This window comes from Rhamphochromis sp. 'chilingali' (genome assembly GCF_963969265.1).
Source record: "Rhamphochromis sp. 'chilingali' genome assembly, chromosome: 6".
NCBI lineage: Eukaryota > Metazoa > Chordata > Actinopteri > Cichliformes > Cichlidae > Rhamphochromis > Rhamphochromis sp. 'chilingali'.
Window position 1 is genome coordinate 19109663 of NC_137933.1, and position 243145 is coordinate 19352807.

General features: G+C 41.9%; 11 protein-coding genes across 21 annotated transcripts; 5 read left to right on the top strand and 6 right to left on the bottom strand.

Moving 5' to 3' along the window:
* The first annotated feature begins 266 nt into the window (after positions 1 to 266).
* Positions 267 to 8099, top strand: nae1 (nedd8 activating enzyme E1 subunit 1). Its single transcript, XM_080884539.1, has 20 exons — positions 267 to 360; positions 789 to 892; positions 977 to 1037; positions 1120 to 1150; positions 1258 to 1329; positions 1837 to 1916; positions 2943 to 3052; positions 3268 to 3377; positions 3470 to 3532; positions 3649 to 3712; positions 3793 to 3884; positions 4014 to 4073; positions 4169 to 4302; positions 4438 to 4513; positions 5157 to 5196; positions 5749 to 5835; positions 5948 to 6040; positions 7174 to 7288; positions 7380 to 7429; positions 7525 to 8099. The coding sequence occupies exons 1-20, from the start codon at positions 311 to 313 to the stop codon at positions 7632 to 7634; spliced, it is 1602 nt and encodes a 533-aa protein (XP_080740665.1). The 5' UTR covers positions 267 to 310; the 3' UTR covers positions 7635 to 8099.
* Positions 8100 to 31094: 22995 nt separating this feature from the next.
* LOC308398113 (uncharacterized protein) lies at positions 31095 to 35797 on the bottom strand. Its single transcript, XM_080884543.1, has 2 exons — positions 35595 to 35797; positions 31095 to 33323 (listed from the first exon to the last, which is right to left on the bottom strand). Exon 2 carries the CDS (start codon positions 33313 to 33315, stop codon positions 31657 to 31659), a length of 1659 nt encoding a protein of 552 aa, XP_080740669.1. The 5' UTR covers positions 33316 to 33323; positions 35595 to 35797; the 3' UTR covers positions 31095 to 31656.
* An 11086-nt stretch (positions 35798 to 46883) lies between these two features.
* Positions 46884 to 58088, top strand: dync1li2 (dynein, cytoplasmic 1, light intermediate chain 2). 3 transcript variants are annotated; one of them, XM_080885311.1, is made up of 13 exons: positions 46884 to 47040; positions 47798 to 47871; positions 48303 to 48419; positions 48552 to 48782; positions 52295 to 52458; positions 53712 to 53805; positions 53958 to 54093; positions 54226 to 54337; positions 54460 to 54519; positions 55074 to 55118; positions 55245 to 55362; positions 55970 to 56098; positions 56184 to 58088. In XM_080885311.1, exons 1-13 carry the CDS (start codon positions 46955 to 46957, stop codon positions 56186 to 56188), a joined length of 1371 nt encoding a protein of 456 aa, XP_080741437.1. In that variant the 5' UTR covers positions 46884 to 46954; the 3' UTR covers positions 56189 to 58088. The 3 variants fall into 3 exon arrangements, with proteins under 3 accessions (XP_080741437.1, XP_080741435.1, XP_080741436.1); XM_080885309.1 differs by having other exon boundaries at positions 56883 to 58088; XM_080885310.1 differs by having other exon boundaries at positions 56888 to 58088.
* A 3101-nt stretch (positions 58089 to 61189) lies between these two features.
* On the top strand, positions 61190 to 81053 carry cmtm4 (CKLF-like MARVEL transmembrane domain containing 4). The gene is made up of 4 exons (XM_080884048.1): positions 61190 to 62031; positions 70318 to 70494; positions 78219 to 78317; positions 78655 to 81053. The coding sequence occupies exons 1-4, from the start codon at positions 61846 to 61848 to the stop codon at positions 78817 to 78819; spliced, it is 627 nt and encodes a 208-aa protein (XP_080740174.1). The 5' UTR covers positions 61190 to 61845; the 3' UTR covers positions 78820 to 81053.
* cmtm3 (CKLF-like MARVEL transmembrane domain containing 3) lies at positions 78852 to 90414 on the bottom strand. Its single transcript, XM_080884049.1, has 5 exons — positions 90098 to 90414; positions 86357 to 86512; positions 86132 to 86227; positions 85931 to 86048; positions 78852 to 84319 (listed from the first exon to the last, which is right to left on the bottom strand). Exons 1-5 carry the CDS (start codon positions 90212 to 90214, stop codon positions 84291 to 84293), a joined length of 516 nt encoding a protein of 171 aa, XP_080740175.1. The 5' UTR covers positions 90215 to 90414; the 3' UTR covers positions 78852 to 84290.
* A 116-nt stretch (positions 90415 to 90530) lies between these two features.
* On the bottom strand, positions 90531 to 92548 carry LOC308397847 (chemokine-like factor). 3 transcript variants are annotated; one of them, XM_080884052.1, is made up of 5 exons: positions 92207 to 92548; positions 91924 to 92020; positions 91311 to 91466; positions 91105 to 91200; positions 90531 to 90833 (listed from the first exon to the last, which is right to left on the bottom strand). In XM_080884052.1, exons 2-5 carry the CDS (start codon positions 92002 to 92004, stop codon positions 90732 to 90734), a joined length of 435 nt encoding a protein of 144 aa, XP_080740178.1. In that variant the 5' UTR covers positions 92005 to 92020; positions 92207 to 92548; the 3' UTR covers positions 90531 to 90731. The 3 variants fall into 3 exon arrangements, with proteins under 3 accessions (XP_080740178.1, XP_080740177.1, XP_080740176.1); XM_080884051.1 differs by having other exon boundaries at positions 91924 to 92054; XM_080884050.1 differs by having other exon boundaries at positions 90532 to 90833; positions 91924 to 92071.
* A 1311-nt stretch (positions 92549 to 93859) lies between these two features.
* Positions 93860 to 116545, bottom strand: galns (galactosamine (N-acetyl)-6-sulfatase). Its single transcript, XM_080883947.1, has 14 exons — positions 116377 to 116545; positions 115989 to 116112; positions 115154 to 115228; positions 112442 to 112544; positions 111810 to 111953; positions 111008 to 111074; positions 109742 to 109869; positions 109495 to 109634; positions 109284 to 109387; positions 105611 to 105753; positions 104621 to 104723; positions 99466 to 99587; positions 95494 to 95611; positions 93860 to 94507 (listed from the first exon to the last, which is right to left on the bottom strand). Exons 1-14 carry the CDS (start codon positions 116494 to 116496, stop codon positions 94421 to 94423), a joined length of 1578 nt encoding a protein of 525 aa, XP_080740073.1. The 5' UTR covers positions 116497 to 116545; the 3' UTR covers positions 93860 to 94420.
* A 363-nt stretch (positions 116546 to 116908) lies between these two features.
* trappc2l (trafficking protein particle complex subunit 2L) lies at positions 116909 to 118621 on the top strand. The gene is made up of 5 exons (XM_080883950.1): positions 116909 to 117049; positions 117310 to 117482; positions 118009 to 118096; positions 118309 to 118388; positions 118466 to 118621. The coding sequence occupies exons 1-5, from the start codon at positions 117005 to 117007 to the stop codon at positions 118509 to 118511; spliced, it is 432 nt and encodes a 143-aa protein (XP_080740076.1). The 5' UTR covers positions 116909 to 117004; the 3' UTR covers positions 118512 to 118621.
* A 12-nt stretch (positions 118622 to 118633) lies between these two features.
* pabpn1l (PABPN1 like, cytoplasmic) lies at positions 118634 to 121933 on the bottom strand. 2 transcript variants are annotated; one of them, XM_080883949.1, is made up of 6 exons: positions 121575 to 121933; positions 120717 to 120837; positions 120148 to 120215; positions 119962 to 120068; positions 119737 to 119824; positions 118634 to 119309 (listed from the first exon to the last, which is right to left on the bottom strand). In XM_080883949.1, the coding sequence occupies exons 2-6, from the start codon at positions 120796 to 120798 to the stop codon at positions 118980 to 118982; spliced, it is 675 nt and encodes a 224-aa protein (XP_080740075.1). In that variant the 5' UTR covers positions 120799 to 120837; positions 121575 to 121933; the 3' UTR covers positions 118634 to 118979. The 2 variants fall into 2 exon arrangements, with proteins under 2 accessions (XP_080740075.1, XP_080740074.1); XM_080883948.1 differs by having other exon boundaries at positions 121618 to 121931.
* Positions 121934 to 126340: 4407 nt separating this feature from the next.
* On the bottom strand, positions 126341 to 173023 carry cbfa2t3 (CBFA2/RUNX1 partner transcriptional co-repressor 3). Of its 6 annotated transcripts, none has more exons than XM_080883935.1 (12): positions 172152 to 173023; positions 149583 to 149738; positions 147272 to 147594; positions 146918 to 147007; positions 146067 to 146248; positions 143554 to 143837; positions 142808 to 142893; positions 138139 to 138418; positions 137558 to 137626; positions 136793 to 136846; positions 134893 to 135083; positions 126341 to 131881 (listed from the first exon to the last, which is right to left on the bottom strand). In XM_080883935.1, the coding sequence occupies exons 1-12, from the start codon at positions 172396 to 172398 to the stop codon at positions 131489 to 131491; spliced, it is 2355 nt and encodes a 784-aa protein (XP_080740061.1). In that variant the 5' UTR covers positions 172399 to 173023; the 3' UTR covers positions 126341 to 131488. The 6 variants fall into 6 exon arrangements, with proteins under 6 accessions (XP_080740061.1, XP_080740064.1, XP_080740066.1 ...); XM_080883938.1 differs by having other exon boundaries at positions 147272 to 147513; positions 172152 to 173020; XM_080883940.1 differs by having other exon boundaries at positions 126341 to 131872; positions 138283 to 138418; positions 172152 to 173020.
* A 10226-nt stretch (positions 173024 to 183249) lies between these two features.
* Positions 183250 to 188356, top strand: LOC308398880 (uncharacterized protein; the record flags this gene model as incomplete). Its single annotated transcript, XM_080885748.1, has 4 exons — positions 183250 to 183397; positions 183473 to 184974; positions 185460 to 185765; positions 186855 to 188356. Exons 2-4 carry the CDS (start codon positions 183990 to 183992, stop codon positions 188354 to 188356), a joined length of 2793 nt encoding a protein of 930 aa, XP_080741874.1. The 5' UTR covers positions 183250 to 183397; positions 183473 to 183989.
* Positions 188357 to 243145: the final 54789 nt, after the last annotated feature.

Below are 243145 nucleotides of genomic sequence, written 5' to 3' on the forward strand. Positions count from 1 at the left end.
AATTCATTAAAATCCCTGATAGCTAACCGAAATCAAAGGGGAAAAAACAAAACAGAAAATAGTGAGAAGAAAGATAAAAAGATAAAAGGCGGTCTGCTGAATATGCACAATATAAATATACAAATATAAAAGTGAATAAAATTCAGATTTGGAATCATTAAATGTGTTATTTCTAACACAATATTAATTATAACGCTGTTGATCTGTGTCGAAAGTGCAAGAGCGGATTTTCGAGCGGGCACTTTTGTGTCGAATCTGGCGCTGAGGAAGTCAATTTACGTTCGTTAACGTCACTCAACACATAGCTATCATGGCATCCACCAAAGCCTCGAAAGAGCAAAAATACGACCGGCAGCTCAGGTTAGTTTAAACAGCAGCGTAGTTTTCACAAAGAAATAATATCCCTCTCGCTAAGTGTGTGAAAACATGAGAGGTCACAGCAGCAACGCTGTTGGGGCAAAAGTGCTGAAGCTAGCTAGCGTTAGCTTGCTATGAGAGTTGCAGTTGAAATAAGCACCGGCGAGCTAATGCATTAGTAAGCCGTAAGAGTGATGTGACTGATGTGATGTTATGCTCTTTGTTTCTGTGAGGGCTCAGGTGTCACCCTGTTTGAACGTATTTATGAACAGCTCTTGATGGTTTAACAGGTGTAATAATACAGGGCTGTCGATGAGGGTGAATCTTTCTTACCAGCAGCCGAGTCATTCTGGGAAAAGTAGCTCACTGTGTTTGTATAGCAAGTGATGATAAATGGCAACAAATGTCCGTGTTGTGCTGTGTGCTTTCAGGCTGTGGGGTGACCACGGCCAGGAAACACTGGAAAATGCACACGTGTGTCTCATCAACGCCACGGCGACGGGAACGGAGATACTGAAGAACCTCGTACTTCCAGGTGAACAGATTTTCCTCAGTGTTAGTGACCTTGCTGCAGGTGATGGTGAAAACATCTGACTGAATGAATTGTTCTGTGTGTCAGGTATTGGAGCATTCACTATAGTAGATGGGCACACAGTCACAGGTGAAGATGTTGGAAACAAGTAAGTGGTCATGTTTAGCTTAAAAGTATTTTTATTCTATCAGTTTTACTTGCCTGCTTGCAGCTGACCTCTCCTTTTGCAGCTTTTTCCTCAGCAAAGACAGCATAGGAAAGGTATGCGTTGCTGGCAGTTTCCATTTTCTCCCAACCTTCTCTTTTGTTGAAGTAAGCAGTGTATTTCCATATTTGTTTGAGTTCTTATCGTACTTTTTGTGCTGCAGAACAGAGCACAGGCTGCCACCGAACTGCTGCAAGAGCTGAACAGTGATGTCTCTGGAAACTTTGTCGAGGAGGTTGGTGTTGCTTCCCTTCCAAGGCAGTCTTGGCTGTCTGTAATCACGTGTACTGTCTGTAATCACATGGCAGCATGATTACACACACAAAAAAAACTACCAAAATGAATTTCATGTAACTTATCACTATGGCTGTATCCAGCTATTTTTATTTAAATGTGTTGCACAGCTATTTTGTTTTCAGCTAAAGATCATGAGATCATAACAAGATTTACCAACTTGGTCAATGTCTGAGCAATAGTTAAGTGTATGGTGAAATTATTTGACAACATGCCACATTAACTTTTCCAGCTGTTTTCAAAACCTTAATAATGTTTCAGTAGAAATTTTAAGCATTCGCAGTGTTTGTGATGTTGAAATGAAGATCTTTCTCCACCATTACACCAAGACAAATTCCACAAACTTGACAATAAACCTAACTCTGATTCAGATGAATGAAACATATGGTTTGTGAATTTATGACTTTTGCCACTCTGAAGCCTCTTGTAATTTCTGTCACACCTGCAGGGTCCAGATAAGCTTTTGGACAACGATTCAGAATTTTTCCACAGGTTTACCATAGTCATTGGTGTCCAGCTACCAGAAAGGTATGAGATCATCTTAATCCTTGCATTCATTTACAGTGCTGTGCTAAAATCTTGACCCACCTGTCATTTCTTTATACTGTGCTGGGAAAATAGAAAATTGGTGCAGTGTTTTGAGACAATGTACAAACATACACAGAAATGCAATGTATAAGGAAAAAACAGTTTGTGCAATTCTAACAAGCTTGAAACTCAACATTTGGTATGACCACCTTTATTCTTTAACACAGCCTGAACTTTCTTAAGTAAGCTTTCTTGTCATTTCTTTAAGTAGTTGAGGAATAGTTCTCCAGGCTTCTTGAAGCACATTAAAAAAATTTCATGGTGATGAAGAGCTTTGAATGATGAAGATGATCCCACACTGCTTCAATAATGAGGTCGGGGCTTGGGGTAAGCCAGTCCCCAACTGATAGTGTTTCATTGTGTGTTTTGCTTTTACTACAGTTCAGTGTGTTTGGGATCATTGTCACACTGAAATATGAGGAACGGAAGCTGATGCTAATTTTCCCTATTTCCTAAGGATATGACTTTCAGATACTGTTTATCTGCTGTCACAGTCACTTCTTGCCTTCTTCCACCTGGACATATTCGGCACTTTTCAAGGACTCTTAGGCACTTTTGAAGTCACTTTGGTGGTTCAAAAACATTTTTTTATGTTGGTCAAACTGTGTACTCTTTGGCATTTCATAGGTCCAACTACAATGATTTGGAAATTGTTTAAGAAAGATACAAGAAAGTCTGATTCCTTGGAAGAAGAATGATTCAAGCCTTTTCCACTGTACTGTAATACTGTAAAAAAGAGCTGATGAAGAAAACTACGGCAGGCCATAAGTCATTTATTCTTAGAGAACGTTCATACATATCTATTGCAAGATTTTCCAATCAAATTAAACATCATTGTCGGGCTGCTTTTAACATATGCTTTTTCCTTTTATGTAAAATGTTAAGTCTTTTTGCAGAAAGTTTCAGGACTGACTTAATTTTCTTGCTGGTTTTATTTTCTGTCCAAATATCTTTTCAATCCAACAGCACGTGTTTGAGGCTTGGCTCAGTTCTTTGCAGTGCCTCTGTACCTTTCCTAGTCTGTAAGACCTACGGCCTCATTGGCTACATGAGACTGGTGGTGCAGGAGCATACAGGTAAGTTGCTCTTAGCAGCAGTTTTCTTCTTTAAATCCTTTTTATAGTCTTGGCATTCTACAGTTGGTATGTCTAACCCAATAAGTTCACTTTTCGTGAACAGTGAACTTGGTAGGAACATAGCCTATTTATGTATTAATATTTCACAAGTTACACAGTATATTTAAGAGTACTGACATGACACTAATATTGAATTTTTCTGCATCTCTCTTCAGTGATTGAATCTCACCCAGACAATGCCTTGGAGGATCTAAGGTTGGACCAACCCTATGCTGAATTTCAGAACCACATTAAGTCATATGATCTTGACAGCATGGAGAAGAAGGTATGCGTTTCATTTGTGCATGCACATTATTCAAATGATGCCAGGGTTACACATCCAATCATCTTCCTTTCTGTTCTTTATTTAATCCGTAGGATCACAGTCACACACCGTGGATAATCATTGTTGCTAAATACCTGGAGAAATGGCTCAGTGAGGTGCAGTATTACATTTTTCTTTTGCTTCTCTAGTGCCAAAATGTCTGACAGCTTCTTTAGCATTTCTGTTGCTGTGCAGAAGAATATAATTCTGCTTTTGCTGTTTGTCATTGTAGCATAATGGTCAGCCACCAAAAAACTACAAGGAGAAGGAGGCCTTCAGACAGCTCATTCGGGAAGGTACTTGTGGACCTGTGAAGATAATTGTGGACTTTTTCTCTTCATTTTATGTATACTATTTCTTTTTTCTTTTTTTTCAGGGATCAGGAAGAATGAGAATGGTGTCCCAGAGGATGAGGAAAACTTTGAGGAAGCTATTAAGAATGTCAATACTGCTTTAAATCCTACCAAGGTGACAAAATTTAAAAGCTCTTGGCTTCCTTAAGAGCTATCTTGTGTCCCACACAGCATATCTCACTTTTAACCCCCAACCCTCCATAGTTTAGTCTATTAAGACTTGTGAAATCTCTTGCTTCTGCAGATTCCTAGCGCTGTTGAAGACATCTTCAATAGTGAGCAGTGTAAAAACATCACAGCACAGGTTGTAATTTTTGCCAATCTTTCCTATAAAAAAAATACATATTTTAAGTTGTTTGCTTTTAATCTGTGAAGTATTTCTTGAATGTGTTTGTTTAGAGTCCATCCTTCTGGGTGATGCTGCGAGCTGTCAAAGAATTTGTTCACAACGAGGGAAATGGAAGCCTACCCGTACGAGGAACCATACCTGACATGATTGCAGATTCTCAGAAGTTTATCAACCTTCAAAATGTGTAAGTGGGGAAATATGTGGGTGCTCACTGTTTAATTAAACAAGAGCAACAGAGGTCAACTCAACAGTTCTGCATTTATTGATACATACTTGCCATTTGTGGGTGGTTTGACTTCTTATTTGTGTTTTGTTACAGTTACAGGGAAAAGGCCATGCAGGATGCAGCAGCTGTTTCTAAACATGTAGAATCTCTGTTACAGTCTGTTGGAAAGGTATGGCGCAAAGCTGTGGAGTCAGTATAAAGCTTATATTTCTAAATTTAATGCATAATTAAGAACTGTGGACTCAGTAGCTGTTTTAAAAAAAAAAAAAAAAACGACTCAAAACTCACCTTTTTAAAACTGCTTTTGGTTAAGTTTTTGCCTGTTTTATTTTCTCTTTTTTAACCCTTTTTATGACTTGTAATCTTACGTGCAGCACTTTGTGATTCTGTCTTGAAAGGTGCTATATAAATAAAAATGTAATTTAATAATGAAATTAACATCTAGTGTGCTGAAAACAGTGCAGCAATCAGACTAGTGTGCTAGTCTGGAGAAGTATATGGTACAGTTTTTTAAAAAGTCATATCACAGCACGTGTTTATCACAGGTACATTTGTAGATCCTTCATCTCCATCCAAATAAGTTTAATTCATCAGCAAAGCCAAGAGTGATGAAGTTAATGCTTTTTCTACTAGAACCTAATATCTCCATCATGTGTCTTTTCTCTTTAGTCGGGCAGGGAGTCATGATATGATTGAGCTATAGAATTCTATAGAGTTTGCCCTCACATGCTCAGTATGGCAGTTTCATCATTTAATTTGACTAAAAACTGGATTCCTACAGTACTTAATTCTGCTTACGTTTTTTCCACTAGCCAGCAGAAAGCATTCCTGAGAAGGACATCAAACTGTTCTGTAAGCACTATGTTCTTTTATCAACAACCATTCACTCTGTGTGTGCGTGCGTGTGCGCGTGCGTGCGTGTCAAGAGGGATAAATACTGTGTGTTTTTGAGGGGGCCCAGTTTTTATTGCTGTTCAGCTGGGCCCCGTTTAATTGTGTTGTGTAAAACCTGGAAGTTGGTTATAATTGATGAACTTCAAATAACATGGCTTTCAGATATGACTATTAATGGTAATTTAATTATTATTGATTTTACTAATGCCCTCCAGTGAGCTTTATTAACATCATATGACATTAACATATGTGAAACAAAGCTGCACAGTGCCATACATTCATTTGTAAAAATGAAAGTCTGTCATGTGTTGCTTTACTGATATTTTCTCTGATATATATTTTCTATATATCAGAGTCTCTATTTCCTCTGAGCCTGGCCATTTTCAGCACGTTATTCTGTTACTTTTTCCTCTCTAAGGACTCATTGGAAGTGAACCGTGATATGATCTCTTTGTGACACCTGCTTCATGTGAGGCTAATCATTTCCTAACTGTAGATATTTGTGTTTAGGTAAGAATGCATCCTTTCTGCGGGTGGTGCGCTGCAGGTCTCTGGCTGAAGAATATAGTGTGGATACAGTAAACAAAGATGAAATCAGTAAGTTGGGGATTCATTTTCTCTTAGAGTAAACTCTTTTATGTTGGAGTCACGTCATGTTCTTGTTGCAACAAAGCCTACTTTTGTATTAACATCAGCTGTCTCCCCACAGCCTCCTGCATGGACAGTCCGGATAGTGAGATGGTCTTCTACCTCATGCTTCGAGCTGTTGATCGTTTCTATCAGCAGCACTCTCGCTACCCAGGTATGAAGTGCTTTAAGCTTTCCTCAACGAGGAAAGGTATATTGATCAAGCTTTGGATATGTAAATACATACTAATGTGGCCACTGACCATTAAGAAAAGAATAGCTGCTGCAACATTAAGAATCTCATCCAGTTTGTATACAGTCAGCATCTAAGCTATAGTCTTAAAAAGAGGGGGGGGGAGGCTTGCAGGGTTTATCGAGAATACTTCTCGTCTTTTGTTAAACCATGCTTTCACCAGGTTGGACAATTCTTTTGCCTTCAGAAATGTCTTCATTCTTCATGGCACAGATTCAAAATGGTGCTGGAAACATTCCTCAGATATTTTTGATCATATTGACATGATGGCCCAGAGTGTGCCAAAGAAAATATCCCCCACATCCTTACACTACCACCACTAGTCTGAACTGTTGAAACGGGGCAGAATGGATTCATGCTAGCATGTTGTTTGCTAGATTCAAAATTTGGTGCGATCAAATGGTGCAAGAGAAGTCAAGATTCATCAGACCAGGAAACATGTTAGAACCACTTCAGTTGTCCCTGGTTGGAGAGCCCGTGTGAAGCTGACAGGAGTGGCACCTGCTGTGGTTTCTGCTGCTGTAGCCAATCTGCTGCAAGCATTGAAGTTTTGTGTATTCAGAAATGCTTCTCTGCATACCTCGGTTGCAACTAATGGTTATTTGAGTTACCATTGCCTTTCTATTAGCTTTAAGCCGTCTGGCCATTCTCCTCAGACTTCTCACATCAGCAGCCTACTGCCCACTGAATATTTCTTTTTTTAAAACCATTATTTGTAACCCTCTATGATGATTGTGCAGGAAAATCCAAGTAAATCAGCAGCTGACACACCCTTTTAAAGTTAAAGCCCCTTTGTTTTTCCCCATTCTGATGCTCAGTTTGGACTTCAGCAATTCACTTTGACCATATCTATATGCTTGAATGCACTGAATTGCTGCCATGTGACTGGTTGGTTAGATATTTGTATTAATGAGCAGTTGAACAGCTGTACCTAACAAAGTGGGCAGTAAGTGCATGCTACAGTCTGATTTTACTTCCTGCTGATGCCAGAATACAGAAACAGAACTGATTTCTTTATTCTCATGTCTTTTTCCCCCTGTGTTTACTCTCTTTAGGCGTTTATAACTACCAGGTGGAGGAAGACATTAGCAAACTGAAGGTCTGTGTGAACAGCCTACTGCAGGAGTACAGCCTCAATGTCAACATCAAAGACGACTATATCCATGAGTTGTAAGTCGAGGCCAAAGCTGGATGTGCTGTTTTGAGTAATTGTTTCAAAAATACATAAGTAAATATTTGCTTTCTGTTTATACATCTGCAGCTGTCGATATGGAGCGGCAGAGCCACACACAGTTTCTGCATTTTTGGGAGGTAAAGTTTTGATTGATTCCTACAGCATTTCTTTGTGAAACAGTGCTGATGAGTAAGATATATCTGTTCAAATCTTTCATTACGTTTTATTTTAGGATCAGCTGCTCAAGAGGCCATAAAGATTATCAGCCACCAGTTTGTGCCATTTAACAACACTTTCCTTTACAATGCAATGTCACAGACGTCAGCCACGTTGCGTTTGTGAGTACGATTACTGAAGCTGCTTACGGAAAAAATGAGAGAAAAATGGCACAAGGATAAACAGGAGTGTAAGAGATCAAACTGTAAAACTGGACATTGGGATTTGATTTTTACAAACATGCATATACTTAAACCTAGAAGTGCTTCTCACTGAGAAGAAGCATTTTAGACTGAACTGTCAGTTCATAGTGTTTCAGCTTCTTCTCAAAGTTCGGGAAATCAAGAGATCACCCATCACACACTTTCTGTTAAGCGGACCTTTAAGCCAGAAATAAAACTGTCAGATTCCAAACCTCAATGTAGTATTTTCATTTGAAATTCAACATTTATGGATGATGTATTACAGTGTAGTGGCACTTTGTATACATTAGTCACAACTGTCTTATTGTATTTGGAACAAGCTATGTAAAACTTTAGCGTTGAACTGTCTTGTATTGCGATAAAACATTAAACATTTTATTTGATGTGTTTTGGGGGTTTTTGTGTGTTTTTTTTTTTTTTTTTTTTTGTGTGTTTTTTTTTTTATTATCAGTAAACCTAAGTCACATATGGGTTCACTTCTGGAAAACACTTAAAGTGACTTTTTGATTTGTTTTGCAATGATTTCAGTTCTTCATCCTGAATAAATGTTTGATGACTAACATGTGAGCTTCTTGAGGCCTGTAATGTGACCCCTGGAAAGATCCACATGAAACCGCCGTGGTATATTTATGAGGGTTTGTTAACATTATCTTTACTCAACACTAGATGGCACTCCTCTTTTTTTTCTTTTTTTTTACCATTTGTTGGTCATCATGTAGTTGCAAGTTTATTTAACATTCCTACACAGTGACCAGTACCTGGATGCTGACCTTTGGATACAGACTGAGTTTGACTTAATCAGAGGTAGGATGTTAACAAAAAACCTTTAGTGTTAATGATTAACCAGTGTGTTGTTTCTCACCAGCTCTTTTTACCTACTGTGCAGTGTGGAGCACACTGGTCTTTCTTTTGAGAGCGATCTAATATGTAGCACAGCCTTGAGAGGTGGTTATGTGATATAACTGGTGCACAGGGTAAGGTTTGCTTTTTTTCTTTTTCCAGACTTGAGCTGGATGGAAATTTAACCTTAGCAGACCTCTTCTCCTCTCCAAATCTCCCCATGTAGATATCTGTCAGAGACTCTCACTCTCATACCCCCCGTCACCGTCTGTCTGAGAAGGATAGAGCAGGTTGCCAAGAACTACTCTGGCCATTTTCTAAATCAAGAATTTGTCCGTTGCCTCTTAGAGATTATCACAGCTCCATCCATCCGCTGCCTCTAAGAGTACCACGCTGTAACAGTCCCCTGTACAGTGAAATTCTTTCTTTGCTGTCCACAGATGCCACGCAGAATACATAAGTAGAGTAAATGATAATTTCAAAACAATAGAAACAGCTATAAACTACACTAAGTACAATAAAAGACAATAGAAATATAAGATATGCAAAATATATACAAATAAATTCAGTTTATTCACAGGTATCCATCCGAACATGTTCAGCGCTGGTTATACTAGGATGTCTTCGTTTCTGCTACATACTGTCGGAGTGACAACAGTAACTCATGTGTCTTCTTGTAACCCAAGGCCCCCACTCATGTAAGGATGTCGACTGATAAGAGATTACAGAAACGAATAAGCAAAGAAGAGCTTTTTATCTGACGCAACAGACCAGCCGTTTGTCTTTTTTAAACCTATTTTTTTCTCTATTGAAGGACTCAGAGTATAAAAAAAATCAAGTATTCAAGTAAAAATTGCAGGACATTATGCTATGATAAAGGGAAGGGTATCATGTAAAGCCGCTTTAAAATCCAACTAAATACTTCTACCTAAATAAATATTAGAAACAAAATGACAAAAAGTCAACTTCAGTCAAAGTAGTACTTTGTCCTGTAAGAAATATCACCTTTGCTTCATCACGAGATCCCTAAAAAATGTTGATTATACAGTTTTGTTAACAGTGGTGCAGATTGTAATTGTGTCATTGTTTACCACTGACACACACACAGCAAGCAGCCCTCCTTCTGCAGTGGTTGTAGGCAAACTAACATGTTTGCTTTTCAGTTGCCAGTGATTTGTTTGGTAAATTGACGGCTTTGAAAAGAACCGAAACTGCATTATTTAAATATGGTTGAGTGAAACAAGTGCAAACGCACATTAGTCTTGAAACACATATTAAGCACAACATAAACCCAGGGGTAGAGCGACCCCTCACACTGTAGCAAACAAATATGTGATCACAAGATCAGAAGTTAATCACATCTGTTGCACATACTGATTACTGGACCTCAGCTTGCAAGTGCTTTATCTTGAAGCTACAGCAGAGGCCCCACACTGGAGACGTGAGTGTGTTAGGGGCCGTGGGTCAAAGGAGGTGGTCGTTAACGCTAAAACCAATCTGTAAATGAGTGGCAAAGTCTGCAGAATGGCCGCACTGCCAATGAGGATTCTGGCTGAAAGCTTCTAGCAACAAATGGAGAGCAAGGGCGGAGGGAACTGTATGAGTCAGCGTAAGGAAATGAAGAAAACTGCACAGTAAAGATGGCAGATTTACGGGCACATCCCCCACACGGACGAGGGACCAGTGTCCCCTTTGTCACATAATATGTCACTGGATAAAAGGTTGCATTTAGCACACACGTCACTAACAAAGTCAGAGTGAAGAGTGAAGGCGGTGAAAGAAAAAACCTGCAGCACTCGAGAATAATGTTCTCTGATGGTTCAGGGCTGTTACTTTGAATGATTTACCTGGCAGATATCCAATTTGTTCACCTCCTGAATTAAAAACAGTGCAGAGCGGAGTGTTGAATGTGTTTGCAGGAGGACTGCAGGAGGCCGGCATGCTTTAAACCTCCTAGAGGTCTGCCAAGGGTTCTCTCCATTCTTCCTCTAAACAGAAGGAGCTGCATGCTTGGATTTAACACCTTTGCTTTCTTAAGAATGTACCTAACTTATATTTCAGTATTGTGTTGATTTGACTGGTGTAAACGGCTCCTTTTTGACGAAGGAGCTGTAAAGCCTGTTCATTTGAGTAAAGCAAGCTTGCAATTGTGTTCCTGGAAACAGCCAGCTGGTTTGTTACACAGAACCACCTGCAGTGTGTTCCTTCAAAGGTTTTAGGAAAAGGGCAACCATTAGTCTATCTGTGTGTACTAGCTAACTTAAGGAACCACAGAAAGTGAAAAATGGGAAAGAGAAATGGGAGGTTTGAAAGATAGAAAGTTGGCATCAGTACAGGAAACATGTCTACTTTATTGTCACTGTAGCTGTGACCTTATTGGTCAGTAGTTCCTGAGAGGACACAGATTGGTCCCTCACGAGGTAGACTATTTTATTGTGATGTTGCACGAAATAAGCTGCCTCACAAAGTAAAGTGGAGGACTCGGAAGAAGTCTCCTTGCATGACGTGTGATCAGGATGTTTAGCACAGTTTCCCAATGGCAGAAATGTTCCTGGTTCAAACATCATGGTCAGCCGTGGCCTTTCTTTTTGAAGAACCTCTTTAGGTTCTCTTTGAGCACTCTGGTTCCTCCCACAGCCCAAAAACACGTTTGTTATGTCAACTGGTGATTATATCAGGATCAGAATAAAAGGTGACAAGCATGTATGGGTGTGTGTGGTTGTCCTGTGTTCACTCTGTAATGGATGGACCATCTGTCCAAAGTACCCATTTCTTACCTATGACACTTCTAATAGGCCTCATCCTACCCAGAACATTGAGTTGGATAAGTGGTTAAGAAAGTGGATGAATGGGGTTCAAAACAGTTTCAAGATTCACAAATGCATCTTTAGAGAATACATTTGCCATCTACAAAACCTACTAGGAAATCCAAAGCTCTGCAATTTGATTTTGCTGACCACTTTTTGAACTTAAAATGCAAACCTAAGAGAGCATGTGGTGAGTGATCACACCAGCTGGTATGCCAGTGAGTTACACAGATTTTCCAAACTTTGCCTTTAGTTTGCTCTCAACCGCAGTAGGAACGCTTTCTGTCTTTATTTCATACGGTAGTGACACTGTTGTGATCACAAAATGAGTCCACAGACAGGCAGACGTATAAACATTCAATCTTGTGTGTTAGTCTTTGTGTTGTAGGAGTTTGCAGAACAATATTTTACCATGAAGATACACAAACACAGGCTACACAAATTCACAGGTGCAAGCAAACACTAGTATTAAATATTATATGTTAAGATAAGGATATCTGACATTGGGAGTTACAAACGCATTAATCTGAAAAAATGTGCGATAAGAGTAGAGCTCACTGGATAATTTCTTTTTCGAACCATTCTCTGTAAACTCTAGAGATGCTTGTGTGGGAAAATCCCAGTAGATCAGCAGTTTCTGGTCTGAAGCCCTCAGACGTGTCTGTTTGGCCCCAACAACCATGCTACATTCAAACACACTTGAATCACCTTTATTCCTCATTCTGATATTCGATTTGAACTTTACGGGTCATCTCGGCCATGTCTGCATGCCTATGAGTTGCTGTCATGTAATTGGCTCTGACTATTTACATTAAAAAGACCAAGCAGCGTGTTTGTATTACTTTCCCAGCTTTGCAATCTAAAACGGTAAACTCTAATTAAGGGAGGTTTTTATATTTATTATGATCTAAATATTGCTATCAGCATGTCCTGATTTAGATTTGATTTTTATTATTTAAAGACTGGTGGACATTATCAATTAAGAGGAGCTAAGCTGAGAAAACTCCCAGTGTGCATCCTCAAGTATAATACAGATCAACGGTATCATCGGATGTGTCTGTTATGATTTAGTACACTGGAATGAAATCATAACAAACATCCTGACGAGACTTCCACATAACTTAAACATGCGGTCATTGATGTTTCTAAGATGTTCATCTGTGTGTTAAAGAAGGGCAACATTACAATATGCCAAACTGAACCTTACAACACATCTGATATGCAGCTGACTGTTGTGGCTGTACAATCTTGATAAACTTGGTACAGGTCAGAAGCCCCAGTTGTCACTAGCGATCTGAGATTTGTAACACTGTCAGATTACCAGTGATTTTAACTCAACTTGACTTGTCATAGTAAGAAAATCACAGGTCTAGCAAGACTGAAAATGACCTCCACGCAATACCTAAATTGAGCCCCTGAATTCTGAAGGATATCTGGATAATAGAATAGTCTTTGATATTTAACTAACTAACTGATCAAATCCAGGATGTGGATCCACTACTTTGAAAGTTAATCACTTCTCTTCCGAGCACCTTCTAGTAAAATTTGGGTTATCCTTCTAGCAAACAGGCAAATTATGAAACAGAAGAACTAAACCTATTACATAAACTTCTTGGTGGAGATGGTAATAATAGAAACTATCTTGTGACCACATCAGCAGATGAGTTCTGAGACCACACTCATCCTAATAACTGTGATAATGATAATTCATACAGGGAGTTACAAATGCAAAAGGCACTGACCAGTGGGGAAAAGCAACAACTATACATCTGTAAAGACGTTTGAATACTGTGCACATTTGTTGACATAGGCTGTGAGTATAACCACAGAGAAACAGATGGACATATAAACACTTGTCACAGTTACCATCCATCCATACATCCACTTTCTTCTGGTAGTCCAATTCAGGGTCATTGGGCAGCTGGAGCCTTTCCCAGCTGTCACTTGCCGAGAGCTGGGATACAGCCTGGAGAGTTTGACAGCCCACTGCATGGTTAACAATTATCACAACTACCTTTGGTAAAGATTAATAGGAGGGTGGGTATGTTTGTTTATTGTCTGTCCTCTTCTACCATCTATTCATCTGGATTTATGTTCCATTACTGGGTAGGACTTCAGGGAGTCTGGAAATAGGCATATCCAGATGGAGTCAGAGATTCAGCCCCCACCCCCTATGTAAGACCTGGGTGTCACCTTACACTTCTAAAATGCATAAACAAATGGGGAGGCACACACACATACACACACACACACACACAGCCAGCTTGATAACTGTTATACACGATGGATGGTTAATCATCCTGTTTTAAATTGATCAAGTGCACAGATGTCTTTGCATTTGTCCTCCTAACAGTTACTGACATGCTTGCGTGTAAATATCTTAGATTCTTGAACGTACGACAGCGTTTGCAGACAGTTTACTTCAGAGGTACATGAAACGTGCTCCAGAGTGCATTCTCCAAGAGCCATTCTTATCTCTGTCGTCGTACTCTGACATTCTCCTCATCGCTGAGATCAGACGGAAACGAGGCAGCCTGAATTCCACGCTGGTATAAAAACAGTGTTACTCTATGCAGTCATATCTATGTGTGTTTTATGTTTTATCAGAAGGGGATCTGTCATAGTGAGGTAAAGACAAAAAATGTCTTACCTCAACAGACCCTTATCGGTTTCTGGGAATACCGACAAAGGGGTGAGATGAGATGTGGCTTGGTGGGCAAAGAGATTAGCGCTGCTTTGTAAGGAATTTCGACAGATATTATTCCTTTCTCATGAGTTGGTATGTAAAGAAAGACATTAAGTCATTCTTTGTTGTGACTCATGCTTTTTAAGTCGGTTTCAATAAATAAAGTAGGTCTGGTAACATTAACAACAGAAAAACAAAGATCTATTCCAGCATCTACTTCTAAAATACTGCAAGTAGAGAAAAAAAATAAAACTACACTTCATGTTTTGTTCATTTAGGACACAGCTGGAGCTTTTATTTGGATTTGTCCTGGGATTTTTATGTGTTATATTTCAATAAAAATGATTTCATGCATTTTCAATGTGATTTCCAGGAAAAAGATGAAAGAATATTAATAATAACCAGAGCAGTTTTAAGGGAGTAACTCACAGGGGCTTAAAATCTTTCTCTCACAGTTATTCATGTTGACGTGTTTAAACGTTTAACTTTATCAAGTAAGCAAGAGAAATTAAACACAATTTTCTTACACGGTGCACCGTTGTGTAGAATATTAAACTCAAAGCAAGATCAACAAGGCTCCGCGGCTAGATATATGGTCATCTTGGCTAGAAGAGGAGTTTTTACAGTGAGGAAGTCTCAGGTGGCATGCATGACTTGGATGATGGGTATTGTTTCTGTTCCACAGCCTCTTGCATAGATTTTGGTTTCATTTACTTCTAAAGTAAACTGGTAGCACACCATGTGAATTCAGAGTGATGTGTGTGTGTGAAAGCAAGAGACCGAGAAGGAGTAGCGTCTGCCACAGGGTAGTGTTTATGAAGAGGACATGTTCAGGATGAATTTCTCAGATACGTGACATAGCTTCTTGCATACATGTAGCGGTGCATATGGTTAGTATACACCGCTAACCATATGCATGGATTACATACAAGTCCTTTATTGCAAGATCAGCTTTATAATAAGTAGCCTTCTGCTGTTGGAGGATGCTTAGGAGAATGCAAAAGGTGGTAGCAGTAGCACCAAAGTAAAAATCCCCGCAGTACAATACCCCAAGATGCACACACACACACACACACACACACATAGACATGCTCTTTAAGTGAGTAAGTACGCTGCATGGGAGCCTGTACATGGTGTCATCCACAGTTCAGATCACAGCATTACTCAGATTCCTCTCTGTAATTATACTGGCAGGCCTGATTCAGCTTTATATAAAATGGGGGTATGGTTTAGATCATCCTAAAATCCTCCTAAAAAAAACTCCATCGCATACACACACACATGCAATCATATACAGAATCAAAAGATACAATAGAGAATAATCAGCTTGTAAAATTTAAAAAAAAACCTCTCAGCCTTGTGTATGTGTACACATTAACTTCTGTGCCCACGTGTACGGGTGTTTGTTGGTGTTTAGAGACTGTAGGGGGGTTTGGGGGGCGTTTTATGTACGTGAATGCTTGCGCCTTTCATGTGTCAGCAGTCCAGGATACACTCCAGCCGCAGAGAAACTACAGAGACCCATAAATGCAGCAGTGTGCCCTGGCGGGGTGGAGGAGGAGGAGACAGAAAGAGGGAGAGGAAGGGGTAACCTCAACAGGGGATTGCAGCAAATATGTAGAGTCTAATCCTCTCATTAGACAGCAGGGGGTGCGTGGTGCAATCAGATTCAAGCAGGGAGTGGGGAGAGCCTTGTCGGGAGTCTGTGGCCTGGCAGAACACTGGGGAAGATGTCTGCAGCTGTAAGAATATTATCTAATCACAGGAGCAGACATACTCGTGCACGCAAATTCACGTTTAATCACCAAATTCTGATTAAAATTCAAAGTTAAAAACAGAACTACTCAGGCAGAGAGCTGTGGATGCTGATCTACTGGTATTTTTTTAAAAGCTTCTCCCCCTGTGTATATGACTTTCTCCTTCCATCTCGAGGCTGAAAAACAACACTTGTTTCACACTGCAAACATCCACAATCGTCTACAGACATTTTGCTGCCTCAGCTCTTGCTTGCTGTACTTGTTCTACTTCCTCTGCTGTGTGGGATTTTTTTTTTCCGAGCAGTTGGTTTTTAGATTTTCATTTTGAAGGGGTGAAATTTTGAAATAAGTTGTGGCAAGAACGTGAAAAAGAACATTTCTGAAACTAGAGCTATTTATTTGAAGAGATTGAATTTAGTTTAAAGTCTCCAAAGGGGAGACTTCTGTTGTTTTGTGAGTTTCCAGCACAGCAAATCACCAAGTATCAGTTCCAGGGTGCTCTGTCCGCCGCTGCTCACTCTGTAGTCTCTGTCTCCCCTTAACGTCACACTACAAGCCTCCCCCTCCCATCCACCGCCAGGAACGCTTTGAAGAAAAACAGAGTCTCATCTCAAAGGAGAGTTTTACATTCCATTTTCTGGAGAAGCTGCTTTGAGCAGTTTTTTTAGTTGTCTACATTAAGATGTTATGAACAGTTAACAAAGTAAATTAGCTGTAATCTCGTAATTTGATCTATTATTGCAGATGCATCTGTCTAATGTTATCGTTCTCTCTAAGCCTGCATGCTCAATTAGCACAGCATCGGGGTCAAACAAAAGTCATTTGCTTGCATTTGGAGCCATACGGCTGCTATATGAAAGTTAAACCATTGTTATTTTTTGGAAAGAAGGTTATTGGGTTTTTTGTGGGAGGTTACCTCTTCAGAGTTACATGAACTGAACACATGCAGCGCAGCTTTCCTTCGACCCCACTCCCTCTCTGCTTTCCTTTGAGCATTAGCTGAGTTTGCTTTCTTGTTAAATAATGCCAGGGGAGCTGTTCCTTCCTTTACTCTGAGTGGCAGTAATACTTTGGAGTGATGGCAGATCCTGACTTGCACTGCCTGACACTTCTCGATCAGAAACACACAGCAGTTTTGGATCTGGGTCACGTCCCATTGCCCAATGCTGAGTCACTGTGCTATCAACGACTGGTCAGGCTTTGTCAGAAGACAGAGCGCCCCCGTGAAGGGGAGATAAATCCATCTTCATTGTTTATTTAATCCGGACTTTCCACCTACAGTTGTGGTCAGAAGTAATGCACTAACCATGGTTATGTTATGTTATGTTATGTTATGGTAATTTGGGGATTTTAATGATTTTTTTTCAACGTTGAATGATTACACAGCATACATCTTTAATGACATTAAAAAACAAGCATTGGGTGCACACGCCTTAATTTATCTTGGATTTTCTCTAATTTACATTTAAAATTATTTGTACGGGCACAAATATATACATATCCTGACATCTTTTAATAAGTTGTGCCGAAGGTTCTACTTTACCTTGTCCTTTATCTTGACAAGCCCAAGACCTATTAACTCATTAGTTCTCATGACTGACAACAACTAGTCCATTTTCTTTGGCAGTATAAAAAGGATTTGACAACACTGGATTAACCAATACTCAGAACAATGGGAAAAATCAAAAGGAACCAATGAAGCTCTAAGAACGAGGACTGTAGATTCACAAGTTGGGCAAGTCTCTTCTATCCTTTCCTAAACAAATGCAGATTCCAGGGTCATCAGTTCAAACAGCAGAATAACAAAATTTGGCACCACTATACCAAAGTCTGCCAAGGTCCAAGCTGTCAACCTCGAATGAGAGGAAATTATTTTGAATGTTCATGTACAACCCAGGAACCACCAAGGCTCCAGCCTGCCATGAACTGGAAACTGGAAGCCCCTGTTTCAAAAGTGACACCTTTAAACTCAACTGAAATTTGCAGCTGCCTGTGTTAAAAAGCAAAATGAGGTGTTTTGGAGGAGTAGAGGTGAGGCTTTCAAACCTAAGAACACTGTACCAACACTGTGAGCCATGGTGGTGGTAGCATCATGCTCTATGGTTGTTTTTCTGCCAGTGGTACTGATACATTGCACAAATTGGATGGAATAACGAAGAAGAAGAAATAGTTCCAAAGTCTTCAACTTCACCTTAAATGCATAACTATGTGGTTGAAACTAGAACACAGCTGGGTTTTCCAACAGGCCAGTTATCCCAAATATATATATCAGCTGGGTTTGCAGTGGATAAAAAAGGCAAACGTTAAGCTTCTGGAATAACCTTCTCAAAGTCCCAACCTCGAGGGCTGTTGAAAATTTCTGTGATATGCTTAAAAGCTGGGTAGCAACCAAACCTTCCAACACACCAATTTAAATTAACTCTGCCAATTCTGCCAAGAAGAGTGGTCAAATATCGAACCAGATTAATGGCTGAAGCCTGTCTCTTTATTTGACTTGACCATTTCAGCTCATCTGTCAAAATACTCACAGCTTCTCAGTTCAAATCTTCTTAATGAGAAACCAAAGCTGAGAGTTGTCCAACTGTTTCATAACCTGTTCTCTGCTGCAATATGTCAGTACTTTAAATAATTAATTAGGTTAATGTAGTCAGTCTGATTCAAGGCGTTCAGAACTTTTTTTTTGTCTATCAATATCTAGTTAAAATGTGACCATTTTACCAAATCTGAAAAAAATCAAAGCTCCAATGTACAACATGAAATATTTCTTTTCCACACTTAGTTTGACAAATTTTACTAATCAACAATAAATGTCACTCTTAAAAGCCATGCAACACAAATTGTTCTGCAAGTAAAGGTGTTACAGTTAGTTACGAAGCTGTCATGGTGTGCAACTATCTAACTATTAACAATCAATCCTCAGCTGACCCTGAGACAAGGTTGCTGATGACAACATACGTCACTGAATGCCTGTCAATGGTTGACTATGACCTGCATGATAGAAAATCAGCTCCGTCAAATGATTACCTGTCTTTCCACTGCGTTTGGAAACCATGGAAGGCCTTTGGGGAGTTTATTTTTCACTTATTTGGTAAAAAAAAAGAAATGTGTATGAAATATGTCAGCCTCACAGGATGCAGTGTGAATCCAACTGTGACATGTAAGATTTAACTGGATCAGGGAGGGGTAAAAGGTTAGGATCAAATTTGCAGTCCTCATACAAATCCAGTTTTGTCATTTCCTTTACACACAACTACAGCAAGAGGCATGAAAAGTTATATATTAATCTTTAAGAAATCTTAGATGGGCATGAATACTTTGCGCTGTCAAATAAAATGTTAGGGTGACTCTTGGTTTTCAATGCAATTTGTTTGTGTTGTCTAAAATGTTTAAAGGAAACAGACACTGCTTGGAAAACATGTGTAGAAACCCCAGAATGAAATAGTTGATCCATAAACTCATGTTCTCAAACCCACCATGACACTTTCGATTCTTAGTGGGCAACACTGTTACATCAGATGGCTCTAGGTTATGTCAAAACCAAACCAACTGTCTCAACAGTGGGATCAAAAGCCTGAGGTGTTGTGGATGCCTTGCAGTCATTGTGCAGGGTCTTAGATTTAAATGTGTGTGCTGAGTACAAAGTAGTGCAAAGCTGCCAGTGCCTGGTCGATGGACATATGGCAACTACATGGGCCTGGGGCATTATGAGGGGGGTGGAGGCACGGGGCATTTTTGTAGCGTGTGTGTGTGTGTGAGTGAGTGTGTGTTGGGATGGATCTATGACAGAGTTTAGAGGTTTAATGAGGCATGCACGGGGTCAGTGATAAAAGGAGGTCCCAACACTTGCTCAGTGAGCCTCTGTTAAGGAGGCGCCAGTGCGAAGCTGTTGTTTCTCTAATACAATAAAACCCCACCCTATCTACTCTGTGCATCTTAGATCCTTTTTTTCCTCCATTGCAGGCAGAAAAAATACCTATTTAAGCAAGTACACATGCAATTGACAATTTAAAATGTTGAGTAATAACAACGGTGAGCACTGGGAGGCTGAACTGAAAGACTCTGACCTCAGATTTACTGTCTACATTGGAGTAAGTGTTTATACATGTATCCAGGCTGGATGGATTCCTTTTTATTGAGTCTATCCGTCTCACTCTGAAAAAATAGATGAGCTGGAATTTAGTTGTGTATACACAATGAGAATAGACTGAAAACCCATTCTCAGCAAATGAAAAACTAAACGAATACTAGGAAATTGTTGTAATGGAGTATAATTTTTATATTATACCACGGAGTATTACTGAGCTGGAGTAATAATTGGTTTTGGAAATTATTTTTGATTTTTTAGGAAATACATTTCTCTGTAGTATTCCTGTTTCTGTTAGCCTTCGTGCTCAAACACTGATGGAACTGGGTTTGAAATTCTCACTTTTCCGTTATTTGAATAGAAATGAATCTTTCTTCTCTCTGTCTCATTCTTCCTTTGCCTCTTTGTTGACAGAGCTGGATGAGAAAAGATGGGCTGATAATCTGCCATGTCATTTTAGACTTCTCCACACTTAAACCCATGATGACAGGCCAAAACAAAAGGGAATACAAAGAACACTTTATGGCTGATGTAAAACAATATTCAGCTTATTTAGGATGTGCAAGTATTTGGTGTACAAGATACTGAGTCATGCATGCCTTTCGCTAATTCAATTGTAACTTTTCAGGAATGCATTTATGGAGCCATTCTGGAGCCTTTCTCTATAGTGCAAACTCTTCTCAACCACTGTGGTGAAACACCATTGTGCAACTGAGTGGAGTCAGTTTTAATGTGCCACTGCTAATTGTGCCAGAACTGTAAAAAAAAAAAAAAGCTTGCAAATAAAAGAAAAACAAACCATTTTAATTAGCACCTTTTGTCATGTTCCTTTAGGACTGTGAAAACTGGCTGTAGGTGATAGATGCTTTAAGCTGGTATTTCCAGCTGACTGCTTTAACAGCTACCTGCCACAAAACAATCCCCAGTACCCGATATACTAACCTACTGGAGAAGAACATAGGGTGTAGTACACTGAGGCTGGTATATATCAAAAAAACACTGGAAATGTTTTCTTTTATACTTTTTCACGTTGAGAAATAAAGTAAAGTTGATATACAGTTCTGTGTAAAAGTCTTGAGCCTTCCTTAGTTTGTCTATATTTTGAAAGGAAAATAGGTGCAGTGATTTACATTATTAAAAGCAAAAACAGAGTTTGTGCAATTCTAACAAGCCACTAAGTCAATATTTGGTATGACCTCCTTTATTCTTCAACACAGGATGAACGCTCGCAGGTAAGCTTTCTTGTAATGTTTTCAAATAGTCTTCAGGAATATTTCTCCAGGCTTCTTGAAGGACATTCAGAGGTCTTCTTTGTGATAATTGTGTTTTGGGATCATCGCCATGCAGAAAATTAAAGCCAATGCCAGTCAAGCACTTTTCATATGGTATTGCATGCTGGATCACTATTGTTACATGTAACATACTTCTATCAGTTTTGAAAAGATGCCACCATTGGCTGAAATGAAGCCCCAAAGCATCACAGAGCATCAGTTTGGTACAGATAGATATTTCTTGCATTCATCCCTCCACAAGATCTGATTTCTAGTCCACTTCTTGTGTAATTGTACAAGATGAATCTCTCAGGTACTGGATTTTATTCCTATTTCTTTAAGACGTGACTTTTGTTTGGTGTAGAGATTGTATACCTGACATTTCTTGTTTTGTCCTCCACATGTCCAGATTACTTGTGAAGGTCACACTGCACATCATGCTAAGATCTGCCAAGTTTTTGGATAATAGTTAACACAAGGACAGGCACAAGGACTGGACTGAAAATGAATGACAAAATAGATCTACTGCTAACAACCACTAAAGATCACAAGAAATTTTGGCTCATTGGAGAGAAATAAGTAGAAATGGGTTATTTCTAAAAAATGAAATGAATTAATGTTACCTTATTTTTGAGACCTTTTAAATTTGTGTGTACATGTGAGTTATAAGTATGTTTTGGAGAAGAATGCTGCCTGTCATGTTGCCCTACGTGCCAATCAGTCTCCTTATAGTCACCATGTAAAAATGTTGCCCTACATCCCCTTGTCATGTTTCCTTCCTGTTACATTCTGTGCCTTTTGTGTTCTTCACCTTTATCTGACCTGAAAAACCACTTACATGTGAAACAATGACTAAAATGGCAAAACAACAAGATTACTTACAAAACAGAGGTAACGTGTCAGATTTAGATAAGTGTACGCCATCAGGATTCTATAAAATGACCTCAGGCTTTATTTAAAAAGTAATGGAGCCATAAAAACACAAATATCAAATTAATGCCATGAGAAAATGGTGCCGTGATTCAAACTAATGACCTTTGATTAAATGTTTAAATACCTAAATGAACAATATCAATATAACTTCTTTTGACAGCGTTGGTAAATTAAAGTAATCTGTATTTTTGCAAAGATGGAAATTTGTCCTAATTCATTATGAAATGTACCGCAGGTACATGTGAAACCGAGATATTCGGGTTAAAAAAAGAGCAAACCATATTCAGTTCCGGCTGGATCTCTTTGCTTTTCCAGCCCTACAACAATATAAAAGCAAATGAGAGGACGAAGAGGAGGTGTATAAGATTTATTAAACAACATTTAGGGTGTTCGTGATCTGCATCACCCAGTTATTTTTAAAATGGTTATGAATACCACGTGTCCAAAGTCTGAAACCACAAGGTTACTGTGAGGGGAATATCATGTTCAGGAGGAAATGATAAGTGTCAATACTGATTAATAGTATGAGAGAAAAACACAGGCATCTGGAGCCAAAGGCAATCGTACCCATGGATCTGAGCTGTCAGCTCAATTTTACTGAGAAGCCTGAACTTTCAGCACTGCCGTTGACTCATTTCTTGCATTTAGTCTTAATCACTTCTAAATAATTTAATTTTTACTAAAGGAATCTGCAGGAGAGTGTGCTGGTGTGTGTCATGTCTGCTTGACAAGCACTCAGATGGATGTTATTAAAGTTGACTATACTACGTGTAAGTACGTTAGATTTTACCAGTCAGACACACACTTGTATACTTACATATACGGCATACAGACTATAGTTCTCTGTACTCTCAGCTATCACATTTGCTGGACTCATCTCTTACTGTTACAACTTATCTAAAACAAAACTAACTTTTAACCTTCAAATATTCATGTAAAGAACAAAACAAAACTGGGGATAATGCTGCCATTCTAAAAACAGGTGCAAAAGTTTTATTTCAAAGTTGTATATCCACAAGCCTATAAACATACACAGCCTGCACAAGCAAACCTCCAGCAGGTTTGAAAATAACTCCATTAACCATTAACTCTTACTTGCTTCTCCTAAGGGCTGAGCATTCACTTTATTTCTCTATTTTCTTTCTCCTTTTTTTTTTTTAGCATATATATGTATATATATATATATATATATATATATATATATATATATATATATATGAACATACAGCAAAACCCATCTTTGTCCCTGCACTTCACTCTCTCTGCCTGCCCCTGCACTTTTCTCCTCTGATTTATCCTTGCTGTATTTATATAAACAATCGTACACTGGCCATAGAGCCAGTGCACTTTCTCTGTGTTAAACAGCTGCTTTGATTTTGCTTTGGTTTTCACCAAAAGAACAGTGAAGGTCATGTCTTCCCAGCGGACACTCCTCTGCAGCCATGGCGGCTGTTTCTGAAACAATTTACGATTGAAATGTTATTACAAGGGCACAAACACTGTGTTAGTACTTGACTTTTCTATAAAAATAGAACTGCAAAAGCTTCCTGCCACCTCGATATTTTTATACGCTTGTCAAAATTTAACGATGAACACTAATGTGAGCATTTAAGTAAAGAGGAGAATTTCCAACAGGGTAAAGTGTACCTTACACCAGGGGAAGGTTAGAGAAGCAAAAACAATGAATGAACTCTTCACTTTGTGTTTCCTTGGAACTTGCAGGGCCTAGAGGCATCAAGGTGAATGCACACAGAAGAAGTTTCCATCTCTAATCTAAAACACACACTGTGTACACTCCTTGTATGCAAACTCTCTTTCGATGACTAAGAGAGATAAGTGGTGGAAGAGTGGTCAGTTTAAAGCTCTGTTCCTGTGTTTTGACAAGGATTTCAGGAGAAGTCACACATGTGACTCTTATGTAAAGCATGTATGTATTTAACCCTTTAAGACCTACCATAGAACCAAGTCCGCCAGAGCTTATATTATATTTTTACATGCTGTGGAGCCATTTTTGGGAGCATTTCAAGTTGCTATACATCAATACAACTGTTATAGCCCAAATTTTAATAATATGTATGCATTATGTCCATAGTAATTACATAAATTGCAAAAAAGTGCAATAAACTACCAAAAAATTGAAAATTGTTTTTGTTTTTTTAACATATATTTCTACTTAGAGAAATTTAAGAGGCTTATCCCTCAAAACTTTAAATACATAGTTTTGTCTTCATAGTTTTATTTTTCAGATACACCAATTTTATATACTGCAGAAAAAACAAAAAACGATCCGATGATGCAAATTTACAAAGAAAACAGCATGTGCATCAAAATAAACTATTTAAAGCAGAGCAATTTGAGTTCTCAGCATTCCAGCAACTATTCAAAAAAGCATAAAGTCAAACATGACTTTTAAAAACACCCGTATAGGCTTATAAGGCCTATAAGTAAAAAAACTACATTTTCCGCGAAAATGACATCACTTCCGGTTTTGGGTAGGTAATGGCAGACATGCGATAGTTCACACTGAAGTCTATTTCAATGTAGGAAGTGTTATGAACAGCTGATCGGAATCAGCAAAGCCTGTTTCTGGAATATTATGTTTCTGTTCCTGCAAGCGCTTTTTATGCAATTTTTGCAAAGCTATATGTGGAAGGAAACCGTGACCGAGGACAAGCTGATGGCATAAGATGTAAGTACAACTCCTCTGGTTTCATATGAAAAAAAAAATGATTGCCCTAGCTTGCGTGGTTCTGCTTCTACTGGGATTTAAAAATAGTTATGCAAAACAGAGCGTGCTGCTCCAACTGGCTTTAAAGGGTTAAAAGGCAATTAGGGAAATATAACAGACCACATAAAACGCTTTTTTTTTTTTTTTTTTTACCAACAACTGGTATCAAAGATCAGAAATGTTATATATATATATTACATTGGGTGGTGGTTAATTTTCATCTTACTGGAAACTAAATGGGTGGCACAGGGATGTGATAGTGTGATAGTTAGAACTGTTGTTTCAGGTTCTGGGTTCAAATCTATTCTGGGGTGTTTCTGAGGTTTGCATGTTTTCTCCTTTAACTCAGCTTTCTTCCACAGTCCAAAGACATGCATCTTGTTAACCTGTGGTGTGAATGCTTCTGCATCTGTGTGTTGCCGCTACGACAGTTCGGCGACCCACCAATGACCCTGAATTAAAAAAGCAGAAGAAAATGGATGGAAAATAAATAAGCTTACAGTTGTTGTTGTTGTTGTTGTTTTCATAAGAACACATATTTATCTTTTTATTTGTATTTTCATGACTTACGTCAAAGTTATGACTTTGTTATTTAAAAGCAAGTTGATATTGAGATTTGTTTTACAGCACAAAACTTAAAACATAATTAAGATCACCTCATGCTGAAGTGCTTCTTCTACAGCAGCTGAATTCAAACTGAGTTATAAATGCAGATCTTAAAATTTGTGTTATCACCTAAATATAGAGATCCATACTGCCATGATAGCAACACACGATGCTACCGATGCTGGCTGCACAGTCATGATGCAAATCTCCCTTTCCAGCACATCTCAAAGCTGATCTGTTGAACTGAGATCTGGTGACTGTGGAGGCCATTTGAGTACAGTGAGCTCATTGTCATGTTGAAGAAACCAGTCTGAGATTCAGTTCAATTCAATTTTATTTATATAGCTCTAAATCAAAGTAACAGTCAGCTCAGGGCTCTTGGTGACATGATCTGAGCTTTGTGGCAAGGTGTCACAAAGCTCAGATCTTCTTCACCATCTTCTGATATCTGGTATCTTCTGTTGCAAGGCACTGTCGTAATAAAGATTCTTACATGGTCTGCAAAAACACTTGGGTGGGTGTGGTGTTTAAATGCTAAATGGATATGTGCTTATACAGTACCTTTCTACTTTTGCACTCAGAACTTCCTTCTACAAGTCTCATTCACTCACACACACATTCATGAAGCACTTTTATCTTCTATCTATGCTTAAGGGCTTTTATCTAACATTCACACTCCAATGGTTGCATCAGGTGCAACTCGTGGTTCAGTATTTTGCCAAAGAATACCTCAACATGCGGACTGGATTATCCGAGGATCAATCCACCAACCTTCAACTGGTGGACAACCCACTTTACCACCGGAACGAGTGATACCACCCAAATTTTAATTTTGGTGCTGTCCAGCAAGCACGGCAGCCCTGAGTAGTTGCTGATTCAACAGCCTGAGCAGTAAAAACTTCAGCAGAGGTTGAGCCAAAATGAAAATTGAGATGGCATTGATGCTGATGCCTGCTTTATTTTGTGATGTCATAGCCTAAATAGGTTTCTGTTTTTGTGCTGGTTTTAGTTCTTGTCAAACTATGCGTGGTACTAGAGCAGCTTTTCCACATGGGGCTCTAAATCTTCCGGTTGTTATTGTCTCAAAGGTCTGAAATGTTTGTTAAAAGGAAATAAATTTAGATACAGCTGAAAAACCACATGCCCTTATATGTTTATGTAGCTAGGGTTTACATAAATCTTTATGGTCAGTTTTACTCCTCAAACATGCACACACACTCACAGGCAGAAATGGGCAGCTGTAAAGTGCTCATTCAGCGCAGCAGCTGCATCAGCAGAGTAGAATAGAAAGCAGCGTTTTTGTCTGTGTGCATGGTTGAGAGAGAGGAAGAGAAAGTGTGCATGTGTGAGGAGTTAGGGGTGATGGGATCTCTGAGCAGACAGAGGGGAATCACTGGTGCTCTCAGTGCCCATTAGACTAACCTCATGGATCAATATTGATCCTTACTACCACCAAGCTCTGTCTAATAGGCTTCTGGCCGCCCTGATACAATGACAGCATTAGGGCACATGTCCAGATGGATGGATTTGGGGGTAGGAGGATGAACCAGAGACAGAACAAGAGAGAGAGAGTGTGTGATGAGAAGGCTAAAAGGATTTGCAGGTCCAGAGGAGAAAGGAGAGGAGACAGTAATGCCGATTATTTGCACAAGACATACAGTGAGAGTAAAAGAGAGAACAAGAGAGCAGCAGAAAAATGGACATACTGTATCATAGCTCGCTTATGTCAGCAGAGTCTGAAGCAAGCTGCATTTTCAGTTAGTGCATGTTTTCCTGACTGACTGTTTTTAGAGAACATAAAGGGAAAGTGAGGAAGTCTCTGTACAGCCATAATTGTAAAAGCAGTAGACAACAGTATTTGTGTGCATTTGTGTGTGTGTGTGTGTGTGTGTGTGTGTGTGTGTGTGTGTGTGTGTGTGTGTGTGTGTGTGTGTGTGTGTGTGTGTGTGTGTGTGTGTGTGTGTGTTCCTGTTATTGTGTATTGTGTTAGTTTTTCCATGAATTGTATTTTTTGAAAAACTGTTTGGAAAAGAAAAAATGTGTAATTGTGTGTAAACAAATCTTATCTCTTCCTATTTTGATTAAAAAATATAATTTCCATAAAGCTTTGAGATGAGCAATGAACTGAATAATGTGAAATTCCAGCTGCTCCCTGCTTTCTAGTATAAGGTAGGAAGATCACCACCAAAAAGCAATTACAATACTCATACTGATATTTCTGTCCAAAAGTCAGAAAAAACATTCCAAACACACACACACACACACACACACACACACACACACACACACACACACACACACACACACACACACACACACACACACACACACACACATGGGATGAGAGATAGTGAAAAGGGAAGAGTGAACTGTTTGTCTTGTGTATGTTTTCCCGTCTGTACTTCTGCTCTGATGCCCTGGTGTTTGAATAATAAATAGTGATCAGCTGTCGCTGTAATTTGGCCACCTGACTCATGTTATCTCTGAGCCAGCTGAGTGAATGGAATGAGGAAAAGAATATCTCTCAGACACAAAGTATTTCAGAAGTCTGAGTTGTCTTCCGTCACACTCTCACATCCTCTTTCTGGTAATTAAAAGACAGATTGTGTCTCAGAAGCACACAGAACAGCACACAGTGCACACAGTGGAGTCATTAAATATATCTGCCCTCTAGATAGGAACAGGAGTGGAAACTGTTAAATATTGCCTCAGGCAAATTTGTCGTGAGTGACAGTCTGTGAAGAGTCAGACATGTTTGTATGCAAAGTAAAGGCTCTGAAATATATTAATCACAGCCATATATTACCAGGGTTTGAGGTGATATAAGCTACATAGATTTATAGGTTAACATACATTTAGATAGATACTTATATCTGGCATTATATTTCCTCAACTATACTTATGTATAGTTTTGTATTATTTCACAGGATTCATTCTGTTTTACTACATTTGAGAGATACTGTACCACACTGTAGCTTTGGTTACACACAAACAAATGAGAAGATCACACATTGCCATGTACTGTTTAAACCAGTGCGTAAGTGCTTAGCCTTCAGTAAAATACTTTTGTGATTATAAGTATTATAAGTATGAGCTCATCATTCATCATTAGTTCATGGAACCAGCTTTAAAAAAAACTCAGCAGTAATGGCAGTAATGGCCTATAATACCAAATGTTGCTACCACGATGAACTAAACATAACTTCCTTGTGGTTTCATGTTTGTGGCCTTTCAGATAAAGTGGTGACTTGGTTCTTGCTTCTTGTCTCTGAAGCTTAGCGTATAGCATGGATATCAACGAGGGTTAAACAGTCAAAATCAACACGTCTTTTCATGTATTTATTCTTTTTGCCATTTTTGGATCATGGGGGGAAAGAGTATAGTTTTCAAGGTCTTTTACATCTTTGAGTTTTTTATGATATAATAATAATGCCATCTTCATTTATTTCAGTCTTCTTCTAATGAACTCCTGCTGATAACACTAAGTAGCCAAGTTTTAAACAAAAATCTGGACGCCGCTTTATCTGAAGGGTCACAGCCACAATAAAGTCATGAGGAAGTTATGCTAATTGTTGTATAGTTAATGCTGGCCTTCCTCCATCAATTTGATGTAACAACAAAACATCCATTAAAATAAAGTATATGGGTGCATGCAACAACACTTAAACCTGGTAGTTTGGTGCTTCATGGAAATCCTTATAATATAGCCTTTGGACTAGGCCTTTTTAGTTAGTTTGTTTCCTTCTTCCTTTTGCATCTCAGCTGGGGATAGATAAAGCCTGGAGGCTAGTCTTCACACCAGGAAAAAAGAAGCTGAGACACAGTCCGAGCTTTGTGCAGGACCTTGCGTATAGAGACCATAGTGTTTGGGTAACTAGGCAGTGCAGCTGGCCTTTCACGGCTATGCAACTTTAAGGCAGTGTTTAAATCAACATGCAAAGGACAAGTACCCTGTTCTTCAACACAAACACACACACGAGAAAAGGAAAGTGAACTGCAGGGAAATGTGGAAGTGATGAGGCTTTGGGATAATGTTTCAAACATGAAATCTGGTAAATCCTTAGTCATACTAATTAATATGCAGTAATAGAAGTCTAAATTTTGCTGTTACCATTCTCTTTGTCAGCCTCCCCCAAACCTTTATCCATGGAGGTTAGCAGGGGTCAGTCATGGTCCTGCCAAACTGTCTTTTTAGGAAATACATCATGAGTTGTACTAATTACTTTAAAAGTCATAAATATTATAAATGGTATTTTGACCTGATTTTTCCACAAGGAAGACAAAAAACCTGCCAGCAAATTCCAATTTATACCCCCAAACCCACTCCACAGCATTCCTATCATAAATTTGCTGCCTTGGAGTATACTGGATTTGTTTTCTAACAGTCTAGAGACATCTGGGATGGACACTTGAAGGAGCTGCTTTTATGGGAAGCTTCTGTTATCAGATCTCTTCTCATGCTCTGACCCACAGTCCATTAGTTATTCCAAGGTTGGATCACTATACTCCACTAATGCTCCCCTCCGCACGCACAGAACACATACTCGCCCTCCTCCTCACTTTACATGCATGTACTGACAGATGCACAGAAACGCTAATTTCATTTTGCTGCCTCATGTTAATGTATGTGCGTTAACACCTGCACGGCAACAACTGTCTGGTGTGACAGTGTGAGCAGCAGGAGAGGGCAGCTTTCTACAAGAAGGCCTCCGATAAGTGTCAAAGCACGTTTATCCCTGCCCTGAATTTATTGTTTTGGTCATTTTAATATGTGAACTACAAACTGAAAAAGCAGAGAATGCCATTTTTTTCCCTTCATGATAGCAATGGCTTTCATCCCACAACACTCTTCCCCTTCCCCCTCTTCCCTTTCTCTGCCTCCTGCAAGTATCCCTGCCCATCCCCCCTTCTTTAGTTCCCCTTTTGCCGGTATGGATCTGTGAAATGTTAGCCGGGTGTGCTGGTATGGCCTCAGCAAAAGCCATGGTGACATCAGAGAGATAGAGGCAACAGTTAACTCAGAAGATAGACCGTGTGCGGTGATATCATTTTATTTGCTCAGTTGTGACGTGCCGGTTGCATACAATAACTGAAAATATTCCACCAGCTAGTGACCTAAAGGACATTGCCCTGTGTGGACATAAATAATCGACTGAGCTCTAACCCACTGACCTGTAGAGGCGGAGCCTAAATAAACGGACCCTTTTGATGTTGTGTAAATATTGATGCTCTGCCGCTCTTGCAAATGCAGCAAAACTACAATTCAAATATAGATTTTTATAGAGCTGGTTGGGTCAGTGCCTTGCTCAACCCTAAAAGAAATTTAGAAATCAGCTGCAAATTACAACATTTCCACCAGGCCAGAGTGAATGTTTTTTAAAAAAAAATGCATGAAATTATGTAATGGATGTCTAGAACATTTCCATTTGAGGCAAATGATTCATAAAAAGTCTTTGAATTGAATTCGAAGTAGATTTTGTGACACACAAACCAAATGGGCTCGTATCCACAAGCGTAATATTTGTTATCTAACTCTCTTTTTTTTAAAGTAAAAGAAAGAAGAATGACGGATGATCTGAGTCACAGCTTAAAGTACTATTAATATTAGTAACCCAAGGCTTCAGATGCGTTTGATGCTGAGAGAACGTTTGAAAGAAAAAGAAGATCACTGTAGACTAAAACAGTCTCTTTTTATTCTCTATTCTGAACAATTGGTTTTAATTAAACAATCCTTACAGGTACCATTACTATAAAAGGCCAAAACACATCACGTCTTTGCATATAGTAATAGAAAGGATATTTGAGTTTCTAAAATCAAATAATATACTAATAATGACAGATTTTCCATTAAGCCACTTTGTAATATTCATCGGCCTCACACACACAGACACATTCCTTTATTTTACTGAACAATGTCGTTTTTGCTGTCCAGTATTTTTTTTTTTTTTGCCAAGCTGTCCAGCTTCACTGCCTTTCAGTACTCGAATTCCAAACTTCAGTCTCTTCACGGCACTTCCATCTCACTATAAATATCTCCCTGTGTCCCTCTATCCTCAAGTGGTTGGGCTTCGTTTTTGGTTACTCAAGAGAAAGCATCCTTTTTGCCTGAGTTGCCACTAAAGAGATTGCAGTGATTACAGCATTTCAGAAAGCATAGCTGTGTTTGTGATACCTCGACGGCTTTCTTGCACCACGGGGGGGATTATACTTGATTTGAATGATGCTTCCTGCTTTTAAGCTTCTTGAGTGACCTCAGTGCTCAGGCCATCCACCATGTCTGAGACTGCATCAGGAAATTCTGGACCATCCCCACTCAGGTTCAAGTCCTTTTTCAGTTCAAGGTCACTCGGCTCCTTGATAGGGATCTCCTCTGGCATTTCACCCCCATTAACACATTCCTCTACCTGTGTGGCCATGGCAGTGTCAGGATCTCTACACTCCCCATTCACAGATGGAATTGCATCCTCGGTAACAGAGGGGCTCTTTAAATCTCCATTTTCCAACTTCTTTTCCACCTCCGGCTCTGCTTGAGGCACTGCTTCCACGGAGGGCTCAGCTGCCTTTTCAGATTCGACAGCAGCTTCGCACGCAGAGGCGATGACAACCTCAGATACAAGTTCTGCTTCCTTGAGCTCATCTGGCACCTCAGTGCTGGGAGCTTCTGGTGTAAAAGATTCCTCTTTTGCAGCTTGATCAGTGAGGGTATCCTCTGCAGTAGCCTCCGTGACATCAGAAGAGTCTCCTCCCACAGTCGCCACTTCACTCACGTCAGAAGTGGCTACAGCCGGCTCAGCTTCAGTTTCTTCCATTTGATCCTCTGTTGCAGCTTTCAAAGCCTCAGCCTCTTGCTCAGGTCCTGGCTGTGATGTTTGTTCCAGCTCTGCCTCTGGGGCTTGTTCTGTTTCAGGCTCAGGTTCTGTTGTCTCCACAATCTCTGGCTCTGGTTCCTGTTTTAGTTCTGGCTCCAGTACTTGCTCAGGCTCTTCTTCTTTCTCTGGCTCCGCCTCTGGCTCTGCTGCTTGCTCTGGCTCTTGCTTGGGCTCTTCCTCTGGTTCTGTGGCTGACTCCAGCACTGGTTCAGCTGCTGGCTCAGCCACCAGTTCAGGCTCAGGGACAGCTGCAGAGACCACGGTCTCCTCCACAGTAGCTTCAGGCTCAGTCTCTGGGATGGGCTCTGGCTCTTTGGTGGCCTCTGACACAGATTCAGCGACTGCAACAGGTTCTTCTTCATGGACCTCTTCAGACTTGGGTTCAGCTTCGACTGGCACAGATTCTTCTGATGTTGGGGCAGAAGGTTTCTCTGCTACAGCAGCCACTGCAAGGTCTTCTGGAGCTTGCTCTTGTACTGCTGCACTTTGTTCCAATACTACAGTTGCTTCTTCTTTTTCTGGAGCTGGCCCCTTTGATTCTGCACTTGGTTCTTCTTTCACTGGAGCTACTTCCTCCACTGCCACAACTGGTTCTTCTACAACTGGAGCTGCTTTATCCGCTCCCGCAACTGGTTCTTTTGCTACTGTAGCGGCTTCATCTGCTGCCACGACTGGTTCCTCTACAACTGGAGCTACATCCTCTGGCGCTGCTGCTGCAACTGGTTCCTTAACAGTGGATGCTACTGGTTCTTCCACAGCTGGGGGATCTGATTGTGCTGCTGGTTCCTTCTCAGATGTTTCAGGTGCTTCGGACTCTTGAGGTACCGCTGCCTCTGCTGTCACAGCCTTTTCGTCTTCTACGTTGCCTGCCTCTGCTGTTGTCTCTTCTCCTGTAGGCGGGGCTCCACCTTCCCCTTTAGCAGAGTTGTCTGCACTTGCAACTGTTGCAGGGGATTCATCCTTCTTGTCTTTTGGATCGCTCACATCATATCCTTTTCTTTTTTTGCTCAGCTTGCCTCCCATGATGTTTCCTAGAGGAAAAAATAAGAAATTGATTGGTTTTTGGCCTTTTTATTTAGTCGTAAATGTTAAGTTCATGTTCAGGGGGAGTCTAATATATGTTCATGTTCCCAGTACCCCAGATGTGACCCCATCCCTGGGTTGTGGATCAAAAGTCCTTGCACACACAAGGAAACCATACAAACTAAAACATTCCACTAAATGGATGAAAATAATCTAGTATGTCTAGACTAAATACACGGAAAGCAGAAATGCCATAGTTTTGAAGCTTTTCTTAGATCTAATAGAAGCATATAATGTTCTATAATGTTCTAAATTTAATGAAATTACATTTAAATGACTAGAGGGAATATAAGGAGAACTAAATGAAGAAGTGCTTTCATTTCAGTAAAGAAGTGTCTTATGTTAAAGTAAACCAGAAGTTCAATTAGGAAATGATGTCTGCCATTTGCAATTTGTCTGGAAAACCAATGTCAGCGCATGGGAACCTCAGTGAGATCAGGCAACCAAGCAGACCCACTACCCTTTAAGGAATGCGTGGTGAGGATCAGCGCCAAGTGAACCCACAAGTCTGAGTTGAACATCTATGATGTAGATGCACAACTATTTCTCCCTCAGTAGCGTCATAAGTTTCCCAGAATGCAGGCAGCGATCACCCAGAGTTTGTAGTTATATCCATTCATCTAAACTAGCTGAAAAATGTGGATTTTCAGCACAAACCACAACTGTCATTCTGCCAGTACAGAAAATATGTTACAGACACGTACTTCCGTGTGATCATGCTTTGACTGTGGAGGAAGTGAAGTGTAATGATTGCCACATAAGTTCCTTAAAGCAAAACTGGGAGCTCAGTTTCATCCCTGCAATTGGTTTTCAGCGAACCTTGCAGACTTTCTGAATACAGGCCTAAATTATTCATAAGAGTGGAGTACTTAAACACCCTGATTCCCACTAAAGATACAGACAGATTTTTTTTTTACATGGAACATTTTCATTTAATAAGGCAGAAATACTGTTCAGCGTTCTTGTTTGTTTGTTTGATTGATTGATTTTTTTTTTCCTGCAAAACTGCCACATGCTGGAGTTTTCACCTGCAGTGAAGCATGTTGGCACAGGTACGAACAACCATAGTGGAACTGTCCATAGTGCTGCAGGAGGGCATTAATGACAGGATGCGACACATACCGGAGAGCCAACCCAATATAGCAATTTGGATTCTATAAACCTTCCAATTAAAACAATAAAAAATAAAAAGTGCATTTATTTTTTTTTTAATTCTATTCTATTCCACTCGCTTCTATCTTACTTGTATTATGTGCCTGATCGTGTTCGTGAGGATATTTATTTATTTATTTATTTTTAATTCGCCCATTCATGTTCCCAGTGTCACGGGGCCTCCCAGTCAGACAAAGCAAAATTTTATAATGTGGGAAGACTTCATATTTCAGACCACTGAAATAATCCAATGTAACAGTTTATTACTGTGTAAAGCCGATTTTCCAGTTGGTCAAAAAGTAGATAAAATTCTTCACGCTAAAACACCGGGAAGATAAAGGAGGCGTGCATGTAACCGGCAGCATGTGCCGGCCGGTAACAAAGGACTGTGATTCCTCGCTAGGCGTTACATCCCGATAAAAGTAACGGTTTGGACAAAGTTGACAGGGGAAAAAAAGACGACCCCAGGCTCGGGACCTACTTTAGTGCGGACTTCAATTAGTCGCTATAACCAGGTGGATTTAACGTTATGCTGGAAGATTTGAAGGATAAAAGCTATAGAGGGGTATCCATCCCCCCTTTTCAAAGCCACCCACCCACCCACCGCTTCCCTCAGCTGCTCTGCCCTTCTTCTTTTTTTGTGTGTCCAGCTGCTTTGAAAATGCCTCTCGCGCACATAAGCGTGCAAAAAAATACGAAATTCTCTACAACAATGTGTTGACTGCGTCCACACTAACAACTTTGTTCTGCGGTTTCGTTATAATGGCAGAAGGATTTCAAGCGCCTGGCCTACTTTTTAAAAAGCGCTTCTTGCCTGGAAGACGCTGATTCAACAACTGAGAACAAAAAAAGTCTTCCCTTTATTAAACACATTTTCAGCTGCAGTCTATAAAAATAAAGAAAAAAGCAGCACAGCGGGAATGATAAAAGCAGATAAACTAGATTCATCACAGGTAGGAAGACCTTTCTTTCTTTCTTTTTTACAACATCGCACTGCTCGAAATTCAATATAAAACATTTTAAAAAATGAAATCATTTTTTAAAAAAATCATTGTGACGACACTTACCTGTATTTCTAGTGCGTAACCAGCTCGGCTTCTTTTGCAATCTGTGGCTGGATGTGGTAATGGAGGTAAGGCTTTTTGGAGTGACAGCTGCAGATTCCGCCCCTGCTCTCCGAGGTGCAGCCTGGGGTCCGTGTGTTGTAGACTATCCGACGAGTGCCCCTCACACAATTTTCTAGACATCTGTCGATATCACAATCCAGCCAACCCCACTACCGCTCTGTCTGCAATCTACACCCTCCCAGTCTTTAACCCCTCCTCCCTCGCACACCCACTCTGGCGAATTTGTTGTAGAAAGCCATCTGGGAAGTTAAGAATGATTATTAACGGACCATCGCTTATTACACTTTAAGAAACTGCATCTGTGTGAGTGTGCGTGTGTCCTCTGCTTTTCCTCAGCCAAAAAAGTAATTCTAAAAAATCAAGTTAGTGCCCACCTCCCCTCACAGAAGTATGGGTGTAATATAAATTATGCATGAGAAAGCTTTGTGTCAGTAAAACCACTTAAGCGCAACACACACACACACACACACTCACACACACTTCATGGAAAAGGACTCTTTCATGTTTTTCCCCGTCTTTTTGTCAGCAAGAATCCTCCCTGCTCTTCTTTTGCCAGTTTGTCAGCAAATTATACTGCACATCACAGAAATAAGCACAACTTTTAGGGCTACACGGTCAGGATTCTATAAAACTCTGTGTTTTTGAGTTGCGCTGCAATTTTGATACATGATTATTCACGTATGTCACTGTGGGCTAAATCCATCCACCAATCCATCCATCCATAAAGTGGGGACATAGAGAGTACGAGAATCCACTCCACACTTTGTAATATACACTGAAGCACTGAGTCTGTTAGCTATCTTTCTTCTAAGTGTTAATGGGACAAGCCTGGTGTGACTGACTTTAACAAATTCATCAAATGACCCGTTCAGATAAACATGTTGTCAGCCACTGACACGCTGGTATGCTGACGCAGGTGACAGGTGAAATTGGGGCTTAAGAATGAAGTTTAATTTTTCTAAAACAACATCAATCAAAAGCTGTGGACTGAATCACTATTAGCAGTTTTAAAAAGTACTGTATCTAATTAAACTGCTTAAGCATGCTTGGCCAAACAGTCTCATCTTTTGGTGCTGTAGGAATTACATGTAGAAAAACTTGATTTGTTCTTTTTATGACAAACACGTTTATCTTTACTTTTTCTTTCCCTGAAACTGAAAGAAAGGGATTACCACTCATATGCGAAATGCGGCTGCCATGTTGATTGTATCATCCAAAAGTCCCCAAACTGCTATTTAATCACAAATCATCTGAAAAGCAGCCAGGCGGGTTAGTAGGTCCTGTTTAGGCTATACCGAGGCTGAATTTCCCTTCATTTAAACTAATTCATGCACGTGGCATCAACCCATGTATCAATGGGCTTTTTCTATTGCCACAACATCCAAAAATCCGTCAGCATTTATTCAGTGATGCATGTGATGTATCCCAGATATGTTTTTCTGCCCTTTTACTCTTATTTTATTCTCACAGCACAAATTATATATAAAGCAATAAATAACCTGCTTCCTGACAATATTCTAAAAATGTTTTCTAAAAGGGAACGGGGATACAATTTGAGGGGGGAATTAAATTTAAAACATCCTCGTATCCGTACAACATTAAAAAGTTTTTGCATCTCTGTGTGTGGAGTGAAGCTGTGGAACAGACTAAGTAAAGATATGAAGCAATGTCCAAGCATGGCGCAGTTTAAAAAGCGGTTTAAGGATATGGTTTTTACAGGGTACAGGGAAAAGGTAGAGATTTGATAGGGTGTTCTTGTCTAATATTATCATGTGTGTGCGCATGCACGGGTTTGTTGGTATGGGTATATATGTATGTGTATGTATATGTATGTATGTATGTATGTATGTATGTATATATATATATGTGTATGTGTATGTGTATATATATATATATATATATATATATATATATATATATATATATATATATATATATATATATATATATATATATATATATATATATATATATATATATAAAATTGTAGGTTGTGTATCCTTCAGGTGTTAATGGGGTTATTGAAAATGTGTATAGGTGCGTATGTGTGTATATACGTAGGTATGGATAGATAGAAACATATATGTGTATATATTAAAAAAAAAAAAAAAAAAATTACACATAACATATAATGTAATTACAAGGAGGTATTTCTGTAGTCTATTGATACTAGATAGTGGGAAAGGGGTGGGATTAAATAAGCTTATGCTTCTTCCTGCTCCTTTTTGAACATGGACGTTATTTGGAGTTGTGGTTGCTCGTTTTCCTTTTGTTTGCTTTGTTCATTTGTCTCTTTTAATTCTATTTTTTTTATACTTTTTCAACATGTTCAAAATAAAGATTCAATCAATCAATCAATCAATTTTAATCCTTTAATTCAATACAGAAACGGCTTTCTAAATAAATAGATTTACGTAGATTTTCAAAGGACAGACCACATTATTGAGGAGACAGCGCCCTCTCCTGGCATAAAAGCTGATAGCACAAGGCAGCATCTCTGCAGCCACAGACACATTGTTGCGCATGAAAATAATATTTAATGCAGATATTTATAAAGCTATTTGCTCATTTATGAGATTTTAATAGAATTTATAACAAATTCAATAGACGTTCAACAGATTTATAAAATTAAATTAAACATATGCGACTGTCAGAAATATACCTAGCAAATCTATCTTCTGTACTCAATCTTCTCAGACATTTGAGTATTTTACAAGTTGTTCAAAGAGATGACAGAACAATTTGTAAAATATATCCTGCCACTGATCCCGGGAGGAGACACAAATCTCTTTGGGGTTTGGTCAGGAAGGGCATCAGCTGTAAAAAGAAAAAGAAAATCTGGCAAATAAAACACGCAGAGCTATCTGTGGTGACCCCTTATGAATACAGGAGCAGTTGAAAATAGCTTCTGTCCCATACTTGTTCCAAATAGGACGAAGTTGTGCTTTCAAGCTTTACAAAAATAAAATCAATCTTGTTTGTTTTTCCTCCTGGCAGCAAAGCTAAACAGTGACAAAGGGGCAGCAAAGGCTGACTTTCACATGATGCAAAAGCTCTGGAATGCACTCCCTGGAGAATAACCACCATCCCAGCCAACCACTCTACTCCACATAGCCAGGACTCAAAGACATATGGGAAAATCCCCCAGACTTTCTGTGTTAATGTCCAGAGCTCATCTGTCTGCAACTCCTGCTTCAGCTGAGCTAGACTGAAAAAATGAAAGAAACACAGAGAAATAAAGAAACAGGTGTTTGGAAGCTACAACATGATACGGGTCAATAGCTCTCCACTCAAGAGTGCAAAAAGCCACAGTTCAGTAAGAGAGGGAAAACTCTGGACATGTTTTCATTATATTAGATTTTCATTCCTATGCATAAATTAACAGTCAATACTCTGACCTGTAAAACAAACAAAAACATATTTGTTCATTTCAGAATAGTCAAGTGTCCTTGTATGTTGAGCACTTCAACTCTCAAAACCTGAAACTCTCCAAACATACCTGAGAGAAAGTTCACCTTGTAATGAGAGCTATCGAGCAGAGGGTGTGGCACACAGACATAATGACACCCTATAGTGTCTCGCCAATAAGGAACTAGATTCTTTTACCAAAGTGAGGTGACACCTGTGCTGCACATGTTCACACTGTGCTTTTTTCTTTCAAAGGTGTGTTGTTGTGCTCTGCCAAGTGAAAATGTCATCAGTGTTGTTGTTACTGGTTAAACGTTGTCCCAGGTAATTTTCTTCCTGTAAGTAAAGGGTATAGTTTGAGTGATACAGTAACACAAATGTCACAGTATGCGGCGGCACACTATAGGAATTTGTAAAGAGGACCCAAAATGCAGACACAAAAGGAACGTGGAACCAAAACTTGGGTATTAACAAAAAGCAAGCCGTTTAATGAGGCTGGTAAAAAGGGTACAAACAAAGGGCAAGGCAAACTGAAGCAAAACTAACATTAACCTAAAGTGGGTGAAGTAAACAAACAACATGAAAAACATGAAACAAAGGAAGCAAAGGAAGCAAAGCTGACTACACTGACATAGGACAGAGACTATCAAAATAAAACAGGAAACAGAATGGAAAGCACACATGACAATACAATTTCACAACATCAATCAATCAATCAATCTTTATTTATAAAGCACTTTTCATACAGAAAAAATGTAGCACAAAGTGCTTTACATAGTTAAAAGCAGCCCACCCCACCCTCCAACTCACTCCCCACACTCTCAATACGCATATATCCCCCCACCCCCACCCACACACACATACACACACGCGCACACTTAAAGAGTAAAAATTGGGCTGGGTTCGCATGAGCCAAGTGAGGAAACATTATAACAGAGAGCCGTCTGCACCGGGAGCCCGTCACAGACCGCAGCCTCCGGGCTGGGCACACAGCAGGAGGGAGGCAAAGGAGCCCCCCAACCAGGCTGAGAGGACCCCAGAGACCCAGCAGCCACGGTCAATAACAGCCCCGGTGCAGAGAGCGCCATCCGAGGAAACACTGGAGATATGACGCAATACGATGTATACAGGGTAAAATGATAAAATAAATAAGAACAGGATACAATATAAATATAAATAGAGTAAGAAGATTAAAAAATGAATAAGAATAAAATCAAGAAATATTAGGTAAATCCTAAATTAATAATAGAATAACAGGATAGAATAAATAAGCATAAAAAATAAATAAACGCTAAGTAAAAGCTAAATTAAAAAGGTGGGTCTTGAGCCTGTTCTTAAAAACATGTACGTTCTCTGCGGCCCTGAGCTCCTCCGGCAGGCTGTTCCACAGACGAGGACCATACCACTGAAAAGCTGCCTCTCCGTGAGTATGTGTCCTGACTTTAGGGACAATCAAAAGGCCAGTACCAGAGGACCTCAGGGTCCGCGAGGGTTCGTATGGTAAAAGCAGATCTGAGAGATAAGAAGGCCCAAGACCATTAAGACATTTAAAAACCAATAAAAGAACTTTAAAATCGATCCTGAAACACACGGGGAGCCAGTGCAGCGATTCTAAAACCGGTGTAATGTGGGCCCGCCCTCTGGTCTTCGTCAGCACACGAGCTGCCGAGTTTTGCAAGAGTTGTAAAGTTGAAATATTCTTCTTAGGAAGACCAGAGAGCAGGGCATTACAGTAATCAATGCGACTGGTAATAAAAGCATGCATCAGCATCTCCGTGTTGGCCCGAGAGAGAATAGGGCGGACTCTGGCTATATTTTTTAGATGATAAAATCCAATTTTGGTTACATGTTTAACATGTGGGATAAAACCAAGCTCAGAGTCAAAAATAACACCCAGGTTTTTCACTTGTAGCGAAGGACATAGTGAAAATGCCTCTAATTTAGACAAGAGTTTCTCTCTCTGAGCCTCAGGACCGACAATTAAAACTTCAGTTTTGTCCTGGTTAAGCTGTAAAAAGTGTTCTGCCATCCAAGATCTTATATCCAAGATACAGTTAAAAAGGGCATCCATTGGTCTGGTGTCATCAGGAGACACGGAGATGTACAGCTGCGTGTCATCAGCGTAACTGTGGAAGTTCACTCCATGCCTCCTGATGACACTGCCGAGAGGCAACATATACAAATTAAAAAGTACAGGGCCTAGAACCGACCCTTGAGGCACGCCACATGTCATTTTATGGATCTTAGAGGAGCATGTATCCATACTCACCATAAAAGATCTGTCAGAGAGATAGGAAGTGAACCAGTTGTGTACAGCACCAGAGAGGCCTACCATGTGTTTCAGTCTGTTTAAAATAATAGCGTGGTCTACTGTATCAAAGGCTGCGCTTAGATCCAGTAGCACCAGGACTGAGAGCTTTTGGGCGTCCCAGTTACATCTAAGATCATTTAAAACCTTTAGGAGAGCAGTCTCTGTGCTGTGGTTCACCCTAAATCCAGACTGGAATATCTCCAGGATCTGTCTATCATTGAGAAAATCAGTAATCTGAGTAAAAACAAGTTTTTCTAAGACTTTACTTAAAAATGGTAAGTTGGATACAGGTCTGTAGTTATTAAAATCATTACAATCCAAATTGCTCTTCTTCAGAAGGGGCCTCACCACCGCCGTTTTAAAGGCAGCAGGGAAGACACCCAACTGAAGAGAGCAATTCATCATGTATAAAAGCTCAGCCTCAAAAAATCCATAAAGTGTTTTAAAGAGTGAAGAAGGAATTGGATCTAAAAGATATGTGGTGGGTCTCACTGTGGAGAAAACCTTCTGAAAGTTCTCAGCATTAACCAGGACAAAGCTGTCCAGTGTCTCCTCAGGTACAATCGAGCCCTCAGATGTGTTTACAATCATATCGCGATTAGATAAAATATCAGATCTGATGGCGCTGATCTTTCCCCTGAAGTGGTCTGCAAACTGCTCACAGAGCGAGTCTGTGGGGGTTCTTTTGGAGCTTTTAAAATCAGGGTTAAATAAATGATCTATGGTGGAAAAGAGGACCTTGGGATTATTTTTGTTAATACTGATTATTTTGGCGAAGTATGAATTTCTTGACTTCCTTAATGTATTATTGTACATTTTAAGTTGCTCGGAAAATATTTGATGGTTGATATTATTTTTATTTTTCCTCCATCTCCTTTCTGCTGCCCTGCAATTTCTTTTGAGTTTTTTGACTTCTTCGTTTCTCCAGGGTGATGTATGTTTTACGTTAATCTTTTTGGTGGTGAGTGGAGCAACGGAGTCAAGGCTTTTCTTCAGTTTGCTGTTAAAATAACTAAAAATCAAATCGCAGGGTGCAGGTAAAATTACAGGGGGGCATTTGACTAAAACCCTGGTAAAATTTGCAGCCACTTCAGAGGTTAGATAGCGCCTCCTCACAGTTCGCACCGAGGTCTTCCGCTGAATAAAACCGGTGATGTTAAAAAACACACAGTAGTGGTCAGAGACAGCCAAGTCAACAACAGAGGACACGCTGGTGGACAGCCCATGGGTGATGACCAGGTCCAGAGTGTGTCCTCTGTTGTGAGTCGGCTGCGTGACGTGCTGGATAAAATCCAAACAGTGAAGAATGTTTAAGAATTCTTTTGTTGCAGGGTCAGAAGGATTATCTATGTGCAGGTTAAAATCACCGGTTAAAATTATCATATTATATTTTGAATGTATGTTTGTTAAAAATTCTGAGAATTCCTTGATAAAAGCAGCGCTGTCTTTGGGTGGTCTATAAATTGTGACAGATAAAACTGGAGGGCTGCTGAAAACAATAGCATGGAATTCAAAAGTGGTAAAATGATCAAATAAAATTTGTTTGGTGGTGAGTGTGTTGTTGGCTAAAGATGCAGTCCCACCACCTCTCTTACCACTTCTAATAGAAAAAGAGAAATTAAAATTTGGTGGGGAGGCCTCAGTGAGAACAACTGGTGCATCCGAGCCCAGCCATGTTTCAGTTAAAAATAAACAGTCAAGTTTATTATCTAAAATTAAATCATTGATAATAAAAGACTTGTTCGATAGAGAGCGTACATTTAAAAGTGCCATACTGATTGAGACTGGTGGATTTTTGACAATAGAGTTGGATGGATGTTGATATTTTTGAAGAGGCCGGAGGTTATTAATGTTTTTGGAGTTACTGGATTTATGATAATTCTGTTGCTCTCTGTTTGTGATTATGACGGGTATTGTGTTGACTGTGGGAGAGAAAGGTCCTAGTCCAGAGTTTTGTGTATTACTGTTAAAAGTGGAACAAATATAGGAGCTGGGACCAGGGGAACATCAGTCAGTGGCAGACAGTGGCGATGTGCGGGAGTGCTGTACGCCAAATGCCAAATTGGCGGACAGCAAACGGCGTCCCCAGGCGTTGAGGTGGAGCCCGTCTGCCCCAAAAAGATGCCTCCTCTCCCAGAAGGCATCAAAGTTGTTAAGCCAGGTGTTAAGACTGAGCAGCCGGCTGAAACGGCCTATCCCTCTGCCACAGGTGGGGGTGGGCCCAGGGATAAAAGCACTCACCTGCAACTGACCAAGGAGGCTGAAGAGTTCGAGGAAGTCCAACTTCAGCAGCTCAGATTGCTGTTTGGGGATGTCATTGGTGCCGATGTGGATGATGAGCCGGTTAACCTGTGGGTGGGATGCCAGAATGTTGGGAATTCTGTCCACTATGTCAACAACAGTGGCTCCCGGGAACGACAGCGTGAGCGCCCCCCTCATCCGCACGTTCCTGATGATGGAATCCCCGAGGACCAGCGTGGAGAGAGGAGGTGCCACCGAGGGCTGTTGGCCATCTGAGACGCCCGCGCCGCGACACCGGGGGTGTTCAGATGGAGATGCGCCAGCCGGACTGCGTGAGTGACTCCCAGGTAGCCGCGCCGTGGGTCCTCTTCTCCGAGGAGCCGGGGTAAAGCACAGCTCTCCGCGGTGAGTTTGCACCACAGCGTCGGGTTGCCCGCCGCGGCTCCGGGGGCGTAGTGGTGGAGATGGCGCAGACCTCAGCGACACAGCGGGATGGCGAGGGCTAGCCGTCAGAGGAGGAAAGTCCACAGGATCCAGGACATTGAATTGACATTGAACATGGCCAAGAAGACAAGAAACATGACAGACTATCACAGAAGACCTAAGTGAAACATAAATAAACTAAAGGCAACCAAAAGATAATCCAATTACTCAACATAATAAAGGAATAACTTAAGAACTCAAAACGTAAACTGAAAACGCTGGGCCAGAGACCCAGGACCGTGACAACAAATGGGGTCAGTTATGAGTAAGTGAGTTTTAGTGTTATGCCTCAGCCATTCAGATGAATACAAAGGGGTGCTTTATTCCTCATATGACAAATTCAAACAGGCTACTACTGCGCTTTATGAACAATCATCTATTCTGATACTGAAACATTCTTATTTGGCAATCCTGAATTGCTCATATGTAAGAACTCTAGATAAATACTGTTATTATGTTACTCTGGCATTTTTATTTTCTAAATCATATGTACATGTGAGCTCTATGCCTTAAAGGTAATAGATCTTAAAGGCATAGATCCAGTTATCTCCCTTGATAACAAGTGACCTGTGAAGTATGCGGGCTGAGCTGATTTATGTGGCTTCTTCCTAAACTCCCTTTCTCTAGTCTTTCACAAAGAAAGCCTTGTTGTTCAACATTTTATTAATAAATGGTATTAATCGGAATCTAAACCTGTGTCATGTCCTTCTTTGTGTTCAGCCTTTGCCTTTGCCCAAACCAGTATCTTGTAGTGTGGCTTGAGGCCTGTCAAACCATAAAGCTCTCCTCTGTAGCACCCCCGTTCTGTCAGCTCCAGACTTTTGCACACCATTCAAGCTGTCTGTTGACTCTAGTGGAGTTGGAGTTACTGCTGTTTTGTTACAGGAAGATTCCTTCGGCACTGGTCACCCAGTTTCCTCCTGCTTGGTGTGAGTATAATACAACTGAAAGGGAAGCCCGAGCAGCCCTTTGGGCCTTTCAACATTTCAAGATTTTTAACACCACGGTCATTAATAGTCTTTACAGACCACAACATCAGCTCTGTTTATTGCCTGGTATTTTTAGTGGAAGAGTGGTAACAACTTCATTGGGGTTGTCAGGTAGGTGATGGTCCAATCCTGAGTGTTTTGTTGATTTATTTCCAACAACACCTCTTGAAGGGTGATGTCACCCAACATCCACAAGGATGCCTTGGTAAGCTAATTGTTTCAGCATAGTTTAAGTTTATCTGCCTCTCCAACTATATCTTACAGGAACTATAACATCTTCTGAGAAGACGACCATGACCAGATGCGTGATGGTCCAGGGAATGGGGGAGCGAAGACACTTGTGGTTATTCACTTTCCTTCTAGGATAATCACCAGTTGTTGCAAGACCTGATTGTGTGTACAGGTGTAGCAGCCTCGGGACAGGCTGGTTTTTGTAAAGATGTGCCTCAGAGTTGCAGGAGTTTGGATGAGAGTACACATTGCACAGTACACGGCATCTTCTCCCACCCACTGATTTAAGTTTTGGGATGTCAGATGGATAAATAATGATCAACAAAACCTTCCCAATCTAAGCCTTTGTTGGATCACTCCTTGTGCTGTGGCTGTGGCCTTTAGACCCAATTGTAACCATATAAATCAAACAGAAATGGTAGCAAGTTTGTTTTTTCACTATTAGAATTTCCAAAGCGTTAGTGGAGACAGAGATCTTATTTCATTTAGTTTTTGTTTGTTGTTTCAATTCATTTTAGTTTAAGTTAGTTCCCATAGTGAGTTTCCATGTTTCAGTGTAGCTTAACTGTTTGAAAATGTTTAGTTTTAGTTTCGTTTTTATTAGTTCAGTGTTATTGTAATACCTACTGATACTGGAAAATCGGTATCGGTGTTAAAATCTAAAATATTTTTGAAAGCAGTTAACTCACAGCCTTGGAGACCTTTAAAAACTCAGTAAACATGTCCATCAAAGCCCTTTTTTATAACATATTTTACTAAATTAACAAATCCTATTACTAAATGTTGTTATTTCATTTTGTTAATTTATCACATCGCAAAACCGTTTCAGTTAATTTTATCTGTTAATTTTTCTGAAATTCTAGCGTTTATTTTATTTTAGTTAACTGGAATGCCCGTTTTCCACATCTAGTTTTATTTTTACATTTTGGTTAACCGTAATAACCTCGTGGTGAAGACGGATTTCTGAGCAATAGCATCATCTACTGGAGACCTGCTAAATACCACTATTGTTGGACACAAATGTATTTACAATAATGATAATAATGATAATAAAACCCTGATCAATCAAATAGTATAACTTATATTTTCACTTTTCACTTTAAAACTTCGGTAAAATCAGTAATACTTATATTTTTAAAATATACACTCATTATGCATTTGTTGCTAAAAACGAGGAATTATAGGTTAAATTAACACCGAATAGTAAGTGTAAATGACAGAAACCAGTAAAATGTTTGCCCCGAGTCAATTATTGATATCACAATGTTCTCCATCAGCTGTTTAAAGAAAGAAAAAACTGCCATTACGTCACTTACTGGAACGTGGCCAGAAGGACAACTAGATATTTTGACCCCATGTCAGTGCCATAAAACAGTCTGATCTGTGCAAACTTTTTTACACTCATATATATCAATAAAAGTTTTAGTTTATTCAATAAAGGCGGTCCTCATCAATAATAAATATTAAACAAATGAATAAAAGCACATTACAATAAGTGAAATAGCAGAGGAGAAACACGGGGTTCCGGCGGGCCGCGGCAGACGAAGAATGTAACGCACCCTTGGCCACTCGGATGAAGGCGGTGCTACTGGTGGCCAAGCAGCAGGGCCTTGCCTTTGTGGTTGTAGAAAGAGAAGATGGCTCCCGTTTTGGAGAAACAGCTCCCGGGCGCAGCTGGGACAGGAGACAACAACAACGAAGAGGAAGAAGGGCAAACTCTCTGGCAAGTCCTGCTACTCTTTTAACGACTTCATGCTTCCGCAGGGCCTTCTCAGAACAGCACAGCCGCCATGGTTCTGCTTTGTCACTGCCGGTTTTTCCCTATCAAACACCGGCCCGGCTAGTACCAACGTTAGCACTAACTGAAGATGAGCGGTCAGTCTGTTAGCAGATCAGCTAACATCGGCTAGCAGGTTTGCTGCTGCTCCTCCTGATGTTAAGCTAACACTGCCTTGTAGTTACCTAGCAGAGTTTTACTAATACAGTGAACGTTAGACACTTTCCAGGGCGCCATTCAAATAACTAGTACCTTGATAGTTTATGTCAAGATAAGAGCTAAATACTAGTTAGCGTCTTGATGCAGGATACAGTAAGCTAATAGTAACGTAAACCTTAGAAACCCGTTAACTTAAAGAGAAACGCAAAAAAAAAAAAAAAAAAAAAACATGATAGCGTCTTTAGATAATAGTTGCTCCTCGGTAAATTCATGGATCCAGGATTGAGCTACTTAATTCTGTCGTACCGGTCAATGGAAACGAATTATCATTTCCTGCTTCTGTGCTGTCTTGGAGTCATCATTGGACCGGCTCAAAGAGTCAAAAAGTGATCGTAATCAATGAAGTTAAGGTGTGTCCAACTAGTTACCGGTTAACAGTTTTGACACCACGTTTGACTGCTCTGAGATGAGGAGCTGCTGTCAGTCTGATCACAGTCAGTGTGACTTGTATATAAAAATCTACCTGTCTTTTTCTTATCTGTAGGTCCTCAATACTGAGTGAAGTTTCAACTAGATCGAGTTCAAAATTGCCTTCAGGAAAAAATATCCTGATATTTGGTGAGTATTGGTTACATGTGTGAAAATTGAAGTTTCTGCAGTTTATTTGTGCTGGTCAACCCTGAGAGGTAGAAGAGGGCAAAGCAGCTGCAAAATCTAATGATTGCACGTTTCTGAATTGCACTTTGAGCTGCTTAACCCCCACCCCGGGCTGAGGTTTGAACTAAAGACAGACATAATAAACAGAAGAATATAGGGTATTCTTCTTGGGTGGGGTCATATTTATTCGAACAGGCCCTCTGAAAATGTGAGAAATGCTGCTTCTCATCAGGCAGGTTTGTGTGAGAGAGTGTACATTGTGGAAAGCCTAGACATCCTCCTTGAAAGGAACGGAAATGCATTTGTGCATTTTTTTATGTCATATAATTTGTTGTTTAAAAATAACACGAATATAATCTATTTATCTGTATTATGAATAAAATATTTTGCAGGTGAGGATGGTTCAGGAAAGACGACACTCATGGCCAAACTTCAAGGAGCTGAGCACAACAAGAAGGGGAGGGGACTGGAGTATCTGTACTTAAGTGTCCACGATGAGGACAGGGATGGTGAGATTCACTGATGAACCTTGAATGTGGTCTCTGTCATTAATCTGCAGGAACCTTTATAAAATAATTCCACCTTAAAACTGATTATTATTAGTGCTTGTGTTTAACTAGCATTTTACTTTCTTCTTGCAGACCTTACACGCTGTAATGTGTGGATCCTGGATGGGGACCTATACCACAAAGGCCTTCTTAAGTTTGCTGTTACTGCTCAGTCGCTACCTGACTGTCTAGCTGTGTTTGTTGTGGATATGTCACGACCTTGGACCACTATGGAGTCGCTGCAGAAGTGGGCCAGTGTCCTGCGCGACCATGTGGACAAGCTCAAGATTCCACCTGAGAACATGAGAGAAATGGAGCAGAAGAGTAAGTTACATATACACCAATAATAAATGCATATACAGCAATAATAAACGCAAGGCTTGTATTTAGAACACCCCCCCCCCCCCCCCCCCCCCACACACACACACACACACACACACACACACATACACTCTTGTTGATCTAGCTTTACATTCATACCTGCATTCATGCACGTAGCTTATAGAGTGAAAAACTAACATCCCCTGAAACCTCAGCATTAGAAATGTGTACATTTTGGTCAAGTAGCTGGCATCGGTCATGGTTGAGCATTTCAAAAGACACATTCAGATTGTTAAAATATCAATAACTAGCATATCTCCAAATAGATCTGTTTTGTTGAAGCAGATCCACTTATTGAAATGGCGATTTGTTATAATCTGGTCATTTTCCTTCATATATCAAAGTGCAAAAATCTGACTTGAACTGACTCTTTAAGGCGAAAACGTAAAGGAAAAAAACAAATGTGCCTAAAGCATCCCATGGTGGATGCAATGGTAGTGTTACATAATAACCGCTGGACTCCTTGCTGATTGGTTGCTGTATAGCATCGAAGGCAAGGACTGTATGTTATTACACTTTGCTGAGGTGGATTCCAGGTCATCATCAGAGAGGCCCATGATCCTCAGCTGTGTGCTCTTGCTGGAGGCAAGTTCTGCAGATCAATGACTGTGATGCACTCAGATGTTGTTCTCCTGTTAATTTTAGAATTGGGGCATCTCATGCTTATGAACGCTTCTTTTGTATTTTGAAAGATTGTTGGTATTCAGATAAGTTTATTTCAGCCTCCAGGGTTTGCTCAATGTTCTTGTCAGCTCCCAAACATTGCCTGCTGCTTTTGCTCTTAAAAGTGCCAAAAGAGATTGGACAGAGAAGTAAAACTGGTTATATGCTAGATGAGTTTGACAGCACAGGTTCAGAGAGATTGTCACTGTGTAACATGCCAACACAAGTAGCCTTGTCTGCAGAAAAACGTGTGAAAAAGAAAAGAGAAGCTGCTCAATAACTGATGACTAAAGCGCACTGAATTGCTTTCTGTCATTTTGTCCACTAATAATTGGTTTAATGACTTTCAGTTAGCCCACAAGTTTGCTTTCGCTTTGAGTAGTTGTATTGGAATAAAATTACAATTGGCTGATATAATGTAGCAGAAAGCTTTCCTACCTGGAATGTAGACCTCATACCCTGTGTGGATTGCTGTTTTGTGACTACTGTTGTTGTTGGTGGTGGTGGTGTTGTGTTTACTATTTGGTCCGTTTTGGGTGACTGACTTGTTTGTCAGACTTCTCTTAACATTTCATTTTTGATGATCCCTGTCCAATTTAGCCAAGGCCTCTCAACGAAATAAAGGATCTTCTGGCATGTAAACGATAATGTAAATAGCAGATGGTGAGGACTAGTCAGATTTTAAACGTGTGACCACGAGTGTTTGAGTGAGAGTCAGACCGACAGACTGGAAGTGTGTGAGTGGCTTTTGTCCAGGGAGTCTTGCAGTCATCTTGCATCATGGTTTCCTCCCCTCTTACAGCAGCGTCAGGGACAGGAAGGGACGTAACTCAAAATTCAGTGGGCTGGACGTTCTGACTCGTGCTCTGTTCTGCTGTAAATAAAGTAGGCTGGCTGCTGGAATCATCTCAAACTAAATAACAGGATAAACCTACTGCTTCTCTACCGCTCGTTGAATGGAAAACTATTTGCGTCCATGACTTCTGTTAGTAATAGGCTTGTTTATCTGCAGTTGCAGTAATTATGTTTTGAGGCAGTTTTTGTATATAATAAACAGTTGAAGAGCATTGTAGAAGTTCAGTTTGACTTAACAATAGCATCCAAGACCAAATGTTATTAGGTGAAATTAGTCTGGCCATAAGACTACTTTATTTTTAGCTGAAGTTGAACTTTTACTGACATCAAGTGTATACCTTCGAATTTAGAAAGAATATATACTGATTGGTGCTTTTGCAGTACTTAAAATGTAGTACACACAAAGTATTTGAAAAGTCCTTAATGAAGACCGCTGATGCATTTTGACCTCACCCTTGTTTGTGGAACAGATAAGTAGGTCTTAGTGGGGCAAAGTCTGTCTCTTTAATGTTTTTATTTTAAAGTGACAGTCCACCAATCATCTCTCCTTTCAGCATTAAATGTTGCTGTTTTGAAATCACTGCAAAATGTCATGTTTCTGTACATGCTGCCCAAAGTAATATATTTTTTCTTTCCATTTACTTACAATATTCTCAGCCTTAATCAGTTGTACCAAATAACTTTTAAGGGGTTTTTTGTGTGTGTGTGTTGCAAACAAAGGAAAGTTGAGACGCGGCTCACATTATCTCGGGTGTTGCATGCATGGTTGTCATAAAACTTGAAGCTGCCTTAATTCAGGCTTTTTTTGTCTTTCCTGTGTTCTGATAAAATCAAAATGTTTAGTATTGCTGTCTTTTATTTTGTCTTGTCTTATCTTATCTATGCCTTTAAAACTCAGACTTAAAAAAAACATTGTCTTTATATATGAAAGCATTAGGGGTTTGAGGCTTGAATCTATCTTTTCAAAGTCTTCCAGTATAGGCCAAGCATAATGTGAACAGCATTCATCATTGCTTTGACCAAGTGTGTGATCAGGTCTTTTTCAATAAATTTACTACATTTTGGAATGTTTGGATCCTTTGGTAGTCCCATTTGGCCTATGAACTTTTTGTGCATACGTACTGGATTTGTGCAGCTGTGCATCTTAAGAAGGGTTCTCGTAGCTTTTCAGACCAGTTCTCATCCCCTGTATAAAATTCTTTGCCTGAAAGTAAAGGGCTTGACTCTAAACACCAAGTCAATCTGGCTTTAGCTTTTGAGGAAATAGGCCATGGCTTCCTGCGTAAACCCCCACCCTTCACACTGCAGCTTTGTAAATGTCTGGACAGCTGGGATCAGCACAAGAGGAAAATAAAGGATGTCTTTTTCTGTCTTTGAACAAGGCATGTTATTTAACTGGAAATGTAACATTGTAATTTTCTTTCTGTGATGCTACACAATGTATACACAGCAGTGACTACTTGTGTGAACATTTAAATTTAGACTGTCACTAGGCAGACATAGTCTTATCCTGATATACCACTAAGCTTTATTTGTGTTGACTCTATGATCTAATCTGAGGAACACAGTTTGAGGCCTTGCACAGCAATTAAAACTGCTATAAAACAAAGTTTATAGTGCTGAAGAAGCTGCAAGTGGCTCATTGCTCTTTCCAAAGTTACAAGCAAAGATAATGTGCACCTATAAAATGCTGTCAGTGCTACAGAGTCCCTGAGGTCAGACCACATTTGTCACCTTAGTGTTGTTTATATTTTAGGGCTTTTTTTGTCAGTGCTGAAGTGCTAGATGCCAGGCGAGGAGAATGGAAAGGAAAAAATAAAAACAGTGGGTCGAGACACTGAATACTGAACTAATTTTCTTTATTTCTATAGATCTGGAGCTTTGCGTTCACTAATACACACAATTTACCCTTTTTTCCCCTTTATTTTGTCTTCTAGTGATAAAAGCCTTCCAAGAGTACACAGAACCAGAGGATGCCACCCCATCCTCCCCACAGAGACGAGCCCCAACAGCAGGAGAGGATGAGGACGTTGTGTTACCACTAGGGGAAAACACACTCACGCACAACCTGGGCATTCCAGTGCTAATAGTTTGCACAAAGGTATAAACCGCTTAAACCAACCAGAATGTCACATTTGAAGCCGTTTACAAATGTTGCTATAAAAAGCTTTTTAGAAGTACTTGTTTCTGAGATGTAACAGAGCCAAAACTTGGAATCTTAATGATAATTAATCTTGGTAATGTATTACAACATTGTTTCTTTTACTACACAAGAAGGAACAGCTGCTGGTCATCTAAAAAGCTACTTGTTGCGTCTGTGCCTCTACAGTTTCAGTTTTGGGAGTTAAACTTACCGTACAATCTATTTCCCCAGCGAGGCTTTGATTTCTGTTGAGGGCATGGATGCATTTCATTCAGGAGCTTCTTAACATGCTGATAATTTAACTGTGTCCTCAGAAAAGTCTAAGGATACCTGTTTTAGGTTAAGCTATTTTGGACAATCTCTAGATAATGCCAGAAGCATCCTGTCCTTGGCTGCTGCCATGATTTTTGTTTGTAGCCACCTGTGTTCGTGATCTATAGATTTTCTAAACTGGCTTTTTGTATCACAGCCAGGAGATCAATAGCTCCTTCTATTTAGGACTGAGTCGTCTGCCATAAACGAGCAAAGGAAACCTTCTTTAACACCCTGATATCTGTTCTTCTAGCTGTTCTATGTGATTGAATTCCCACACTAGTGAGCATATTTGGCCTAAAATCCCATGTGGAGACCATCCCCACTGATGCATTTATCTGTGTTCTTACTTTTATGCTGTGCTTTGTGAGGCAGTATTTACTAATAAAAAGTTACCATTATACTTGCCTGTTAATCCTCTAGGCAAAGACGGGTGCTGAAAAGCACAAGGTAGCCATCAGCAGAGCTTCACATGCTAGCTGTGGCTGGAACATGGGGAATGTGCCTTTTTTTTTTTTTTTATATTAATTAATTTTTTTTATCATTGGGGCCTCTGAATAGCTCTTGTCAGAGGAAAAACTACTAAATCTGGATAAAATGTCTGTTCGATATCTCAAAGATATTTCAAAAGACTCAAAATGTCTTTTCTTCTCCAACCCACAACATCTCCAACTCTCAGAGAAAAGGTTATGAAACAAGAAGTTCGCCTACACTCACAGGAGTGTACCACTCTACTCTGCTCAGTTATCTGTCCCTCAGATATCTGTTATCGCAGATTAGACGGCTGGCCAAATGGTTGACTAACTTTAAAAACCAGTGTGTTATTTGGTTTTAATTGTCTGCCACTAAAATCTTCTATTTCTTTCTTTATATCAATAATTTTTGCTTCAATTCTTAAGTGTGATGCAGTCAGCGTACTAGAGAAGGAGCACGACTACAGAGACGAGCATTTCGACTTCATCCAATCCCACATCAGGCGATTTTGCTTACATTGTATCCTTGTTTTTAATGCATGTCTTTTTTTTATTTAATTTTTTTTTTTTTTACTCTTGAGCTCTGCCATACCTTGAATTTCTGTATGTGGCTTAATATCAATTAATATATGACACTAACCCAACAACTGCTGCCTTAACTTAACCGAACAGATGGAGCAGGTCTGATCTATACCTCAGTCAAAGAGGAGAAGAACCTGGATCTGCTTTACAAATATATAGTACATAAACTGTATGACTTTCAGTTCGTCACACCAGCCTTAGTGGTGGAGAAGGATGCAGTGTTCATGTAAGTAAAACTAGTCAACCTTGTCCCAAATATTAAAACCTGTTTGTCATATTTTTAGCAAACAGTTTGTGCTGGCATCTGTCTTCAGATCTTTTTGAACAACAATTTAAAAATCTTTTCCTTCTCTTTTAGTCCATCCGGATGGGATAACGAGAAGAAAATTGGTATTTTGCATGAAAACTTCACAACAGTCAGACCAGAAGATCCATTTGAAGATTTTATCACAAAGCCTCCAGTACGAAAGGTATAAAAATGCAAATATTGACCAAACGTAAAAGTTACAAAAATGCAGAAGTATTCCAGAGCTTTTTGCTCTGTTCTTCTCCTTTTTAATGGCATTCTTGTTTCCTTTGCTCTTCTTAACAGCTGGTTCATGACAAAGAGATAAATGCAGAGGATGAGCAGGTTTTCCTGATGAAGCAGCAGGTAGATGTGGCCTTCTCCCCATTTATCATGATTTCTGTCACCAGCCAGTGAGCTTGATATGCGTTTGTTTGTTGTTAGTTTCTGATTTTGATCTAAGCAGGATCTCAAAATCAGGTCAGATATCTTTCACTGGTAAAAAAAAAAAAAAGGATCAGTCCTTTCTAACATATTTGCAGTGATCTGCTGCTTTCACTGTTAAACAGTGTTTTATACTGCAGCCGTGTTGATATGAAACTGTCACATGATATGAAACATTACCCTCACTTCCTATTTTGTGAGAAAAAAATAAACCAGGAAGACAATTTTAAAAAAACGTAACTGAAGTTGCAGGTTAGTATTGCCCAGTGCTTTAAGTTCCTTCTACTGCACTAAATGCCCCCTTTATTTATTAATTTGTCACAGTTTTCTTGCATACATTTGTCTTTGATATTTTCAGAATGAAAGAAGTTGTATCAAAATATGTTACCTGAAAATAAAGGATAGGGAAAACCTGTTGATATACTAGTAATATAACAGAAATTGCATCTAACTCAAGCTTTTCTTTTCTTTTTTAGTCTTTATTAGCAAAGCAGCCAGCCACACCAACAAGAGGAGCAACGGTAAGTGTCTTAAGGTTCCTCAAATGTGAAATTTAATTCTTTTTTTTTTCTTTTTTTCTCTGGATAGAAAAACGTGAGCTGCTTTTTTTTTGTGGCCACGCTTTTATTCTGGTGCCTGTGTTTTAGGAGTCTCCAGGACGGACAGCCTCAGGGTCTCCACGGCCTGCAGGCCGTGCCGGACAGACAGCCGTAGCCAGTGGCTCACCAATGACCTCTGTCAAGAAGCCTGACCCTAACATGAAACGTATGTTTGAAAGGAATACAATTTCAAATGTCAATTAATGAGAATCACACTTTACATTCCAGTACACCCTAATTTCTGATGTTTTGTTATGTAGACTCACTTTTGAGATAGAAAGGGTATTAAAGATTCTCTTTTGTCATCCATATTATTTGAAATCAAAGAAAAAGAACAGATTTTCACTTATGTTTTTGCTGTATGAACATTGAGCAAGTTGTGAAGTACTGCCCTCTAGAGGTAACACTACAAGAATTCCCACAATGGTGGAACTGTTCAGGTCACACATTTCCCATTATTATATATACAGTCAGGGTTTAGTGTATTCTAATTTTTTAATGTCAGTCTATTAACTATATTGAATAGTTTTTTTTTTTCTTGGTTTGTAGGAACATAACTCTTTCAAAATAAAATATTGTAGAATATTTTGTTTGAAAAGAAAGATAAATAGTTCCCATATTGGTGCCAAACACCACTCAGTGATGGGCAGTGAGGAGCTTTTGTCTTCAATTACACAAGACTTATTTTGGGGGGAAAAACAAAGTGGATTATATGTGTATATTTATAAACAAGTTCCCTTACCACCACCACCACCATTTCATTTCTCCTACAGCGGGAGCTGCCAATGAGGGAGTGCTGGCTAACTTCTTCAACAGTCTGTTGAGTAAAAAGACTGGAGCCCCTGGGAGCCCAGGAGCTGGAGCAGTGGGAGCTGGAGTGCAAGGCTCTGCCAAGAAAACAGGTACAACCTCTAATTCCAGTGCTTTCACCTCTGATCTCAGTGAAAAACAGAAGTTGGCGATTATTTAACCCCTTCTCTCTCATAGGTTAGCAGTTGATCTCTTACCAAAGCAGTAAGGATTATAGGATGCTGTGTGTTACAGAGTGCGTGCACTCTAAATTACAAACACTTGTTAGAGACTGTGGACCATTTTGCTGTCTGGAGATTTATCTCTACAGCCTGAGTGAGAAGGTTAAAGCAGGAGAAAAAAGTTGTCCTTAGACTGAACTTCTGACAGCTGAGGAAACTTGTGGCAGGCCTGTATTGATCATCCCACCCATCATAACTGCATCTCACTCACACCATGCCTTGTCCTGCCGCTTTTGAGCTCTATTAATTAATCTTTTTTTTTAACTTGGGTAACATTTTTTTCTTTGTTATATTAAATGTAACAAAGTCAAATATTGGCTGTGCGATAGCTTGATTGTACCCCGTGAAACATGAGAGAAATGATTGCATAACTCATCTCTGCCTGAGAACACTAACATGTACTCTTTGTTCCAGCGCTGAGCAGTGTTAACATCTCTGCAACAGGATAATGCATGTTCCTTTTGTCTGATGATTAGTTTTGCATGTGTGCGTGTTAACTGTGGCAGCAAGCCACCAACCTCCAGCATGGGAACGCATCACCATTCAAACCGCATCCATCCATCCATCTGCTTGCCATAGAAAGCTGTTTTTATGAGTAGGCGCAGAAGCTACAGGAGATTACTTTTGGGCTTTGTCTCCTGTCTTTTTTTCCAAGGGCAGAAGCCGGGTTTGACTGATGTCCAGGCTGAGTTGGACCGGATGACTCGCAAGCAAGACTCCATGGTTTCAGCTAACAATATACCACCGCAGACAGAGAACGAAGCGTGAAGGCAACAAAAACAGCTGCATCGTCCAGTTAATACTCTGGAAAAATATATGTACATGTGAGCATAAAAAAACAAAACAAAAAAAAATTGACCAAATTCCTAACGCCTGTATCAGTCAGCACACAGTGGTTTCACTGAATGAGATTCAAAGGCTATCAGAAGGTTGGAGAGGGAGTGGAGATGAGAAGAGAAAGAGAACATAAATGGAGGTATTAATGAAATAAGTGCTGAAGGCTTGGCTTTTTCTATCCTCTCTTCCACTGTAAATGTTATTTTGTAAGTTTAGGGAAATGTGTGCACACTCCCTGGCAGTCAGCCTGACCTGCTGGGCTGAAGGCCCCCCAGATTCTGGGCTCATACACTCTACTCATAGGTTTAAGAGTGGCAATATACTGGTTCCTCTGGTTTCGCTTGTCATACTGAAGGAATTTGGTTGCATTTGGAAAAGTATTTAAATATATTCATTAATAAATTCAAATACTTGCAAGCATATGTAATATTTACAAAACAATGTTGGATATGATACTGATGTATTTATACAAACCTCCTCCTTTTTTATTTCATGTTGTGCACCATTTATCGGTTTAAAGAAAAGGCTCATCGTAACATGTAAAAATGCCACTGACACCATGACACTAATATGACATGTTCAGTTAGCGGATAGCATATCAGTCGCCCTAGTCATCTCGAAGGATTCTGTAAATACGAATACAAAAAAAATTATTCAGGTTAACTTGATTTTGTATAAAGCGCTTTTTTTGTCCAAATTCTTAAGATAGCTTCTTTGAATAAAATGGTTTGACAAGAAGTTAGAGGTCGCAGCAGAATTGCTTCTTTAGCTACAGGTGGGTATATTTGGGGGAGGGGATGGGGCAGCATCTTTCCTACTATAACTCCTAAGTGCCTCGCACAGTTAGCTGTTTGTGTCATAGTAGAGGTGCTTGTCTGTACAGGAGGAAACGCACTTGTAGCACCATCGGTTCAAAGGTTTTTTTATCAATTTCTCGTCATCCAAATAATTTATTTCGTTTTACTTTTTTTTTTTTTTTTTTTAAATGTACAACAAGCCTGTGGTCGCTTCTATTCTTCAGAAATACGATTTCTGTGGCCTAGTTCATAATGTTTAGAGATTGAATGCCTTCATAAAAACTGTAAGGCTGCTGATACTGAGAAGGAACCACACGATGGAACCTTTGGGTCCCCCAGACTTACTGTGGTTGAAACCACTCATTTGCAGCCAAAGCACACAGGCACACACACAAAATTACCTGCTGTGGTTTGAACAAAATGAGATTTTCTAACATTCAGTGTTAGACACCACTGTCGTCCTCTGGTCTCACATGTTTTGCTCTCGCTGTGTTTTGCATGTCAGTTTAAACATTCCCAGTTTCTACGTGAAGTAGCTGTAGAAGCTCATCCCTGTAGAAAACCTGTTGTTGTTTTGGTTCGGGGTTTTTGTTTTGTTTTTCAGATCAGGTCTTTTGTTTTTTCCGGCCCTTTTTAGTGCCCATTTAAGATGACAACCTTTGCCTTCAATGTACAGCTAACAGTTTATCACAACAGGCACCCTGCCTTCACGGGAAAGCTCCTAATTAATTTGTGTGTCCTTAAGGGGTTGCTTAAATGTCTTGTGTCATTTCTATGCTTTTTTTTTTTTTTTTATCAAAAATTATACTGTACCATATCAAATTGTCTGTATAATATTTATGGTTTCATGATACCATAATCAAAATGAAATGTACATTTTCATTCTTAAATCTCTATACAAGGCCCTACTTAATCCCATGGATGGTGTATTTCAGTAACTTTTGCAGAATGAATGGCAAGTGATAGGAGAGCAGCTATTTGCTACAAATAGCCAAAAAAGAAAAATGAAAACTGGAGTGAATTGGAACAGAACCAAAGATGCATATTATCTGCATTTGTAGTCATCCATAAGATTAACCAGCGGCCTTTTTTTTGTTTGTTTCTTTTGTCCAACTCTTGCATAGAGCCCTTGCATTCCAAACCTCAGACTGGCCTATAACATTTTTTTAAGTAACACCCTGTAAAATGGTAGAAATGTCTTTCTCTATTAAGCCGTGTCTGGAGTTTCAGCAGACAGAAGGGGGCGTACCATAATTGTGTTTTGGCTGTTGAAACTGGTCTTTGAACAGTCAGCAGGTTTTTTGTTCAAACATTCGCTCTGTAAGGGAATAGCAGTGTACCGTCTGCTTCGTGCATTGTCACAGTGATTCAACACAGCAGTTCTGGGTTTACTTTGAACAAAATGAAGCTCTTATTGTTTTTACTTTGCTTTGTTTTTGTGACTGGTTGGGGGGAAACGTGCACTCGAGGGCCCGTTGCCGACGTGGATGAAGCACAATTTCGGAACAGCCAGGAGCAGCATGGCCGCATTTTGGAATAAGCACTTTTCTTTGGACACTGTTGCTACAGCTGCAGATGCAGAGTGCATCTTTTTCTTTTTGCCTTGCCTCATTTCAGAATGAAACAAGATGTTAACAGAGAAATTGCCATTTTGCTGCTGAGGTTGTTAAATGGGCCCCTTGTGGTTAACTATGGAATAACACATTTCTGCTGGCAATATTGTAACTAATACAAATCCTCTAACAATTGCTGCCAGTACAGCTTTCACTGTAGCTAAACTACGGATAAACCCCCATTTGTTTGCACATTTGGCATTTTTGGTCAGGATTTTTCATTTTGTTTCAGAATACAGAGATTCGTCATATCACACTTATGTTTAAAAGAAGTTTGAACTGTAATTTGTCAACAATATGGCCACACTTGTTAAATTTGGCATTTAGCTGAGTGGAATGAAGTGCTCTCTTGCTGCTTGTGCTTGAAAGTTGGACTTGGATTACTTTTTGCTCCCAAGATGGATTTTTGTTTTCTTCTGGTACACAAATTCAGTGGAAAGCAACTTCCTCTTCTCATCCTAACTGAATTGCCTTCGACCACTATCGACAGTCTACATCTATACGAGACTATGAGCTTCTGCTTCCAGTCCTTTTGTATTCAGGATATCAAAACATTGTAAGCACATGGCTGGCTGCACTTTTGTGCCCTGGGATAATTCAGAAGCTTGATTGTATGTCTGTAACACAAATTCTGTAGCCTTCAAGCTGCCATGCGGATTCTAGCTTATTATGCCGACAAAGATAAGGAAAATGTTTATCAGACCCCTGGCTTCAATAAAACCAAGAATCCAAACTTTTGTTGGCTTCCGTGTGTGTGTGTGTGTGTGTGTGTGTGTGTGTGTGTGTGTGTGTGTGTGTGTGTACAACATTTGATTAGAGTTGTGTGTGATGAGAAAGCAACGGTTACAACTTTAAGTCACACACATCAACCTGTGAGATCTACATACCCCTAATCCTAACCCTATATTATAAGAATGTTTTTTTTTTATTTATTTATTTTTTTGGCATTGGAAATTTTTCTTTCTTGATCCTCGACAATAAGGGGACAAAAATAAATCAATATTTCAGATTTTATTTCGCTCTTTTTTTTTTGAAGTGCTTCATTTATCTCTAAAACATTGTGATAACTTCTCACCATGTTCAGGGTTACAACACATTTATACTGTAGTTGTAATTCAATGTATTACACCAGTCACATGCATAGTGTCGGGGTTTTTTATGTTTTATTCCAAATGTTATTTCCAGCATCTTTGGACTTCTGCAATTACCTAGGCAACCTTTAATGCTGCTTAGCGCCACGAGAGAGCAGTAAAGTACGGGGGGGGGGGCTCTACAGCACAGCTTATGCCCCTGAAAAAAAATTAGGCCTATCCTTTCATTTGTTGAAGTTAGACTAACTTTACATATATGGTACGATTTCTAACCTGCATTGACTTCTTTAATAACTCGGTGAAACCAACCTGCTTTATACGCAGAGAATTGGCAACATGTAATTTGAAATATGTCTGTATTTTGTATTAGACATGTTCACATATAAAACGTAAGAGGAAAAAAAAGCTATGTGGATCATGATGGTGATATTCAGTGGGTTTTAAACTCCATATACAGACAAGCAGCCATACACTGTAATCCCCTTGGGAAAATAGAAATCGTGTCACCAGGCCTGGCTGGTGTTCAAATGCTGCACGGTCACACCGACGAATGTGAGTGTGTGAGAAGGGCTCGGTACTGTCGGCGTGGTTCCGGCTGGATTCGTTTTGCAGGCTGTTTGGGAGCACTTAAACCGGGCGCAGAGCCTACTCTGAAGAATGTGCAGTTTTCAGGAGGGCGGAGACAAGCCTGCTTTCCATCCACAGCGAGGGACAGCGGCGTCCGTACGCAGCCGTACTGCGCGCTGCTGCTGCTGCTGCTGCTGTGGAGGCTGCATAATTAAGTTTACAACAGGAGACAGCGCGGATCTCTCTCGCTTCTTCTGGGCCACAATGGGTGAATGTTTTTCGGTCTCACAGCACGGCAGGCATTTCCCCCCGATCTGCCGAACTAACCGGAGTCGTCCGTGGTAAAGTGAGTGGCACAAGGACTCGAACAAGTGACCCACCTAACATAGTTCTAAGTGCGGCTGTTTTAGAGAGGCGCAACACTGGAACCGGGAGGAACCGCCTGGAGGTGGAGGGGGTGGCTGCACTGATCCTATACCAGTCCTGCACGCGATGTTAAAGAGCAACTACCGTTGCGGTTTCACCTCGGGGTGGCTACGAGAAGTGGACTGTCCGGTTTGTTTTCCCCATCTGCTCCCAGCTTGCGTGGAACAAAGTGTGCTCTCTGTCACATAAGCCGCGCAGTGAGGTAGATCCAGGAGGACTGGCAGCGTCGGTTTCCATTTGTCTCTCTCTCTCTTAAAAAAAAAAAGAGTTCAGCTTCTCCAGAAATCATGAGGACCACCGAGGAGACGGAGGGCTTTGACGGCGAGGCCTCCAACACTTCCATGATCTCCGGGGCCAGCAGTCCCTACCAGCCCACCACCGAGCCCGTCCATTCGCGGAACGTTTTTGGGGGGATAGTGTGCGACATGGAGTACCTCAAGTCATACTTGGGGATTTTAAAGGTGGTTGAAGTGGTAAGTCAAAGCATGGCGACATCGTTGCAGTAATACTCAGAGATGTCCAGCCTTCCTGTAAGTGGCCAAGCTGTGACGCACCGTTGGTGCATAACTTCTACTGATCAGCAACTAACATGTGGAGGAAAACTCAACTTCCAGGGGGCAAAACACGATAAAGTGCAGCTATAGTTAAACTCGCTGTATGCTAAGCATTAATACCTTACTTATTATTTATGTGCAATAATAACCCCGAGGTTTCATTCTAAAGTTAGCCACACCGGTCCTGGCTTAACCTTCACTGCATCCCTACTAGAGGTCACTTCAACAGTATGCCCACCCCATGACTAGTGAATGTATAGAGGCGAGCTTGTTTTTGAATGGATAATGGCTCCTACATAATAGGGTACTATTCCAGAGGGATTTATAGTGTTTAATAATGTCTGCCATTTGCCACTTGCACTCCTTGAACGTCTTGATAACTTTTAGTTACCACTTGCATATTTGCAAGTAGTTCCATTTTTTCACTGTGTGGCTGTTTGCTGCTCCAGACCACTTAAACACGTGTGCAAATACGGCTGTACTCGGTGAGGCACCTGGGAAAACCTGTATGTGTTACCCATTCAGTTGCTGTTGAGGATAAAAAGTGTTATCACCATTTCTTTTCACGCTGTAGTCAGTGGAAAACACATTTCTGATGGAATTTTTGAATCAGTTCACCCAAACCAGATGTCTGAACTGGTATAAGAGGCAACAACAAAGCACAATGAAAGGGTCCCAAAGATCTGATAACTCACCAGAGGAGGAAACATCTATCAAACTGGGACCATTTCTCTTCTTCCTCTGCCAAGAAAAATTCACTACGGGGCTACACTCATACACATGTTGGAGTGTATCCCCAACAACACGGAGGAGAACAATGTATGTGGGAGGCAGTTTCTCTGCAATACTTTAAAAACTTATGCAGAAAAAGTTTTAAGGTTGTTTTTTTTTTTAGCTTGTGGGTGGCTGAGTGTCCCAGTGGTCTGAGAGAAGCTCACAGTCTGTTGCACACCTGTGATGTTTACCTGTATGTGGGAAGGAAGGCTAGGAATCCTTCTGTCATCAGCGTGGGAGAAGTTTGGAGCAGGCGGTAACTTAAAAGTATTAGATTTATAATCTTCACGCATTTCATAGCAAACCGGAAATGTTTGAGTATTGTCTTAGACTTTGCTGGTTAATTAATTTCTTTTGGTTTTTTTACTTTTAGCCACAGAGCCACATCCTCTGCCCAGACATAAGACACCATAAAATTACATTCTCCACCTGTGCAAACATCCAGGTGCTTGGTTTTGTGGTTTTAATGTAATTGCATATATGTATATATATATATATATGATTCTGCTCCTGCAAAGTGAAAAATGCTATGTATGTTTTTTGGGAGGTGTGCCTGTAGATTACCTGAATAGCAGTTTCTTTCTCATTTAACAATTTAAGCCAAACTCCTTATGTCTTAAGTTTTGTCTAAACACAAGCATCTGTGCAAAGACTTTGCCCTAAAAATAATTCTAGATTTGTTTACAAAAATATCTGTGATACTTCAAAGTCTCATTTTGCTCTATTCCAGAAAAAGTACTTAGTTGTGATACCCCAAAATAGGCCAAGTCATGAATAGCGCATAAATAACTCATTAAAAAAATCAGTTGAGGTATTTGAAGTAGAATCTGTATTACAGGCATTGTGGGTACAAGAGAACAAGCGTCATCTCATATCTATTAATAATCTTCAGTTTGTACTTTGGACTTCAGAAGCGTGGGAGTACTTTTGCAGTTTCAGATAGCCACATTTCTCCTCTGTGAACAAGGAGAGGACCAGTCAAAGTCATCCAAGTTTATATTCAGTGCCTTAGAGGAGGCCTTGAGAGAAGAGGCCTTTAAAGGCATCCTGCCAAGCATTAATGGCTTCATCGGCTTTCATTTTTACTGCTCTCTCCTCTAATTGTTTCACTCTGTGCCAGCCAAGGAGCAGTGATGATCTTTCAGAGCTGGAAAAACAAGCAAAACAATGTGGAGGAGATGCACTGCAAAAGGGCATCATGTAGCAAATGGCAGCAGTCTACTGTCAGCAGTACACTCGATGCTCCAGTTTATGGTTGGGACGTCTGTATCGACTAGGTATTTATTCGTTATCTGCCATCTGTTTATTGGCAAGTAAGAATAGATTTGCTGACGGCAGCCTTTATCTGTTATGTCCAATCAACCTAAAGGGCTTTATAAGTGGAATCCTGTTTTATAAATTTGTTTGACTGAATTCTGTGTTAAACAGTTGAATAAATGGCTGAAAGACACTAAAGTAGTTGGGTTTAATCCCCTCAAACCTTCCTTTTTTCATACGTCCTTTTTTTCACAAATATGCATTTGCCAAAGCTTTAAGGGGGCCAGTCACCTGTCATATCTTGGGTGAATTGATACATGTGATGCTGCTGCTGTTGGCCCTGCACTGAGCAGTACAAACTCTCAGTGGCAGGTAACCTGATCGAGGTGCGCCCATCCTGACAGCAGGTTTGTCTTTGTCTCTTTGTGACCGGGTCAACAAAGTCCAGCTGATATTCACATCATGCACGTCGACATAGTGACAGGAATTTGATACCTTGTTGGGCCTTATAGTACACCTATCAATCACACTGTTTCCCAGCAAGGCTCATGCCTTCATGATAAATAACAGCTTTTCTGTTATGGTGTGTATCCTGCCCTTTTTTTAAAGTAATATTCTAACAAGTGGAGGTTAAATATTAAGGAGAGGTGTTCTTTCTCCAAATCTTGTGTAATGAAGTTACCATATGCTCCCAAATGTCAGCACACGCTTAACCGAGAGAGACGCCATGTGCTTTACTCTCGTGTGGTTGAAACACGACTTATTTGGATCTTGCAGGATGGCATAAAGACAACAGGAATGTTGTGCAGGCACGAGGGGAGACATGTATGCTGTTGCATATGTGCAGCAACACACTTTTCCTCTGGGGTGAAATTTAACCAGCATTCAGGGTAAATTTTCCATCTCATACCCGACTGTGAGCTCCTGCTAAAGCACATTCAATCTTTTGGGTCGTTTTTAAGGTGTTTTTTTTGCATGAAGTAGTACAGTGTGGAAGTCCTGCACATAGTGTTGCAAAGTTTCAACAATAAAGCCTCCCATTCTCCTCCTTTAATTATCTGTTCACAACAGATGGCGTATAAGAAGGGGATCGGCATCCAAGATGTCCTTAAGGCAACTAATAATGTGCTAAATCCCTGAGATAAGGACTTGTTTGCATGTAGGAGAAAGAAGGGAAAGAAAGCTGACACATTTGTTCCTGCACATACGATGCGTGATGAATAGACTGAACAAGAGAGAAGGTTGACGTATAATCAATACTTACAAAATTATCCAGTGTGGTGCTTGCAATTCTCCGCCTCCTCCCCTGTGACTGCCTGACACCTGCTACACAGGGGCATGGAGGAAGTAATATGCTTTCTTTGAGAGACATTACATCATCTCCCAGTGCAGTGCACTTCATTCCTGTTTGGGTGTGACCCTTTCAGTTGTATTTCAGTCAAAGACAGGCTGCTATCCAGCTACACACTCTAATGAGGCTTCGGCAACTGCACACAATTCAACTGTTGTCCTAACGATAGTCTGCCCAGTCGACTTATTTTCTCTTCCTTTCGGTTTCCTGTGAGGTAATGTCACAGACAGAGATTTAAATGATCAGACTGGAGTTTGACAAACTGTGGAGGGTTTTCCCCTTATGCTTTACCAGTGCCAGTCATCCAACAGCTCTGCTCACTGAACAGGATAAACAGGGTTGAATAAATGATCGTTTTCTGAGATAAAATCTGCTAGACTTGCTCTTTGTTAGTTATGCTAGTGTAGAAACATACATGTTTGAGCATTTAGAAGTTTATTCTTTGCTTCTTTGTAACATAACACCCACCCACCAGGCCGGCCCGTGACACTGAATTAGATAAGCAGTTAAGAGGATGGATGGATGGATGGATGGATGGATGGGTGGCCAACAAGGTGTAGGAGTGTAGTGGTAGAGATAGTTCTTTTATTTCAGCTTCATCTCACTGATTAACCAACACTTATCTACAATCGAGAGTCCAAGAAACTGGCTGTGTCAGAAGGGAGGGTAGATTGTCCGCTAATCGCGTGTTCGGTAGTTTGACCCTCTGCTCCTCCAGCCCACATGGGGGAAGATACTGAATCCGAATTGACCCCATATTGCACTTGGTGTGGGATAGTCGAGAATAAAATGCTGTCTAAATGAATGAAGTTCTTTGAATGCTCAGTATCCTACATGCACATATTTACCATGGACCTTACTTAATTAGTCCCACAAGTTAGCTAAGCTCTAGCTTTGTGCTACAAGCGCCGTGCATGTCAGGTTAGATGACGGTTCTAAAGTTTAAATGGTCTTTGCATTAGCAGGATACTGGAGTAGACTCCCTGTGACCCTGCGATGGATAAGCAGTTAAAATAAAATGGATGGCTGTTTAAATTAATGTGCCTGAACTGACTGGGTGTGCCAGCACAAGCACAATGTGGGTAAATTTATTAAATGTTGTGGGATTTAATAAGCTATTCATGTGACCCGCACAACACTGTGAAGCTGCAATTGTGACTCAGAGATTACAGTACTTTGCAAAAGTCTTGAGCAATCCCTCCTTCTTTTATATTTTGCCAGCAAAATGGGAAATAGATGCAGTGATTTCTAGAAGCACGTGAAAACATACGTGGAAGTACAGGTATATAAGGAGAAAAAGAGTTGGTGCAATTCTAATGAGCTTGAAAGTCAATATTTGGTATGACCACCTTTATTGTATCCTGATATATTTTTACTGCATTAGATGAGTGTGTTTGTTCACTGTCAAGCTGGAAAATTAGGCCATTCCCAATGAGACATTTTCAAGATGATATTGCATGGTGAATGAAAATCTGATGGTGCTTTTCTGCGTTCATTCGTCCATCAGTTTTTAAAGATCTTTTAAAAGTTTTTAAAGATCTTTTAGATCTTTTTAAAGATCTAAAATCCAACCCCAAACCACGATAGAGCCTCCACTGTGTCTTACAGATGGCTGCAGACACTCACTGTTGTACCCCTTTTCTGACCCGTGCACTCGCACTCGCCACTTTATAAGACCGGATGTTCAGGTCAGATCCTGTTTGATTTGGCTTTCCTCAGCCTTTCCTACCTGCGTTCCTTCTTTAAGAATGGCTTTTTGACACTCATCCTTCCCCAGACCGGGACAGGGGCGTCTCTCAGGTCGCGTGTCAGGTCTCTGTTGGATTTTTTCTGTTGTGTGTTTCCTAAGGATGTAACGTTCAGATACTAATACGGATACTGATACACTCCACATCATACTGAGATGCTGAGAGATACCAAATTGACAGGCTATCACAAAAGTGGCTAAAAATACAATTTAAAATAGGTTCTTTGCTAAGTGGTCTGTTATGTGCAGACACAGCACTGGTTCATCAGCTGGAGTAGGTAAACAAACAAACAACAACAACAAAATTCCTCCAAAAATGGAAATCCCAAGTGCCTGGCTCCTTGGAAGAAAAATAAATACGAGTTAGCTCAATACTCGTATAAACTACTGTACATGATGTTATTTTGATAAATGTTTTGTTTTAATGTAAAATGTAGTTAAAGGACAAATATCTGCTGTTAAAGTGATCATTTTTCTTTTGCAACAGAAGACACAGAGACAGTTGAGTAGCTAAAATAAGCCAGAGCCAAAGAAAAGGGGATGCTGTTTGCGCTTAAACTGCTTAGATTTGTTAGTAATGACAAGTAGTGAAATAAAAAAAATACCTGCCTCAAACTTGACCCAGTTTCTTCAGTAACTTTCTTTGAAAAGCAAAAAATGATCTTACCTTTCAAGCTTTGCTACTTGAGCGCAGCTCCTTGTTTAATGTTTTAACAACTTGGACAAAAAGCCATTCCTGCATGGAATATTACAATAATCCGAAATCATCTTAACAGAAACTGTTTAGCACGAAAGTTAGTATTTATTTTTCCATGTTCAAATATGGGCTTTGTGATTCACAACCAACCCGCATACAGTAAATGAAGCACAGATCCTGCAAGCCATTGTGCTTCTTAGATCTTTTTTTGAATAGGTCTTGTTTGCTAAAACACAGATGCAAACAGTAGGCGACGGCTCTTATTATATCTCAATACATCAAAATTCATTTTTGCTTCAATGATGGAAAACCATCCAGGCCAAGAGGCAGTAAAGCAGCACCAACTAACGATACTCAGCTATGCCGCTGCGCTTTGCTGCTGGGTTGATGCTTGCAAGCTGATGTTTTATCAGCTCAAAGGATATCTTCCAAGTAACACTGAGGAGTGGGAAGCTGTTCCTTGGCAAAGTTTTGGTTTTTTTTGAGTGCATTTTGTTGAGTGTGGATGAGATGACTGTGTGTGAATTATTAGTCAAACAGATTGTGTTCGATCTGTAAATTGCATATGTCTGATATGTGATTGCTGTTGTTTTGCATTAAATGACCTTGAGTGAAGTTTCACTAACATTGCGTAGACTTTCAGGGGTAACATTTGTAAATGAAAGAGAAAGGAAAACTGGAGTCTCTTATCACATCCTTCACGTCTGCTCATGCAAAACTGGCCTTTGCAGTTTGCATAAAATTAGAAAACTGATTCTTAGCTACTTCAGGTCGGTATTATGTTGCATTTTCATGGTTTTGCTATGCCTCTTGGTTTTGGACTGCTCCTAGGCAGTTGGCAATCTGTGTGTGGTTTTGTCGGGGTCTAGATGGCAGAAGAACACCTAAGTAGCAGAATTCTTCCCATACTGTGGTTTGTTGATGGCTGTTGGCTGGAAGCGGGCATCTTCACAAACTGCCAGGAGCAGAACTCATGGGATCACAGACTCTGGTCTATTCATAGGACAATCGCTTTATGAACTGGAAAGTTTGACATTTCAATCCCATAATCTTACAGAAATAACTTACAGTATTCTTTATGCTTATATTCAATATACTGACTAGGCATGTATATATTTTAAGTTTTTATATACTTTGTATTTAATGTGCTGGCGTATCATTTGTTAACTGGCGTCGCTGGTAAGACTCACTGTCAGATTTGTCCAAGCTTCAGAAATGAAGGTCAGACATATTTTGTCAAAGGTCTGACGGATCCCACAGTTATTCAGAAAAGAGACTGAATAATGAACTCCATTCTAGGATAATGAATGCAGACTGCTCATGCTGACCTAGTTTTTAGTTTTTAGAGATGATTCACTAATCAGCCAGTGAATTATCTAACCTGTTGTTGGCATAATATACTCAATATATCCCTGCACTATTAGCACCACACTCATGCTTCCTGGACAGTGTGACTGTACCTGGCTGCAGGATTTTTTTCAGAGTGGTAAATGTGATATAGTAGCACTCAAAGTGCTTGAGACTACATTTAAACATAAATTTGTGCAGTGCTTTATCATATATGAGCACTTTATCTACCTGTCATCCATAGCCAAATTTAGAACCAGCAGTTGTCTTTGGCGTGCAGAAACGATGGATTATAAAGTGAAGTCTTAACATATAAATGCTGGTATTTTGGTAAAGAACTTGCAAATTACACATAAACCCCAGCTGTGCTTTGAATTAGAAGCTTTCTTGCAATAAGGTGACAATGCTAACCAAAGCACCTCCTTGCTGCACATAATAAGATAAAATGTGCAATCAGTGTACCAGTTATAAGTAAAGACGGCGTAGTCCTGTGCAGTACTGTAAAGGAGTTTGTCTATGGCCTGAATACTGAACTTCTAGCTTTGGGATTGTGTCCATATCGCTTGTCGGGGGAATTTTCTCCCATCGTTACAGTTCTTGTTTGGATCCAGTTTGAATCAATACAGTATTTGGATTCCCCAGTTAACAATGCAGAGGTCATCAGCATGACTGTGGCTGTGGTGAACGGATGTTGATAGATCCTGACCACCCTCTGCACCAGCTAAAGACCTCCTCTAACATCTGGTTCAGCTTTGCTGCCACAAGGACATATACAGAAAATCTTTACCATCTCACACCACGATACCTGCATTTCTCTGTTAGATGTCTCTTATTAAGCTCATTTGAACACTGCACTTTTTCAGTTTTCTGTTAAGTTTTTCCATTCGTTATCTTTCCAGGCTATTTGATTTTGTGATATTGTATTTATTTTATTGAGATAAGCTGTTCCCAACCTGTGGAATAAACAAAGTGTATCTTATTTGTATCTTATTTTAACTCTTGTCTCTCCTGTCGTCTTCCCTCTCACTTCAGGTCCTTTCACTCATCGGCTTCATCTGCATAGAAACTATCATGATGTGTTCCCCCTGTGGAGGGGTCTACTTCTTTGAGTTTGTCAGCTGCAGTGCTCTTGTGGTGACAGGAGTCCTCCTCCTGATCTTCTGCCTCAACATCCACACCAAGGTGCCCCACGTAAACTGGAGCCTCACGGTACGTCCACACTACAGAGTGTTAACATAGCTCATGTACACTAATGTACTGCTGAACCTCTAAATAAAGAACAGGATGACTAATGTTAATGCAGTTTATGATGATACTTGGATTGCCGTTGAGGAGAGATAATTCCTCAGGAGATACAGATGAATAGTACAGCATTTAGATAAATTCACTATGAAATTTCATCTTCATGCACGCATTACAGCCGGCATCGGCATCCGGTTTTAAAGTTCTAATCTCACACATGAACCCCCTTACTCTCCAGATATGGAAAGATGTTATGTCTGTTCACTATCTACAATCGGTTGTCATGTCCTTGTGGCTGATAGCAGAGTCAAAACACTCCTCAGCATCAGAGGTCATCGTACTCCTGAAGACTCCCCTGAGGCTTGTGCATTTTCAGGCCTTCCCAAATATAGAAGTTAATCCTGAAAAAAATCAATTTAAAATCAGGCAACATGACATTTTAGAAGAGTAGGGTTTAAATTTGCCCTCTGAAACCTTACTGGTTTACACAGCAGTAATTTTGCATTATTCTCGTCATATTTAGCGACAGTCTGGCTTATAATTTAATGCTTAGCTGCATGTGTAAATCTATCGATATGCTCACCTTATGATAATAATGCAGTGGTCCAGGTAAAGGTTTACATGGCATTAAATTTATAAGCTTTGGGTTTTTACTCTTCTTGAGACCAGTGACCAGTACAGTTATTAATTTTATCTACATTAGCAGCAGTAAAGACTCCCTGTACGTTTTTTTTTTTTTTTTTAGCTCTATTTAAGGAGCTGTTATCATTTTAAGAGGCTTGTTAGCATTTAACTCAGTTTAGCTGTTAAGCAGCAGTAAAATACAGCGAGGCTGGCATGGCTTGATGTGTCTCTTGTTATTATGTTTACTTTCACTAGAACCTGACAGATATATGATTCACCGATACTGATATTTGTTTTTAAAAGTCTGATATAGCAGCTGATATTTCTTTCTTTCAGACACAGAACACAAACATTTCTTAAAAGTTGTTAAGTGCAGTCTTTACTACAATGATATGGCAGTGTGGGTTAAAAATGATCCTGTTTTATTATAACGACAAGTCGTGGATTACTGGTTTAGATGCTAGGATCAGACGGTTGTTGTGCTTCTGGTAATCCAAACATGACTTGCTGAGTTCCCTCTGGTGGACAAACTACAACAACAGTAACACTCACACCATTGTTGGAGGGTGTTTCTCCCATCTCTACTTTTTTAATTAGAAATGTTATTTAGAAATGCACATTCCAGTATATTGGTAAATAGTGGGTATCAGCTGATTTACTCAGCCTGCTCAACCAATAAATGATAATAAAAACTATACAGAGCAAATCATACTATTAAAACAAGATTCGTTTTTAAACAGGATTCTTGTGTAATCTTAGTAAGGACTCACAAATAGATACACATAGCAAATATTAGTGAAATCTGTTTCTGTTTTGTTTCCTAAGAGAAAAAAATATCAGCTGATAAATCACATTTTTTTGCTTGACTGAAAATAAACATGCATAATAATAAAAATACACAAACGCATGGTGGCTGTCTGCCATCAATATCAGTTTAAAAAACCTTACATCAGTCAGGCTCTACCAATAGCTGATATCAGGAAGGTTAGCTAATATCAGCCAGGTTAGCTAATATTAGCCAGGTTAGCTAATATTAGCCAGGCAGTGATTTTCCTTTTTGCCTTTTTTTTATCTTCTTCTTCTTCTTTTTTTTGCCTGTCCCGTTTAGTTCTTTTGCCATCAGAATTGTTGTCTAAAGCCAAAGAAAGATGCCCAACGGATTTACTTTTTTTTTTATCTTCTTGATGATTGTTCTGTTTTAGCATTTATGCAAGGAGATTTAAGCTTATTATTTAAACAAAGCATTTAAACTTAGTTTCTTTCTAAAGTAAGAAATTGAAACAAGCTTTACTTGAACTTCTGTTTGTTGAATATTGTTCTGTATTTAGCACTAGAATAAAATCTAGCACAAAGTCATTACAGTTTCCATGTTGCTACCAGGATGTGCACTGTCAGCTGTAAGAAAATGAGCTGGTGGGTATTCTCCAGGAGATACTGGCTGCCTCTCACTGTTTGCCTGACAAGCAGTTGGTGGTGAGTTCTGATCTGCAGCCAAGTGTCTTTTACAGACACGTGTAGAAGAAACTTCTTTGACCATACTTCCAGCTTACAGTACATACTGTAGTAAAGATGTGGATGCTAAGCCAGATGTTCAGATCTAACCACAGCTATCAGATTGCTCTACGGTATCCTTAGTACAGTATTCCACCTCAAACATGAAGAGAGGGTGTGCCTTTGGCGTCTGCTTTTGGCAGAGTAACACCGAATGAAAGCGTTTTACAGTCCCATAGAGGCCAGGGCTAATTTAAGAGTGCTGATTTAGGAACTTTTACCAGATACCTGTAACCATTACTGTCCATATAATCCAAAATCCTTCTGTTTGCTCTTTTCAAGACTGCCTGTTCTTTTTCGTCTTAAGCCCGCTGGCGTTTCTCCTGTCACTTCTGCCTGGTTATTATTTTTCCATTTAGGAGATTAATGGTTAAATAATGAAATGTTTAATTAGCATGTACACTGTGTGTTTGTGTGCTTAAGCCTGAGCTCAGGAGTTGGCATTGGGTTCACACAAAGAGGTTGGAGTTTGATGGCCTGTGGTTTGGCACACTGGTGTTGCTGGACTTTATGCTGTTATGCAAAAGAATAAAGGTGAATTTGTCAAATATGAAGGACTTTTTTGGTTAGCAAAATGTTGCAAACAAAGGTTTACCGAACGTGTTACTTTGCAGATTTAACAGTGTTTGCTCTCACTCCAAACTGCTTAGCTGACGAGCCCACGTTCCTTGGGCGCACTCCACGGTGTGGGCTCAGCCACACGCTGTTTATGTCTATCGTAGTCAAAGCTGCTCCGGTCACATTGGTCCCCTGGGAATTTTACCACGAGTGAGCATTTCACAGTATTAACCAACTGTTAAACCTTATGCTGACTTTTCTGTTTCCCAACTACAAACTCTCAGTAGAAGGGTTCTTAATCTAACAATTACGTGCTATACGATCCCATCTCCTCCACTTCCCCCTCTGTGATGACTTTGGCAGCACAGAGGGGGAAACACAGGCCTTGACCCTATTCCCCTTCTTCCAAATGGAAATGAATGCAGTCCTAGGACTCTTTTGTAAAGCTACTCTGTAACTTTAGGTGATTAAACTCGAGGATTTAGTTTTTGAAGGCAGATAATTCGGTCCATTGTTTTCCTCATTCACAGCCAAATAGCTGTGGGTCATGCTAGGGGGATTCTGGGACAGAAATGAGGCAAAACTAAAGACACAAAGGGAGAGACAGATAATAGTGTTGTTATTCTCTCGTTGGAGGGAGAGTGGCCGTTCGATTGCCCTGCCAGTATTTTCTGGTTGTTTTGTTCTGAGAACAGAGAGTATCTCATCACAGTTAATACATGAATGAAGTAAGTAGTTCAGGGTGGAAGCCCACAACTGGATGCTGAGTTGTTCCACTACAGTAAGCTGTTAAACAGCATTTCCAAACAGCACTGTAGAGACAACAGTCACTTAGAATCCCACTTTATTCTTTTCCTTTCATGGTAAAATGTTTGCATTCAGGCAATTACCATTATTGCTGGTCAGATAGAGCGCAACTTTCGAGATGGAGACTTTAAATTTTTCATAGGCTGTGAAATTCCATGCTAGTTGTTTACATGCACATTTTTCTATTGGACCTATATGGTAAAATTCAGGAAAGAATATAATCACATGTGTGATCTGTGACTTTTGGGCGAAGGTAAAGCAGAGAGGTTGAGAAACAACTGAACTGACTGTGGGATTGAAGTGGCATCATGAAAACGCGCAAAATCGTTTGTGCACATGAAAGAGCACAATGGAACAGGAATATCTGGTTGGCTGTGTCTCGTTTAACCAGTTTGACAAGCTGGATGGGAGTGCATGAGTAATGCGAGCAGTGTTTGCAGTACGCTGAGTGTGCACCTTTGAAGTGGGTTTAAGATTACGGTCGAAGGTTAAGATCATAACTGTGGTGTTCATTGACTTTCCCAGTTAACATGTAGAGATATGGTTCTGTATTTATGTTACTGATTAAACCACGAGATCAGTGGCACATTATCTCACTTTTTATGCCCTGCTGAGGTATGTGCATGCACATATGTGTAAGTCTGCGACCAGCTAGCCTTTTTGACTTTGCTATTGTATGGTCCATGCGTGTCATATGAGAGACCATGTCTGCAATGATTATAATCACGCCTCTGATCACGAGGGCCGTGCCCCAGCCACGCTGAGCCCTTCAATATTAACCCCCTCCCCACAGTTTGGCGTGCCAAGAACAGGAGAGCGGTACTTGAAAAGCAACTGTCTCTTTCACATTACTTCCTATGTGTAAAAACGTGGGGGATGGAGTTAGTTACATGTGTGGACTGAGTGTTTGTTTGAATTGAATGAATGAGGTGCTAGGTGGCTTTTAAAAAAATATGTGCTGTTGGCTTCTTTGCTCTCCTGTGGTTTTTGGATATGGAGCACCTGGATGCAGTCTGGCTGGTTAGAAGAGTGCAAACAAGCTCTGTTTGTTCAGTATACAACATCAGCCACAATGTGCTCAGTCCTTAGACTAATAGGAGGCTACATTGTGCCAGTTTTTTTTTAATTAGTCTTGTGGGGTTTAACTAATGCACATCACTGGCAGCAGCTTTCAGACAGCTCAGTTTTATCTTGAGCTCACATTACATTAGTTTGTTATTTCAGTGGTGTGCTTTGGGGTAACAAACATGTTGTGCTGTGATTTAAAATGTATTTTTGTTGTTTTAAAAGTTATTTAAATGTAAAAGCAAGAGGCAGCTGTAGGATATTTGTTGCCGTGAGTGCTTTAAGTAGATTAAATTGAAGTTTTATGTTAAAACACCAGGAGTGGATATTTTTTATTTGTTATTATAACCCAAGGTTGGTCTAAGAGGAAGGATGTCAAGAGGGAAGTTCAGGAATTCTGCCTTCTTATTACCAAGTCTAGAAATAGCCAAAATAACAAGTATCCTAATGATGTTGTGTAGAAATAAATAGCAGGTACAATTATGGTGAAAGAAAGAACACACTATTTTAATTCTAAGGTTTTATCTATCAAGATTACACTGAGTCATTATTTATTAAACAAAAAAACTGAGCCAAATGCAGAAGCAGCATGTAAACAAACTAAAACAAAACAAAACAAAACTAGGCACACCCTTTCCATGGGGATTAAGAGGGTCTATAAAAGCAGTGGTTTTGGCAGTTTGCTGGCCTGGAGCGTTCAGGGGGAAAGAGATCAGCAATGATCTCAGAGAAGCTGCCCAGCAATCTGGAAAGGCCAAATAATCCAACAAATTTAAAGTCCATCATTCACAATGACAAAGATTATTCACAAGTGGTAACAGGTAAGACAGCCGATGGTCTTCCCAGAAGTGGACATCCAGGCAAATTCATCCCAAAGTCAGACTGTGCCATTCTCAGAGAAATTGCAAAAAAAAAGTCAAGACTCAAATGCTGTGGCTGGACCATAAGAGAGCCGTCGCATAAACAAATGCCCACAAACCTCAATGAAATGAAGCAAAGGAGAGCAGGCCAGAATTCTTCCACAACGATGTGAGAGACTGATGAAGTCATGCAGAAAATGATTACTTCAAGTTATTGCTGCTAAAACTGGTTCTACAAGCTACTGAATCATGGCTTGGTTTCTGCTAAATAAGTAATGACATGATGATGTAGTGTGTCATGTGCTGTCATTCAGCTCAGGTTGTATTCAAGACATGGAAAGAAAGAAATATGTCCTGATATGTAAAACCTTAGAACTGATAGGGGGTGTACTTTCTTTTTACCACGACCGTACAATTCTTCCCAACAGGAGGTTAAAAAACAAACAAGAAGACAAGGAGCACCAAAGAATAACTCCAAATGAATCATCAACTACTCTTGGAAAAACAAGGGAGTTTTGGATCAATGGTTTTCTGTCACGAACTTTGAATTCTTGTTATTATTTAACGTTCTGTTGGTTCGCAGGTTGTTCATTGTTGTTTATTCTTGTTTTCCATGTTTCTAAATATCTTGAGTCCTAATTCTTTTCTTTTAGTTTCTGGTTATTTTCATGATTATTCTGTTTCAGGTTTATTTTGTATAGTCTATTCTTTTATTAGTCTTGCCCTTGTGCCTCTCTGTGTCAAATTTGTAGAACTGAGCCTGTCATCTGTCAGTGAGGGGAAAATAGATGGGAAACACAGGAGGAACAAATCAGGATGATGAGACAAGGGAAGTAGAACTCAATGTAAAAGCACAGGTTACAAAAGACTACCAAAAAAAACCGGGAAGTAACTACACAGAGATGACCGACTTGACATAAAGGGCCACAAGGGAAGGATTAACAGAACAAAAAACTAATGCAGAATATGTCTGTGAAGGTTCTCAGTCATCCAGGTCATCGTAGTCTAAGGAGCTTGAAACTCGGGCGAGTTCTCCAAGCATGACATCCCAGTGTACTTTAGGCCCAGCCACACACTCAGACAAAACCTGGTTCATCTCAAAGATAAAACTCCTAAACACAAACTTAGCAACTTAGTGTATGATGTACAGTGTAGCGGGAAATGCTCAGACTTAAATTAGATTAGATAGATTAGATGAAACTTTATTAATCCCTCGGGTGGGTTCCTCCGGGAAATTCAGTGAAGAGTGGAGAGACCAAACAGCCACTTCATAAACATATGGCACAACATAGAAGAGCCACCTTGAAGGGACAAGACTCGGCGGTCCATCTGCATCTTAAGGACAAAGGTCACTCTTTTGAGGATGCTAATGTTCACATTTTGGACAGAGAAGACAGATGGTTTGAAAGAGGAGTGAAAGAAGCCATTTATGTCCACTGTGAGCGACCATCTTTGAACAGAGGCGGGGGTTTATGACACCAACTGTCTGTCATCTATAATCCAGTTTTGAGATCCCTTCCCAGATGCCTTAACGCCCACTCACATCCTGGGCCATCTGACCTCAGGAAATCACATGATAGGGTGGAGCTAGGCTTCACAATGGGTTCACCCGAAACCCTGGCTGATTGTGCACTACACCCGTTTTCACACCTTGGCTCATGTGATTAGGTAGAGGATCATCAAGGGGTCCGTTGTCCCTCTTGGGGACTTAAAATCTGGGACTCTCCACCAGTTGCTCTTAGAACTGAAGAAGCTTCTCGGATAAGAGGTGAAACGTCTTCAAGGAAACTTAAAGAAGTCCCGACGCTTTTCTTTCCAAGCTCCTTAGACTAATGCAGAATACTCATGAAAATACTTATAAACTGAAACAAGGAACTAGTACTCAAAAATAAACAGCAATGAAAACCTGAGAACCAACAGAACGCTAAAAAACAACAAGAATTCAAAGTTCGTAACAGAGAAAACCAAAGAGGACCTGTGGAGCCGTAGACCACACGTGAATGCATTCAAATAAATTCAAACAATGGGGAACATACCATGTTAAAATGTACTTTATCAAAATATACATTTACTTCATATGTTATTTTAGTATTGCCCAAAACTGCCAGGTACTGAAAACATCCTGTGTTCAACATTTCATTGTTGTTGATTTAAATCACAGGTGATCCCAGTCTTATATAACATCACTAATTCAGAGCTGTGATCTTTGTTTTTGTCTTCCTGTAGGACCTCGTTAACACAGGTGCCAGCACCCTGTTTTTCTTCTTGTCATCTCTCGTGCTTGCTTGCATCAATCACAACACTGGAGCTGAAATAGCAGCAGTGGTGAGTACTGACTCTTTGAACTTCATCCAGTGGCATCCTGCCTAGATCTATAACAAAGGAAGCATAAACGTGTGTAGATATGGATGCTATTTTTGTGCCTTACTTTACTGCAGCATCACTGACTGATGATGTCCATAGATTTTGTTTCTTACTGACCAGGCTGCTAAATTTCCTACCACTGCACAGTTCTGTATATGTGTTTAATTACACTAATTTATGCACTTGTAGAAGTTTTGATATATCAGACAACCTCATCAGCTTATTGAGCTGTAATCACGTAGCTTTGACATTTGTTGACACGTAAATGGTTCTGCTTCCCGTTTCCACCTGTGTGCAGATTTTTGGCTTCCTGGTGACTGTCGTGTACGGAATAAACACCTTCCTGGCAGTGCGGAAGTGGCGCCGTGGCACTGGGTGTCAGGGGGTGGCTCAGGCCAGCGATTACATTCGGGCACGCACGGCATCGCGTGGCGAGGTGGAGCCACGACCTGAGCTTGCATGAGTGCTGGCAGACAATCAGGAAGACTAAGAGAAAGCCATGCTACCAGCAGCTGACTCTAATGGAAACAGCTCTGCCTTCAGAACAGTATTTCCACTCCAATGAGACAGCCACCTTCGGCTCACCGCACGCTTTTGACTTCTCATCACAACACTTCAGCTGTGAATGAGGCTCCGTGGCTTTGTTCAGCAGCCGTCCTCGCTGCTCCTGCTGATACATAAACACTTAAGTAGAAAACCCTGGTCACATTTGACGGTGTGCTTTGTAAAACCCTTCATCTACATGTTTTTCTGAAGCATTTTGAAGGACAACTTCCCCTGAAAGGCTACAAAAAGAAAGCCTGACTTCTCCCCAGCTGTGCACCTACTCTGGCTCCAGTATATGTGTTGACTTTTGAGCACGCTTTGTCTTTCACTGTGAATGAAGTCCAGTAAAACAAGGTCAGCTTTTGTACAGTCTGCTTATGTCATGCCGCTGAAGTCTGTGGTAATAAATGTGATCATGAAATGAAGAAACCAGCGGACCAGCAACAAACCCTAACCTGCAGTCCAACCATGACTTCATTGTTCTTTCTCACAGCTTTTACCTTCTACCTTTGAGCAAGCCTGACATTTAATTTTTTAATTATACATGCGCTCATGAAAGTCTCCTTGTCCTTGTCTTGGCTAATCTTACACATCTTACTTTTACAGATGACTTTTAGCCACTATTGCCATGCTGCATTTGCTGTCAGCATTTATGGAGTAAGTGCAGATTACATTCACTACATTAGTCCACAACACTTAAAATGGGGAAAAAATAACCAGTCCAGTCCAGTTGGTTTGACACAATAACAGGGACATAATTTTCAGCAGAGCTTAAAAAGTTTTCCTTATAGATGTGTGTTAGGTCTACACTGTGAGCCTGGAGGAGGTTATATCAAGCAATGATAAGGTAATCCGTATCTTAATTTTGCACACGTCCAACACTTCAGGTAACACAAATCTTAAAAGTACATCAGTGAGATTAATTTTAAAGCAAACATCAGTAGATGGCGTGGTTGAGACCAATGTCATTAGCCTAGACACTGCTTCTCAGGTACTGACCCTCCTATATTACAAAAAAAAATCACAGGGTGCCTCGACCTAAACACTGTGTTTCCTAATGCCTTTCTAAATATTAGACTTGATGAGTCTGTGGGGTGGAAACATGGTACATTTAGCAAATCTGTGGTTGATTGAAATGTTTGTATATGTATCTACAATGATATTATCCCACATTTCATGTATTATGATATCCCTATCCTTCATTACCCTTATAGCAGCCTCTGCAAAGCCCATCCATCCAATACTGATTTCTCTTTAATATTTTTCAGTTGGTCAGTGCACCTGAAGTAAACAGGAAGTTAAACCTTTGTCTACTTATTTAGCATCTGATCTTCTTTTAATGTACACTACAGTTAAGACCTGAACCTTATTCGGGCAAGTTGACTATGGCCCCCTCTTCTGGTCTTTATATGAAATGTATCTTTTTGTTGCGTCAGTGGATCGGGTGTATAGTCAGATGATTTTACATTAGTGTGTTTATAAGTGAAGGACCAGAAATGTATTTGACTGTGGATTTTTTTTTTAAATTAAGACTAATAAATGCCCTGAAGATGCTTGATTAACCAGGCATTTCTTAGATTTTAAATAACTTATGTTTTAATGCTGTTTCTCTTGGTTTGGTGATTGACATAGACGTATGAGAAGACAATCTTGTTCGTATTTATGTGTGTGTAACTTACTTTGATGGATTTGTTTTTGAGTAATACTATTACCATGTTCACTTAAGAATTTGTACAGCAACAAAATCACGCTATTGCATTATGCTATTTGGTCATATAAACCGACCATATTTGTCAAACGCTTATCAAGCTGCAGCTCTCTCTGTGTACGACTGTGCTGCAATATGTTACGAAATTTGTATTTATGAGAAAGAAAAGGCTTTCTGCTGGTTTGCAGGTCGTGACATAAACGGCAAACAATGATCCGATCACGAAGAAGTGTGGAGACTTCACACTGGTTTATAATGACATTATTGAAATGAAGACAGGTTTTTATTCAAACTTTTTTTTGCAAAAAAAAATCCAAAACCAAACAAAAACTAAACAAGCAGGCAACATACATCTACACTGGTTTTACAAAGGTACCCGTTTATAAAATGGTACTGTGTGGGGATGTTGTTCGAATGTTTCAAATAAACTGAAGGTTCTCCTACTTCTTGGAAAGAATAAATCATTTAAAACCATTTGGGAATGTTTGAAATGTGCACTTTCACAATGTCTGTACCCGTGTTACCTTTTTAAGCCTGTTTAAAGTTAAGGTTTAGGACAAGGGTGTCAAACATAAGGTCTGGTGGCTGGAATTTGCCCAGCAAAGACCCCAATCAGGCCCGCTGGATGACTTTGGAAAATGTGAAGAAGAACACAGTTTACAGTTTTTCCTACCCATGGCCAGTCACATTACACCAAAGTAATTAAATTACAGATTTCTGTAATTTTACACATTATTTCTTACAATCTAAGCTTGAAGAGTCGTGCTGAACGACTTATTTTATTTAATACAACAGCATTTCTTTACCATGTAGAAAAACTGAGACATAATTTTTAAATTGTTTATGTTTGTGTTGATATTTCAATGAGTGAATCCACAGTTACACTTTTTACACAGAGAAACTGGAATTTCACCGATCCAACCCACATAAGATCAAAGTGAACTCTATGTGGCCCACAATATAAAATGAGTTTGACATTCTTGCTTTTCACAGGGTATAAACGATCTATAACATCATTGCAGACGGGTTCATGGAAATCTTAGCTCTTATTTTGCATAGACCTGCAAGGTCTTTTTCTCATTTTGTTCATTTATTTCCACTCAACTTTAAAACATGAAGCTACAGCTGTAACAGATCCATAAAATTTACCGCACTGAAAAATGCGGGAAATGCCATGGTGGCCAATTCCCAGTCATTTGTTTTTAATTCAGTGCTGCTGTAGCACTCGTGTAGATTTCATTAACAGTCACTGTGGCGTTCTAGTGCATCTAATTTGTCAGTAGTGGCAGTGGATGGAGAGAAATCATACATCACACATGCAAAAAAAAAAAACACATACAATGATTTATATAGCAGATATTTAGAATTTCTCAAAGTAATACTGCATTAAATGGTTTTAATAAACTGCACACACATATGCACATATGAAGAAATAGCACACAAACAACAAAAGAGCAGGAAGTCGACAAAGTGTGTTACCTTAGTAAGTGTGTCAAAGTAGCATGATTTCTAATGTCTTCAAGCACATCACAGAAACTCATATGAGGAAATAAACATAAGATAAACAAAGGTTATCCTCAGATTGTAAAATAGGCTTTTATAAATCTACCACAGTTGGACAGAGGTTGTAACCAGCCAACCATTCTCTTCTTGTAATATAGGCTACAAAATTTTTTATAACTTTGTTTCCTAAAATGTCAAAACACTGTGAAAAATGTGAATCAAATTAGAATGAAACTGATTGTAACTCATTCAAACTCTGAAAAGGAGGAGACACAAACCTTTTGGGGTTACAACAAGAAAAAAACAAAAAGAGACCTACCAAATCAAGCATGCGTTGCTACGTGCTCTGGTAACCACTCTTAAATAAGGCATGAGCCAAAATTAGCTTTATTTAATTTAGATTTTTAATTTAAAAACAACTTTTGTTTTTTTTACATGAGCTCATTTTGAGTTTGATGCCAGTAAAATGTTACAAAGCTGTCATTACAGGGGCAACAATAGACGGCAAAATGTTGTAAATTTGTGCAATCCAGAAAGAAATTTGGTGCTCAACACATTAGGAGCATCTCTGGAAACCTGTATCGAATGTTTGTGATCCTTAGTTCTATAATGGAAATCGATGCATGGGCTTTGGGTAGACACTAATAATCAAAAATTTAGCACACAAAGCAAGAAAAAAACATTCAAACAAGCGGCAAAAAATGTTTCTGCATTCTATAAGCATAGTTCATTTAATATAGACTCAAGTCAATCGGAAAAATAAAGTCAAAAGGGAGCCTGGGGCAGGCCTATGGGCTCCCCTAGTGGTATAGTTGCACATCTGTGAAGGCATCATTTATGCTGAACGATAAATCAGGTTTTGGAGTAACACATTCTTACATCCAGCTGTGTCAGGTATTGCCGTGCATTACTAAGCGAGACTAGGCTAAAACACATTCTGTACATACATATTAAATTAGGGGCAACCTAATGGCTCAGGGGGTTGGGAAGCACATCTGTAACCGGAAGGTCGCCGGTTCGTTCCCCGGGCCTCTGTCAGTCTACAACTGTAGCTGCCTCCACCAGTGTGAGAGTGAATGAATAGTGGAATTGTAAAGCGCTTTGGGTGCCTTGAAAAGCGCTATATAAATGCAATCCATTATTAAAAGACTTTGGTTGGTGAACTGGCCTGCTTGTAAACCAGATCTGACATCTATTAAAAACATTTGGAGCACTAGAAAACAAAAATACAACAAAGGAGTTGTTAAGCTTCTGAAAGTAACAAAGGGAAAGCAATTTATCTCCAAAAGCATAGCAAGTTGACTCCTTAGGTCCCTTTTAACAGACTACAGAGCAGATGCAACGCAGCTGAGTTGTAAACACGCCCCCTTTACAGTTTTTTTAGGAAAAGCTTTGCTGTAATCAATCTCTAAATGAGCCTACTGCTTTCAAGTAAATAAGAAGAATTCTGAAAGCAGCATCTGATGCTTAAAATTAAATATAGGGTTTAAATGATTTGTATATCTTTGCATTTTACACAGTGTGCAAACTTTATAGGAAACAGGGTTATAAACATGCTGTCAATTTAATAAAGGATAATTAAGCAGGCCTCCTGGTCTGAATTCCTGTTACAGCATCATTACATTATTAGTACATTGGTAAACATTTATTCAATAAGGCATTTTGCAGTGTTCTAGTGTGCAAACATGTAAACAGGGCTAGAGCATTTTCCCCTGATTTAGACATAATGCATGCACATTTTGATGTTAATAACTGCTTCTCCATAACATGAGCAGAAACAGTTTCACAGCTTCAGGAAAGTGTTGGAGTGATAGTAGCTCTTACATTTGTGGCAAATGATCTAAGACACTGGAAGTAAACTTGAACATGAAAAAAGAAAAGAACATGTTTTATAAACTTTGTGTAACAACCAATAAAACAGAAGGCTGGCGTGTTTGATGCATCAGTTTAAAAAGTATTTTTTCTAATGTGTGAATTGCACTAAAACCTTCTTTGTTCGTGTTCGGCGACCTGAAACTGACCAACAATGAGTCTGACCTTGATACACAGTGTCCTTCTGTAACTCTATTGCACAAAACCAGGCAGGTGTTTGCAAATATCTGCTCGGCAGTGTTGATTTTTACTACAAAGGTTGAGACTGCATGATCACACATCTTCTGCCAAAGATCCCCACAGTTTCAGTCTGAGTCAGAGTCTGAAAATTCATCTACAAAACAAAAAAAGAGAAGAAAACTCTGCGTCAGACGGAGTATCACTTCTCTGGGTGCACTTTCTGTGGACGAGCTACATCAATAAGGAAGAAAATAACAAGCGCACAAAACGTGGTGCACTTGGAGAAAGGCATTTTTTATCTTTTGAACATAGAGAACTGTCTAAGGGTGCCAGTTTTGTTTTCATTAACAGAGTGCACGCTTTAAGGAATGAAATGAAACTTTTTTGTTGAAAGGGTTGGTTCATGCTTTGCACAAAATGCTTTGCACAGTGGGATCAGACATCAAAGTGAAGTTTATAAATGATCCATCTCTGAATGTGTGCTGCCACCTCAGTGTGGAAACAAAATACTTCAGTTATGGCACTGAAAGCATGCAATTAAAAACATGTTTACCTGAACAGTTTACAGGTCCAGGTGTGTCATTCAATTCAATTCAGTTTTATTTATTTAGTGGCAAATCGCAATAATAATCACTCCAAGGCACATACTCTCACTGGCCACTTTATTAGGTACACCTGTTCAATCACATGGGGGCAGCCCGCTGTCAAGGTGACCTGCTAACCTTCACAGTGAGGTGGAAGTTGATTTAAGTGACTCTGAATGTGCTATGGTTGTTGGTATTTATTTAGATCATCCCTAGGTTTCACAGAAAATTGTTCAAAAAAAGAGAAAATATCCTTTGGCTGAAAATGCCTTGTTGATGCCAAAGGTCAGGCGACCACACTGGGTATCACTCCTGTCAGCTAAGAACTGGAAACTGATGCTACAGTTGACACCAGACCACCAAAATTGTACAATATAAGATTAGAGAAATGCTGGCTGGTCTGATAAGTCTCTACACAACATGAAAGCATGGACTCATCCTGCCTGGAATCAACGATTTAGGCTGGTGCTGGATCTGTAATGGTGAGGGAGATATTTTCTTGGCACAATTAGCAGCAAGTTCATTATAGTTTACTAAAACTAAACTAAAAACTAAAACTAGATGTGAAAAAATGAAAAATCAAAGTTTTTGTTTTAGCTTAGTTTAGTTTAGTTTAGTTTAGTTTAGTTTAGTTTAGTTTAGTTTAGTTTAGTTAAAAACTTCATAACGACTTGGCTGATGAGGCGATGATGGATATGTTCACTGAGATTCAGGTTGTCTACAAGACTGTGAGTCAACTGCTTTCAAACCGTTAAGTGTTTTCATTATTTTATAACAATAAAAGCTAAACTGAAACAAGAAGTTCAACTCTGGAAAGTAACTGGATTGAGACTGGACTGAGACAAGCAAAAAGTCAAAATGAAATGAAATAAAGACTAACTAGAAAATGTAACTATAATAACTCTGCTTGGAATTACAAATATTATCAAGTATTATTGCTGATCATTTCCATCCCTTTATAACTACAGTGTCCATCATCTGATGGATGCTTCAAGCATTTGCCACAAAGAAGAAAGAAGAGGGTCCAAAACACAACTACCAAGGTGTAACTAATAAAGTGACCAGTGAATGGACCTGTACTCAGAGCCTGCATAAAAACTAATTTTATTTTTACCTTTTTCTCTCCTATTATGAAACTACATTAAACATGTACTTATATGTACATGAGGTGACTTTGTTACCTTGCTGTCTTGACGGTTCCTCGTTGGACTCCCCTCCTTGCTTCAAGAAACTGGCCAGCTCATTAAAAATGAAATAAAAATCTACGGCAAAAACAATGGTGGCGATGAACCCAAATATCTGCAAAAAGAGGCAAATACATTGTGAATACAATGCCAAATGTATTCAGTTATGGACTATGCTGATGATGATGACAGCGTTACCCCAGCAGCCTTTGAGGAACCGTCTGAGTATCTGGACACTGCCATTATTGAGATGATGAAAAAGATAATGGAGGCAGTCACGCATCTAATGAAATCCTTTGAGAGAAAAACACCGGAGCTGATTCAGAGACACAATCAAACACTACACGACTAATTTCTTCATTTAGCGCCGCAAGATCATGCGGGGCAAAGTTTCAAGGTTCTTTCTGAAACAGCTGCTCTCACCGTTAGAGGCCAGCAGAAACCTTTAAACCTCTCGTTGAATTTGGTGGAGTAACCAAACAGCAAGAAGAGAGAAGCCAGGAATGCCAGCAGGGGGACGGTCACAAATGCTGCTGCCGAGGATCCAGCGAAGCACACGAATGATATAAAGGACAGACCCTAAAAAGAGCAAGACAAAACAAAGAGAAATAGAAAATAAGACAACTCTTTGGCATTTGAAATAAAAAGTTTAAGACGCCAGATGGTGTGGAGTTATTTCCAAGTAGGATTCTCCAAGTCAGATCTAAATAATGAACTGTAGCAGTGCCCCGAAGCTGTTAGTCTGTGTGAATTACAGCTTCAGGCCCACTTCCTGTAAGGAGATACAGCTGTTAAAAGCTATTCACACAGGCTTCTACTCCGTCACCCTTCTCTGTATGCCTCCCACATGTATGCTTGTGCAAACATCCACAAAACAAACGCAGCTAAAATAAAGGAAAATGTTTTATTGGTTTTTATTAATCATAAAGACGAGACGGCCGAGCCCGCCTTGTCTTTGAAGCTCCCCACAGGAAGAGCTGGACACACCACATCAGCACAAATGAAGGCGAGCCCAGACGCTGTAATCTCAAACAGCCACGGCCATCTTGTCTTTGTCTCAGTCAGTTTTCCCACACTAGCCTGATCGTAGGAACTCTAAACCCAAACTCCTGCAGCTATAAAAATGCTGCTACCGAGCGATGTAAAACTTTCCTGTAAGGCAACACTTAACAGTAAAGTTTTGAATATATTCTGTTACAGTGTGGCTGGACTCGTGTCAGTAAAAAAGAAAAAAATTATTGTTTCGATTATAATTATGTAAAACTAATTAAAAAGAAACGTTACAGTTAAATTAAAAAGAATCACTGGGAAAAAGACACTGATTAATAGATTATCAATTAACAAATCTTTTCCAACCTATACTGGCCAGTTTCATTCTAAACACTGACAACATCCAAGAAGAAAAATTATTCAAATATGCCATGAGATATTTATGGAAGACATTTATTTCCTGTGAGTGTGAATCTGTAACCTCTCAAAAACATCCATCATGCATTACGTACCGAGCTGAGAAGCCTCACAATCTTTAGGTGGCACGCTTTGCCTCAACATGTGCCTCTTATTAACAGCTTGTTTGCATTTTGGAAACATGTCAAACACTACACAGTCCTGTCTTTTACTGCACATTAAATGTAGACCCTGTGGTTACACAGAAAGACACAGTGGTCTGACACACTATGTACAGTATTGCATGCTCAGCAGATGCATATATGAGCCTGCCTGATATGTCCAAGCAGCGCAACAGTGGTATTATGGTATGATCTATTTTCTTTAGAAGCCTCGTGTGTAACATTTGAGTTCAGCGACTGTGGACTTGTGTCGTATTATTTGAAATCTTTTTAATCAGAAAGACAATCGCACACAGATGTGTGAGTTCATTCAAAGGTTTCCCAACTACTGCAAGGACGTTTAGCTTACACAGCAACTTAAAGCAAATGAATTTAGCTTCATACCTCGTATCATACCTTTACCACTGAGATAAAAACGTAACATTTGAAAAGGCCACCCTTCATTCAGACTTGGCCCTCATTTTTATACCGGTGGATTATTGTTTGTGGTGCTGAGGTGAAGGAGAAAACATTTTTAACTGTTTGGCATTTAAACAGTTGCTTCAAAAATCAAATAAGCAAAGAGTTGGAAAGTATAAGAAACAGATTTTAAAATCTTGAAAATCCTGCAAAGCATACCACTCACATACAGCGAGATGCACTGACATGCTTCACTTGTGAAAAGTTTAGGAATGGACTCACTGAACAGAAGTGCTGCATAGTATATCACAAATCTCCTAAAATAAGCCTAAACCAGGCGTGGTATCTCACCTACAGTCCAAGTAGGACACACTTCTGACTTCTACTGTTGACAAAAGTCTTGTGTTGCCCTTGATTTCTTTATATTTTGCTAGCAAAATGTGATTTAGATGGAAATACAGTATGTAAGGCAAAAACAGTTTGTGCAGTTCGAACAAGCCTGAAGGTTAATATTTGATATGGCCACCTTTACTCTAAGAACAGGCTGAACTCTCTTAGGCAAGCTTTCTTGTCATTTCTTTAAGTCTTTGGATGTTGGCTGGCTTTTTTTCTGTTCTCTGTCAAGATGATCCCACACGGCTTCAAAAATGTCGAGATCAAGGCTCTGCGAGGCCAATCCAGGACTGATAGTGTCTCATTGTCTGTTTTTCTATCCAGGTATGATTTTACTGCACTGTGTTTTGGGGTGATCGTCATGCTGAACAATGAAGGTGTTGCCAGTCACATGCTTTGCAGATGGTGGATCAAAATCTAATGGTACTTTTCTCTCTTCATAATTCCACCAATTTGGCCAGGTTCTCCAACATCAGCCCCAAACCATGACAGAGCCTCCACTTTGTTTCACAGACACTCACTGTTGTACCTCTCTCCTCCCCACTTCCATTTAAACAACCAAAAATATCAAGTTTGGTATTAACACTACATCAGGCCTGTTGCCACTGATTTTCAGTCCACCTCTTGCATGATTTGGCATACCTCACTCTTTTCATTTGTCCACCACTTGTCCAGTTTTCTGAGATTTTTTTTAAGGACACACTGCACATCATGCTGAGATATGCCAAGCTTTCAGCCAATAGTTCTGTGAGAATCACCTTGTTTGTGCAAAAATTTAATTTTATCTCTATCAAGCTGTCTTATCGTTGGCATTATTAAAGATTCGACCACAGAAATCGAAACAATGTATTTTTGCGACAGGCTGCTAATAACAAAGAGGCTAAAGATACAACTGTTTCTTGGCTGAGTATTATGTGGTTTAAGTAAAATAAATCTGAAAATGTTTAACTACTGGGGCTGTCCAAAGAAAAACTTTTAACAAGCCTGGCACTACTGGTCACAACAAATTCTGGCTCCTTCAAGAATATAGGAAATATAAAGATATTAGGGTTGGCTAAAGACTTTTGCACACTACTATCTGGGTCTTGTTTAACGTGGGTTACAGGCCATTCCACGCTGTGAAGCAGCAGTAAAGAGACTGCGCTTTGTGTGGGAGTGTAGAGCTGTGCTCCAGGCGACATACAGAAAAGGATGTGACTGCGGGGAAGATAACTGCTCACTCACAGCCCAGCATGAGCCGAATGTCACATGACACAGTTTGAGGGTTTGCAGCGAGAAGACCCTTCCCACAAATAACTCGCGATGCTGGTAATCTCACACTAACACCATGGCGCAAGTTTTTTTTCAGTATTTGGTTTGTTGAAATCGACAATAAAAACCCAAGTTCTTCTCAATATATTTGAACTTGAAATGAATTGTGCACAAAAGAGAGCCTGGAATTACACCGTGGTTTACTTGGATCATTGACAGCGTGGACAACAGTGGTTACCTCAGGCTTTTCACCGCGTGTCCATCCAAACCAGTACGATCCAGTATAAAGTCAGTCAGAGTTTCCTAAGCTTGTCTCACGGCTGCTTTAAACTTACTGTTCTTTCCGTTTCTAAAGGAGACCTAACGGAAACCGAGTGAACCTAAAATGACAGTTAACCAAGCTTTTAAAGTTATTTCTGAATGTGCGCTGAAATCAACACAGTGCAGTGTCTGCAAAAACTGCCAGAAACTACCCACAACTCTGCGCCTTTGGTGAAACAACGGTCCACTGGCGCTCAGATTTGCTGGCCTGGCTCATCGGGTCATTTCTTACCACTTCAGCAATAAGCAGCATTCCTTTCCTGGATGTGACGAACTCTTTGCTGGGAAGAATGGACTTCAGGACAGCCTGGGGCGGCCGGTTCGAGCTGGGAGCCTCGATGTCCCCCATTGTTATGAAAAGAAAAACTCTCCTCGAGCTCCGGGCTGCTCAAACTACAAGTACTGCAGCGATTTTAGTGCAAAATAAACACACACACACACACACACACACACACACACACTCAAATGAGATATGAGGAGGCGTGAGGCTTCTCTGAGGTGGAAGCGGAAACAATGACAAGCTCGGAAATGCAGCGCGAGCGCCAGAAAAAAAGAAGTGCAACATCTGCTTTCTCCAGATGTGAAATGCGATGCCCCCAGCTGCACACAACGGCGGAAATATACAACTCATGATGTCACAAAGAAAAAAATCTTTATTGATATTTTTTTTTTCTCTTTCCCTTTACAATTTAGAAATCTTAAACAGCCACACCATGCTTAGTTACAGAATCAAATATGCCTGTGAATAAACTAACAAACACTTCTACAGCTAAACCTTTAAACTACGCACAGAATGCAAAAGCAGTTAGCGGGTTGGGGTCATTCATGCGCACACGTTGTCGTTAGTTTGCTGCAGTTCGTCTGTTTTATGTATTCTGCGTTTCAGTCCTCGGCCTGTTGAATGTGATGATACTGAACAGAATGTAGCTCTCAGCGCACAGCAGCACAGCTAAGAGGAAACACATGATCTGCAAAAAGAGGGTACATCTCAGCATACATCCATTGCATTCCACATGTGTGTGTTCGTGTGTATGTAGGCTACTCATATTGGGAGTGTTTTTACGTTTTTTACACAGTCAAACTTTAAGGACTCGCCTCTCTTTGAGAAACAAGAAAACAAGTCATTCAGGGGTAAAGGCTTGTTTAAACTTAGAGTAGTGCTCCAGAAGTGAATCTATGCCAATGCATGAAGGTTTAATGTTACTGAGCATACTGTATATACACTTAAATACATCTCACCCCTCCAATCAGCATGCCTGTGTTAATGTAAGAAGTCATAGCCATCAAGCTCAAGGTGATGAAGTAAACGCTTGCAAAGACTGAATTCAATACATCCTGAAGAAGGAGAACAAAAAGAAAAGAACAAGAGCTTGAACATGCAACAGGCAGTCACACTTTTTTTTCACTCTCTCTCACTATGTCCAAAGCTGTAACACATCACTTACAACTAGAGGCCAAAAGAAGAAGGTCAGCCTCTTGTTGAGTTTGAGCAGGTAGAGCACCAGCAGAAGCGAGGTGATGAAAAACTCCAACGCTGTGGCTGCGATGTACTTGGGTGTCGAGGCTACAGCAAAACACACAAAAGCCACAAACAGAGTCACCTACAGCAGAGAGGGGGAGATTGCAAAGAGAAACTGTCACTGAGATAACAGAGCCAAGAAAAAAACACTGTGATGTTTGATAACAGCTTATTTTAAAACTGCATTGTGTACTGTGAGGTCTCCTTCCTTCTCGTCCACTGGTTGCTTCGCAATTTTTTTTTTTTTGCAACGTGTTGCACCTCTCAGTTTAGAGAGAAAAACAGGAACTGTCATTTTGAGAAGCTTTCCTCATGACATTTAAAAAGATTAAACAGGTCATGATCCACTTCAGCAACAGCCTTTAAATCACATACTAACATTTACCAGCTAAAGCATATAGCATTGTGAAGCTATTGCGCCATGTTCTGTTTCTGTTCCCCCTTTTTAACAGGCACAAGGCAGCGAAACGGCATGTATCAGCTGTTTTACACCACATTACGCCAAATGTCCAAAGTTAGGATATAAGCAAATATCTCACCATCTCTGTCACCTTCACAATCCCCCTCCTGGATTTGAGAAAAGCAGTGTCCACTTCCATTGCTGTCTGTTTTGTTGTCATTCTACAGCATGATGATCTGATTTCAACAGAGAACTCGCTCAGTCTGTTTCCTGAAACATGCAATTTCCTTTGATAGAAATAGAAAATGACTGATCACAAGAATAGACACTGTATTTTCACACTTACTGCTACTTATAACTGCTCAGGGGGAAAAAACACAAGTAAAAATGAGCTCTGGCTCCAACAGAAACCTTACACTTACCTTACACTGTGGGTAACACATCATATTTGCTTTTAGGATGGATAAGATTATAATTAACATCTTCATCAACTTCAGTAAATGTTGAACATCAACAGGAAATAACTGAAGATTTCTGTTTCAGCAGTTAAATGCAGAGTCAAACCATGACCTAATAAGCCTACACCCTGACTACTCTGATACTCATACTTGGACTATGGTTGTGCTACCAGTTGGCTAATCCATTTTAAAAAGCTATGTCTTCCTCTTATTTATTCTCAGCCAGATTGGTACATAAGTGTCTGTGAAGCTTCTCAGTCATCCAGGTCATCCTAGTCTAAAGATGTTTCACCTCTCATCTGAGAAGCTTCTTCAGTTCTAAGAGCAACTGGTGGAGAATCCCGGATTCTAGGTCTTATGGGAGTGTCCCCAAGCTGTCCGCAAGCTGCCATATGTTTATGAAGTGGCTGTACAGGCACTTCATAAACATATGGCACAACATAGAAGAGCCACCTTGACGGGACAAGACTTGGCTGTCCATCTGCATCTAAAGGACAAAGGTCACTCTTCCAAGGATGCTAATGTTCACATTTTGGACAGAGAAGACAGATGGTTTGAAAGAGGAGTGAAAGAAGACATCTATGTCCACTGTGAACAACCGTCTTTGAACAGAGGTGGTGGCTTACAACACCAACTGTCTGTCATCTATAATCCATTTTTGAGATCCCTTCCCAGATGCCTTAACGCCCAATCACATCCTGGGCAATTTGAAGTCAGTAAATCACATGATAGGGTGAAGCTGGGCTTCACAGTGGGTTCACCCGAAACCTCGGCTGACTGTGACCTACACCTTGGCTTGTGGGATTAGGTAGAGGGGATGAGAGGTGAAACGTCTTCAAGGAAACTTAAAGAAGTCCAGACGCTTTTCTTTCCAAGCTCCTTAGAATTGGTGCATAAGCATTTCACTGCAGATTTTACTTGTATAATTATGTATGTGAGAAATACAGCTAATCTTGACTCTTGAAATTACCATCAGATATTTTTGGCTACAGGAACAAATCCTTTATGAGCACATAGTGTATGAAGCCCTTTCCCCTTATGCCACCAAAACAGTTCTGCCCTACTGGGACACAGACTCTGGACTGGGCTGTGACACTACCTTTGGATTCTGCATGCTGTGAAGTGCAATAGGCTTGCTCTGGTGGATCTCACTGCATGTATGTGGCTGGACCGATTAGGGAGACCATCAGGGCGCGGTATGTATTATACCTGAACAAAAAGGTCACCCAGCAAGATGACGCTGTGTTCAATTTGGATTCCTGTGTTTGAGTAGTATACAATAATGACAATGACCCACCATCTACAGCAAAGGTGTCAAACACAAGGCCCGGGGGCCAGAATCACCCCGGCAGAGACTCTAATCCGGCCTAACTGAAAAGCATTTAAAAATGTGAAGGAAAGTGCAATTGTTGCCCTTTTAACTATATGTTTATAGGTGTTACAGCTTTATTTTGACTGATGATGACCTGACACATAAGTTAAACATACATAAAAAATGAAATAATGAAAATATAGTATAGGAATTTCTTTGTGTGTGTGTGTGTTTTACAGTGGATTCACAAGATACCCTGTGTATCCACTAAACCTATGCACTGTACACATAAATACACCTTTTCTTTTTACACCCAATTTTACATCTTTATTTCTCACAATTTAAGCCCATACAATTTATTTCTTACAGTGTAAGAGTGCTGACAGACTTGTTTCATTAACTTGAGCAGCATTTCTTTACCACGTAGAAAAAAACCTGATAAATGCAGCTGAAATTGCACTTCTATTGCTCATATTAAGATATCTCAAGGATTAAATGTGTAATTAAAGACAGAAAGGGAAGTTTCACTGGTATGGCCCACTTCAAATTAAAGTGGGATGTATGTGGCTCACAATGTAAAATGAGTTTGGCATCCTTGATCTACACCAATAAAATCTGTTTTATCCATTCCATAGCAAGTTGAAATAGAATTGGCAGATTAAAACACACAGATGTAAAAATAACTGCAATCATAGTTTGCAAACACGTTTCCCTGATTTGACCGAATGCTCTTTTCTTCAAACATTGTACAAAAACACAAAGAGTTTAAAAATACATTCCTTTACACACAGAGGCTGTGTCCTATTCTATGGCTTGGCACATCTTCAGGTTTTAGTTCCTCATGTTGGCATCCAGTACTTTTGCTCTCAGTGTGGCCAGTCGCACTTCCAGGGGTTAGACTCGGGCGGTTTCAGACACTTTCCCAACTTCTCACAGCCAGCGGGGGCCCAGTTCTATAAAACAGAGAGGTCCACACAGTAAGTACAGCAAAATGAAAGTATCAAATATATGATTGCTCTGCAGTACAATGCATTGCTGCTTTTTAAAGTCGTAACTGATCTTCACTAGGCTGAAAGCAGCAGATAATATTTGTTTCCTGTCCTGTGTCATAGTTTAACATTTTTTAAATGTTAAACTATGAATTCATATTATCCCTGTGTAACATTTTTCATCAAAAAACTTAACTGATTGAAAAACTGATTATTCTTTCCCAATACATACCATGCATAAAGTGTATTTTTCAAATACTGAAGTGGTGCCATGAAATTTTAATGTCTTCTTACTTCAAATTTACCAGTTTGACCTTGAGCGGTCGTATTACCTACTAGGTTGTGCACATTTTCTTGTGCACCATTACTCTAAAAGTAAGTCCTCATGACAAAACCATGTTAAAAAGATAAAAAAATGTACTTTTCCTTATGAAAAATGCAGAATAAAAAGATGCAAAAATTCAGGCTTTTAAGCATTTAAATTATCACACTTCTATCAAAGACAGGAATTGGACGCAATGTAGCATGTTTATTTGAATGACCACCAGGGGGCAGTGCCATGCCACAAATAAGGTGGGCGCTTGGGGAGACAAAGCCAGGCTGCTTTTTAAATAATACAGTTACAATAACACTGAAAGAGAAAGTTCCAGACAGAAGGGGAGGATGTCATCAAATCGGTACACACTGATATGTAAAGTTAGCACACAAACAACAAAATAAAAGCTACGATTGATTCAAAGCAAGGCCAGGAGCCTTCTCTATTTTAGCTTGTTCTCCCATAGACTTTTAATTCTTTCTGGCCCTTAAAGGGTTTATCATTGTCACTTACATATGAATTTATCTGATGTATACAGCTGAGAAGAGCACCTGATCTAGTAGTCGGATTTACAACATGACAACTGATCTTAAACATGACTGTAAGAGATATATTTAGTTATATTGTGTCTCACCATCACTGCACTGTCACACATGTTGAGCTGGGGAATGCCGGGCGCCAGAGTGTCTTTATGCTGCTGCACAACTGCAGATATCCTGCTCAGAGCGTCCTGGTACTCCTTAGAAAGAACACTGCCAACACAATAAACAGCTGGGTATTATCGGCAGAGCACTTTCAAGTGAATGATTATCATTTTAGTTAACCAAAGCTCCAAAACTCCAAAAATGATTCATGTATATTGATGCATGACAAGGAAACATGATAAAAACTAACATGTGAGAAAATTTTGTGCTTTAAATTGAATGATTGTCAACAGAGATGCAAAGTATATTTGACTAATTGATGACATCATCTTGTAGTAATGTTACAAAGAATAAAATCAGATTTTAATATATTTAATACCAAATTTTCTTTAACAGCAATCTGAACAGTTAATCCTGAATGGAACCAGTTGTTTTATGTTCTGGACATATATTAGTACAAATGAGAAAGGCAAGGCTGCTTTTGTGTTTGAAACACACGGAATAAAGATCACCCATTTTTCTGCCTTTCTGTTCATGTATCTAGTGACAAAACATGACTGCAGCCCACGAGCGTTACTCATTATATTGGTGGGGAGACGAGCCGCAGCTTTCGATGACAAAAACAGAAACCTAAACACACACACAGGCTGTCCACTCTTGTACCCTTTGGGAAGGCACGCTCAGCAGGATGAACTATGTAACCCCCATCACATCCCCTGTCTCTCAATTACTGTTGTTGGACACCAGTGAGCCTGGGCACCTCTGTGCATTATTATATTCAGAGTGTAAAACACAGGGGCCCTGAAGGCTTTCAAAGGAACGCTGCTCTCAATAGGACCTGTAGGGTTAATGGGCTCTGTGTGTGTGTGTTGGGGGAGTGAGCGTCTGGTGGCGTGACACAGGGATAGACAAATATCAGCAGTGCAATTACACCCCTGATACACTCGCAGGCAGCACCTGTGCCAGCCTTCCATCCTCCCTCCACTGCAAACGCAATGCTCTGATTGGCCCCTGGGGAACATGTGCATGTGTGTGAGGTGAAGTGTCAATTAGAGTAATAACCCCAGGCCCTGTCCAGCTCACACCTACCCTCCCTCTTAGATCTCCCACAGGGCAGCAAGGCTTCCTCCATCAACCAGCACCTGCTCCTTTCCTTGATACTCACTCTTTACTTCCTCCTGCAATTACTTGACTGGTAGCGCTCGCTGCAATTAGTCTCTCTCCTTGTGCGCTGCGTTTGTCATAAGCTAACTATCTATGCATTGTGACCCTAGCTGATAGGGAAAAACCAGATTGCTCCGCTGCGTTAAACATCCAGCATTCAGATTAAATTGCTTCAGCTATCTGAAATCACAAATTCTGCTTTTTGCTCGATCTCGATCAGCAAGAGGGATATTTCATTCCCCTCCTATCTGTGCCGGCTCCTGATTGTTGCGATTCATTTTGCGATAAGTGATGAAGCAGCTTAACAGAAGTAAATGTAAGGGAGATTTATCAGGCTGCTGTAAGTATTCAATTTCTCCGTGCAAGTGTGCAAAGCAAAGTAAAGCAAAGCGCGAGAAAGTTGCACGAGACGCAAAGTTTTCCATTGTTTTGTCTATGCGCCAAAAATCTTACAGTGCAGAAGCTCTAAATCAAAAGCTAATAATATCATTTGTTTATACCCCCTCTGCAAACAAATAATGAAAAGCCCACAGTCAGCACAGCTCATTATCATGATTATAACCCTTAGCTTACTAGTGTAGAGGCAAAATCTGGAATAATAAGCAGGCTGTATGCAAATGGAGTCTTTTGATTTATAATGTATGGCACCCAAGGGGGATGGGGGCATAGCTCAGGTGTGTCACCGCTCTGATTACTGATTCATAACACTATTGCTGGAACACATACACACAAACAACCACACAGTAGCAGAAGGTGGGGGAATTGAGGAGACAATCAGATACATCTGTCCTGCCTGCCCCTCCCCTCCACCATCTTCTCCACCCCGGTGGAAATTGAGCACTTCAGTGAGGGACTATTGATTGGGGACAGAAGAGCATGGTGGCAGGCAGCAGATGAGGCCAGACTTGAGCAAGGCTGCCTGCAGTGTTAGGGCTGGGGCTTACACCACACATGACCCGGGGGCTCTGGGGACAAAAGCCGAGGTAGGTGGTGAGGAAGTAGGATGTGTTAATCTCAGGGCACTAGGTCACAGGGACGAAGGGTAATGTGGGAGGCAGAGAGAGGCTTTGAGAGTCCAGCGTAGCCATCATCGAGTTAGGCTGATGCAAACCTGGATGGGTCTGTGTTTCATCCTGGACAGAAGGACCACCAACACAGACCCTGTCATCCTCCCCAGGCCCACATTCATTTACAATAGCAGCAAGGCGTTTTTTTTGCTCTCACAAAGCAAAATGGAAACAACTAGAACTTAAAAAAAAAGGAAATAATTCAAAAATCTCCATAATGACATGAAACTGTGCAGGAACAGAAACCGTGTACATGTGTGCGCTCTTTGCTACATCACAGCCTGCGACAGTAGTGAAGGTATGTGCACAGACAGGCCCTACATCATCTTAAGTGGCTCTTTAGGTGCTGACTAAGATTAATGATGGCCAGGCAGCCGGTCCAGCTGGGGGACCTGAGAGCACACGGACAAAACACAAGCATGCACATGTGCAGACAAACACACACACACACACACACACACACACACACACACACACACACACACACACACACACACACACACACACACACACGTGTGGATGGAGGAGCACAGTCCCGGCGGATGCAGAGGGACAGCAGCTGAGAGGCGACAAGTGAGATGAGATGCATAGCAGTAGGTGGAGGGAGAAGGTGCGAGAAAGGAAAACAAGTTTGGCGAAGAAAGAGAATTTATAGTGAAGATTAAAACGGATCGAAGAAGAACGGCGCGTGAACAGTGAAGAGGTCAGGCAGCTTGGCGTTGGCGGGGGCGTGACCTTGGAGACAAACTCACTAACCCCTCTGTGCAGAAGTAAAAGAATAAAATAAATGGGCAGTTTTGGTTTGTGTGGATGTGTGTGTGTGTGCACATCTAGCACTCAGCACAACACATGGCTGCATATTGATTGGTTTCTGCCTTTTTTTTTTTATTCCTCCGAGTGAATAGCAAGGCTAAAAGGTGGGCAAACGAAAAACAGCATTAATGTTTTATCATCCAATCTCGCTCCAGAACAGAGAGGAGCACAAGCAGGAAGCAAATGAGGAGATGAGGCTAGAGCAAAAAAAGTATGAACGGCTAAGCTGCAGAAGGCAGAAAAGAAAGGTCAGTCTAAGAGGGTTTATGACAAGAGGAGCCACAGAAAATTCTCTCCTGAAAGCATTTTGAGATTATCTTAATGTATTAGTCACTCTGTCATTTAAAAAAAAGTCTACATGGTCACATTGAACATCTCGCGCTGTCCAGGCAGAGCAGAAGACGGTGCTCATTCATCTTTTCACCCTTATTTAGTAATAGTTCAACCTCGGCCGTTTGCATCCTGTCTCCGTGATTCTTAACTCTCCTTGGAGAGGAGGCAGACCCACACAAAACACATTAAACAGAACTAGCTCTCAATTTAGACCTGAACAATTTATCTTGCAATTTTAACCTGCAGCGATGTACCAAAGGGTTGAGGGCCCGATAGTGATCTTTAAGGAGCTGTTTGCAATCACAAAGAGAAGGGTGTAATCAGGCGTGCTCTGGCTGAGTGGATCAATCCGCCGCCTTTTTCTTTTTTTCATGCTGCTAAATCTTCATTGATCTTGCACACATTCAGTACCACGGGCAAACAACCTTCTTATTCTTATCCCTGCTTTCTTCCCTTTTTTCCCCCACAGCTTTTTCCCTGTTAGCCTGCTTGACTCCCCTCTTCTCCACACCTCACCCCTGATCCTCTCTGTCCGTTTCCTGGAGATCAGCTAAAAGCAAATTTGAACTTTTTTAAGGTACTGACCTGAGAGGGAACTTTTCTCCAGGATCCCGCCCCAGGTGGAAAATGAGTGGCTGGAGTGTGTGCTCCTTCTGCTCGTGAGTAGTCACATTTGGCACCTCTTCACCCGGACAGAAGTTTATGCCCTGTAAAACATATGACACGTGTTATTAAACACACTGATCTGAGCTACAGGTAAAGTCCTTCACCTAGACTGCCTGTACTTTAATCTACCCCAGAATAAGTATTCTACAATTGATTCCATTTGTTTTAAAATCAACATTTTAAAGCAGTGGAACCTTTCTTCTGTCTATATTTTCCAGTTTATATGCCTGCTGAAGCATCAGTTCACCAAACACAAATCGATACTCGTGTGGCAGCAGCACGGCCGCTGCCGTCTGTGCTTATTCTTGTAGAAGACTAATCTATCACACAAAAAGCAGACCTGCCTGAAATACTATCCTCAATTAAACATGAAACATAATATCTGAAGAAATAGAAGAAATAGAATATTTGCTTTGGCTCGTTTTGCACCACATAAATGACACTTAAGACATCGTGAAAATATGGATCTCAGTAATGTGATTACAATTTGTCTTTAAGTTTGATGGTTAAAGATGTTTTTATGCGCTTCATCATGTCCAATTAAAAAAACAAAAAACACTGCACTAAGCTCGGCAGGAGAGATGTGAGTGTTTAGGTTTAGGCTTGCAGCCACCTGCTGCCAAGAGCTGAATGCTTAATCTCATTGTAGTATGGGTTATATGCATATTGTCTTCCAATCTGCTGTGTTATTTGTGCTCCTGTTGGTACACCGTGAAGGCTTTCTCGCAAAACAGAGAAATTTTGCTGCCTCCTCTTCATCTCTCCACGCCTTCGCTCCTGCTCCCTGACTCTATTTCTCAGGAGCCTGGCAGTGATCGCAGCCTGATTGAGTCACACTCACTCCTCCAGAACCCCCTGGAGATCTGCCTCCTCCTTTAATACACACATAAGCACACGCACGCACAAACAAACTCACACTTTTGGTTTTTTTTTTGATGAGCACAACTAATATTGAAAAAGCATTCATCTGTAAGACACTGTTGCTGCCCCCCCTCTGAGATCACTCAACGGAGCACCTCAAAATACATATAGAAGAGAGAGAAAGAGTGAGAGTGAAGATAGATACCCCCCGCCCTGCAGAGCTTCCACTGATCCAGACTTGTCCTGCCTTTTAAAGTCAACTGCTTAGAAATGCAGAAAAGAATCAGAGGGGCAAAAAAAAACATCCCAGAGGAGCAGCAAGAAAGGCCTGCTGTGTGTATCTGTCTGACTTTTTCTCTTGTAGCCAAGATATTAGAGCAAGAACTCCATATCTCACATGACATTAATGCTATGGATACAGCAAGGCTGCTTTTAAACTGGAGCACCGTGGTTGTCATTACAAGATAAGGTGCAGGAGCATCCATGGGTGGGAGCGTGGATTTTGGGGATGGGAATGAGGAAAAAGTATTTGATTTGGCTGGAATGTTTTATGTAGACTGGACAATGTTTAAATATATTCTTTCTTTCACATACTGAATATTTGACTAATCTGAACAGCAATTTAAAGAACAGAAACAGGTAAAGATAGTAAAATGTATTTGACAAAAAAAACATTTAAAAACTGTTAAAAAAAAAAAATTTTTTCCTTCATACCAATCAAACCTCTCATGAACCCTCAGATCTGTGTTATGGCCATTGTAGTTGGTGATATTAAACAACTTAACTTTAAGTTGACTGGAGTATTTGCATTTGCTCTATCTTAACAAGCATCGAAACTGAGCTAAAACAGGACATTTTTGCATGTATATCAGTTGTGAGTGATTAAGAGAGCTTCAACTAACACAACAGGAGAATTTCTATGCTGGATTCATGTAAATAAATGATTGGACTACAACAAAATCCTAGTTTTACTGTCACAAAATTAATACAATCCCTGTTTAAAGGAAATCCATCCTCTTGCAAGAAGCAGCTTAGTTTTGCTGCTATAGGTGGTTTTACACCTTCTCAATAACATTTTGCTTTCACATTGTTGTGGAGGAATTTTGGTCCACTCTTATTTACAAGGTTGCTTCCATTCACTGAAGTTTGCAGCCATTCATTTATTGATTTATTAAAATTCATATATGTGAATTTATACATTTTACTGAGGTTTGAATTTTGTCTGGGCCATTACGATGCATGCACATTTGACATACTTCGGTATACAGAGGAGTGACTGCAAGGTGTCCAGGTCCAGTGGCTGCAAAACAAACCCAAATCCTCACCCCCTCCACCACCGTGCTTGACAGTTGGTATGAGGTATTTGTAATGGTAATGGCGTGATTGGTTTTCACCAAATGTGGTGCAGTGCATTATGGGTAAACATCTCCACTTTGGCGCTGTCTGTTTAATTGACATTATTCCAAACATCTTGTGGTTTGTTCAGGTTTAACATCTAAGCTGTGTTCCCATGTTCTTTTTACAGAGAAGAGACTTTCTCTCCACGGCAGGCTTTCCAAACAAACCATACTTGTTCAGCCTTTTTGTAATTGTACTGTTATGAACATTTAAGATGCTAACTAAGACCTGTAGAGTCTCAGATGTAGGTTGCAGATTTTTTGGTCTTTGAGCATTGCATGGCCTGACCTTGGGGTGAATCTGCTGGGACGTCCACTGCTGGGAAGATTGGCAGCTGTCTTAAATGTTTTCCACCTGTGAATAATCTTTCTCAGTGCAGATTGATGGACTTCAAATTGTTTGGAAATGTCCTTTTAACCCTTCCCAGATTGATTGGCAGCAATAATTGCTTCTCTATTGCTGATATCTTTCCTCCTTGGCATTGTGTTAACACTCACCAGAATGCTCAAGACGTGCAAACTGGCAAAAGTGTAATATGCTATGTGTTATTTTTCATATGTGGTTGCCTTGCTTTAAGACTTGCTAAGGACCAGATTATTTTTATTATGTCCTGATTTGTAAAACCTTTGAATTTAAAGAGGGTGTGCTTTACTGTTCTCATTCTGCAGAATGAAGGCAAAACATCTAAAAGAAACAACTCCAACCAAAACACGTTACTGACTGGAGGGAAGCTCCAAGTATGATAATTTATTTGTGCTTTTACTTGAATGAACAATAATTTCTGCTGCCTGGGGTTTGTCAGTCAATACAATAACATGATGCTATGAGGAATCACGGGAGTTATTGTCTTTTTCAACATTTCTGATGAAATGATGTGACTTGAGCTGAGTTTATTACAGTTTCATTCACACTATTTTTTATTCTAATAAATCTTTTATTTAATATAGATCAAAAGGCAACAAGTAGCATTAGCTGCAGTAACATTAACTGCTAACCTAGCATCAGATGAGTTGACTGCTTAAGCTGTTACTTGAGCTAATGTTATATCCGATGCTCAGACTAACTTAGTGAATATTTGAATTACTTTAAGCTTATTGTCACCATTATTAACAAGTGTTTACAGGTGTTAGAGTAACCAGAGAGTGTAAAATGATGTGACAGGTTCTTTTTTGAACATTGTTGGAAATATTTGGACACCATCATATGTGCTTTCATTCTTTCATTTATGAATTAGTACTTTTACTAAATTAAAGACTGATTGTGTTTTTTTCACCAGTGTGCATTAAAGTGTGTTAATGTAAAAAAAACAAATTCTAAAACTTATAATTCAAGTTTAAAGTACATCAGCTATGGCACAGCCTAATTCTTGTCAATTTCTTCAGTTTCAGTGATGCCAAGAAAGAGGTATTCCCAGTACACTTGTCTCAAAAAAACTTCCTTTTTCAGTTTTTGCCATATGAAGCATTCAGCAAGGCTACTCACAGTTGCATAGGTTACTCAGCAATCCAGATAAAAGGGAGACACAGTCACGAGAAACTATGTTTCACAATATTAACATCAATACGTTGCCTCAAAAGAATTTGATGAGAGGCATTTAAGCCTGTGAAATTTCTCATTTTCCTCATGGCTGAGCAGCACAGACTCAGCCAGGACAGAGCAACACGTCTCCCAGCCATTAACCTGTAATTTCATTCTTCTTTAGAGACACACATCTTCCTTCCTTGTTTATTTTTCAGCAAGGAGCACAAAAAAAGCCAAATTGTACTGCAGCACATTACTTACAAAGCAGCAATACACGTTTCATTTCAGTGAGGAGTGGATCTCATTGTGTATCACTATCATGAGACGGGTTAATCCTCAGTGTATATGGGGTGGGTTATCTTTAACATGAGTTTAGTAGGAATGATCAATTCCAAAGAAAGTAGAGCATTACCTTTAAAGCAGATGTATGAAAAGTGAATGTGGGCAACACAAGAAGAAACAGTTTAGGAGTTCATAATGACATCGGAGATTTGTCTTGTAGGAGCTCAACCGTCAGTCAGCGAAACAGACTAGACACGCACGTCTGTACAAAGAAGCCCGAACATGTATGTGCATGTTTTTTTTTTCATTCTGTCTTTTCTCTCTCCCATGTGCACACACACACACACACATACCAATCGATAGGCAACTCACAGGCAATCAGACGCCATTATTTGTGAAGTTCCACTTCAGTTCACATGAGTTGATAAAGGAGGCTACTATTGATTCAGCGGCCCTGAAGGAGAGAGCAATTTAAGCAACCGATGGGGCATAAAACAAACTGGATCACAGGAAAGGCATAGCCATGGAGGGAGGACAGAAGGACATGTTTTTATAGATGGGCCCGGGGTAGCCAGGGAAAAAAGAAAAAGAAAAAGAAAACGCACTATACTTTAGCTTCTCAGGTGCCAGATTTCACATTTCTATTGATATTTTTAATCCGCACTGAGTTGATGTAATTATGCCTGAGCGCTATGATGCCAAAAGAACAAGCAGGTAATGACGATATGTAAATTTGGGGGGGGGGGGGGGGGGGGTGTATTTCCACTGGAGTTTGAACAAACAAGTCATCTGGTTGATGAATGATGTACATTCGCTTATGTGGGGGCTCTTCATTAATATTCATTACACTGATGTACACAGCAGTCAACTGATGAGCCGCTCTCAAGATAACACCAGCAACAGCCAAAGTGTTTGTGTGTTTGAGTGCGATTAGGAGAGACAAAGGAGGAGGATGTGGCAGTGCAAATGAAGAACTGAGGAACAGAGTTGAACTGTTCTGAGGGAATCTCACCTGTCTAAACTCCTCCCATGAGTTGCTCCAGGTCCAGTAATGTGCCTTGTATTCTCCAAGCCTCACAGCCATCAGTTCATTCCCACGGTAATAAAATATTGGCCTGAAGATGGCGAGAAGAGGCAGAAATAAAGCTCAGATTTACTTCAACTTGCATATATTAACATCAAATTGCCTTAGAAAATGTGGAGGAACGTAAACTCCCTAAAAATCACTCAGACTGTTGTGAATGTCCGTTTTTGGTCAAAATTAAGAGTCTGTCACTAGAAAAGGAGTGAATAATGGCAAAGAAAGCAAAAGTTGTGGGAGCCACACAGTTTTCAAAAAATATCATCCTGATGGACACATGAACCTTTGTACAGTGTTTTTATGCATATGTATGAAGCCCTCAAATGTCAACATTTTCATAGCATATAGCAAAAAGACATTAAGATTCATTGTAGAGGCAATTACACTCGTCAGCCACTTTATTAGGCGCACCTGCTAATCAGCCAATCACATGGCAGCAATTCAGTGTCTTTAGGCACGTAGACGTGGGCAAGACGACCTGTTCAAGTTCAAACCGGGGATCAGAATGGGGAAGAAAGGTGATTTAAGTGACTATATATTTGGCATGGTTGTTGGGGTCAGATGGTCACCAGTAGATCAGAACCTGCTGATCAACTGGGATTTTCCAACACAACCATCTCAGAATTGAAACATAAGTAATTCAAATAACCACTTGTTATCACTAAATCTGCAACAGACCTTGAAGCAGATGGTCTGCTAAAAAAAGGAAACTGAACAATAGAAGATTTCAAATACGCTGCCTGGTCTTGTGAGTCTCAATTTCTGGTGCAACATTCAGATGCAAGGGTCAGAATTTGGCATAAATAAAAAGAAAGCATTGATTTATCCAACAATTTAGACTGGTGTTGGTGTAATGTTGTAGGGGATATTTTCTTGAGGTGTTAAGGAAGAACAAAAGTGTGTGTGTGTGTGTGTGCTCACCTGTTTTTGAGTGGCTGGGAGCAGTTGAGCAAAACAGGTGTTAGGTCCAGTCCGTCTAGGATTCGATCATCAGGAGGGTTGATGCCAGCGAGAACCAGACTAGTGGTGAACAGGTCCATGACATTGGCCAACTGGAAGTTCACCTATAGACAAGAGAAGAAAATAAACAGGTCTAGTAAAATAAGATGTTCCACACACACACACACACACACAGAAAAGCATGTTTGTTTGAGGACCATCCACAGAGAAACACACTACTAGAGTTTTGTCTTTTGATCGCTTGTTCACATCTTTCACGGGTTCTGAAATGTCCTCCTTGATGACTGAAGTCCTTGAAATCAAGAATGAGCTGTGGCAACATGCTAACAATGCACAGTCATGACAAGCATTCGTTCCATGTGTGGTTGTGTGTACACACGCAGGAAAAGAGATGCATTTCAACAGCCTCCACTCTAACCTCTGCATGCAGGTTTATTATTACAACTCCAAAATGCTTCTCTTTCTAAATTAGTTTTGGGAGGGAAAAAAGGGGGAAAAAAGGAGGAGCAAAAAAAAAAAAGAGGAAAGGAGAGGAAGTAGAGAGAGGACAAGACATTGGCAAGAAGGTGGCTGAAGCTAGAGCGAGCTGGCGTTTTATCTCCTTCTCCCAGTCCCAGTGAAAAGCGTTATTTTATTTATAAACTTTGAACTATTTTGAGATAAAATGCCATTTTTTCGCTGTCATCCTTGATCTTCCGTTCCATTCTCTCCTGAGCGAGCCTTAGAGGGAGACGGCACGCTCACAATCAGATAGCGCTATCAGCCCTCTGCAGCTGCACCGCCATGTGCCGCTGTGCTCCTATCGGCAGCCAGCACACATACAGGCGTACACACAAGCTCCTAAGCACTGAAATGAATTCCCCTTTTCTTCTGTATCCACAGAACTAGCCACAGAAAGGGCTCTGCAATGCACTCCATGATCTATCTGCACATCCAGACGCTCTTTCTCTCTTTCGTGCGCGCGTACACAAACATGGAGAGATTTGGTCCTTTATTTCATTTTTCTTTTTCTTTTTTAAGTCCCTCTAATACAGACACACACAGACCGTTAAAGAAGACAGGACAAAAGGACAAGAGGAGAAGCAGCACTGACATTTAGTTGGGAATAACTTGCGTCTCCAAAAACTGAAAGTTTAAAACTCGGACTGGTCTGACAGAGTTTATCTCACGAGTTGCCATCTTTTATTTCCTCCCTTATTAGCTCTGCTCTCTTTTGCAGTCTAAGCTGGGGGTTTTTTTTTTCAAATCACCCTTTGTTCTTTTCTCTTTTGTCCCACTCTTTGCTCCCTATTAATGTCACATTCTCCTGTTTTCTCCATTGTAAGCAGTGTTTATCTGAGGAGGCAGTGCTTCTATCCCCATCTCTGCCACTCTGCCAGTGTGTCTGCAGCCTGATAACCCACCGAAGGGGATTGCGATGCTCAACGATGTTGTGGCACTGTCAGCCCACCCACCTCCCAATCTCTGTTCCTGTAGCCACCATGCAGCCCCTCACCTGCCCTCAGGCACAAGGAGAATGCTTCAGAGCACCCGTGCGCCCTCATCTCAGATCTGCTCCTTCCATCCTCCAAAATATACAGTAAGTGAATGACTAATCAAAAACATTCACCTGCACTCAGACTCGTGTCAGTTTAATTGAGTCATCACTCATATTCATTCACTGATAACAGGCTTTATTTTCTATTAATAGGCATGGAAATACCAAGCTCATGTAAATGAAGCCAATGGAAAAACCCTACAAAACCTGCGGTTCCGAGTCAATGCCCGTGGACTGCCATATTAACATCTCTAACTTTCTAGCAAAATTTAATATGTGAACAGGCTGATAACTGTATGCAGGATGTGTCTGAACTCGCCTGTTTGAACTGTATCAAGGCCTAAAGCTATGCTCTATCTACAGCCAACCAGTCTGCTGTCTATCTGCTGGGTTTAACCTCCACCAGTTCAACTCACTGAACTGGATCTCTTGACTGTTTTAATGTTTGTGCCATCTGGAGTTTTTAATGTGGTCACCTTAAGGTAACTGTTGTTGTGATTTGGCGCTCTATCAATAAAAATAAATTAAACTAAATTAAAATTCTGGTATCGCATGTTCTTTATAAATAATAATAAATAAATAAACCAAGATGACAGCAGACACAATGCTAACTGTTGAAATAGTATTTTTGTCTCCAATTCCCAAATGCTCCAAAAACTTTCTCCTGTGTTCTGTGTTGGGTCACTACAATAAACCTAATAAATCCCCCCATTTAAGAAAAGCTTGCCAGCTTGGTAATTTGTCTCCAGAATTTTGTTCAGAGGGTTTACAGACTTTTCAAAGCACCCATCAACAGAGATTTGAAAAGACTACAAAATAAAGACAGGGGGACAATCTTGTATCTGTTATCCTTCCTCCCAAGTGACACAAAGTGATAAATCCAGAGCTATAGAGCACAGAAACTCCAGCACAATAGCCTTGTCATCACATCCCTGGATATTTCAGGATCTACAGTCCCCTTTCTACTAAAACTCGAGTCAAGTCATTACAACTACACACACACACACACACACAGGTGTTTTAAGGTTAGAAAGCTCTCTCTCATTCAAACAAACGTGCACATATAGTTGTGTGGGAGCTAACATAAATTACACCGACATGTTCTGCACCCTTGCATGTGCATATAGAGGCACACTGGTCAATTATAACATGGCACAGGTGCAGGCAAAGCCTTACAAACGCTAAAACCATCCTGGCAGTGTGGCAGTGCTGCAATCTTTAGCACTCTTCCCCCTTTTCTCTTTTCTACACCAGCCACCTCTTTTACTTCTTCCTTGCCTCTTTCCCTCCAACCCCCCCACCCCCTCCCGTTCCTTTATCCTGAGCGCCTGGCATATTCAGATACTGAAGTCCTCATTACGGCTCAATCCAACCTCAGCAAACACACAAACAGATTAGCCGCTTAAGACGCTCCCAATCCCCCTCTCCCTCGCTACTCTGCTGTGCTATCAGGCCCCAGCACAACCCTGTGAGATGAGCCAGGGGCAAGGCTTACTGCAGACTGCAGCCTCCGCTTGCTCCTCCACAAAATCCCTCTGCGTCACAGCCCCGTGTCACAGCTGCCCCTAATACAATTAAAAGTCATTTGCAGAACGCACAGGCTTAGGGGATCACAGTGTGGGTGGGGGGTTAAATTGGGGAATGTGAGGAGGGGGGTTTGGGGCATTAATTCCAGAAATATTTTAGGAAACAGTAGAAAAAGGCTCCCACTTGCTTTGTGGCCAAAATCACAGTCTGGCTTTCTGGAGTTCGGCTCTGTTTGACAGAAGCTGGACACAGTCGGGATTAATTGACGCCAGTGGATCAAATTGTGTATGTGTAAATAGCTAATTGATACATAAACAAAAAGCTACAATGATTGTTTGAAAGAGAGAACGAGTAAAATAATTCCTTTATACATAACTTGCTTCACATTTTCAGCTCCTGGTACAATCTGATTGGCAGAAAGTCAGGGAACAACAAAGCATAGAATAATAAGCTGTCCTCTGGGTGCCTGGACTAAGATTAGACTAGCCTCTCGAGAGCACGTGTTGTATTTTATTGTGGGGTTTTTCATGCTTTATTTGGTAAAAGCTCTAATGACTGGGGCTTTCTTACTGAGCCTTCTTTGATGTGCCCAGGCCACCAAGCAATGGCAGGCTCCCTCATGCCTCCCTCAAAGGTGGTCTCCTTCCCACAGAGGAAGGGTCCGTTGCTGCCACCTGAGGAGTCAAAAACCACAAAAACACCTGCATCAATCACACGGGACACAATAAGCGAGTCAGAATTAGATAAAAAAAAGCACTTTCTTTATGAAATAATTGCCTACTTTCATTGGGGCCAGACATAACAGCTGCACCGTTGTCTGAGGTGAAGAAGACAAAGGTATTATTGTCAATACCAAGAGTTCGCAGCCACTTCAAAATCTGACCGATGCTGTAGTCCAGCTCCATCACCGCATCGCCATAGCTGCAGCACAAAGGCAGATCACGTTTTTCACCTTGATACAATCATTTATAACCACTTGCATGACATTGTCTTTGCGTCAATAGGAGAGTCAGCAGGATAAAATGTACCGGCCTCGCTGGCTCTTCCCTAAGAAGCGTTTGGAGGCATAGACGGGTGCGTGAGTGGCATCGACTGCCCAGTAGAGGAAGAAGGGCTGCTGAGCTTTAGTTTGACGAAGTATGAAGTCAAGACCTTCCTGCAGAGGTGGAAGAATACGTCATTACACTGGGAATACAAAAGCCAGGAGACTTACTGCAGCCTCTTTCACAGCATTGCAGTTAAGGTAAGAAGAATTCTCTTTCTCACTCACTAAACACTCAAACAGTGTTTTCAAGTAAAGCAGTGCGTCAGACAAGCCTTCAATAAAACCGCCTCCAAGCAGAGAGCATGGAGTTCAGTTTTTGTTTAAACTGTTTTAGATAGAGACTCATCAGCCTTCTTAGGTATTGTTGTACTAAGGAGTCTCCAACGTGTTGTCTAGCCTGTTGAAATCAATAAAAGCAAACTGAGGAACATCTCTTGATACAATGCAAAACAGTTTCAACAGTTTCAACAAAAACACACATTCTAACTGTCATGTAGGCACAATACTGTATTGTAGTTTTAGCAGTTTATTAACACTGAAACACTGAAAACTGAGCTTGTAACCCAGGAAAAGGATGGTTACAATTAATCTAAAACGCTTTGCTAACTACATTTCAGACACTTACATTTGCATCAATTGTTCTTTATTACAAAAAGAGACAATCGTTTTGCACACAGATAAATATTTTACAGTAGATGACTGCAAATTTGCCAGTTATCCAAACAAAACTTAACAGTTACAAAAAGAAATCTGATTTTTGCTTAATGTTCACCAAGTTTTAAGACATGCTGCCTTTCACAGGACCGCCCTCTTCCAGTGATGACACACCCTTCCAACATGCAGTGTGTCTCTGCATGCTGGTTTTGATCATGTTCCAAACTGAATGGGAAGGACTGCCGCAGCAGAGATAATCAGTGCACTTCCTCTGGTTAAATTACAGTAATTATTAAAGGCCAGAATTAGGCTTTACCTGCATTCATTATTTATTTTCAATTATATGTTTTTAATTTTTTCATATTTGGGTGAGCCAAGGTAAAATTCTGTATTCTGGCAGGCAGTAACATTTTGTCCCCGCCCTATGAGAGCTGGGATAGGCTCCCAGAAGACAAAAGGTGGGTTAACAAGTTGCTAGTTTAACACAGGCAGGACCGTTCTGTCAACTGCTTTACAAAACATTGCATCAAAATGTGATGTACCTGGTATGAGTATGTCACACTGAGACAGCAACAACAGGTGATCCTTTGCTTACCATCAGGTAGATCTGTGTGAGGTTTGACTCTCCAGTCTCTCTGTCAATCTTAAAGTCCTCATAGAATCTGAAAAAAATAACAAATGTATACATTTCATAGACAACACCTTCGTCCCATCTGAATAATAGCTAAGGTCAAGCTGGCCTATTTATCGTCTGTGTTAAAAAAAGATTTAGCAGTAACCTGATTGTGTCATCAGTCTGCCTCCAAACTGACTGAAACTACTGTGGACTATGTGATTAGGAGAAAGGAAGTAAATTTCCCTCCTGTTGAGGGTGTTTGCAGGAAATTTTGGTGAAAGCCATATTTGGGAAGTGTCAGCGAAGCTGAGCAGAGGGAACTGTTATGAGGCGCTGCTGAAGCGTGGCGCAGCAAACAGAGAAGCAGTGACAGGCATCTCTTTCTTACGCTTCACTTCCTCCAGGTGTCCTCGCACACAGCCAACGCAACCTGCCGTCTCTTGAGGGCATGTGTGTGTCTCCCTGTATATGTGCCTACGTGTGTGTGTGCTTCTGTCCAGGGCCCAGGTATGCAGTGCTGATTAAACCCATGGCTAAGCGAAAAACACGCCCGGCTGCCAGTTCCAATGACCCTGAATACACATATGGCTGTTTTGGGGAAAACAAATGGGCGGAAAATGGAATACACAAGCACAGCTGGTACAAAGAAGGAAGAAGGGCGGGGGGGAGAGACACTCAACTCATCCTGAGGAGCAGACAGCCAAACTATTCCACTGAGTCATGGGGAAGGAGATTTGTATATAGATTTTCAGCCTTGCTGTGTGTTTGTGTGTGATATTACCTGCCGAGCATCTCAGAGTTGTTGTAGACAGGGATGTTTGGTATCGACTGGTCGTTATAAGGGCCAAAGTGGCAGTTTGGTGAACCGAACCATTCATCAAAACCATTCTTCAGAGGAAGATACTGTGGTCTGTGGCCCAGGTGCCTATAGCGACAAATAAAGTGCATTCACACACTAAGATCAGTGTAGCTGAAGATCAACCCATATGTTTTTGTATATTTACTCTTAAGCCCTAGCTATAAAGTCAGATATTCTTGCCCTGATATTTTTTTTCTAAAGGCTGAATGCAGTTTTTTTTCTGTTTGGATGCAAATACTTACAGTTCTTCACAGTATACTATGTAGACAAATTTTCACATTTTAGAGGCTTAAAACTTGACACTGTGCATCTGCTTTAATGACTAACAAAATATGATGGTGGCATCAGGAAGACTTTGTTCTCATCTTAGCTGCACAGAAAGTCTATGTAATCTTACTTAAAGAAAAGAAGAAGAAATAAGAAAATAAACACTCTTTTTTGTATATTTGCAAATATACTGCACCATATACTTCCACCAGCACTCCTTCCACAACTGATCACTGCTCTCTAAACCTTCAGAGACTTTAAAACCTGAGAAAAGATAAAGAGCTCACCATTTCCCAACTATCTTGCTGACATAGCCCTTTGTCTTCAGCAGCTGGGGTAACAAAATCTCATCCTTGGATATACCTCCTACTATGTCCTGTGGTGTGTATGCTGCAAAAAATAGATCCAAATTTAAGGTACTGAACTTTCCTTTGCTGCAACTATACTGTAAACTGCACAGTATAGATAATGCAGTGAGAAATCAGCAAGAAATTATTTGCACAATGCAAATGCACTCACTATTCCACTTTCCAAACTTCTAGGGAGACTTTTTAGACAAAAACAAAACAAAACAACTACCTTTCAATATATGTAACTAAATGGTTCTACAACCCAAGTCCCAACATGGGTATAAGACATTTAGAAAAATGTCCCGGAGCACTTTCTTTAGCATATTTGGGCTCCACTGGCACATAAATGTGGAAAGTCTCATCCCACAATGCCTGTGTCCATTTTAGATAGAAGCTTTTTATTGTAGATTTTGAAATAATGACTTAATTATTATTGTTAGTTAATAATTATTACTTCATTATTATTTAATTACTTCAGGTTTTTGTTAATATCTGTGTAAATAAGCTATTTCTTTTGTATACTTTTCGCCCTTGACTTTGTTTCTATTTATTTTATTGAGTTGTTGTTTTTCTTTTGGGATGAATAAATTATTTCTTCTTCCTCTTTGTCTCATTATTATTACATTTTGTCCAAACATGCTGTTGTGTTGTGAAATAATTATCTAAGGACTGCAGCTCAAGATAGGGTGGCTGCAGTGAGCTTGTCTGGGTTTAACACCAAGCTGCAGAACTAAACCAGTGAGCAACAAGGACGAACAGCAAGAGGAAGTGAAGTACAAGTGCTGTCTTACTGTATGATCTATGCTTAAAAACTAAAATATTATATTAACAACCCCACCCGTCGCATATCTTTTAGTCTATTTTATATTGTAACTAAGAAACTCACTACAAAGTAAGCCTTTTTTTTATTATTAATAATAGTTTCATATCGGACTGTATTTAAAAGATGGCTCTACCCCCTATGACATCTGTCCATTTTTGGACTCCTGATTTGAAGCCTCCAAGCTATTGGCTATTTAAACTAATGCAGTGGGCATTGGGGTGGCTCCATGGCTCTGACTGAAAAACCAGGTGATGTAACTGATGTAAGTGGGACTTTAGGCTATAATTAACTTCAATTATTAACATTAATTATTAACATCTTCGGAACATCTGTTTTCAGCAGCAGGAAACGTTGCATCAAAGTGCAGGTCAAGTCTTAGTTCTGAGAATGTTGATATGTTCGCTTTTCTTCATTGCAACCACCACATGCTCAGTCATTCACCACTTAAACATGCAGACACACACATGCACAAATACACATACACTTGAACACACACCTTATCTATCGCATCCAGAAAATACAATACTATCTGAAATCTTTTTACCTCCTACTAATGTAAGAAAGCTGTCCAAGAAGGCAGACCAAAGTTTCAGTTGAGGTTGTGTGTGTACCTTTTTTGTTATTAGAGTATTTGTGATTAGAACTGAAGCTATCATTTTATTTTAGTAATCGAGTAATCTATTGATTATTGTATCGATTAATCAAGTAATTGGATAAGAAATACTTTTGCTTTGTTAATGAGCAATAATAAATTGGAGGGGCTGGAGGCTAGTTTTTTGTGCTTCTCTTAACAGATGTTAATATGGTGCATGATGGTATAATTTTAATGTATTATATAAATATTAATGTATTAATATTAATTAACACAATATTTAATATTATTTCACTATCAATCTGAAAAATGTCACAAAAGTTTTGTAATTAATATGGTCTAGGTCACCTGATGCCCCCCTTTAGACTCACCCCTGTCTGCTGCAGGTATCACTGCATGGAAAATAGGACGGCTGCTGTCAGCCAACAGGAAGCTGTATAATTTAAACAGTCTGGTATCAGGCTAAGTTAACAGTTCATCTGCATATTTTAATACAAATTCTGGAGGCTTACTGCTGATTTTTCGTTGTGAAGAAAAATGGCAGTGGATGTAGCAGGTACAAAGTTTTCTCATCGGGTATTTAATAAAATATTTTCTTTAAAAATTATTTTATTTTAATATAGCGTGTAAATACACTGAATTTTTTGGAATATTTGTTATTTCTCATTAATAAGACAAAACTAGTTATCATCTTATTACCTGATGAATCCATGGAACAGTCAATAATCAATTCAAACTATCAAAAGATGCAGCCCTAGTTTAAAGTTTTTTAATATTCAGAGACCATGTTTTATTTACAGTCTACACATCAGACAAACCTATTATGTGTTTATTTGTTATGCTATGTAAATATACCAATACTGAGGCTTTTTTCTTTCATCTTATCTGGACGCAAACATATATAATAGTTATAAGGCATTAGCAGCAGAGCCTTTTTTTAACCGTGTGTGAGGTACTGGTGAGTAACAATGTGCATTCAGTCTTTTACCACATTTATGGCTTGCTTAATCACATCAAGCTTGCTCTGTCATGGCCTCTGCCACACAGTTGCAAACATTTTGGACATGTTGGCTTCCTGCTCTAAACACAGATAAGAAAAAAAAAATGTTGCTTGCATGATCGAGACAAGTTTTCATGCTCATTTATTTTACACACTTATCCAGACTTTGACACTGCTAAAAATGAAAATCCATAATATTGCACAGTGCTTATGAACCCTGTACAAAGACATTACCGTTTCTGGCACGGGCATTAGTAGTGTAGAAACCATTTCTGATGGGCAGCCTCCCGGTGAGAAGTGCAGCTCGAGCTGTGGAAAAATAATGATGTCATTAGACAAGTTGAGTATGCATTTTACTTTTCTGACACACAGATAGAGTGAAATGTGCTCCAATGGAAATGGCCCACATTGAGATTATAAATGGTTTACTGTCTAGCTAGTATTTTGGATAAACTCTTAAATGCAATAAACAAATACAGTTGCCATTATAAAATGGTGCCTCCAGCGTGATGTGTACATTAGTTTATTGCGAATTTGTTTTGTGCAACTACTGACGTCCTCTTTTAGTTAATATTAACAATGCTCAGTGTGTGGACATTTGAAAAAACGTTTCTTGAGAAATGCAAGCGCATTGTCATTAAAATTACCAAACTGGTGATGTTGCAGTAACATTTATGATTTTCTGTATACTCTGTTTTGCACAACATATTTTATAATATTTAAAAAATAAATGTTCTGTGATACATGCATACTTTCAATCTGTAAATCAATTGGTCTTTCAAAATGTTAAAAATGCACAACTGATCAATTCAGTTCAGTTGTATTTATATAGACCCAAATCACAATCACCTCAAGGTGATTTTTATTGTAAGTACTTGGTGACAGTGGGAAGGAAAAACTCCCTTCTAACAGGAAGAAACCTCCAGCAGAATCAGGCTCAGGGAAGCGCAGCCATCTGGCATGACTGGTTGGGGGTTAAAGGGAGGAAGACTGGAAGGAAAGAAATTATATTATCCACTAAAACAAGAAATGCCGGTTTATGTCAGTGTTACATCATCTGCTGACTTACAGGGGGAGCAGAGAGGGTTGGCAGTGTAGAAGTTTGGTAGGAGCATCCCTTCAGCTGCCATGGCATCCAGATTAGGGGTTTCTTTAGAAGGCTGGCCAAACACCCCCAAGTCCCCCCAGCCCATCTGAACAGTAGAGGTAAGTTTATTACTCACTCCATACATATGCAGTCACATTTAGATTAGAGTTTACAGCCTGCTGTTTACACGAAGTAAAGGTGAATAAGTTACTTGAATAGCAGCTGCAGCCAGCACAGAACGACCCGAATAAAACCTCACAGGTTTAACGAGAAATATGCAGCTCAGCCTGTCTCTACAGTACTGCAATCTGAGGTAAAATTGTAACTAAACATACAAACCAATAGAAGAAAGAAGAAGAGAAAAACTCACGTCATCCATGAGCATGATGATAATGTTTGGAGTTGGAGCGTTTGGTAGGTTTTTTGTCCAGGAACAACATATTATTGCTGCAAAAAAAGTTATCAGAGTTAGAGCAACCATTCTTCCCATGGCTGTGCAGAAGTCATATGAGCCTCCGCTACAAGGAAGTGTTTTGTTTGTCTTCGTGCAAGTTTTCAGCGCAATATTTGCGCATACAGGAAACAGCCACTCTTAAGATGTTTGCTAGGATTTATTTACAGTTCACTGAAATCGCTTCATCTTTTTCTAGTTTAATTTCTCTTATATATGACTACGGTAGCTTTATATTGTGTTATTAAATAAACAAAAAAATTGCTTTTTGGAGTATGCTGCATTCAATGACTGCTGATAAATCTGACTGTCACGAAATTAAATTTCAAAATATTCGGATAAATAACAAAAAACTAATCTCATAAATATAATTTAGCTTACAAATGGAAATATTACTATATAAAGATTATAAGTCAACTATTTAAGCACACGGTATATACATCATACAGGAAAAACTGGCATTCAATGGGGGGCTGCTTTCTACTCCTGCTTTACGGGTTATAACTGAATGCAACGTATCACGTGACCGCATCAGACAGCTCACAAGATGAACACTAACATGGCGGTGTGCATAGCTGTGATCGCAAAAGAGGTAATGATTGTTGTTATATATCACAGGTTTTATTTCCGTGTTTTGGCCATAGGTTAACCTTATATTGATAGACGTATCTAAGCACATGTTAGCTTTGTCTGAACGCAAGTTTAAATGCACCAACATGGCTATCGCCTAGCATTAGCTAGATTACCTGCTGTTACAGTTTTCTGAATCTTTCCCGAGCAAGTGCTACAAAGACGATGCCTTTAATGTTTTTTTTTCTTGTTCTTCTCTACATTTGTATGTGTTTTTGGCAGAATTACCCGCTATATATCCGCAGTGTTCCCACTCAAAATGAGCTGAAGTTTCACTACACAGTACACACCTCTCTGGATGTGGTGGAGGAAAAGATCTCAGCTGTGGGCAAAGCCTTGGGAGACCAGAGAGAGCTGTACCTGGGTCTGCTTTACCCAACAGAAGACTATAAAGTGTATCCTTTACTTTTAAGTAATTTTACTGTTTGTTTTGGTGGGAGCTATCCGTGTACTTACATCACGTTTCTTTCACTAAGGATAGAAACGTGAAAGATGTGAAATGACACATAAGGTGAGAGTATGATCTCACCTTAGACTAATTATCTTATTACATAAAATATAAATAAACCATTACTCTTCAAAATAGTGTACAGAAGTATTTGGCCACGCCCATTTCTTTATATTTTGCTGGGAAAATCCTAACAAGCTATTAATAAGTCAGTATTTTGTATGACCACGTTTATTCTTCATCAGAGCCTGAACCCTTAGACAACCTTTCTTGTAATCATCTTTAAACACTTTTCCACCAAAACCATTTCAGATGACTGTGTGGCAAATAATGGGTGGATCCATGCTGAAATCCTTATAAACCAGACTTCCAGATTCTTCTCTTATCATTCTACAAAAGCAGAAGTTGTCTTAGCTGGAATGTTTGGTCTCAATGTTTCCTGAAGAAAACAGTATCCTTGACTTGTAAAATAGATATGGGTATGTGACCAACTCCAAGGTGAAATTTGTAATTGTTGTTGACTCATCAAATACATCTTTGCGGGATAATGAAATAAGAAGTGTAAGTTGAGTTTGCTAAGCATCTACACATTTTCAAACAGAGCTGGATTAAATAGAATCCTGATGACAATTAACCTTACATTTCAAAGTTTAGGATGCACTGTACACAACTAGAACACAATACTTGATTACGTCTTGTCGAGATGAACATAATCAACTTTTTGGGACTTAATTGGAACATTTCTGTACAACGGACGCTGGTTTCATTTTCAGATGTTCAGGAAGTTGCACAACTCGTTTACTGACGTTATGTGTAACCCGTTCCACAATCCTGGAGACACCATTCAATCCAAGTGAGTATACGCTGATGTTGCATTTGATGTCCCCCATTTATACAGTGATGTTTAACCAATAATCGATCATCCTCCAGGGCCTTCGATGGGATTGTTTCTGGAATGATGGTACAAACTGCCTGATGAATCTTTTACCCAGTCTGCTGATCCTCCACTGTACATACACACCCTTTATTTTATTTACTTGTTTCTTTAATTATGAAATACAACTGTAATAAAACTGAACTGTTAGACATCACTGTGTGTTATTTTACTACAAGTGGAACACCAGATCATTTTTATTTATTCACATACATAGCAAAGAACTTAAGTTATACATAAGGGGAAAATTTGTAGATTACATTGCAGGCAGCAACACAAAACATTCGTCAATTTGTAAAAACAGATGCAACTGCATAACATTTCGAGGATTGTCCCATGCATTCACAGCAACATAAGCTAATAAAGCGACATCTCTGAATTATGCACATCTCACCTTCATCACTGTGGTCATTTATGCACCTCTCATAATTACCAACTTGATAATGGATGGAAGAATGTTTAAAATGACTTGTGTCACTTCTATCCTCCAACTTTATGCTGCGGGTAGACCTAGCGCTGCTGGGGGTAGTGCTGTCCACTCGACCCTGCCCCTAACTCCTCTGATGGTGGCGTGATAAGCAGCAGACATGGGTAACGTTTAGATGTCTGCTCATGGTAGTCCATGTGTCCCCACTGTCTTTTCCCCACTGGGGCTCCTCCGTAGTAAGGGTGGGGTGTTTGATGTTGTGGCCTGTTCGACTGGTAACGGAACCTGCCTCGAGAGCTGTTATGGTATCGGGGTGGACGGTAGCCACGACCTCTGCCTCTGGAGTGGGCGCCTCTGTGCCCTCCTCTATCAGTGGTGCTGATGCCTGGCATGTTAGTCCTCTTGGGCATTACCTGCAAGACAAAGGAGGCTCTTTACTGGTTAGGACTAATTTGGTTAAAAAGACAAACACTGAACACACCCAAGACCCTTTGGTGTTCTATTTTCACTTCCAAACAGGAAGTGGGGTTATGTCCAGTACACACGGCAAAATATAATTTTCCCAGTCTATTCCTTTGTGCTAAGCAAAACAACTAACTTTGTTCCAACCAAGAACAGTACAAATTTGTTTCTTCCCAAGCAAGAAGGTTATTTTGGTAGAATCTGATGCCACCTGAGATCTTCTCCCTCTTATGGTGCTGCAAGCTGTGCATGTACAACAAATGTACTGAGATTTGACTGGCATTATTGTGCACCTGAAATCTGCACGTATTCCGGGGGGGGGGGGACAAAAAAAAAAAAAAAAAAAAAAAGAAAAAAAAAAGCATAGTACTCCCTCACCTTTAAGACTCTTCCTCTGAACAGAGTCTCATGCAGTCCAATGGCACTCTGTACAGAATCTCGATCGGAGAACTCAATGTAAGCAAAGCTGTGAAGATCAGAAAAGATAAAAAGCACCAATTAGATATGGAGCCAACCTTCATGTAGGTGTATGCTATGATCAAACAATGTTAGGCTGCAAAAAATAAAAAAAAATATAGATATATAAATACAGACTGAACCCACCCCTTAGGATGGCCGGAGAACCTGTCACACAGAATGGTTACTCTGTTGACAGGACCACAGCCATTGAAGTGGATCTCCAACTCATCTGCAGTGGCTCCATAGTCTACCTGAGATTTATTCAGTGTATTAGACCAAAACTGTGACACCCCCCAAAAATATCCAAGTGTAGAAATAAATGTTCCTTACATTTCCAACATAGATAGACCTGTTGTCTGCGTCTATCCTCTCCTCGGGAGTCATGTTGTAGAAAGGTCCTGTGGAGGAAACAGACTTTGTCCACTGCTTTTGCACATGCAACACAGGGAACGTGCAGTCTACATGAGTCATGCTAGGTGAAACTAACAATGATTACATTCACCAATATTATCTCTTTGACAATACACATCTCAGTCTGGCTCTTCTCTGACTGCATCTCTGCTCAGAGCAGGAACCAAAGAGGAGGATGGGGGGGGAGGGAGACGCACAGAGGCAGAAAATAGCCACAGGCAGCGAGGAGGACACTTCTGGTTCTCTGGGGCTCACTGCTTCGTCTCATTGGGCAGTGATGAGGCACAACACTCGCAACCACTGTGAAGCGTCCCAGGTGTTGGCCAGATGGAGAAGAATGTGGTTATCTCACCTGCCTGGAGGCTGTAATGCTACACACACCTGGCTAAAAATACACTGTTGAGGCTTCTTGCATGCATTTAGCTATGCAGCTATACAATGTGGTACAATAAAGCACCGCTCCACAGATGAGATGCAAGCTGTCTCACCAGACTGAGGGCTGCTGGTCAGGAGCTGCATGTCCACTGCATCACACCTCTCCTCCTTCAGTCTTTCCGATTCTTCTTCCATCTCCAGCTCCTGCACCCTGGCCTTGATGGCCAGCAGCTCCTGTGACACAACCAAAAAAGTAAACTTGAAGAAACTTTGGACTAAAGTAAGACGCTCAGCAATGATAGCAAATTAAACAAAAAACTTTTAAACAGATGCAGAAACATTTGAATCTTATGGGTAGTAGTACAATTAGTGCTCGCCAACAGCGACATTAAAACAAAATTAGACATTTTTTTTTTATGTTCATTTGCAGTTTGAGGTTAGAGGCCGGACAGATTTTGTCAAAAGGTACATTGGCATCTTCTGGAGGCTAGAGGGCATTGCTTATTCCTACTGGGTTAACTTTAGTTGGGAACCTTCCCAGATTCACTGATCTGAAAGTAAGCTTGTTGTCTGACTTGTGATACAAAGATACTGATTTTTTTTTGTCCCTCCTATGTTCCCAATATCTATGGCATATTTACATATACATGAACTAATCTCCCTGAAAAAAACAAACATGTTCAAATTGAGCTGTCCTGATATTTCTGGGCAGCAACGTAATCTAATCACGCCTGAAGTGCAGCACAAAACGTAGCTATAACCGCACTTAACCCGGACCTACAATGCGCCGAGTGGCCCAGCTTTTCACTCTGCATCTTAGATGTGGCTCAGTGGTGCTCTTATCACACAACGTTTGTCGGGGATATACAATACGACACTGCGTTTGCGCTCGTTTGCCTAGCGTGACGAGCTTGGTTTATTGCACCGCGTCGACATATAGCACACAAGCAAACAAATAAGCCGTGTCAAACCTGCTTTTTGCCCACCGCCAGCACAATAATAGCCCATGCTCACCGGGTCCTCTGTGAATAGCTCTCCGATGGACTCGCCCTCGAGGTAGCCGTACTCCAGATGATTTTCCGCCATGCTTACTGCTCACACATAGCATCTGCAAAGCTGACTGCAGCTTGCCAAAACCGCCACAGAAAAATATCCCTGACAGGGAGGAACCCGGTGGACGGTCCGCAAACAAACGCGACTGCACAATTTGAGGTAACCTAATAGATATCACCTGTGAGTGAGGCGCATGGCGCGCGGGACTGATTGACAGACGAGCGCACGTGAGCGCGGTTTTTCTTTTGTGTGGAGGCTCTTCCTCTCAGTGGCGTACCTACTGTACGTGGGGGCCATGGCTGCCCCCTACACTACACACACACGCATACCTCACCACAGTTTACCCACACGAGTGAACTAGTAAAACTATAACTACAAAAAGCCTGTAAAATGATATTTGCGCATCCCATTCTTCATTGTAAAATTAGATTTATTTTATACATTTGAAATCACTAGAAGTTTCTAATAATGAGCTACACAGGCCGCTAGACTCCCATTTTACATTTGTTTTAGCAGAAATGGGCATGTTTATTGCTTGGTTTTAAAAAATAAAGCTCTCTGTAGTTTATTTTTCCCTGATAATAACTGTATGTATAAACCACCCAATTCAACTTTATGTACGGGGGGCCCTTTGAGCAACACTTGGGTGTCTCTATATCTGTCTTATAACTATAATTTTAGTTCATTTTAGTTACTGATCTGAAGTGAACCTCCTGACCTCTCTCTGTTGTTGGTGGCTTTTGGATTATTATAACTGTGATTATCTGTCGAAGCTTTCCATCCATCCTCTTAAGCTTATCCAATTCAGGGTCACAGGGGGGCTGGAGCCTATCCCAGCTGCCATAGTTTGAGAGGCGGGGTGCACCCTGGACAGGTCCGACAGACAGACAGACAGACAACAACTCAGACTCAGATTCACACCAGGGAAAAACCAGTTAACTAAGCCTGAAGAACTGCATGTCTTTGGACTGTGAGAGTACCCAGAGAGAATCGGGGAGCTCATGTAAACGCCACACAGAAAGCACCCATCCACATAGTGGATTCAAACCTGGGACCTTTTTGCTGTGAGGCAAGAGTGCTAACCGACAAAGCTTTCCTCTTTTAAATGTTATTTATAACCTATCTGTTTCAGAAGTCTGAAATCTGTCCTCAGGGTTTGTTTTTTTTCAGTGAGTGAAGTTCTAACAATCTTTTATTCATAAGTTTTCACTGATTAGCAGGTATGCCTACGTGATAATATAAAGTCCAACCCCAGGAACACTCCAGGTTTGTGTCTGTGAATCACATCTCCAATCCAGTTTTGTTCCATACTTCGCATTGCTTCAAATCACACCCTCACTCCCTATCTGCTCCACCACTGTATAACTATACAAATAACGCGAATAAGAAAACAAAGAATGAAAAGAAAAAGACTTTAAAGATGAGCCTTTAGAGACTCTATAGTGCCTCTCTTGGCAAAGCAAATGTATTTGGCATAACAATGCATTTATGTCTGCTTGCTAAAACTGCAGGACAGGACAGATTAAAAAATAATAAAAATAATAACATTTTACAGAACAGAGAGCTACTTCTAGAAAGCTTCAAAAAAGCTTCAAAATACTCCACTGCATTTGGTGGAGTATTATCTGGACTGGGTACAATCAGCTCAGGTGACCCTTACTAAGCTAGTTAGTGTTAGCTGATAACATATAAGTCCAAATATTTTTAGATGTGGTGATGACCGTTAGAGGCATCAAAACTGTGCCCCCAAACCTATGGGTTATGTCACATCTTTTATATACAGTTAGGTAGGTTTGACAGTTTTCTGTACACCACTAAAGTGGATTTTAAATCAAGAAATCAAGATGTGATTGAAGTGAAGACTTTTAGATTTAATTCAAAGGTTTTCACAAAAGTAAAGGAATTACAGCAATTTTTATACATAATCTGCCATCCAAATGTAATTATAAAAACTGACCTAGTTTTAAATATAAGGTTTGTTTTCAATACATGGATGAAAATCCTTCGCAAACAGCGTTTGCCTGAAGTCTAGAATTTATGGACATCACCAAATGCTGTGTTTCCTCCCTTGAAATGCTCTCTAAAGCCTTTACTGCAGATACATAGTTGCTGCTTGTTTGCGGGTTTTTCTGCATTCAGTTTTGTCTTCAGTAATTGCAAAGCATACTCTACTTGTTTAATATTTGGCAACTGACTTGTCATTGAAGAATATCATATTTATTTACCTTGTGAAATTCTTGGGTTGCTTTTGCAATATGATTCTAGTCATTATCATTTGCACCGTGAAGTGCTGTCCAATCAATTTTGCAGCACTGGACTGAATCTGAGCTGAGAGTATAGCCCTGTACACTTTACAATTAATCCTGCTACTTCTATCAGGAGTCACATCATCAGTAAAAACTATTGCTGCTAGTTCCACTGGCAGCCACACATACTCATGCCATAACATTACCATAACCATATTGGACAGGTAATGTCATCGGATCATGAGCTGTTTCTCTCCTTCTCCATACTTTTCTGTTTTTATCGTTCTTTTACAAGTTCATCTTGGTTGCATCTCTCCAGAAATGTTCAGGCTCTGTTAGATGTTTTCTGACCCTCCTGTTCTTCAGTGGTTTGGACCTTAGTATAAACCCTCTGTATTTCCATTCATAATGGCACTTCTTGTTTGTAGACCTTGACAATGATACACCTGCCTCCTTGAGAGTGTTCTTGACAGAATATTGCGATCATTTGCTTTGGTTATACTCTGTGGTCTCCCAGGCGTCTAAGCAGTGCTAAGTAGTGCACCTTTTAAAGACTGTACCAGACAATAAAGTTGCCCACCTTTGGCCACTAATGTTTTTCATATCTCTCTGTCTATTTTTCAGCTTGATGGCTTCCTTCACTTGCAACAACATCTCACATGGAAAATTCCCATGACAAGTTACCAAATAGGTTCAACACTTGGTATTAACTCCAAATTTTGTTTTTGCTTAATTTCTCATAAATTAACAAGGGAACAGACTTCACCAGTGAAACAGCCTGCCAGCCAGTTACTTTTAACAATTTGAAAATGTGGGACTGTGTATAAAAAAAAGCTGTCATTCCTAAACAGATAATGCAATATTTCTTGCAAAACCCCTTGAAAAATAAAACTGAAAATGTGCACTTAAACCATATCTTGACTGTGGTGCTATACAGAAGCAAAAATACAGGGAAAAAATGTGTAACTGTGGACCTAACTGTAGTTTCTATTGGTGTCTCTAATAACAACAATATCACATTGTTGTCCTGAAGTGTCTCAAAAAGAAACACCAATGTATGAGGAAGAAACATCCGCTCAACTTTGTGCTGAACATTGGAGGGGTCAGGATCTCTGTCTAAATAAATAAATAAATCTGGGTAAATTCCCAGATGATTAAACATGCAACTATTTTGCTTGATAATAACTGAAATGAGTAAAGAAGATCAACAGCCGATTTATGCAAGATAGGAAGAACCAGGCTCAGGGAGGGGTGGCCATATGCCGTGACCGGTTGGGGGTGATGGAGGGAAGAAAAAACTCACACATGGAGTGTCATTAATGTCATTTCTACAGGAGCCCTGGGAAGGTTTGGATAACCTTAAAAAATGTAAAATAAAGTTCAGCGGTTTAGATGTAGGGAGGCAAGTCCAGGATCAACATTGCATCTGACCAATCACTTTGTTAAGGTGTCATAGCTTTGCAACTTGGAAAAAACCTGCCGATGCCCACTGAGGGAAAAAAAATATCCAAAAACGGGGTCAGTTAAGGTCAAGGTTATGGATGGGGGTTGGGATGTGATCATGAATGGGTTTAGGGTTACTGGGCTATAGTATGATTCTATCGGATTAGGCTTATGTTTCGTATGTGGTGTTATGGTGTTTCCACGTTACAAAACTATGACATCACTACAATTTGATTGGTCTCTTGTGTTGTTGAACCTGGGCAAATATTAGATTTGTTGACAGACCAGTCCACCGTGTGCCTCATTATAAGAAGGGAAGAAATTGATTTTTTTTAAAAAACCTAGCAGGTGATTCAGAAGAGGTTAAACGTATAATAAGATTTACTCAGACTATTACATTTACTTTAGTATAAAATCCAAACCAACGGACAGTGCACAAAAGACCTAAAAAAAACAGCTGGTGGGGTGGAAAGGGACAGCTCAGGTTGAGCAGTCTGGAGAGAGTTAGAGAGGCAAGGCTGAGATGATTTGGACATGTGCAGATGAAATAATAAACAGGAAGACCAGACAAAGGATGTTGAAGATGGAGCTGCCAGGCAGGAGGAAAAGACCACAGAGGAGATTCATGGATGCAGTGAAGGAGGACATGGAGAGGGTTGGTGTGACAGGGGGAAATGCTATGAATAGGGTCAATGGAGGCAGGTGTAAAGATGGAGATGGAGTGATGCAGCCGAAAGAAGAAGAATTAGTAGAAGAGGTGATTTTAACATGAGACCAGAGTTGTTTAGTAATGTTTTTGTGTGTCACTGTTGTAATATACTTACATAATCTTCATGGTATGTCTAGATTTTTTGGTGATATGTCAACATTTGGGATGATGACACTGTGTTAATAATTATTTAATAACAATGGATCAATTTCATTTTCTGGGCATGTAATCTTAGAATATTCCCACATTTGAAAAAGACAAGAGAGAACAGCAATGAATACTTCATTTCATGTTTTAATTACACAGTTACATTGTTCAACACAGACAATAACCTGAATTAGAATGTTTTACAGCTTCACACATCCAACAGAGCGAACAGTTAAAGAGCGGTATTAGCAACAGGGAGGAAAGCATGCAAGAAATAAATACAAATAAGAATTGAATTCTTCTGGCACAGTTTACTTCATCTAAAAATGGCAACAGGACCGTTTGAAGAGGGAAATTAAACAAAAGGGAAAAGATCTTCAAAGCGCCATCCTTTCCTACAGAAACATGTTTTTCTGTAATAATGTATTGCACATTACAGTATAGAATGCTTCCCTACACATAAAAAACCATAAACCTTTATTCAGTTTATGTAAAGATAAAAACAAGACCATCCTGAGCCATGGCTTTTGGGAAAACAAGTTCTGTATCCACTGTTTGCCACCTTAGCTTTCTACTGTAGCTATATATTGGAGCCTGTTTCACAGGAAGGACAAGTCAGCGTCACATCTGATGAGCTTTGAAGCTTCTCTGGTTGGAGTTGGGAGGAACAAACACCAACCTGCTAATATCTGTCTTCTCTAAACATGTGTTTTGCCCATATCATGTACATAGTTAAACAAATAAGACACATGGCCAATGCAAAGTGTTTGGAGACCCTTGGATGGTATTCACAACAGCAGAGCCCTTATGTGTTTGCCATATATAATATCTTCACAGAGAAAAGTAAATGACACCACAGCACTAATGCACTAATTGCATTTGTTTCATTACCCCAGCTGATCTTCTGTATCCTACTGTCCACTGAACCCAGGAGGAGTGAAGGACAATTTTGCTCTTTCCTGTGCAGATTCGAACTGCAGTCTCATATCTCACGCAATCAATCACAGCTGACGTTCTCTACTGCTGGGACATAACACAAAAATTAGAACCAAAGCGAAATTGAACTGAGATGGTTGTAGCTTTTGGTTGTGTTTTGGTCATTTATAATGGTCTGTTGGGTTTGGCTTTGTTTCGTTTATCTGAGGGCTTACTCACAGACATGGAGGCACACACACGAGCAGCGCGCTCGAAAGATGAACGGAACTGCCGCCACAATGTTGCGTGGATGTGGATGTTATAGAAAAACGTGTCACTGTACTGCAAAAAGCTGCTGCTACATACTGTGAATCAATGTGCCACTGTACACGGCCTGGGATGTTTCATTAAAGCTCTGAAGGTTTCAAGTAGTTTGTACAGAGACATAAAGAAAAAAAGACTTACAAAAACACACACACACAACCATATGCACACACACGCACACACACCATGCATTCATTTTTATCTCTGCAAGGCTTTGTGACTGTAAGAACACGCAATCAGTAGGCTGTTTGAAAGGAGAGGCTTCTATTATTTTTACAGAAGCACTTTTCAGTATGTAGACAACAAGCGCTTTGATTGCTTGAATAATAATTCTACACTTCTGAAACTCAGCCGGTTCATTGAGGGCGGTCTTCACTCCTGGGCTCTGAGCGTGTGTATTTCAGACACTTTGGTTAACTGGTGTAGCTGAGCTCTAACCTTTATTACTTCTGGTCTGCTGATTCACACCATTTCAGAACCTACTATGGCAATACAGGAGTACTTTGGTCTGTGCTTTTATTGGTTTTGGACAACAAATGGCATGTCATGGTCAATTCTCTGATCGGTTTGGTAATACGGAGGTCTGACTGCATGTGTGCCTGTTACTAAATTCTAGCAGTATCAGCTTTTTAGTGGGATGTGTTTTAAAAAAGAAAAGAAAAAGAGAGACACTAGGGTCTGAGAGGAATAAATAGATTTAAACATTATGAGTAAAGACAGTTCTCTACAACGCTATTTCCTTTTATGACGACTTTTGAGCGGGCATGTGTGTGTGTGTCCATGTCTGCTCTCAACCCAGCTTTTCAAAGTCCAGGTTAACCTCTCCTGGTGGTTAGCTGTATGGTCACAGGAGGTAGCTAGTGTGAAGGGAGGGTTGTGAGCAGTGGTTTGTGGTAGTAGTGGAGGAATTCGACATCAGGGTAAAAGGAACAAGTCACAGAAAAAGAAAATAGGCTGAGGTCAGCGCCTTAACATGGTAATTCTAACACACATACATAAATGCTACACACGAATGAAGGGGTACCTTGCAGCTTATGTCATTTGAAATATGGTCTCAGATAGTCAAAAAAAAAATCAATCCAACAAAAACTAAAAAGTAACAAAGAGTTTTTGTTTTCCCATGCCCCAACTGCAAAAACAAAGTTACTCTTTTTTCCCCATTTGGTCCAAGCAAAGGACGCCAAGCATGTAAGCTATACAATAATCAATATAAAATATGCACACACATTTTTTTCAAGGCTTTTTGACTGTTTAGTATTCTCGTGTTAACCTTATTGCTGAGGCGTGTGGGAAAGCCTGGAAAAGAAAAAACAGCGCGAAAGAAGTCGTGCTACTCTCTTGGCCTGAAACTAAAGACCTGCCCCCCACCCCACCCCCACCCCCAGGTCAGCAGCTTATACTCAAATTGTTTCTTTACAAATGAACAATAAGCAGCGAGGAGTAAAGAACAACATTTTAAAGATTGGGTATCAAATTAGATTTGTCATGTACTGTAGCTTAACACTGGCGTATCGCTTAATCCTGCACCATGGGAGAAACAAACACTGTTAACCACATGCACGCAGACTGATGAGGACCAAGAGAGAGAGGATCACTACAGGGGCGCTGGAGCTAAACGGCTGGTAAGAAACTGAGTGCTTGACGTGATGTGTCAAGTATGACATTTCCAAAAATTGGTGTAAATGAGAAGAAAAAAACAAACTAATTGAGTTACCACTGAGCCTTTCTATTAATACACACTGTTGAGTCACCTACTGCAGGATGCAGAGCTGTTTTGCCACTGTTGCCAACAGTTTCCTCCACTCGGAGTCACATGACACTTTGATTTGAGTGAAAATTGAAAAAGTGTTTAACTTGTATGAGAGAAAAGAAATTTGATCAATTTTAAAAACAAATGTACTGTGAAAAAAAATCTGGACATTAAACTTTAAAGGTTTCTGTTATTTGGCAAACACATTTTTGGACCTCTTTAAATACTATGTACATTCACATTAAGTTACTGATGTTACTTTAAATATATTTATATGTATCTATATTATATGACACCCTATGGGCAGTTGCTGAGGTTCCATTCAGTAGCTGAATTCTCTTCATATTGCACCTCCGTCCTCTCACTGTCTTACAATGCGAGCAATACAAAATATTCTACAAGAGGGGTTTCCATCTCATTGATATAGATTCAACAAATCAAACAATAAGTACAATGCAGGCCTTCCTCTCATAAACAAAAGCGTCCTTGCTCTGTCTTCACTGCTCAACCCGAACTCAAAGGAGGAAAGTGAAAGGTAGCAAAACAAAAACAAAAGTCCGTCTTTCCGGATATACACAAGGGCAGCACGTGTGGACATCAGCAACAAGAGACATTATTGAAAAATGAAGAGAGGAACGATATCTACAAGCGGGTTCAGCCCTACCCGTGGGGCTTGCTTTGTGGCTCTCTGTCCAAAGCCAGCGGAGGGGTAGGGCACATGTGAGTCAAGTAGTTGGGGAAGAACATGGAAGGGAGGAGAGGGGTGAGGGGAGGTAGAAAGAGAAAGGAGAACAAAGTCTACACCGCCCTTTTTTAGGCTCTGTCTTGTGTTTATCATGCTTTGGAAAAGGAGGGAGTGAATGTAAAGGTAATTCCTTCAAAGATCTCCTCGCTGTGGAGCGTAAATTAAAAACAAAACAAAAAACAACAAAAACTTACAAACAATCCTTCCACGTATCTCCATAGTTTGTAATGCCATCTTGGACAATGTTTTCAAGCTTGTGTTGAGGTTTTTTTTTTCTGTTTCGGCAGCTCCTTTGCCATGTACACACCATCGTCTCCTTTGAGGCTGTGTAGCTTTTTTCCTTCCTCTTTGTCCTCTCTACCATTTAAACAAAAACACACTGTTGCAGGGTTTCCATCTATTTCATTAAGTCTTTCTTGTAGGTAAGTTCAGAGCATTGTCCATATTCACTAGTCTGGGCCGTCTCTGAGGAATCGCTGTACTTTTACCCAGACTGCAGGAGGCAGCTGCACATCAAAGCAGGTCACAGTTTGCTGTCTCTGGGTCCCGTTTTGCAGCTCCTCTGCAGCCCGGTCGTCTCAGGGCTGGCTTATCTGCTGAGGAGGTGATGTTGCTTTGTGTTTGGTTACAAGATGAGTGCTTCTCTTTATCGCTTACTTACTCACTTTGGCAGTGTAATACAAAGGTTTGGATCATGTTATTTTTCATCTTTGAAATCATTTGGGTTCATAATGGTGCAGAGAGGTGAGTCCGGTGTAGATTTTCTTGGCTCGCTAGCAAGGTAGTTAGCAGTTCAAAATTAAGTTATTTTTTTCATATCATTACTGTTATCATAATCAACATCAGCATCATCGCTATTATTCTTTATTTAGAATATTTGGACTTCTCTTTGTTTTCCCTTAAAGCCAGAAAAGAACTTTTAATAAATACTAAGTTGTGTTTCTGAGGAATTAATCGCATCCCAACTTTTACCCCTTCCCTCAAAAATAACAAAAAAGGTATTATGCTCCTTGCCTTTCTCCAATAGGATACTAGAAAAAGTCCCACATCTGGGAACTGTTTGGACTGTTAGTGCACATCTCAGGGCTCATCTCATTGGTGCTAAATTAAAGGGAAATCCTATCCAGGTGCTAATCGGCCTAGTCATCCCCCATTGATGCTGCCTCCTCACAGCCCTTATAGTGGACATTATTTACCATGCTTACGTTACTGAGGGCAAATCTTCAAGTCAAAGCTCATGTTCTCAGCAAACACATCTGATATGTTTCTTCAACAGAGAAAGGAGACACTGCACTCGTCATGCTTTACACTACATTGAACCCCAGACCACAATCTTTGTATCTGTGGCTGTAAAAGAGAAAGTATTCTGGAGGAAGGTGAGGAAACAAGTCCATCATCAGGTTAAAGAGAAGATGTTACAGATCGGGATATGAGGGAAATAAGAGGTAAAGGAGGGGACTGGAGCAGTTTGCGATGAAGATTCCTCAGTTTGGTTTTGTGTGGAGTGTGAGCGCTGTCACTTCGGTATGCAGGGAGGGGACGAAGTTCAGACGTCAGCGAGAGGTGGCATCCAGTAGTGCGGGGGTGGCTGGAGTTGTGGAGCGAGAGGCACTGCTGGAACTACTCTCTTTGGGGCTGGCAGAAACACTTCCGCTGCCGCTGCCGGCCCCTCCCGCAATACTGCTCTGGGCTGCGAGTGACAGGGGTCCTGGAGGAGTGCGCTCGGAGTGAGTTGGGGGCGCGCTGGAGGAGGCGGAGGAGCTGGAGGAGGGGGTTCCTAGAGGGACACTGCTGCCCCCTGGCAGCCCCTGAAGGCCTTGACCACAGACGTGGTGGTGCTTCTCCCAGTCTTTGTGTTGGCAGAAGGAGCCACAGTAGCGAGCTGTGTTGCAGCCGCTGCACGTCTCGCTGGCTTTCCTCCCACAATTCCAGCAGCTCTGTTGAGACAGTAGGGAGAGAGTGGGTCGATAAAAATAAGTCTATTTTGTACTCAACCAAGCAGAGTTTACACTTCCTAACGCTGCAACAAGAGTCTAGATTTGCCAGCAGGAAATATGTTATTTCTCCACTGCATTACCTTAATATAAAAACAGTCAAATGTCACATGTCTGAACGATTTCAGACCTGTGGCACTCACCCCCATTCCCGCCAAATGCCTGGAGAGACTGGTCATTAAACACATCAGAGCTGCTTTTCCACCATCTCTGGACCCGCACCAGTTTGCATACAGGGAGAACCGGTCAACTGAGGATGCGATCGCCATAGTGCTGCACACATTATTGAAGCACTTGGAACACTGGAACACCTATGCACGGCTCCTCTTTGTAGACTACAGCTCGGCTTTTAATACCATCCGGCCATATAAACTCCGTCCCAAACTCCACCAACTGGGACTCAACTCCTCTCTGTGCAACTGGATTGTGGACTTCCTCACTAACCGTAGACAGAGTGTCAGAGTGGGTAAGAACACCTCTTCCACCCTTGTGGTCAACACCGGTGCCCCTCAGGGGTGTGTTCTGAGCCCTCTGCTATACACTCTCTTCACCCATGACTGTATTTCCTCCTGCGCGTCCAATCTCATTGTTAAGTTTGCCGATGACACCACAGTGCTCGGACTTATATCCAACAACGATGAGACAAACTACAGGACAGAGGTGCAACAACTAGAGTCATGGTGCCACGACAATAACTTGGTCTTAAACACCAAAAAGACCAAGGAGATCATTGTAGATTTCCAGAGGAAGGGTCATAACAACCATCTGCCTCTCTTCATTGGTAGTGAGGCGGTGGAGAGGGTGAGCAGTTTTAAATTCTTGGGGGTAACTGTGACCGAGGACCTGTCCTGGGGCAACCATATCACCTCAGTTGCACGGAAAGCCCAACAGCGCCTCTACTACCTGAGGAGACTGCGGAGCGCACACATTCCCAGACCTCTGATGTTGAACTTCTACAACTATGCCAACAGCAGCGTTCTGACGTATGGATTTCTAGTGTGGTTACCCAGCTGCACCAAGGCCGACCAGCAAGCACTCCAGCGGGTGGTGAAAGAAGCTGGCAGAATTATTGGAACAATTCTGCCAGAGATCAGTAATATCTTCCCCACTCGCTGTCTGAGGAGGGTGCACAGTATCCTGCGGGACCAACATCACCCTGCGCGCCACCTTTTCCACCTGCTGCCCTCAGGGAGAAGGTACAGGTCTATACAGGCCAGAACATCCAGACTGGCCAACAGCCTGTATCCACAGGCTGTGAGGCTCCTGAATTCTGCCCCCCTCCCCTCTCTGCCCCCCTCTCACGGACAATAACCATATCCAACTTCTTAATAGCACTGAACTGGTCTGCATTGGTGCATTATATCTTTATTCTCTTCCCCCCCCCCCTGCCCCCCCCCTCTTTCTTAAATAGACAACCATCATATCTCACAGTACAATAATATTGAACGGGTTGCATTGTTGCATTTTGTCATGTTTCTCAGGTCTTTGTCTGAATGTCCTATGAACATTACCTGTCTTGTTCTCATGTTGTTGCTAAGGATTGTCTCATTGCACTGAAGTCACACTGGGTTAAATATTTACACTTGGGTTTTAAGGGGTATTTGGTTTTTTTTTTGTTTTGTTTTTTACGGGTTGTACGGAAGCCCCAAACGCAATTTCATTGTTCTTTGACAATGACAATAAATAAATACTTGACTACTTGACTATGCAGGTTATTTTTCCCAAAAATATTACAGTATCGTTACGATGTAACACAGTGTGTCATTCGGGTGATATGAAAATAAAACAACAACTATATTATACCACAAGACTGCACAGTAGGTATGTTCTTCAAAGGCATCAGCTTTTGCATTTTTTTTTAACTTTATTCATCAAAAACAATGCATTACAGTTCAGAATACTGTATTTTTAAAACAATTTCTCACATTGTACATGTTAAAACCTAAACTAAGTGGCATTTACAAGCCAGTTTGTGTGTGTCATCCACAATTTGTCTGCTCCTCTTTGCATGGGGATTCAATGTTATGGATTTAATTCTTGGTCCAAGGCCACTGGTTTGTGTTACCAGCAGGTGGTGGTCAACTGCTCACTAATGGCCTCAGCCTGGCACTCTGCTCCAACCATCTGGGTCTGTCTGCTTTTATTTACACAGACAACTGGACTGCTTCTGCAGTAATGATGACAACATGCTGCTGCTGCACCAAACCGAGAGAAGCCAGCTGCATGGATTACACAATGCAAGGTGATGTCATGGTCCTGAGTCTGTCGACTCAGTGTTTTGTGTTTTTTTATATTATTCTGTGTTCTTGTTTATTCTGTTATATCTTTTGTTAAGGTTTGCCATTTGTTAGGGTTTTGTTCTATGCCTGCCTGCTCCCACTTCTCCGTGTTCCCTCTCTGTCCATGGTGTCACACTGTATGCCCGTGAGTCTGTCTGTTAAGTTCAGTGTCTTGTCTGGTTCTCTGTGTATGTGAGTGTGTTCAGTTTACGTTTCCCCTGTCTCGTCAGCTCTGATTTCTCCCAGGTGTGTTCCCCTCCTGTCTCTCATCTCTTGATTATTGCTGTGTGTATTTAAGCCCTGTGTGTTCTCCTGCCTGTTGCAGTTATTTCCCTGCATCACCCTATGTTGGTTCCCTGAGTCTCCCTGCAGCGCCATTTCAGGTCTGCTTGTGTTAGTTTTTCCCAGTTTAGTTAATCTTAGGTTCAGCACTTGCCACCTCCTTTGCTGTTTGTTCTATCTCCGTCACAATAAAGCTCACTCTCATCAAAGTCAGTGCTTGCATCTTGGGTCCTACGTCCAACCTCCACTCGTCTGCCACTGCGGACGTGACAGGTAAGGGGAGCAAAGGGTAATGGATCAAGAAAGCCTTAAAACAAAGGGCCTGATGACTGATTAAGGAATTTAAAGTTCCAATGAGAGAAGGATGAGGCAATATGTCGGTAGGGGGTCTGTGATACTCACTTCACTGGAGTCTTCCTGCTGGTTGATGACTGTTAATGCATCCTCAGAGGCTTGCCTCTTGGCTTCAGCCAGTGCCCTCTCCATTTTGGAGCGCTCGGCAGAAATCATCTCATGAGCCTTCCTCTCAGCGTCTGACACTGCTTTCTGCAGCTCCGACATCGCCTGTCGCTTCACCTCATTCACTGCCTCCTCTGAGAGAGAGAAAGAGAGAGAGTGTTAGTGCTTATGGCCATCGTCCCATCCAGCCTGCTCTGTCTGTCATCCTTTATTAAGGCTCTTTAAGCTGCCGTCTTGTTGTAACGCAGCAAACAGATGTACATCATCCAAGATTTAAAACTTTATGCCAGGAGAAGTGTGAAAAAAAGAAAAGAAACCAGACTTCAGTCATTTATTCAAACACGTCTGGTCACAATCATTTTCAGAGCTGACAACAGCAGATGTCACCAACTCGGTTGTTCATCAAGCACCCTGAATGAATTGTCATCCTATCACAAGAACAGTTTTACCAGAAACTGACAAGAGTTTACAGTAAAGGGCGAATAATTTCCCCCCGCAGCCGGCACACATATCTCCACCGGCTGACTTCCTACAATGTAGGCTTCATCACATGGTCTTTTGTTTTTCCAGCAGGAGTCCACCATATGAGTAAGGAGGCTTTGTTTTTATAACAGGCAGGTGGGTAGACTCCTTTCCAGATGGCAGTCGAAAATAGAAACTTCCTGTAGTTCCTTCTCAGTAAGAAGCAGAAGTGATTACGTTTTGTGGTCTTTCATTACTGGCCTCGCAGCGCACAACATGTTTTCCCGTAGGACTTCATTCGCCTCGGAAATAGTTTGCCAAAAACACACTGTTTAGCATTCAAATGCTAATGTGGTATGTTGCGATGACAAGATGTGAATTCCTCTAACATATTTTCTACCAGCAAAGACAGCAATATTTTCATACATTGAATAATATTTCTCCAGATAACCCACATGACCCAATTATAGCAACGTGCGCACACGCATAAAGACACAAATGACACCCTAAAGTGGATTGCTAGGCGGGTTAGACGACGCAGTTCTCTCCCCTGCTCAACATTTCCTCCAGTCAATGTTTGTTTGAAGGGGAACTCATAAATAACTGTCACTTTTCCTTGCCGCTCCACTCCAGTTGTTTCAAACTACTGTGCAGAAAGATAGGGAGTGAGGGGGAGCCTTATCCACACTTTGCTGCTGTGTACATGCGCATGGCAGCGTGTGCATGGAGCTCTATGTGAGCTTGTGTGAATTCAGCGCTCTTGTGCTAAAAAAAAGTTTGCATTCTGTCAACACTGTACACATATAGTTACACTTAAGGTACACGTGTCTGTCCTGTCCCACATCCTGTCATTCCCTCACTACCTTCATTTTATTCCTACTCCCCCCCCCCCCCCCCCCCCCCCCTCCCTACACCCCTCCTTCTCCTCCTCTTCTTTCTTCTCTACCTTGCAAACACTATCTGCATTATTCCAAGCTTCTCAATTATCTGGCCTAATGCATGCACCACTAAGATTAGTTTGCAAATTTAATTAATTCTTATCAAGGAGACTGCATAGCAGATGCTGGGGCAATTAGCACTTAATGGAAAACACGGGGGCGGCAATATTAACGTTTTAATTCTGCAGGGATTTGGCAAGTCCCTGAGATGTGTTATTTCTGTCTGCTTTTTCACACTTCAGATCTTATTTTTCAAAAGCAATGCAGTCTCTCAATGTGAACCAGACCAGAGAACACGTGTCTGGTTTTAATAAAAAAAAGCGAGAGGTGCCGCAGCTACATCAGCACAGACTACCAGGGTGCTGAGATAGAGCTGACACTTATGCACATACACGCACACAAACATTGGAGGTGAGATGCTGGGAGTGAGATATGTTACTCACCCTGCTTGTTTTGGAGGTGCTTTAGTGCTGGGGAGAGCGGGATGCTTGTAGTACCTGTATGAAAAACAACTGCAATTAAAAGAGCCTTTTGCTGCCGGTGAAAATGCAGCACAGTATTTTGCAGACAGCAGCAGCATCTATTCCTCCGCAGAGTATTGGAGTATGAGTGCAGAATAATGGTGCTGGGACTGAGGTGGAACAAGGGCTGAACCAGACCGCTCCCGGGACAGGCTCTATCTAACATGCAGGTCCCATGCGGTGCAACGCTCCCACCTGCTTCCTTTTGGCAAAATTAGCCAAAAATAAAGCTTTTTTTGGATTTCTTCTTCTTCTGTCTCTATATCTCAGCAGTTTGTTTCTTATTCCCTTCAGTCAAAGGTCTGTGTATGAAATGTGAGTGGAAAAAGTGGGATAAAAATTCAAGTGCTCCCGATGATGGAGACCAGTTAAAACTCCACCTTGTGCTGTGCTGTGCTGCCGCGGCCTACCGTAGGCCCACTGACTGCATTTTCACTGCAGCTTTAACTGCAGTGGCCTTTCATGGTGGTGACAGATGGAGGGCATTTATCCTAATGACACAGAGGACGTCCAATCCTCTGGCCTGATGGACCTACAGCTGTAAGGCCTCTGCTCTGTCTGTCTGCAGCCGGGGTGAGGGCCGTGAAGAATGACGACAGTGTTTGTGTGTGTGTTTTGTTAGTCTGTGTGAGGTCAATCACGGAGACAATAGAAAGAAGAAGAAGAAGGAAGATGCTTGACTCTTACCAGCTTTCCTCCAGATTTCTTCCGGGAGGTATCCTGAGGGAGGCCTGTGTAAGAAGTCTCGATGGATCTCTGAAACACACACGCAGGCTCACACTCAGTGTCGATTGCATGCACATGGAGACAAACTGTTGATCTGCTCGAACACACATCCATCCATGACTGCCCTACAGTTTCCAGTTCTATTTTTGGAATCGATAAAAAGGTATAAAAAGGTAAAATGTGTGTATATATATATGTGGCAACATCAGTACAGTAAACAGGCTGCCATAGACTTTCTCCAACTATTTGTGGGAAGGAAGTGGAATATGGGAGCTAGACGTGAATACAAATCTTAATTACGAATGAGCATGCTGTCGACATAAGGGTGCAATCAGCTGGTTAAAGATCCAGGATATTGCAAGGAGATGTTTTGTATGCCTCACAGTTTGAGCTAAAATTTGTAAATCTGCTGTAAATATCATCATCTGACTAACTCTCTGTGTCTAAATTGATATATTACGGCGTTTCCAGCATTTTAAGTAAGCCCTACCTTGCCGTGAGTGTTTTGCTTTGCCAAACATACCCTGCGTGTGTTTGTCTACCTGTCTGTCTGCCTGTCTGCCTTTCAGCAGCCGAGGAAGTTCCTACGGGCAGTGACTCGCTGCTGCTAGCTGTGTTGGAGGAGGAGTTGTGGTGAGGAGGAGGAAGAGGAGGAGGAGGAAGGCAGTGCTGTCCGTTGCTCCCACCTTTTTTCATCTCCTCCACGTCACTGTAGCGCCGGATCCAGTGATTCATCTCCTCCCGGTCGGCCTCCTGGCAGCGGCGCAGCACTGTCAAAGAGCGCCTTGTCTTCTCTACCATGTCCATGATGCAGTTGAGGAGCTGCAAAGGCAAATGATATTTACTTAAAGTGATTAATGAACAAGAGGAGACGTTTACTGGTCCCCTCCGCCCCAGAAAAAAAGTAAACTAATGGGAGGGAAGTTTCAAATGAAAGGTTTTGAAAGGGACCAGATTTTTAAATGGATTGTTTTTCCTAATAGCTCATGAGAACAAAACCTCTCCAAAACTTAAGAGCCACTTTTCGAGCCACTTTTCCTGTCCCAAAACCAGACGTGTGCTTGCGAGCAGTGTGTGTTAGTGTCTCGACCTATTTGTTCATGAATTCCGTGCTTGTTGGTGAACGTCTGACAGCATTACGATGACGCAACGATGATAATTTAACAGCTGGGCTGCTGATGACAGTGTTGAACCGATTCCTTCTACCCTTCTGCTCTGCTCCTTGCCAGCTCAACAGATTTCCTTCCCCCTCCACCTCCCCCTTTATTGTAACCAGTGTAACTGTTTTCCAAAGTGCCCTGACTTTCCAGACATAGAAAGATCTGCTAAATGGGTTTAGCATGGTTGACATTCAATCTATATCATTATTCCCATTCGTCTTTCCCTCTCTCCATCTCTGACTTCTTTCCCCTGCCTCTCCACCACCTCCCTCCCCTCTGAGTTAGCTATATTTATTTCAGTGAAGTGTTTCTAATTTGGCAGGGGTCCAGGCCTGGCCGGTTTCTCTCCATGACTGCAGCTCTTGTCTCAGCTGCTCACCCCAGCTGGAGCTGCTCTCTGCTGGGTCCTGAGCTCCATCTGGGGCCCTGTTTCTCTCTCTCTCTGTGTTTCTCACTCTTGCATTGTGTGTGCATGTATGTGTCTCTAGCCTACATGGTTTCTCATAGAGTTGAGTGCTAGGAATCCAGATAGGTGTGTGTCTGTTGTTAATTCACCGCACTGTCGCAGACCTCGTAAGGTCAACTGTCTGTCAGCAGCTCCTGTCCCTGTCATCTGCATGCCGTCAATTGCACTAAAACAAACTCCCCCCCCCCCCCCCCCATTGTTTGATTTTGAATGAATCGCTACCTTATCGTGGTGGAGGGGTTTGTGTGTCCCAGGGATCCCAGGGGCTATGTTGTCTGGGGACTTTTGCCCCCTGGTAGGGTCTCCCATGGCAAATTGGCCCTGGGTGAGGGACCAGACAAAGAGCGATTCATAAGACCCTTATGAAAAGGACACTGAGGGAACAGTTTATCCTGCCCGGGATAGGGTTACCGGGGCCCCGCCCTGGAGCCAGGCCCGGGGAGGGTGCCCGAGGGCGAGCGTCTGGTGGCCGGGCCCGAAGAGGAGACATGGGCCCATCCTCCCGCAGGCCCACCACCCGCAGGAGGCGCCATAGGGGTCGGGTGCATTGTGTGCTGGGTGGCGGCCAGGAGCGGAGGCCCTGGCGGACTGACCCCCGGCTGCCAAGACTGGCAATAGGGACATGGAATGTCACCTCTCTGGTGGGGAAGGAGCCTGAGTTAGTGCGTGAGGTTGAGAGGTACCGGCTAGATATAGTCGGGCTCACCTCTACACATGGCTTGGGCTCTGGAACCAGTCTCCCGGAGAGGGGCTGGACTCTGTCTCAGTCTGGAGTTGCCCCTGGTGAGAGGCGGCGGGCTGGGGTGGGTATCCTAATATCCCCTCGGCTTGCTGTCGGTACGTTGGGGTTTTTCCCGGTGGACGAGAGGGTTTGTTCCCTGCGCCTTAGGGTCGGGGAACGGGTCCTGACTGTCATCTGCGCTTATGCGCCAAGTGGCAGTTCAGAGTACCCAGCCTTCTTAGAGTCCCTGGGGAGGGTGCTGGAGGGTGCTCCACCTGGAGACTCTGTTGTCCTGCTGGGAGACTTCAATGCTCACGTGGGTAACGACAGCGAGACCTGGAGGGGCGTGATTGGGAGGAACGGCCTCCCTGATCTGAACCCGAGCGGTGCTCTGTTATTGGACTTCTGTGCTAACCACAGTTTGGCCATAACGAACACCCTGTTCGAACATAAGAGTGTCCATAAGTGCACGTGGCACCAGGACGCTCTAGGCCGTAGGTCGATGATCGATTTTGTAATCGTATCAGCAGACCTGCGACCATATGTTCTGGACACTCGGGTAAAGAGAGGGGCTGAGCTGTCAACTGATCACCACCTGGTGGTGAGTTGGATCAGGTGGCGGGGGAGGACGCTGGACAGACCTGGTGCACCTAAACGCGTAGTGAGGGTGTGCTGGGAACGTCTAGCAGAGGCCCCAGTCCGCGAGATCTTCAACGCACACCTCCGGCAGAGCTTCGACAGCATTCCGAGGGAGACTGGGGACATTGAGTCCGAATGGACCATGTTCAGAGTCTCCATTGCCGAAGCTGCTGCATTGAGCTGCGGCCGCAAGGTGGTGGGTGCCTGCCGTGGTGGTAATCCCCGAACCAAATGGTGGACACCAGAGGTGAAGGGAGCCACCAGGCTGAAGAAGGAGTCCTATCGGGCTTGGTTAGCCTGTGGGACTCCGGAGGCAGCCGACAGGTATCGACAGGCCAAGCGGAATGCGGCTCGGGCAGTGGCTGAAGCAAAAACTCGGGTGTGGGAGGAGTTCGGAGAGGCCATGGAAAAAGACTTTCGGACTGCCTCGAAGAGATTCTGGCAAACCGTCAGTCGTCTCAGGAGGGGAAAGCGGTGCTCTACCTGCACTGTGTATAGTGCTGGCAGAGCGCTGCTGACGTCGACTGAGAAAATTGTCAGGCGGTGGAAGGAATACTTCGAGGACCTCCTTAATCCCACTGACACGTCTTCCGAGGAGGAAGCAGAGTCTGGGGATGAGGGGAATGACCCACCAATTTCCGGGGGCGAGGTCACTGAGGCAGTTAAACAACTCCTTGGTGGCAGAGCCCCTGGTGTTGATGAGGTCCGCCCCGAGTTCCTGAAGGCTCTGGACGTTGTAGGGCTGTCCTGGTTGACACGCCTCTGCAATGTTGCGTGGAGATCAGGGGCAGTACCTGTGGACTGGCAGACCGGGGTGGTGGTCCCCATCTTTAAGAAAGGGGACCGGAGGGTGTGTTCCAACTACAGGGGGATCACACTCCTCAGCCTCCCTGGGAAAGTCTATGCCAGGGTGCTGGAAAGGAGAGTTCGTCCGTTAGTCGAACCTCGGATACAGGAGGAACAATGCGGTTTTCGTCCTGGTCGCGGAACACTGGACCAGCTCTTTATCCTCTCCAGGATACTTGAGGGTGCATGGGAGTTTGCCCAACCAGTCTACATGTGTTTTGTGGACTTGGAGAAGGCATTCGACCGTGTCCCTCGGGGTGTCCTGTGGGAGGTGTTGCGGGAATATGGGGTGTCTGGCCCATTGCTACGGGCCATTCGATCCCTATACAACCGTTGCAAGAGCTTGGTTCGCATTGCCGGCAATAAGTCGGACTCGTTCCCGGTGGGTGATGGGCTTCGCCAGGGCTGCCCTTTGTCTCCGGTTCTGTTCATAATTTTTATGGACAGGATTTCTAGGTGCAGCCAAGTGGCGGAGGGCTTTCGCTTTGGTGGCCTCAGAATCTCATCTCTGATTTTTGCAGATGATGTGGTTCTGTTGGCTTCATCGGGTGAAGGCCTCCAGCTCGCACTGGAACGGTTCGCAGCCGAGTGTGAAGCAGCGGGAATGAGGATCAGCACCTCCAAATCTGAGGCCATGGTTCTCAGCCGGAAAAGGGTGGAGTGCCTACTCCGGGTCGGGGATGAGTTCCTGCCACAAGTGGAGGAGTTCAAGTATCTCGGGGTCTTGTTCGCGAGTGATGGGAGAAGGGAGCCGGAGATCGACGGACGGATTGGGGCTGCAGCTGCAGTAATGCGGACGCTGCACCGGTCCGTCGTGGTGAAGAGGGAGCTGAGTGTAAAAGCGAAGCTCTCAATTTACCGGTCGATCTACGTCCCTACCCTCACCTATGGCCACGAGCTGTGGGTAGTGACCGAAAGAACGAGATCGCGGATACAAGCGGCAGAAATGAGCTTCCTCCGAAGGGTGGCTGGCCTCTCCCTTAGAGATAGGGTGAGAAGTTCGGCCATCCGGGAGGGGCTCAGAGTAGAGCAGCTGCTGCTCCACATCGAAAGGAGCCAGCTGAGGTGGTTCGGGCATCTGACAAGGATGCCCCCTGGGCGCCTCCTGGGTGAGGTGTTCCAGGCATGTCCCACCGGGAGGAGGCCCCGGGGCAGACCCAGGACACGCTGGAGAGATTATATCTCTCGGCTGGCCTGGGAACGCCTTGGTATTCCCCCGGATAAGCTGGAGGAGGTGGCTGGGGAGAGGGAGGTCTGGGCCTCTTTGCTTAGGCTGCTGCCCCCGCGACCCGGCCCCGGACAAAGCGGATGAAGATGGATGGATGGATGGAAGTAAAAAGGTGGTTGTCATTAAACACAGCTGCTTTGCAGATTCGTACATTATCGAGGTGCTTCCATTCCTCTGCCCACTCTCGATCTGTAAGACGGTGATCAATCACTTCCTCTTGGCGAGCTCCGTGGACTGCTATAAAAAAAGAAACCCACAAACACAAAGAAGTTTGTGCCACATTATTGTCATGTAGACTTCACACATCATCAACTCATTTTTTTTAAATAACTGTGTCGACATAATGAAATAAACTCCCTGACTTATTTCTTAGGCCTTACTAGCTATGTCAGTAAGGCAGCAGTTGTTAGCTTTGTCCATTAGCTGAGCGCACTGCTTTAATTTTCTTGTTTTTTGATTTTTTATATTTCCTGTACAACTCCTGCTGTATGCATTTTAATGTAAGTCCCATAATAAAGCATATAAAGACGCTGCATTATACAAATTTAGCACAAATCAAATTAGAAGAGTCACTGAAACACGCTCTAACATTGTCTATACATTGTTTATAATAAAACACACGCTCATATCTAATCAGTGAGATTGTTTGTATAAGAACCAGAAGGAAGGCATGTATGGTTGCTGCAGGTGACCACATGGGCATGTATGGCTGTGGTCTTTTTATAGACACAGTGCCACAAGGATTATCACACTGGACTGACAGGTGGCCTTTGTTCTCTACATACACCCCATTTATATACACTGAAGCTCGCTCGGTCTTGACCGTGAAACTGTGTGTAGTGTCACTGTGGTATTACTGACTTATCTAACCAAATGAATGCTTTGCAGCTGTTCTACCTGTCTGCCGGTGCCTGTCACGGACTTCGCGGTGTTCGTTATGCCTGTAAGCATCTCTGTATTGGTGTGCCAGAGCCATGTCTTCTAAACGATAGTGCTGGGGTCCCACTTGGGGGTTTGGCGGGTGGGGGATGCCATTGGGAGGGTGTGTGGGGAGTCCATTGAGAGGAGGGTGAGCAGGAAGACCTGTGCTGGGGCTGAAGCGTTGGCTGGGGCTGATGGTGCAGGGCCTCTTAGCCAGGTGCTCCGGGTGCAACCCATCTCTCTCAGAGCTGTCTTTGGTCCTGTGAAAGAGGACAGGGTGGTGGATTAATTCAGTGTTTCTGAGCCCAGATGGCCTGGAAACGGTGATTTAGCGGCATAGCCACAAATTATTTTGCTTTTTTCCTTTTTTGGATGTCATCAGTGGTAAAGTAATTGCAAATGTATCCTATTTAAAGTTAAGTTTAGAGAGCTTTAAGCCTTTAAAACTTTTTTCCAATGTTATCTCAAGTGTCATAATGCTTAAAAATACACAAAACTCATTATTATTCATCTCATATCTATCTATCTATCTATCTATCTATCTATCTATCTCTCTATCTATCTCTCTCTCTCTCTCTCTCTCTCTCTCTCTCTCTCTCTCTCTCTCTCTCTATATATATATATATATATATATATATATATATATATATATATATATATATATCATCTCACTTTGGCATGTCTGCAAGAATAAAATCAACCTCTATACAGACTACATGCTTCTCTTGTTATTCCATCCTTGGCCTTGCCAGACCACAGTGACTAATATGGAAACTGTGGGATGGCTTTGCAAGCATTGATATCCAATGCCAATGTATTATGTCAGAGTTCAGGAGAGCAAAATAAAGTGAAAGCCAGAATCTCCTTTTAGGAGAAAAGACTAGCTCTAAACATGTAGATGTGATTCCTTTTATGATAGCTATCTGTTGTCTGTCTTCTAATGTGTCTTTGTATTTGGTGTACGGTTAAATATCAAATGGTAACAGCAGAGTCTGATGGATAATTATTAAATGAAGACTCCAGTATTGCAAGTTAAACCTGTTTGAAGAGGCTTCAGGAAGGAACACAAATCTGTCTTTTTTTAAAGTTGAGCAACTACCATATGGTGTATGCCAGCGCACATACATCCTCACGCACACATCTTGCGTATCCCTGCTGAGAGGTGCTTGTTGTTCAACTGCGGTAAGTCAGTGCCTCTGCAAAGCTTTTGCACAGCTGTACGCCATATGTACCAAACAAAACCAAGTCCAAGCATACACCCTGCATCTCAAGCTCTTAATCTGAATATCCCTCAGCCTACTCTTAGATTGCAAGTATTTCTCCCACCCTGCTCTTGGGCTTAAGGGGCAATATGGGCTGAATGCTGTGTGTTTGGCAGATGTTTAGTGACACTCATTTGTGTCTGTGTACTTTAAGTGTGTGTGTGTGCGAGAGGTTGTGTTTTCAAGCCATCTGGACAGTTTAAATGGGAGTGTTGATATTAATCTGTTTAGCTGGATGGCAATAGCTAGGCATTCAGATGGAAATCACTCTTTATTATCCTGGGGATCAAAGGCGAATAAATGCAACACTGATGATGATGGTGTGTGTTTATGTGTGTGCGTACTCGTTTTCAGTTATCTGTGTCTATATTATTGTGCATGTCAGCTATAATCGTACACATCCCTGGTTGTACTGTCTAGCAAATCAGAGGTATAGCTGGCATGACGTAGGCCTTGGCCCAGCTGTACACCCCCACCTCCTGTCCTCTGAGTCCTGCCTGCTGCGTATAAGCCAGAGGTTGTGAAGAGGATGTGTGGGGATTACAGTGGGATTGCATGTCCAGCTCCAACCTCTAGTCCCATTCAAAACCATAGCCACCACCTGTCTCCCCACACCCTGCCTAGGATGTGCTCAGCATTGTGGCCAGCACATCGCCATCTGGACACGTCTCTGACATATGGACAGCGGCCGGGAGCCCGCAGGTCAGGCGATGTAAGAAGGGGAGCGAGAGAGCGGGGTGAAGAAGTCAAATGCAAAATAAGGGCAGTGCCAGTAAGAGAAGAAGGAAGAAATGAAAAAGGGAAACGTCAGTTAATTCTCTCGTGTGTTATCCTCTTAGCTGAGCGAATAAATCAGAGTGCCGGGGAGAAATGTGGGACAATAGCTCTGTTAGACCTCCTGTCTGTCTTTGGATAATGTTCAGGACATGTACTGTACTTCGCTCCCTGCGCTCCCCTTTGGATCTCGTTTTCTTTCGCCTCTCAGTCTCTCTTTTTTCTTTTCCTATGCTGCATTTATCTCTCTCCTCCCTCCCAGACAGCTGGCAGAGGCAGTCTGGCATCAGGGCTGTCCAGACTTCCGCCTCCCGCACAGAGGATTTATAGCCTCCCCTTGTCGCTTGGCATTCTGAAATACCCTAAAATAATTCATTTACAACAGTCTGTGTAAGACTCTGCATGTTCATTTCTGAAGTCGTGCTTTCTTGTTTTTAAACAGAGAGATGTTACCTGTCAGGGGTCCTTCTCTTGCCATGCTCATTCATCTCCAGCATTATCTCGGAGGAGTCGAGTGGTGAGTTGGCGTTTGCGTCCAGGAGTAGCTGCTCGTGTTGGGCCAGATACTGAGCTGGGGTCTGCTTGGCCAACCTGGCACAGTGAAGCAGTTCTCTCTGCAGCAAGGGCAGGTTTGCCTTCAGTGGAAAAAAGAGGGAAGACAGTATGTAAGTTGATATAGGAAGGACATGCTGTAGATTTACTGAACCTGTAGGAACATAGATTGTTGAGTGGACAGGAAAAGAGCTAGAAATTCACGGTGGAATCACAGATAGATGGGGTGAGAGTGAAATAATGCCAGATTAGGGTGAGGAAAAAGAAAGTGATAGATGAAGAGACAGGATGAGATAAGACAGGTCCCTTGACACATTCCTCTACCATGTGTCTCCCTCTCTTTCTCCGGGGTGTGCTGTTGTGTGTCTTTTATCTGTGTGTGTACGTGTGAATGTGTGTGCAACAGTGCTGTCAAATAGCTCTCTCAGACCTGTCTGGTTGATATAACACAGCTATTGCTGCGATGTCCCAGATGTGGAGGATCATCGCACGCCAGGAGGTCTGACACTCACACACACAAACTCACACTCACCCTTTTTGTCAGACATTACCATGCACGTCTTACCACTGTTTATGTACAGTATGATGTCTACCGCATGTACACACTGTACACATATAGATTCCCCTTTTTACTGCTCTTTGAATACTTTCACTGAAATGCTGTCCTGAGCGCTGACCACAGTGAGAAGTAAAGTTTGTGCATTTACCTAGAGGACATCAGGCTTGATTTGTTGAAATGTGCAGACATTTACCTTTAAGAAAGGAATGACGAACGGCCTCAGAGGGAAGTTGGTGGCCTCGTGAAGTTTAGAGTGAAATTCTTCAATGGTGAGAGTGGAATTCTATCCAAGACAACAAGAAGAAAAAAGTGCTTTTAATGCTTTATAGATCACTCGCACAATCATTCCAACACATGCCATTTCCTTATTGTCTTCTCCACGTGCTTATATCTGTTTGTATTCTGTGCACACATTCTTGATTCTCAATGAGTAAATAACACAATAAGTTCCACGTAAGAGCTTAATGTAGCTTCAGATATTTATACAAAACGTTTTTACTGAAAAGATTCATCAGGCAAATTCTACACGAGCATAATCACAACTTACCACCAGTCCCAGGACGAGGCTGCGCACTCTCTCTCCAATCTCAGGCGATATGTCGTTGCCAAATTGCTGCAGCGTGGTCAGGAAGCGCTTCAGTTTGCAGAGCTGCCGGGCACCGCAGGCCGGCGGGAGCTGCTGGTTGGACAACGAGGCTGTCGAGGACATGGCCGGCCCGTTGCTGAAGCCGTTAGGAGTGGATGGAGCACCGTTTAGCGATGTAGGAGAGTGGCTGCTCCCATTCAGCACTGCAGATAAACAGACAGGAGGAGGAGGCGGCGTGAACTGGGTCAGTAGTTTCGGAGGGGCCCGAGGGGCATCTGACAGATCTAGGGGCATGACAAGGGCAGAAGCTTTTAAATCCTGCTGACAGAAGAGTGTTTGGCTGAGATGAATTAAATAAAGCACACAACAGGTTTAAAGTCGATACCACGCCTCCAGTAAATGACAACTGTAGTGATGCAATTTTCTGCTAGATGCCGTGAGTGTGTGTTTGCAGCAACTTCAGCTGTCTCACAAGTGGTACCATTTGACTCCCACCCCGACCCATCCATCTGCCTCTGTATCCGTCTATTTCGCCCCGCTTCTCACTCACTCACTCACTAGGACACAACTATATGAGGAACTTGTTAAAGAGATGCCAAAAATAGTCCTATGGCCTGTGTTACTTTTATTCCAGTAGCAGGTGTGTAGCTAAATCTGGGCCCGCACATGTCCACCAGCTGAAAGTACATTTGCAGCTTTGAGGTTCAGAATAGGCACAGCATTCATACACATTTATACTCACTCGCGTATTTTTCTTAATGCAGGCACAAACAAACAGAGAAAAACAAAAACACGTATGACCTCTCCCCTGAAATGCTCTTCTCCGGTCAGTCCCGTGTCTCACCAAATCTAAATAAATATATTTGCGTCTGGGTATGAATGCTGCGTGTTTGCTGGAATACCTGATTTCTAAAATTTCTAAAGCTGTATATAGCTTAAACTTCACGATAACAGCATATGACAGCACTTACAGTGAGCACAGCATCCAACCAGCTGCGTAATCTTTTCAGTGTGTATTTTTAGGGCTCTGTAGTGAGCTACTGTCGGGTATGATACTTTTCCATCATATTTTGATAAAGCAAAGACTATAGGCAGTTCCAATGTCCACTGGTGTGTAGCTGCTTTGGTTCCTCTCAGGCATGCTTGTTGCTCTAATCCATAGAACGAGGGCCTGAACACATATGGACTAACCCATGTGATTCTAATAGGCTGCACTTGTGTTCTGGTTTTAGAGAGCGAGGGAGAGGTGCAAGGAGAGATCTACACTCCTGACCACCCGCCACAACAGGTGAAACAACATAGTCTGCCATTGCTATATAGGGAAGAAAGCACTCTACACACTGAAACACCATCCTGGCCGATGTACCCTGAACCGACTGCCGCCTGACCAGCTGGTAAACAACATAGGCACACACGCATACACAATGCCATACACTTACATAGACACTCAAAGACACTTGTCCCACCAGCAAGGGCGTTATGCACTCCAAAAGACACAAGCACACACGGACGCCTGCAGGGAAACACACCTGACGCACAAGTGACTTCAACACTTGTTCATCAGAGCAGTGAAGAAACACATATTTGGAATTTCTCTTCCTTTACACAAGCGTATAGAGTGACACATGACAAAAGCAGAACAAATGGCTGCGAAGTTCATCGCAGACGGCTGCTAAGGTATTGCAAAAATGTATGGATTTGTGAAGAGTCTGATCGGGATGTGGTAGGTCTTAACGAATGAATTTTTCTTATTCTTACTGGAATAGCCCTACTTTCGTTTTCATGGCAAATTTAGGGGAAGGAAGGAAGAGTTTTAAGTCCTAGCAAAGACACAATAAGGCTAAAGTCACAACAAATCATAGACATTGTGATTAAAATATGACATCTATATTAACAGCTAAACCACAAACTGGTCCAGTTTGGTGTAAAGTAGCTTTTACCCCAATACCAACTACCTAATCTATGCTGTAAAGAAGCATTTACAATGCCTTGGACACCAGCGCATACAGCCACATCCTGTTTACTATGAGATAAAGGTTTAGAGCGACTCCATTCAAAAGTCACCAAAGCAGCACACCAGTCAGTGTTTTTCTTACACCCGTCTCACAGCGTGTAAGCGCTCAGTGGGTTATGATTAATTTATTCCAAAAAGTTTGGACTCTAGATGACGCTCATAGTAAATAAATCACGGACTAAAGATGTTAAAGTATAAAGTGGACGTGTTGTTTTTCCTACTTAAAAATAGGATGGAATAGATAGAAAGGATCCTTACTTGATTTACTGGTGGTAGGGGTGAACGAAGCATTGCGATTGGTTGATTGGCTGACAGCCGGGGGTGGAGGAGGCATGGTGGGTGGGGTGGACCTGGGCTGGGTTTTCACATCCGCAGGTGAATCTGGCATTGTTCCAACCTTCTGCACTCTGCTACCTACAATATGAAAGGAGAAGACAGACACAGTTTGTCAAGAACGAACTCCAGCTTTACAAAAACAAAAAAAATGTATACCTAAAACTTCAAAGTGGAGACTGGTGGTTTAAAAGAGAGCACTGACATCTTCACCTGGGAGCCATTAGATGTTTTCTTAAGCCAGAAGCCCCACATATACAGAACAAAAACAAATCAATGCAGCAAGTGGAAATGAATCCAAACTTCTTTTGTCTTTCCCGATGGAAATTCATGGGCCTGGGAGACATAAAACACCTGCTCACTAGCTCAGCTGCTGCTGACTGAGAGCCCCCTTTCGCTTCCCTCTTGCTCTCTCTCCTTCACCCATGCACAATCCATGTAGCTGTGACATCCCAATCAGACCCCCTCCACTGTAACCTCCAACACCCACACACTTCCCCCCGCCTGTCCCTTCTCGTTCCCCAGTTCAGACAGCCGGCTTGATAGCCAGTGACAAGTGCAGCTGGATCTGCTGCTGTCCATCACTGTGGACTGGCTTTCAGCGGGGCTCTGTCCTGCTACCAGAGGCTTCACTGTCCTCTGCCAGACAGCCTGCCAGGACCAAACAAGGCAAGGCCAAGCTCTGGAGTGTGAAGGGAATGGATGGTACATCAACGGACATGAGAAGAAAACACAACACGTGGTTTATGTGACATGGCCACACGCATGTGCGTGGACAGATGCGCTACGTTGTACACTAGTGGCAAAGGGCCTCACGTAGTACAAAAAATCTTACACAAAAACACGGCCATGTGAAAAACTGCAAACACTAAGTTGATGTATCTATTTATCTAGCTATCTATAGAGCGTTGTCTTTCTGTCTGACTGTCAGTGCAGCTGCTGGATCCTTCTGCAATGTAAACTTGAGCTGAGAGTGTGATGACTTTTTCAGCTTGAGAAGATATTTTATAATGATGTGTGTGACTGGCAAAGTGCAATGAATGCGCACCATGTCATAAGAAACAATAAAATCACTATTAACACTCAGTTTATGCATACGGTTGAGTACTAAAACTCTATTACTCAAGTAAACCCATCTATTCATGAACAAAGCCTAAGACAGAGGCCCATCTTCTCTACTCTGGCAAAGCAGCACACTGTAGACTTTATGTGGCATTCAATGCTTCCTACCCCATCCCTCAGCTTCTCTCTTTTTCTTATTTTCATCTGTCTTGTCATCACTGGATTAAAAAAAAAAGTAATAATAATTCTGTCCTTCCTCACTAACACAGAGAACCCAAACAAGTGAGCACAGTAGCTTTCATAGCTCTTCATATAGTTGGCAGAACAGTATAAGCAAACCAACTTAGGGGCCAACAGAAACCTTTCTTTTCCTCTCTTTCCTTAATTTTCTTGGCTCAGTTGATGTATTTTGTTTTCTACTGTTACCATCCAAAATACAATATCAGACCACATTTATGATCTGGTTAAATAATACCACTGGTTTAAAGCATCCCTGCTGCCAATATCAGAGCTGATGTCACATTCATGTGCACATCATGGATGTGAACTGCATTATAATGCAAGCACAGTAAGTGAGACTAACTTATTTGTGACAATAAGTATCTCTGAGAAGACAACGACCAAAGGTTGGAAGATATTTGCCAAATTTAGAGGAGGAGACAAATAATTATTTGCCACAGACAGCATTTTTGCAAAGTCAATAAAGTGTCCCTTGACTCAATAACTCACAGTCAGCTTCTTTAAGGTAGTCTGGGGGCTTTTACCTTAGCAGATGGTTTTGAAATATCGGATTTTACCATCATTAAACATGACACAAAATAGCGCAAGATGAAATCTGTTTAAACAGTGTGTTCACACATATCTGCTGCTTGTCTTGGCTGGTAAAATGCACTAGAGGCACAGAGGAGCCTGCACCATGTTACAGCAACATGCCGAGACAATATTTTTTCAAACAAAGGAAAAAATTACACATCACTTTGCCAGTTTCACAAGAATGGACAAATGATTAGGCGTATGATTCACTGTCTAAGTTTACGAACTTTCCCCTGCCGTAAAAACACACACATTTTGAATTTTTAAGAGAGTCTGGAAGTTTCTCCTTTGTCTCTCTGACATTGCGTGCTGCTTTTTCCTTGTTTGTCTATGTTTGAATCTTGTCTGTGTGCTTTGAGGATGTTGTTGATGTAAGAAACGTGTGGCGAACGCCATTACAAATGCGTATTTTTGATTTATAAATTAATGTCATCCTGAGCCAAACATAACCAGTTAGAGATAATGTTTGGTAATGCATTTCTGCTAATCAAAAAGAGCTAATAAAACCTCTACCAGCATCGCTACTGAGGCATAATGTTTAACACTCACTGGGCTTTTTGTACCTTTACCCTGGTGTGTAGCTGGAGTATAGTAATCAGCTAATATATCAAATCACTACCACATAATGTGTTTTTCATTTCACTCCTGCAAAATGTTTTCCTACACACAACTCCTGCCTCAGTCGGCCTCGGTCCTTGGTGTTAGCCTATTTCTGAGAGCTCCGTTCAACAGCTGGTGTCTGTATTTAAAGAGTGCCACACTGGAGTGTGCAGTGTGAGAGCCATTGACACACTGATCCTCAAGAACACGAGGGGCACTCTGCACTTGCCCGATGCCAGACGCTCTAAACATAAACACACAAGGTTGTGGATAGAGGCAAACGAGGCTGGTTTGTATAAATAGATGCTCCTCTATACAGCACTAAACATGTAAAAACACATTACATGCTGTTGAATTGGTGGTCTTATTCCTTTATAGATGCAGCCATATGTTTCAGTAAACCTCGTCTTTGAGCAAATTTATTATGTCACTCTCTGTACAAGATCTTTTCTAGTGTGTACGGTTAGTTTTTGAGAGGAGAGGAGAGGAGATGAGAGGCGAGGAGGAGAGGACGAGGATAAGGGGACCATTCAGTCTGTCTGCTCCCACCGTGGGATTATAGACAGCTGTTTAATCTGACCAGCTACAGAGACAGGGCGCACACGTACACACCATGCTCTGGATTTTACTTTTAATACATTAGGAAGTCTGCAAGGTCTGCATCCCCATCTGTGGCCATCTGTGCTCCAATTGTGCTTCGTGTTGAAGGACAAAATATTTATACCAAAAGAAGTATAAAAAGAGAGCTGGGCATGGCAGGTGAAGTGGACCTGTGGTTAAGATTCAGGTTTGGACTATGCTATTTCTCCCTCACTTGCACACATCTGAGTCTACTAAGAAGGCCACTTTAGGGACAAATACATCTTTTTTTTTGGTCCAAAATATCTCTGAATATTGTGCTGAAAATTAGACTGCACGATACAACCGTTACCTTCCTCTCTGAGGCTGTTTGCCTCTGTTTCTCAGACTCTCTGAACAGCTGTATCTCTCTATATTTGACGTAATCAGGGCTAAAAGATTGCTCACCAAAGAAACAGTCCTCAGTCTAAAAATGTTCTCTGTCTCCTGTTCTCTCCTTGTGCCATGATGAAACGAGATGAAAAACAATTCACTGCAAGACACACAAAACCACAGATAACATACTGTACGCGGGCATGTGCACAGTGCAGTGGTTTGTCTAAGTCATTTGAGGGTCTCATTATAGATTCGGAGACACATGTTTTCATTTTAGTTCCTTAAGACGAGCGCAGATAGAGATATGACGACCACCATGTAATGATAAGATATTAGAAGGTCATTCAGATGCTGGTTGTGCAGCGTGGTCTCATTTTACGTATGCATATGCCCACGTGTTGACTGTATGTGTATCTAGGCATTTGTTCTTCCACTGGAAATGCGGCTGAAACTTATTAGCTTTAGCTAACCACTGCAGAACAGTCCCCTTAAATCCCCCCTGTCTATTCAGTCTCTCATACTCCACAGAGACTCTTGTCAGTGACCACATAGCCCTAAAATTCTCTCTCTGTCTCTCGCTCCCTCCCTCCCACTGTAATTCCCCTAGTCTCCAGGAATGCTGTTGTTTTTAATTTCTCCCAGCTGCTCTGGCTGGCTGCCCAGCCGCCTGGCTTTCCACATCTGTTCCCTATCACGCCGCTGGAGTCCACACAAACAGAGCCTAAGCCCCTGGCCCCCAGACCCCCACCAGGCCTTAGAATCAAAACACTGGGGATTGCAGGCCTTGCTTTTTGGACCTGGGACTAAGGGCTACAGCACCTACAGTACAATCCATTATTATAGTACCAGCACAAATATCATTCAAATAAAAAGGAGTGTGAACATCATTAGCACACAATTAATGTCATCTTCCCAAAACCTAGAGCAAGTCAATGTATTTGTTTCTGTCTGTGTGCCTGCTTCTCCATTTTGACATTTACCTTGTTATCAGGGTGCACCGCGCCACAGGTAAGATAGGAATGTGTGTGCGTGTGTGCATAAATATTTGTGAGTCTGCACCGAGGCTGCTCCTGCAGACAGATCCCAGACTCCGCTTCATCTTGAGCTGATTTAGAGTTCAGAGGCTTTAAAGCCCTCACTAATGACAGGGTGGGAGGCAGGCCGGTGCAGTGTGTGCGCACACAAACGCGCTTGTACATCTATCTTTATGAGGGCTCACGTTAAAGTAGTGTATTCCCTGTCCCCATCGCACTAAGCCTAATCTAAACCAATTTCTAACCTTAAGTCTTAACTCTGAAGCTGCCTGTTGAAGGTAACTTCATAGCAATGTCCTCACTCCTACGGTTCAGATTACAGTTGCTCAAGAACACTCTCAAACACACACACACACTATAAACAGATGCACAGATGGTTTCACACGTGCTTACAAGTTTTCAAAATACGTATGCTCATGCTGTGGACACAAACATGGACATTTTGCCCTTTGTTACTTAAGAATCGCTGTGATATTACACATGTGCAGCATATGGCACAATAAACACGGTGACCAATAACAAACAGGGGAATAAGGAAGGGAGGATGGGGGAGGACTGGTTGTCTTCAAGCACTGACAACAGCCGGGCTGTCTTTGATCAGATTACAACAAGCAGATCATTGACAATTCCCTAGCTTTTCAAAGTCGAAAACATCTCCATTTTCTTTTAAATGATCAAACTGGGGAGGGAAGCGTAAGAATAACTACAGGACAAGCAGAAGGTGAGGACAGATCAAAGACAATTTATCCAGGACCAGAGGTGCTAAGGTTAGAAAAGCCGTATTTCTGCCTCTCAAAGCTGCAGGGATGCTGTCATACACTGCTTATATCTGTGAAAGCTGTTGATGTAATTGTATTGAAGTTCTAGCGACCATCTGTTCTCCTTTGGGAGGGCCTGGCTCCTCTCGTCGGCAGTGAAGTGGTTATGTGCAGCATATCACTGCTGCCGACGTGCTCGCAGAGAAAAAACTTCCTTTTCAGATTTTCCCAACGGCTGCTAATAAAATCCAGATGCTAGACTGTTTCTGCCTCACTCCCGCTTCCCTCACTCCTCCCTCTCTATCTTCTGTCCTTCTACATCTCCTCTTTTAGTCCCCCCCCCCCCCGAACCTCTCCCCCACCCTGAGCTTTTTTTTTTTTTTTTTTAAATCTACCTGTCCTCCCTTTGCCCTGTTCTTCATTCCCTCACCACCCGCCCATCCTCACCTCCTTCTTTTCTCCAGCCACTAACTCAGAGCCATTCCTAAATAAAGGAAAGTATTTGTGACATTTGGCCGAGACAGGCTGTGCCAAGAACAACTCCCTGGCTAGCCAGACACATCTGGAGTGTGTTAGGACTGCACTGGGCACTGGTACTGACACTGGCTATCCCACCACACACACACACACACACACACACACACACACACACACACACACACACACACACACACACACACACACACACACACACAGAGAAAATGGTCCCACATATAAGATCACCAAAAAACCATAAAAATTTCTCTCCTTACATGCCAGAAGCTGCAGGCACAAATTCTCAGTTGTACTTGTTATTGTATTGCTTACACTTCCTCAGAAGCAACAGGGAAATACACAGGTTTTTATGGATAATTATGCAAGTACATGACTACACGCATGCGTTCTGTGTAGGTATGTAAACAGCATCGGAGTGCACGCATGTGTTTTGTGCTTCTGCATGTGTGCAAATGTGTGTGGGTTTGCCTGTGTGCGTGCTTGTGTGGCTCCAGGGTCCCTGTGTGAGAGGAGCTGAACACCTGAACATCAATAACTGTCATGTGAGCCACCTGGGACCCCACAGCCAGCTTGCACCATGGGCACACAGCCATCACCAGCACAGCTGCCACAGAGAGGGGAGGGGATGGGGTTATAGAAAGAGAGAGAGAGAGAGAGAGAGAGAGAGAGAGAGAGAGAGAGAGAGAGAGAGAGAGAGAGAGAGAGAAAGAGAGAGAGAGAGAGAGAGAAAGAGAGAAGGACTGAGAGCAGAGATGTGGGGGAGGAAGTGGGAGACAAGACAGAGTCACAGATATGAGGAAGTGACTGTGCATGTACATCTAGGAATGGACCAGCAAAGCAGGCAGGCAGACAAACAAAAGCAGAAAAATCTACATGTAGCTTCTGCCGTGCATGAAAACTGTTGTTTGTTTTTGCTCATCTACATCATTTATTCCCCTCATCCTGTCAGCCATGCACCTAATTTTGCCAGCGGAGAGCTCAGCCCCAGGCAGCCAACATCATCGGATAAGACTTTCTGTTGTCTTCACTTTCTGATGAGCCCAGTTATTGGGCTTCCTCAAAAGTGACATAATTCATCCTTGCAACGAGTGCACTCGTGTAAAATCCAGTTTTGCTGAAGCAGAAAACATTTTTTGTGGAATGTATGGAGTCAAGATTGGTATCACAGTAAAGTGGAAGCGTAAACACAGCATCTACCTAGGCATCTGATTTTGTTTTAGGTAACAGGATTCAGTAAATAAATTCTATTGAGAAATCACGTTACCGCCTTATCGATCATCTTGAGCATCTAGTACCGATTTCTTTAATGGCCGACCAATATCAGCTTCATATTTCACTTCAATGGGAATAAAACCAAAAGACAAAACATATTTGAAAAGAGTATGTTCACGGTGAGCGCACTTCCCCGATCCAAACACCTGCAGGCTCACCCAGCACCAATTAGCTCATCAGGCTTTTAATTACTCTGTTAATTGCATACAGGCAGCGTGAAGGGCAGCATGGGAATAGGGCAAGGGGGCCTCCTGAGGACCCAGCCTGACAAGCCTGACAAACAAAGAGGAAATATTCTACCAACAACAGCCACAACAGAACTACTCTAGAGCCTAGGAGGAGAAGTGAAACGGGAGAAAAATAGCTGCAAGTGCCTTATTATCAGCACTGTGATGTCACTTCCTGTTCGGATCAGAGGCTGAGACCATGATCTGGGTGATGTGAAAGGCTGGGGCAAGCTGAGATGCAGAGAAAGAGAAGAATCTGAAGGAAGAAAGGAGCAGCACCTTGTACAAAGAGTTATGTGGACATCTGTGAGCAGCCACACCACATCTGGATTAGTTCATGATGGTCACAGGAGAGAGAGAGAGAAAGAGAGAGAGCGAAGGGCTGGGGTGGGTTGGTGCTGGAGGGGCGGGTGAGAGGGGCTAGCGTGGGAATGTCCCACTGTTAAATTTCGGGCATGCAGGCTTAGTGTATTTGTGGGAGAGTTGGGCTGGAGTCTCCACAGTGACCCGTCTGTCACAGAGCTCTGCAATAACACAAACATCCTCTAAACTGTGCAAACTGGACACACACATTCACATGCAAATATGACTACAAGGCAGCTGATATGAAAACAGTCGGAGCAGCGGGGGAGGAATTCTGTATCTGTTTTCTCCTGCTGCTACAGTGGTTGGCATTTACTCTTCATCCATGTGTTACCGTATCAGAGAGGCCGCCTTCGTGCCTCTCCCTCACAGCAGATGTCCCCCCTTCCATTTCTTCCAGGAGCAGTGTTTGAGGAGGTGTATCCAGGAAACAGTGGCCAGCGCTCACTTCCTGTGTGACAGGTGTGCGATGGAGGCCTGACAGCTGCTGTCCTGCGCTCTCTTTCCCTCTCTGTATTCCTCTCTCCTGTATCTCCCTCTTTCCAGCCAGCTGCAGCAGAGAGCAGTTCTGTTTGTTCTTACGTCACTGCTGCTGCCTGCTGATTTATGGAGCACAAAAGACTTAGAATTGACCCTGGCAACATGCACACATCACAGCAAATGCAGCATCGCTGTGTATCCTTTGCCATAAACTCTTTGCGTGAGTGTGTGTTAACAGAGCGCGTGAACTACGGCTGCCTATTTTTCTCCCCGTGTCTCCCCTCTCTCTTATGCTTTGTGCACCGTTAAAAACCTGACACTGAGCTGTCACTTACAGCTAAGATAGGAAAACAAACAGCAGATTAGTCATTCTCCTGCTTGATGTCTTGTATTTCATTTCATTCTGTGTTAAATGTCTGCTCTGTCACTATGGAGCTGTCAGTGCTGACAAAACTGTCTGTAGCCTGAACTGCTCTCCAGCCTGCCAGCGCTCTCATACCTCTTCATTTGCCCCGCGGGCACAGTAACAAAAGCTCCTGACATTAGCCAGGCACGGGGAGGGTGTTCTGTATTATTCTGGAGGACCCCATAGGTTTCACACACAGACACACAAGAAACAAGAATGCAGCAGAGGAGGCGGAGGCGGGGTGGGGGGGAGACATTTATGTGACAGGTTAGAGGGAAGCTTTGACAGTTTCTCCATTTAGCCTACAGCCAGCTCACGCTGGAAGCTGCAGAAATAAATACCAGCAAGTCCTCTGGGACGCAGGCCGACTACAGGACGCCGCCACAAAAACAGAGCGAGTGGCTAAAGAAGGAGAGCGCCCGCTGTGCCAATAACATGGTGATTATGTGAGCTAATTGGGAAATTAAGATGACCTGATGCCATGCGATGGTCAAGGTGGAGGGAAAACTGCCACTGTAAGGGAACTGTGTAAATTTATGTAAATTTAAACAAAACATCTGCACTCTTACACTGGTATAATCTTCCTAGGGAGAGATGACAGGAAACAAAATCTATATAGTTTATATTAGTGCATGCTTACTAAGTTACAGTTTTTTAGGAAAAAATAAAGCCTAATCCAGGGAAGATAATCTCAGTCTTGTATATGTCACAAAATTATCCACTCATATGTCTCCTTATGCTTTGTTCTTCTCTGTTATTACAAGTGCATCTCGTTCATGTTACATAAAAAGAGAGACGCTGTGGAATCAATCATAGTTTCAGGGGAGAAAGTGATATGAGTGAAAACATTACCAGGTGATTATCAGTTCATTTAATGCATAACATTATGTTTCATGAGATGAAATTCTGCCACAGACTCAAAAATAATCTTTAAACCTTTTAAAAGATCTTTTCACCAGGTCCAGCTCACCATATCACAAACTTTGTGGTCCTACAAAGCATCTTTATGTTTTCTCATATCACATTTATTTCTTTACCTGAAGGTCTCTGGAGGAACTTATAGATTTCTCCACAAAGACATAACATAGTTTTCAGAAATCTTACAGATGGGCTGATTTCTGTTGGAAGCAATAATTGAAATATCAAACACAACCTCTACACCCTGCAGACGTGACTGCGCCGCTCCTCAAAGTCACCACTACTCTTTGACATATCAAGGAAATCTCTAACCTTCCTCTCTCTACACTTCAAATATATCTGTTTTCTGAAAGGTTGAAATATCAATTTCCAAGTGAAATTAGAACTTTACACGGGCAACACTTTTATCTGAAGGGGCACAGTTTCTCTATTCCTGTGTGTGCGTGTGTGGAGAGACAGACATGCACAGGAAGGAAGGCTGAAGTCGAGATTAAGGTCTGTACAACTAGCTGGTAACACACTCAGTGGCTCAGCCTCCTATTTGAAGAGGGACGGAACCATCTGTGTGGCACAGGATCTGTTTCCAGGAGATAACGACATTTTTAATTTCACAAATACTGTAAGGGGAGAGAGAGAGCGCAAATGTGAGAGACATGCCTTCCTTCCCAATCTCTGTCTGCACGGTCGCCCCGTTGCAGCACTTCCCCAGACGTCCAGAGAGGACGTGTTTTCGAGTGGAGGCCTTAATAACTTCAGTCTGTGTTCCTTTGCGCTTGTTTATCCCACGCCTGTGATAAAGGGCTCGATGTGGGGCAGAAGGAAAGGGAGGGATTCATTATATCATGTAGCGGTGGCGATTTGCACTTCCCATTTTCTCTGCCGGCCTGTTCGCTTGGCGTGATTAAAACACAGCTCGGTGCTACTGTAGATTAGCCCAGCTGTATCCTGTGTCAGAGTCTGATCTGAGCACATTTCCTACAATGAAGTAGAAAGGGTGGGAGGTGACAAGATGTAGCAGTGGGAATGGGACGAGGAAAAGAAAGGGGTCAAAAGAAGGTCAGAGGTGAGTGACCAGGCGAGGAAGTAAAAAAAGGTGAGGAGGGATAGCGGGAGGTGAAATAGGCACAAGATAAGGAAGGGAGGAGGAGGAAGGTTGTTCTTCTTGGCTGTAGCTGTCAGCATTTCAGCTACATACTGTGGTGACACTGGTTTGAACCTGCATTCACAACCGGGTGTTTATGTGAGCTACAAATGCGCCTCGTTTGAAAAATGCATAATTGAAGGTGCAATTTGTGAATGCTTTATATTTTGATGAATTTTTGAAGAGTCAATTCAACAAATAATTTTCAGAAATGCTTAGCTATAAAGGGTGAGTTTTCAACCATGAATGTTCCAGATAAAGTAATTCAAGCATCTCACCTGCTGTGAGAAAGCTGGAGAAAAGACACCTGATAATTCCAGTGAAAACAGTATTATTACTAGATATGCCTGTGTGTGTGCTGTGGCGCTTAAGAATATGAGTGGATATGTGCACATTTGGGAGAAAGCAAAAGGAAAAGAGAGAAAGAGTGATATTTCAAACACACAATTGGGGTTTTACTTGGCCTCCACCCACCGCTCTGCTCCCACGCTGTGGCGTCAGCAGGCCAGCCATCCAGCGAGTGTGTTTCTCATTCCATCAGATGTTGGGAAGCTGCTCGCTTCTTGACTCTAGTCTCTGACATTCTCCATCTCCCCAGAGAGGCTGGGCAGCCTTGTCACAGTAATGTCAAACACATGTGGAGCAGACCAGAGAACGGCCGACCAAAAACACACACACACACACAAAAGACAGAGGACTGAGCAGCAGGCATCCAGAACCACGCTGGTTTACCCCAGTGTGCATCAGGATAAACAGCACCGAAACTATAGAGATGCTGCACCTCATCATTTGCTCTCATAAATTTACACAAAAAGCACAAATTTTCATATCGCTCTCACTGATCTCACTTCAACTGTGTAATAAGCACACTGTTCCTCTGCTGTGAGCAACAGTTCTGCAAAGAACTGCCAGAGAGCAAAAGTCAACTAAGCTGGATGTTTCTCTACATCACAGATGTACAGTATAACTCCCCTGTTAGTCTGAACACACGCAAATATACACTGAGGGCTGCAACAACTGGAACCAACAACTAGTGACTGGCTTCTGTACAATTTGCAGTTTTAGAGTTACTGAAACCATAAGTGCTGTGTTTTTTTCTCTTTATCTATTAATGCATAATCTTCTCAAATTAAAGGCAAGGCCATGTGACTTCCTACAATCAGCTAATCAGAGCAACTGGTGAGCGACAACTTGTATGACAAAGAAGAAGACAATCAGGGGAGTGTACATATGTCAAACAACACAAATATGAACTACTTCAACTTATTTTCACCATAAACTTTGCTGCTATAGTGTTTGATTAAGAATAGTGTGTTATTCATATAAGGTTTTGCTTCTTAATTAATTAGATATAGTACACACAGCTCCTCCGTTTAATGAGGAAATCACTCACACATAAACCCATCAAAACATCTTCAAAACTGGGATTGCGATTTTTTTTCTTTTTGTACCACTGACTAAACTTTGCAGAAAAGAGAGGAAGAAATGAAAGATCATCTTCTCAAACCGCCTCGTCTTGTTTATTTCTTCTTCTCTTTGCTGAATAGCGATTTTCCTTTTCAACACACTGTGTTTGAAATTTTTCAGCTAATACATCTACAGCATGAGGGTTTCTATAAATGTTTGTTGACTAGAGAAAGATATGTAAACACACGCAAACACAGGTTTTATATCTTTGGCCTGTGTCAGCCGCTTGACTTGTCTTGTTTGTGATGGCCCAGGTGTCTCTGTTGTGCTGACCACCTGACCGGCTCGCTGTGTGCTTGCAGCTCCCGCCCACCCAGGGCCATCTGCTCCACTCATTAATTAGGAGGCAGCCAGTTTCACCTGCACTGCCTGCATTTAGATCCCAATAATTAACACACACAAACGCACACAGACACATACTCAACAAGCCCACACACCCATATAACAAACACATAAGCTGAGGCATCAAGTCAAAGTATAAGCGAGAGCCTTTTCTCTGTTAGACACTGAAGGCTTCTATCATCTCCATTTCTACTGTTGAATGCCTGATATGTAACTCACTGATAAACTAATGAGGTATAACAAACAAAAGAGAAAGCCATCTTGAAGTGAATGGAAGTGAAGTACACTGGCCTGTGGTTTTGCTTGATGCCTTTTCTTCTGAGGAAAAGTGGTCCTATTACTCAAAACCTGTGGTTGTTTCCCTCTGTATATATAAAACAGCAGACATCCTATCCGTGCACCTGTAGTAGATGGGAACTGAACAAACACTCTGCAGGCTCGGGTCATAATGAATGGCCAGCCTTTTAAGAGAGCTACTTAATGATGAAGTGGGGACATCTGCCCTAGCAGGCAGCAGGCCCTCCTGGTCTGAGCGATTGGGCAGCCGGCACTGGGAAGGAGAGAGGACGAGATGCTCACTTGGTGGTGATGGAAGTATAATGTGCGGTGAGGCAGGGTGTCTGCACTGCGGTTTCACCTCTGCAACCTCCCATCTATTGTTCAAGACTATTATCAACTGTTCAATTATTCAGATGATATTTACCAGGGCCAATTACACGGGGCCACATCCTGCAGAGAAAATGGCCGGAGTGTTTTACTGTTGCACTTGCATGCGGAAGAGTGCGCTGCTGAGGCTGTTCAAGTGGGGCTCAGAAACCTTTGGCTGGACTTGTTTTCTTCGCTGGGAGTGTCTCCACACTCACAAGAGTTATTATGAGCCGTCCAGTCCTTTATACCCCACTTCTCTAGTGCCTCCACAGAATGGTCTCACCGCAGTGACACGTAAAAGGTTATCCCTCAAAGCTGTTAAAATCTTAACATAAACAAACACTCGTGACACCATACCTTGCACTACACTGTTTTGGGGCACCGAGCAGTTCAGTTAAGGGTAAATGCCTAAATGTATCCCTTCACACCCATTGCCTTCATCCAGACCAAATTCACAGAGACCAAAGATTTTGTGTCACCACTTTGTCTCAGCATCACTTTGATGTGTAGCACAGACTCATGTGGCGAACAACTCATGACCTCCCCTTGCTCTGTCTTTCAGTGTCTCTGTCTTTTTATGTCTAATCTCAGCTCTAAAGAATTAAAAGTACAGGAAAAGAGAAAAGTTCATATAGCACTACTGATATTAATAGCAACAATAATATTATTAGAGTCACTTTTTCCTGCCCCTGTAACTGTCTCTTGTTACCAGTGTTATTCAATTCAATTATATTTACAAGGCAACATCCTACAGTGGCCCAGCAGTAACCATCTAAAGACATCATAACACGCAAAGCGACAAAAAAAGGCAAAAGCAAAGGTTATCCAGTATCCTGATCTTCACCTTCACACAAAACATTGAATGCTTACAATAATGTGAAAGTTTACACTTGAAATATTTTAGTATTTAAAGCTTTTCCATTTAAAACATCGAAAGGGGAATTAAAAATAATGCATGCCAATAAAAATAATAATAGACATGTTTTTTTAAAGGCGTTTTGCCGTAGTTTCACTCAAAACTGACTTTTGCAGGTTGTACTTACTTTATGAAGGTCGAGGTCAAGCTGAGGTAACAGTAGCGGAGATAATCCACACCAAATAGTTTCTAAAACCGATTTTTATATGTCATCTCAATCCTCATCATTTGAAAATAATAATAATAATAATAAAGCTTTGTCGCGGTCTTATTCCTTATTTTTCTGTCTTTGAAATATTGAGAGGAAAGAGCGAGAGTCTAGCAGGAAAAAACAGACGGTTTAACTTTCCTTTGGGTGTTCAGTAGGGGGTCTTGACTTTCCAGGTTTAATAAATTATGAGGTATTTCACTTCTCAGTTATATCGAAAAACGTATAAATAAAATCAAAGCCAGAGCTCTTGGATCTTTAAGCAGATTGATGTCTTTGGTTTTTGCAGTCTGAGTTTTTGTTTTTGTTTTTTTTCTTTTAAAGCAAAAATCAGAATTTGTCCCAGGCATGTAAATCCGCACTCTTGCTCATTTTAACCATCCCAGATCGAAGAAGGAAAAACACAGCCGAGTTTCACCTGCAAAAAACCCCAAATATATCTATCTATCTATATATATATTTTTTAAAGCGAACAAAACTATTAACCTGTCGCTACTGCAGAAATCATCGCATCTCCCAGGCAAACCCCCCCCGAAATTATAAAGATGCGGATCCTCTGTTCGGCAGGGTGCGTCTATTATTCCTCCTGTTACAACTTTAAAACCCTCCTTTTTTAACTTCACAGTTAAGCCACAGTCCGTGGTGTCAGGAGCGACTCCTTGTACATCCGACGAAACGAAGTGACCTTCTTCTTTTTCTGTCTCTTTTAAAAATGTTTAAGCACACAGTCACCCTACAGCCCGTGGACAGGCTGCTCCACCACCACGCTTCTCAGTACGGCACTTCTCCGACGCGCTGTCTTTCAGTGTTGTGGTCTTTAAAGAAAAAAAAAGAGGAACGCAAAAAAAAAAAAAAAAAAAAAGCTTCACTTCCAAAAAAGAAAATCACATTCGGCTGAGCAGATCTGACGGTTTATTTTCCTTTGGATTCACAATTTGGGATTTGCAGACTTGTTTTGTCTTCTTCACTGATGAGTGGAGCTGGCGGGGCCACTGTGCGCAGTAACCGCGGCTCTCTCCTCCTCCTCCTCTCTCTCTCTGTCCTCGCTGTAGCCTTCTGTCTGCGTTTAAACACCATCTGGAGCTCCTAACCTCTCTCTCTCCCTCCCTCTCTCTCTCCCTCCCTCTCTCTCTCGGGTACCATCATAGGCGAGAGCTGGCAGCTATTGTGCAGGAATCCTTTCTAAATTGAAAAAGATCCAACATTGCACATTGTAAACCCCGCATTTGTCCAAAGTTATTAAAAATATGCGATTTAACCAGTAAAACCTTGCTAAAAAAAACCCCCACATCTGCAGTTCTCCAATAAAATGCAGGCAAAAATGAATAATAATAAGCTGGATGAAGATGTATCGTAATGACATTATATGGCTGTATGGTTTGTAATATATAGCCTATCCTTTCCTACCTATATATTTTTTTAGAAGTTTTTTTTAGAAGCTAAACAGCTCGAATCCAAAAGCTCTGAGACTGAGTGAAATACAACTCTTTTACCGTCCCGCTGTCTGCCCGTGGGGGCCGCTGTTTCCTCATATCAGGACGAGGGGACGACAAGGAAGGCAGATTATATTTACTTTAACACTTGGGGGGGAGAACCACAAGCTTTCTGAGAACTGAATGAATGCAAAAGAATGCGTCTGTCGGCATGTGACCATACGCCAATAAACGCAACGCGTCTCGTAAAAGTGACAGTTTCCCTTTATGTTCAAGTGTTGTCCTTAATAGTCAAGTCAGTGGATTGTTGTAAAGAAGGATAGCAGGACGATTCGCCTTGTAAAAGAGCTCTATAAATGTGCCCCATATCTTCCCACCCATATACTTGTTTCAACTGCGATCACACGTGGCAACATTAGTATTCCCACTTTGCAATGGATTCATGAATGATGACTGCTTCAGCCTTTAATCCTTCTCATTTGATGTAACATCTGTCCGAGGATGACGAATGACAATTCAAAAAAATAACAATTATTTTAAATGGACTAATCTGTCTTTTTTTTTTTAATCAATTCATTAGCACGTCAATAAAATTTCAGCAGTTTAAACGGTGAAAAATGTCCATCGGAAGTTTCCAGAAGCAAGAAGATGTTCTGCTCTCCGGATCAGCAATCCCAAACTTTTTCATTTATTTATTTAGAAAACGCAGTTTTATTTTTAGGTTTCTTTTAAATCTGAAAACAATAATATTAAGTACCCATAAATATATAAAGTAATATGAATGCATTGTCCTAAATAGGTAAACAAATACACTGGATAGGCAGACAGAGATACACAAAGAGCGACAGCAAAAAAGGCAGGTACAGTACATCTGCCTCCTCTATAGTGAGAATCCTCCACCTGTCCACACTGGTCTGTTAGTCTCTTTGCCCCACCCACCTGCCCTCTCTCCCTCCAACAGACACACATAGCCATGGAAGGGGACAGAAGACAAAGCTGACACCCTTCTGACCCCTTCTGCGTCGACAGAACAAACAGAACCAGCTTGTAAAGTACACACAGACAGCTGCTGTGCCCTGACTCCAGTCTCACCAGCCTTCGCCAGCACTGAACGCAAATGCTGCCGTCGTATGGAGACTTCTGAAAAAGCCCTCCACTGCTGATTAAATAATGTGAGCAAGTGCGCAGGGGGGGAAGCCCCGTTCCTCTCTGACTGGAACAGTTCCCTGCACGGCTGATGAGAGGCAATAACTTCAGGTAACGTCAGCACCAGGTGCCAATGTTCTTTTTTTTCTTCAAGCCACAATATCTGATCAAGCTGTTGCTGCAAATGTGATCAAACCAACAAAAGCAGGAGAAATACACCGCAAGATTACACACATAAACTGATGCATGGGACATTACAAGGGTGAATCTCCCACAGACTGGGTAGCTAGCGCTAAACTTCAGAGTTTTGGCCCTAAAGCAGCTCTGTATACATGCATGTTGCAGTGTGTGTGCGCACCATTGGTGACTTATTTGCTCTCTGCAGAATACTGAGAAAGGAAGAGATATGTGTGTCTCTGTGTGGCCCTGAGTGACAGAAAGGTAGGCGATGGGGGTTGCATCCAAAGAAAGGATTCCTGTCAAGGTGACAGCTCGGAGATTGACAGGATGCTATTCTCTTCGGGAACAGCGTCAGTCAACCTGTCAGCCTCCCTGTACGACAGCCTCTCACTCCTCTTAATTTGGCCTTTTGTTGAGCGGTCACCGGGTTAGCTCTGACACTCCATGTGGCCAGCCCGATAAACTGCACAATGAAACACACTCACGCAAGGTGGGAACTCGCCTCGATGAACTCTCTGTGGCATAATACTGTGACTGGAAGTCCCTTTGATGGCATTAATGACAAAAACAGCTTTGTCTTCCCCGCCTTTTCACTCTCTATCTCCCTGTCACACCACAAACACCCCCACCCTCCACCTTCCAACCATTGCTCTGGATTCTATTATGTTGGCAGCATCTTCTGGGTAGTTGAGCACAAACTGAGACAGAAGAACTCAGTTCGGTCATTGTGCTGCTTTGGAAATGACTATTTCTGTTTGTGTGTGTCAGACTAAAAGCAAGAAAGAAAGAGAGGAGTTTTGCAGCATTTCCTCCTCTTGCACATTGTAAATCCTTTCCTATAGTGGCAGTCACAGGCTAGTGTGTTGAAAGGAGATAAGGCCCTGAGCCGGCTGAAAGGAACGCTAGACCCATTGTGTCCCTGCGCTCTTCTCCCTTCTGCTATCCTTTCCTCTGTCGTGCGCGTTCAACAGACCACACGTTCGTGGAGCTACCACTAATGTCACCAGTGTAGGCTCCAGGCAGACGTGAAGGAGGAAAGAGCACATTTTGATCAAAAGAACAGGGGGGGGGGTTAACTGCACCGAGTTATGCTGTTTGATAGAAACGATTAGAATCATACCGAGCCTCCTCTCCTCTGAGTCACATGCATCGTTTGTGAATATGACTCGTGTACTTTAAACTCTATTTTCTTTGATAAAGCACTTAACGGGATGTTTATCTCTCACTTTGTATTCCAGCATCTTAAATGTGTGCAGGTCCTCCAGCTGCTCCATCATATTATGAAAGAGAGAGTCTTCCTGTAATATGGCGTGGTGTAACGGATCATTGACCCACCCACTCAAGCACACACGGCGGAATGCTGCTTTTACAAATTGCACCCATAGACCCCCTGACATTTTGTTTGCAATCAAGCAGGAAAGTATCGCCTGTTTGAATCATCCAGGCATGATGGGAATCGTAAATTCAATCCATGCTCTTGGACCAAGTACTTCATTTCCAGTATTGTCATCTTCAACTAATAAGAGTACTATCTATTACGGCATTACTGTAGATGCTCCAGCATATGCAATGAAGCTGATTAATTACCCACTCTATGTGCTTTGGTTAAATTCTGCATTTCAGATGGTGAAATTTGGCACGAGTATCGCAGGGATGTGTTTCATTCATAGTGTTACAACCAAATATGGCTTCAGAGGACTTACACGCTGGCATGAAGTTTTCTTTAACCAGAGTGCTAGGCTATGTGTACACGTGGTCATATCTGACCAAGAGAAGTGCAAACTTACAAAAGAGGAAGTGACATCTGATCAAATCAAGTGTTGACTCAAGAGCAGGATATGCAGCCTGAGCGAGGCGAGGGGGGACGGACAACAGCCAGTAAAATGTCTGCAGGCAGGTGAACGCGTCCCATACGTTCACATGAAAAAGTCAGTGCTAAGTATGTCTGTGTTTCCCAAGAGACAATATGTGTGTGTGTGTGTGTGTGTGTGTGTGTGTGTGTGTGTGTGTGTGTGTGTGTGTGTGTGTGTGTGTGTTGTGTGGAAGCAGACAGTTGGTGGTGCTGGCACTGGAGATAGTGAGTAGAGGGGGATGAGGCGCTGTATCAAGTTGTGAACATCTGTTCCTCATAGAAACCACAAAGCTGGTACTGAGGAAATAAAGAGGATAACTGCTCTACTGCTCTCTCTCTCTCTTTCACACACACACACACACACACACACACACACACACACACACACACACACACACACACACACACACACACACACACACACACACACACTCATCTCACTTTTTTCCACTCCTTGTTTACTCAGTACTTTTACCTCTTCTTGCATCACTATCAGCATCCATGTTTTTCCAACATTTTTGATCATCCATTCCACATTTATTTTCTCATATCTCTGCTGGAAATCCAGTGATGTAATCATTAAGCAATGGATAAGTGCACACAGCCGATGGTATATTTTTCATGTAGATGAAGTTTCAAAATACTATTACAAAATATGTCCCGTAGTTCTAGATGCGATAACAATTATGTAAGCTGGACTTCTAAGAAAGAGTGACATGGCGAAACCGCAAGACCAAGCATTTACAAAGAAGGAGGACAAAAGATAAACTGATCCACAGACTTAAAACTAAACAAAAGCACATGTGGTTGATTTTCCAATCCTAAAGTCAAAACTGTAAATGGATAGTTAATTAAGCTTTAGTCAATACCTAGTTTGCTTTTGACAATCAATAAGATTATTATTAAAGCCTCTAGTCACCCGTAGCCTCGTGCAGTCCTCAGAGATTTTGGTCCAGATTGTCATAACACGGTTGCTGCAGATTTATCAGCTTGACATACACGATGAGTCTCCCGCTCCACTACACCCTAACAGTGCTCTGTTGGACTGAGATCTGGTGACTGTGGAGGCCAGTTGAGTACAGTGAACTCATGTTCAAGAAACCAGTTTGAGATGATTTGAGTTTTGTAACCCAGTGGATTATCCTGCTGGAAGCAGCCGTCAAAAGATGGGCACACTGTGGTCATAAAAGGTTAGACATGGCCAGCAGCAGTATTCATTTAAGCTGTGAAGCTGAGTTTAATAGTGGTCATTTGATATTAAGGGGGTCAGTGTAAACTGTAGCATCAGTTTCCCGTTCTCAGATGACAGGTTTTGATCACTGTGGCGTTCTGTGTCTGCTTAAAGATTTGAATCAAGGTATGCAGAGATGCTCTGCATGCCTTTGCTGTAACGAGTAGTTATTTGAACTACTGTTGTCTTTCTCTGGGCTCAAAACCGAGGTTAAATCCCAGGAGAACAAGAATTTGTGAAATCCTCAGACCAGCCCATCTGGCAGAAACAACCATTCCCTGTTCCAAGTCATTTAAATCATTTTTTTTCCCTATTATGATGCTCGGTTTGAACTTCAGCAGGTTATCTAGACCATTTCCACAAACCTAGATGCATTGAGTTTCTACCATATGATTGACTGATTATATTTACACTTTACAGAGAAGCAGAACAGGTGTAACTAATGAAATAGCCGGTGGGTGTACACATAGTATTTATTACCGTGTAAAAAGTTTTATAAACATCAGCTGCAACTTAACAAACACGTGGCGGCTCACACATGATTTATAATACAGTTATTAGTATTACTCATTATTCTATTAATGAGTATTTCAGTGTTGACAGTGACAGTAAAACGTTTTAATTAACTATTTAAAATGACTATTATGAAGCGTAATTAAAAAGCTTTATTTAGAGTCTATGTTAGATGACTAATCGTGCAAACAGGTCTTTGGCAAGCCGGATAACAAAGAAAGCAACAAAGTTATGTGCTTATGTATTTATACGAAACTTATTACTGGTGAGATGCCTGTTTTTGTCAAAGAAAATTGTAAAGAATAGCCTCTTCATAGCTATAGAGGATTAGAGTTGGCACAAAATTACAAAGTCTATGATACAGCAGACATGAGCCAAGGCTTTGTTAGGGATTCTCTGCACCTTTTTCATCAAAGACCCTTGATTTAGTCCTTGCTGCTTTTCTTCTTCCTCTCTCCATCTCTCTCACTGCCTTACTGGCTCTATCTGGGCCTGCTGCGAGGTTGTGCGAGCGCTGGGTGGCAGTTCCTTATTGTACAGTGTCTATATGAGTGTGCGTCTGTGTGTATGTGTGAGTCTGTATGCTGTGTGCGACTGATAAGACCCAGGGAGAAGAGCCAGCATGCCGACACATTCTTGCCACCGCGGTTATCGCCTGTCGCAGCTGTGCCTGAGCTCTGCGACATCTGCTCCCTCACAGGAAGCCTATGCTGTGGCTCACAACACCTCTCCCTCACACACACACACACACACACACACACACACACACACACACACACACACACACACACACACACACACATGTACATGCATGAACACATACTTTACTCCCGCTTCTCCATACAGTGAGAACATGTTACCGGACTGTACCCCCCCACCACCACACACACACACGCACGCACACACAGTTACATCAGGTAAACTACATGAGACAAAGAGCTGTGTTTATAGTTCTCAATGGCACATTTTGTTTTTCTCAGTCTACACATGTGTGCATGTGTGTGTGTGATGAATGGGCTGGAGCACCAACGCTGGAGTTCTACTGGGTTTTTATCACTGAATTACAGGGGGGGATGCTTATGACTAAGCCTAATTATAGAGGCCTTATCGCTGCAACGTTCACAAAGCTCATTACTGCCAAGAGACGGTATGCGCTGCAGGTAATTCACCACGTTGGGTATTAGTCCTCGCACTGGCTTACCGTTTCTACATATTTAGAGTCTATAAAATTAGGCTTTTAATGTCTGATTCTTAATGCATCTCTCTCTTCAAACCCTTCGCTGATTTAAGTGAAGGTTTTCATTTTTATACCTAAAGGCAGTGTTTTCACTTCTTTATGAATCAATTACATTTTTTTCTCTTTTTACTTTTTTTTTTTAACCTCACATGTCTTTTCATGTATTCCTCAGCTGTCTGCTCTCTTAAACCTGTCCATCTGTCATTCACCATTTTTGACCTTCATGTGTATTATGAAACCATTAAAGCTCAACAGTGAAACTCCAGAATCTGGTTCTGTTCCTTTTAGCTGCTTGGGGAAGCCCAGAGGAAGACACCCCCGGCTCACCCACCCAACCACCAAAAGCTCTAAAAACCTCTTTCCTTTTCCTTTCCAGCGCCCACAGGATAAATGTGCTCCACTGGGCTTGGTAACAACAAGGACAAGTTTATTCAATCTAGACTGGTAATATGAAGAAATGGGGGGGAAGCGGGGGGGGGGCACGCAGACAAAAAACAAAGCGTTAAGAGAGCAATTTAACACCAGTTTTATTTGTTATAAAACAGGCCAAAAAAGGCCATGTTTTGATGCCCTTCTAACCTTGAATCCTTTTGCTTCAGTCATCAAATAGCAAGATGAAGAAACCTCACATAACCCCACATAGCATGTAGCACAAAGTCAACACAAACTGATTATACGTCAATCACTTGAACTTAATGAGCAGATCAGACCGCTGCGGGACCCTCCGTCACTCATCGCGATTAACACGATGCCAAAAGACCTTCATAAAAAAGGTCCTGTAAGATGACAAGCTCATACCTTCGCTATATCTGTAACGGCTGCTGGCCACCAGGTTGTGATCGAGGCTTCCAGGCTGGAGTATGTGGGCAGTGAATTTATCCCTCAGCTCGCGGTGGCTGATAAGTGTGACGGTAGGGACATGTGGAGCAAACGCTGGAACAGCTCTCAGGTCAGCCCTCTTCTGGCGCTCCAAATGGACCTCAGCAGACATGTTCGGACTTTCCTGTTTATTTGAGAGGTGAGAGGCTTGGAGCATGAGGGACATGCTCTTTGAAACTCTCTGGCGCACACTGGCAGCTTGCAGGTTCAACCGTGGAAGCAGCAACAGCACACTTAACACTAAAAGTTAGTATTACCTCCAAAGGCTTTCCTGCTGAATGTTCTCGTTCAGTTTCACTTGAGGATTTCCATGTGTTTCTTTACAATTTCTAGTTTTGCCTTTGAGGGCCCAGTGGATCATTCTGTGACCCGCTGAGCTGTTGTACACATACACGGACTTAGCTTCACTTAAGGCTCCAAAAATTGAAATAGACAGTAACAGCCAGCCTTTCCTTATATTCCTTTCATTCCTTCAGTGAATAAGTTTATCCTGGTTGAAGTATTCCTGGAATCTTCTGGTGTTTTTTTCTTTGCCTCTTGCCTGCGTGCAGGAAAGAGAAATAGATTGTAGTTGTATTCTGTTTTTTCACAAGTAAGTCTTTGTCCTTAACCGCTGTTCCCTTTAACATGGCACATCTTGCATGTAAATCCCCATTTCTTTCTTCTTCTTGGTTCACCCGATCCTCTCAGTCGCTCTTCTCTTCTCCCCAGCAGAGTGTGTGGGAGTTAATCAAGAGTGTGTGTGTGAGTGTCAAAGGCAGGTCAGCTTGTCTTGTGGCTCTGGCTGAGGGGTTGTGCTCTCATCTGAACCCTCCTCCTCCTGCCTGCCACAACAGCTCAAAAGAGAAGTGAGTGCTTGGATGTCACACTATCTGTGTGTGTGGTTATTTTTTCTGTCTTGAGGCTAACACCCCTGGGGAGGCCAGGCAGCAGTGCTGCTTGCGGTGATAGCTGCAGACAGCAGCACGCAGCAGGACCTGGGCCTCAGTCTGGGCTTCCTCTGTCAGGAACCAGCTGTGTCGGCCAGAAACCGCTCCTTCCCTTACTGCATCCTCCCTTCAGAGGTGCCCTCCTTTGCTTCTGTGCACCTTGCCCGGTGGCTATAATGATGCCGTCTGTGCTCCCTTGTTCAAAATCCTTCCTTGTTGTTCTTCCCCCTGTTTAATTTTTGGGTTTTGATTCAAACCAGTTACTTCATCATCGGGATTTTTCTTCTGCCTCGCTGCAAAACAACACACTAAAAAACTTTGGATGTTTCGTTTTTGTATATTTCATGGAAGTTTACAGAACAGGACAACAGGAAATACAACAAAAGCCAAAGTAACTGTTTATCAAACTGTACACAGAACTGGAACACAGCAAATCAATTAACCAGCTGACTTTCCTATAATAATCTGCTCTTATACCAACACACACACAGAGATGTATCTCAAAAGTTTATAATATTAATCCATGTTTTTATTAACTCCTAAAAAGTAGATGCTCAGGACTTTTTAGTCCTGGCTTGGTTCATGGTAGACAGATATTTAGTCAAAGTAGTTATGGGACACAGCTATCTATTTTGTTATTTTTAATATACATCATAGGACTAAAAAGCTAGAAGTTGGCCATCAATTCTCCTGACCAGTGATAATATTAATCGTAATAAATGTGTTTATTTCAATTAATTAATAAAGAAATACTTTGATTTCAGGTTAAATATAAATATTAAAGTAGCATACTAATTGTCAAAACTCATATTTACCATTATAGCACCATAATAGGTCATAATAGAAATATAAAAATGCAGTTAACAACTTCAATATTCTCTTTTTTTCACTAACCATTTCACCAGAAATTGAGTGGACAGGCCAACCGACCAAATCCACGTTTTACTTCTCTTTTTTTTTTTTTTTTCGATAAATGAAGGGTTTCCCTGTGGAAGTTCTTTTTCCCCACTGATAGACAAATGGCGTGTCTTTATCCAAAAGACACATGCATATGTCTGCCTCATATTAGTCCAAAATAATAAAAAGCTTATAACTCATGTCCTCTGTGATTACTGACTGTCTGTATACACTTCATACTTCCTCAATGGCTTTCTGGTGTCGTTGACATCAGCCAAATTAAAGATCGTGACATGATAATTGTTTTGTCACTAATATTTTTAACTTTTTTATTCATTCCTACTACGTGTGAGCAACATGAAGCTGTTGCTGCAAAGTAGAAAGAAAGTAAGTAGGACTACAGCTGCAGTGGGAAAGAACATGCTGAAACAGGACACATGCTCTCACACACAGGAACCAAAGACATCGACTTTTACCTACTCTGGCCTCTGACCTGGGGGCTCATTGAACAATAACCATAACACAGAGTCCCAGCATTAACCCTCACTGCTGCTACACACACACACACACACACACACACATTTCCACACAATTTATGTTTGTGTATGTCGTTTACTGATGAGAGAAGTGAGAGGGGATGTGAGTACACAGATGTGCCAAGTGCCTGGTTGAAACTAACACACAGATGGTCATCAGCAGAGAGGAAGTGAGAGAAACCCATGTTGCTTTCTCTGACTTTGGGCGTGGGGAACAAACAGTGTGAAAGAGAGAGAGAGAGAGAGAGAGAGAGAGAGAGGGAGGGAGAGAGAGAGAGAGAGAGGGAGAGAGAGACCTGATTTCTCTATAAACCAACAGTGTGTGAAGAAGATGAAATTTAGGTGTTTTTTAATGTATTTTTATTAGAACAACCATTGGTGATTTCCCAGTCACAGGTATTCAAACACAGAACATCTGCACTCTGTTTTAAAGCTGATATAATTCTGAATAATAGCAACAATCAAACTGCTGTTACATTTCATTTAGGAGTTGATTCTCTGACGACATGATTGCATTTTGGCATGGATTTTTAGGGGGGTTAAATAAAAGAGCCCCGTCAGTGAAATGAAAATGAAAGCTTATGTTTGTTGGAGGATATGACAGCTCCTGAGAACATATGAGGAGAACATATGAGGAGGGGACGCTGATCATATGTTTGGAAACACATTACAAACAGCTACTGGGCCAGAAGATGGGGTAAGTTGAAAAAAGAGCAGAAATCAGCCCTACATTAGCTCTCGTAGGGAAGTTTTGATGTGTGACAAAAGAGATTTCTCTTTGGATTGTTTTGTGCTGTGATTCATAGTTTTTATCCAAATAGAAATAAGATGAAGAAATAAACAGGATCAAATAAGACCGAGTGGAATAAAAGAAAGTGATTTAGACGCAAAACCTACAAAAAGACCTTTATTCACTTAACATCAAACAACATCTAAATTATTAAGTTCCTTAACTCTGACTGAACTGTTAAATCTTCTTGATTGTAATCCTTTCGTGTGCCTATATGCTTGATTATATATACATAAGCATGAAGCAGTAATGGGCAGAAAACAGATGAGTATCCGTTAAATGTAATCCCTATCCTATCCTATTTATATCCTATCCTATGTCAAAAAACACTAAATGTCTTCCTGAACGTATTTTTGGCTTTTTGCTTTGTGTGCCTCAATGTGAACATGTGAACACACACACACACACACACGCACACGCACGCACACACACACACACACACACACACACACACACACACACACACACACACACACACACACACACAGAGTTTTCTCTGTTACCTGTTAGAGAAGCCTTTCCTCTCTTGCCTGCCCCCCTCCCCTCAGATGTTGGCAGGTATAAAATGAGTTTTGGGGGAGAGCGAGATAATGATTCCCCCATAATCACCAGAGGCCAGGTCTGGTTCTGGCGGGTGCTATCACAGTAGCGACCCAGTGGTGCCTTCTCCCCTGAGATAAGGTCAGGGGGATGATGCGAGGGAGGATGGTTGGAAGGGAGGAGCAGAAGAGGAGAAGAGAACAGGGCAGAGGGGGGCAAAACGTGAGTTACAGACGAGCGGCTAGCCTCGCCTTATCTCCCCCCAGCGGCTGCCACTGCTGGCTCCCAGATGCGGCGGGCCAGAGCAGCCGTGTCAGAGAGATCCCTCTATCAGCGACACGCAGGCACCCCTCGCCAAATACAACCCCAGCAGGAGGACACACCAGGACTTCATTACCTCTTTAAAACTCCAATCAGCATTCAGAGAGAGAAGCAAAATAATCTCTAACTTTGTTGCCGTATCAGAAATCCAGAGGAAACGCACAAAAACTGCGATTGTTGTTTTCTAGCCAGGTTATTAATTGTCTCGTCACAACAGCAGCTCCAGTTCCCCTGCCTTAAGAACGCAAACACACACAGAGGTCTTTCAGCATGTTGGTCAGGGTTTAGACGAAGTGCAACTTTTCACCTTGTGCAACAAAAGTGAAGCTTGTGAAAGTCAGTGGTTGGGACGTCTGGCGTCTGGTGGCGAGAAGCAGCCATATGGTGAAGCGGCTCGCCTGCCTGTGAGACACCTGGCCACCACTAACTGGCTGAACTTTTCAACTCTGCAGCCGTCCTTATCACACTTTGACCGAACAAGGTTCTTCTAATGGAGTGACTGTGCGCAGATGCAGAAACACACAACTTTAATTTGACACCACTAACTGAAGATTAAACCTTCTAAGAAATTTGGGTTTGTTACACTGCTATGAAGCTACTTTTATAGCAACTTGAACATAAAATGCTTCATGTGTTTATACTTCGATGATCTAAATTCATAAAGTACCGGAACTGACAGCATTAGTGATACCCACTGAACCCACAGTAAACACAGCTCATGGGAATTTGTTTCCACTTGCAAGCAGTGATAAAAGGATGAATGAGAACACTCAAGGCTGGCGTGTCTTCCAAAAGAGACTAACTACAATGATCTTGGACCAGTGTGAGGAAGAGAGAAAACAACACAGTATACGCCGACAACCTCCTCATATCAGTGGAAACACCACCACCACTACCAGACAAATACGTCAGTCGAGGCTTGTTCGCCTTTTCTCTCGGTGGTGTTTTTAGAATACACACCTGTTTGGCAGAGACAGCTTCAGAAAAACCTCCAGATCTTAACAGAACTCTATAAGTTAAACCGTCCCCATCTGTCACAGTCGAGCTCCACACAGATGCACACTGAGCGCCTCCTCTTTTTTTATCCTTCTTACAGCAGACTTGGCACTCATTCAAGAACTGTCAAAGCACACCTGCTAAATTAAGCCGGGCCTCATACTCGCACAGACACAGAGGCACGAGTTCAGGAATACACACAGCAGACACATGTGCAGCTGGACGCACATCACCAAGTGCGCTCACATGTGGATGCTGATATATGGACACCTTGAGGTGACTGTTGTTGTGAATTGGCGTTATATGAAGAAAGCTGATCTGAATAGATTATGATATGGACTGCATGCAGTGTTTTAGATTATCTTCAACGGCCTGTTTAACTAATTTTTTTTTCCTTTGGTCAGTTTTTTTTGACAGATGTGTTACATCAGGAAATTTGCTTTTGAAAAGTGCAATATGTTACTATAATTAGTCATATATAACAAGTCTATTGTGTCCCAGCTACATATAACCACATTTTTTTATTGCTGTACACACAAATATGTAATCTATTGATGCCCAACTCTCTTGACCCCACTAAACTCAGTCTCTTCCTTCTCTCTTCTTGTGGCTCAGCCGCTGAGCTGCTCTAAATAGGTGCCACTGTGAATTGGAGACAGATGGAAACGAAGGTTCCCCGCAGAGTGGTTCCCCTGCAGCTGTGCAGTGTACCCGGTGCCAGGGAGTGATGACAGCTCAGCAAGGGGCACCCGGAGAAATAGAAGACAGCACCATCTCCGTCTCACCCACGCACCCATCACCACACTCACACACACACACATGTACTCACACGGGCTGTGCAAAGGTGCAAAGAGGAGGGGTGTGAGCTCCAGTACTAGCCTCCAGGAATGTGAAAGTGGAGATTTAAGTGAGGAGACAAGCGATAGACAGCTATAACACAACACATTTCCACTGCTCTATGGCAACCAAACAAACAGACACACTAACTCATGCTTAAAGACTCATACATTAAATATTAGCGTAATAATTTCCAGTAAATGACAATGAAAGGGAAGTAAAGGGAAGTGTGTAGTGTTGGCTCTGAGTGTAAAGCATTTATATGATTGTTGTAAGAGAAAGTGTTTCCATTCTGGACTTTCCAAGATAATAAGGTTGTTAAAATGCTCCACTTCTATCTTCTGTTTGATATTAAATAAATAAATCATTTTTTATGAATTTATCTGTTTAACATTCAACTGTTCAGGTAATAATATTGCCAAGAGACCATGAGATAGTAGGCTGGCCAGTCCTTCAGTCACGAATGGTGATGTAGAAAGTTGTACCACTTTTAACTCCCACCAGTTAACTAACACACTACATTTTGTTTGTGTAATTACTGAAGTCTGAAAATAAGCGTAAATCAAGAACTATTTATCATTAAGGCTTCATTTACTGTATGTATTCAAACACCTACCAAAGAGTCCATTTTTTTTAAGTACCACTTTGTGGCAGTTTTTTTTTTTTAAACCATGCTGAGTCCAAATATTGAGTCTTCATAGCTAAATATCACACAAATTTCTTGTTTACATATAAGTCTGGGAGAGTTTAGTCAAAGCACACTGCCTAAAGTAGGCACCAGAAGTGAGTAACACCTCTTTGTAACATCAACATTGTATCACCTCTCAATAATTGCATTTTCATGAATCATTAAAAAAGACTAAAGGTCTGAAAGTTGGAAAACACAATGACAACACCTCACAGATAGAGAAGTTAGAAAGCCCCTGTGATGAGTAAAACAGAATTAAGCACACCTTCAGTATTCCTGTTACGCCTGTTTCTTGGCTGCAGTTATAAAGTGAGCTGTTAATGCCAGAACATTCTCAGTTTTGATCTATACACTTTGCCTGCCTGTCAGCATGATGGCCACACAAGGAAAAACACTGCCAGAGGAGCAGAAATATCTGAACGCTTCACTGAGACACACAAAGATCTATAACCATTTAAAAATCGGTGGTAACACAGTTGTGGAAGTAATCAGGAGGTATCTAATGAGCCATAGTACCACACAAATTACACCATGGAGAGAGCTCTACTTGGGCAATTTATCTCAAGTACTTTGAGCTTGAGTTTCTGCGACACTCAGACATTGCATAGAAGCAGCTCCTATACTGTAAATACAGTAAACATATCAGATTTAAGTGGAATCAACCACGCTGGGTCTGACCCTGTCGAGGACTACCAGTATTAATGCATATTCCTGGGAGGTGGGAGTTTGATGATCTGGAGCTGTGTGAGTGCAAAAGGTGTTCGGTGATGACAATGACTGGCACAGTAAACGCCTGTGGATATGCAAGAGTAGTGGCTGATAATTGACTCCCAGTCTCCAGAAGCTTTGCACAAGGTGAATATTCCAGTATGATAATGAATTAAAGTACAGGGCTAAATTATGAGTCTCGACAGAAGAAAAAAATGTCTGCTGTCTGGCTTGAATACAAGAGAACCAGCAAAGAGCAGCTGAAAAGGTCTTCTCTGGAGAGGATTTAGTCCGTCATCAAAAAAAGTTTTGAAAGATAAAAAATTAAATATTTAACTCTCAGTAATAAAAGATGTACTGACGTTTATTGCATTGCTGCTGCTGCAGAGCCTTTTTATCGGAAATGAAGACTGATTTTGTAATTGTGTATAAGAAAGCATACAATATTATTTTCTTTAAATTAGAAGTAATCATAAGGTGATAGAATTTTGAATTACTTGGGATGGTGATGGAGGTGATGGAGGTTGTAAAAAAAAGGACCTGACCTTTTTGGCTTGACCTTCAGCTTATGTTTTGTGCCATCTTTTCCATCTTTGGAGTCAGGACTTTGAACTTCAGGTTATTTTTTTGGATAATAACCACTAATGGTTCAGTCACAGCAGAGCAAAAATAAGACTGTAACCCTGTTAGCTTTAATCGGAAGATCCAAAAATTCTGAGTTCATGAGGTGGAGGAGGTGAAGTGGATGATCCCAACCACAGTAGTTTCAGCCTACCAGCAACTAAGACTATTTAAAAATGTAGTGAGGTCAACACTACCAGAGCTGTGAGGCAGCATCATGTGGCACAGAAATCCAAGCACTCTGAAAAAGGTTTGTGTGCACGCTTGCATGTGTGTGTCTGCAAGGCCTTCAGAATTTACCTGCAGCTAATTAGCCTTGTCTAGCTGTCTTGACATATTGTGTTCAGGGTCATGTATATTTCATGAGAGGAGGCTTCCTGTAAAGGTCATTGTGGAATTTTCAAATGAAGAGACACCTGCTTTATTCATCACATATAATTGTATGTATTATCAACTCTTTGCCCAAGTTTCAGCTCCCTCTCCCATCCATTCTAGTGAGCAAAACAATTCTCGGCAATTACATTTTTACTGTAGAAAATTAGTCATGTGACACTGTTGCCATCATCAAAATGGTTTTCTTACAATAATTGCTGCTGCTGTTGTTACACTGAGCTGTTGTTGTTTTTTTGTTGAGGGGAGAGGGGGTACGGGGTGGAGTGTCGGGGTGCTCCCGCTCATTAGAGTTGTATTTTACCAGTAGAAGTGAGTCCAGGGAGTACTTTTGTTTGATCTGCTTTACATAAACCAATCCAATCTAACCTAGCTTGTGAAGAAAAATCAATTAAATTCTCTGTAATTGGACTGACAGTGCACTCCAAAGTAGAGCAGCAATCAATATTAAAGATGAAAAATGAAGCCAAAGGCCATCTCACTCCATTGATTTGCACTGAGAGAAGGAGGGATCCAGATATTACTGCCACATACGAACGCGAGCCATTGAACTCCATGATGTTGTTATTGTCTCAGTATTGAAATAAGTACCATGGAAGTGAGTGTGGCCTGACAATTTCAATTAAGGCTCAGTGATCTGTAAACGGAGTTGGGTCAAATAATATTTGCAAAGACTTTCTTTGCTTTGTTTATTCTTCTTCACCACCATATGGTTAGCGTAGCAGAATAAACACATGTCCAAGGTGTTTTACTTTTATCCTTTTATATTTACTTTTGTCAAACCTTTCAGTGGAGATAGGAGATAGCATTACCCACATTACCTACCCATGGCAATCTATTTACTGATGATGAATAATGAGAACATGGTGTTAGAGAGCACTGCATGTCTTCTGTTTTTGAAGGAACATTTTGAGATTATAAAACATTGCTTTCTTGCCAAGAGTTAGAAGACTGACTCCACCTTCGTGTCTATGGGGCAAACATGAAGCGTCGAGCAACAGTTATTTTGTTTTGCATCACAGAAACTGGAAGCAGGATAAATAGAAGCAAACCGGAACTGTTTCTGAGCAATAAAGCCATAAAAGCCTTACACTGTCTGGCCCTGTGTAAAATTTCTAATATATGTAGTCAGAAATACTGCATTTGAAAAGAAGGAGGATTATTATTTCAATCTAGTTTCATGATTAGGAGATTTTTATTTATTTTGAAATGGATAAAGATGATTATCTAACATTTAAAACAGAAATAGGCTCGCATGCAAATACTTTATTACTGTATCACCGTTAGAGAGATTTTCAAGAACCACATAGTAATATCCCAGTGGAAATCTATGTGGATGTATATGACTGGCTGTTTTACATGGTTTGTATGTTGATCCCATTTAAAATATTATCCAGAATGTTTTTTATGCTGACCCTAAAGAAGGCCATGAGCCAAAATGCATCAGTCAATAAATAAATTCGTCTATTTACTGCAAAGGTTGCTGGAGCTCTTCACACTTTATTATTTAGAATTTATTTTGTTGTCTATGCACCTTGAAAATTTACTCTGCCTGGATAACACTTATCCACTTGGAGAAGTTGGATTTTCCAAGCAAGCAGAGAGATGTTATTTTTGCAGGGTGTCTCATTCCAGCAGTACATGCCCCAAACACCTCATAGGAAAAGCTCATGAGGCATCCTGGTCAGATACCCAAAGCTCCTAAATTGACTCGTTTCAAAGCAAAGGAGTAGGATCTTTACTCTGAGCTCCTCACGCTATCTCCAAAGGTGGAATCACTGTTTTCTCAGGTAACAGCAAATTATAATGTGTGTCTGGGAGTGCGTAGAGGGTTTGTTGTCAGTCTTCTTTTATTAAAGCAGACAAGCAGGTGTTTTTATTTACTCCACTATACGTCATCCTTCTCTCCAACTGCAGGATAACAGGGCGGTACCCTAATGTTGCTCATGTCCCCTACACCTTGGCTCCAAAAACTGGCAGATGGATAGACAGACAGCTGTGCACTAATCAGCAGACAGATGGATTGACCAACCATCAAAAAGGCCGGCAGATGTTCAGATAGTTAGACTTAAAAAATCACTTTTTTGGTTGTTGAGGACCCAAAACACACACATACACACAAACCAAACACATCCTGTAATACCCCAAGAGGGTGCACTACTTAATCTTTATGAATCTCGAACCGTAAGGCTCTGTTTTAATTTTGAATTCTGCAAAGAAGGGAAAAAGGTAATATCATCTGGTCCTGTGAAATTCTGTGTCCAAAAAGTGATTAAACAGGATTAGACAGGATTAAACCCCACAAAAGGTAAAACGGGCACAACTTGAAGCATGCAGCCCATTACGTAATAAGGGTAAAAATATGAATGACCAATTTGTGGTTTTAGACCTGTACTCTTGATTTGTGTCACTTTTTTCTTAGAACGAGCCAGCATTTCTGAGTGCACTGTTCGGTAACACTGTACAGTAATGTGATTACTCCAGTCCCAGGGCTAACTGTATATTTGAATAAATATCGCTAATATAAGTTAAATAATTGCATGTTTTAACAACAGTTGTACAGTTTGGATTGTTTGCTGCAGATTTAGATCAGTTTGGTCTTCAGGAAGTATTTTCTTACTCTGTGCAGCAGCGCTTTCCAAAAAGAAAGTCTACGTGGCATGATAGTCACGGACATTAGTGCTCAGACACCGAAAGTACTCTCCATTGTCAACAGCCTTACGTCCCCACAACACAACCCAATCCTTCCACCTCTTGCTGTCCTCTCTGTCGTGGTCTGGGTGGTTTTCCACAGCATCAGCTCCTCCCCACTGGGTGGAGTCTTTGTTGTTCCTCACCTGATGGCAATCGGACCAGCAGTATTTATGACCGGCGCACTCAACTGGTCTTCGCCAGATTATCTGCCAACTTTAGTCAGTTCTCGGCCTCACGTCCATTCCTTGGTGACTCATCAGATGTATTAACCGTATCTCTGTTTTTCTCGTCAGCCGCGAAAACCCACTTACCAAGCTCTCCTGGAAACCAGTTTGCTGCCGCCGGTAATCCCTCTCCGTGTCGGAGCTGCCATTCTTTCCTGCCTGCCTCCCTGCATTGCATGCAGTACCCACCTGGACCTCTCCTGCCTCCCCCCTCCACGCAACCCTCACCTGCAAGTTTGTAAGACAGCTCAGTGTACTATCCTTAGATTCACTCGCAGCTCTCTGTGGGATTCCCCTGACTGCTCTCTCCTCTATTTCAGTGCCCTGGCCCGCCACAGTTTCCCCTGCCCAGTACCTGCACTCAGTTATCCCTGCCGTCTAGTTATCATCACAGTATCTTCTCTCGCCTCAGACATCTAGTTTATGTTCATTGATTCTAGTCTGCACTTTCTGTTAGCCTTTGAGCATTGTAAAATAAATATCTCTTTTCGTTACACCTCACCCCTGGCCTCCGGTTTTGAATCTGCACTTGAGTCCCTTCCATTTCCACGGGCCACTGCGCCTGACAGTATAATCTGGCCAGTGTATGGACTCAGCGGATCAAATCCGGACCGCCGTCTCAAAACAGGGCGCCATTCTTGGCACTCACGAGGACGCGCTCCAGTTTCTCCTGGCGAAGGTTAACTCACTCACCGACGAGCAGGAGAAGATGCAGTCCGCGGTTCAGACCCTTCAGTCGGCCACTGCCCCGGAACCCGAACCCGTTCCCGGTACGTCGGCATCGGTATCCGCGCCGCCGCCGCTTCAGCCCGCTGCGGGTCCTGAGCCCCTGCAGACGCCGATGTTCCGCGATGCCGCCTCCCCGGGGCCGGAACCTTTTTCTGGCGGCCGGGGGGGATGTAGCGGTTTCCTCCTTCAGTGCGAGCTAGCGTTCGGGCGCTCACCCCGCTCGTTTGTTTCTGAAACCGTGCGGATTTCTTATTTAGTCGGGAAACTGCGCGATCGCGCCCTTACATGGGCAGAGGCTTATCTAGCTAGACATCCGTTACCGACTTGTCATTATGACGACTTTCTGAGTGAGTTTAAGAAGACTTTCGCTCACCCGACCTCTGAACGCAGTTCGGCGCGGAAGCTGTTGCATCTTCGTCAGGGACGGCGGAGCGTTGCGGACTTCCTGATCGATTTCCGCATCGCCGCCGCCGAGGCGGGCTGGTCTGATCGGGCTCTACACGGGGTGTATTTGCACTCCCTCAACGATGAGATGAAGGACCACCTGGCCTCCCGGGACGAGCCCGCTAATTTTGAGGAGCTGGTTTCCCTCACACTTCGCATTGACAGCAGGTTGCGGGAGCGAGAGTGGGAGAGGGACTACAGCTCCCGTCGGTCCTTGCGGCGGTCATCTCCGGTCGTTTCTCTCCCGCCACCGCTTCCGGTTCAGCCGTCCGCTCCCTTTGCTGGCACGGGGGGTGGTGAACCGGAACCGGAACCCATGCAGATCGGGCGTTACCAGCTGACGGTGGAAGAGAGAGAGAGGCGTCGCCGTTCACACTCTTGCTTTTATTGTGGCTCCGGTGAGCATTTGATTTCTTCCTGCCCTAAGAAGGGAAAAGAGACCGCCCGCCGGTAGATCCGGGGGTACGGGTGGGCGGTACCAGGGTTAACGCCAAGCCCCGATTTTTGCTTTCTGTGACACTCTTACTCGGTCAGGGAGCCCACGTCTCATCAGCGCTGGTTGATTCAGGGGCCGAGCAAAGTTTGATTGACAGGGGATTTGCTGAACAGCTTCAGATCCCTCTTTTTGAGTTAAATCCGTCTATTCCAGTTAGGGCATTAAACGATCAGGTCTTTTCTTACATCACTCATCGCACTGCACCGGTTACCTTGATCACTTCCGGCAACCACAGAGAAACACTGATCTTTTACACCTCACAATCCCCTGACACGCCCATAATTCTAGGTTTCCCATGGCTAAGGCATCATAATCCTCACCTGGATTGGGTGGGACAGAGGGTCGTGAGTTGGAGCCCATATTGTCACGCAAACTGTCTCGTCTCAGCTGCCCCACCAGGGGCCACCGAGCCCTCTAGCAAGGAGAACTGCACCCCTGACCTCTCTGCGGTTCCCCCCGAATATCATGACATATCTGAAGTTTTTAATAAAGATAAGGCACTGTCCCTGCCACCCCATCGCCCTTACGATTGTGCCATTACCTTGTTTTCCGGCTCCACGTTACCTTCCAGCCGCCTCTACAACTTGTCACGCCCTGAACGGGCTGCCATGGAAAAATACATCAGAGACTCACTGGCAGCTGGACTCATCAGACCATCAACTTCCCCTGTGGGTGCTGGCTTCTTCTTCGTGGGTAAGAAAGATGGCACACTCCGCCCATGCATTGACTTTCGGCCCCTTAATGACATCACGGTTAAAAACAAATACCCATTACCACTCATCAGCTCTGCTTTTGAGCCCCTCCATGGGGCCACCATTTTTACCAAACTGGATCTCAGGAACGCATATCACCTAGTCAGAATCAGGGAGGGGGATGAGTGGAAAACTGCGTTTAACACACACTTAGGACATTTCGAGTATCTAGTCATGCCATTTGGCCTCACTAACGCACCTGCAGTTTTTCAAACCCTAGTGAATGATGTCCTTAGGGATTTTCTGGATCGTTTTGTCTTCGTTTACCTCGACGACATCCTGATTTTTTCCAAGGACCTCAAGGAACACAGAGTCCATGTCCGGGCCGTACTCCAGCGGTTGTTGGAGAACAAGTTATATGTCAAAGCCGAGAAATGCGAATTCCACTCACCGTCTGTGTCGTTTCTGGGTTACATTCTTGCAGGGGGGCAGGTGAAGACAGATCCGGCTAAAGTGAAGGCAGTAGCGGAATGGCCACTGCCAACCTCCCGAAAACACTTACAAGGGTTTTTGGGCTTCGCGAACTTCTACCGCCGCTTCATCAGGAATTACAGTCAAGTAGCCGCTCCCCTAACTCGTCTAACTTCCTCTAAGCTACCTTACCATTGGAGTCCAGAGGCCGACGCCGCCTTCTCCCGGTTGAAAGAACTGTTTACCTCTGCGCCGGTCTTAATCCATCCCGATCATAGTAAACCTTTTGTCGTGGAAGTAGACGCGTCAGGCGTTGGGGTCGGGGCGGTGTTGTCCCAGCGTTCAGGTTCATCTGCTAAGCTTCAGCCCTGCGCCTTTTTCTCCCGCCGCCTCTCACCTGCGGAGAGGAATTATGACGTTGGAGACAGGGAGTTGCTTGCTGTAAAGCTAGCGCTGGAGGAATGGCGGCATTTACTTGAGGGAGCAGAGCATCCATTCACTATTTGGACCGACCATAAGAACTTAACCTATTTACGCACAGCCAAAAGGCTCAACTCGCGCCAAGCTCGATGGTCCCTATTCTTTACTCGATTTAACTTTTCCATCTCTTACCGACCAGGCACCCGCAACACCAAGCCGGATGCTCTGTCCCGCCAGTTCAACCCTGTGTGTGACCCGTCTGATGCACCCACAATCTTGCCGGCAGGAGTCAGGATCGGTTCTGTCGCCTGGGACGTGGAGGAGGACATCCGCCGTGCGCTGGAGACTGAGCCAGACCCCGGCACGGGCCCTCCGAACCGACGCTATGTCCCCACCGTGGCTCGCCCTAAGGTGATCGATTGGGTCCACAAGGGCAAATTTTCTTGCCATCCGGGTGGGGGGAGAACAGGCTCACTCCTTAAAAGGTATTTCTGGTGGGAGACTATTGATAAAGACGTCAAAGAATATGTAGCTGCCTGTCCTGTCTGCGCACGTAACAAATCGAGCTCACTACGCCCAGCTGGACTTTTACGACCCCTCACTATACCTCATCGCCCCTGGTCTCACATTGCGTTGGATTTTGTCACTGGCCTTCCCGTCTCCTCAGGTAAAACCACGATTCTCACTGTGGTGGATAGATTCTCCAAAGCTGCACACTTCATTGCCCTAAACAAACTCCCCACGGCAACGGAGACAGCCAAGATTATGACTGAGCAGGTCTTCAGACTCCACGGCATACCTTGCGAGATCGTGTCAGATAGGGGCCCTCAGTTCATTTCGCGAGTGTGGAGGTCGTTCTGCACCGCTCTCGGGGCTAAACCCTGCTTGAGCTCAGGATTTCATCCACAGACGAATGGGCAGGCCGAACGGCTCAACCAGGAACTGGAGGCCACCCTCCGTTGTGTCGCTGCCTCCAACCCCGCCTCATGGTCCTCGTTGCTGCCATGGGCAGAATACGCTCACAATTCGCTTACGTCTTCTGCTACTGGCCTCTCGCCTTTCGAGGCCTCCATAGGTTACCAGCCGCCTCTCTTCCCCGACCAGGAGGCCGACCTCGAGGTTCCCTCGGTCCAACACCATCTCCGACGTTGTCAGCGGGCGTGGAGGTTGACCCGTCGGTCGTTGTGCCGGTCCGTTGCTCGCCAGTGCCTGTACGCGGACCGTCGCCGCAGGGCAGCCCCTGCCTACTCCCCTGGGCAGAAAGTGTGGTTGTCTGCTAAGGACGTTCCCCTCAAGGTGGCATCCCGTAAGCTGGCCCCGCGTTTCATTGGACCCTTCGAGGTGGAGCGGGTCCTCAGCCCTTCTGCGCTGCGGTTGAAGCTGCCTTCCTCGCTGCGCATTCACCCGACCTTTCACGTCTCCCAGGTCAAGCCGGTGGTCGTGAGTCCGTTGTGCCCTCCTTCCGCTCCCCCTCCTCCCGCCCGGCTCGTGGATGGGCATCCTGCCTTCGCGGTCCGGCGCATTCTGGACGTCCGTCGGCGGGGACGGGTCCGGCAGTTCTTGGTGGACTGGGAGGGTTATGGGCCTGAGGAGCGGTCCTGGGTGTCTCGTTCCTTGATTTTGGATCCTGCTTTGCTTTCTGCTTTTTACGGGGCTCGACGCGGGCCGCGGGTGGCTCGGTCGCCGGGGGTCGACCCTTGATGGGGGGGGTAGTGTCGTGGTCTGGGTGGTTTTCCACAGCATCAGCTCCTCCCCACTGGGTGGAGTCTTTGTTGTTCCTCACCTGATGGCAATCGGACCAGCAGTATTTATGACCGGCGCACTCAACTGGTCTTCGCCAGATTATCTGCCAACTTTAGTCAGTTCTCGGCCTCACGTCCATTCCTTGGTGACTCATCAGATGTATTAACCGTATCTCTGTTTTTCTCGTCAGCCGCGAAAACCCACTTACCAAGCTCTCCTGGAAACCAGTTTGCTGCCGCCGGTAATCCCTCTCCGTGTCGGAGCTGCCATTCTTTCCTGCCTGCCTCCCTGCATTGCATGCAGTACCCACCTGGACCTCTCCTGCCTCCCCCCTCCACGCAACCCTCACCTGCAAGTTTGTAAGACAGCTCAGTGTACTATCCTTAGATTCACTCGCAGCTCTCTGTGGGATTCCCCTGACTGCTCTCTCCTCTATTTCAGTGCCCTGGCCCGCCACAGTTTCCCCTGCCCAGTACCTGCACTCAGTTATCCCTGCCGTCTAGTTATCATCACAGTATCTTCTCTCGCCTCAGACATCTAGTTTATGTTCATTGATTCTAGTCTGCACTTTCTGTTAGCCTTTGAGCATTGTAAAATAAATATCTCTTTTGTTACACCTCACCCCTGGCCTCCGGTTTTGAATCTGCACTTGAGTCCCTTCCATTTCCACGGGCCACTGCGCCTGACACTCTCCTGCCCGTCAGCTTATCAGGACCCTGGCAGACACTCTGATCAGGGTTGCTCTGTGCTGCCCATGTGTTTGTTTGCTCCTTATCCCACCTCGTGGCATGGCAAGCGGCATAGTGCGCCTCAAGCCCCTCAGCATATCCTGCATGCGGGCGAGAGATAAAACAAAAAACTGCCATGAAGATTGCAGTTGTAGAAGAGGCAGTCATCACTCTGATAATCTTAATGTCCTTCCCTTTGGAGAGGAGAAGAGAGAATAACAGAGCAGAAGAGAGGAGAATGGTGGATATTTCAATGTCACTTAATTCAAGCCTTTCGTCGATGTTCTTGACGTACGGATAAGTGACAGATTAAAGGACATTAAAAGGTATTAGTGAGGTGCTGGTCCATCATGTGCTGCAAGAACAGCTATAGAGCACCTTTGCATTCATTGAAAAAGCCTCTTGAAACAAATATTCACTTAGTCTGTGTTTTGAAGATGACTGTGACAAAAATCTCCCATTGGTGTTTAGTTGGATGAAGATCTGGTGACCACAAAGAGAACAGTACACGAGTCACAAAACTTTAATAGTCATCAAACGAGTTAGTGACCTCTCATCTTTTATGGATTGGGGTGTTGTTCCCATCAGAATTTGAATGTTTTATCACAGGCTAAAGCATGAAACAACTTTGCTCTGATTTCTGTGACCCTTTCTTCTGAGACCCAAAACCAAACATGTCCCCCACATCAAAACAGCAGCGGCAGATCACCTCACTGCAGTTTCTTTAATTTTTCACTCATCGGTGGGTGTGCCAGTTAAATCTCTGAGAGCTTTAAGTAACTGATTGGCTGCCAAACTCAATTCCTCTCAGCTTTACTTGTACTTGCCTGCAGGTTGTGATGCAATGAAAGCTGGTGCACACAGCTGCCTGGTGATAGTAGGGCGAGTTCTTTAAAGGAATCATCCCTTTGGGGCTTTCACCACATCTGGTGCCTCTTGGCAGACACATTTTTTAAAACTCGGATGTCTCTTAAATTCTTCCGTGCCTTATGTTGGATTTTATTGTTAAAACACTTCTCCTCAAAGATGCAATCCTTTAACTGATAAACTGCTCTACTTGTCGCAGGACCATTTGTGGTGTACAAATAAATTTGAGTTATTTGTACTTTTGTGTGTGCGTGGATAAAGACAACCAAAATGACGCTATTAATTCATTTAAATGATAACAAGGTCAGATAACTCTGAAATCCTGCGTGCACGAGATGCTTCATTCTTACATCAGCAGCAGTTCAAATCTATCACAGCATCCAGTTATATTAATTCACGATAGGCATATAAAGTGGCATTTTTTTATGACTACAACATGCGTAAGAAAGCCAGACACACCCTGCACTACCTGGAGGAGAAGTGTCATGGCAGAGCAAAAGGAGATAGGCTATGTGGAAAGAGGGTTAAATGAAAGGAAGTTGCTGTGGTATTATGTCCCACTATGGGATGAAGAGGATAAGAAGAAAAGGACTACACTTATATCTACAGCTCCTCCTATTATTATTACGTTTATTAATATTGTTGTTAGCTCTACTAATAGCATGTCTGCACGAGCCAGATAGAAAAAGGAACAGAAAAGCAGCAGCAGCTTTAGTCCCTTGTGCCTCTATAGAAGGTGTTTTCCCTTGCATTATGGCAGTGCTCAGACAGCGACACAAATCACTGCTGTTTGTGTAGAAGGGAAGAATGAGACTATTCATATTTTCTTGAGTACCATGGCAGCAAAGACAGTTTGAACGTCACCGTTAAACGAAACAAACGTCAACTTTGGACTCTGATGTTTTCATGGTTTAAAGTGTTTGGGCCAGTTGTGCATGTTGTCATGTAATGTGCCTCATTTTGTCTATATTATCTTTATAAAAGTGGTCCCTGTAGTTCATAGCCGCTTGCTTATTAGCAGGCAAAGCCATGTCCAGAACTTTATGTCATGGTGAAGGTCATAAGAAGAGGCAGGACAAAAAGGTATACTGCAAAGAGACAAACAGTAAAAAAAAAGAGAAAGATAGGCATAGCCAAACAGAGAGAGCGAAAAAGAAAGAGGAGGAGATGAGAGACAGCGCGATGCCCGGTGGAGGGAGAGGAGGAGGCAGTGAGTAAATAGTCAGCGGCTCTAATAGGAATATCAAGCCAGTGAAAGGTAAACAGGCTTCTCCAGGCAGATACAAAGGGAATGTGGCGGCTTTGAGAGCGCTGGAGTGCCGGCACACCACTGTGGCACAGCGATAACGGCCCCAGGCCTGCCTGCATCCCAGAGATAAGGCCGAGCGCTGGCATGTGTCGCCCCTGATCCCAATTTCACAGTCAATATTCATCCAGCCCGACAAACAAGCAACATTTAAGATAAAAAATAAATATAGAGTCCTTCTGCTATTACCTCCTGTTTATTAATCTGCACACAGCACCCACTGCCTTTTAAATAGCAGTAAACACCCAGCCCTCCTCGCCTCGTCCCCTCCCTCTCTCCCCCTCGCTCCCTTCTCACCATCAGAATCCCTCTCTCTCCCCTCCTTCCAGGCACTCCACTTCTCCCAATCCTCTCTTCCCTGTCTTCCCCCCGTCTTCCTGCACATCTGGGGATTTGCATGGCTTCGCTTATTCTTCTCAGATTGCCTCAGGCATGTGTGTGTGTGTGTGTGTGTGTTTGTGCGCGCGCACGCCTGTGTGCAGGTCTCTGTGTGTACGAGCTGATGACACCTGTGCTTGCATGTGTACACAACATCCTTTTCAGATATAGTTCTGATATGTACCTGTATGACCAGTTTCTGATTGCTGCAATAGGTGCGTGAGAGTGTCTTTATGTTTTGAGACATGTTTGCCTGCAGTGATTTTGTGTGTACGGAGTCAGACCACAGCTGTATGCTTGAATCACTCAGTGTCTTCATCTTATCCTTCGCATTTCCTCACCTGGCACCTGTACTGGCGTAAAAAAAAAAGCCACTCTGACAGGTTGTCAAGCCTCGTGTTCAGTCACGAAACCTGCATTTTCCTAAAACACAGGATCAATCACAAATGTTCAACTAGTTCTTGTAGAGCTTTACTTTGAAAGAATGCTCACTAAGAATTTCTAGAGAGAGAAAAGAAAAACGATGGAAATTCTTAAGTGAAATGATCTCATACCACTGGAAATTTTCCCACCAAAAATAAGGTTAAATACTGGATTAAATCACTTGCTAAGTCTGATTTTATTTTGAAGCGCTGGCCCAAACCGCAGCCAACAAGCCAGCTGGGGTCTGATTACCATATGCAACAATCACAGAGACGAGTAAACCAAGAGCTAAGCAGAGCTACTTGGCCTACAGCTTGTTTTATTTCTTTTTCTGGACTGAGCACAAAGCCTCTCTTCAATTAGCGTCATTAATTTTGTGACACAGAGCGGTGAGAAAAAGGAAGCAGAGCAGTGAAGTACATAAGCCAGGATTGACACAGGTACATGTCACATTACTGCAGCTGGCACAGGCCCGCTGTAGTATTTACGGTTACAGGCATGAACATTACATTACAGTTCCATAATTTGCTGGCAGCTGGACTATAATCATTCTTACCAGTGCTCTTTATTGCTCCCTGACCACCAATCCTCAGCTCCCATATCATCCTCCCCACTACGCCTGACCTGCTTCATCACTGCTCATTTACTCATCCCCTTCTCTGTGGCCTTCTCCTGCCCTTCCTTTCTCTCTGTGGTACAGACCTGTCCATGCCTGGCCAGCTGGCCATATCCCTTTAAATCTGGCCTGAGCTGAGCCGCTGTCTCCAGGAGATTACTGCACACTCTCCTAGGCTCCACAGATGGGAGAGACAGGCTGCCAGCTGGCACAGGGACACCCACTATCCCCACTGGAAACTGGCCAACAGGCCTAGCTCTCTGCTCCAAACACTCTGCCCATTCACACTCTGTAGAGCTAGGCCTCCAACTTCCTGCTCTACTTTTTTTTTTTTTTGCCATCCCCTTCTGCTCTATTCACCTGTCTCAAGCAGTCATGTCTATTATTTAAGTAAAGCTCCATAAAGTACACATTTTGACCTGTGCTTTAGATATCTAATAGTTGCTGGAGTGTTTTGGCCTTTTCCAGATGGCTTTAATTGCACTGAATTAAACAATTCTGTGCAATTAAAAAAAAAACAAGACCCAGAGAGGTGACGTTATCCAGCAAGAAAGAAAAAAGGCCAAATAACAAAATAACAATAATAGCAGAATTGTTTTTTCTTCCTTATAACATCCATCAACATCCGTTCAGACATTAGTTGTTACACAGGCAGTTTAAATTACTTTCCTTGTACTCTAATGAAGTCACGCAGTTTGTGAGTATGTTAGCTGCTACACACCATCCAGTCATTTAAGTGTAACTGTATCATCCAGAGCTCTTTTGTCCAAGAGACTGTCTTATGAATGGAGAGTGTTTTTTTCTTAGTGGAATAGAAGTATTAAGAACCACATAATGTAAGTATCTATAATGCTTTTTTTCCTCATTTCTGTTCTTCTAACTACTTCACACACATACATACACTCGCTCTTTATCTCTCCGGCCCCCATTTTAGGGCGCAGTGAAAGGTGCAGACTGAGGCTTATTGAAAGGTGTCACATGTGCAGATGTGATAAGAGTACCAGGTAGAGATAAACAAGCCCCCTTCATCACTATGTAACCACACACATTCTGTCCTCTTGAGTTAAAACAGAACACACACATATGCACCCACACACTCACATGTATTTAATGTACCAGGGTTGAACAAGTTCATTATCCCTGTGTGTGGTGGCTTGATAAGGCCCGGATCTCCTGAAATAGCTTTGCTATTGAGCTAAGACCTTCCACTGTGGAATAGGAAAAAAAAAAGGAACCCAGAGTGGAATATATATCATTATCCTCTCTGCTCTGTTATCTGTCACCTTTCCATTACAGGAGAATAAGGTGGTTTTGTCCCGGAGGCAAACAGCTATCAGGAAATATGTTTTCTGATGCAGTCAGGACACACTCTCGTACTTTGTGCTACAACAATGGCTGTTGTTCCTGCTTACATCGACCTCCTGCTGTACTTCCTGAGCTGACTGAACCATTCCTGTGCCACTTCTGGCACCTTGCACTTCCACACGTGCACCCGCCATGGGAAAGTGTCAAGTGCACTATAACGGGGGACGGCACTGTCAACACAGCCGCCTGACCGCTGCAGATAGTAATGAGATAGGAAAAATACTCCCCTACATTTAGATTTGCATAATTCTGTCCAGTGTAACCTGGTTAATATTGAACTTTATCTATCTTTGCACACAAATTTAATTTTGTGGTAGTAGTCATACATGGCATACTTACAGTACACCGCATGTGCAGTGTTAACCGATCATAGAGTTGTGTGGAGCGGAATAGCCTTTGGTGGCTAAGAGAAGAGAAAATGCACAAAAACCTTGCTCCCCATCCTTCTACGGGACCACCTGCTGACCACTGAGATGATTACAGTGCAAGATTGCTGTACCAGATTACTGTGACCCCAAGGAACCCTCAAGATGGATGTGCACACACACAAATACACACATCTACACACGCACCTACAAAAGCGCCTGCCATCTTCATGTAGAATACTTCTTACAGCTTTAAGTGGTGGTGTTGACTCCACAAACTGAGTATACCTCATTTACAAATTCTCAATCACCCATCATGGCCACTCAGGAAGTAGCTTCTAGGGAACAAGGGAGCAAGGGAAGTGAATGTTATTGCTGATTGAAAGGATGATCAAACCTAGAAAAAGGTAATATAGCTCAAACCTGAAGTCTAAAACTATTTTTTAATGTTTCAAATACATTTTTGAGCAACATCGTAAGCTCTGTGGCTAAGAGATCAAATCTATAAAATATATATAGAATAAGCAAATTAGGACAGGAAGACATTGCAAACAGGTGTGTGCTGATGTAATTGTCAGCATGACTACAAAGCAAGTTCAATAATCCTTGTGTCAAGATACAGCTTCTGAAACATGTATATCAATATGCATGAATGAGAATAATGAGACACCGAGGCTCAAAAATATCAGTTTTTGCCCACCTGGGGACGTTTAATTCCCTATAATGATCTGTTATCACAGTAATTAAAAAGTACCACATAAAAGAGAAATCGGCATAAATGTTTCCACCAGCTCTAGACAAAGCAGCAGATTTCTATCAAAGGAGCCTATGTAAGATGAAGCAAGGGAGAAAAGGGAGAGGTCTACATTAACTGACTTGACAGTGCATCACTTCGCATCATATGTGACGGACTGTCATTATGGTTCACATCCAACTGCACGGCTCTCCTTACCAGACTGTGGACGTCACATGATATCAGTGAAATGGAGAAGTTAACTTGCGGCTCCTTCCCCATCCCTCCTCCTTACATACGCTGCTTCTCCAAACCCCCTCGTTTCTTCAGCACCAGCCCCCCACCACCACCACCACCACCTCCTCCTTCCACCCCTCCACCTCCTTCCACCCCTCCTCTCCTGCCATGTTTGCAAGAGCGAGGGCTTTGGAGGGTGGCACTCTGATGGCGTGAAGCCAGATGGCAGCCACAAGGCAGGCGATGTGGCACAGAGCGAGGAAGGGTGCACATGTACGCACACACCCGTACACAATCAGTCACTCACACTTTCTCTCTTTAATGAACAGCCATGAATTATTCATCACACACACATGCACATACACACTCACACATGCCTCTCACAGGGCACGTACACAGCTCCTGTCAGCAACAGAAGGCTCTGTGACTTCTCTCTATTTTATTATCATTTCTCTAGGCATTTTCCTTGGTTGTAAAGGAATACCAGGTGGTGCTCGACCCCTCAAACTATCAACTCCTCCTCCTTCCTCCCCACCATTTCCTCCTCATTGCACCCCGTCTCTCTTCCCATCTCTCTGAGTCCTTGTCATCCTCTCCCAGCCTGTTTTGCAGTTTTGCTCATAGCCTCTTCCATCTCTCTTCGACTGTCCTCACCTTTCCTCAGATTCTCACGAGCAGGGTGTGGTACGAACTAGGGCTGCACAAGTAATCGAGTTTTAATCTCAATCACGATTTCAGCTACCCACAATTAAATGAACAAGATCAAGCGATATTGCAAATGCATCCTCCAACAACAGAACCCAAAACAAAAGCAAATCAAGCACTCACTAAATTACCGCCCGATGTGCCAATCACAACTGTTCCCTGCACCGCGCAGCTTGATGTTTCCTGGACTAGTCTGGATGAGTAACACTATGTTAAAAGACAGATGTACAACAAAAGCCAAATGTCTGGCACAGCAGCAGGTGAAGAGATTGTCTCTCAAAGTGATCATTACCCACTGTTTGGAAAAACTTCTAGTTTAAGGAAAAATATGGTACCCAGGACAAATCATACAAGTAGTTTATTCCATAGCCTGAACACCATACATCAGAAAACGCAGCATCATTAATGCATGAAGGTCAAGACAAACAGCCCAATGCTAACACGTATCGTCCAACTTCAACTCAGATGCCCATGGAAGGCAGCATGTACTGTGCATCCAACTCACAAAGACCCACTGAAATCACCAATGTAATTATATTCTGTTTGGCCACAGATAAGTGTCGAGTAAACACCGAAATGATGGCTGTGGGAAAATGGTTAATACACTGGACAAAAGTATGTATGTAATGAAGTATTAGTACCATGGTACTTCAAATTGCACCAAATTCTGCTTTAAAGTTTAAGTCAAAATTGTCAGGATCAGATAACCACCGATTTACTGTTGTTTCTGCTCTGTCTTTACAGTTAAGTAAAAGTGTGTTTTTTGTTTGTTTGTTTTGGTTTTTGCAATGGTTAAAGCTAATAATAAGTGTCTGGGTATTGTCAATGTCAACTTGCCTAGAAAGAAAACAGAGGGGATTATGGGATGCTGAGGCTGAGGAGGACCCTGGATAGCTCACTCATACAAACGGTAGCATGATCACACACTCGTGTCTTCAACACTTTGACACACTGCTCTTTGTGACGGCTACAAAAGCAGTGTGTCTCAGTCTTAGGGCACAGTCACTCCTACAAATCTTGATTCTTGCAGCAGATATCTTAAAATGACGTTTCAGTACAAAAATCCTTTTCCACATTCATAATCTTCCTTGACTGAGGTGAACCAGCAGATTGAATATACTGTGTCTTGTTTATTCTTGTCTCAGCTATGTTTACCCAAAAGTGCTGTCTTGTGCATCAGCTACAGATTAATTGGGATGATGGGGGTGCTGTGGAGGGATGATAACAAGTGTTGAGAGGTCTTACTTTGTGTAATCCATGTTGTCTTTATCATTCAAGGATCAGACAACAAAAAATGTATTTGCATCACAATCATGTTCAGTTTCAAAGCTAACTCATTTTTCCTCTCTCATGTTGTCCTCTTGACTTTGTTGCAAGCAAGATGGTTAGTCACTTGGCTTCTGCCTCTTTTCTCAGCAGTTGTGTAGAGGGTGTAAAATGATGGTGACAGATACTGTACGATGGGTGGATGGCTAAAGGAAAATGTGCCCTCGCTGTCAGGGAGGTTCAAGGTATAAAAGAGAGATGTGAAGGTGAAGGGATGTCAGTGATGGGATGGAGGGAGGTGCAGAGCTCTCAGGGGAGAGGGAGCTATGAGGAAGCCTGATAAGGTGTATGTGGATGAGAAGAGAGAAGGAAAGCGCTATAGAGTGACAGAAGGGAAGGGACATTATGTGCTGCTGTGGTAAAGGTCACCAGTCTCCCCTGTGAGGTTGAGTGGTATTTGAACCTCACTTCTGTGGTTACAATGTCTATCCAATGTGTCTGTATGTGTGTGTCTGTGTGTGTCTTTGCAACTATGCTTGCTTCTTTGGCAAGGGAGACAGACCAGTGCTGAGTTTAATTGTCTGTAACAAAGAGCTGACTCCTTTAGGATCCATTGGTGTGCTGAGCATCATCTGGGAGACCATAAAACAAAACACACAATCATACGCACAGACAGGCACACACACAAAAACTTCAATGCATGTTACGCACGGCGCAGCACGAAATGTTTCCAGGAGTGTGTAGGTATCGTTTCACCTGAGGACTGTAGTCTCAGCAAGACAAACTGACACAGGGTAGGAGATAAAAGGCCAAAGGATTCAGCTGAAAATAATTCAGAGCACTGCTGCCTTCTTTTCAAACTGATGTCCCAGAAAAAAAAGGCTTATCCACGCCTGTATCATCCCTTAATAAGCACACTATCCTTCTCTGGGATCCAAAACATGTCATGCCAAAGAAAATCCTTCTAGTGCTCTCTGCCTCAGCATCTGGGTCTCCACCAAGTTGGACATGGTTGGTTCAAAACATCTCAGCACCAAGAATGAAACAAAACGTCCTGATTTAATGCAAAAACCAACTCAACTGACATGTCTTGAGTCCCGAATGGTAATACCAGACAGCCTGTGTCAGAGTAACCTGACAGAATAAACACTGCACTTTATGTACACATAAAAAAGTCAGTGTGTTTTAAAATATATAGTGTTTGTACCTTTTATAGCATAATGCCTTTATATGTAGACAAGTTTTCTTATTTATTAAATAAGTTAAATAAATAAAGATTAAATAAAGTCTATGAATATTGTTCTTATTAGTAATTGGTGCTTAATGTCATAAAAGACAAATATTAAACTGTATCCTACTTTCCAGCAGAATAAAAACGGCCAACTAATTGATCAAAAATGAATTTCTTTTTTGGTCAGCGTTTCCTTTGTTCCACAAAACTTCATGCATAGGTGGGTTGTTTTTTTCCCATCAGGTAGAAGAGATTGTTTTTAAATATTTCATAATATTTTTACGAGGCACTGTAATTAGGAATTTTAGGAATTGTAGAGCAATAGTACAGGTTCAGTTTTTTCAGTTCATCCTGTTTTATTTTTTCTTTAATGCAAACTCATGTGTTATGCAGTGACAGATTGTAGGAAATGCTCTTCCTGCAAAAGGACCGTTATGTGGCTGATGTAAGGAACAGAAGCCAAAATGTCAAAATGTTGATAATGTTCCTGGATGTGGGTTAATGTTTAATGCAGCAGTCCCACTGCATGTATGACACAGGATTTATATGTGAAATTTAGCTTCAGTTGCTCATTTCTGCATTCATTTTAATGACTGAATTTGAGGTTAAAATCATTGTATGATATGAAAATACAGCAATCTGGTGATAATAGAAAAGAACAGCATTTTTCCTGCTGCTTTATTTCTGTTAAAGTAACTGTAATTTTGAGGGACATGCAAAGGATGGCTGGTGTGTGAATGAGTGGGTGTTTATCTGAGACAGACAGAGTGTGAAAGCAGCAGGAGGCCTGGAGAAGATGCTTAGAGACAATGGAATCAAGAAGACAAGACAAACAGAGAGGGCAGAAAAGGCCACAGACATTATCACCTGGGCTTTATTTCTGTGAGACTTCCCTCCCCACACTACTCACCATCAGAATCTCATTTTCTTACCCTTTTAATCAATAGATCTTCAGTTTGAGTGGTTACGACTGAGCCTTCTGACCAGTCACCTGTGAAGAAGAAGTAGAGGATCGCCTTCCTTCATCAACCTGCGCTGTGGCACTCTCATATACATGAACACACAAAGATCTAATGGATGATGAGTAGAGTAGGAAGCAGAAAAAAAGGAAAATAGAAAAGATGATTTAGATATTTTGAGATGAAATAAAATTCAGTGTGTTAATCTTTAACATCTTTCCTTAAGGATTAATAAAGTATTTGGATGATTCTGAATCTCTCTTTTTGAAAGAGAAGCAAAAACTGAACTTGACAGCCATACAGGCTGTACTGTGTATTCTCCAAATGAGTCTGTGTAAGAAACAAACATCACTGCAACCCTAAAGGCACAAGCCCCCACAATTGGACTATGTCACAGAAGACAGTCTATAAAACCGCCAACCGGACACTTCAAACTTCAATCAGGTCGATCAAATTCCCACATAAGTAAAACTTTATACCATCAACAAATAATATATTACTAAAATGTTTCCAGAAGGGCATGAAGAAAATGAGGACCCAAATGCAGGACAACAGATAACAACTAAAGTAACTAAATGTGTAATAAGGAAAAATATTTCCTGGCCTGGTGTGGCAAATCCGCTGCCTGATAATTGGTGTATTGGTCACAAAAAACAGGCAGGCACACAGATGCCCGCACAGATAGTGTGGACAGTATAATCCCTGCCTAAAGGCCCAGTCAGGCAGGCTTAGAGAACAGTTTTGCCTCAATTTGAGTCAGATTTTGGTTGTTTTCCATTACAATTGAGTAGCAATTGTTCTTACAGCAATGCCGGCAAGCGTCCTATGACATCATTTGTACAATACAACAATGGGGAACGTCGAGGCGATGGTATCCCCTCTCCTCAGTCTATGTCTTTTAGTCAAACTTGGGGACCATGGTGTTGTTTTTCTGTGCAGCCATTTCAAAAATGGTGGTTTTGATTTTCGTGATGGAGTTACCGCTGACTGGTCAATGAGTGGCATGCAGTCTATTGACGTCATACTTAGGGTTAGGGTTAGGGTACCTCAGATGGCTTGGAAACCTGGCTGAGCAAGTACTAAAAATGTACCTGGTACCAGGTTCCTCCACCTAATGGAAAACCCTAAAAACCAAGTCAAGTAGGTACTGGTGGAAAAATGGCTTTAGTGACCCACCTGGTGACCACTGGTCACTCGGTGAGTGGTTTCAGGAGATTGTTTTAGCTAGGTGAAATTTATTCCAATGGGGTACAGTGGTGCACTGAAAACCTGTTTTGCACTAGCAAGTTACAGTTTGTATTACCTATAATGTTTGCAAAAACTTGACAACTACAAGAATTTGGTAAGCTGTAATGAAACTACAAAATGGAGACTGTTCACCTTCAAACTAAAAGTTGTTTCGTTGTTTTGAAACGTGTTTGTTTCAGTAGTGAAGGAATATCTTATAGTTAATTTCTGGTTTGCATCACCCAACCAGGGAAAATTCATTTTTCGCTATCAACCAGGCGTTTCCAGAGGGTTCCCAACTGGTATCTAGGCCAGTGTGACTGAGGCCTTAATAAAAAGCTGTCAGTCAAAGTGCAATGAGAAGATCAACTAAGAGACAGGTTCACCAAAAATAATAATAATAAAGTAAAGGGAGCAAAAACTATATGTCACAATTGGAACTGATGAGAATCATGGAAAGAAACACAAATATAGGCCAAAGAGGTTAGAAAGCAAGCTGACAAGAAGGAGGAGAGGACTGTGAATACACAGAGGGATCACTGAGTGATTGAATACAAAACTAAGTAATTCTTTCCTGACAAAAAGAGAAAAAAGAAAGACTGGAAGTAAGATTAAATGGCACACAATGTAAGAACTGAACAAACCAAAACAAGAATAGACAAGTGATAGTGACAAATAACGAACATGCAGACAAACAGAAGACAAAGGCTAAGAAAATACGGTCAAAAGGGGAAAACGTTGAAGAAACAGATGCACAAAGTATCAAAGGAAGAAAAAACACAGGAAATTTTTTTTTTAATAAATGAGGAAAGAAGTGATGATCTTAGGGACACATGCTGTAAACCCCACAACATGGAAGCAGATGGAAGGAAAACAGTAGGCAACTTCGAATTTCAATGACTGATATCAGTCATCAGGTATAAAAGCTGCCTGGATGGCTCAAGAAAGCCGATAATGTTCCCTTCCTTTGTAAATGAAAGGCATGCCCACCTGCTTCACCTGTTTAATATACATAATATAATATGATCATAATGCACCTGTGTGCAGATGCCCCAGTCCGCGAGATCTTCAACGCACACCTCCGGCAGAGCTTCAACAGCATTCCGAGGGAGACTGGGGACATTGAGTCCGAATGGACCATGTTCATTGCCGAAGCTGCTGCATTGAGCTGCGGCCACAAGGTGGTTGGTGCCTGCCGTGGTGGTAATCCCCGAACCAAATGGTGGACACCAGAGGTGAAGGGAGCCACTAGGCTGAAGAAGGAGTCCTATCGGGCTTGGTTAGCCTGTGGGACTCCGGAGGCAGCCGACAGGTATCGACAGGCCAAGCGGAATGCGGCTCGGGCAGTGGCTGAAGCAAAAACTCGGGTGTGGGAGGAGTTCGGAGAGGCGATGGAAAAAGACTTTCGGACTGCCTCGAAGAGATTCTGGCAAACCGTCAGACGTCTCAGGAGGGGAAAGCGGTGCTCTACCTGCACTGTGTATAGTGCTGGCGGAGCGCTGCTGACGTCGACTGAGAAAATTGTCAGGTGGTGGAAGGAATACTTCGAGGACCTCCTTAATCCCACTGACACGTCTTCCGAGGAGGAAGCAGAGTCTGGGGATGAGGGGAATGACCCGCCAATTTCCGGGGGCGAGGTCACTGAGGCAGTTAAACAACTCCTTGGTGGCAGAGCCCCTGGTGTTGATGAGGTCCGCCCCGAGTTCCTGAAGGCTCTGGACGTTGTAGGGCTGTCCTGGTTGACACGCCTCTGCAATGTTGCGTGGAGATCAGGGGCAGTACCTGTGGACTGGCAGACCGGGGTGGTGGTCCCCATCTTTAAGAAAGGGGACCGGAGGGTGTGTTCCAACTACAGGGGGATCACACTCCTCAGCCTCCCTGGGAAAGTCTATGCCAGGGTGCTGGAAAGGAGAGTTCGTCCGTTAGTCGAACCTCGGATACAGGAGGAACAATGCGGTTTTCGTCCTGGTCGCGGAACACTGGACCAGCTCTTTATCCTCTCCAGGATACTTGAGGGTGCATGGGAGTTTGCCCAACCAGTCTACATGTGTTTTGTGGACTTGGAGAAGGCATTCGACCGTGTCCCTCGGGGTGTCCTGTGGGAGGTGTTGCGGGAATATGGGGTGTCTGGCCCATTGCTACGGGCCATTCGATCCCTATACAACCGTTGCAAGAGCTTGGTTCGCATTGCCGGCAATAAGTCGGACTCGTTCCCGGTGGGTGATGGGCTCCGCCAGGGCTGCCCTTTGTCTCCGGTTCTGTTCATAATTTTTATGGACAGGATTTCTAGGCGCAGCCAAGTGGCGGAGGGCTTTCGCTTTGGTGGCCTCAGAATCTCATCTCAGATTTTTGCAGATGATGTGGTTCTGTTGGCTTCATTGGGTGAGGGCCTCCAGCTCGCACTGGAACGGTTCGCAGCCGAGTGTGAAGCAGCGGGAATGAGGATCAGCACCTCCAAATCTGAGGCCATGGTTCTCAGCCGGAAAAGGGTGGAGTGCCCACTCCGGGTCGGGGATGAGTTCCTGCCCCAAGTGGAGGAGTTCAAGTATCTCGGGGTCTTGTTCGCGAGTGATGGGAGAAGGGAGCCGGAGATCGACAGACGGATTGGGGCTGCAGCTGCAGTAATGCGGACGCTGCACCGGTCCATCGTGGTGAAGAGGGAGCTGAGTGTAAAAGCGAAGCTCTCAATTTACCGGTCGATCTACGTCCCTACCCTCACCTATGGCCACGAGCTGTGGGTAGTGACCGAAAGAACGAGATCGCGGATACAAGCGGCAGAAATGAGCTTCCTCCGAAGGGTGGCTGGCCTCTCCCTTAGAGATAGGGTGAGAAGTTCGGCCATCCGGGAGGGGCTCAGAGTAGAGCAGCTGCTGCTCCACATCGAAAGGAGCCAGCTGAGGTGGTTTGGGCATCTGACAAGGATGCCCCCTGGGCGCCTCCTGGGTGAGGTGTTCCAGGCATGTCCCACCGGGAGGAGGCCCCGGGGCAGACCCAGGACACGCTGGAGAGATTATATCTCTTGGCTGGCCTGGGAACGCCTTGGTATTCCCCCGGATAAGCTGGAGGAGGTGGCTGGGGAGAGGGAGGTCTGGGCCTCTTTGCTTAGGCTGCTGCCCCCGCGACCCGGCCCCGGACAAAGCGGATGAGGATGGATGGATGGATGGATAATGCACCTGTGTGCAGATGTGATGTGATTTAATACAACCAGGCAGGCATGGGGTTAAAAATTGAATTTTAATACATTTAAACTGAATACATTAATGGATCCATCCACTATATATAAAGTAATTTTCCATATTCACACTAAAATGTGAGACCAGTGTGTCAAAACTGATCTATTTTTATGATGGCTGTCAACAGTGTCTGATTTAGGTGATAGAAAAGATTTGCATTAGTGAAAACTAAAGTTCTCAGACTTACAAGCATTAGTGTAAACATGATGTAAGCCCTTCTCTGGTCCTCTAACATGTGTTCTGAGGAGGGCTCTTGGTTTTAAGCTATGTGCTGTAAAGCTGAAGCCTCTGGTTTGAGAGTTTTAAGAGGTTGGGGCTGCCCCCCCCCCCTCTGTGTTTGTCCTAAATGGCTATGTAATTGCAGGGCTGCTGGTCATGGACCCCCTGCTGTGTGGAGATGAGAGCTTGACTACTTCAATCCTGACCCCGTGATCCCGCCTCTCTTTCCATCTTTTTCAATCGCTCCCCAGCTTTTTCTGGCTCTTGCCTCTTAATTCGTCCCTTTCTCTCTGCCATTCTCCTCGTGTCTCTCTTACACATAAACACAGTGAAACAAGCACAATGACCACACAGATACATTTCTGTCTGTGGTAAATAGTCAAATGTTCAGCACAGCAGGGAGATGAACCCATGCAGGGCTGCTGCTGGTCAGGGAGGTTTGTTAGTGCACAGGGGTTTGGAGGCCTACCAGGTGCAATTTTTAAAGCCTTTAAAACAGTGAGACTGGGATAAGGAGAAAAGCAGATAGCAGACTGCATGGGGATCATCCATTAGTAAATATTATTGTGTTTATTATTGTATTGTTGTATTGTATTATTATATTGTGAAAGATCCAATGGCTTTGTGTTATTAAAAAAAGTGTATTTTGGGAGATGAAAAGGGTTTAACTGGCATATTTGACATTTAAACCTCTATTTCTAACAAATTTATATATATATACACTTTTAATGAATATAACATCATACATTTATGAACTATGAACTAGCACAAAGGTTGTGCAAACAACAAAACGATTACATTAACCTCAAGTTTCATGCAAGATCTAAACTCCAATCTCCCACCTGACAGCTCTGCACTGCTTTCTATGAAAGATTGAATCTACTACGTCTTCTACCAGAGGCTCCAGAGGAAATGCAAGAGTCTAGTTCCCACTAAAGTTACAACATGCTTAAAGGTTATTCTGGGTTCTCTGCAGTGATGGGAATAACAGCGTTACAAGTAACGGCGTTACTGACGGCGTTACTTTTTTCAGTAACGAGTAATCTAACTAATTACTATTCCTATCGTTACAACGCCGTTGCAGTTACTAACAAGAAAATACGGTCCTATTTTTCAACAAACAGAAGCTGTGTTCAGCTTACCGCATCTTATATCAGTTGCACGGAAGTAGCTGTAAGTAATCTGGGCGCTACTTTAAGCAGCTGCGCGCTTAAAGCTGTTTTTGGTACAACACCTGGAGCTCAGGGGGAAAAACAATAACATGAGTAGTTGTGGTAAGCTAATCACATGACCACTTAAAGACAAAGCAACAAGGTGATATCGTTTATAAATTGTGTTGATAGGCCACGTAAAACCAGAGTCATGATAAACAATATATACACGGCGTTTTTTCCTCAATCGTTTTGTCACGTTTACTGTCTAAGGACAGCGCAGCAATCACTCTCTGCTTATGAGCAACCCCCCCCTCTTAGGAGTGAGAGAGAGAGAGAGAGACAGCAGAAAAAGAGAGAGAGAGGGAGAGAGAGAGAGGGAGACAGCAGAAAAAGAGAGAGAGAAAGTTTTGAGATGTGAGAGATTTGTGACGTTTAGCGTGTTTGGAGTGTGTAGTTAATGTGTTGTCTTGTGTAGTTAGTGTGTAGTGTTGTGGATAGTTTTGTGTTGTGTGTCAGAACAGTGAGGTGACTGTTGGTAGCAAAAGGAGTGACACACCTGCTGCTGTCAGACCTGCAGGTATCAGGCTGTGATGTTCTCCTTTATAGTGGACACAAATTATTTTTTTGGAGTGGCACAAATAAACCCAAAAGGGAGGACGGACAACCGCTGCTTAAGTGTAAGTACAGCGGAGATGCATATTTTCAAAACACCATGCCCATTTGGCTTTCAAACAACAAAAATTGGCTATGCCAAAAATTGGTCCTCCCAACACAAGCAGAGTCCCCTGGCAGAAACAGGGCAATATAGTGTATGTCGTATGTTAAGTGCCAAGAGGATTGCAATGAATTATACATTGAGGAAACCAAAGCACCTCTGGCTAAATGGATGGCACAACACAGAAGAGCTACCTCATCAGTCCCAGACTCTGCAGTCTATTTACACCTACAGGCCTGCAGCCATTCCTTCAATGATGAAGATGCCCCCCCCCCCCCCCCCCCCCCAAAAAAAAAAATCTTGTAATTGTATTATCTGTGTGTAGTACATATGACCATTATGATTGATAAACATCTGCAATGAATCTTTGTAGAGCTTATGACATAATCTACAAAAGTGGTGGTTACCGTTGCCGGTATTCAAATGTGTATTTAAATGTGTATGACCTTGTGCAGAGGTGGGAAGTAACAAAGTACAATACTTTGTTACTGTACTTAAGTAGAGTTTTCAGGTATCTGTACTTGAGTATTATTTTCTGACTACTTACTCATTACTTTTGCACTAATGCATTTGAGGAAAGTATTATTACACCTCCAAACATCAAACCGATTTGAGCCTAAACAGTAACACGGTTCGTGTATTAATCACCAGAGAATATCACATAAATAGAGATGACGTTTGCCGAAGTCAGGGGTTAAAAGTGGGACAGTAGTGGGGTTTTGTTTTGTTTTTTTGGCACAACAGTGGAATGACTGCAGGTCTCCATAAGTTGCAGCTGCGGTACTTCTGCATCTAGCTAGCCCTACTGAAGAGGAGCGAGCATAAAGGGAGTGACTTTTTAAAGTAGCAGATTATTTGAAATGCAGCGTTTCTGTGAGCTCAACAAACATCAGCAAACACAAACTGTTTGTGTGCGTTTTGTCTCACAGTGTGTTGCTAGCTAAAGGTCCAGCTGCTGTATTTCACAGGGAGAGAAAAGAAAGAGAGCTAACTTCACTCAGAGATGGAGAAAGATAAGAAACACAGAATTGGAGAGGAAGAAGACAGGTTAGATTTAAAGGTAAGAACTGCTCAGTGGTATTTAATAAACTGGAAATTTAAAGCTTACAGGTAAGTCCTCATGTTTTTAAATCAGACACTGGGTCTGTACATAAAACATTATGTTTTTTCATATTGTGAAATAAGCACCAAAGCAAACTGAGGTACGCCAACTGTTATTTAAAGGTTGCATGTTAGTGCAAGATAAACAGGTTAGTTTGCTGTACTGTGATGGATTTAAAGTAAAGAACGGTGTGCGTGACTCATGCAGAGTGGCTGTGGTTTCATGATCAGAATTAGATTACATCAAGTGTAGCTGAGACTCGTGAATTGTAGCTGATGATGCTGAGATCCATTCAGTAAATTTTAACTATCTACTAGAAAAAAGACAGTAGAAACAGTGTATTGTCAGTGTAGAGGATGGAAATCGGCCAGGACAATTCATGAAACATCTGCTGCCATCTGGTTTAATTAAGTTGTGTAAATCCACAAAGAGCAGCAGGTCAGCTGATCACAGCCTGTACGCTAAGAAAATCTATTGGAGCTCTCAATAGAAATTATTTTGACTTATGATTCTTTTCCCCACCCTGAGCCATTACAACCAATTTTAAGGGTTTCCCCACCTGCTGAATCCACTTTAACCCCCAACTGTACACATTTTCCTGTTTGGAGGCAAAGTCGCCCTCGAAAATGTAGACAACAGAAAATAGAGATTTTTTTTTTTTAATTTTTCTTCTTTTTCTTCAGATTCAAGCTGTGTATAATTATTTTTCAAGAAAACGTTAAACTACAGTTTGTAGTAGAGAATAATATCTACTGATATTATTTTATCACTATGTTAATATAGCACAAGCTTCAGGTAGCTTTGCACAAAAATAGAAAGAAGTAACAGGCTGGAAAATTGTTTCCCTAATAGGTTGTGGTCAGTTTTTTGGGAGGCAAACAAATTTGTCCCTCTAGTTTTTCCAGGTTCTTTGCACATTCCTTCATTTCTATTCCGAAAGTTTCAGCAATCGCCTTCCAGGACATTTTTCAGTTCTTGATGCTATGATTATTGTTCATTACATTGATTATTATTCCTTGTATTATGTCACTGAAACTGAAATTTGCTTGAAATTAACAAGGGGAGTGGATGGTATTGACCAGCCCAGCTGCAGTAGTAATGTGGACGTGACATGTAGTTGCATTTCTAGGGTGATGCAAGTTAGGTTAGGTTAAGCCACAGGTTAATCCCTAATTTAGACTTGGGCGTTATTAAATTATGATTTAACCGGAAACACCTTTTAACTTTAAACCAAAAAATTCCACGTAACCTGACGTGCACCTCCTATGAAACGTTTCTACACGTCGGTTCGATACAGCCTGCAATGATTGAATGGCATGAAAGGCTAAGGCATAAAAGGGGTCACACCATAAGCTATGGCGTAGATTTGTCGTCACTTGGATGAGTGATGAAATGTTTCTTCCACTGAAAACGATGAATCTAAATGAACTGAATGATCTTTCTGGGATTTTCTTACCTGGATTGTAGAAGATGCATCAAAATGTCTATTGGTGCCAAAAACACACTGCCATAAAAATCTTTAAGTGCATGAAAAAGACTGCTGTTGGATGAACAGATGGGTTGAGAGACCAGTCATTGCTTTTTGACACTGTAGCACATCACGGTCAGTGTCTTTTTTCCCCCTCTGGGGCAATAAATTCATGTATGCTTAACAACAGAAAAACTGCAATAAAGTTCAGACGGATTTAAAAGTAAAAAGCTTTTAAAATTAATGTGTGCAGCTTGACTTCGCACCAACTGCTGTCATAATTACAGAGAGGGAAAAAAATTTGCAAAACTAATTTCAAATTTAATGTAAATTATAGTTATTGGAAGAGCTGCGGCAATCGCCATTCATGTATGAAGGAAATATGCGTGCTTCGAGCTCGCGTGCGTCCACTGGGAACGGCTCATACAAGCCATCAGAAAACCATCAGATACAGACATGAATGCAAAATGCATGAACAAACAAGAAGACCTTGAGCAAGAGGAAAAAATCTGACAGCCATACTGCAGCAAGTAGTCTCAGATATACGGACCTTTTTAACACACAATATTTTCAATGGTTATAACTTTATTTGTATTAATAAAGCTGTGTGAGGCTACATTTTCATTAATGATGTATTTATATACTAGAATCCAGTTAAGAATGACTCACAGTTGTCAAATAAAAGGCAACTTGTAATTACATTAAATCCCCTTTTCATGATCTGTGTCTTGTTTAGCTGCTCAGAGATGTTTTTGCAGGGTTGTTATTTAATATTTGCTCTGCTCCTTCGGGTGACTCTGTCGTCATTATTTATCGTTCGCTTAATAATTGGCTGTCTTTGTGCAGATATTTATCCATAATCCAAAGAGTACAACACAAAATAATAACTATGCTGCAGATCTTTAATAGTTAATTACACAAAAACTGAAAGTTTAATTTCAGAAGTTTCTTAGTTCTTGTTGTTCCCTCTGGTCTTTATTTTTAAGTGTTTGATTTAATTGACAATAAAATGCCAATAAAAACGTCTAATAAACAAATGTCTTTGAAATATTTTCAAAACATCTGCAGACGCACTTTATGCTAACATCTGCTAGGACTGCAGTGAAACACCCACCAACTCGCAGACTCTGCCGTCTTGAGCAGGTCCGACTCATTGCACACATCAAACAAAATCATCCTTGTTTAGACGATAGTATTAAAAAAGCATTCCTCACAACTGTTATGACAACTGTTGATCATTTTTATGGTTGGAAAACATTCACAAAAATACTCTGGGAAGACCTTTGATTTGACAAAAGCGTTGTGAATATGATGTTTTACAATCAGATAAATCAAAGGACAGAAACATCACACTGCATATCTAAAGGGTCATCTATTTTTTGACAGGTTCTTTTATTTTTTAATTCATATTTCATGCTCTTGTGATTTATTGCTCTCATAATAGAACTAAGCAGCTGTCACATTAATGGGGATCTATGGGGATTGGCTTTTGGAGCCAGTCTCATCTTTCAGCCTCTTGTAGCCTTCCCGTCATCTCTGGAGTAGTCGTGAGGCTACATTAGCTGCTTGTACCTTACCACACCCAAATCCAGTCAAGTCAAACCGTGACATGCGTTGAGGTTCTCGTTTTTTGTATTATTATCAGTGTTGGTCAAGTTACTTGAAAAAAGTAATCAGTAACTAATTACTGATTACTCCCCCCAAAAAGTAATCCCGTTGCTTTGCTGATTACTTATTTTCAAAAGTAATTAATTACTTAGTTACTTAGTTACTTTTTAAAAACACGATTTACAACCTGAATAGGTGATAAAGCGATAGATCTTTCAGCCCAATTCTACTTTTTCTACATAACCCATCATACAAAATGTAATCCAATGGAAAAGTCTCTTTTTAAAACTTGTTTTATTAGTTTTAATCTTTTAACTTTATGCATCAAGCAAAAATTAAATTATATGCACCATTCTCTGACTTGAATAAATTTGTTTAATATTTAAACCTATTTTCTACACATTCCAGCACATAAAATAAAATATTTTTTGTGTTTACACTCACTCTTTCAAATAGATGCAAGTAAAACACAGCAGAAAATAAATAAAGTCAAAGACTCAGCGGTCCTGTTGCTCTATTTTCACCTGTAAAACAGGAGTAGGGTAGGCGGAGGTTTACCCTGGTGCAGGTGTGCCGCGGTCAGTTGAAGAATCCGCGAGTTTCTCTGTGAATTTCCCATTACGTCGTTGCGCACTCGGTGCTTGCTTGGAAGTTTAGGGGGTTTTTTTCCCTGTAAAAAGAAGTTTTCTTCCCACGCACAACGGACACTAATGTTTTTGTCACTTTTTATGGAATCAAACTCAAAGTAAGGTCAGTACTTCCACGCTTTAAAGGCTGCACGCTCATACTCTCTCCCGCACTCGATATATTATCCATTGTTGATCTGCACACAGCTGTTGTCACGAATGTCGCACTCGCTTACGTCACTGTCATGAGACATTCTCGCAAAAAACTCATGGTTTTAGTAGATTAGATTAGATTAGATTAGATTAGATAGATTAGATAGAACTTTATTAATCCCTCGGGTGGGTTCCTCTGGGAAATTCGATTTCCAAAAAAGCACAGCACCGACAGAAGTTACAGTAATGCAGCGTTCCTACGGGAAAGTAACGGTAATCTAATTACCGTTTTTGCAATAGTAATCCCTTACTTTACTCGTTACTTGAAAAAGTAATCAGATTACAGTAACACGTTACTGCCAATCTCTGATTATTATTATGATTTTAAAAGCTATAACAGGTGATATCTGTGATTTCCTGCATCAATTCTTAGAAAGTGTCCACATAAGTCCAAAAGTGCTGTAGCCTTCAACTCCAGAGAAAGATTAATTGAATATTTCTTTTTTTTTTTTTTTTACCATCACTGTTTGATTTGCACTCAGCATTGACATAAACCCACACAGGCTACACATGATAGAAAACATTCCTCAACGTGAAAATATGTTCGTCTTGTTGTGAGTAGCTGCACCAGTTCTATAAAAAAAATCTTGAGAATAACATACAAATATGTTCATGAAAATCACAAACATACTGTAACACAGACATAAACACACAGATATATTCCTCTTGTGTGCTGGGCGCCTGTCACTCAGCATGTCACCCTGGCATCTGGAGTACACCCACCTCCACCCAAATTAAAACAAGGAGGGAAAAAAGATATTTTCCAATTCAGCAGATGTGAGTCATTTCATCTTGTGATTCAAATGAGTTTTGTGTTTTGTGTGAACAGATGTCCGTACCCCGCCTCCTTTATCAACATTAGCTGATTGGGTTTTAGCATGCAGCTTGCCGTGCCTCTGCCTCACAGGTACTAACACACTAATCTGCCTCTGCACAGCTGTGCAGCACAGTGGAGGAGGGAAGGGAGGAAAACAAGCATGAGAGTAAGGGCAGAATGGGATGATGGAGAAGGGCTGAAAGGGATGGAGAAAAAGATGGAGGGGAGGGAAGGAGGGTAAGAGGGAGAGCCAGAGGGCGATAAGAAGAGAGGATGTTAGTGAGACAAGAAGAAGACTTTGAGAAAAGAAACTGACGCTAGGAGAGAGGATGAAAGAGACATAACAAAGAAGAGGAGGGCAGAGAAAGTGAGAATAGAAAAGTGAATGAAGGAGTTGATCGCAAAGTTTTCATAGCAGTGTGTGTGTGTGTGTGTGTGTGTGTGTGTGTGTGTGTGTGTGTGTGTGTGTGTGTGTGTGTGTGTGTGGTGAGGGCAGTGGCTCTCAGATAATCCTTCAGCAGCTTCTTGGCCTGTGGCTGTTCATACAGAGAGCACCTGCAGCACAGCGAGGGTCACACCGTGGCGACACACTTTCTGCTCTAATAGCGTGTGTGCTTGCAGGTGGATGTGTGGGTCGCTTCATCATTGTGTGTCGCCAGTGATTGTGCGTGTGTGTGGCTTCATCATTGTGAAGCAGATTTGTGTGTCCCGCTCCAAGCCATCTTAAACTCAATTCTGCACTTCTCCTCTGAACTGAGATGTTAGATATCTGAAGGTGTGATTCTGTTGAATCTGTGTGTGTGTGTGTGTGTGTGTGTGTGTGTGTGTGTGTGTGTGTGTGTGTGTGTGTGTGTGTGTGTGTGTGTGTGTGTGCGCGTGTGTGACAGGACAATGTGGCATGGACCTCTGGTGCGTTTGTTTACGCAGCCATCGTGCCACAACAACGGGACTCTTTCTGTCTGCGCACCTGTTCAGCAGTCCTGACATCAGCAGCACTCAGCACACAAAGACCACCTCTGCACCCTAGAGGGGAGCAGCAGGAGGGGAAAATGAATTAGGGCTTTGGGAGGAGCGGACTAGAGGGAGGGAAAGTGCATCCAGTGATGAGAGGTAAGAAAGAGCGAGAGTTCGTGGAGAGAAGTTGAAAGCCTCGGTCAGAAACACACGGAGACAGAGGTATGATGTGCCAGAAAGCGGGAGAAAAGTCTGTAAGAACAGGCTGAAGACAGGGAGCAACACAAAAGCTAGGTCTGTAACATAGTTGGTGATGCTAAAAAAAAAAGGGGGGGGGGGGGAGGAAGGGGGGGTGACAGTGAGGTAAGGTGGTTGGGTGCTGTGTCCCTCGCGTCATTCTCCTCCACCCCGGGAGTTGATCGGGTGCACTCAGCTTGTGAGCTCATTAAAAAGCACCCATTATCCCGACATTTGCACGCATCGCATGCAAAACTAATTTACTTGTAAGAAATTAAAAGTTCATTTTAATTGAGCTCGCGCTGCAGTATGCAAATTAGGAGTACATAATGTACATTGATGCGGAGCAGACAACACACTGAAAATGGACTTAACCCTTTCATAACAATATGGGGAATCCTTAAGTGAAAATTATTAACAAAGACAACTCCAAAACATAGCTAACCTGACAGTGAATAACAGAGATAGAGTGACAGAGTGTGTTTTTTATGTATAAAAATATAAATTAGGATAGATGGATGGTTACCTCAGTAATACTGACAAGGCAGCACAGTATGAATTGCTAAAAAAAATAGCAGAACCCAGTCTCACATATAAAGTCTGTGCTGGATTCTTTTTAAAAACATTTTTCAGTCTGAATCTGAATCACTGGGCTAAGTGTCTATATACTTTTTTCTTGAGTGATGGTCTATGTGACAGCAGCGTTTAACGCTCAGTCGGGCAGTGAAATAGCAACAATCTATTTGTCTATTGCTCAGGTAGAGGTCAGGTGTGTCAAATAAAGATTGGGGTCAGGAAGTGAATAAGGTGGAGCTGAGCTTTCATTTCTTCTACACTTGTTTGTCTCTCATCTTAATGGGAACTCCGTGCCCTGACCTTCTTGATCTAGCCTTCAGCCTGTCAATAGCCAATACTGATCAATAAAAAGGCACAGTCACCTGCAGTTTTCCATTAGCGGACAGATTGGTTGATGAGTCATAGGGAAGCTTGTGCAAACATCTGTGAGCACCGATATGGATGAGTCAAAGAGTGCAGTGATTGTAAACAGATTCGAGCCTTTACTAGATAAAATGGCGTAACGAGCAATGGATCCCTTCTTGCTTTTAATCTGTGCTGATCGCTAATTAACACTAAAGCGTTTGTTGCGATGGGTCTGTTCCTTTCAAATCAAAACAGGACAAAGAAGAGATTTAGCTCTTTCACCACTGTTTGTAGCTGTGTCAGTGTGATCTCAAATAACCAAAAATCTGCTCTATTTTCACACGGGAGTAGCAGCTTTACTACAGTGGCCCTGAAAGGTCAAATGGAGTACGAATGAAAACACCAGCAAATAGAAAAACGTCTGCGAAAGCGCAAAAAAAACCCATATCAGAAGTTGAATAAAACACAGCAGGAAAAGGATAAAAAACAACAAAAGAAGAAAGAAAATCTCAGAAAACGCAGCGGAAGTGTTTCTGGGGACACAATAACATGACGGACTATGACAGCTGTGTGTGTGGCAGAGAGGAAAACATACAAAGGATTATAATGAGACCCACTTAAAAGGAGCAGAGGGTTTATTGGAGTTGTCAGGGAGAAAAAGATACAAGGTAATGTCTTTTAATCACATGATTCATATAATGCTGTAGATCTCTGTAAGCTCTCAGCTGCCCTTCTGTCACATTACTGTCTCCACAAAAACACTTACGTTTTGTTTCATGACCTTTTTAAAAATTTTGAATTTTTTCTTTCTATTTTGATCTTGACTTGTGTCCTTTTGCAGCATTTTTTTTTTATTTTTTTTTGTATTTACTGGTGTTTTCTTAAGATGCAGTCCATTTGAACTCACCACTGTACTTTGGACATATACACATTACAAGACTTGGGGAGTGTTGGGAAAAGCTTGGGATGGGTGAGGTTTGTACAGCTAGGAACACATTTCTGTTGTAGGGGGAAAGGAGCAGGAATGGAGAAATGAGAAATATACTACATACACTGAGAAATGGGGAACAAGAAAAGGTTTTTATTGTTATTAGCTTACTGGCCTCACATTTTCTACACAGAACACACAAAGAAAGGAGGCAGATTGTGTAATTTAAAGTCTGCTGAATCAGCACTGACTCAGCAAAGTGTTTCCCTCCATGCTGTCGGGTTCACCCAGTGATGACAGGTGAGTCTGGCACTCACAGGGCATGGATGGTTGGCACAGAGGGTCGGCTACAGAGCCACATTGAAGGCGGGTGCGTTGCTAGCTGGCGTGTGCAGCCTCTTAATGAGCAAAGTGTTGATTTGGCGCTGATCCTAATAGGATCAAAGCTGTCATTTGGCTCTCCCGATGGCTGACAGGAGGCCAACCCTGGCACACCACCAAGAAGGAAGAGCGAGAGACGACAACACTTTCACAGGACACATCTACACAGAGTAAAACTGATCATCTTCTCTATTTGCTGTCTCTTTCTCTGCCCCACCCCCTGTATTTTTTGCTTTTAACTCACATTCTTTCATTTCTTTATCTCCTCCCTTCGATCTCCTTTATAGGCACGTCTAATATACTCTCTCTACATAAACATATGCCAGTATACAAAAGAGCAAATGGAGCTCCAGTTCATAATTGTAACTCAATTGTAAGTCAGGATTACTACGATATAGCCCTGACGCATGTTCCTCTGTATTTGAATGTGCTGTCAGTCTACTGGAAAAGCCTCAAGGCCCCTATTTCTAGCAAACAGAAATCACCCACAGTGAGGGCAATAGGAGCAATGTTTATTGAATGTAGCTAGATGATATTGTAATGCACTAAGGGGTGTCTCAGCTGGCTTCAGCTCATTGAGAAGAATGATTTATTGTGCAGGAGTAAGTGAGGTTTATTTTGGCTTGGGAGTGCTGCATGCCCTAAGGGCTGGTGATGGATTCAGACACACACAAACCCACACACACGCATGTATTGTCATTTACAGATACATACAGAGAGCACTAGGAACAACTTAAAGGCGTGTGTAGTCACATTAAAATAGTGTGAAATAGTATGCAGAAGAAAACTGATTTTAAAATCCCAAAAGCAGATATAATAAAGAGAGCAAGGGCAAAAGAAAGGAGACAAAGACAAAGAAAAAAAATCAGTCCCCCCTCTGCTTTCAAATTAAAATGCAAATGTTTTTCTTTTTTTTTTTTTTGTTATCATTATTTGCCTCATCCTCTTCATCCCACATGCCACCCCCACCCTTTCGCCCTCAAATCCCACCCAACCCCCCCACCCCCTCGTCTCCTCCATCCTTTTGTCTCAAAATTAGTGAAGCAGAGTGCTCGGGCGGCTAATTATGTATTCAAATGAAAGAGGCTCGTTAATGTTGCACTGGGGAGAGGCAAGATGATTGGGAGAGGGTGATGGAATTGAAATGAGTGCTGGGGTGTCGTTCGCTCACTCACTCGCTCGGGTGGCGGTGGCTGCGGCGGTGGTGGAAGAGGCAGCGGTGCATCTGGAACCAGCCGAGCGCATCCCGGCAGATGTCACCTCCCGGGGGGTGATTGGAAGGCAGGGTGGGGAGAGAGAGAGAGGATGAGAGAGAGGGGGGGTGCTTGGGGAGCAAAGGGGGTTGGGGTAAGGTAGAAATGGAATAGTTGGAGGCGTGGGGTGGGGGTGTAGAGGGGGGTGTGATGTTGGGGGTAAGGAGAGGGGGAGTACACGGTCAGACAGGAGACGCACACCTCACAATGACAGGATGGGTGGGGAGTAAAGAGGGAAAGCGAGGCAGGGTGGGAGGGAAGGGTGATGGGAGGAGGGGCGTGTGTGTGTGGGGGGGGCAACATGGCTTTGTTTCTGCAGAGGACACACAAAGAAGAGAAATGGGATGGTTAATTTAGCTCAGTGGAGAAACAGGGAAAAAAACAGAAATGAGCTAATGAGTATGTTGTTCTTGTCTCTCTATATGCTTCCTCTGCTATGTGACCTGCTGCAGCACGTATCTGTGAGGATCTGTGAAGTTCTGACTAGACACCTGCACTCAAATAATGCATTAAAGCGCTAAGCAGGCATGCATTTGTGCTTTTATAGCAGGGATCCATCACTCGGTGAAAAAGGTATAAATCTAAAACTTTAGAGACAACTTTAGGGTAGCGAAAGCGTTGTGCACACATCACCAATGCAGAGGCTCAACATGAGTTTACTCTGGGATTCAGCGGTTCTGTGGAGTCGAGAAGGGAGTGAGCAGTGAGGTGTATTGAGTCATGCTGCAGAGGAAAAATTTCACATTGAATGATGCACAGGCAGAGATGAGGTGAGGTGTTCATACTGCTCCAACCAGCCATCTGCTCTCTGTGTCCTTCATCTGACATACTTCTCAACCATATTGGCCCATACACACACACACACACACACACACACACGCAAAGTTTACTCCAGTCCGATCCTGTATTCATGAGGACTGCTCTGCCAGCTCTGTACCCTGAGGCCTCTGGCCCCGTGGCCTGCAGCTATCATTAGAGAGAGCCTGTACTCTCATTATTGATCCCCTGCCTGATAATCAAATGCATGCTCTGTCCCTAGAGGGCACCACTGGGACTGGTGTCCCCCACCTGCCTTGCACCTCTGTTGTAAGAGTGTTCCATCAACGACACATCAGTTCACTCACACACACAAACACGTAGACTCAACCTCCCAATGCAGCAGACAGGACAGAGGCATCTATCTATCTATCTATCTATCTATCTATCTATCTATCTATCTATCTATCTATCTATCTATCTATCTATCTATCTATCTATCTATCTATCTATCTATCTATCTATCTATCTATCATGTTTGTGTCTGTTGCTCACTCCCTTTCTATTTCTCCTTCTTTCTCTCCCTTCCCTCCCTTTCTTCCTTTTTTTCATCCCCGAGTCTCTGACGGAGATGCATGGTGTTTCTAATTTGGCATGCAGACATTAATTCCAGCACAGCTGCTGCCTCCTCCTCCTCCTCCCTCCATCCTCTCCCCACCTTCCTCCGCCACCCTCAACCCCATATCTCCTCCTCCCTCACTCTCTCCCTGAAGGCTTCTCTCTAATGTGCAGCTTCAGAGAGGCGCGGCAAATTAACACCATTTGTTCTGCGGAGCATGCCTTCTTCTCAACACTACAAGCATATCTTATGAGGTTTTCTAAAAGTGAGAGGGAGCAGAAATGAGAAATCCACAGAAATGATACAATGTTGTTTTTCCCCCTATTCAAACCCACAGTAGGTGCGAGTGCAAAACAAATCCTGTTTTGTTGTTTTTTCACATTTGTACACAAGAGATCTCAAACCTTGTTGCTTTCTTATCTCCGCAAAGTTGTGCCTTCAGCGACAAACGCTCTTTTACTTTTACTCGCCAGCAGTGACATAGATCAAAATGTGTGAATTGTCTCTGCTACAACAGTCAACATCTGTGCAACTGCTGAGATCTATGTCGCCTTTGTTGCACTAGCACTATTTATCCATTAGCGCGCCACGTTATGATCTCTTGAAACAAATGTTTGATTCAATCTTAAACCCCCTCCCATTAGAAGCAAATATCTGTTTTGTCAGAGGGATAGCAGCTGAAATGGTGAGCCATATGCGTGAGCGGTGCAAAGGGAGAAAACAAAGCAAAGGAGGTAGAGGAGGAGTGGTGGGGAGAGGAAGGTGCAGAGAGGCAGGAGCATCTGTATACTCCCAGACAGGTTGTTTTGGTATTCTAAGTCCTGGCTGACGGGAATATTGAATATGGCAGACCTACCTTTGCATACTGCACACAAAGAAAACACAGCCACATGCGTGCATACACTCGCACAGACACATATACACAGCCCTCCAGACTTTCACCTGCCCCACCGCCCCCTGCATAGACCCAGCTGTGCTCCCTCTCTCTCTCTGTGGGCATAGCTCTTTTTGAACCATGGGCTAATTCCCTCCCTCCTTCCTTTCCTGCATCCTCCTCTTCTTGTCCTCTCTTCACTGTACCTCCCTCCTTTTCAATCCTTCATCATCCTCTTTTATTTGCTTTTATTTCCTCCCTGCACTCTTCGGTCCCTCTCCCCCTCTTATCCCACATCGTCTTGCCTCCCTCCTTCTCCTCCTTGCCTCCCAGATAACAGCATTATTAACTGGCTTAGTTGACCTACACTCCCGATAAACTCATCCCGCTGAGGATCCCTGCTTTCTTTCCCCGCTGCCGTGTGGGGTTTATATCTTACGGAGCCGAGGAAACCGCAAACACTGAATGATCACAAGAAAGTCTAACTGTGAAGAGATTGGCGATAGAGATACGCACGCTCACGCAGGCAGAGAAAATCAAAGTAAAAAAACAGGGGATAGAGAAGGACATTCAATGTAGCATTCACAGCCAAATGTTTGCAATGTTTGTAGCTAATAATTGAAAAATTATATTAGCAGCTAATTAGCTGAGAATGTAAAAGCAATTTTGATTAGCTAGAGTGGAAATGGTGCCGGATGTGGGCCAGAGAGTAGTCAGCTGTGCCTCAGCTGGCAGAGAGCTGAATAACCTCTTTACCACAGGTGCATGCTGGGAGACTGCAGGGGGATCTGTCTCTGAAACTAAACAAATGCTCGGCTTCAGAAGAATCTCTTACTTAAACACAGGCGTCGTCTTGTTACGTCTTTCACAATTTTTACTGTATAGGGAAAAGGAAAAATCGAAGTGTGTAATTAAACACGTAGATAAACTGTTGCAGAAGGAAAAGATGAATGAGGCATGCAGGGAGAGATGGTAATGGAGCAACCAGATAGACTTGCCTGTTTTTTTTTTTTCTTATTTTAAACCAGAGAAGAGGGAGGGAAACAATGCAAACAAGAAAAAGAACAGGGGAATAGAGAGAAAGAAACGAGGGATGAAGTGTTGCTGCACTTGGAAAGCTGCCGCCACATCTGCTCGTCCATGATGTCTGCGCGGCAGCCGTCAGCTGTCATTTTGGACCGCAGTCAAGTGGAGCAGAGGTACCGCCTGGCTCCCTGCCTTCCTGCCTCCTTTTGTACCCAGAAAGCTGGTCTGTCTTTGCACATCTAAAAAAAAGAAAAGGCTCTTTTTCTCTCCTTTAGCGCTTGTTTTCTAATCCTGGAATAGGCTTCCTTGAAAACAGTTCTACACCCCCCTCCACACACTTTTGTTTTTCCTGGTTAAGAAGCACATCATATCGGTGCATTTTCTTGGTTTCTTGGGTAATAATTTGGAGTACCATCACTCTGCAAGTGAGGCAGATTATAAATGTTACTTGGGCTTCTATCGATAAATAATTGCCTCCAAACCTTTGTCCAAACAACAAGCTGATCCATCATGAAAAACATGCCGCTAACAGGATGCATTACTGTAGAGCATTTAGCCCAATTATCACCACCAAACAAAGAATTTAAGTGTCCAAATGCATTAGGCAGGGTTGTAAATAATGGCATTGTATTTAAGCACCACCATTAGGATTCACAAACATCAGTTATTCAACACTCTCTTCACGCCCCACCCATCTGCCTAATAAAACTGACAGAGAGAGACAGGAGAAGCTCAGTAGAAAGACAGAGAAATCAAGAGCAGGGTAAGGGAAGGTAAGAAAAACAAAGTGAATACAGACCAAGACATGTTTATTTATCCTGTCAAGGAAAGGAAAACACTGAAAATGATAGGAAGGGGCTGAGGAGAAACGGGAAGGTGAGAGGACGCTCTTGTATGGTGAACTGTTGTTGTGCATTATACAGGCAGGCAGCGGGGTGATGAAATAAATAAATAAATGGTCTCTGGTCTGTGCTGTGCTGTGGTGCCTGGTTGCCCATGAATATTCCATGAGGCAGAGAGTGGGGAAGTGTGCTGCCTGGAACATCTGGTCTAGTCCACAGGGACCCTTGTGGCGAGAAAGCTGCAACTTCAGGAGGAAAGAAGGGAAGGAGGGCAAAAATGCCAATAAAAATAAGGGGGAAAAACAGCAGCAATCAGCAAGCCTGCTCATCATATGGTTGATTTGTTTTGCTAATTTCATTTTAAGACCAGCGGTCCCAGCAAGAACAAAACAAACTAAATGAATAAATTCACAGTACACAAAATAAATCCTGCACCGCAAAACATCAGGGTCATCCCGTCTTTTTTTGTGTCTGATCAAATACGTATTTCACGCTGCATTTGTATGTGAGGGGCATGTTTGCACACTGAAAAGTAAGAAGCTAAGGATAGTTAGCTGTCCAGTGAGACTGAGTTATTTAATTTTGTGCTGCCTTGAGCGCACTGCATTTTTCAGAACTCTCCAAGTTGCACTTTTGTATATTGCGTTTCCATAGCTTGAGGTTGAACATGCAAAGCTGTATTCAGTGTTGCTCTGTGGCTATCGGGATGAAAATGTGAAGATGGTAAAGAGCCATGTCATGAGCATAATACATGTGGCAGGGTGCAAAATGTGGCACAATGGCTGTAGCCTTGTGAGAACACTTTAGCTACATAATGAATGTGATTGACTGGCCTTAGCAGAAAGATCACCCTATTGACGGGAATGAATGTCAACGCAGACCTTGACGTACATTCAGTAGGAGCCTAATTCATGTTTAATGCCATTTTTTCTATTGCTTTTTACTTTATCTGCGCATGACAGCTTGGTATCATTTATTGCAGTGACAAAAAAAAATTAACGATTGCAATCACTCGTATATTCCTCCTGTCTCCTTAGAGACCGTAGTATCCTATTACATGAATGAGCGCGTCAGTCTCAGGGTGCAGGCTCCCTTATGTTTGTTTGTTTGTTTGTTTTTTTAGAGTTTCTGAAAGTAAAATGGAAGACAGAGCTGCCAGTTATCAGGGTCTTTCACTGAGGAACCAGGTTAAGCACGAAGGTGATAGTTTGAGCCGGACCCTTTCTGCGGGTATTTCCCTTTCGGTGAAAGGCATGAGACGACTGTTGTTGTCATGAACCGAAGTTCCACGCACAAGCTGGACCCAGGAGCAGAACACACACACAGCGGTACGAGAGAACAAAAAATAAACTTTATTATAACTGAGGGTGTCCCGGGAGGGTAGAAGGGAAAAAAACGCACGGAACCAGAAAAACCGAGGGACCGGGAGGTGAATCGCGCAGGAACGCCGAGAGCGGGACTGTGGGAGGCTGAAACAGAAAAAGGAAAAAAGGATTATTGGGATGCGGGGAAAACGGCAGCATACGAGGGGAAGTAGAGTACGCGTCTTACGATGATAGCGGGGCCGAGGGAACCGGAGGGAGGGGTGAGGGTCCGTGGGGAGAAGCTTCAGAAAGGTCGAGGCGGCTGGGGCTGATTGTGATCCAAATTCCGGACAGGCAGGTGGACAGGCTGGTGGCTCAAACACGCCGAGCTGTGATCTGAGTATACAAGGCAGAGTTAGTGTTAGTTCACACGGATAGGTTTGCATAAGGGCTTTCCCGCAGGTGTACGTTACCGCTGAAGGACGACTACGGACTGGCGTGGAGCAGCAGGCTGGGCAGGATTAAATAGTCCACCTGGTGATCGCCCGGGATGGGATGCAGGTGTGGAGTTAGCAGCCACGCCCACGGGAGTGGGCATCCCATCAGCACCTCGGACGCCGGGCCGCGGACCATGACAGTTGTTGTGAAAATGCTTTCTCTCTCGCTAAGCTAAAAGCCAAGTATATATGAATTACATACACAACACATAAGATTTTTATTTTTTGTGCAATTTTGCTGCTACTAGGCACTATAATAAAAATTATGGCTGTCTTATTGTACATTCCAAATAGCTGTAACACGCGTATGTATCTTAAACTACAGGTTGACCTCACTCACCAGATTATAAGGAGTGACATTGACACTGTAGGTCTAAAGCTCATGAAGATCCAGCATATATTTTGTTTACCACGTTCTTACTCTATGAACACAAATACACAAGTGTGTTTCTCACTGGATGATGATGACATGCACGCTATATCTGACCCATCTTCAGTGAAAAGAGCATTATAGAGGAGAGGCCAAATGCTGGAGTGAAGACAGACTCAGTGCTGTAGTAACTTTCTATTTGCCTCTTAAAGCACACAGTATTGGTTTAATTCTTCTTTAACCTTGGAGAAGGAAAACATATTTTTGATTTATCTGAGTGTTCAGAGAACTGAAAAATAACCTGTTTTGTCATTAAGCAACTTGTTGAAATGTAAATAATTAAAATTGGTCACAAACACAAAGTCACACCAACAAAATTGCTTACAAACACATCCACACATCCAAGTTTATGCATGCACTGTGAATCCAGTGAAAGGTTCTCCTTGCAGTCATTCCAGCCTTTTCTGATTCAAAGAGATTACAGTGAACAAACCCTAATTTTCTGAGAGTGAGAGATTGCTCTGAATGTTATGATGAAGTTCTCCACAATGAAACACCTCAAGGTTTTTTGCTTTAGAAAGCATTTGATGTTCCTATTTAAGCATAAGAATGCCAGCCTTTCCCCCCCCCCCCCCTTTTTTTTTTTTTTTGCAATGCAGTCGTTGCAAGGTTAGTTATAAAACCTTGCACAGAATGTCTTTGCATTGAAAGCAACTGTCCAAGAAGCAAAAGAGAGCAGGTTGAAATTAATTAAGTTGTCTGAGTCATTGTGATTCCACTTGTGACTTTCAGTCAAAGTGAAAAAAAAATGTGTTGTTTGTTTTCAGGTCTTGTAAATCTGTGAGTTTATGTGAATGCTCTCGTGTTTTCCTTTTAATCAGTCTGCCATTCAGGAATCAAGAAGAAGCAGAAGCAGCATTCAGGTACTGTTCCAGCGGGTGCTGTCAGAGCTACTGCCATCTGCATCTAGATTATATTACCTCACTTGTTTTGTATTATTATTTACTAATTTTGTCAGTATGTTGGCATTATTTTGTTGTTTTTAATAAAAGCTAATGTGATATTCAGTCCTAGTGAACGAATAACTGGTGGCTTGTTTTTGGGGGGTTTTCTTGTGATGAATTCAACTACTAAATAGCACAGACCCACCCTCCCAACTTCCTGGTGAGAAGCTGCAGTCTGCCATTGCTATTTACAAGTATTTCTTTGCTAAAGCTGTTTCTGCTACCACTAACTCTAAAGTGTTTCTGGTAAAGTACACAAGATTCTGTTGTTAGCCTCAAGATCTACAACGATAGCCTTTACAGTCCCAGCATCTGAGGCACTAAAGAGCCTATGGGTATCCATTTGATGTCAACAATGTCATCAATGTCAGCAAATAGCACTAGTTAGCATTAGCATTATCAGTTTGCACATTAATGCTGAGGAAAGTGGCGAAAGACTGATTTGTCGTGTTTGCATATTGCTTTTTGTACATCAGCAAAAACTCAGCTGGCTTTTGTCAGCCCTTACATCTGTTTGCTTCTCTCCAACTCTTAGGTGCTCACATATTTACTGTATTTTAATACAAACAGAATTCCAGTACAGCTGTTCTCATTTACACGTTTCTGTTCTCAGACAATAAGTGTGAAACAGTGACTCAAAGGTGGGACATCGGCTACATGATAACTAGCTATCCTTTACAAGCCGTTTTCCACGTCGCTGCTCTGTATTACTAAAATCCATATATGCAAATCACCATCAGTTACACTTTTAAGCTACAGAGCAGTGCAAAAGGCCTCAGACATCCCTCATTTTTTATATTTTGGTGGGAAAATAGGAAATAGGTTTAGCAATTTGTTTTAACGTGTGAAAAATATAATGAAAGTAGAGTAAATAAGGAAAAAACAGAGTTTGTACAGTTCTAATGAGTTTCAAAGTTAATATTTATCACTGTTAAAATCTCATTCCTACAAGACTGATCAAATAAGTCATTAGTAACCTTCACTAACAGTATTAGTGAATTAGTTTCTACTTGTTAAAAGAGTGTTTTTCCTTCCCATTGTCACTACGAGCTCACTCAAAGGGGGTTGTTTGATTGTTGAGGTTTTCTCTGTGTTATTGTAGGGTCTTCACATTACAATATGAAGTACTTTGAGATGATGGCTGTTATACAATTGTTATACAATTATACAATTGAAATGAACTGTATTTTGACAGAAACTTTTGTTTTCATCAGAGCTGTTTGTCTAAAAACCTTGTTTACTTTTGAACATAAGATCTAAATCCTTTTAAATCCTTCTATATTGCAGAATATAGAAGACTACATTTGAAAGTTGATTTAGTTGACTAACTGGTGAGGATTGCTCCTCACAGTTAGCAAGGCAACTTAATATCCATGACATTAAATGTGAAACGTGTGTATTAGAAATTCCTTCTGATTGGATTTGACTGGAACTCGTCCCGCCCTTCTACACAGCTTAAGGGGTTTTGATTGGATCCCGTCCCTCCAGATTTTTTTTCGTTCATTGTCAAAAGTGCCAGTGCATTTCATAATCTTTTTTGTCCTTTTGCAATACTTTTTTAATTGACTTATCATCTTGTTTTCATCAGAAAAGTATGATGAAACTTACTGGTCAACCAAACATTGGCTAACACATCTTCCTGAATCAAGTTGTCTGTGTAAAAATTCCATGTTGTGCCTGTGAAGCTGTGTTATCTTTGGGTGTCTTGTTCATAGATTCAACTAAAGAAATGGGAACAAACGCAACAGGCTGCAGAAAGATACAATTTAAAGCAATAAAAACAGGCAATCTAAATTGCCTGTTATAGGTTGGCACAACGGTAGTTCACTCCTTAAGTTAGATGCCTTTTTTATGCTTGAATGATTCATCGGTCAGTGTTAAGTGGGTTAACAAACAAAGAAAAAAGTACTGAGCTGAAAATCAATGAAAGCAGCTAATGTCCAAAGACATTCGCTGGATTGAAAGACCTTCAGAAAGCCTGAAGAACTATTGCTTAAGACCATTTTTAAAAATGACAAGAAAGTCTGGATCCTTGGAAATAAAATATGAAGAAGTGCGACGTGATGTTTATTGTAAAACTAACAAATGCTAAAAGTGATATGAAGTCTCATTCATATCTATTTCTGCTACCTGGTCCACAGAGTGTGTTGTCTGCTGCCTCCATTGGCTCCTTGTCTGTGGGTATGGGCAGCAGATGGACAGTTGAATTAAAACCTACACCCAATGTAACAGTTAGCTTTTTATTTATCTTCTGCCACTTTTTTTTTTTTTTTTAGCATTTTATTCTAAAACCAGGGGTATTATAGGTAAGGTATATGAACTGTCTGTGCAGTTTCTTGAGCTAATAAAGCTGTTTTTATTGGAAGAGTAATTTGCACCACATTAGGTTTTCCAGATGTGAGATGTGAGAATGCAAGTATTTAAATCCCTGCCAAGTAATTGATTTTAGTCCTAAAAGACTGTATGAGAAGAGGTCAGCACTGGACTGGTGAATGTGGGTCAGGGTACCCTGTCCTGGATACCAGATCATGGAGATCCCTTCATTAGATAGACCCAACCCTGTGAAGATTGGCCCTCAAGACCAAGCACCTGAGCACTACTCACTGCCTTGGCTCTTTCCTAACAATAACACTGCTGCTGTTGCCTGCTATGCTGCCTCTCAGAAGGTTTCATTATTATGGCAGCTGGACAGTACTTCCAAGTGTGTTTATTTCAGGTAGGCGTATCATTCGGAAATCAAATAAAGCATTTTTACTGTGGAACTTTTCTATGGATATACATATTTTATTGTACACTGTGTGTCACCTGTCCAATACTGATGAAGTTTATGTGGTACAGAGTACTGACTCGCCTCATTTTACCTTCAGGAGCTGTTTGGTTGTGGAAAACCATGTCATGAATCTCACAGTTTTTGTTTTGGTGTTAATGCCGGAGGAGCTTTGGAATTATGAAATTATTGAGTCTGCAAAGCTCTGGCAACGTTTACACACTATACACCTCAGCACTTTACAACTTTATGCAACATTCTAACTTTATGTCCTCTGCCTCTTTGTGGTTGAGTTTCTGTATTTTCTAAACACTTCCACTTTGTAATAATACCACTTACAGTTGATTGTGGAATATTTAGAGAAGGGAAGAAATTTCACAAACTGACTTGTTGCAACAGTGGGTTCCTATTACAGCACCACAGTCGAAGTCACTGAGTTCTTTAGAATTACTCTTTCAAAAATGTTTGAAAAGGCAGACTGCATGGCATGTGCTTGATTTTAGACACCAGTGAAAAAGACCTGAAGTCAAAGATTAAGAGGTGTGGACAGCAATTTTGCACATATATTGTATATTACAGTAAATACTGCCTTTAAAAAAAGCATTTTTAAAGTAACACACAGATACTAAATATTCTTTTTCTATGTCCGAAAATATTTTACAGTAGCCATATGTCTAGTTGGCCTATATGAGAGGAGCTTATAGGCTCTGTCTCCTTGTTTAAATATTGTTTTGTTAGATTTTGATTTGTCTTTAACTTTCCACTTTTTGCTGGGTCACATACATGTGACCAGTGACTGACAAATGAATACACTGCTTTTATATAGCACGTCTTCTCCTATTGACTGAAACCACTTTAGCTTACAAGATGCGTTCATCCTTTCACACAAGGCATTTTCTATTGCATGAATGCACAGAGGGCAGTTTTTAGGTTTTGTATCTTGCATAATGACACGAACATGCAGGCTGTCTTGGTTCCTTTTGTGTTGTCAGATCCTGACCCACCGTCTCTCTCTCTCTAGCATGTGTGCGCATGTGTGTTGGGTAACTATGCTTACCACGTCGCAGGTATGAGTGTGATTTCCACAGTGATTGCACTTACACTCACCTGCAGTGTATAACCTCTGATTTCCTCTCCATTCCTCACTGGATTGTTGAACTGCATTGACTGATTTTGTCTTGATGTGACAGCCTGGCTGACCCAATCTTGCCCATGAAGAGAAACTCACCTGGATTCAAACCTGTTAAACCAGAGGACACTCAAGTAAGCATTCAGTACTAGACTTAATATAGGCTTTGTATTTTATTTTTTTCACTTTTACTTTTGAACTCAGTTTAGTTTCAGTCAGTTTCCTGAGTGGGTTTGCTCACTTCAGTTCATTTTAATTGTTTAGAAAATAATTAGTTGATGTTAGTTTTAGTTATTTTAATAATGGATTGCATTTATATAGCACTTTTATAGGCGCCCAAAGCGCTTAACAATTCCACTATTCATTCACTCTCACATTCACACACTGGTGGAGGCAAGCTACAGTATTTTAAGTATTATTGTATACACGGCATATGCCAATGGCAAGATCTAGGAAAATCAGTACAGTATTACAAAAATGTAGACAACTTTTTGAAACCAGCTGTCTTGTAGACATCTAAAGCCTCAAGAAACATGTTCATCAAACCCTCGTCAGAGAAATTGTGATAAAAATTTTACCAATAAGAGAACACTGAAGCTACTGTATCATATCCAAGTTCACAAAATTTTTAGTTTTATTTGTTTTCAAGTCTTTTTTTTTTTTTTGATAAAAAAATATGTCTTTCACATATTGAAATGTTTCACATATGTCCTTACCTGCGAGATACTACACAGTAAGAACTTACCTGAGACTACACCAGTAAAATCAGTATCAACTTATTAGAGCTTTCACCCACTGTGAAAGCTGTGACCACTTACCTTCCAAACCATCTTGTGATTTATGGACCCATCTCTACGACGAAATAGAGAACAGTATTACAAACATTCACCTGTGATTAATCTGAATTTGTTCATTAAAATCTTTGAACCTTTTCCAGCACGTTCGGCGGGTTATGTGGCACAGACTGCAGGAGCTGGGGATTTGTGGATGACCTGCTCTACCTCCTGAGCTACAGTCTTTCAAAGGAAGACTAATGAAATCAGCATGGTTAGATGCTGTCGGCCTCGCGACCAAGTGAGGATAAAACACTCTGATTTGGCCTTATTTACTTCTTTCCTGTTCCTCTTACATTGACAAATTGGCGCTAAGCTTTTCTGAAGTTTACTGTCAGATCTATTGGATTTTCATTAGATACATTTTCATGATGCATGTAATGTAGCATGCATCATGAAAAGCATTTGACGTATTACGGTTTTCAGAGAGCATATAGAGAGCACACTACATGTCTGCTCTACAGCATGCAGGACTGATGGGAGTGGAGGAATCCTCTGGTCCAGTATTCACTGATGGATTGCCTGTTTGACCATAATATCTGCGGTGAGCGACCACATTAGCGCACCCCATCCATCACACACCATATTCACCTTGCCATCACTCCAACTCACATATTTACTTCTCCACCTGAGACCTTCGCACAGACAAACATCTGTCCCTAACCCTTCCTCCACAACAGAGGTGATCCCTCTGTCTTCACCTCTCCCCTTTAAACACCCACACACAGCAGGATCAGGTCTGCTCCCCCGACCCCCATGGTTTTGTCAGCGCTTCATAAAATGTGAGTGGTGCATGGCACTCGAGTGTAGTTGGGTGTAACCTTGAGCTATTCAGAACAAAGTCAAAACTATTTTGAGTCGTATAACTGTAAACAACAAAACTGTAAATTTGATTAAATTTTCCACAAAGCCACATTAAATGAAAGGATTTTCATAGAAACTATTCAATACTTTACCGTGAATGTTGCTCTTCATAGTTCATCGAAGCCAAAGTTCCACAAACATAGCGTGCAGCGAGTGATCAAATCGCTTTTGGTTAGCAGTCAAGTAGAGGCAAGAGAATACAGTGCAGTATTTATTCAGATGCATACTTACAAAGGCAACTTTTCAGTATGTGGAATCTTCTTTGGGCACATTGCTCTTGCCTTTTGTAAGAATGTTATAAAAGAGATTGAAATGACTGGATTGTAGCCCAGCAGTGCGCAAACCTTCATCTGTTTTTGTAACACAACCCAAAGACATGCAGTCTTGTCTGTGTACTGAACTTTTGCCACAATAAGTGAAGTCACTTTTTATTTATATAGTGCATTCAGTCCATTTCGCTTTCCTCAACTAAGGATTCAAGTGTACAGAAATACAATACAGAATAAGTGGTGCAAGGGACTGTTAAAGAAATCCAAAAGACGATAACTATAAAACCAGAGAAACACAATCACACATAGATAATTAAATGGAAAAGAATAATAGTAATAATAATGCAAGAAATTTTAGTCTCAAATTTCTACCCTTGCTGTCTTTTAAGGTATTAGCAAGTCTAAATTCTCCATTCTGTTCAGGACAGTAGAGTAGCCTACCTTCGCATTAATTCTCCAAGTGCAAATGGATGAAACCTCATTCTTCCAATTATATTCCCCCATACATTCTCAAATATATTCCCTTGATGGTGGGTGGTTCTGTATAACATGTTGGTCACAACTGTCCCATAGGTGTTCACTTAGTGGCTGTGAAGGCTCTGGTACATAGAAAACATTATTTTTTAATGTTCATCAGACCATTCAGGGGTCTATCTATTCCTATTATGGGAACATTGTCATCTCATAAGAGAGCATCACCAGTGTAATATAAAGATTTAACCACTGAGAATGATCATTATGGTCACTCTTCCCTTTAGAGCAACCTCTTAGACCGAGACGATACCAGCAAAAAGTTTCCCACAGCGTGATGAAGACATGTACATTTACATGTAACCATATCTTGGTTTTGAATTTTATAGCTGTTTCTACATTTGCTCCTTGCCTCTGTATTTAAAAATTCCTGGAATAATCTCTTAATGATTATAAACCAATTATTTACAACAACAAAAACAACAAATTTACGAATATCTGGATTATATGAATACATTTTAGTTGTGTAACCTCAGACTTTCATCAATTTATTCCATGCAAAATATGTATTATTCATATTATGTGTACATTTCGGTACAGTGCATGCTCTCTGTATCGAATCAGCAATTTAGATAGAATGTTGGTCTGCTTTCACAGCAGACGCAAGAAGTAAATTAAAAGCAGTGGCTGACAGCGAACCATATGGTAGCGCTCTCTGCAAGAGAAAAACACAGCAAAGATTAATTGATAATAGCTGGCAATTCCACCACCTCCAACAGGGACATTAGTGTGTGTACGCGTGTGTGTGAAAGTGAATGTGTATATGCATTGCAGCACATGTGTGTACGCATCCTGATCGCAAACAGCATGCTTTTATTGAAAGGCCCAGGAGGGGGACCTGTCAGACAAGATGGTTTGTATTGTCTGTAGCGTCAACATGCCTACATTTTTAAACTTGCCATCTTGTAAGAGATGCTGAAGACTTAAACAAGCAACACATTACTCATGTATGAGAGCTTTTGGGGCACTGTGTGTGTGTGTGTGTGTGTGTGTGTGTGTGTGTGTGTGTGTGTGTGTGTGTGTGTGTGTGTGTGTGTGTGTGTGTGTGTGTGTGTGTGTGTGTGTGCGCGCGCGTGTGTGGTTTTTCCTTTCTTTTTTTTCACTGTGTCTGTTTTTCTTCATGTAGCATGCAATTTATTCATCTAACAACTTGGTGTTTTCTCCTATGGTTGTTACAACAGGAGGCAAAAGATGCCATTTACTGAACTACTGTGAATGATTGAGAGCATTCGACCAGTGGTTTTCTTACTATAAACTTTAAAAATATATATATTATTAAATAAAGAAGAGATCTCAATTATTTTCACGTGTCTGTTTGGTCAGTAACTCATCCAACTCAAGACTGTCTGAAATTAAATCTGAATGTCAGACAGCTGAAGCCCCCTGCAGAGGTGGAAAGAGCTGGAAGAGGAAGTGAGGGAGGAAGAGATTCTCTTTGATTGGGTGGACTGATGCAGAGAGAAAAGGAGAGAAAGAAGCAGAGTGAGAGGGAGAGAGGGGGGAAGAGGGAGAAAGACCACTCAGGGGAAATCAGCTCTCTCCACTCATAAACAAATTCATCATCAGCTCTGACAAACCACACGCCGCATAACGATGAGCTTAAGTGCACAGAGCAAGAGGAGGGGAGGATGTGTGTGTGTGAGAGAGAGAGAGAGAGAGAGAGAGAGAGAGAGAGGGAGGAAAGGGGAAGGATTTAAGGAAAAACACAAGGTATATGTATAGAGAGCAGTGGTAACCACCATGCATTTATCCTTGATGTGTTACTAACCCCTGCCTCCTGAAAACAGTTCACATATGTTATGCATGTGTCCTGTTTTGAATACATCCAACCATCCATTTTCTTAACCACAAACGCAACTGATCCATTTTAATATAAGGCGCGGAGCGTGCACGGGGGCCAGAAAGACAGCACTGTTTACATTTACCTCTAGATCTTACCCTAAAATTAGTTTGAATGGCAAAGATTGGAAGGTTAGCCTAATAGTCGATTGGGGATCATGTAGGTGTAAGTCACACTGATATATGTGAAAGTGATGGTAGTAAGTGATGGCAGTCTGGGTGTGGTGAAGCAGAGGGGAGGACATGGACCCATGAGATGGGAGAGCATAAAGGGTGCCAGGGTCTGGACTGACAGCCCATAATTACGGCTCATTTTCAGTCATTAAGCCATGGAGTGTGAGCAGCTCTCACACTTAGGGAAGGGCTCTGATTAATAATGAAGCCCCCCTCTATTTCTTCTAACACACACGCAGATATAGTAACACGTGCATGCACAGACACACACACGTGCTTATCTCATGACGGGCACTAAAGTCTTTCTTTAGGTCTCTCTCTTTCTTAAACGGTTCAGAATATCCAGACAAAAAAAAACAGATTTCTGCTGAAGACCGAGGGAGCTGTCCAGGAAACTGGTGGTACTGAATCTAAACTGAGCACACAACAGTGCCTCCTTTCCTTACTCCCCTCTTCCCCTCACTTCTCTCACCCCACCTCTTGTCTTACCCCAGTCTCTCCTCCTCCTCCTCCGCTCTGTTCTGGCTGGCTGTCAGAAGGCCCACCGTCTCCTTTGAACTCCTACAGCAGCACCCTGCAACGATCAAACTTCGAGCTGCTCCCTGCCATGAAATATTTACCGCACAGAAGGGACATATTCAGTCAGTGTTGGTCGAGAGCTTGGTACAAAGGTGCAACATGAAAGATAGAGAGAATATGAAAGGAGGAGCGGAGCAGTTTGAAGCTGAAATCATCAAACCGAAAAGGAACATGACTACTCTGTTAGCATTTTATTTGATGATGTAATATTTTGGCAAGGGATAAATAATGCATCATTTTCCCAAAGAGCGGGAGGAAAGACAAGAAGAGGAGGAAGAAGGCGCAGATGAAATATGAAAGGGTCCTCACTGTCATCCAAACAAGACCCATACTCTATTACTTTATAATCATCTATATTTTTGATTAAAATCTACTCCACGCTATGGAAAATTTAGAACAAAGCCCAACAGTATAATGATGCTCAAACAATGCTTCAGGCCTTGTTGTTGAATTTAAGCATCAAATGTGGGTGTTAATATAAAATTTTGAATCCTAAGACTTCAACTGTGCATCTGAGAAAGGAACATTAGCTCACAAATCAGAATTCCCAACAGCAACTTTTCACATACTGAACAGAGACACAGTCTGTTTCTCCACTTCTGCAGCATCAGTATCCACCAACGGCGCTTCATCATTGTTATTTGCAGGTGTCACTGTCTCCCTGCCACCACACACATAACGTAAACGCACACACCCACACCAGCAGCACCAGCACGGAAAAGGCACGGGACAGAGCCGGCTGGTCCCAGCTGGTCCCTGCAAACACATTCCACTGCACCCTAATGACAGCAGGCCCCCCAGCTTCTGTGACCCTGGCCCTAACACCCCTTCATGGGCCCCCAGGGATCCCGCAGGGCCAGGAGGGGTGAGGAGGAGGAGGAAGGGTGAGGGAAAGAGGAGGGGGAAGTAGTGACACAGATGAGGGAGGACACTCCAGGTGGTTGGACAGCTCTGAGGGAATTGGAAGTCATGAATATATTAACTGACAGGAGGGGGAGTAATGAATTCAAATTAAATTATATGTGCTGAGCACCACACGAATACGAGCGAACACGCCGGGGATATTTCAAGGGGGTCGACATAATTACACCTTTCAGGAAATCTGATAAAAAGGAAATATGTGTAAGACAATCTGAGATGCCAAGCTTGTGCTACAGTCTTAAAAAGTAGATACTATCAAGCGGAGAAGTTTTACGGGGTCCTGACTGCCTGGGTTTTGTCAATTTTTCCTATCTAATTTCTGATTTCTCTAATCTTTTATGACCATCAAAGCTTTCCTTTCAGATTTTACACATTTGTATTCATTAAGTCGCATCAGTTATTGCCACTATAAACAGCACCATGGCAGTCTTTGTACATACTCCAGTGACCTACGGGACTGTAATCCCTGATCAAACTGGGCTTTGGTAGAAGGCCTCTCTCTTGGCCAAGTCCTATAGGTTTTAGTCATGTTCTAAGGACTTGGTCCTTATGGCTGTGGTAACAGGGCTGACCCCCACAAGCCAGGAGGTGAGAGGGAGTCCAGCTGTCTCCCAGGGCTGGAACTGACTGAGGCGGCCATGTAACCCCCCCACCCCTCTTCCCTCCACTTTGTCCATGAGTCTGTCTTCCCTTCGCCAGAGGCTAAACTGTCAGCCTGAAATCTCTTCTGCTGTGGTGTTGAGCCAGGTGACCAGAGGGCAAACAGAGCTGGGGGACAATTGGTCCAAAACAGCAAGCGGGACTTGAAATTGACTACGGAGGTGAAGGGGACAGATTGGAAAGAGTGCAAAAGGACAGGAACAGAGGGTGAAAAGGCAGGAAGGGAGATGTCAAGATGGGGAGCAGTGTTAGTTTGAAGGAGCAGAAGGACTGAAGCAGATAGGCCTGTCTTCCACAATGCCAGAGGCAAAATAGAGATTCAGAGAGAAGAGGCAAGCTCCCCTGCCTATTGTTCAGCTGATCCTTTAACCGATATCCCAATCCTTGTTATCTGCTGCGTATTAGCCTGTCCATACGGGCCTCGCTCCTTAACACCAAGACAAACCAGCCAAAGTTAAAGATTTATAAAACCTTCTGGACATTTTGTTCTCCTTGCTGAAACCACTACATTCTTTTTTTAATGCTTTCTTTACTTTAATTAATTCATTTTCCCCTTAAAGAATGGATGTTAAAATAGTTGTCTGATCAGTAAAGGCACTGAATAAATAATCTTTAAGCCTACGTTTGAGCAGAACAAAATGCAACTTTCATAAATTTCAGCAAAGTGTTACATGTGAGAGCACTCCGCAAGTAATGGCAGCCAGTGTGTTGTTCTGCACATTAAGGAACTGTGTTAATTATGGATTCTGAAGACCAATTAAAAACCGCAGTCACACTGGGCTTTGTTTCAAGGTTTCTATTATTTGGGAAGACAGCAAGATGAGGAGAGATACAGCTAGAGGCAGACGGAGATAAGCGTAGAGTGAGATGACGCAGGGATAACCAGTTATCTCAGCTTTCACACGCCTTCAGCTTTGTCCTTCCTTTACCCTCCTTCCCGCACTTTCTATCTCTGCATGTCTATCACTTTTCGATCTTTCTCAAGTAATCTGATTCATTTTCTCCAAACCCATGTCCTCGTGTCTTTCACTATAACATGCTTATTGGTATGTTGCGTCTAATAACCATATCTCACCATCTAAACATTTTAACACACCTATTTTTGCAGGGTATAGCTGGGTATAAATAATGTAGCTTTAGTTGTTTCCTGTCCTCTGGTCATGTCTTCCTCAATTGCTTCTTGAAGTTAGAGAGAGACAAAGGGGGGAGCAAATATATATATATTGACAAGGATATTTGATTTATTATCAAGCATGTGTAATTAGTTACATTATTTGTAGTAGGAAACGCTGACCTGGACGTGGATAAGCTGAAGAAAATCAATGGATGGATGGATGGAAACACTCACACACTGTGTGTGTGTGTGTGTGTGTGTGTGTGTGTGTGTGTGTGTGTGTGTGTGTGTGTGTGTGTGTGTGTGTGTGTGTGTGTGCAGCAGATTAGGAGGTGCGAGACAGCAGATGGATATGTCTACAAAAGCCCCAAGCTCCCCACACCAATCAGCAGTTGCAGGTTGGGATTGATGTTAGGGTGGCAAATTATTTAATTAGTGCAGATAAAAACTGATTACAAGATTATCAAAATCAAACCACAGAAGTAAAATTTAGTAAAAAAAAAATTTAAATTTAAAATCTAAGGAAAGACAGCATAAAGACCAAGATCATTTATAATGAGGACTATGATTGGAATATTCAGAATTTTTTTTTGTTTTTGCTTCAACGAGACAGCTGCTCATCCAGCCTCATCTTTCTTTCATAAAAAGTATACCACTGTATTTTTGCTGTGCTTGTTCCATGTCTGTGTGTGTGCATGTGTGTGTGTGTGTGTGTGTGCATGTCTGACAGATGAACATGGACTAGTGTATGAGCACAGTGGCTGATGACAATGACAGGACTTGATGAGCAGAGATAGCCCGTTGCTGATGCCCTGACCATATGGACGGGTATTGTTGTGCCTCCCCCTCACCACCACAGATGGTGCCCGCAGGAACACAACACAACAAAACCTAAGCCATTGTTTTACCAGTAGCAATCATAATGAGGGGAAGGAGGGAGGAAGACAGGAAAAATAATTACTTCTGCAGCCAGGAAAAATCTGTCCTTCTCTCGGAGCTGGTGTCCAGAAGGACAGATTCCTGAGAGAAAGCAGCCAGAGTGGTTGTTGGTAATTGACTGATATGGTAATGAGTGCCTAATTATACCCGGTACACAGGCGCAGAGGGCCGCCTCCACAGTGACTGCCCCATGACCCGCTTTCTGACAAACTGTCACTTTATCTTGCCACATCACTCAAGGGCTTATCAAATATGACCCTAAAATAGACAAGCAGCAATATACACACAGGCGGAGTTGGACATATGCAAAGCATACCCTAATATGTACAGTGCGCTTGCAGGCGTGGTTCACACAGACATATGATTGGATTGTCTCAGATTTAAGTACGTGTGTACATACTTTGACAATCATTGGGTATACTGGCACTGGAAAAGCCCAAACCCTTGAAAAAAAAAAAAAGAGCAGTGTTTTTTAAGAAATAACCTATCCTAGGTTGAGGTTGGATCCTGAACTGGATACATCCCCAGGAAAATGGATGATTGCATATCTGTTAATGTTCCCGCTTAGATTCAGTATTCAGTGTGAATCAAAATATATGAAACCTTTTTCAGTCGTATAACATCCTGTCTCACCCCGATCAGCATATTCAGCCATATTATATCTGTGACACATTATAGTCTGTGATTGCAGAGTGATCCGACGTGGGCATGATTTACTGTTTTGATAAATAAAACAGAGCCCAGAGATGCAGACTGTTATCGCTGTGCTTGTCACCTCTCCTGTAATGAATCAAAATACGTATGCCACATAATTACAAGCCTATCACATAATAAAACTCTCTTTACATGTGACTAATGGATGCACCACTTCTTATTGAAACCTACTCTACAAAACATTAGCTGTTAAAAAAAAGAAAGAGAAAAAAGAGTAGAGCCGTGGCAGTTTTCAACATTCATTCAAATGGCTTGCTATTGTTCAGAAGGTATTCATGTAGCCTAACATCTGGTTTTATTTTTGACAGTAGTGTGAATGATATTCAAACATACACTGCAGGGGCTCTGAATTAAAAGCCCTCTTGACCAAAAGGGCTTTTAACTCAACAGAGTCCCCACAAGGGTGCCAACATTAGCTAAATTAAAGTTACGTTAAAATTTCATTGAGTTCCTTGAGAAGGTAAACAAAGTGGGGAATTATACTCATAAGGAGGGAAAACTAAAAATCAATCCTAATATTTAAACAATTAAAGATACAGCTGAAGATATAAAACTGAACATATGAGTACGTAGGCCTGCATATAGCTTTTTTTGGATTAAAAAAAAAATATATAGACTATAGTATTATCAAAGTTGAAAAAGCCTCAGCCTCGCTACAATCATTTAAAATCATTACAGTCATTATATTATTCCATTTTCTAAATCACTTCAGTCAATCAGCCAGTAATAAAATATATTTTCAAAAAGTTTAATAGAACTAGGTGCAGGTCTGGAGTATGCAAAATGTGCCATTAAAATCCACAGACAGCGTAAAAGATAAATGTAGCTATCGGGACGCCACCCATTGCTTTCGCTAGGTTCTGAAGCCTTGTGGTGAACATTTCTGCCATCTTGCAAAAAACACATGTAAGTGTGACTAAGGGTCTGACTGTGGATCCGCCCGCCCATTGGCTGATAACTTGTGACTAGGAAGTCATTAGCCAATAAGTGTGGAGTGTCATACTGCAGGTAATCATTTTGCAAACATATTGGTCGTGTCCAAATTCATGGGCTGCATCCTCCTGAGGACGCACCGAAGGCTGTCCAAATTCGTAGACTCCTCCGAATGCAGCCGACAAATGCGTCCTCCTTTTCCCCGAATTTGAAGGATGGGTCGGGTGTGTCCTTCGTGGCCTACCATATCCCAGAATTCATAGCGCGGCCCAGCCAAACTCCAGTTTCCAACAATGGCGGCCGCTACTAAGTTTTAAAATTACTCATACTAATCTTTCTGGGTCACAAAATAAACTTTTAACATATTTTCAGGCGAGAAAGTAGCTGTGTAAACATCAAATATCTACTCGGTTTATCAAGATATCGCATATTTGCAAAAGTGCTTCGACGTTTTCGGAGACGTCTGCTACCCACCTGCTTGATAGCTAGCCGGGAGCTCGAGGGTCACTGATGCGTCCGAGAACGGCACAACTCCCGGCACATCATTTTCAGATCACCGCGGACTTTCGCTACTCGGGTTAAACGTAATATGTAATTCACTTAGACAACCTAAAAATGTTATCGTTGGGCTTTTTTCAGTGTTTTGTTTGTTCGTGAGTCAATCGGTTTGGCTGAGATTAAAGTTATTAGATTAGATTAGATAAAATAAAACGTATTAATCCCCCGGGTGGGTTCCTCCTTGGTTTTTACACAGCTGACTAAACGTCAAATAGAAAACTGATTAAACAGAAGTATGAGACAGTCGAGAATTTACACCAGTGTCCTGTTATATTTTAGATTGCAAGGAGCAGACGGCTGAGTTTATTAAACTCCACCGAGACAGCGGTGACGCTAATCAGAAGGCTAGACCGTCCAATTTCCCCAGCCGTTTACTTCCGGCCTACCCGACCTTCTGAGGACCCGGCCCACGTAGACCACGAAGGCCGGGTCCTCAGGAGGATGCAGCCCATGAATTTGGACACGACCATTATGACAAAGATTAACAAAATAGAAAAGTGAAAAAAGATAAGTGAATGGGCCCATGAATTTATAATAACTTATAAAAACTCATAACATACAGCAGTAAAGTGTTTACAGAGGATAAGACAGTCAGCTGTTTTCCGAAAGACATCTACAGGAGCTTAAGTCATTTTGCAACCACAGCTATCGCCATCTGGTGGCCTTTAAACACAATGTATGTTTTAGGCATTTCCGCATCAGCTCATAATTGTTTCCAGCTCATAAGCTAGATCAGTGTTTTATAATGCTTCTTAGGGTTTACTTTTGAAATGGCATAGGTCACTGAATAGATGCAAAGGTAAGGACAGAAATAGTCCAGGAACTGAAATAAAGGCCTTAATTTGTTTTGTATTTGAACATAAAGTGCTCTCATAGTAGTTGCTGTTATTATTTAAACTGGGTATCAGTTTTAACGAAATGCTGAATCTGCTTAAGATAAGCTAACAGACTGCTTCTTTAAGCATTCTTTGAGAATAGCTGGATAATAGAAGCTTGGTTTGATCATTTTCTAGGTGAATATATATACTGCAAAATATATTTATGCAGCAAAATTCACATCCATCCCTTTTAATATACAGGGTGGGCTATTTATATGGCTACACCGTAATAAAATGGGAATGGTTGGTGATATTAAAGTACTATTTGTGGCACATTAGTATATGTGAGGGGGCAAACTCCTCAAGATGGGTGGTGGCCATGGTGGCCATTTAGAAGTCGGCCATCTTGGATACAACTTTTGTTTTTTCAATAGGAAGAGGGCCATGTGACACATCAAACGTATTGGTAATGTCACAAGAAAAACAATGGTGTGCTTGGTTTCAACGTAACTTTATTCTTTCATGAGTTATTTACAAGTTTATCTTTGTTCACAGCCATTGACACGTCGAAGAGGTTAACACGTGAGGAGCGGATCGAAATTGTGTTGATATCTGATGAACGCAGTAACCGGGTCATTGCAGCAGATTTCAATGCAAGACACCCTACGAGACCACCCATCTCCCATGCTACAGTTAGCAAACTGCTTGCTAAGTTTCGTGAAACTGGTTCAGTGTTGGATTTGCCAAAATGTGGACGGAAGAAAACTGTCACTAATGAAGAAACATCAGTGGCTGTCCTAGCTTCATTCGTTAAAAGGGAGTTTTTCCTTCCCACTGTCGCCAAAGTTCTTGCTCATAGGGGTCATATGATTGTTGGGTTTTTCTCTGTATCTATGAAGCGCCTTGAGGCGGCTTTCGTTGTGATTTGGCGCTATATAAATCAAATTGAATTGAATTGAATTCAGCAAGAGCCCACAGTATAGCACTCACCGCATATCACTGGAGAGTGGCATTAGTCGAACATCCCTTCGGCGGATATTGGCTACTCACAAATGGCACCCTTACAAACTCCAGCTACTGCAGCATCTCAACGAGGATGACCCAGATCGGCACACAGAATTTGCAGAATGGGCAAAACACAAATTGGAGCAGGACCCTCAGTTCACGCAGAAGATTTTCTTCAGTGATGAGTTCTGTCATAAACGGTAGTAACCAGACCGAAAAGCAGTGCACATTTCGGTGCTTTTTTTTTCCTGAGCTGTACACTTTAGATTCTAGCCAATCATTTTACGTTTCCGAGGATAGTAGGCGGGTCCAGGTACGTACATTCTTTTAGAGCAGAGCTACAGATTAAAAATGCCCAAGGCGAAGCGGTCAAAAGTCTGGTTGTACTTCACAGCAAAATATGCAAACTCAGCAGCCTGCAACAAGTGCTTTAAGCTGATACTGTGATACTGTCAAAGGAAGTAACACCTCAAATCCGATGAAACACCTGGCGACACATAGCGTTTTTTTTAAAAGCCGAGAAATGCGCCGTATTTGATAGCTTGCTGCGAGACCTCACACTGTGCACATCTACTGCGGGTGTGGTGCCTGTTATCGGACCCGGAGTTTGCAACATCTCCCAAAAACCCGAAGAGGAGAGTCCTGGCCCCTAGCCCTGCCAGTGTAGCAGAAATGATGACGGATGATGATGGCAGCAGCAGCCGTTCTCTGCGTGAGTAGCTTAATGTTGTTCGTGTGTGATTTACGTTGAGTAGGCTAACCACGTTATTACATTAATGCATGTAAGGTGAACTAGCAAACATCATCATAGCTACATGCCGCCTTTCTTCTTGTTTGATGGCAGATACTCCCTTCACCCTGGCCAAATAGGCTAAAATGACCAAAGAAAAAGTGGAAAACAGTTAAACATGAGAGGTTTTTGGACAAAGTTTGTGTTTTTTCCATTGTTTAAGCACTGCTTCCAGCCAAGAATGATACCATATATGCCCCATAGCTGCAGAAAAGGCTAACATTGTTATCTTTTTACAAAAAAACAGCTGAACATGAGAGGTTTTTGGACCAATTTTGTGTTCTCCATTCTTTAAGCACCGGTTTGAGCACCGTTTAAGCACCGGCACCGTTTCAAAAGTACCGGTTTGGCACCGGTATCGGATAAAACCTAAACGATACCCATCCCTAGTCACCACCCATCTTGAGGAGTTTGCCCCCTCACATATACTAATGTGCACAAAAAGGACTTTAATATCACCAACCATTCCCATTTTATTACAGTGTATCCATATAAACGGTCCACCCTGTAAGAATTTATTTAAAAAAAATTGTCAGTGCATGTTAATTCACTTATATTGATCTCCTCCTTTACACTGCCATCATATTCATGCTTTTAGGCCCACAGTGTAATCAGCAGATCGCTTTGTATCCTACCACAGTCAGAACAGATGGTAGTCAGCACAGATTATACTTTCTTTTTTTTTAAATTTACTTTCTGGAAAATGGTAACCTAGTACCTAGGTTTTTTTATGTGGAAGTATTTTGCCTGTCACGGTTGTTGACACAGACACACATTTTCACACACTGCAAATATGGTACAATGGCAGCAGAAGCCTCAAGATGTTGTGGGAAATTGTGTTTCGTGCAGTGGGTAATGAATTCACAGTGAACAACCCGGCAACTGATCACAAAAATTGCAAGAAATGTTTATGATGACAGTCCTGAAATGCACAAGGAGATAACACTGAAAAGGAGACGCAAGTCTTGAATAACAACACATTATATCCTAAAGACCTCATTGTCCCATTAGAGCACTTAGCTCTCAGACTACAGGCTTACTTGTGGTTTCTAGAGTATTTAAAAGTAGAATGGGAGGCAGAGCCTCATCTGTGGAACCAGATTCCAGTTTGGATTTAGTAGACGGATACTCTCTCTACTTGTAAGATTTACCTTAAAACTTATAGTTAGGGCTGGATCAGGTGATGGTGACGCCTCTGCTCGTTACCCTGCAACTAGGTTCCTGGTGCTTCCCATGATGCACTGAACGTTTCTTCTTCACTCATCTTTTCTTTTAGACTCCATATATTTTTTACACCACTATTGCATTTAATTATTAATAATTAATTTAAAATTCTGGCTCTGGCTCTCTGGTGTCTTTTGTCCTGTCTTTCTCTGCTCTCTTCTCTTTTCTCTCACTCCCCATCAGCAGATGGCTGCCCCTCCCTGACCCTGTTTCTGCCTGAGGTTTCTTCCTGTTGAAAAGGAGTTTTTCCTTCCCACTGTCATCAATTGTTTGCTCACCGGGGGTCATCTGATTGTTAAGGTTTTCTCTATAATATTGAAGGGTACTTACTTTGCAATGTAAAGTGCCTTTGGCAAACAGTTGTTGTTGGCTTTTGAATTTTGTCTAAAATATGAAACATTATTCTTGTATTAAATTTTACCGACCATATGTTATGTGTGAATAGCTGTAACTGTTAAAATGAACTTTTCTCCAACTACAACGGTTGCCTATAAATTGTCTTTGAATAACCAATGTGTAAAAGACAGTACGGTATGGTGTTTTTTCATTCCTATGTCCC

Excerpts from the sequence above, each read along its gene's own strand:
- nae1 (XM_080884539.1), top strand. The coding sequence starts at position 311 with ATGGCATCCACCAAAGCCTCGAAAGAGCAAAAATACGACCGGCAGCTC. Across the intron at positions 893-976 it reads GAAGAACCTCGTACTTCCAG|GTATTGGAGCATTCACTATA; the intron begins GTGAACAGATTT and ends TCTGTGTGTCAG. Across the intron at positions 7,289-7,379 it reads GACGACTATATCCATGAGTT|CTGTCGATATGGAGCGGCAG; the intron begins GTAAGTCGAGGC and ends ATACATCTGCAG.
- LOC308398113 (XM_080884543.1), bottom strand. The coding sequence starts at position 33,315 with ATGGGAGGCAAGCTGAGCAAAAAAAGAAAAGGATATGATGTGAGCGAT.
- dync1li2 (XM_080885309.1), top strand. The coding sequence starts at position 46,955 with ATGGCTCCCGTTTTGGAGAAACAGCTCCCGGGCGCAGCTGGGACAGGA. Across the intron at positions 47,872-48,302 it reads AAAAAATATCCTGATATTTG|GTGAGGATGGTTCAGGAAAG; the intron begins GTGAGTATTGGT and ends AATATTTTGCAG. Across the intron at positions 48,783-52,294 it reads GAGAGAAATGGAGCAGAAGA|TGATAAAAGCCTTCCAAGAG; the intron begins GTAAGTTACATA and ends TTTGTCTTCTAG.
- cmtm4 (XM_080884048.1), top strand. The coding sequence starts at position 61,846 with ATGAGGACCACCGAGGAGACGGAGGGCTTTGACGGCGAGGCCTCCAAC. Across the intron at positions 62,032-70,317 it reads TTTTAAAGGTGGTTGAAGTG|GTCCTTTCACTCATCGGCTT; the intron begins GTAAGTCAAAGC and ends CTCTCACTTCAG. Across the intron at positions 78,318-78,654 it reads GAGCTGAAATAGCAGCAGTG|ATTTTTGGCTTCCTGGTGAC; the intron begins GTGAGTACTGAC and ends ACCTGTGTGCAG.
- cmtm3 (XM_080884049.1), bottom strand. The coding sequence starts at position 90,214 with ATGGGGGACATCGAGGCTCCCAGCTCGAACCGGCCGCCCCAGGCTGTC. Across the intron at positions 86,513-90,097 it reads TGCTGCTTATTGCTGAAGTG|GGTCTGTCCTTTATATCATT; the intron begins GTAAGAAATGAC and ends TGCTCTTTTTAG. Across the intron at positions 84,320-85,930 it reads GGAACCGTCAAGACAGCAAG|ATGAATTTTCAGACTCTGAC; the intron begins GTAACAAAGTCA and ends TTTGTTTTGTAG.
- LOC308397847 (XM_080884052.1), bottom strand. The coding sequence starts at position 92,004 with ATGACAACAAAACAGACAGCAATGGAAGTGGACACTGCTTTTCTCAAA. Across the intron at positions 91,467-91,923 it reads TTGTGAAGGTGACAGAGATG|GTGACTCTGTTTGTGGCTTT; the intron begins GTGAGATATTTG and ends TCTCTGCTGTAG. Across the intron at positions 90,834-91,104 it reads CAGGCATGCTGATTGGAGGG|ATCATGTGTTTCCTCTTAGC; the intron begins GTGAGATGTATT and ends CTCTTTTTGCAG.
- galns (XM_080883947.1), bottom strand. The coding sequence starts at position 116,496 with ATGGGAAGAATGGTTGCTCTAACTCTGATAACTTTTTTTGCAGCAATA. Across the intron at positions 115,229-115,988 it reads CAACCCTCTCTGCTCCCCCT|CTCGAGCTGCACTTCTCACC; the intron begins GTAAGTCAGCAG and ends ATTTTTCCACAG. Across the intron at positions 109,870-111,007 it reads TCACACAGATCTACCTGATG|GAAGGTCTTGACTTCATACT; the intron begins GTAAGCAAAGGA and ends CCACCTCTGCAG.
- trappc2l (XM_080883950.1), top strand. The coding sequence starts at position 117,005 with ATGAACACTAACATGGCGGTGTGCATAGCTGTGATCGCAAAAGAG. Across the intron at positions 117,483-118,008 it reads CCAACAGAAGACTATAAAGT|ATATGGGTATGTGACCAACT; the intron begins GTATCCTTTACT and ends CTTGTAAAATAG. Across the intron at positions 118,097-118,308 it reads GGGATAATGAAATAAGAAGT|ATGTTCAGGAAGTTGCACAA; the intron begins GTAAGTTGAGTT and ends TTTCATTTTCAG.
- pabpn1l (XM_080883948.1), bottom strand. The coding sequence starts at position 121,689 with ATGGCGGAAAATCATCTGGAGTACGGCTACCTCGAGGGCGAGTCCATC. Across the intron at positions 120,838-121,617 it reads AGCTATTCACAGAGGACCCG|GAGCTGCTGGCCATCAAGGC; the intron begins GTGAGCATGGGC and ends GTTGTGTCACAG. Across the intron at positions 120,069-120,147 it reads GGTCTATCTATGTTGGAAAT|GTAGACTATGGAGCCACTGC; the intron begins GTAAGGAACATT and ends AATAAATCTCAG.
- cbfa2t3 (XM_080883935.1), bottom strand. The coding sequence starts at position 172,398 with ATGTCCCTCATGCTCCAAGCCTCTCACCTCTCAAATAAACAGGAAAGT. Across the intron at positions 136,847-137,557 it reads AGAAATCTGGAGGAAAGCTG|GTACTACAAGCATCCCGCTC; the intron begins GTAAGAGTCAAG and ends TTTTTCATACAG. Across the intron at positions 135,084-136,792 it reads GCACCTCCAAAACAAGCAGG|AGGAGGCAGTGAATGAGGTG; the intron begins GTGAGTAACATA and ends TCTCTCTCTCAG.